The sequence below is a fragment of the Heterobasidion irregulare genome, assembly GCF_000320585.1.
Source record: "Heterobasidion irregulare TC 32-1 unplaced genomic scaffold scaffold_07, whole genome shotgun sequence".
In the NCBI taxonomy this organism is placed as follows: domain Eukaryota; kingdom Fungi; phylum Basidiomycota; class Agaricomycetes; order Russulales; family Bondarzewiaceae; genus Heterobasidion; species Heterobasidion irregulare.
In genome coordinates, this window is record NW_009258203.1 from 1 (window position 1) to 244140 (window position 244140).

General features: G+C 50.6%; 98 protein-coding genes across 99 annotated transcripts; 51 read left to right on the top strand and 47 right to left on the bottom strand.

The window, feature by feature from the left end:
- Positions 1–2480: 2480 nt before the first annotated feature.
- HETIRDRAFT_477059 (uncharacterized protein) lies at positions 2481–3700 on the bottom strand (the record flags this gene model as incomplete). The annotated part of the gene is made up of 3 exons (XM_009549681.1): positions 3626–3700; positions 3094–3563; positions 2481–3051 (listed from the first exon to the last, which is right to left on the bottom strand). The coding sequence occupies exons 2-3, from the start codon at positions 3171–3173 to the stop codon at positions 2481–2483; spliced, it is 651 nt and encodes a 216-aa protein (XP_009547976.1). The 5' UTR covers positions 3174–3563; positions 3626–3700.
- Positions 3673–4277, bottom strand: HETIRDRAFT_419140 (uncharacterized protein; the record flags this gene model as incomplete). The annotated part of the gene is made up of 3 exons (XM_009549682.1): positions 3673–3840; positions 3946–4194; positions 4257–4277. The coding sequence occupies 3 exons, from the start codon at positions 4275–4277 to the stop codon at positions 3673–3675; spliced, it is 438 nt and encodes a 145-aa protein (XP_009547977.1).
- Positions 4278–4287: 10 nt separating this feature from the next.
- On the bottom strand, positions 4288–4697 carry HETIRDRAFT_232243 (uncharacterized protein; the record flags this gene model as incomplete). Its single annotated transcript, XM_009549683.1, has 2 exons — positions 4288–4476; positions 4530–4697. Coding segments are annotated over 2 exons (357 nt in total), but the record flags the coding sequence as incomplete, so codon positions are not given.
- A 283-nt stretch (positions 4698–4980) lies between these two features.
- HETIRDRAFT_103902 (uncharacterized protein) lies at positions 4981–7919 on the bottom strand (the record flags this gene model as incomplete). The annotated part of the gene is made up of 6 exons (XM_009549684.1): positions 4981–5175; positions 5261–5772; positions 5818–6081; positions 7336–7435; positions 7499–7850; positions 7906–7919. The coding sequence occupies 6 exons, from the start codon at positions 7917–7919 to the stop codon at positions 4981–4983; spliced, it is 1437 nt and encodes a 478-aa protein (XP_009547979.1).
- Positions 7920–8580: 661 nt separating this feature from the next.
- On the bottom strand, positions 8581–10799 carry HETIRDRAFT_440676 (uncharacterized protein). Its single transcript, XM_009549685.1, has 9 exons — positions 10756–10799; positions 10561–10678; positions 10453–10502; positions 10262–10397; positions 9763–10204; positions 9570–9702; positions 9049–9508; positions 8883–8974; positions 8581–8810 (listed from the first exon to the last, which is right to left on the bottom strand). The coding sequence occupies exons 1-9, from the start codon at positions 10783–10785 to the stop codon at positions 8742–8744; spliced, it is 1530 nt and encodes a 509-aa protein (XP_009547980.1). The 5' UTR covers positions 10786–10799; the 3' UTR covers positions 8581–8741.
- Positions 10800–10913: 114 nt separating this feature from the next.
- HETIRDRAFT_410291 (uncharacterized protein) lies at positions 10914–11846 on the bottom strand (the record flags this gene model as incomplete). Its single annotated transcript, XM_009549686.1, has 3 exons — positions 11819–11846; positions 11512–11762; positions 10914–11442 (listed from the first exon to the last, which is right to left on the bottom strand). Coding segments are annotated over exons 2-3 (248 nt in total), but the record flags the coding sequence as incomplete, so codon positions are not given.
- Positions 11727–13016, top strand: HETIRDRAFT_452607 (uncharacterized protein; the record flags this gene model as incomplete). The annotated part of the gene is made up of 6 exons (XM_009549687.1): positions 11727–11762; positions 11819–11950; positions 12007–12240; positions 12293–12602; positions 12664–12788; positions 12864–13016. 6 exons carry the CDS (start codon positions 11727–11729, stop codon positions 13014–13016), a joined length of 990 nt encoding a protein of 329 aa, XP_009547982.1.
- A 541-nt stretch (positions 13017–13557) lies between these two features.
- Positions 13558–14136, bottom strand: HETIRDRAFT_103899 (uncharacterized protein; the record flags this gene model as incomplete). The annotated part of the gene is made up of 1 exon (XM_009549688.1): positions 13558–14136. The coding sequence occupies one exon, from the start codon at positions 14134–14136 to the stop codon at positions 13558–13560; it is 579 nt and encodes a 192-aa protein (XP_009547983.1).
- A 201-nt stretch (positions 14137–14337) lies between these two features.
- HETIRDRAFT_322204 (uncharacterized protein) lies at positions 14338–16058 on the bottom strand (the record flags this gene model as incomplete). Its single annotated transcript, XM_009549689.1, has 4 exons — positions 14338–15368; positions 15420–15809; positions 15865–15978; positions 16034–16058. 4 exons carry the CDS (start codon positions 16056–16058, stop codon positions 14338–14340), a joined length of 1560 nt encoding a protein of 519 aa, XP_009547984.1.
- A 1277-nt stretch (positions 16059–17335) lies between these two features.
- On the top strand, positions 17336–18984 carry HETIRDRAFT_434979 (uncharacterized protein). The gene is made up of 3 exons (XM_009549690.1): positions 17336–18143; positions 18207–18349; positions 18408–18984. The coding sequence occupies exons 1-3, from the start codon at positions 17387–17389 to the stop codon at positions 18846–18848; spliced, it is 1341 nt and encodes a 446-aa protein (XP_009547985.1). The 5' UTR covers positions 17336–17386; the 3' UTR covers positions 18849–18984.
- A 493-nt stretch (positions 18985–19477) lies between these two features.
- HETIRDRAFT_151396 (uncharacterized protein) lies at positions 19478–25713 on the bottom strand (the record flags this gene model as incomplete). Its single annotated transcript, XM_009549691.1, has 21 exons — positions 25411–25713; positions 25304–25354; positions 25049–25244; positions 24856–24999; positions 24595–24798; positions 24510–24534; positions 23868–24458; positions 22105–23813; positions 21776–21893; positions 21466–21651; positions 21102–21197; positions 21034–21072; positions 20886–20984; positions 20584–20609; positions 20146–20215; positions 20016–20038; positions 19922–19963; positions 19855–19867; positions 19776–19803; positions 19664–19745; positions 19478–19509 (listed from the first exon to the last, which is right to left on the bottom strand). Exons 1-21 carry the CDS (start codon positions 25669–25671, stop codon positions 19478–19480), a joined length of 4035 nt encoding a protein of 1344 aa, XP_009547986.1. The 5' UTR covers positions 25672–25713.
- An 851-nt stretch (positions 25714–26564) lies between these two features.
- Positions 26565–26823, bottom strand: HETIRDRAFT_419147 (uncharacterized protein; the record flags this gene model as incomplete). The annotated part of the gene is made up of 2 exons (XM_009549692.1): positions 26565–26708; positions 26761–26823. The coding sequence occupies 2 exons, from the start codon at positions 26821–26823 to the stop codon at positions 26565–26567; spliced, it is 207 nt and encodes a 68-aa protein (XP_009547987.1).
- A 1770-nt stretch (positions 26824–28593) lies between these two features.
- Positions 28594–31093, top strand: lcc5 (laccase; the record flags this gene model as incomplete). The annotated part of the gene is made up of 18 exons (XM_009549693.1): positions 28594–28712; positions 28764–28815; positions 28868–28936; positions 28993–29227; positions 29281–29344; positions 29403–29495; positions 29551–29687; positions 29742–29761; positions 29819–29849; positions 29902–30047; positions 30104–30124; positions 30188–30244; positions 30300–30485; positions 30558–30578; positions 30632–30780; positions 30834–30857; positions 30917–30978; positions 31038–31093. The coding sequence occupies 18 exons, from the start codon at positions 28594–28596 to the stop codon at positions 31091–31093; spliced, it is 1542 nt and encodes a 513-aa protein (XP_009547988.1).
- Positions 31094–32667: 1574 nt separating this feature from the next.
- On the bottom strand, positions 32668–33570 carry HETIRDRAFT_419149 (uncharacterized protein; the record flags this gene model as incomplete). The annotated part of the gene is made up of 2 exons (XM_009549694.1): positions 32668–33022; positions 33077–33570. The coding sequence occupies 2 exons, from the start codon at positions 33568–33570 to the stop codon at positions 32668–32670; spliced, it is 849 nt and encodes a 282-aa protein (XP_009547989.1).
- Positions 33571–34126: 556 nt separating this feature from the next.
- HETIRDRAFT_419150 (uncharacterized protein) lies at positions 34127–34882 on the bottom strand (the record flags this gene model as incomplete). The annotated part of the gene is made up of 3 exons (XM_009549695.1): positions 34127–34288; positions 34465–34527; positions 34577–34882. The coding sequence occupies 3 exons, from the start codon at positions 34880–34882 to the stop codon at positions 34127–34129; spliced, it is 531 nt and encodes a 176-aa protein (XP_009547990.1).
- An 829-nt stretch (positions 34883–35711) lies between these two features.
- On the bottom strand, positions 35712–36899 carry HETIRDRAFT_117369 (uncharacterized protein; the record flags this gene model as incomplete). The annotated part of the gene is made up of 6 exons (XM_009549696.1): positions 35712–35803; positions 35867–36257; positions 36317–36367; positions 36390–36508; positions 36531–36690; positions 36840–36899. 6 exons carry the CDS (start codon positions 36897–36899, stop codon positions 35712–35714), a joined length of 873 nt encoding a protein of 290 aa, XP_009547991.1.
- Positions 36900–38440: 1541 nt separating this feature from the next.
- Positions 38441–40435, top strand: HETIRDRAFT_322457 (uncharacterized protein; the record flags this gene model as incomplete). Its single annotated transcript, XM_009549697.1, has 15 exons — positions 38441–38508; positions 38577–38658; positions 38713–38726; positions 38788–38872; positions 39041–39105; positions 39169–39194; positions 39251–39288; positions 39359–39452; positions 39503–39518; positions 39584–39626; positions 39679–39779; positions 39836–39882; positions 40067–40147; positions 40201–40225; positions 40273–40435. The coding sequence occupies 15 exons, from the start codon at positions 38441–38443 to the stop codon at positions 40433–40435; spliced, it is 948 nt and encodes a 315-aa protein (XP_009547992.1).
- Positions 40436–41715: 1280 nt separating this feature from the next.
- On the bottom strand, positions 41716–42621 carry HETIRDRAFT_452615 (uncharacterized protein; the record flags this gene model as incomplete). The annotated part of the gene is made up of 3 exons (XM_009549698.1): positions 41716–41897; positions 41952–42255; positions 42343–42621. 3 exons carry the CDS (start codon positions 42619–42621, stop codon positions 41716–41718), a joined length of 765 nt encoding a protein of 254 aa, XP_009547993.1.
- A 1302-nt stretch (positions 42622–43923) lies between these two features.
- Positions 43924–45147, top strand: HETIRDRAFT_322708 (uncharacterized protein; the record flags this gene model as incomplete). Its single annotated transcript, XM_009549699.1, has 1 exon — positions 43924–45147. The coding sequence occupies one exon, from the start codon at positions 43924–43926 to the stop codon at positions 45145–45147; it is 1224 nt and encodes a 407-aa protein (XP_009547994.1).
- A 3983-nt stretch (positions 45148–49130) lies between these two features.
- Positions 49131–50570, top strand: HETIRDRAFT_419154 (uncharacterized protein; the record flags this gene model as incomplete). The annotated part of the gene is made up of 1 exon (XM_009549700.1): positions 49131–50570. The coding sequence occupies one exon, from the start codon at positions 49131–49133 to the stop codon at positions 50568–50570; it is 1440 nt and encodes a 479-aa protein (XP_009547995.1).
- Positions 50571–54336: 3766 nt separating this feature from the next.
- Positions 54337–56833, bottom strand: HETIRDRAFT_322626 (uncharacterized protein; the record flags this gene model as incomplete). The annotated part of the gene is made up of 8 exons (XM_009549701.1): positions 54337–54443; positions 54494–54694; positions 54754–55166; positions 55224–55360; positions 55414–55579; positions 55636–55817; positions 55870–56493; positions 56546–56833. 8 exons carry the CDS (start codon positions 56831–56833, stop codon positions 54337–54339), a joined length of 2118 nt encoding a protein of 705 aa, XP_009547996.1.
- Positions 56834–57593: 760 nt separating this feature from the next.
- HETIRDRAFT_321378 (uncharacterized protein) lies at positions 57594–57999 on the top strand (the record flags this gene model as incomplete). Its single annotated transcript, XM_009549702.1, has 3 exons — positions 57594–57687; positions 57749–57811; positions 57872–57999. Coding segments are annotated over 3 exons (285 nt in total), but the record flags the coding sequence as incomplete, so codon positions are not given.
- Positions 58000–58271: 272 nt separating this feature from the next.
- HETIRDRAFT_117364 (uncharacterized protein) lies at positions 58272–59608 on the top strand (the record flags this gene model as incomplete). Its single annotated transcript, XM_009549703.1, has 3 exons — positions 58272–58291; positions 58344–59271; positions 59504–59608. The coding sequence occupies 3 exons, from the start codon at positions 58272–58274 to the stop codon at positions 59606–59608; spliced, it is 1053 nt and encodes a 350-aa protein (XP_009547998.1).
- Positions 59609–62966: 3358 nt separating this feature from the next.
- On the bottom strand, positions 62967–64406 carry HETIRDRAFT_322344 (uncharacterized protein; the record flags this gene model as incomplete). Its single annotated transcript, XM_009549704.1, has 1 exon — positions 62967–64406. One exon carries the CDS (start codon positions 64404–64406, stop codon positions 62967–62969), a length of 1440 nt encoding a protein of 479 aa, XP_009547999.1.
- A 3983-nt stretch (positions 64407–68389) lies between these two features.
- On the bottom strand, positions 68390–69610 carry HETIRDRAFT_321833 (uncharacterized protein; the record flags this gene model as incomplete). The annotated part of the gene is made up of 1 exon (XM_009549705.1): positions 68390–69610. The coding sequence occupies one exon, from the start codon at positions 69608–69610 to the stop codon at positions 68390–68392; it is 1221 nt and encodes a 406-aa protein (XP_009548000.1).
- Positions 69611–70719: 1109 nt separating this feature from the next.
- Positions 70720–72250, top strand: HETIRDRAFT_322706 (uncharacterized protein; the record flags this gene model as incomplete). The annotated part of the gene is made up of 3 exons (XM_009549706.1): positions 70720–71062; positions 71117–71146; positions 71205–72250. 3 exons carry the CDS (start codon positions 70720–70722, stop codon positions 72248–72250), a joined length of 1419 nt encoding a protein of 472 aa, XP_009548001.1.
- A 342-nt stretch (positions 72251–72592) lies between these two features.
- On the top strand, positions 72593–76304 carry HETIRDRAFT_103882 (uncharacterized protein; the record flags this gene model as incomplete). Its single annotated transcript, XM_009549707.1, has 13 exons — positions 72593–72886; positions 72940–73244; positions 73316–73438; positions 73490–73611; positions 73661–74483; positions 74542–74603; positions 74657–74744; positions 74904–75075; positions 75154–75303; positions 75363–75470; positions 75519–75665; positions 75717–75894; positions 75949–76304. 13 exons carry the CDS (start codon positions 72593–72595, stop codon positions 76302–76304), a joined length of 2928 nt encoding a protein of 975 aa, XP_009548002.1.
- An 825-nt stretch (positions 76305–77129) lies between these two features.
- Positions 77130–77571, top strand: HETIRDRAFT_322107 (uncharacterized protein; the record flags this gene model as incomplete). Its single annotated transcript, XM_009549708.1, has 3 exons — positions 77130–77221; positions 77260–77367; positions 77469–77571. 3 exons carry the CDS (start codon positions 77130–77132, stop codon positions 77569–77571), a joined length of 303 nt encoding a protein of 100 aa, XP_009548003.1.
- Positions 77572–78492: 921 nt separating this feature from the next.
- HETIRDRAFT_233377 (uncharacterized protein) lies at positions 78493–79050 on the top strand (the record flags this gene model as incomplete). Its single annotated transcript, XM_009549709.1, has 6 exons — positions 78493–78541; positions 78598–78610; positions 78663–78690; positions 78743–78800; positions 78855–78879; positions 78939–79050. Coding segments are annotated over 6 exons (285 nt in total), but the record flags the coding sequence as incomplete, so codon positions are not given.
- Positions 79051–79596: 546 nt separating this feature from the next.
- Positions 79597–80585, bottom strand: hpox6 (heme peroxidase 6; the record flags this gene model as incomplete). Its single annotated transcript, XM_009549710.1, has 4 exons — positions 79597–79823; positions 79876–79909; positions 80080–80418; positions 80475–80585. 4 exons carry the CDS (start codon positions 80583–80585, stop codon positions 79597–79599), a joined length of 711 nt encoding a protein of 236 aa, XP_009548005.1.
- Positions 80586–81296: 711 nt separating this feature from the next.
- Positions 81297–81908, bottom strand: HETIRDRAFT_452626 (uncharacterized protein; the record flags this gene model as incomplete). Its single annotated transcript, XM_009549711.1, has 2 exons — positions 81297–81719; positions 81780–81908. The coding sequence occupies 2 exons, from the start codon at positions 81906–81908 to the stop codon at positions 81297–81299; spliced, it is 552 nt and encodes a 183-aa protein (XP_009548006.1).
- A 2562-nt stretch (positions 81909–84470) lies between these two features.
- On the bottom strand, positions 84471–85518 carry HETIRDRAFT_410297 (uncharacterized protein). The gene is made up of 5 exons (XM_009549712.1): positions 85466–85518; positions 84907–85396; positions 84802–84834; positions 84673–84740; positions 84471–84571 (listed from the first exon to the last, which is right to left on the bottom strand). Exon 2 carries the CDS (start codon positions 85276–85278, stop codon positions 84994–84996), a length of 285 nt encoding a protein of 94 aa, XP_009548007.1. The 5' UTR covers positions 85279–85396; positions 85466–85518; the 3' UTR covers positions 84471–84571; positions 84673–84740; positions 84802–84834; positions 84907–84993.
- Positions 84504–84969, top strand: HETIRDRAFT_419162 (uncharacterized protein; the record flags this gene model as incomplete). Its single annotated transcript, XM_009549713.1, has 3 exons — positions 84504–84740; positions 84802–84849; positions 84907–84969. 3 exons carry the CDS (start codon positions 84504–84506, stop codon positions 84967–84969), a joined length of 348 nt encoding a protein of 115 aa, XP_009548008.1.
- Positions 85519–87071: 1553 nt separating the features above from the next.
- Positions 87072–87911, top strand: HETIRDRAFT_117358 (uncharacterized protein; the record flags this gene model as incomplete). Its single annotated transcript, XM_009549714.1, has 6 exons — positions 87072–87269; positions 87378–87413; positions 87455–87524; positions 87630–87660; positions 87712–87789; positions 87887–87911. 6 exons carry the CDS (start codon positions 87072–87074, stop codon positions 87909–87911), a joined length of 438 nt encoding a protein of 145 aa, XP_009548009.1.
- A 1366-nt stretch (positions 87912–89277) lies between these two features.
- lcc10 lies at positions 89278–91764 on the top strand (the record flags this gene model as incomplete). Of its 2 annotated transcripts, XM_009549716.1 has the most annotated exons (18): positions 89278–89396; positions 89449–89500; positions 89550–89618; positions 89674–89908; positions 89958–90021; positions 90081–90173; positions 90234–90370; positions 90430–90449; positions 90510–90540; positions 90602–90747; positions 90807–90827; positions 90884–90940; positions 90996–91181; positions 91236–91256; positions 91315–91463; positions 91517–91540; positions 91595–91656; positions 91709–91764. In XM_009549716.1, 18 exons carry the CDS (start codon positions 89278–89280, stop codon positions 91762–91764), a joined length of 1542 nt encoding a protein of 513 aa, XP_009548011.1. The 2 variants fall into 2 exon arrangements, with proteins under 2 accessions (XP_009548011.1, XP_009548010.1); XM_009549715.1 differs by having other exon boundaries at positions 90081–90370; positions 90792–90827.
- A 3408-nt stretch (positions 91765–95172) lies between these two features.
- On the top strand, positions 95173–96085 carry HETIRDRAFT_427990 (uncharacterized protein; the record flags this gene model as incomplete). Its single annotated transcript, XM_009549717.1, has 10 exons — positions 95173–95240; positions 95306–95387; positions 95439–95452; positions 95506–95604; positions 95661–95670; positions 95725–95742; positions 95800–95825; positions 95877–95902; positions 95958–95992; positions 96053–96085. The coding sequence occupies 10 exons, from the start codon at positions 95173–95175 to the stop codon at positions 96083–96085; spliced, it is 411 nt and encodes a 136-aa protein (XP_009548012.1).
- A 440-nt stretch (positions 96086–96525) lies between these two features.
- On the top strand, positions 96526–97134 carry HETIRDRAFT_321761 (uncharacterized protein; the record flags this gene model as incomplete). Its single annotated transcript, XM_009549718.1, has 5 exons — positions 96526–96613; positions 96663–96739; positions 96793–96850; positions 96904–96928; positions 96987–97134. Coding segments are annotated over 5 exons (396 nt in total), but the record flags the coding sequence as incomplete, so codon positions are not given.
- A 1280-nt stretch (positions 97135–98414) lies between these two features.
- On the top strand, positions 98415–99546 carry HETIRDRAFT_410299 (uncharacterized protein). The gene is made up of 4 exons (XM_009549719.1): positions 98415–98591; positions 98643–98685; positions 98846–99352; positions 99505–99546. Exons 3-4 carry the CDS (start codon positions 98868–98870, stop codon positions 99521–99523), a joined length of 504 nt encoding a protein of 167 aa, XP_009548014.1. The 5' UTR covers positions 98415–98591; positions 98643–98685; positions 98846–98867; the 3' UTR covers positions 99524–99546.
- Positions 99547–100253: 707 nt separating this feature from the next.
- HETIRDRAFT_321883 (uncharacterized protein) lies at positions 100254–100527 on the bottom strand (the record flags this gene model as incomplete). Its single annotated transcript, XM_009549720.1, has 2 exons — positions 100254–100314; positions 100376–100527. The coding sequence occupies 2 exons, from the start codon at positions 100525–100527 to the stop codon at positions 100254–100256; spliced, it is 213 nt and encodes a 70-aa protein (XP_009548015.1).
- A 354-nt stretch (positions 100528–100881) lies between these two features.
- HETIRDRAFT_172034 (uncharacterized protein) lies at positions 100882–101594 on the top strand (the record flags this gene model as incomplete). The annotated part of the gene is made up of 2 exons (XM_009549721.1): positions 100882–100888; positions 100945–101594. The coding sequence occupies 2 exons, from the start codon at positions 100882–100884 to the stop codon at positions 101592–101594; spliced, it is 657 nt and encodes a 218-aa protein (XP_009548016.1).
- A 1806-nt stretch (positions 101595–103400) lies between these two features.
- On the top strand, positions 103401–104574 carry HETIRDRAFT_452629 (uncharacterized protein; the record flags this gene model as incomplete). The annotated part of the gene is made up of 3 exons (XM_009549722.1): positions 103401–103583; positions 103644–103926; positions 103964–104574. 3 exons carry the CDS (start codon positions 103401–103403, stop codon positions 104572–104574), a joined length of 1077 nt encoding a protein of 358 aa, XP_009548017.1.
- A 1394-nt stretch (positions 104575–105968) lies between these two features.
- Positions 105969–106373, top strand: HETIRDRAFT_452630 (uncharacterized protein; the record flags this gene model as incomplete). The annotated part of the gene is made up of 1 exon (XM_009549723.1): positions 105969–106373. One exon carries the CDS (start codon positions 105969–105971, stop codon positions 106371–106373), a length of 405 nt encoding a protein of 134 aa, XP_009548018.1.
- A 130-nt stretch (positions 106374–106503) lies between these two features.
- Positions 106504–107342, top strand: HETIRDRAFT_322254 (uncharacterized protein; the record flags this gene model as incomplete). The annotated part of the gene is made up of 3 exons (XM_009549724.1): positions 106504–106572; positions 106637–106799; positions 106861–107342. The coding sequence occupies 3 exons, from the start codon at positions 106504–106506 to the stop codon at positions 107340–107342; spliced, it is 714 nt and encodes a 237-aa protein (XP_009548019.1).
- A 1723-nt stretch (positions 107343–109065) lies between these two features.
- Positions 109066–111420, top strand: HETIRDRAFT_103874 (uncharacterized protein; the record flags this gene model as incomplete). The annotated part of the gene is made up of 9 exons (XM_009549725.1): positions 109066–109203; positions 109262–109456; positions 109537–109613; positions 109677–109890; positions 109952–110061; positions 110121–110230; positions 110285–110940; positions 111036–111187; positions 111255–111420. 9 exons carry the CDS (start codon positions 109066–109068, stop codon positions 111418–111420), a joined length of 1818 nt encoding a protein of 605 aa, XP_009548020.1.
- Positions 111421–112359: 939 nt separating this feature from the next.
- On the bottom strand, positions 112360–113379 carry HETIRDRAFT_103873 (uncharacterized protein; the record flags this gene model as incomplete). The annotated part of the gene is made up of 3 exons (XM_009549726.1): positions 112360–112943; positions 112996–113167; positions 113227–113379. The coding sequence occupies 3 exons, from the start codon at positions 113377–113379 to the stop codon at positions 112360–112362; spliced, it is 909 nt and encodes a 302-aa protein (XP_009548021.1).
- A 1533-nt stretch (positions 113380–114912) lies between these two features.
- HETIRDRAFT_321429 (uncharacterized protein) lies at positions 114913–116318 on the bottom strand (the record flags this gene model as incomplete). The annotated part of the gene is made up of 5 exons (XM_009549727.1): positions 114913–115698; positions 115748–115807; positions 115920–116006; positions 116065–116233; positions 116263–116318. 5 exons carry the CDS (start codon positions 116316–116318, stop codon positions 114913–114915), a joined length of 1158 nt encoding a protein of 385 aa, XP_009548022.1.
- A 1133-nt stretch (positions 116319–117451) lies between these two features.
- On the bottom strand, positions 117452–118394 carry HETIRDRAFT_452634 (uncharacterized protein; the record flags this gene model as incomplete). Its single annotated transcript, XM_009549728.1, has 3 exons — positions 117452–117852; positions 118077–118239; positions 118296–118394. The coding sequence occupies 3 exons, from the start codon at positions 118392–118394 to the stop codon at positions 117452–117454; spliced, it is 663 nt and encodes a 220-aa protein (XP_009548023.1).
- A 1271-nt stretch (positions 118395–119665) lies between these two features.
- HETIRDRAFT_172029 (uncharacterized protein) lies at positions 119666–122233 on the bottom strand (the record flags this gene model as incomplete). Its single annotated transcript, XM_009549729.1, has 3 exons — positions 119666–121972; positions 122024–122160; positions 122224–122233. 3 exons carry the CDS (start codon positions 122231–122233, stop codon positions 119666–119668), a joined length of 2454 nt encoding a protein of 817 aa, XP_009548024.1.
- A 3810-nt stretch (positions 122234–126043) lies between these two features.
- Positions 126044–127425, top strand: HETIRDRAFT_322579 (uncharacterized protein; the record flags this gene model as incomplete). The annotated part of the gene is made up of 5 exons (XM_009549730.1): positions 126044–126101; positions 126148–126302; positions 126358–126433; positions 126480–126613; positions 126664–127425. The coding sequence occupies 5 exons, from the start codon at positions 126044–126046 to the stop codon at positions 127423–127425; spliced, it is 1185 nt and encodes a 394-aa protein (XP_009548025.1).
- Positions 127426–127732: 307 nt separating this feature from the next.
- Positions 127733–131237, top strand: HETIRDRAFT_172027 (uncharacterized protein; the record flags this gene model as incomplete). Its single annotated transcript, XM_009549731.1, has 5 exons — positions 127733–127822; positions 127930–128442; positions 128493–128568; positions 128632–128768; positions 128823–131237. 5 exons carry the CDS (start codon positions 127733–127735, stop codon positions 131235–131237), a joined length of 3231 nt encoding a protein of 1076 aa, XP_009548026.1.
- Positions 131238–131923: 686 nt separating this feature from the next.
- HETIRDRAFT_419178 (uncharacterized protein) lies at positions 131924–135070 on the bottom strand (the record flags this gene model as incomplete). Its single annotated transcript, XM_009549732.1, has 7 exons — positions 131924–131974; positions 132050–132156; positions 132192–132965; positions 133039–133125; positions 133206–134287; positions 134340–134468; positions 134490–135070. The coding sequence occupies 7 exons, from the start codon at positions 135068–135070 to the stop codon at positions 131924–131926; spliced, it is 2811 nt and encodes a 936-aa protein (XP_009548027.1).
- Positions 135071–136847: 1777 nt separating this feature from the next.
- HETIRDRAFT_321751 (uncharacterized protein) lies at positions 136848–137087 on the bottom strand (the record flags this gene model as incomplete). The annotated part of the gene is made up of 1 exon (XM_009549733.1): positions 136848–137087. A coding segment is annotated over one exon (240 nt), but the record flags the coding sequence as incomplete, so codon positions are not given.
- A 122-nt stretch (positions 137088–137209) lies between these two features.
- On the top strand, positions 137210–137698 carry HETIRDRAFT_419179 (uncharacterized protein; the record flags this gene model as incomplete). Its single annotated transcript, XM_009549734.1, has 1 exon — positions 137210–137698. One exon carries the CDS (start codon positions 137210–137212, stop codon positions 137696–137698), a length of 489 nt encoding a protein of 162 aa, XP_009548029.1.
- A 936-nt stretch (positions 137699–138634) lies between these two features.
- Positions 138635–140198, top strand: HETIRDRAFT_419180 (uncharacterized protein; the record flags this gene model as incomplete). The annotated part of the gene is made up of 4 exons (XM_009549735.1): positions 138635–138717; positions 138744–138905; positions 140013–140117; positions 140171–140198. 4 exons carry the CDS (start codon positions 138635–138637, stop codon positions 140196–140198), a joined length of 378 nt encoding a protein of 125 aa, XP_009548030.1.
- A 2069-nt stretch (positions 140199–142267) lies between these two features.
- HETIRDRAFT_117346 (uncharacterized protein) lies at positions 142268–144254 on the bottom strand (the record flags this gene model as incomplete). Its single annotated transcript, XM_009549736.1, has 10 exons — positions 142268–142349; positions 142402–142505; positions 142849–143057; positions 143154–143239; positions 143297–143320; positions 143377–143430; positions 143647–143664; positions 143824–143903; positions 144149–144174; positions 144227–144254. The coding sequence occupies 10 exons, from the start codon at positions 144252–144254 to the stop codon at positions 142268–142270; spliced, it is 711 nt and encodes a 236-aa protein (XP_009548031.1).
- A 2667-nt stretch (positions 144255–146921) lies between these two features.
- Positions 146922–147748, top strand: HETIRDRAFT_482871 (laccase; the record flags this gene model as incomplete). Its single annotated transcript, XM_009550424.1, has 6 exons — positions 146922–147152; positions 147213–147233; positions 147287–147435; positions 147489–147512; positions 147572–147633; positions 147693–147748. The coding sequence occupies 6 exons, from the start codon at positions 146922–146924 to the stop codon at positions 147746–147748; spliced, it is 543 nt and encodes a 180-aa protein (XP_009548719.1).
- Positions 147749–148119: 371 nt separating this feature from the next.
- Positions 148120–151541, bottom strand: HETIRDRAFT_225627 (uncharacterized protein; the record flags this gene model as incomplete). The annotated part of the gene is made up of 8 exons (XM_009549737.1): positions 148120–149695; positions 149750–150337; positions 150405–150429; positions 150479–150649; positions 150714–150854; positions 150908–151103; positions 151175–151225; positions 151281–151541. Coding segments are annotated over 8 exons (3009 nt in total), but the record flags the coding sequence as incomplete, so codon positions are not given.
- Positions 151542–153774: 2233 nt separating this feature from the next.
- HETIRDRAFT_172019 (uncharacterized protein) lies at positions 153775–155814 on the top strand (the record flags this gene model as incomplete). Its single annotated transcript, XM_009549738.1, has 20 exons — positions 153775–153842; positions 153900–153981; positions 154036–154049; positions 154111–154203; positions 154261–154270; positions 154327–154344; positions 154401–154426; positions 154489–154514; positions 154571–154608; positions 154679–154775; positions 154828–154843; positions 154905–154947; positions 155006–155100; positions 155155–155201; positions 155258–155270; positions 155325–155352; positions 155409–155466; positions 155527–155551; positions 155599–155742; positions 155793–155814. 20 exons carry the CDS (start codon positions 153775–153777, stop codon positions 155812–155814), a joined length of 963 nt encoding a protein of 320 aa, XP_009548033.1.
- A 1074-nt stretch (positions 155815–156888) lies between these two features.
- HETIRDRAFT_172018 (uncharacterized protein) lies at positions 156889–158291 on the top strand (the record flags this gene model as incomplete). Its single annotated transcript, XM_009549739.1, has 15 exons — positions 156889–156947; positions 157004–157013; positions 157066–157083; positions 157137–157162; positions 157218–157243; positions 157299–157419; positions 157479–157490; positions 157542–157557; positions 157618–157662; positions 157715–157815; positions 157874–157920; positions 157977–157989; positions 158042–158069; positions 158122–158179; positions 158233–158291. 15 exons carry the CDS (start codon positions 156889–156891, stop codon positions 158289–158291), a joined length of 639 nt encoding a protein of 212 aa, XP_009548034.1.
- Positions 158292–159321: 1030 nt separating this feature from the next.
- On the bottom strand, positions 159322–160819 carry HETIRDRAFT_321581 (uncharacterized protein; the record flags this gene model as incomplete). The annotated part of the gene is made up of 10 exons (XM_009549740.1): positions 159322–159422; positions 159485–159529; positions 159593–159631; positions 159682–159780; positions 159852–159906; positions 159968–160028; positions 160198–160228; positions 160390–160486; positions 160539–160571; positions 160748–160819. The coding sequence occupies 10 exons, from the start codon at positions 160817–160819 to the stop codon at positions 159322–159324; spliced, it is 633 nt and encodes a 210-aa protein (XP_009548035.1).
- Positions 160820–162021: 1202 nt separating this feature from the next.
- On the bottom strand, positions 162022–163341 carry HETIRDRAFT_452641 (uncharacterized protein; the record flags this gene model as incomplete). The annotated part of the gene is made up of 6 exons (XM_009549741.1): positions 162022–162087; positions 162144–162259; positions 162451–162538; positions 162882–163060; positions 163132–163242; positions 163287–163341. The coding sequence occupies 6 exons, from the start codon at positions 163339–163341 to the stop codon at positions 162022–162024; spliced, it is 615 nt and encodes a 204-aa protein (XP_009548036.1).
- A 3844-nt stretch (positions 163342–167185) lies between these two features.
- Positions 167186–168573, top strand: HETIRDRAFT_322073 (uncharacterized protein; the record flags this gene model as incomplete). Its single annotated transcript, XM_009549742.1, has 5 exons — positions 167186–167231; positions 167278–167429; positions 167489–167564; positions 167611–167744; positions 167794–168573. 5 exons carry the CDS (start codon positions 167186–167188, stop codon positions 168571–168573), a joined length of 1188 nt encoding a protein of 395 aa, XP_009548037.1.
- Positions 168574–169022: 449 nt separating this feature from the next.
- Positions 169023–172146, top strand: HETIRDRAFT_322568 (uncharacterized protein; the record flags this gene model as incomplete). The annotated part of the gene is made up of 4 exons (XM_009549743.1): positions 169023–169544; positions 169595–169670; positions 169734–169870; positions 169924–172146. The coding sequence occupies 4 exons, from the start codon at positions 169023–169025 to the stop codon at positions 172144–172146; spliced, it is 2958 nt and encodes a 985-aa protein (XP_009548038.1).
- Positions 172147–173282: 1136 nt separating this feature from the next.
- HETIRDRAFT_419186 (uncharacterized protein) lies at positions 173283–173735 on the top strand (the record flags this gene model as incomplete). Its single annotated transcript, XM_009549744.1, has 3 exons — positions 173283–173381; positions 173438–173606; positions 173659–173735. 3 exons carry the CDS (start codon positions 173283–173285, stop codon positions 173733–173735), a joined length of 345 nt encoding a protein of 114 aa, XP_009548039.1.
- A 23-nt stretch (positions 173736–173758) lies between these two features.
- On the top strand, positions 173759–174235 carry HETIRDRAFT_321454 (uncharacterized protein; the record flags this gene model as incomplete). The annotated part of the gene is made up of 1 exon (XM_009549745.1): positions 173759–174235. One exon carries the CDS (start codon positions 173759–173761, stop codon positions 174233–174235), a length of 477 nt encoding a protein of 158 aa, XP_009548040.1.
- A 1288-nt stretch (positions 174236–175523) lies between these two features.
- Positions 175524–176973, top strand: HETIRDRAFT_385998 (uncharacterized protein). The gene is made up of 4 exons (XM_009549746.1): positions 175524–175670; positions 175730–175805; positions 175852–175985; positions 176035–176973. Exons 1-4 carry the CDS (start codon positions 175668–175670, stop codon positions 176803–176805), a joined length of 984 nt encoding a protein of 327 aa, XP_009548041.1. The 5' UTR covers positions 175524–175667; the 3' UTR covers positions 176806–176973.
- A 787-nt stretch (positions 176974–177760) lies between these two features.
- On the top strand, positions 177761–178780 carry HETIRDRAFT_322375 (uncharacterized protein; the record flags this gene model as incomplete). Its single annotated transcript, XM_009549747.1, has 3 exons — positions 177761–177913; positions 177973–178144; positions 178197–178780. The coding sequence occupies 3 exons, from the start codon at positions 177761–177763 to the stop codon at positions 178778–178780; spliced, it is 909 nt and encodes a 302-aa protein (XP_009548042.1).
- Positions 178781–179720: 940 nt separating this feature from the next.
- HETIRDRAFT_428008 (uncharacterized protein) lies at positions 179721–182081 on the bottom strand (the record flags this gene model as incomplete). The annotated part of the gene is made up of 9 exons (XM_009549748.1): positions 179721–179886; positions 179954–180105; positions 180201–180856; positions 180911–181026; positions 181080–181189; positions 181251–181464; positions 181528–181604; positions 181685–181879; positions 181938–182081. The coding sequence occupies 9 exons, from the start codon at positions 182079–182081 to the stop codon at positions 179721–179723; spliced, it is 1830 nt and encodes a 609-aa protein (XP_009548043.1).
- Positions 182082–183521: 1440 nt separating this feature from the next.
- On the top strand, positions 183522–184538 carry HETIRDRAFT_322548 (uncharacterized protein; the record flags this gene model as incomplete). Its single annotated transcript, XM_009549749.1, has 1 exon — positions 183522–184538. One exon carries the CDS (start codon positions 183522–183524, stop codon positions 184536–184538), a length of 1017 nt encoding a protein of 338 aa, XP_009548044.1.
- A 597-nt stretch (positions 184539–185135) lies between these two features.
- Positions 185136–185533, bottom strand: HETIRDRAFT_103854 (uncharacterized protein; the record flags this gene model as incomplete). The annotated part of the gene is made up of 2 exons (XM_009549750.1): positions 185136–185410; positions 185451–185533. Coding segments are annotated over 2 exons (358 nt in total), but the record flags the coding sequence as incomplete, so codon positions are not given.
- A 16-nt stretch (positions 185534–185549) lies between these two features.
- Positions 185550–186287, top strand: HETIRDRAFT_410302 (uncharacterized protein). The gene is made up of 2 exons (XM_009549751.1): positions 185550–185652; positions 185725–186287. Exon 2 carries the CDS (start codon positions 185940–185942, stop codon positions 186171–186173), a length of 234 nt encoding a protein of 77 aa, XP_009548046.1. The 5' UTR covers positions 185550–185652; positions 185725–185939; the 3' UTR covers positions 186174–186287.
- A 1675-nt stretch (positions 186288–187962) lies between these two features.
- Positions 187963–188972, top strand: HETIRDRAFT_103853 (uncharacterized protein; the record flags this gene model as incomplete). Its single annotated transcript, XM_009549752.1, has 5 exons — positions 187963–188133; positions 188217–188343; positions 188407–188628; positions 188682–188809; positions 188868–188972. 5 exons carry the CDS (start codon positions 187963–187965, stop codon positions 188970–188972), a joined length of 753 nt encoding a protein of 250 aa, XP_009548047.1.
- A 1917-nt stretch (positions 188973–190889) lies between these two features.
- On the top strand, positions 190890–191722 carry HETIRDRAFT_322777 (uncharacterized protein; the record flags this gene model as incomplete). The annotated part of the gene is made up of 2 exons (XM_009549753.1): positions 190890–191115; positions 191172–191722. The coding sequence occupies 2 exons, from the start codon at positions 190890–190892 to the stop codon at positions 191720–191722; spliced, it is 777 nt and encodes a 258-aa protein (XP_009548048.1).
- A 181-nt stretch (positions 191723–191903) lies between these two features.
- HETIRDRAFT_117335 (uncharacterized protein) lies at positions 191904–193220 on the bottom strand (the record flags this gene model as incomplete). The annotated part of the gene is made up of 6 exons (XM_009549754.1): positions 191904–191994; positions 192047–192201; positions 192228–192360; positions 192581–192705; positions 192865–192984; positions 193041–193220. The coding sequence occupies 6 exons, from the start codon at positions 193218–193220 to the stop codon at positions 191904–191906; spliced, it is 804 nt and encodes a 267-aa protein (XP_009548049.1).
- Positions 193221–194693: 1473 nt separating this feature from the next.
- HETIRDRAFT_434984 (uncharacterized protein) lies at positions 194694–195217 on the bottom strand (the record flags this gene model as incomplete). The annotated part of the gene is made up of 2 exons (XM_009549755.1): positions 194694–194977; positions 195034–195217. 2 exons carry the CDS (start codon positions 195215–195217, stop codon positions 194838–194840), a joined length of 324 nt encoding a protein of 107 aa, XP_009548050.1. The 3' UTR covers positions 194694–194837.
- HETIRDRAFT_386004 (uncharacterized protein) lies at positions 194694–195838 on the bottom strand. The gene is made up of 4 exons (XM_009549756.1): positions 195722–195838; positions 195326–195666; positions 195039–195271; positions 194694–194963 (listed from the first exon to the last, which is right to left on the bottom strand). Exon 2 carries the CDS (start codon positions 195559–195561, stop codon positions 195349–195351), a length of 213 nt encoding a protein of 70 aa, XP_009548051.1. The 5' UTR covers positions 195562–195666; positions 195722–195838; the 3' UTR covers positions 194694–194963; positions 195039–195271; positions 195326–195348.
- Positions 195839–196940: 1102 nt separating this feature from the next.
- HETIRDRAFT_322593 (uncharacterized protein) lies at positions 196941–199740 on the top strand (the record flags this gene model as incomplete). Its single annotated transcript, XM_009549757.1, has 4 exons — positions 196941–197117; positions 197225–197434; positions 197496–198914; positions 199183–199740. Coding segments are annotated over 4 exons (2364 nt in total), but the record flags the coding sequence as incomplete, so codon positions are not given.
- Positions 199741–199778: 38 nt separating this feature from the next.
- On the top strand, positions 199779–200150 carry HETIRDRAFT_321475 (uncharacterized protein; the record flags this gene model as incomplete). Its single annotated transcript, XM_009549758.1, has 1 exon — positions 199779–200150. A coding segment is annotated over one exon (372 nt), but the record flags the coding sequence as incomplete, so codon positions are not given.
- A 725-nt stretch (positions 200151–200875) lies between these two features.
- Positions 200876–202058, bottom strand: HETIRDRAFT_321839 (uncharacterized protein; the record flags this gene model as incomplete). Its single annotated transcript, XM_009549759.1, has 3 exons — positions 200876–201373; positions 201474–201705; positions 201865–202058. The coding sequence occupies 3 exons, from the start codon at positions 202056–202058 to the stop codon at positions 200876–200878; spliced, it is 924 nt and encodes a 307-aa protein (XP_009548054.1).
- Positions 202059–203727: 1669 nt separating this feature from the next.
- Positions 203728–204468, bottom strand: HETIRDRAFT_321726 (uncharacterized protein; the record flags this gene model as incomplete). The annotated part of the gene is made up of 1 exon (XM_009549760.1): positions 203728–204468. One exon carries the CDS (start codon positions 204466–204468, stop codon positions 203728–203730), a length of 741 nt encoding a protein of 246 aa, XP_009548055.1.
- A 205-nt stretch (positions 204469–204673) lies between these two features.
- Positions 204674–204960, top strand: HETIRDRAFT_322819 (uncharacterized protein; the record flags this gene model as incomplete). Its single annotated transcript, XM_009549761.1, has 2 exons — positions 204674–204716; positions 204770–204960. The coding sequence occupies 2 exons, from the start codon at positions 204674–204676 to the stop codon at positions 204958–204960; spliced, it is 234 nt and encodes a 77-aa protein (XP_009548056.1).
- Positions 204961–205949: 989 nt separating this feature from the next.
- On the bottom strand, positions 205950–207216 carry HETIRDRAFT_428015 (uncharacterized protein; the record flags this gene model as incomplete). The annotated part of the gene is made up of 6 exons (XM_009549762.1): positions 205950–206091; positions 206130–206300; positions 206327–206671; positions 206789–206838; positions 206988–207037; positions 207120–207216. The coding sequence occupies 6 exons, from the start codon at positions 207214–207216 to the stop codon at positions 205950–205952; spliced, it is 855 nt and encodes a 284-aa protein (XP_009548057.1).
- A 1218-nt stretch (positions 207217–208434) lies between these two features.
- On the bottom strand, positions 208435–209122 carry HETIRDRAFT_322662 (uncharacterized protein; the record flags this gene model as incomplete). The annotated part of the gene is made up of 5 exons (XM_009549763.1): positions 208435–208582; positions 208640–208664; positions 208719–208776; positions 208830–208906; positions 208963–209122. 5 exons carry the CDS (start codon positions 209120–209122, stop codon positions 208435–208437), a joined length of 468 nt encoding a protein of 155 aa, XP_009548058.1.
- Positions 209123–210598: 1476 nt separating this feature from the next.
- Positions 210599–211018, top strand: HETIRDRAFT_27855 (uncharacterized protein; the record flags this gene model as incomplete). Its single annotated transcript, XM_009549607.1, has 1 exon — positions 210599–211018. A coding segment is annotated over one exon (420 nt), but the record flags the coding sequence as incomplete, so codon positions are not given.
- Positions 211019–214629: 3611 nt separating this feature from the next.
- On the top strand, positions 214630–214926 carry HETIRDRAFT_28187 (uncharacterized protein; the record flags this gene model as incomplete). Its single annotated transcript, XM_009549608.1, has 1 exon — positions 214630–214926. A coding segment is annotated over one exon (297 nt), but the record flags the coding sequence as incomplete, so codon positions are not given.
- Positions 214927–215627: 701 nt separating this feature from the next.
- HETIRDRAFT_322001 (uncharacterized protein) lies at positions 215628–216412 on the bottom strand (the record flags this gene model as incomplete). The annotated part of the gene is made up of 6 exons (XM_009549764.1): positions 215628–215703; positions 215755–215780; positions 215840–215865; positions 215967–216096; positions 216195–216276; positions 216345–216412. The coding sequence occupies 6 exons, from the start codon at positions 216410–216412 to the stop codon at positions 215628–215630; spliced, it is 408 nt and encodes a 135-aa protein (XP_009548059.1).
- A 619-nt stretch (positions 216413–217031) lies between these two features.
- HETIRDRAFT_171993 (uncharacterized protein) lies at positions 217032–217312 on the bottom strand (the record flags this gene model as incomplete). Its single annotated transcript, XM_009549765.1, has 3 exons — positions 217032–217098; positions 217147–217248; positions 217299–217312. The coding sequence occupies 3 exons, from the start codon at positions 217310–217312 to the stop codon at positions 217032–217034; spliced, it is 183 nt and encodes a 60-aa protein (XP_009548060.1).
- Positions 217313–220389: 3077 nt separating this feature from the next.
- HETIRDRAFT_322612 (uncharacterized protein) lies at positions 220390–220572 on the top strand (the record flags this gene model as incomplete). Its single annotated transcript, XM_009549766.1, has 1 exon — positions 220390–220572. A coding segment is annotated over one exon (183 nt), but the record flags the coding sequence as incomplete, so codon positions are not given.
- A 348-nt stretch (positions 220573–220920) lies between these two features.
- Positions 220921–222296, top strand: HETIRDRAFT_322960 (uncharacterized protein; the record flags this gene model as incomplete). The annotated part of the gene is made up of 5 exons (XM_009549767.1): positions 220921–220966; positions 221013–221164; positions 221224–221299; positions 221346–221479; positions 221529–222296. 5 exons carry the CDS (start codon positions 220921–220923, stop codon positions 222294–222296), a joined length of 1176 nt encoding a protein of 391 aa, XP_009548062.1.
- Positions 222297–226174: 3878 nt separating this feature from the next.
- HETIRDRAFT_322943 (uncharacterized protein) lies at positions 226175–227559 on the top strand (the record flags this gene model as incomplete). Its single annotated transcript, XM_009549768.1, is given in 5 exon segments — positions 226175–226433; positions 226448–226449; positions 226488–226601; positions 226683–226742; positions 226792–227559. 5 exon segments carry the CDS (start codon positions 226175–226177, stop codon positions 227557–227559), a joined length of 1203 nt encoding a protein of 400 aa, XP_009548063.1.
- A 385-nt stretch (positions 227560–227944) lies between these two features.
- On the bottom strand, positions 227945–228492 carry HETIRDRAFT_322544 (uncharacterized protein; the record flags this gene model as incomplete). Its single annotated transcript, XM_009549769.1, has 2 exons — positions 227945–228283; positions 228337–228492. The coding sequence occupies 2 exons, from the start codon at positions 228490–228492 to the stop codon at positions 227945–227947; spliced, it is 495 nt and encodes a 164-aa protein (XP_009548064.1).
- A 530-nt stretch (positions 228493–229022) lies between these two features.
- HETIRDRAFT_321671 (uncharacterized protein) lies at positions 229023–229538 on the top strand (the record flags this gene model as incomplete). The annotated part of the gene is made up of 1 exon (XM_009549770.1): positions 229023–229538. The coding sequence occupies one exon, from the start codon at positions 229023–229025 to the stop codon at positions 229536–229538; it is 516 nt and encodes a 171-aa protein (XP_009548065.1).
- A 679-nt stretch (positions 229539–230217) lies between these two features.
- HETIRDRAFT_321588 (uncharacterized protein) lies at positions 230218–231062 on the bottom strand (the record flags this gene model as incomplete). The annotated part of the gene is made up of 3 exons (XM_009549771.1): positions 230218–230705; positions 230767–230929; positions 230994–231062. The coding sequence occupies 3 exons, from the start codon at positions 231060–231062 to the stop codon at positions 230218–230220; spliced, it is 720 nt and encodes a 239-aa protein (XP_009548066.1).
- Positions 231063–231212: 150 nt separating this feature from the next.
- HETIRDRAFT_434987 (uncharacterized protein) lies at positions 231213–231992 on the top strand (the record flags this gene model as incomplete). The annotated part of the gene is made up of 1 exon (XM_009549772.1): positions 231213–231992. The coding sequence occupies exon 1, from the start codon at positions 231528–231530 to the stop codon at positions 231990–231992; it is 465 nt and encodes a 154-aa protein (XP_009548067.1). The 5' UTR covers positions 231213–231527.
- Positions 231993–232718: 726 nt separating this feature from the next.
- HETIRDRAFT_322937 (uncharacterized protein) lies at positions 232719–233892 on the bottom strand (the record flags this gene model as incomplete). The annotated part of the gene is made up of 3 exons (XM_009549773.1): positions 232719–233332; positions 233367–233554; positions 233723–233892. 3 exons carry the CDS (start codon positions 233890–233892, stop codon positions 232719–232721), a joined length of 972 nt encoding a protein of 323 aa, XP_009548068.1.
- A 1389-nt stretch (positions 233893–235281) lies between these two features.
- HETIRDRAFT_142737 (uncharacterized protein) lies at positions 235282–236139 on the bottom strand (the record flags this gene model as incomplete). Its single annotated transcript, XM_009549774.1, has 2 exons — positions 235282–235344; positions 235396–236139. A coding segment is annotated over one exon (429 nt), but the record flags the coding sequence as incomplete, so codon positions are not given.
- Positions 236140–236771: 632 nt separating this feature from the next.
- Positions 236772–237045, top strand: HETIRDRAFT_419206 (uncharacterized protein; the record flags this gene model as incomplete). The annotated part of the gene is made up of 2 exons (XM_009549775.1): positions 236772–236923; positions 236985–237045. 2 exons carry the CDS (start codon positions 236772–236774, stop codon positions 237043–237045), a joined length of 213 nt encoding a protein of 70 aa, XP_009548070.1.
- A 706-nt stretch (positions 237046–237751) lies between these two features.
- On the bottom strand, positions 237752–238883 carry HETIRDRAFT_410305 (uncharacterized protein). The gene is made up of 4 exons (XM_009549776.1): positions 238701–238883; positions 238611–238647; positions 237946–238451; positions 237752–237793 (listed from the first exon to the last, which is right to left on the bottom strand). Exons 3-4 carry the CDS (start codon positions 238428–238430, stop codon positions 237775–237777), a joined length of 504 nt encoding a protein of 167 aa, XP_009548071.1. The 5' UTR covers positions 238431–238451; positions 238611–238647; positions 238701–238883; the 3' UTR covers positions 237752–237774.
- Positions 238884–244140: the final 5257 nt, after the last annotated feature.

Genomic DNA, 244140 nt, shown 5'->3' on the forward strand with positions numbered 1-244140 from the left:
ACCTAACCTAACCTAACCTAACCTAACCTAACCTAACCTAACCTAACCTAACCTAACCTAACCTAACCTAACCTAACCTAACCTAACCTAACCTAACCTAACCTAACCTAACCTAACCTAACCTAACCTAAGGGTCGGACGGGGGAGCGAGTCGGATGTGGGAGAGGTTGAGCGGACGAGAGGAGGGGGCGGTTAGAGTCGAGGGGTAGATTGTTGAAGGCGACAAGGAGAGTCAGATAGAAGGCGGGAGGTGTGCGTGTACGGGGGAGGAACTGGGGCGAGTGACGACGTACCTTTGTAGATGTCCTCGTCAACCGTTTCCTTCCCTCTTCTGTGCTCCTCCTCGTCCTCCTCTTCGTTGTCGTGGTTGTCCGCGTCGTCGAGCCGCGCGAGTACGCAGGCGCTGGTGGAGTGGGACGCCATCGCCATGGAAACCGTGCAGCACGCCAAACGAGACAGTGATAGGCGTAGGCGTGGGGTCGAAGGGGCGCGTGTGCAAGGGGCTGAGGGAAGGAGTGAGGAGTTGGTGCGGACCGTCGAGGGATCGAGGGAGCATGCGTGCGTGCGTGCCGTTGAGGACGTTGAAGGAGGTCGAATCTTGGAGCTAGGTAGCGGGCATGTGTGGCACGAGGGAAGGAAGGTCGAGTGTTGAAGGGGTTGTGTGTATGGTCGTCGCCGCTTTACTAGTGGGCACTGGTGGAACCGTACTATATGGACTGCCCATGGTTAATGATGGGAGAGGCGAAATGAGATGCGTCAAGGAGAACGAGGGTGTGGTGTCGGAGCGCATCGAGCAGGCTGGCAGGTGTGGTGGAGAACAGGTGAGTGGGCGTGGCAGATAGACGGGATGAGTGTGGGAGATACGGATGTCCGGGAGAGGGAGAAACTGGCGCGAGAGACGGCGACGTACTGGCCTGCTCAACGAGTTTGCATCCATCGTGGATGTCCTCGTTATCCGTTTCAGCCCTCTTCCCAGTGCGTCTCTCCGCTGCAGCCGTTCCTTATCCTCGAGGTAGGGTCTGGGTGCGATCTGCGGGCAGTCGATAGTTGGTAATTTGAGGGAGTGAAGGTCGAGGGTTTTGAGAGGACGAGTAGGAGGGCAGGAGTGGTGTCGAGGAGACAAGCGTCGCCCCTGCAACACTCGCAAACCGCCCGTTCCGGCGTGCGTGCACCTCCCAGCCCCTCCTTCTCTACTCCCACCACGCCTTCCTTCCCATCCAGGCCGCTGGCGACCTCTAACTGCTCGCCGTGGTCCCGCCGCGCGTTCTCGCACCACAGAAAGGTATAGTACGTAATCGAGGTGATGACACCGAGCTCGATGTACATCAGAACAAGCCCGTGCCCGAAAGTGTACCAGGGCTGGTCGCGCGTGCGGTACGAATTGGCTGGGCGGGGTAGGATGATATTAGTCCCAGGCAAAAGCGGGCGCTTGAACCTGAGGGGACGAGGGCAGATGTGGGATCGACAGTCAAGCTGGGCTAGCACTCGAGCACACGAGTGCCCATGGCGTCAAGCAGGAAGTCCGGGTGTGTCGAGTAGGAGTCTGGACAATGCAGACGATGTGCGGAGGGGACATGGACGACACAAGCAAGTGGGCATGATGTCGAGCGGGTCGAGCACGAGAGCGAGCGAGCAAGCAAGCAGGCTGAGAGGGTCAGGCAAGCGGGTCGAGAGGGTTGGGCGAGCAGGTCGAGAGCAGGACTGAATGAGAGGAAGAGTGGGCGTGATGCCGTGCGGGGGTGGGCAGATAAGTCGAACACAAGAGGTACGTGTGCGGGAGAAGAACGGGAGTAAGAGACGACAACATACCTACATCCCTTGTGGATAGCCTCGTCATCCGTGCCCACTCTTCTCAGCTCGTCTCTCCGACGCACTCGTTCCTCGTCCTCCGTTGCCAGCTGGGTCTCATCCTCCTCGTCGACACTAGAATGGCCGCGATGCTTTGCGTGTAGCACGCGCGCGGAGGTGTCGACGGAGCAGCTTCGCAATTCAGCCCTCAGTGATTGAAGATGTTGAGGGCGCTGTATCGCGGGGGTGTCGGGGGTGTGGGGATGAATGCGTACAGGATCGATGAGACGAGCAGGAGAGCGCCGGGTGGAGGCTGTGTGAGTATCTAAGGGAACGAGTGTGCGTGGTTGTACGTGACAGGACGCAGGCGAGAACGAACACAAGGGATCGAGGAGATGGGCGACATTTGATGGGATCGGGGCCACCGGGGGCTCTGGGTGGCGAGCGTTTACGATGTCGAGAGTGGGGACGTCGACAGCAGAGGAGATGAGCACGAGGGTTCTGGGCGCAAGCGTGCGAGGGTGCTGGGTGGCAGGGTGACATGGGCTGAGCGGACGACAGGGCGCGGGGTCAAGGGCAGGAATGTCGCCATCGAAAGGGTCGAGGGGACGCAGGTCGAATGAGGGGATTGAGGTCGTGATAGAAGAGCGGGATGAGCAGGTGAGTGGCGTCGAGTGATAGATGCGGGCGTGTCAAGCGGGGGTCTGGGCAACGCAGACGATGCGCGAGGGGGCGTGGACGATGCGCGCGCGCAGGCCAGTGGGCCAGTGGGCATGGGACCAGCGGGGGGACAGCTGGAAGAGCAGGAGGGAGAGCAGGAGAGGAGGAATTGGGGCGACTGACGATGTACCTATGTAGATGGCCTCGTCGTCCACTACCTCCCATCTCCACGTGGCCGATCCTCTTCCTCGTCCTCCGCTCCGTTGTCGTGATTGTCCGCGTCGTGGAGCAGCATGGGTGCGTGGACCTTGGTGGAGCGGGACGCTGCCACCATAGAGACCGTGGAACACGTTGAGGAAGGGCAGAGCTAAGTGCATGGGTGTGGGGTTCCGGAACTCGTCCAGCTCCTCGATGGTCTTGTACGACTGCAAACGCACATGCCTGGCATGCTGACGGGCCTCGAGCTTCTTCCGGTGCTTGTTGTCGAGCGAGAGATAGCAGGCGCGCGCGTGGACCAGGTGCTGTGAAGCCTCTTCGAGGGTCATGACTGCGTCATCCACATCATGATTGAGCTCGTCTAGCAGCTGCCCGTGAGCGACCAACCTATCTAGGTCCGTCAATTAGTCCAAGTAAACATTGTTCGACGACCCCTCCATCAGCAAGCGCTGGCATTCTTTCAGGTGCACGTCCCACTCTTCCTTGGTTGGGCTCGCCACCAGCAGCATGCGCGCCCGCTCTTTCGTCTCTCCGACCTTAGCCGCACGGTCCTTGAGCACACCGATCTCCTTCTAGCTCGTCCAAGCCCCTGTCTGGCCTCTCGCCGGGGTCGTCGAGGCCCTAGGGTGATGACACCGAGCCCTCCCCGCGCACCATCCGCAGCTGCGCGCGATTCGACCACTTCCGGCTCTGCTTGCGCACGATGAAACCGTTTGCGGCGTCGAGCCACTCAAGGTCGTGAGCTTGGAGTCCAGCGCCCGAGCGCGTTTCCCTTGAGATTCGGCATCCGCACGCAGCGTCACGTTGTTCTCCCAGAAGATAGTCAGTTGATTAATTTTTTCCACAAGTTCCCCATGCTGTGTATCGGTGGCGACCGTTGCAACGGCACATTCACGTGCCTGAACAGGACAAGATCAGATTATCAGACGATGTGAATTCGATGGCATAAAAAAGTGCACACCTCGGAAAGTGTGGCCCTAGGTGGCCCTGGTGTATTTGAGGTTTTGGCTAAAGCGGATTGCCTGAAGCTTCAAGCGAGTGTCCTCTTGCTTGCTCATCGCAAGCTGCATGTCGATGAAATTCTTCTACCTCCACAAGTACGAGATCACCTGGCGCAAACATCTCGTCCACGTCGCCAGCGGGCTCGGTCTCTGCAGGCGGCGCAGAGCCTGCATCCTAACCTTGCCGGATGCAGCCTGCGAACTGATCGAGTCCGAGTGTTGATGGAGCACCTTGTTCTGCTCCACCAACTTCTTCGACCTAGAATCAGAAGTTTAGAACCCTATCGCGCGCGGGACCAACAGGAATGACTTGCCTAGCAGTCAAATTAGCGATCTCCTTGTCGAGGGCCTCCCTCTGCTGACCCCAGCTAGACTCAGACGACGCCAACTTGGCTTGGGTAGTCTCCGCAGCGGTCAGGTGTGTCCACGCCTCGATCTGAAGCTTCGACAACTGCAGCTTTAAGCCTTCGAGGTCCCGAAGCGACTCGCCGTGAGCGATGACTTTGGTCTTGTACTTGGCCTTCGCAGACTTTGAACCGGCATCCAGAATATGAGTGCCAGAAGATGGGTACTAGAATGTCCTGTACGTACCTCGGCACACTCCTCTCGCATTGTGCGATGTCCTGTCTTCCGCGATATGCTTCTCCGACATGGTCAGCTCGATGAGGGTATCCTCAAGTGTCCGCTTATCATTCGCCCACGACTCCCACCCCTTGTCAAACGTGCGCTTCGTCTCCGCCATCACCTCCCGAGACGCCGTCAGCTCCTGCTGGACGACGTGCAAGTTCTCTGACAGAGCGTTATAATCGGACTGCAACCCAAGTCAGCCATCGACGCAAATGTCCAGCATCCAACGAAACGTACCTCGTGCTTCACGAGCTGCGACTCCGTGGATGACTTGTAGTCATCGTAGGTCGCATTAAAGCCTGCTAGCACCACTTCATTCGCCTGGCTGATCTCTTGGAACTGCTGCACATGGCCTTGTGCATGCGCCAGGTCGAGTTCGGCAACCTTCAGCGCAGTGCTGCGTTCATGAGTCAGTTAGCACCATAAGCCTCGCATTGGATATTAAAGGGTTAGGTAAGTGGAATAACTAGACTAGTTTTATATAACAAGGAAGAAGAGCGGGGGTAGATGAGAGGATAAGTATAGTGGGGTGCCGCCGGCTTTGCCGGCGGCGGCGTGTGGGGCAGGCTTTCGCACCTCACTTCCAAAATGTGCCTCGCGGCACATTTTGGCAGTGAGGTGCGAAAGCCTGCCCCACACAGCGCGCCGTCATTTTTACACTCTGCGCACTCAGTCTGCTGGAAAGTGGTCAACCGTGGGCATCCCTGACGTGCCACGCGGCGTGAAAGTGCCACGGAGGGCTGGCGGAAGGGTCGTCGTCGGAGACAGTACGAAGGTGAGGGGGGTGGTAGTGGCTGGTGTCCCCAGTGAAGCCAGCAGCGGCGTGCTGTGTAAGGCAGCGTGTCGCGCGGCACATTTGGGGTGTGATGCGCGACACGGTGCCCTACACAGCGCGCCGCTATTTTTCAAGCCAGGGGATTCATGTCGCTTAACGGGGGGATTCTCTGACACATAATTGAGCCACGCACCCTACGCAACTCATCCGCTGAGGAGCGCTCAACATCGAGCAGCACTTTCACGCTGCGTGGCGCGACTGGTTGCCCTGGACAGCGCGCCGCCGATTCTCGTCCTGGTTGGCCCAGCAACGAGGTGTCGACATCGAGGTGCTCCAGCATTGTTTCAAGCAAGTTGTGGGGTGGATGGAGAAGTGCGACGGTCCGCGAGGTTTGGTGTGCTGGAGGACCGGGCAGGCAAAGGGTGTGAGTGCGGAGGTGTGGGAGCGCGCGAGAGGCGAATTTGGGCCTCTTGTCGTGGTGCAACAGGTGGCGGTCGAGCGGGCATCGAGGGCGGGAGTGCGAACAGTCGAGGGTACGCAAGTCGAGGGAGGGGCGGGCGGATGGGAGGAGTAGTCGGTCCACACATGCGAGGAGGAGCCAGGGGGCTGAGAAGACGAATGCGTGGGGGTTCGAGGCGTGGATGTCGAGGGAGGTGCAGGCAGAAAGGGCGATAACAGGAGGTACGTACCGTCGTACCGCTCTGCCTGCTCGATGAGTGTGTGTCCATCATCATCGTCCCGTCGCTCCACCCTCGTCTCTCGACAGCCGCTGTCCCTCCTCTGCCTCTATCACCATCTGCTCCTTGTTCTTCTCTTCAATGTGCTCAACCTCGCGTGATAAGATAGTCGCTTTGCTCCACGCATCATGAGACAGGGTGGGCGCAGAGCAGTCGTTTAAAGAGGACGGCGCCGACACGGATGTCGTGGATGTTGACAAGAAAAGAGAAAGCCGTGGAGATGGAAGAGGGTGTGGAAAGAGCGTGGAGTGGGTGCCCGGAGTATTGCAGCTGCAAACTGTAAGAAAAAATTCTATCAGCAGTGCACACTTTCTCTGAGCATCTGTTGTCTGCTGGCGTCGTCGAGAGCATGCAGAGAAAGGGTTCAGAAGAAGAAAAAGCTCACTAATAAAATCCAAAATGTCCTGAGAGAGCAAAGAGACTTCGGCTGAGGAAGCGTGTTGTGCTCGATGTTCAAATGTGCGGGGAGGATCGACGCGACGCGACGTGGCGGCATGCTTGATCACGAGACGTTGGAGGGCACTGTGTGCCGACACAGTCGGAGGGAAAACTCCGACTGTGTCCGACACAGTCGGACTGTGTGCCGACACAGTCGGAGGGAAAACTTGGACTGTGTCCGACACAGTCGGACTGTGTGCCGACACAGTCGGACTGTGTGGCGCGACAATCAACGGACTGTGTGCGGCACGGCCGGACTGTGTGGCGCAGATTCACCGCCAAATCTCGGACTGTCACCGAGAATCCGGACTGTGTGGCGCTGAACCAGCGCCAAAATCCGGACTGTGTGCGGTCTCGGCCGGACTGTGTGGCGCAACAGAGAGACTGTGCGTGGTGTGACAACAGTGTGACAACTGTAGGTCCGCAATCTCCCGACTGTGTGCCGCCCTTTCCCGATGCTGACTAAACTGTGTCTCCCGGTTGCAGAATACCCTCAACATCACAAACAATTACATATCTCTGGATCCCCTCATCCAAATAATGAAATTAGGGTATAATCTGAAAGGTAGTGTATGTAGGAGCATTTTATTAGTTTTGCAATGGAAATAAAAGGAAAATTGTGGACTGGAGACTCGGTTTTTTGAGGTTTTCCCTCAATTCTGTATTTTGTCTGTAACATCTTCAGTACTCCATGTCTACTAATGAAAATATTAGGGTACCATTACAACTACATTTTAAGCCTACTGAATAAGACAGAATGTTGTGCAACTTCGGATTTGGTTCCCAAAACCCAGACTGTGTTTCACACAGTCTGGTTTTAGGGGGTAGACTGTTTAAATCCATATCTATTGAGCCCCTGATTCAATCTTGCTGCTTCTGGGCCTCAAAGTTGAAGCAGGGTATGAAGATTACAGAAGGGATTTTTTCATATTTATATTTACATTTAATTGGCAACACAGTAGTTTTGGATATCGGTGGACTCAAAAGTGTCGGTAATACTACTAGGGAACGCAACGCTCCCGTGATTGCAATACTATGGTCAGGCAGTTGGGCGAGATCATATAAAGAGGCGCTGTGAAGAGACTCATGCCACCGAATCGTGAAGGGATGAGATCGGTGTCCTTGGGATCGCTCTCATTGTAGACATGATCTTTGACACCTGCTGACGTATTATCCAGGTCGCCGGGCCACCTCTGCGACACGAACGGCCGTTAGACCGAGTACAGCGGCAGATCCGCTCCACCCCAAACACGCACCTCATAAGGCAATCCGTGCACGCCAGCAAGTGCAAGAAACGATGCCGCTTCCGGAACCTCGAATGACAGCAAACCCAGCGATTTCATCGCAGACCTGTCGATTTCGCGGCGTTGGATGACGAGATAGGCAATGATGAAGAGCGTGAACTGCTTCGGCTGCTCGAGCTGAAGCTCTTCTATAGAGAGACGGGGGTAGACGGGGCCTGGGCGACCGACGATGAGGTGGCGCGCTTGAGAGTCGAAGCGCAAATTCGGCGCTGAAGCGATGTATGCGTGCGCGCTTGTATACGACGAGGGGTGAGGGAGGGAGGGGGTCGAATATACACCTGCTGCATCGCCATCATGGAGCGTCCTGAAATGTTCCACGACGATGTTTCCACGACTCCCCAGTCGTGCCAACCGCGGACGCCGACGGAAACATAAGGAGAGACCTAGAGCAGACCCTGGTCACACGAGTCTGATACGGGACGGGGTGCACCGACGCCGTGGCATGAGGGAGGCGCCGCGGTGTTCTTTGCTGCATCCACAGCAAGACGACCTCTGCGTCCAGCGCTCGAGGGTTAGGTTCTGTGTGCGGGAGGCTCTCTGATTTGTAAGAGGTTCGACGGAAACGGACGGAACCCACATCGCGTCCACAAAAGGGACTGGCATAGCCAACCTGAGCGAGACAGACGCTGTTTTAATGATGCCATCATCGAGACGATGTACATTGAACCCAAATTCGACCCGTCAACGAGCACACGCATTCTCGAACGTCCCTCTAATGCATAAGCCGAATGGAGCTCATCACAAAGAGATAGGGAGACCTTTTCCTCCTCGTGCACGAAAGATCGTCGTTCTGTAGAAGCGCATCAGCGGGCGATTCACGATTTATGAGATACGCCCACCGCTTCATGTTCGAAGTGGCCGGAATATCCGATGGAAGTCCGCTCGAAGCAGCTACGGATAAGGCGAGTTTGAAGTCTGAACCTGTTGGTACATGACAGCGTTGTTGAACGTTGAGCGCGCGGGGCATGCGCCCAATCAGTCTTAACGGCGTGAATCTGCCATCCTTGACGGCATGGGAGCGCCGTGGTCCCACATGGTATGAGCAATTATGTAGATTCAAAGATCAGCATATACGAGTACGCGTTGTCTACAAACACAACCGGAACCAAAAAAAAAGTCAGAGTCCCTCCAGAGATGCATGTCGCTCCTGCCGAGGTCTATGTGGGGGATGCTCGCGCGATGGCCGAAGAAAGGCTCAGAAGTGGATAGCCTTGCCAGCGTAGGCAGCGAGCGCGGCTTCGCGGAAGGCCTCGCTCAAAGTGGGCTGGAGTGAGGAGAACCAGCGAACGAGAATGTGATCAGCAGACCGCCTATGAAGGGAGGCCAAACGACTCACGTGCGCGTGCGTCGTCCGTGCGATATCTTCAGCGCTTGCACCGTACTCCATCGCGACGACGGCCTCGGAGATCATCTCACCGGCGTTGGGACCTGCGAGCGACACGGAAAACAGTGAGCACCTCATTCGGGGAAAGGACGTCGAACTAGTCGAAACGGCGACGCACCGATGATGTGAACACCAAGGATCTTGTCAGTCTCCTTCTCCACGAGGAACTTCACCTGTCCCTCAGTGTCGAGGTTCGTCTTCGCACGGGAGTTGGCGAGGAACGGGAATTTGCCGGTAGTGTATTTGACGCCCGCGGCCTTGAGCTCCTGCTCGGTCTTCCCAACCCATGCGACCTCGGGGTGGGTGTACACAACCGACGGGATCGTGCCGTAGTTGACGTGGCCGTGGCCGGCGTGGATGTGCTCCGCGGCGGCGATACCCTCCTCCTCTGCCTTGTGTGCGAGCATGGGCCCAAATGTCACGTCACCGATGCACCGAATGCCCTTAACGGAGGTGTTGAACTGGTCGTCGATAACGATACGCCCCTTGTTGTCGACCTCGACGCCAATCTTGTCGAGGTTGAGCCCGTTGGTCACTGGGCGCCGGCCGACAGCGACGAGGACGACGTCGGCTTCGAGCTGGGTTACGGGATGACGTCAGTGAGAAAGCCGGAAGGGACGGGGGAGGGCCGGGGCTTGCCGTGTCTGCCTTTCCGTCCTTGGCCGCTTCGGTGTTGACGTAGACCTTGCCATCCTTCTTCTCAGCGGAGATGACCTTCGTGTTCAGCTTGAACTTGAAGCCCTGCTTCGTCAGGATCTTCTGGAACTGCTTACTGCGACCCCACAGCGCCACGTCAGCAACCCCAACATGTCGAGAGCCCCATAGCACTCACGCAATCTCCTCATCAATACCAGCACCACCGATGGCGCCTAAAAACTCGACGACCGTGACCTCTGCACCGAGCCTGCTCCAGACACTGCCCATCTCAAGCCCGATGATTCCACCTCCGATGACGACCATCTTTTCTGGGACCTTCTGCAGTTCGAGCGCACCAGTCGAGCTGACAATTTGTTGCTCGTCGATCTCGATCGCGCCGCCGGGGAACGGCGCGACCTCGGACCCAGTCGCGATGATGACGTTCTTCGCTTCAATCTCGGACGCGCCGCCGTCAGTGAGGTCGACCGCGATGCGGGTTGGCGAAACGAAAGAGGCCGTGCCCTTGATGTAGTCGACCTTGTTCTGCTTGAAGAGGATCTCGATACCGCGCGTCAGGTTGAAAACGGCATCGTCTTTCGCCTTGAGCATTTGCGGCAGGTTCAGCGCCACGCCGCTGACTAACCAGTGCGCATACCTAGTCAGCGTCGCATGCTGAAAGTCAGAAAAAGACTCACCATCTATCCCTCGTCGTTTGAGGTCATGTTGAGTTTGGTGATACAGATGCGAGTTGTTGAGCATGGCCTTTGATGGGATGCAGCCAACATTTAGACATGTGCCGCCCAGCGATCCACGCTTCTCAATACAAGCAGTCTGTTTTTTGAACAATCAGGATTGTCGCGCTCGCGAAAGCTCGGAGACTACTCACCCGCAGACCCAACTGAGCTGCCTTGATAGCGGCCACATATCCTGCCGGACCTGACCTGTTTTTTAGTCCTCGTCCTGCTCAGAGGACCGTAAAGCCACCCTGACGCACCTCCACCAATAATGACAGCGTCGTATGGCTCCGAGGGAGTCGCAAGCCCTCTCGTGGGCTGCCAGCGTCCGACCTGCAGGGAGGCAGCAGGCACACGGCGGACAATGCGCCGCGCGGACTGCGATAACGATTTGGACGTGAGCATGTATGTTGTAGTCACCAGAAAGCAAAGAACAGAAAAAAATCGACACTCACGGATTTTGAGGCCTTTTGAAGGGAGAGCATTATGAAGATGACGGTATGGAACAAGCTGCAAGCCGTCTTCGGCGCTGGACGGACCTCACTTGTCCAGCCGCAAATTAGGTAATATTCTTCTTCGGCCATCGGCCATCGGCATCCTTGCTCCCCTCTCTCGACTCAACGTCGACCATCGACTCCTGTAGCAGAGACCTCGAGCCCACGAATGCGATATGCAGGTGGTGTATCGCTTGGTTATCCTTCTTGATGTGTACAGCGACTGACATATATTTTGGCGGAGAGGTCGACAATAGTGACGATACTATGTATGCTAATTCTTGCCGCCCATCCGAATCAATGACGATGCGAGTCATTGTGACTCCTTGGCCAAGCGTGGCCACTCTTTACTACCTGCTGTGCTGATGTCGAGCACATACGATCCCTTTCAGAGACGATCAAAGCAGTATTGTCAAAGGCCGAACGCACCGACGCTCGATTAGGTGATCAGCTGAGGCATCAAGCAACGATCAGCAGCGATGAGGCTCTGAGAGAGGTGAGAGAGCTCGAGGTCGAAGATCCGAGAGAGGTATCGGGTCGGAGCCCCGCATCATCACTGCGCATGTTTCTTCAGCCTGATGGATGCTGCTCAAGCTACGCCGGGCGAGGGCAGCTAGTCAGGGTTAGTAAACCGAGGTACTGCCTTCCGTGCGTTTCTGGTTTGCCTGGACCATACGATGGCGGACGCATGATGTTCATCCAGCCATCGCTAGTCAGGAACACCTATCACCCTTCTAGTCCCTTTCTGGACACCTGCACCTCCGTGCTTCCTGTCTCCCAAATGGAAGTAGGAGGGACGTCGTGTGGTGCATGCTCTTCGATCGTCTGGCAGGGCCCGCTGCATATTTGATCGAATATAATGTGGTGGGTATCCTGGTTTCACTCCACCGATTTCTTTTGGATCCACAGCGCCGCTGGGAACCCGCTTCACCATGTTCGGGAGATCAGAATGGAATCCTTCGATGAAGGTAAGCCCGCTTTTTCTCTCGGAGCTAACGATGATGAGACAAAAGTCGCTCCGCAGCATTGTTATATCACGGGTGGTAGCTCGGGCTTAGGTCTCGCGCTAGCCAAGATGCTCAGCTCACAAGGGGCACATGTTTCTATTGTTGCGCGCGACTCAGAGAAGCTTGCAGATGCATTAGCCGAGATCGAGGTAATCTCACCGAGCAAATAACCAGAGAGTCCAGTGCTAACCGTTCTGGATTTCAGGGAGTCCGTCAGTCCAAGGACCAGATACACCAAGCTTTCTCTTTCTCTTTGTTCACGGCCGACGACTCGCGAGCAGCTCTGGATGCAGCAGCTGCGAAGCATGGTGGGGTTCCGCCCGACATCGTCTTTCTATGCGCTGGGAAGGCCATTCCAAGGTTTTTTGTAGAGTATACAGAAGCAGAGCTCGTCGACGGCATGAATTACGGATACTGGGTGCAAGCCTGGACTGCATGGGTAAAGCAAATACTCGACACGAAGGGACCACGTTGACTCTTTTCACCCACAGATCGTCACCCAACAGATGGTCGTGCACAAACGCACCGGGTCCATCATCTTCGTCTCCTCTACCCTCGGGCTAATGACCATACCGGGATACTCAGGATACTCCCCCGGCAAACACGCCCTTCGAGGTCTCGCTGATACTCTTCGCTGCGAACTGCTCCTCTATGACATCAATGTCCATATATTTTTTCCACCAACGATGTTTACACCTAGCTATGAGGAGGAGAACAAGATCAAGCCGAAGATAACCAAGAAGATTGAGGAGACTGACGGCGGATTGACGGCAGAGCAGGCGGCTGCAGGGCTTCTGACCGGTAGTGTATCCTTGAATTCTCGTACCGTTTGAATGCTCATGGGTTTTTTTCTTTCACGTAGGCCTTCGGAAAGGCCACGCTCACATCACTGCTGATATGCTGACAGATTCCTTCCGCGCATCGACTAGGGGCTCAGCTCCGGCTAACAACTGGATCCTGGATGGGCTGATTGATCTCGCGTCCAAGGTGCGTCATGAGTTTACATTCAATTCCCCTCAGCCACTTTATCCTCCTTGACCTATATTCCTGGCACGTACACAGATATGGGTACCTGTATGGTCTACCATCACCGATCGTCGGGTCAAGGCTCACAAAAGGGAGCATCATCAGTACCTGGAGGATATCGATTTTTTTTCGGCGCAAGGGTCGTTGTCTGTGTTCTGTGAAAGCTGGCAAGCGGCGTCTGCTCATTAGCTGTACCACTATCAATTTTTGGATCATGTACAATATACTGTAATATCTTGGGCACGTGTCTGTAACTCTTTCATCAACGTTCATGATTACCCTTTCGCTCCATGGTACACCTGGACACCTGGATGGGCGGAAGGTCAATCTATTGTCCAGAGACGGGTCTCAGTGGTGCATAGGAGGGGTCGCGTCTAGTCCGGTTTCGTCTAAAAGTTGGCTGCACAACAAGTGGCAGGGATCAATACAGAGAACTGGCCAATGATAGCGAAACCTATGATACCGTATCCGTGAATCGTGCTACGCCGTCTGGCAACAAAATCATGATCAAGATTATGATTGCGCAAGATTGCGACGGATCTTGAACGATTTACGTTTCGAGGACATAACTGTCATGTACACACGAGACTGAACTTCAAGTACGGCTATAGTGGCAATTCCGGCTAAACAGACGCAGTATTGCAAAAGAACCATACGAAGACTAGTAAGCGGGACAAACGCCCAAAGAGCCCCCCTGGCTGTTCGGTGGGAAGCAGGAACGACTCTGGCGTCAAAAATCGTAAGCGCCACTTCGCCAGCCGTCCCTGCCTTTCTCCAAACGCTCCCTCCCCTCCTTGAGTCGCTGCGCCCTACTAAGATCTTCTTTGATAGAGCCCATACGCTTGGTCGCGGTCCGTACGGTATCAGCGGTTATGTTCTCGACTTCTTCAATGCCTTCTCGTACCTCTTCGACCACCTCAGACAGCTGCAAGACGTGTAAATCCTCGGAGTATGGACCGGCGTCGTTCTCTACAACCTGTGGCCCAACGCCAACGACAATGATAGCCCCATCCGATCTTTGTGTTTCAGGTGCGTTTGAATCTTGCGGCGCAAGGCTCGTATGCACGATGCCTTTCAAGGAAACCTCAGTGATAGTAATGGCGTCTGGCTGAGAGTCGTCGGGTCTAGAAGTGCCGGCATCTTCTTCGGAAGTGAAGATGTCCATCCCGTATGGAACACCGACGGATTGAAGCACAGCAGACCAATAATGGTCGAAGGAAGGCACACCCTCCTGGCCCTGTTTTTCCCCCTGCATCTGTGCGAGGTCACGTATCTTGCCTAAGAGTCGACCTAAGGAATCTATCCCCATACGAAGCTGCTCCTCAATGATCCGCCTTGCGAAAAAACGAACCACAGGCCCAGACAGTAGCTATATGAGAAGCGTGTTGACAAGCCAGTGTTTGCTTTTTTCGATGGTGAAGCTAAGGCCAGGGACGTCAACTATAACGTTTGTGGAACGAAAGACGGACATATGTTCGGTTGACGAGAGATCAGAGGGCTCCCCTCGGCCTTAAAGATCCGTTTCTATCTCCGGTTGGACGTTCATCGTGATTCCCTGTCCGACCGCGTCCTGGCTGCCCACATCAATGCTGAGAGCCCCTTGATCTTGGTATCCCAGGAGCCCCTTTGGGAACAAGTAGTAGTTAAATCCCTTGGCAGATAGGCGAGCCCTGTCGAAATGTAAATGCATGTGGGCAGCAGTTCTCAGATTGTTATCTCCGCTAGGCTGACTACTAGCAGTGTCTAGGCGCAGTTCCGTCCCGTTTTCGAATGCGAGATGGTCGGGAAGGAGCGAAGTGGACACTGACCCAGAAGTCAAGAAAATGCTGTCAACAGCCACATCAATGAATTTATCCCTATACTCCATGCGAGGGACAGGAACGGTACGAAAAGTTGCCAAAAGACGTGGCAGCAGCGATGCAAAAGCATCGCGTTTCAACTCTGCGCGACGCCGCCGAGTTTTATGAATCGCGCGGGACAGAGCTGTGCTACCAAACTCAGCCAACGCATCAGAGATATTATTGATGACATCGGTGAGCCTACGCATAGAGCGATCTGATAACATCGCATCGATGAACGACTGTATCTCGTGCACCAGTGTAGTGCAGTGGAGCGATAGCTGTGAATGCGACTCGGAAGTGAAGATTGTTTGGCCGCGGTCGTACAACTGCTCCAGCGCAAGGGCTCCATTCCATGACATCGTGTATTTGTTCCGTTGCAGTGCCTGATCAAGCCACTTCCCAAGGTCACGGCACAGTTTCCGCACATCGCCGTTAGCACCGCCGGGTGCGTTGATGACGTCCAAGATGATTTGATAAAACGCGTCTAAGATGCGTGCAACTGTGTGCCCGGAAGCGAGGCGTTCCAGAATGACTTGAAGAAGGTTCAGAATATGTCGTGTCTTTTCGTCTGTGTAGATGGCCGGTGTAACACTGAGGGCTGAAGGGTTCGACGCGTCTACTGCGGCGAATTTGTCCGCATATTTTTGAGCCAAAGCGATGACAGTTTGAAATGTCTGTCGATGCAAGGGATCTTGCTGAGCTGTTAACACTATCTATTGTTTCTGATCAGTACCGCAGCGATGGAACAAACCCCAATTCTCAACTTGTTTCACTCGGGAGAGAATCTTATCCTTGAGTTCGAACGAAGATTCAGCTGCAAGTACGCGAAGATGGCGACATTTGTCTTCCGCTAAGGCTTCCGTATCATCACCAGCCTCACGAATATGTATCTTGACTTCCTCAGGTGACAATCTGCCATGACGAGCGGCTTGCTCCACTTTTTCGGCATAAATATCAACTTGATTTGCGAGTGTCTCGACTTCGACCGCTAGAGATGCTGCGATGTCTCGTGCCGTGATGGATATGTCAAATAAGAGTATACGGAATATAGAGGATGTCACGAGGAGTTTGGGCAATTGTTTCATGCATTGAAGAATTTCGACGGTATCTGAAGTAAGCTCTTCGGCGCCAGGCAGCTCAGCTACATTGGTATTCAAACTATCATCCACAGATGGCAGATACAAAAGCTAGCTCACATGAGCCGTCAAAATGTACTTCATCCGAGGAGCGGACAGTCAGCTCTACCTGGACTGAAGGCGATGATTCGATCTGTGAAAGCTCATAAACAAGTTGTTGAAAGACGTCGTCGGCTGAAACGTTGTATCAGAATGACAGCGCGGATTAAGATGCGGCGTAAAACCCCACCATTTTCCTCGAGTCCAATTTCCATATCGACCTGTAAAGCCTCCCTAAAAGTAGACAGGAGGCGCGCTCCAGAGGCGCTCGGCTTTGTACGGTTTGCCAAGTCATCGGGTTTGAGTAGCTCAGATCTCAATAGACGACGCAGAGCCTGGTTGATCTGGTCTTGAGGGAGAGATTTTCACGCATTCAACGCGCCAAGGGCTTCTGCAGTTTTGCTCAGATGAAAAAAGGCGGTCGACGTGTCTCGAGCGAGGATAGGATCCCGTTCAAAAAAATGACGTGCACGCCGACGACAGGAGAAAAGATGTCCCATGAAGAGAGGAGCAATCGGTCGGTGATTTCGGAAGCCCGCGGAGGAGGATTATCCCCTTGTGAATGATTATGACCCCTATTGGATGGTCATTCGAGAGGTAGAAACACTAGCTCAAAGCACTGCTGAAGGAGAATTTGACGTCGTGAAATCTAGATTCATGACTGCCATTAGCAGAGACCCTAGAGCTATCTCCCGGAAATGTGCCAGACTAGCCCTGAAGAACTAAGAGTGGATTGTCAAAGAACATCAGCACGGCGCGGGTTTTGAAGGTGCGCCCGAGCAAGGACGCGTTTGTCACCGAGCGTCACTTGTGACATTCTGCGATCATCTGGCCGCGGCCGTCACAGCCCTGCCGCTCTACCGTTCACCAGCTCATCTCGAGTGTGTTTTTGAACCTCACGCATCCAAAGCCAATTCACCTCAACATTATCTCAAGTTGGCCTTTAAAAAAATTATATCGCTACTATCTGGCCACATGTGTACCAAATCTATCACCCATGCCCAGGCCGTGGGATCTAATTCACGGTAAGCCGTGGCGCAGCGACAGTTGAGCCAATTTCCCATTCACAGGAATGGCCCTATAACATTAAAATCGCTGATCATGAAATGCACTGCTTTTTCAAACTTCATCGAATATCGCGATCGTTTCCGATCTCCCATCGGAAGAATAGATGCTTTACTCTGGTGATGGCAATTTCCGCAGAGGTGATGTCGAGTCGATCGCGCCTGGGGACTTGCGGAAATGGAAGGATGACTCTGGAAATCTTTTACGAATTGTTTCCTAGCGATAACAACAACTTCACTGGTGCCTTGAGTGACGGCTCACATGCGTTCTTCTACTGGTATAGACTCCTGCGCCACTGTCCTGAGACCCTTCATCCAGGTAATCTTCCGCATACAGGAAATTTCTCTGCACGTCTGGATACATTGATAGTGAAACAAGAAACCTATGTTTTATGGGATGACATCTGGTTAATCGCTCGACGCCCTACAGTTAAAAGGCCACCACCACCACCTGTGACCTCCATCCCATCGTCTTTGCAATGGAGCCCACTCTCAATGCATATCTCAACCGCCATCTCTCTGAACGTCTCTTTGCCGTTACCATCGAGGACGATGCTGTCATCTCTCCCACAGCCGACTTCTCCTCGAACGACTACATGTCTTTGACCAAAGATCCCGCTCTTCGCCAAATTTTCCTCGAAAGGCTGTCTCTTGAGCCTAACATTCTCGGGGCCACTGGCTCCCGCCTCCTTGATGGCAATACCCCAACACACCTTGCCCTTGAAGCCCTGCTCAAGCACTTTTACACAGGCCCAGGCGCCGCAGCTGTCTTCAACTCGGGATACGATGCCAATTTATCTGTTTTCAGCACTCTCCCACAGAAGGGGGATGCTTTCGTCTTCGATGAGCTCATCCACGCCTCAATTCGTGACGGGATGTTCGCTTCCCGAGCTCGAAACATGATGTTTCCCTTTTCACATAATTCCATTACATCGCTCGAGGTGACTCTCAGACAAGTGGTGAAGGACCATCCCCACCTCGCTGATGGGAACGGTACGATCTTTATTGCGGTTGAGAGCCTCTACAGTATGGACGGCGACTTTGCGCCGTTGAGCGACATTGTACGGGTCATGCACGAGACAGTCCCGCCTCAGTCTCAGCACCTCATTATCGATGAGGCGCACACGACAGGGAATTATGGCGCGGGTGGACGAGGGTATGTGAGTGCTCTTGGCCTAGAAGACTATGTCCATACGCGGATACACACATTCAGTAAAGCGCTGGCTTTCGGCGGCGGTAGGTTTTCTCTGCAATAGGCGCTGGTTTCCCGCTGATCGCCCTTACCCCTGATCTCTTTAGCCGTAGTCGTCACTTCGCCATTGAATCACAAGTACCTTATGAATTTTGCACGCCCAATGCTGTTCGCCACCGCTCTACCCATCTGCAATATCATAGGCATCGATTGCATTCATTCCTGGATTTCTAGTGAGCGTGGTCGCGAGGTATGCCTTTCTATTCATCTCCTCCACCATTGACTACTTATCTCACCTGTACGACAAGCTTGCCGACAAATTGAACGGGAACGCGATTTATTTTCTGGGCCTCCTCGTTCGCTCCCTCCACGGGATCCCCACTTCGCTCCTCTGCCCCATCCTCACCGGTCATACTTTCCGTGCCCCTTTGCCCACCTTATCGACAAACTCTTCTACTTCTACTTCAGACCTCACATCCTCAACACTCTACGTTTCTCCTGTTTTCCCCATCAAATCTTCTCAGCCCGTCGCCCTCGCCGCACACCTCCGCGCAAAGGGTTACTGGACCCGAGCAATGCCGTTCCCAGTTGTTGATCGAGGCCAGGAACGCGTGCGCATCTGCGTGCATGCGGAGCACACCCACGACGACATGGACCAGTTCGTTGGTGAGCTCGTGCGTTGGGCACGTGGGCGGATGGCTGCTGCAGTAGAGGTTCCAATGGACAGGCAGATGGCTGCTAGACTTTGATTGGGAATGCGGCAGGCCAATCCCCTGCTACTGTTTGTTCCTTTGGATCTAATAATTTCTACTAGCAAATTTCTGATAAGTGATCTTCGACATCGTATTTCAGTATTCAGTTTACAAAGTCAGACTTTTCCATATTATTTCTTCGTTCTAGCGCTTCTCGCGACTGCACATTGTGGTGTATGCATATCGTATTATGCTCTCGATTGATGGTGTGATCTGTAAAACAGTTGTGCCCATAGTATGGCGAATAATATATTTTCGGTGAACGTAATCCCCACAGCGGTGATGTCCGGTACAAGGTAGAATGCGAGGTCGTTATTCTCAAACTCCGTGGTCAGCTGGGTATCAATGATCTGCGGCTCGCAAAGACAGTTTACAAAAATGATCGACACTGGTCTTACGGTTCCACCTGTGAACACTGAACACCTACATACTTCGTATAGATTCGACCAGATTCGTCACGTTAGGAAGACATCACAAGAAACGATGGTTGACAATTGTAGAGCAAAACCTCTTCCATTCTCAAGAGCCATGGGCAGGGGTTAATCAGACTGCTTCTGTCCCGTTGTGATCGTGTCGGTTGCTCCCGGTGGACGAAGTGACATTCGGGTTTTGTTTTGGTAATGTAATCACCGACAGCTCATGAAGCTGTTGACGCACACTGTCGCGGGTGTTCAGTATAAATTCACTAGTGAGTAGAGCAGTGGTGTAGACGAGGACGCAGGCGCACGATATTTTGAGTGAGCACAGCGATACTGTTGAGAGCGCTTAGCACAGGGTTCACGACGACGACGGATCGAGGTTGGGAGACTTACAGCGAATGTAGATGAAGTAAAAGGGCAGATACATCCAAGTGGTCGTCTCGGCAAGCCACTGCAATGCAGATATCAGATAAACCTAGATGGTTGCGACGCAGGTATTACAGACCGCAATCAAAAAAGCCCCACTGAATATGCTAAGCGCAAGGTTATCGCAGATACGAGATAAGAAGTGATGTGATGTTTACATTGCAAGAAGGCCTAAAGAGGATGGTCAACAAGAAAAAAACGCTAGAAAGAACCAACCATGCTCACACGCATTCAGCGCATAGGCGATGAGTAATTTTATCGCTTTTCCTGTACACGACATGACTAGATGTTATTAGACTGTTGTGTGACGTATACTCACTGGCTAAATTTCGTTCGGGATTTCTGCAGATAATATATCATGCACGTTGTAATGATCATATCATTGAGAATGTCCATTGTCGATGTGCTCGTGAGGTACGGCTGGATAGTAATGCCAGCGATCTGCACACATGATGGCAACTTCATTTTTCGAACCCAACCATGACAAGGGCGGCTTTTGCGAAGGTGCAAATTTTTGCGCTGGAAATTACAGTCAATGCAAAATAGGGACACAGGATTGGTTATACATACGCATTTATGACGTACACTGCAGAGACCAAGATATTTGGTTTAGCAATGGAGGATTGCAAGTAATGACATTATGCTATCACCAATGATACCACCTGCAGAAGAAAACTCTGAGACCATATCTTAGCGAGCGTGCCACATACTCACTCCTAGCGCGCATGTTCAGAATCAAATAGGATCGCACCGTCAGATCGGGCAGAGATAGAGTTTTGTTGAATATACTACAATCCCAGGAAGGACTGCTCGCCTCTGGCTTACCGTGGAGAAATGGATGAATCTACCTCTGTCCCGCATGCTCTCCCGATTCAGATGAGACTTACAAGAGTATATCCGATACGCGAAGAAGCTGACGTTCATGATCCATAAATAAGCGTCGTTATGAAAATACAAGGAAACAACATACAGTCGGACGAGACTAGTGAAAATACCCTACAGATGTCACGTCACGCCGTTGATAGCTCCAGTCCTAAGCAAAAGTTTCGACGTGCCCCGACAACGACCATTCCCTGCAGACGGATCAGCTACATTTCAAGAAGACAATCAGAGAGCAATCCACACCATGTCACTCCTATAATGATCAATGAGTTTGGATCAGTGTTAGAGGTGAGATACCGATTCTTACTATGTAACAAGGGCTAGGACCTCATAGTCACCGAAATTCGTTACTGAATAATAGTAGAGAAATACGATTAGAAGCCCAACGTGCAACGTATCGAGCGATCTAGAATAGAGTCAGCGACGTAAAGGCTCGACGAGTTCCTTTGACCCACAGTACGACAGCGACCTTGGATTTTGCATTGAGCTTCAGGCTGAAAAGTACAATAACGATGAATCTTACGAAAATTTTGACAATCGGGCCATCTTGGCTGCAATGTTGACAATAGTATAAGTAGGTTTGCATACACGCAATTCCATAAAGCCTAGAATGTAGAAACTAAATTTAGTTGTCAAGAATGAATTGTTGTATCAAGGACAGACACTGTGGACATCACGACGCCAACGAAACCTGCACCTAGCAAGGGGCTCAAAGACACAAAAGATGTCATGAAAAGACCTTAGGAGCGCAGCTCGAGTTCTATCTCTTCATATATTGTGGGATATGTGAACATAATGGGTAATGGAAGAACGAAGTTCTGAGCTATGCGGCCTCCGCCTGAGAACTTGGGCTGATCATCACTATTTCATCATGACGTTCCACTCACCTGATCATTTCGACCCCAAAGCTACGAGAATTCACTTGATTGTGATCATGTACGCGCAGGTCTCCCTGTGGGTTTGGGAGAGGACACGACTTGATGGCCCGTTGTGATTTCGCACCGCTATGAGCGCTCATCTCCAACAGAGCATGCACGGTATACCACATCAAGATATTTCGCGGTTGAATTGGGCTGTGATTTATCGCAAAAATAAGACGCACTGCATTCTGCAGTACTTCCTATCGCGATGCTGGTGGTATAGGGAAAGGCGATGACTCGCACGCTTCCATTCAGAATCTAGTCCGGCCCGAGCTACCCAGATTTGGGAGTATGCCGGGCCAGTGCCGGGCCAGTGCCGGGCGACTCCACCTCACGCCACTCCACCTCATGCCACGCCGCCCACCCAACCTCCCCATACTCGAAAAAAATTGCCACTGAAGCGAAGGACAAGTTGGGCTCGTTTTAAACCTCACGCGCATATCTCTCAAATTATATCCCGACAGTAGATCCTCCTCTATCCCGAGAGACAGTTAAAGACGCTGGATACTTCAATTCATGTTTCATGCTTGGTTTTCGCTTTGAATCGTATTCTTATCGCCCAAATCCAATCGAGGATTGCATGGGAATGACGATATCAAGGATAACTTTTCCGCCTCTCCATTTTCATGGAACTGAGATCGTTCCTGTCCAATGATGTCGCTATTTTCTCTGCTCCGGAAATCCAGTCTGTTGATGAAAGATGGCTGTTCGATCGAGTTGCAGATGAGTTGATTAAGAGTCTGGCACCGTTATCCCACAACATCTGCACGACCTCTCGGTTGATCCCACGATATGGATAGGGTTGAAACGTAGGTTGGAACATAGCCTGCAGCGCATTTCCGTGGTGTCCACGTTCGTCAGGGTCCGCACCTCTGTCTAGCATCAACTGTACAACTTGTTTATGGCCCTTGTGGGCTGCGACTTGCAATACCCGCACATAGGCCTCTCTTGAAAGGTCGGTCTCTGCTCCTAATTGCAGCAGAAGCTTTGCGAGTGCTCCGTGGCCTCGGTACAGTGCTGCCTGGAGTGCGCTTCCAAATCGTCCTCCTCGGATCGTCACGATGGCCCCTTTTTGTACCAACAGTCGTACGACCACCTCATGACCCTTGTAAGATGCCGCTTGCAGCGCGGTTCCATATTCTCCTCCCACCATATTGACGTCTGCACCTCTTTCCAACAGGAGGCGCACAATCCTGGCATGACCTCCATACGATGCTGCTTGTAGGGCGCATCCGAATTTTCCTCCATCGGCATTCACATCCACATCTCGCTCAAGTAACAGCCGCAAGACCTTTTCGTGACCTCGAAAAGAAGCTGCCTGCGCGGCTGTTCCATATTCCCCTCCTCTCGCGTCCTTATCTGCGCCTCTATCCAGCAGTAGTTCCACAACTGATCGATGACCTTCGTGTGCAGCTGCGTGTAGAGCATTTCCGTAGTCTCCGCCTTGCGTGGCTAAATCTGCGCCTTGGTTCAACAACGATCTCACAGTCGTATGTAGTCCAGCCAAGCATGCATAATAAAGCGGCGAGAGAACAGTTTCTTCGTCTCGATGCCACTGTGGCGTAGCTGATCGTCGTTCCGGATCATATAGTCTGATCCAGTTCAAGAATTGCACGCTTCGAGGGGTGCGGAAGAGTTCTTCGAGTACGACTGGGATATCTGCATCCTGGGATTGGAAATGATGGATCCAATATCGTGCTGCGTATAGAGCTAGGGCGCCGTCGTTCTCCTCTGATATTGCCTTTGTTTCCAGACCGTCTGAACTGTCAAATCGCAGGAGGTATGCCAGGCATGTCGTAGCAATATTTTTATGTGCTAGTTCCGCGCTAATTCCGTAGTTCCTGGACCAGCCCCTAAGAATCCTCTGGGAAACGAGAAACTCTTGGACAGAGAAATGGGACGGTCGAAGAGTTCTTTGTGCTCGATCTCGGTCATGGGACGCATTGTCCGATGAGTACAACCCCCTCCCAGCCCTAATGGACATCTCAGGTGAGACGGTTACTAAACTCCCACAGATCGTCAGTACTTCCTCCGGGCTTCGTAGTCGATTCCCAGGTCTGTATCGCGGGATGCCTTCTTCGTCCTCGGTAATTGTGACAACCTCAGCGAGCTCACCGAAGGTCATCGGCGTAGCGGAGAAACACAAAAACTGCAGGATGGTATGGGCCCTCTTTTCATAATCGTGAGGGATGCTTTGGAGTATGCGGTTGTAGGTTGCGTCTAATGTCTCCGGCAGATTATGCAATGCGGTCTCTAGATCGGAGAGTGATATACACTTCCGCAAGGTATCCAGTTGACAATGGACCCATTGGAACCTGCAAGTCTACATGAACACCTCATTACATTTGGGTACGACAACGTCGACCTACATTCCATGAGCCTGCTTCAGCAAGATTTCAGAAATAGTCGCCTTCACGTCCGGCGGCCATCTTCGAAGAGCACGATCACGATCGAGTATATTCTTGATGTATGTGTCAATGTCTTGGTTGACAAGACCAGCCCGCAGTTTCAGATCGAATTCTACGACGCCTGTAAGCCGCCGTAGGATCGTGTCCTCGATCTCTTGCACGGCTCGACTCGTGACTAACGTGTGAAGATTAGCGAGCTTCCAACGTCCCATCTCAACAAGAAAATCAAGGAGGCTCCTTCGTTCCGGTCCCATACATTCGTCAAGAGCATCGATGACCATATATGTCTCTTCAGAGGACTGGATCATACACTGAAGAACTGAACTCAGGTCCCGGAGACTTGGCTGCTGCGTGCCATTGCGATACCGAGTGTAAAGATTTCTCAGTAGATCAGGAATTCCTGATCTCTGGAGCAGCATTTGATCGACCAGAGCATGGATGACGCCTCGGAGTTCTAGTTTAGCGGGATCATTGAAATCCAAGTAAAAGTAGATCACGGCGACCTTCGGTTTGGCTTGAGCCTGAAGCTGGAGGGTGTCGATGACACTAGAACTGTAGGAAGCAGGTGAGGCGATCCACGCAGCAATGTCGCAAACGCCTTACCAAAGAACCGTTTTCCCGTTCCCAGCTAGATATCATCCAAGCTTCTTTTAGAAAGCGTCGCGGATAGAGTTGCTCGTGTACGCACGAATACCATGAATCCAAAGAAATGAGTTCGGATTCTTCGACCAGTCCAATAATTCCCGCCCCTGCACAAACCAGTCGCCGGTCCCTTTCTGTCGTGCTCCGGAAACTACGTTGTGATTTGTCGAAACGTCGGGTGGATGGAGCCACGAGTGGATATCTTTGTAAAGCGATTTCTCTTCCTTGCGAAGCATTCTTTCCGCGTTGTCTGACAAAAAGTAGCATTCAACATCAACGCATGCGCATGGCTCATGAGCGAGCATACCTTTCTGAGCATCCGCTGTTTCCACGACGTTGGCCAAAACCTGAGCCATAACCATTGGTGCTTCCTGGCTTGACACCTTTTTTAGTCTGTCCATCGCTTCCTTCACCTTCGCGTCACGCCCACCCAGCGTTTTGAGGAGTTGAACTGAATATATCGTTAATTATTCGCATTGGTAATCGTTGATATTCCTCACGGCAATACCTATTTTTGAGAGACTTGATAACAGCCCCGAGAGTCACGAGGAGTTGGGCAAGAGTATCGACAAGAATTCTTTCAAATTCTCTGGTCGTCTTTTGCTTCATATAGACAGGTAGACGACGCAAAAACCCATTCATTTCGTCGAATATGTCGATGACCATGTCATAATATGCACTGAGCCTGCCGGCTGCCTGCATAATCGATTTGTGAACAACACATTCACGGTGAAAATTCGAAACACGATACGCACTCCACATAGCTTTCTAATGGCGATAGACACCGCTTTCATTGGGGGACATAACTGGGTCATCCGAAATTTAGCCAAGTGCTCACAACGATCACTGTCAGAGTGCTCACCGTCGTGAGGCCTTCACTGACCATCTCCGACAGTGAAGCCGCCATCTCAAGAAGAGAGATAACTACAGCTCTCGTCCTCTCCCCCTTCTTCCGATACTCTTTAAATTGCTTCATTTCTTTGTCGATGATCTCCAGCAAAGCTTTGGGGGAATCGACTTCGAGGCTGACACGCAGCAGGTCTTGCTTGGTGTCCTGCCTGTACTTGCTGAGTGCAGACGCCCATATGTTTGCGAGCTGAGAGTCTTGAATTTGCGCTGACATTGGTAGAAGGGAGGTAAGAAAATTGTACGAGCGCCTGAGAGTAGGCAAGCGACTATTTCTGGCGGTTGATCGAAGCGCGTCAGTGAAGTGCGGCAGAAGCGCGGCGACAGTGGCTTGTTTTTCTTCCACTTAGGACACAGAAGGTGTGGCTATGTTCAGTAAATTCAGTCTACGAATTATAGAGGGACTAATATGGAGACATTAGTTTCTAGAGTCTGTTTGAATGAAGACAACTTGAAGGATTCAGGACTGCAGTAAATTCAAGATCCGCAACATCTTGCCTGACGATGTCTACGAGATATCATCTATGATTCACGATAAAGCCTGGTCGTCCCTCAATAGCAAGATTGGGAGAGCGAGACATGATAGCCGCTGAGGTGTCAGGTTGAACACATGTTATCGCAAGTACGTAGGTTGCCCCGAGTGATTGCGCACTGGTACTGTACCCTTTGAGGCTAGCAGAACTGAGCGCGCAAATAAAATGTACCATCAAGAATTCATAATGTCGCGGGTCCGCATGTTGAAGACCATGTGCAAACCTAACCCTATCCTAGGGTTTTCGTCCACCGAGGCGATTTTCGTCGACTCCGCTTTTCGTTGCATTCCTCTTGCGCTTACCCTGTCAGGCTTCGAGCAGCAATACACTTTTATTTCGCACTCGCCCTCACACTTTAAGCTCTAAGCTTTGAGCCAGTGAAATATTCCAATTTCCTCTCGAACAGAATACTGCGAGAAGACACTCCGCGACATGCGCTGCCCAACTCAATAATCTGCGTGAGTAACCCATCTCCACTCATATCGATGGTTCTCATATGACCTGTGTACAAACACGATCAGGATATGATCAAGAAAATTCCTTCCGGAACTAACCTTCGACTCCATGCTAGAGTCGCTCATGCCGGAGTAGCTTCTGGCGTTTGAGTCCAGACGACGACCTGGGTACTCGTCACGAAAAATGGATACTCTTCGGCGAGCCCCTTGACAAGCCGCGTGGCGGTAACAACCGCTGAAGAACTGGTGGGACTTGCGACCTCATCCTGTGTGCACTCAGAATGGGGTACGCTTAACACTAGATCCTCGAGTGCTCACCTCGACAGCCCCCACGGCGGACAAGGAAGCGAACAGGGTGACGGCGAGGGAGAAAAAGAGCATGTCGCAGACAAGAGCCTGGAAGAGGGGCGATGGGTAGAAGGTGAGCCTTGTACGTTCCTTGGCTGGGAGTCTGACCTTATAGGGAAACAAAGACTCGGATACACTTGGATACAACACGACAGCAGAGTGTACGTGTCCTTGATTACGCAGTGTAAGCGATTATCCTGAGATGCACTCTGCCAAGTCATCCAGGGCAGCCGATACCCCGCACGAAATGTTGAATTTCAAGTGTACGCAATCTGGTATGAACTCGTTAGCGGTGTCCATAGAAGTTCGGTAAGCGGCAAACTTGGCAAGCGGGGATGTTTCCTAATATCTATGGTCGAATGACAGCTCTGCTCTACGTCCTCTTCAGCTCTTCGTTTCAGTCCCGACTTTGCAGCTCAGAGCCTACCCCCTCATCACTCGCGACTCGCACATCCTTATTATCAGTTTACCCGCGTATGAGGCAATTTGAGGATATCTGCCGGCTGCTATCGAAGTCCGAAGTTAATTACATATATAGGAACCAAGGTAAAGAAGGGTAAGACCCGGCTTCGAGATCAGCGGACGCTCGATTTGAATGATGGGGAACTGGGTACCTTGACTGCGGAGTTCGGACGAGGCAAATTTGAAGGATCAATGGGCAGCCAGGGGTCAAATCTGGGTCGGTTTGAGTCGCACAGAAGTCGCCTACAACGGTCTCCATTCCGTAAGCATATCATGTTGCTACGCATCATCCTGCTTAACTTGGCGTCACGACCAACTGCTACAGTCTTGCTCCGTTTTGCGTTAGTCTGAATACCTTGTGCTATCAGTAGAGTCGAAAATATCAGTACTAGGGCCACCGGAGATCGCCTCATCTATCAAATCTGGTCCGTGCCCCGTGCGTGATGTCGGATTCTATCACTTCCTCCCCCTTTCGCGTTATACTTCCGTCAAATCCAAATCCCGCGATCGCGGGGCTTCATTTAATCCCGTCGCACCTGATCAACATCTCGATGATCCATCTTCCCGCTCGTATAGTGTCCATGGTCGTAGTACAGTCTCCGAATGAGGCATCCTCGTCCCTATGTCACCTCGACCGTGCTGGACCCTTCTCTGCCCTGTCGTCGCTCAGGACAAAGTGACATTCTCATCCATCCTACATCCCGTGAGTTTCTCGTAATGATTTCTCGATTGCATTCGAGAAGGTCTTCCATGAATGACGGAAAGATGAAAATGCCTTCGAAGCATTTTCATCTTTCCGTCATTCAGGACCTCCTTACTTCTACTTCCTTCCGGAGCTGTGACTGTTGAACAAGAAGCACCTTGCAGCGTCAGCCGTGTCGACCCTAAGCGGTTCCTGGTCCTGCTTGATTCCTGTGTCAACCTCCGTCTTCTCGCTATAGAATCTCGAATCACTTGCTCGATCTTTTGTTCAGTTGGATTATGTGCGCACGTACCTTATGTACCTCATGAAATACAGTTTTGGCTTGGCCTTGCATCGTACAGAGGCGTCGCACGCTGCTAGGTTCTCATTTCCTTCTGCGGTCCCCCTTATTGCTCATCGCCGCCGCCTTGACAAGAGTTTGATGACGAGTGAAAGTAAGGGCCACTCTCGTCCGCAGCGGCGCTGAGGCGTTTTCCTCTGGGGGCTCCACATCTGTCGCACATCCGATGCACGGCGACAAGCATGTCCGGAGGAGAGTATAAGTACTGTCAGAGAAGTCCCCGTTTCCCCATCGAACTTGTTTCGAATCTCCCCACTCTCGCATCTAACCCTCTCCACTTACTCACAGAGAGACAGAGATGTGGGTGACCTCCCTCCTTCAGCTGTCACTAGCAGCGCAAGCCCTCGCCTCGATCGGCCCCGTCGCCGATCTTCTCATCACCAACACTCAGTTGTCCCCAGACGGCTTTGAGCGCGAGTAAGTACCTCCATACTGTCGTTGGACTATTATTCACAGTATCCTGTCTAGCACTGTGTCTGCTGCGAGCGTTTACCCTGGACCGCTTATTACTGGAAAGAAGGTTGGTTCGCTTTCCCGCCCTGGTTGGTTTCTTTGTTAAGAAAATGTTGCAGGGCGACAACTTCCGGATCAATGTCACTGATCTGTTGACGGATGGTAACATGCTGAAAAGTACTTCGATTGTATGAGTTCACGGTTTTCCTAAACTTTCTCTCACTCACTGGCTGTTCTTTCATAGCACTGGCATGGCCTGTTTCAACACTCTACCAATGAGCACGACGGTGTCTCTTTCGTGACTCAGTGCCCTATCGCGCCGAGTCACTCTTTCTTGTACAACTTCACTGCTGCCGATCAAGCGGGAACCTTCTGGTATCACTCGCATTTGTCCACTCAATACTGCGACGGTTTGAGGGGTCCTCTTGTCATCTATGACCCAGAGGATGCGCACGCATCTCTGTACGATGTCGACGATGGTAAGCAAAATTAATGAGGGTCTGAACCATTTATTAATTGCATTGGTGGATAGACTCCACTGTGATTACTCTGTCAGATTGGTATCATGTCTTTGCCCCCTCGGCGGGTCTTGTTCCGTAAGTTATAACTTCTTTCATCTTGTCGATCAGTGCACGCTGATCATACAACTATTAGTACTCCCGATGCTACCTTGATCAATGGTTTGGGCCGCTACGTGGACGGTCCCTCTTCTCCGCTTGCCGTTGTGAATGTCACGGCTGGGAAACGGTTTGTACAGACAGTTCGGCGCAATTTGGATGATAGTTGATTTCTACCCGAACAGCTATCGGCTCCGCCTTATCAACATGTCTTGCGATCCTAACTACGTGTTTTCTATCGACGGGCACAATTTCACCGTCATTGAAGCTGATGGTATCAGCACGCAGGCTGTTGTTGCTGACTCCGTCCACATCTTCGCTAGTAAGCAACTTGGCAGTAGTTACTATCGACACTCCTGACTTGATCTTTATGCAGGTCAGCGCTATTCTCTTGTCGTAAGTTTGGTTTTTCGCGTCGCCGTTTTTATTCTCACTGTCGCTATTTGTCAATAGCTGGAAGCAAACCAGCCGGTAGCAAACTACTGTAAGTCCCTGTGTCTCGTACGAGCATATATAATTAACAATATCCCAAACAGGGATCCGTGCTCAACCCAACTTGGGCACGACTTCCTTCGATGGTGGCCTTAACATGGGCATTCTTCGCTATGTTGGTGCAGAGGACGCCGATCCGACGACTAACCAGACCGACACCGTTATTCCCCTCGTTGAGACTAATCTTCACGTACGTTTCGAACTTTGGTATACGACAACTAAACTTAATCATCGTTCTCCTTTCAGCCTCTCCAAAGCCTCGCCGTCGTATGTTGCTTGCCCATCTCTGCATCTGTCCAAGAAGATTGATCAATTAACGATACATTATAGCCTGGCACTCCCGAACGCGGCGGAGCTGATATCCTCATCAACTTAGACGTTGTCTTCGTAAGTTCGGAGGTTTTATCTTGATGATCATTGCTTATATGCATCTCTGCCTTAGAACTTCACGCTTCTGCAGTTCACCGTCAATGGCCAACCCTTCGCATCGCCATCTGTTCCTGTGCTGCTTCAGATCCTGAGCGGCGCCTCAAAAGCGTCTGATCTGTTGCCTGCTGGGTCTATCTATGGCCTGGAAACTGGGAAGTCCGTCGAAATATCTATTCCCGGAGGCGCTGTAGGAGGTGGTGTAAGTCTGGATACATCCTATTATGCTACCGCGCCAATGACCTGACTGTGTTCTTTTTGTGTTCTTTTGTAGCATCCTATCCATTTGCACGGTGTAAGCCATGTCTACAGCCTTCGCATAGTATAATTTTTTGACATGTTTTTCAGCACGCGTTCGACGTTATTCGCAGCGCTGGCAGTGATACCTACAACTACGTCAACCCTGTACGCCGCGACACTGTCAACATTGGCACCACTGGTGACAACGTCACGATCCGTTTCCAAACCGATAATCCCGGACCTTGGTTCATTCATTGGTATGTTCCGGATAGGCGCACTTTAAATTGTTGTCTCGCTGACCCATCTCCAGCCACATCGACTGGCATCTCGAGGCGTAAGTCAATACATCTGATCCCTCCCTGATATGTGCTCATATGTTTTTCTCTTTGAAAGCGGGTTTGCTGTCGTCATGGCTGAAGGCATTGAGGAGACGAACACCACTAACATCGTTCCCGGTATGTTCACAATCTGCCCACCGGGGAAACAAAAATGATTGAACTGATGTCGTATACAGCTGATTGGAGCACCCTCTGCCCTGTCTACGATGCTCTTGATGCTTCCGATCACTAGGTTGGATGCACATCTTGCACGCTGCATCTTCCTATGTAAGATGCAATGTAGCCGGCCGGTAGTAGTTATCGTTTTCTTCTGTCTCATACTGCTGTGGATGGGGACCTGGGCCTTTGAATAAAAAAAGTAACTGCAGTAACAACTCATTTCGGACTCAACGAGCACATTGGTATCGACGAGTAAGGAAACCTCTAGGAGGATGTCATGAATTCCATGCGTAGATAAAGTTAACTCTGCATAGGACTCAAGACGCATCATCTTCAACGCCTGAAGACGAAGGTCGTTTATCGTCGAAAGTCGACGCCATGTCATCAATCCAATCCCAAGGATGCGCAGATGTCAGATCTATGTCGCCTGTTGTTTTTCTAATGTCGGCGCCGTTGGTAATGAGGAGTTGGACTATTTCTTCGTCTCCTATATATCTAGCTACGCCAAGTGCAGTTCCGTCCCCTCCTAGATCCTCCACATCTACATCTGCACCCCCTCCAAAAGCAGCTGTACAACGTCTATATGGCCTCTCAGCGCCGCGACGTGTAGGGCATACCGACAATGGTCCCCTCCTTCGGCGTTGACATCTCCTCCTCTTTGTAGTAGCAGCTGCACTGCCTCTTTATGACCACAACAAGATGCCGCATACAACGCTGCTCCAAAATCTCCTCCGAACATATTGACGTCCATGCCCCTCTCCAACAAGAGCCTCACTATGACCGCGCTTCCTGCGAAAGCCGCTGCCTACAGCACATTTCCAAAGCGCCCTTCCTGTAGATCTACACTTGTGCCTCGTCCTATAAGCAAACGGACGATAGATTCGTGGCCACCCGCTGCAACCGCTTGGAGCGCATTTCCAAAATATCCTCCTGGAGCACTGACGTGCGCGCCTCGAGTCAATAGGTCCGATACAATAGGTCCATGGCCTTTGTGAGACGCTGCCTGTAGCGCGTTCCCATAGTCCCCCCTGCACACATTGACGTCTAATCCCCTGTCCAATAGTCCAATAGTATATTGACAACACCTTCGTGACCACCATAAGACGCTGCCTATAAAGCATTTACGAAGGTGCTTCCTTTCGCCCCTATGTCTGCGGTTTGTTCTAGCAGATGCTGTGAAATCTCGACCCACCCGTATAATGCAGAATAATACAATGGGTTGGGGGTTTCCTTTGTATCGTGCTCCGAGGAGAACTGCATCATTTCATTGGGACGGGGATCTGGATCTTTGACTTTGATCCAGCTAAGAAATTGTTCACGGCGTGGATGGTGAAGAAGCTCTAGGGCTAATTTCCGCAGATAAATACAAGTCTCCATCCAATGCCAAAACGCATACAGCGACAACGCAACTTCAGAGTCAGGAGTTGTCATCCCGCTAGTGTCTGGTCTATCCGTATCATCGAATCGCAGGAGATAGGAAATACAAGTCAAACCCATATTTTGGTGTGCCAAGCCTGTATTGATACTATAATTCCATGCCTTGCCTACTTGGATCCGTTGTGAGACAAGGAACTCTTGTACGGAGAAATGGGATGATCTCAGTATCTTCTCGACAGAACTGTGAGCGGGGTCAGCAGGTGATGTGCTTCAACCAAACATGCTCCGAGTAACGGTTTTCGCCGACAGTGAGACTAAGCTTCCGCAGAGTGTCAGCACGTCCTCGGGACTGCAAAGTCGGCGACGAGGTTCATAGCGTGCAATAGTGAGAGAATACTCTTTGATGGTAACCTCAGCAATGACCTGTAGTGTCATAGGTGATGCAGAGAAATAGAGAAATTGCAAGACTGTATAAACTCTGGGCTGGTGATCTTCCAGAATATTCTGAAGTATGCGTTCATAGGTTGCGTCCAACGTCTTTGGAAGGCCTACTAGGGCCGCCTCGAGGTCAGCGTAGGAGACACACATCCTCAAAGTATCGAGTTGACAGCGAATCCATTGGAACCTAGAGCGCTGAGTGAGTTGTTCGCATGGAAGCTATCAGATAAGATGAACTCACATCCCACAAGCGCGCTCGAGGAGAGTCTCACTTATCATCGCCTTTTCTTCAGCCCCCCACTTTCGAAGGGAAAAATCACGACTCAGTAGATTGTCAAGGTATATTTGAATGTCCTGATCAACGAAGCGAGCCTCAGTCTGGAGGTCGAGTCGCCAATCAACTTGGGATGCGATGGCGTCCTCGATTTCCAACACCGATCGGTCTGTGACCAATGTGTGGAGACTTGCAAGACCCCAGTCTTTCATTTGAGACAAAAATTGCAGAAGACTCGTCCGTTCCAATCCAGTACACTCGTCGAGGGAATCAAGCACAATGAAAGTGCGGTCCAAACAGGCAGCCATTTCCTTGAGTACCATGGTCAAAACATCGTAACTGGGGTGTCGTGTGCCATTGTAGCATCTAATATAGATGTTCTTGATAGGAATTGGAATGGTTCCGTTGCATTGAGCCATGAGTTGGCTGATTAGAGAATTGATAGCAGCACGAGATAACATCTTTGTGTGATCGTTGAAGTCAAAGTAGAAATGGACGACAGCCACAGATGTGTCTTCGTGATATCTGTGTTGTAGAGTATCAATGGCATTGGAGCTCTATCCCAGCGATTAACGATCGACGCACGAATACCACGAATCCATATAAACGAGTTGGGGTCCTGCATCCAATTTTAAAAATCACCTCCGCCAACGAATCACTCGCTAGTTCCACTCTGTCGCGTGTGATAGTCCCCGTGGCCGACCTTTACACAGAAGACAGTCGTTCTGTGTATAAGGTCTGCACACGAATTTGATGATTTGGCGGGAGGTCCAGCCTCGGCTGTTTCCGAATGATTCATGTCGTTAGGCGACTCAAGCCGAGCAATGCCGGCGATGCCGCTACATGCCGTTCACGTGCCATAGTGAATAAAATAATAAGCTATGGATAACTATGAAGAATATACAGAGCCTTTTCCTTCAAGATGCAAACAACTTGGATATCAGGGAAGTCCTTCCTGCCAAGTCCATGTGTGAGTGTACTGAATATTATGTGCAGGCTGGGTTGTTCATAGGATCTTCAGATCATCTGATATGTCCCATCGTGAAAGCCCAGAAACTTGGTGAGAGATGTCTCAGCCTCTGAGCCTAGTGTTCTGCTCATCACTAAGACAGGAATGCCAACAGGGATGCATGCAATGGTGCAGTTGATCTGACCATAGGCTTCGCAGAAGTCTGCAGCCTATGGAAGGACAATATGAGCCTTGTCAATGACATACAAAGCAAGAAGCTTCCTTAACCATTTGTTTTGTACAATTCTCTCAAATTCCAGTGAGTTCAGCCATTCTGGAGACAAGATGATAACTGACCACTTCCCCTATTCAACCTCCTCTAGCAGGTTCTGCCTTTCTGGTGCACTTCCCTCACTGTCTCCTTGTCTAGTGAGACCACTCTAACTCCCATCCTTGACATTTCTTCCACCTCCTTACCCGTCAGATCCATGTTCTATGCTGATGCATTTAAGACTCACTTGACACAGTCCAACATCAATTAGGGGTATGATCATCAAGACCACAGTAGTTGACTGAATACTTCTCACAAAGGATGGCAAGGATCTCGGAGGCTTCTTTGACAAATGGGAGATTAAGATGAGATGTAAGTATGCGACTGCTATCTTCCCTTCACTGCAAGCAGCAATAACCAATTGATTATTTCCTTCTAGTATATTGGCAGTACTGTTAACTTGCCAGTTATGGGGACCATTTGGCCAAGGTAAAAGAGTGCATAGAGTTTCTTTGATGTAGAGGATCCCTTCAGGGGATGTCCAGCCATTCATGTTCAAGGAAGAATAGATTATGGAGAAAACATTGTATTTTTTGGCCCCTAAGTCTCCTAACAAACATCTGGAAAAACCTCCTCTTTTAATTAGATCTAATTGTTCAAAATACTAATCTAAGCTAATTAGAATGTATTTTTCATAATCAACTTTATGACCAAATTTGCAATTAAGGCAACATTGTCTATATTATTACAGTCCTATTAAAATCTACAATCTAATTACAATTTTACATATCCCAAATCCAAATTATATGAGTGCTACAATTTTATTTTTACTGTATTCTTTATTTTCTATTGGTTTACTATATTATTTTCTGGTGTCTAAATTCAAATATTAAAAGCCCTGATTTTTAGGATATTTATTGACCCTTATATATATAGAATAGATAAGAGATGAATGTGTAAGAAAATCAGGAATGTTGAGATTGCCTTATTTATATCAACATATTTAGGTTAGCAGGTAAATAGTTTAGACCTTGTGGCTTAGTGGTTTAAAGCACTAGTCCGGGTGTGTAGGCATGAGGTTGTTGGTTCAATTCTGGTCATGGGCAAGTTTACTATAGGGTGTGACTTTAGTTTGATTAGTAGTCTCTATATAGACTCTATGATTAGAAATGTAGTAGTATTAGGGAAAGTATAGAACTGGGTTGGTTGATATTTTTCCAAAAATCCATATAATGAATTAGCTTTAATTAGCTCTAATTAGATCTTATAATTTCAGGATTAGAGGGGGGGTTAGCTAAAAATCCTTAATGGTATATAGCTATATTTATGCTTAACTATGGTTAATTTAGTATGGAGCTTTTCCCTGATGAATTCAAGAAAAATCATGTGAGACTACGTGTGTGAGAGGCTGTGTTGTAGTTTGTAAATGGGTCAGGCAGACTGAGCCAGGCACGGATTTTTATTTCAAACTCATCTACGTAGAATATCAAGGTTATTAAGAAACCCGAAAAACGCTAATTCACCAAAGAAAGCACACCTTGGAGTCTGTTGACTATCTCTGTGGTGTTCACCAAGGTGACTGTAGTAGCCATTTGGAGTTCCTGGTTCGACAATACTCTTAACTTCTCCAATGCGCCCTTCACATTATCATCCATATCAAAGACCCCCCTGAAGTAGTGAGCTAACAGAGTATCACCGTGCAATCCCTTGAATGCTCCGTCAAATTGCTCACTGAGACGATTTCGCTTCATAGACTTCGTGAAAATTCCGAACGTCCTCAGCATTTGGGATATTATCTCAACAAAGATATTCCGCATTGGTGCTGTGATACCCTGTTGCAAATGGATCCGCAAGCGATCAAGGAAATCTCCCATCTCCCCAAACACATCGAGGATCGCATCATATTTAGCGGTCACATTTTTGGCCGCCTACGATGGTGCCGTGTCAGAAGCAGACCCTCCCGATGAGCATGTCACACAATACTCACTCCGAGTAGTATGCGAATGGCGACAAAAATTGCTTTCGATAGTAGAAATGTCTATAGATATCGAGCGAGTCACCAGCGATTGTCGCAACACTCGCAACACTCGCCAGTGCTGCGCCTTCCCCGGCCGCCTCAGAGAACAAAGGTTCCAGCTCCAATATGCGCTTGAGAGCTTTTCTGAGCTTTTCTCCCTTACTTCAATAATGTTTGAAGGCACGCTGTTTTTCATCGATGATCGCGAGAAGCACGTCGGGAGAATCGCCCTCGAGTGGTGTTAAGGTGGGATCCTTGTTGGTGTTGCGCTTGTATTCCTCAAGAGCCGAAGCCCAGATAGCAGCAAATTGAGCATTCGATTCAGATGCTGTCATATACACGCGCTATGTGTGAGGTGAAGAAACAACTTCGTAAAGTTGCCAATGAACCGACATTCAAGCTTGTCGCGTGAGCAAGCCTCCGAGTCTCGTCAAGCCTGCTGCATGCTCCAAAACCCTCTCTGTTCCCAGTTAACTTATGGATTCCGCTTGACCTTTCCACCCACACTCCCTGAGTGTGTAGATTCCGACTCTTCCTCAATCCAAAGTGCCATGGACGGCCGTCGCTCTACTCATCTATCCACAGGTCTCACTGTACCGGATCATATTCTCCGACTCATTTGAACCTGAATACTGGATGCGCGTCATTCTCGCTTCCAACCGCAGGTGTTGATACCATAGCAAACATACAGTACGATGGAAACGATCACATTTTCTTCGGGGCTGAAAATAGGGCGGGTGTATTCAGTACGCCATGGCGATGAGTTGACAGCTCATTTCTGGCGCTCTTCCGGATCTGTACGTACTCGCACAAACGGCAGTGGGCTCCTAAACCCAAGTGACAACGCGAAGGCAGCAGGACGCCCACATTCTCCAACATTTCTTGTCTTCTGTCTGCCAAAACGAATTCCTTGCGACTCTATTGGTCTAGCTCTAAATATCCGTGATGCTGCCTTGGCATGAAAAATGGACAGCTTTACGCCGACATGGGTTTGCAGTAAAGTGTGTGTGATCCAATTGCATGCGGATTCTTCCATTGTCACACTCCCAACATTACGCCGCCAGCCCTGACTCTGGGCGCGCGTGACGTCGGTGGCGGGAAGTGTCTTGTGAGTAGTTCTTTTCGCTGGTACCTATCGTTGCGCCGGAGTTGCAAAAAGAAAAATTCTTCATAGCATCGTGGATTATACCTTTTTTCGCTCAAAATTTTTATTTCATATGTGGAAATATCTTAAATTATGTCATGTCATTTTTTCGTATTTTTGAAGCCATGGACAGAATTGTTGTAAAATGTTTGAGAAGGAGAGTCCGAAAACGAGCAAAACTTGAGAGTTGCAAATCTTTCCGACGATCGGGTCACACATCGTCACATTCAAATTTGAACTCTGGTTGCGGGCGACCTGCGAAGCGGCGTTTCAAAAAGATGACCAAATATCACGCGGCCCGAGGCTCCTTGTCACTCTGCACTGCCCGTCAAAAACAATTTGGTAAAGAGCATCGGAGTCTTCAAATCCAAATCGAATGCTCCATATATATTCAGTGGTAACTGATTATCTTTCCAATTTAATTTTTTCGCAATTGAACTCAAGAATCTGGGGGATCCACAGCAGATTCCCCGATGGCGTGCGCCTGCCACACTTTGTGGTCCCCGAGATGCCCTAAAATCCCTTGTACAATGTGCCTCTTCCGGGTCCTGACACGAAAAATTTGGATTGGGAAATGGCTCCTCCTTTGTTCACATTTCCCTTGAGCCATTGTATCACAGCTTCTGACTTCGACCGTATTTAAGCCACACCGCTACAATCCTACAATTCATCCTCTGACGTTCTACGCCCTCAACCCTTTAAGGCTTGTACCGGCAGATACTTCGCTCATTTGATTTGTAGATTGTAACCCTTTGTCAGGGCTAGCCGACAACCGGTGTCTCTCGTTAACGACCCAAAATATGATATGTATGTTTCTATTTATTCAGATTCATCGAATCATATACCTCCGTAATGCGTGCGTCTAACCTATAAAGCCCGCCTGAATCCTGTCCACAGTGGTATTCATTGAAGCACTGCTATTACCTCGATTCACCAGATCGCTCACGACCATGCCTTCTCTCATTCCGCTAGACGCTTCGCTTGGCGCTACTTATATCGGAGTGATCGTGTCTACTGGGTGAGTTGGCTCTTCGACGAATTCACCATTATACTTCAGCATGACGAAACCTCGTTGCCTCTGTCCAGAATATACGGGGTGACTTGCCTACAAGTATATTTATATTATACGCAACATTGTAGCAACGATGGCCGATTCCTGAAAGCTTTCGTCAGTTCTGTACATGACCGTTTGCTCAGTTTTCGAAACTAATATCCCTCCCAGGTTGCCATTTTGACGTAGGTCCATCATGTCCGCTCCGTGGGTCTCAACAAACATCACACTCTCCTCTCTTTTGAGGCTCCTCGACACTTTTCACGTCGCGCTCTTAGTGCACTTTATGTATATCTATACCATCACCAATTTCGGGGATTATAGGGCCCTCGTCCCTTTGTGGTAAATGTGGTTCGTACTCTGCTCACTCGGTCTTCGCATTGATTATCTTTGCTGCAGGAGCTTCTTGGTGCGTGGATTAAGCCAACGACTTGGCTATCACTCTTGACTAAGTGACTTTGTAGATCGAGTTTGCGATAGGGGTACGATCTGTATTCAGCCTTCTATGTCACCTTCGATCAATATTGAACGCCGACAGGATCTGTTGAGTGTCTTGGTTCAGATGTGAGTGTTTATTGTCAGTCTGAGATGTCGACGGCCCTGGGCTCGCTGAACTCGTCCCTTTAGCTTCTTTGCGTATCGGATATATTGCCGTGCGTCTCTTTCTATCTACTTCGTACATTTGAAACGAAGACTGACATTCTTAGAGTAAGCGGGAGGCGCACACCAATACTACCTGCCTCTATAGTATGTGTCCATTGACATGTCATCTGCGTTGTCATTAATCACCTGCACAATGCTTACAGTGCCTTCTGAGCCTCGGACATCTATGTTCGGAACTTTATATTTGTTGAGACCCAAGGCTGATGAATTCAACATTACGACAGCTGCCATGATCGGTGAGGTCTTACGTCAACACAATCTTTGTGTCCTTATCATCCGTCACTTTCGATCTTTACAGGCTTCATAGTCATTGGGTGTGATATCTCCGTCTGGGCTCCTTTCATCGCTCGCTCTCACCACTGTGATTCATCATTTACAGTTTCCATACTCCAACATTTTTTTCTGGGCGCCCGAAGATTTTGGTCCCGTCGCCCAGTACATCATCTTTAGAATTCTACTGACTTGGTATACCAGCCGTGGACCATCATTTCAACTTCGGCAGAAATTGGTTGTGACGCTCTCATTACGGGGTTCATGATCTATCACCTTCGCAAGAACCGTACGCAATTCAAAAGGTGTCTCTCCTTGTCTCACCCTTGAAACCCATGCTCGTCGCCTCATTGTTCATCAGAACAAACCGGGCCATCAATCTACTAATTACCTACGCGCTGAATACGTGTAAGCATCCTCTGCATCTCCGAGATAACACTGGTTGAAATCCCTTTACATTGAAGCATTGCTAACAACGTAGTAGCTTTCTCTCCCTCTCAAGATCTGGCTTCATGTTGATTACTTGTGCAGGGTATTCGCTGTCACTACACTGATCACGGTAAGATAGGGGGTCGATATCCTATGCTCTGAGCAGTACTGACTGGCCTTGTTAAGTTCTTGACATTACATCAGTCGCTCGTCTTCGCCGCGCTCTTCTTCGTCTTGGTCCGACGTGCGTATTTTTATTAGTCACTTGTCATGCAATTTAATTGATAATTCTTCTAGTCTATTTCTGCTCGTTCATGTCTTCGTTCGTGCACCTCCTTCTGTTTGATTATCCTCTGACTCGTCCTTTAGCCTGAATTCTCGAGACTTCGTTCGACAAGAGCTCGACGGCAAGCAAGATGAAGTGATCACGCTGTCCAGATTTGCTGCAGCAGAGGCGGGAGCATACTTACGGAGGGAGGACACTGTCGGTCGATCGGTGGAAAGTCATAAAGGGTTTGAATGCTCATATTAGAGGTTGCATCAAACTGATGATATCACTACAGAGGATCAAACCAATCTGTTTAACCGTCTCCCTATTGGTCTCCTCGATGCTCATTAGACACATGGTGCGTTCACTGGCCTTAAGAAAAGGTTAGTTGAAGTCAAACACTGTTTTCTCCAGGGTTCATGGATCGCCGTACATTTCGTCCTGCAACTTTGTATTTATCAGCCTACTTTCCAAATCAGATGTTACCAGGACCTGCTAGTGAGCCTAAGCATCTCTTGACACAGTAGCAGCTCGCTACTGGCACGTAGCTGCACAGCGATGGCGGTACAGTTCCCGAAAGCGGTCGGGGTTTGAGGCCTGACATCATATGCAGATGCGGATGCCAGTCTTTTACGACATTAATGGGCGTGTTTTGGTGCGCAAATGATATATCTCACGTAGAGAATGCCTGATAGCTCTCGGAATGAATGCGTTGCTCGCTCGCGTCGCATACGGCATCTCACTACATACCGTGTGCCGGTGTCGTGCAACTCGTATGCTTAGGATCTAAGGCGGATTTGAATAGGGACTAGGGAGGGACTTCAGTTACCCGGATATTACCGTGACGTGTACACACATCAGCCGGAGATGGCCGGTTACAGCCGGAGATATCCGGTTGTCTCAGTACCCTACCTAGCACCGCGGCCCGGATCCCTCTGACGCGCCTGGTCAGCCGGATATCTCTGGCGCGCTGACCTCAGCATGCGGCCACTGCAGTCAAAATAGTGAAGCAAACATGGCAAGGTGGGGAATCGAACCTAACATCCCAAGGATCCAAACCACTATCGATCAGACAACATGACCACTACACCACGCTCCCTTGCATAAATATAAAGTCCACTCCACTAAGTACACACAGTATGAACAAGTGATTAACAAAAAACAATGACCGGCCAGAGACATCCTGCTGGGATACAACCGGTTTTTGGCCCTGTGATGCCAGATGAAAGCAATGAAGGGCCGGAAACATACAGCTCAACGCACCTGTAGAGAAAATTACATAATAAGAGACATCTTCACGTATCGAATAACTCAAAACCCTACCTCACGCTTATCGTACTCCCACTTGGGCATTACAACTTACCACTCGACACTCTACACTCCAGATAGGAATGGCCGCTCTGACGTTTATATTGGCGCGCAATCATCTAAATAACATGAATCCTTTTTGAAAACTCCACAAAGCCATTGTGACGAAGCCGCGAATACCGGGTCGCTTGTCTGATGCAAAGCTTAATTTCAACTCCAAACGCTGAACGTAGCACTTACTTGCGTGCATAGGCCGAGAGCCCAGCCGTTCCCCCCCCCGACGTTACTCGACTCCTCCATAACTCTTCATGGTAGTCGAAGAAGCGTAAGATCCGACACATCTCTTCTTCGACCAACATGAGCTGCTCTTGCCACCGCGTTTTTAGCGCGCTTCGACGGAACCAATGCACCTTCAACACTAAATGACCATAAGTGATGAGGCTGACATGATACAGGGATAGAATGCACTCACTCTCCTCACAGTATTGCCGGATTTCTTCATTCTGGCCCTCGACAAAGTGGAAGTCCGACCAGATCCAGGACGGCTGTCTCTTGCTATCTCCCAGTTGTTGATCCACGGTATATACAGTAAAGGGGACGACGTCGGAGACTTGGAGTTCCCTATACGTGGGGTCTTCTGGCGAGAGACCGAGACTCACGAGTTTGCTACGCGCAAGCCTGTACCTCGATGCTGCAGCATCGACGGCCAGCTTGTGATTTTTTATCTTGAGGTTCGCGCGCGTGTTGTGGATCTGACCAGAACCTGCCCGTTTCTCCTGCTTCACCGCATAGGACGTTATGACGTGAGCCCTCAAATCATCGAGGGCGTCGTTGGCTTGCCCTTGTCGTAATCACCTCTCGACCTCTGCAGCCTGGGACATAGCACTATGGGTGGTGATCGCTAAAGCATAATCGGACGGCAGGTTGACAGCCATGGCTTGGACCCTGTGCCACGCTGCACTCCTCAACGATTGGCTCGCTACGGTGCTGGGCCGCTCTGTGTGTAATGAAGCAGCATTACGTTTTGCCGAGTGTGGACGAGCACCTGCTTCGTCGTGTGCCGTGTGCTTTTCTTGTTCGATCAGCGGCCCGCGAACATTAAATTTGATGGACGAGCAGTTCACTGCGTCACTATCGTTCATGGCTTCATGAATCGCGGGCTGAACATATTGTTCGTGTAGTGCACGCCACGTCTGATGTCGTGTCATAAAGCGGTGTCCCAGCTCCGAGTCCTCTAGCAACTTCTCGTCAGCCAACTCCAACTCGTTCAGAAGATCCTCCCTGCATTCAATGAATCAGACCAGGACACCCAGATGACAAGGATGTGACTCACCTGAGCTTTTGCAACTCCATACCCTCCGCAACTGCTGTTATGATCACGTTCTATCGGGCCTACACGGCGGTCTATACCGATACGATCATCACAACTATCAAGCGGCCTCACAGGTTGAGGCGTACACCAAGGTACAGATATTAACCTTGGTCATCCACTCCCAACGGATCACCTTATCGTTGGTCGAGTATCACGGGCCTATTGTATTAGCGGGCATGGAACGCCGCCTTATAAATTACTCACACGCAGGGCATGAACCTCCTAGTCTTTCCTGGCCGGAAGGAGACAGACGGAGAAGCACAAGAGTAGTCGTTATTGAGAGAGACGACTTAGAGAATACCTACAGATACATATTCGGTATTCTCACGCCCTACTTCCCAAAGTAGTATAAAAGGCCCATAGAATAGGCTGAGGATCTTCAGTCTATTCTCTTCGTTCACTGTGGTCTTCCTACCACAGTACTTCGTTCCCCTGTATCTTCACATACAGGGATCTTCGTTCTGGTACTGTCTTCCTACAGTACCCTCCATTCGCTGTAGTCTTCCCACTACAGTCTTCATTGCTATATCGCAATACACTTCTGGCTCCTGTGCTACACGTACAGTCGAGACCACCGTTCCACACATCCTCCACGAGTGACCTAGGGAAGAACCTCCTACTCTCGGGGTTACCGACGAGCAGTCGTAACACTAGAATAGACTCTTCTGCCCCTACCTTGCTCGCACTAGCTTGCTGCTACACTCTGGAGCAAGACCTAGGCCAGGAATACCCACCCGGCACTAGACTTATCAATAACCAACTCCGTCACAACAATCGCCCTATCCGGCGCGAAGGGGACTTCTGGGTCTACGAAGACAATAACGGAACTGCCCCTCCGAATTACGATAACTGCTCATACCGAAACGGGCGTTATTACTTCACCCTTGAAGACGGAACAGAAGAAGAGGATATTTGGAACGAAACAGAAGCTCAGTGGGAACTAGCCCCACAATACAGGGAACCGGCGCCGGTGATCCCCGAAGACTCGGAGCAAGAGGAAACAACCTCGGAATCAGACTCCGACTCACTAGACCAAACACCGATCAACACCCGAAACGAACCACTCGCCGAAATGTCGGGACAAGCTTCGACTTCCACAAACACCCCTTCCGCGACAGTACAACCCGGAAGAGGAAAAGTCAAACTCCCAGACAATTACACAGGCGACCGCATTGAATCCCAGAAATTCATGCTCCAATGCCTCCTTCTTTTCGCAGCAGAATCCGATCGGTACAAGACCGATCAAGACAAAATATCCCTTGTGCTCTCATGCATGAGATACGGCACGGCGGGAGCTTGGGCGGAGAACTTCCTCCTCAAATCAGTAGGAGCGGATCCACCCACCGATCTAGGCACCTGGAAGGACTTTTTAGCCAAGTTCAAATTACAGTTCAGGGAGACGGGCAAGACCGACAAGGCGCGAAGCGCACTTATGGCCTTCTCCCAAGGACGAATGACGGTTGATGAATACTCCAACCAATTCATTCTCATCGCCGCCGATGCCGACATCTCCGATAAAGAGCAAGTCCCTTACTTCCAACGCGGGTTAGACCCGCGCGTCATGGACAAAATATACGACAAGGAAGTTCAGCCAAAGGATACGATTCAGGACTGGATCAATACAGCCTGCGAAATAGATGGACGACTTCGAGCCAGAACAGCTCAAAAAGCCATCCTCGCCAACTCCACCTCCTTTCGAAGCGATTATCTGAATCGTTTTCATAACCAAATCTCTCCCCGCTACAATTCCACAAACGCCCCTCGCAGAATGAACAACCAGGTGGTTGACATGGACATTGACGCTACCAGAAAGCGTAACGCCGAAAGTCAAAAGAGAAAATTTGACGGCAAGCGAACCACCTCCTGTTCCAACTGCGGAAAGCCAGGGCACTCTAGCGCTAACTGTTGGTCACCACGCAGAGGCGTTCGCCCAGTTCGAGGAAACTCGAAAAGACGCCTGGGTACGACAGGGAGAGGAAACCGCGCGGTTGATTTGGAGGGAGAAGACGACGCACCCGCTATGGGAAACCAAGCGGGAATATATCGAGGAATGGAGACAGAGGATGTCCCTCGCAACGACCAGCGGGTACCACAACCTGGTCCTTCGATGGAACGTCCTCACTCTACCTCATCCGGACGACCCCAAACGAACCATGGGCAACGCGCTGTGTTACCTAACGGACGACGGGGAGACGGAAGCGTCAGTCATTCTGCTCGAATCGGAGCAGTACTCGGAGAACTAGGGGAAGATGAAGCAAGAGAAGTGATCCTGGGACACGCGGAGCGTTTTTCCTGACCTCTCCCTCGCCAGCGAAGGAGAGAGGTCAAGGACGACCCGAGTTTGATGCCCGCACTTGTATTCGTATCGGAGCAATGAACGACCGTATCATCACCCCCATACGCCTGAACGTGAAAGTATCAAATAGGAGTCAAAACGCTGGAGCAAAGGCAACCATCGACTCGGCCTGCGAAGGGGTTATAGTAAACGAAACTTGGGTCAAGAGACATCGTTTCCCCACCTATACACTCAACAACCCCATTCGCGTCCGGAACGTCGATGACACCATTAACAAAGCAGGTCTCATCCGATCCGCCTTGGATGTGAACCTCACCATTCGGGACATCAGTGGACGAACGCATACTGAGCGCGTCCAGATGTTTATCTCCAATCTAGGGAAAGACGACCTTATCCTGGGAACAGATTGGTTGAAATACCACGATCCCTCCATCGAGTGGAGGCGACGTGAAGTGCACTTTGATCGGTGCCCCCAGAAATGCCAGCAACCATATGGGTTCACTAGGGCAAGGGAAGAACCGCCATACAGCAGGCAGTTATCAGACGTGGAGCCACGGCACAAACCACGCATCAATGAGCGCGAAAAACAGCGCCTCGAACACCTCCGAAGACTATCGGAAGATGTAGGACTCCGCGATCACAGCGGAACGTTTGGCGTCCGACTACGAGCATACCTCAAAAGGAAATGGCTCCTAAAGGACATAAGGAAATACGCAGAAGAGAAACGAAAGGCTCAAGACAAGCCATCTCTTTCACCAAACGGGGGAGAACCTGATCTCCCAGACAAACCCTCAGGAAAACAGGCCACCCGGGACCCAGTTATTCGGAAACTGGCCCCCGAACCGTCAGGATTTGCCAGTTTCGACCAAGACCTGGAAGACGAGATTATCGTCACCAATCTAAAGGAAAGAGTTCCCAAGGCGCATCACGAATTTTTGGACATCTTTAGCGAACGAAAGTCGCAGCGACTCCCAGAACACACTTACTGGGACCATGCCATCGACTTGAAACCAACCTTCAAACCTCAAGTGCCCAAAATCTACGCCCTGAGCCCAGAGAAACACGACGAATTAGGAAAATTCATCAAGGAACATCTGGAGAGAGGAACCATCCGTCGATCCACCTCGCAAACAGCAGCCCCATTTTTCTTTATAGGAAAAAAAGATGGAAAACTACGCCCGGTACAGGACTATCGCCATTTGAATTCGCACACCATCCCGAATGTGTGCCCCCTTCCACTAATCCAAGAACTACTGGACGTGATAAAAGGGGCCATCATTTTTAGCAAATTGGATGTGCGATGGGGATACAACAATATACGCATCAAAGAGGGAGATGAGTGGAAGGCGAGTTTCATCACCCCGTTAGGTTCTTACGAACCAACGGTGATGTTCTTCGGCCTAACCAACTCGCCAGCCACCTTCCAAGCTATGATGAACATGATCTTCAGGGAGCTCATCACAGCCCGGAAGATAACCGTATATATGGACGACATCCTCGTCTTCTCCAAAACCATGGCGGAACATGTTAAAATCCTAAACCAAGTTTTCCAAATCCTACGCGACAACGATCTATATTTGAAACCCGAAAAATGTGAGTTTTACAAGGAAAAGCTCCAATATCTGGGATATACAATTTCAAAAGACCATGTCGCCATGGAGGACTCAAAGGTGGACGCAATAAAAGATTGGCCAATCCCACGCACAGTCCGCGACATTCGCTCCTTCTTGGGCCTAGGGAATTTTTACAGGCGCTTCATTGACAAATTCTCACTCATCGCGCGCCCCCTACACGACCTTACCAAAAAGGACGAGAAATGGAACTGGACTGCAAAATGCCAAGAAGCTTTCGAACGGTTAAAGAAAGCTTTTATCAGTAAACCCGTCTTGAACTATCCAGATCCCATGCACCCATATCGATTAGTAACGGACGCCTCACTAATCGCCTATGGAGCTACCCTTCTACAAGAAGGAAAAGATGGCGACTGGCACCCAGTCGCTTTCCTCTCTGGATCATTTTCACCAGCAGAGCGGAATTACGATGTTCACGACCGGGAACTCTTGGCTATAATAAAAGCGTTGGAACACTGGAATCACTACCTCGAAGGAGCACGACATCCCTTCGAGATTTGGACAGATCACAAAAACCTGGAACATTTCCAAACGGCGCGAGACCTATCACGACGACACGCCCGTTGGAGCCTTTATTTGAGCAGATTCGACTTTACACTCAGCTATAAAGCAGGATCAACAAATCACTCCGATGCTCTGTCCAGGCGTCCAGACCTAAGTGAGGGGGTAGAATCTGACAACAAATCTCAAATTTTACTCCCGGCCAAGCTTTTCAACAAATCCGACGAAACATTGGTAGAACCGTCCCCGACACGGCACATAAAATCCACGGAAATCGCCTCCTCAAACCTCATTTCCCTCATCCGAAACTCGAAATCGGAACACGATGCCCTAACGAGGGTAGCCCTCGCAAAACTCTTAAGAGTAGGACCACAAGGGATGAGAGGATTATTGGGACATTGGACATACGAAGACGGAATCACCAGACGTAACGGCCACATATGCGTCCCCAAAGACGACGTCATCCGAAGACTCATCGTCAAAACACATCATGATGCACCCGCGGTAGGACACCCGGGTAGAGCAAAAACATTGGAAATGGTGCAACGACACTACTGGTGGCAAAACATGACTAAATTCGTCCACGAATATGTGGATGGATGTGCCATATGCCAATCTACGAAGAATTTGACACACAGGACACACCCACCTATCCACCCTCTGGAAACCACCAACGCTCCTTGGCGATTCATCTCGACAGATTTCGTCACGGACCTACCCGAAAGCAAAGGTTTCGACTCAATTAACGTGGTAGTGGATCAAGGTCTGTCAAAAGGCATAGTCATCACCCCATGCAAGAAAACGATCACGGCAGAAGAAACAACCGTGCTTTTCCAAAACAACGTTTTCAATCGACATGGACTGCCGACCAAAATAGTGTCCGATCGGGGCCCTCAATTTGCGGCCAAATTCACCCGAGAACTCTGGAAACGGCTAGGAATCACCGCCGCTCTCAGCACGGCGTATCATCCCCAAACAGATGGAGAGACGGAACGGGTAAACCAGGAGATCGAGCAATTCCTGAGAACGTTCTGCAACTACCATCAGGACAATTGGGTAGACCTTTTGCCGTTCGCCGAATTCTCACACAACACACGGAAACACTCGGCCACCGGGAGATCCCCTTTCGAAGTGCTATACGGCTTCAACCCCCCCTATTCAGCTGACACGGCGCTGGAGACAAAGGTACCTGCGGTAGCTGAACGCATTAGGACGATCACAGAAGTTCAGGAAGAAGCCGCTGCTAGCTTACAAATAGCCAGCAATTACGCCAAAGACCGGGATCTTCACAGGAAACTTCCCCAATGGGAGGAAGGAGACCAAGTATGGTTAGAAGGAACCCATATCCGGACAACCCATCCTAAGTTCAAGCTCGCCCCTAGGCGATATGGCCCCTTCAAGATACTGGGAAAAGTAGGAACCCTGGCGTACAAGCTCCAAATTCCTCCGCAGTGGAAAATCCACCCGGTGTTCCACGCCGCCGTGCTCACCAAATATAGAGAAACCGAAGCCCACGGAGAAAACTTCGCGCGACCAATACCGGAGGTATTGAACGATGAAGAACATTACGAAGTAGAAATGATCGTGGATTCAAAACGGCAAGGACGGGGAACCAAATACTTGGTCAAATGGATGGGATATCCCGAAGCAGACAACACCTGGGAGCCCTACGCTCTCCTAAAGGGAACAGCGGAAGAAGCCATGAAAGATTTCCATGACCAATACCCAGACAAACCCCGTCCGGGAACAGCCTGAGAGGAGGGATGAAAGATTATAAAAGGAGCAACAAGAGGACTCCAACAAGAACATCTCCTCACCTTCTTTCCCTCTCAAACACTTTCCCCCATTCGAATGCTCCTCCACGACGACCACGATGCTTCGTCTCCATCCAGAAACTCCTCCCCCGATGTCGTCCTTATGGTCGCCAATCCAGATGTCGAACGAGTGGAAAGAGGAACAAGTCCTCACCGACCAGATGCTGGACGAGTTGATAGAGGAACAAGTCCTCAACAACCAGGATCTACCGGGGTCCTCCTCACCCCTCACACCAACAACTTCTCCGACGACGACGCCGAAGACTATGCCAAGTTCAAGGAAAGGGAAAGAACCCGAAGACCCTCACCGGAGGGGGCCTCACGAGATGCACCACGGCATGAAAGTTCTGATGACCGAAACCAGTCGAGCCTTGGCCCATTACCAGTGGGAGTTTCACCTCCTAGTGAAGGCACGCGTCCTAGTGGAGTTGCAGGTCCCTCGGGATTTCGAGCAAGAACGGCAGCTCAACTCCCAAGCCATGGAGAAGCTGAACCAATACCAGTTCTATCAGAAACTGCACCTGCGCCAGTACCAACTAGTGGATCGATTCCCAGCTCCATGGGAGGACCTACCCCTCGTACAGATCCTCACGCCGGAGAACTGGAGCGACACGCGGACGCGCTCCTCCAGCGGAACACCATCTCCGCGGTAATACAAATGGCCACAGCCATGGCCCTCCAAAGACTCGCTAACTTCTCGGCAGGACAACCCGGGAATGAACATAGCGACGTACCTCGACGACTGGCTAGTGCCAGTCTCCAGATCAGGGCGCTCGCCCTCCAAACCGACCCGGACACAGCCTCCTGGTACGCCCACAATGACGGGCGACCCCGAGCCCTCCTCATCCACCCTGACGAGTTCTCCCAATACGTCAACCGAGAGCTCCTTCCAGCTCTCCTCTTCGGAGGAGAACTGGGAAACGTCCAGCCAAGCAGGACCGACCCTTTCCGAGTTGTCACTTGGAACGTACCACGTCCCGGAGAACATCCCACGCCTGCACCAAATCCAAGGAGGGTTCCGCGTACGGTCGTGGAGCGCCCTCCACCGAGACAACGAGAGGTTCCTACAGCGCATAGCCATACCGCGACTCCCCCCTCTCACCGGATACGAGGTCTTCCCCTATCCCAAGGAAATACCGACGAGGAGGAACCGCCCGTCTATCGAAGAAATGAGGGAAGGCGGAGTCGGGGAAACCAGGCAACCCTCGGACGCGGAACAACTGCTGGCCGGAGTGTTCGACACCGGCCTAGATCGCCTCCTCCTAGTGCTCGACTTCGTACGAACGAAAGAGAGGATAACCGAAGTAGCCGCAGAACTCGCCGCATTGATTCGGAGGCTCGAAGAAATAGCTCTTGGACTAGATCCGAGCTCGATGCATGGGATGCCCTAGACGATCCAGGAAACTACGACGAGGCGGACCCCTACTATCGACCTGACGAAGGGGGCGGGGATTATCAAGGACCTTTCGATTATTAGACGGACTAATAACAGGGCACAAGGGAAAGAAAGGGGGTAAGGAAGTTGAGGAACTCCTATCCCCGACAAATTACATCCGAAACGATGTAAAACTACAATCGTCCGCAACGACGTAAAACTAGGATCGTCCCTCAAGACGTTAAACTGTACGACCTCGTCCGAAAGAGACGTTAAACTACCACGCGTCCGGAATGACGTCTAAACTATCGGACCTGCATGTCTTAAAACCGTGAAAAGATAAGAAGGCAGGGGAAGTACCTGACCATTTTCAGTCCTAGGTTCAAATGATGGTACGAATCAAGGACAACAGCGGGCATAATTCCACGTACGACCTACGGCGGAACCTTTCACATCCTCGCTGTCAAGGAGTTAATCTGACAGATGCATCGAGCGTCCCATTTGGATCCTCAGTTTTACAGGGTTTTTTTCCGCATTAGGGAACCCTCTACATGACATATACTCTACTCGTAGGTGTCGACAAGCAGGCCCTTCGCCTTGGTACAGCGAAGTGCCCATACATAACCGGTTGCAAGTCCGAGTCAAGAAATTATGATGCATAACTCGTATCGTGAACCCTCACAGTCAAGGTCTGACTGGTGTTTTGGGACGTCCCACTTTGGATCTCCCGTTTTACAGGATCGTTTCCGCATTAGGGGATCCTACAGCTGGCGCATGAGATGATGTAGAGAGCGGGCCGCCTCTACTTCACAAGTCTTCCTATAATGATGCGAGGCCACAAAACACATCCGGAACGATGTAAAACTACCAAAGGCTTGGTCCGCAATGACTATAAACTACTAGGGTCCGCAATGACGTTAAACTAGTCCTCGTCCGAAACGACGAAAAAACTATCCTCGTCCGAGATGACGTAAAACTACCATTGACCAAAGGAGCGTGGTTGCATTCTGGCGAAGCGCGGAAGGACTCGCGTCACAGAACCCTGCCTATAAAAGGTCGAAGCGCTTCCGATATTCACTCGCTTTTCGGTAAAAGAATATCGGGTCGTCTTGGTTCAATTCCAAGCGAGGGGTCTGAGGACATGGAAGAGCAAGCACCTCTTCATGGAGCGCTCAGTCTAGTCCTGGAGTCGAAGTACAAGAAATTCCGCTCCAAGACCTAGTCAGGAGGCAACTAGGACACGTGCCTCGAGTCGAAGATCTAGTGGGAAGGGACTAGGTCATGCGACTCTCGTCTGGCTCACATAGCGGAAGAACGACGAGAGCGGGCCACTCATCCAAAAGTCTATTCCGCCAATCGTCCGCGACGACGTAAAACTAGGTCGCGTCCGGGATGACGTTAAACTAAGCATTGTTTTTCCACAATATTTGTGGCGAAACAACGTCCGCGATGACGCAAAACTATTGTCCCTTTCCACATAGGGATTGTTCGAGGCCAATGGTATCTCGACGTCCGCAACGACGGTAAACTACGGGCATCCGGAATGATGTAAAACTACTGTCCCTTCGTTCTAGGGATCGTGCGTGGCGATCTTGACAAGATACCGCGCGTCCGCGACGACGTTAAACTAGTGCCCCTGAACCTAGGGGTTGTCATTGACGTCCAATCCCCTGGCCGCCAATGCGTCCGCGACGACGGAAAACTATTTGCTCCTTACCGAATAGGAGTTGTGGATTGACCGCCATGGTGTCAATCGGTCCGCAATGACATTAAACTACGTGCTCCTTACCGTACAGGAGTTGTGATTCATCACTCTGGTGCTGAATCGTCCGCAACGACGTTAAACTACTTGTCCCTTCCAGTATAGGGATCATCGGTCGACATCAATCTTGACGAGAATGTGTCGACAATGTCCGAAATGACATTAAACTACCCTCATCCTCGGAGGAAAAAGCCTATCGTGACTCGAGGGACATAGTCAGACGATAGTCCGCCTATCGCACGGCGTTAAACTGCGAGGATGCCTATCGCACGGCATTAAACTGCAAGGATGCCTACCTCACGGCGTTAAACTGAGCGGTCTCATAAAATTGAGACGAACAAGTTATCCGGTTTGATATAGTATAAACCGTCCATCATGCCTCAGTGGAATCTGGAACGGGTAAAGTCTGGTCTATGGCCCTATGCACACAACCGATGGAAATTCCGGCGTGCAGAAACATCTTTCCCCACAGGTATTCCATGTTGATGATGAAGGACGTCCGCAAAGACGTTAAACTACGGATCGTCCGAAACGACGATAAACTACGGACCGTCCCGCATGACGTTTTAAACTGCCAGTCGTGGATATATCTCGCAACCCGACAAATATATCAGCTGTGGTCTTGATGTCCATTCGTGCAAGCGAACGGGCAGACTTGGAAAAGGAGTCAGACTCCTCCTTATTCCTCGCTGCACCCTTCAAGTCTAATTCTCTTCACATCCTTGCCTCGAACCCAACACTACACGTGGTATTCCCCACCATAGGCCCACGTTTGTGAAAAACAAACTCTGGACGCCGTAAACTGCCTCACCGGAGATGAGTCCACCGTATGGGGACAATACTGCTTGGGATTTGGCTGCAACCTCACCGGAGATGAGCTCACCGTATGGGAGCGATACTGCTTGGGGCGTCATGACTGGTAGCCTGGAGAAGTAGGCCTAAGCCTTCGTAAAGCGATCAACCTACTTGTCCATGGGCGCCATCCACTGTCGTCAAGAGGAACAACAAATCATGAGGATAGACGACTATCCTGGAAACACTGAGGTTTGGCCCTCGGAGAAGGAAGAAGAAGAACCTGATGACACGAATCGGAACCCACACGCTAGAGTTTCTATTCATCCACACACCACTCGCATTCATACGCCTTTCTTGACACCTGTCCGGCGTCGACCGGACTGACATCCTGGCTTGAGAACCCAGGAAAGATCACAACAACCGAAGGGTGAAGGAAGAACATCCTAGAGAGCGGAGGCTTGGATACCCTCACGACTCGACAAACAAACAGCTCAACGGAGATGGAAAACTCCTAGAGGATCAAACGACGTAAGTCGGTCTTCCTCCCAGAAAACGAAGTCATGTCTCGGAAGCCGCATCCGGAGACCATCGTTGGATCAAGAAAGCAAATCGTATATGGAGTGGCGATGAAGCGCACAGCGCTGTCCTACCAGGCGAATAGGACGTAGAAAGGGGGTATTGTTATGATCACGTTCTATCGGGCCTACACGGCGGTCTATACCGATACGATCATCACAACTATCAAGCGGCCTCACAGGTTGAGGCGTACACCAAGGTACAGATATTAACCTTGGTCATCCACTCCCAACGGATCACCTTATCGTTGGTCGAGTATCACGGGCCTATTGTATTAGCGGGCATGGAACGCCGCCTTATAAATTACTCACACGCAGGGCATGAACCTCCTAGTCTTTCCTGGCCGGAAGGAGACAGACGGAGAAGCACAAGAGTAGTCGTTATTGAGAGAGACGACTTAGAGAATACCTACAGATACATATTCGGTATTCTCACGCCCTACTTCCCAAAGTAGTATAAAAGGCCCATAGAATAGGCTGAGGATCTTCAGTCTATTCTCTTCGTTCACTGTGGTCTTCCTACCACAGTACTTCGTTCCCCTGTATCTTCACATACAGGGATCTTCGTTCTGGTACTGTCTTCCTACAGTACCCTCCATTCGCTGTAGTCTTCCCACTACAGTCTTCATTGCTATATCGCAATACACTTCTGGCTCCTGTGCTACACGTACAGTCGAGACCACCGTTCCACACATCCTCCACGAGTGACCTAGGGAAGAACCTCCTACTCTCGGGGTTACCGACGAGCAGTCGTAACAACTGCTCCCACCATCCCTGCGCCCATGGCATCTACACCGTCTCCACGCCTCTGCAGCAAGTTTAACGCTTGTCTCTGAGTGAGCCCTGCAGAGGGGTCAGCGAGTCGTTTAACGCAGCCCACTTGAGTGACAGACCTTTGTCGTTCCGTGGCTCATACGGGTTGTGCAAGGTATCGTGCTGTTTCATGTCCACCACCTTCTCTAGCCAATTCTGTTCCTCGACCTTCCATTGAGCCAGAGTCCCAGGCTCGATTTGAGTTTCCAAGCGCTGCAGTGCATCCTTCGCCCTGACGTACTCCGTACGCGCTTGGTCATACTTCTTCGATGTGGCCTTCACTGGTGTGGGCACATGAGGGTTAGACTGAGGATAGATAGATGCACAGGTCCACACCTACCGATGCTGTGGGTTCGTCGCACATTCATGTCTGAGTGGTGATCATTGATGACGTCGTGACGATGTCCTGAGGTCATCTCACGAGTGCTGCCTCCGATGTCATTCAAGATCGCCCAGATTCGTTCAGGGGCCTCGCCATCCGTCATCCCCACGCCGGGCAACCAATGGTATGAGAACTTATACCGACATGACGCTTTGTGCGCCGGGAGATGAAATTTCCCGACAGCTGCCACTGTGGTAGGGAATCGAGCCCCGGATACAGCTGGAAGGTGCCCTGTGTTATCGCCCATCCATGCCATTCGTTTGTCGAAGTGGATCCGATACTGACAATTGATGTCGTAGCCTGAGACGTGCAAGCGCAGTTCCATCCAACGCTTCAAGCCAGATGCCATCGCGAAATCAACATTGGCAAATCTGGAGAGTGGTGACATCAATCTAGGGCATAATTGCTAAGCGCACTTCAGGGCATACCTTTCCCCCTTTTGTAGGTCTACCCCTCCCCCCGGCAACACGAACATGTGTCGGGCACAGGAAAGACCGACTGTTCCGGATACCTTACCCCAATACCCTCCATAGCCCATGGCTCCAAACTGATGGCACGTAGACGGCTGGAGCACGAAATCAGACAGAGCGGGACCGCCATGATAGATCAGTGCCGTACCTCGCGTTCCATCGGTCCCAGTAGTTTCTGATATGCCTCAAAGTCTCCCTCATGCGCGAAATAGCCCGCGCCCAAGGTCAGAGGGAAGTCGTTGGGATCCAAGGGCTTGATCTTTTGGTTCTGGTGAAAATTGCCATCAATCGTGTGGAAAAGTGCATCCAAGAAGCTGTTTTAACCGTCAACTCTCTGCGACGTGACATATAGAATTGCAAACACAGATACCTCTGCGAGTGAGGTCGCTCACGCCAATTGGGCGCCATGTTGATGTCGGGCTGCGGGCAAGCGGGACAGAGCACTGCCAAACTGCCGATGGTCATGTTGCGAGCTGGAGCCTGGCCGGCGCGTTTCACGGCGACTAGGTACGTCCACTCTCGCATTGTGATCAATAATTCCCGGTAGCGATCCTGGCCCGGCCCGTCAATTTTCAGGAGCTCCGGATAAAGAGATATTGCTCACCGGTGTAGAGTCAGGAAATACATTATCTGTTTTGCGCCTGAGGTACCTCATGAAGTCGTGGGCTGTGATCTGCGATTGCAACGCCAGCAGGTGAAAACTCTTCAGAACCTGGACGGTGAACGCCGTTCTCGGCTTCTCCCACGACCCCGGAAATAAGCCACAACGGAGGAGCTGGAGAGAATCCGGCGTTGCGAGACTGGTATGATGATGAAGGCATTCGCAAAAGTGAATTAGGATGATGGAGATGCCGTGTTCATGGACGATCGTCATTTCTCGAGGACCATTGATTGCTATGGGGCACTTCTGGCTGTCATGTCCTAGGTGCAACCGCAACCCAAGGTCTGCCAGACACTTTTTTTCCCAGAAGCCTTTCTCATCCGTCCACTGCTCGATGCGATGGAAAGGCATGGACTCATGAGTGGAAATCATGCACGACTGGCAGTATTGATGTGTACGCAAGCATTCCACACATCGATAAACAACGAGAGGGCTCCTCGCGTGCCCAGATCCTTGAGGACACCGCGAACATCGCATGTCAGGCGGGGGTGCCTCGACGGCCAATAGCTCGCAGAATGCCAAGGGAGCCCATTCGTCCATGAATTGAGTCATCCTCACAGAGGGTGCCTGCGACAAATCCTGTCAGTGTGTGATTGCATGAAATGCGCATCACCCTTACAATTGTGTTGCTCTGGCGTTTCGGCGGCGTGTCGATGCTCGCCTCCATCATCTCGTATTCTGTGTTGTGAGGTCCATGGAGAGCCCCGGGCTCGGGCAGAGATTCCCAGGTGGGCGTGCCGGGAGCTGCAGGGAGTAGATGGACGCCTCTCATGGCAGCCCATGGGTCACACTTGGCATCCGAGGAGAGGCCCGTGGACGTCTGGGTCAAGGAATGTTGAGCGCCGCGATCCGACGTAAATCGGATCCTTTTGGAAGGCGATCTCTGAGTAGAGGAACGTGATGGCATCGCAGTGTTGTCTGGCCCTCAAGTGAGCCGCTCGGTTGTCGTCTCAACGTCATGAAGATACGTACTGTGGTGCGAGATTGCATGTAAGGGAAGCAGGAGAACCCACGGATGTCCTGTCGACGGGGCTCGCTGGCGGTCGTGCCGTCAATAAGGCGTCCTAGTACTTGCGAAAAATGTTTGAGGAATCAATCGCGTGGGGGGGCTCGCCCGTGTCGGTGAGACGAGTTTCGCTCAACTCGTCGACAACGGAACCTCAACGTCCGTGAGACGGAGGCAGGATTTCGCGCCCGAAAGGCGGAAAGCCGTTGCGACGAAGCAGAGGAAGAGGAGGTGATCGTCCGCGTAGACAGTGTTGAGGTGAGAGCCTTGTCAAATCCTTGTGAAGTCTGTAAGGAAGTAAGTTTGGAGCGCTGAGGATCAACGAAAGATCGTACTGGATCCAAACTGGTGGAATGTCAGCGTCGGGGTTGGCAGCGATACAACGAATAGGGGGGAAGGAGAGAGGAGCTGACCTGACAGGAGCAATAGCACACCTATCGGTCTGAAATGGTGGACGTTGGACTTCGACGAAATTTTCCTCGTGCCATGCAGCACGTGCAAGCTATTTGTCATCATCGCGGCGCTCTGGGGGCCAACCCTAACCACTCCCTCACACACGGCGATTCAACAATCGATTTGCTTCCGTTCCCCACACTGGAGTGCCCCTGATCTCGCTCACCGTCGTCCTCCTCACCTCCTATACTGCCGCGCCCCAACCACGGCCACTCACTTGTCCTTCCCGGCATCGACCTCCACCACCCAAGCATTCCCAAGCCCCTTGAGTACAACCGCCGCGCCGTGTAACCTAATCTCAGGTGAGTCCTCTATCGGCGCCCTCGCCGCCTGCATTTCCTCACTCTGTGACATTCATCTCAGAAGCTAACCCAGGGGCGGTCAGCCAATCCCTCAGCATTTTGACCTCAACTGCTCCCCCGGACGGTAAGCAAACAGTGTTCGTCGTCTTCACCCGTGACTCAACCAGTTTATGCAACATATAAGCCAACGCCTCAAGCCTTGGCCTCCCTTCAAAGCCGACCTGTGCCGACTCTCCCTGGACCCCCCTGTACCCGTCATTGCAAGTCTCCACCTTTCGGGCGCGAGACACCACCTCTGTCTTTCGGACGTGAGGTAGCCTGACGGGCACCGACTCACCGACCCACGCACCCACGTGCACCCTCCGCAAGCTCTGGAGGCGGATTATCCTCCTGGCAGCCTCAGGAAGCCTTCAACAACGTCCTAACCTAACCCGATCAGGAATTCCGAGGAAGCCCTCGCGCGTCACACAACTAACCTTTTGCAAAATAAGGTAGGCCCACTTGTGATGCGAGTTCTAACCTGCATTGATTCATGATCAATTGCAGAACGCTCTCTCGTGAGAGAGTATACCCTGTGTCCTATGATGGCAGATCCCAATTCCACGTAAGTGCGTGGTGAATAACGTAGTGAATGAGGACTCACCGGTATCGTACAGCGATTACAACCCGACGCCCTTCACCTCTATGGCGCAGGTGCTCGCCCATCGCCAGCCTTTGACGGAGGGCATCGTGCTGGCGCACAATGACTGCCTCACTTTGGCGCCCTTTCCCAACAGCAATGGGGGCGTGTGGATTTCGTCGCCCAATGTGGAATTCGTCCCAGAACTTCCCATGCATCGTCGAGGCCAACCCCTTCGGTTCTACGCCGATGGAATGCTGGGCGCCTTCGAACATGTCAAGTGGCCGCAAGTCTTCGATGAGCAGGAGCCGCACACCCTGGCGGCGCCGGGGAACCCGGACCTGATGTTCAATCTCAAATTCCAGGAAAATCCATTGCTCGACTTGAAGTGCACGCTACCGGATTTCCAGCATCCGGCCATCGCCTGGGAAGGCCTCGAGGACTCCGACTTTGTTGTGTCTCTTCACCTGCCCCACGAGGACGTCGGTTTCCTGGCTCCACCCCTACACGGACGCTTGCGGTCAGCGGCCAACGAAATCATTGTGATGGTGCTTAAGGTGGTGGATACGGAGCTGGACAGCATGTTTGCACACCGAAGTGATCGAGAGCAGTACACGGAGCGCCGCAAACATTATGTTCTGCGGGAAATTGACTACCTTCGACGCGCTTGCTCTCGTCTTCAAGAGACCCCCATGTCTTACTTCGACGTGGTGTTGTGGTATCGAGACACCCAACGCCTCATTCTCGGATTGCGTGCGTGGTTAATCTACATGACGATTATCAAGCCACGCCTGGACAACCCGGAGTTTGCAGACTATGACAACGTACTGCCGCTCCGAGGGGTGTTCACGAAAAAAGAATCAATCGTGCACACCATGTGTTACGACTGCTCGTCGGTAACCCCAAGAGTAGGAGGTTCTTCCCTAGGTCACTCGTGGAGGATGTGTGGAACGGTGGTCTCGACTGTACGTGTAGCACAGGAGCCTGGAGTGTATTGCAGAGTAGCAATAGAAAGTACTGTAGGAAGACAGTACCAGAACGAAGATTCCTGTATGTGAAGATACAGGGGAACGAAGTACTGTGGTAGGAAGACCACAGTGAACGAAGAGAATAGACTGAAGATCCTCAGCCTATTCTATGGGCCTTTTATACTACTTTAGGAAGTAGGGCGTGAGAATACCGAATATGTATCTGTAGGTATTCTCTAAGTCGTCTCTCTCAATAACGACTACTCTTGTGCTTCTCCGTTGGTCTCCTTCCGGCCAGGAGAGACTAGGAGGTTCATGCCCTGCGTGTGAGTAATTTATAAGGCGGCGTTCCATGCCCGCTAATACAAGGCCCGTGATACTCGACCAATGATTGATGATCCATTGGGAGTGGATGACCAAGGTTAATATCTGTACCTTGGTGTACGCCTCAACCTGTGAGGCCGCGTGATATTTGTGATGATCGTATCGGTATAGACCGCCGTGTAGGCCCGATAGAACGTGATCATAACAATACCCCCTTTCTACGTCCTATTCGCCTGGTAGGACAGCGCTGTGCGCTTCATCGCCGCTCCATATACGATTTGCTTTCTTGATCCAACGATGGTCTTCGGATGCGACTTCCGAGACATGACTTCGTTTTCTGGGAGGAAGACCGACTTACGTCGTTTGATCCTCTAGGAGTTTTCCATCTCCGTTGAGCTGTTTGTTTGTCGAGTCGTGAGGGTACCACACCTCCGCTCTGTGGGATGTTCTTCCTTCACCCCTCGGTTGTTGTGATCTTTCCTGGGTTCTCAAGCCAGGATGTCAGTCCGGTCGACGCCGGACAGGTGTCAAGAAAGGCGTATGAATGCGAGTGGTGTGTGGATGAATAGAAACTCTAGCGTGTGGGTTCCGATTCGTGTCATCAGGTTCTTCTTCTTCCTTCTCCGAGGGCCAAACCTCAGTGTTTCCAGGATAGTCGTCTATCCTCATGATTTGTTGTTCCTCTTGACGACAGGACGCCCCAAGCAGTATCGCTCCCATACGGTGAGCTCATCTCCGGTGAGGTTGCAGCCAAATCCCAAGCAGTATTGTCCCCATACGGTGGACTCATCTCCGGTGAGGCAGTTTACGGCGTCCAGAGTTTGTTTTTCACAAACGTGGGCCTATGGTGGGGAATACCACGTGTAGTGTTGGGTTCGAGGCAAGGATGTGAAGAGAATTAGACTTGAAGGGTGCAGCGAGGAACAAGGAGGAGTCTGACTCCTTTTCCAAGTCTGCCCGTTCGCTTGCACGAATGGACATCTAGACCACAGCTGATATATTTGTCGGGTTGCGAGATATATCCACGACTGGCAGTTTAAATCGTCATGCAGGACGGTCCGTAGTTTATCGTCGTTTCGGACGATCCGTAGTTTAACGTCTTTGCGGACGTCCTTCATCATCAACATGGAATACCTGTGGGGAAAGATGTTTCTGCACGCCGGAATTTCCATCGGTTGTGTGCATAGGGCCATAGACCAGACTTTACCCGCTCCAGATTCCACTGAGGCATGATGGACGGTTTATACTATATCAAACCGGATAACTTGTACGTCTCGGTAGTAGGAGACCGCTCAGTTTAATGCCGTGAGGTAGGCATCCTCGCAGTTTAATGCCGTGCGATAGGCACCCTTGCAGTTTAATGCCGTGCGATAGGCGGTCTATCGTCTGACTGTGTCCCTCGAGTCACGATAGATTTTTCCTCCGAGGATGAGGGTAGTTTAATGTCGTCTCGGACATTGTCGACACATTCTCGTCAAGAATGGTGTCGACCGATGATCCCTGTACCAAAAGGGACGAGTAGTTTAACGTCATTGCGGACGATTCAGCACCAGAGTGATGAATCACAACTCCTGTACGGTAAGGAGCACGTAGTTTAATGTCATTGCGGACCGATTGACACCATGGCGGTCAATCCACAACTCCTATTCGGTAAGGAGCAAATAGTTTTGTGTCATTGCGGACGATTCACCAGATTGATGAATCACAACTCCCATGCGATCGGGAGCAAGTAGTTTAGCGTCGTTACGGACGCATTGGCGGCCAGGGGATTGGACGTCAATGACAACCCCTAGGTCCAGGGGCACTAGTTTAACGTCGTCGCGGACGCGCGGTATCTTGTCAAGATCGCCACGCACGATCCCTAGGACGAAGGGACAGTAGTTTTACATCGTTTCGGATGCCCGTAGTTTACCGTCGTTGCGGACGTGGACGCCATTTTCATAGCAAAAATGGCCTCCAACAATCCCTATGTGGAAAGGGACAATAGTTTAGCGTCATCGCGGACGTTGTTTCGCCACAAATATTGTGGAAAAACAATGCTTAGTTTAACGTCATCCCGGACGCTTCGTAGTTTATCGTCGTTGCGGACGATGGCCTAGTTTTACGTCGTCGCGGACGAGCGGCGGAATAGACTTCGGATGAGTGGCCCGCTCTTGTCGTTCTTCCGTTATGTGGGCCAGACGAGAGTCGTGTGATCTAGTCCCTTCCTACTAGATCTTTTTGACTCGAGGCACGTGTCCTAGTTGCCTCCTGACTAGGTCTTGGAGCGGAATTTCTTGTACTTCGACTCCAGGACTAGACTGAGCGCTCCATGGAGAGATGCTTGCTCTTCCATGTCCCCAGACCCCTCGCTTGGATTTGAACCAAGACGACCCGATATTCTTTTACCGAAAAGCGAGTGAATATCGGAAGCGCTTCGACCTTTTATAGGCAGGGTTCTGTGACGCGAGTCCTTCCGCGCTTCGCCAGAATGCAACCACGCTCCTTTGGTCAATGGTAGTTTAACGTCATCTCGGACGATGGTAGTTTTCCGTCGTTTCGGACGAAGACTAGTTTAGCGTCATTGCGGACCCTAGTAGTTTATAGTCATTGCGGACCAAGCCTTTGGTAGTTTTACATCGTTCCGGATGTAATTTGTGGCCTCGCATCATTTAGGAAGACTTGTGAGGTAGAGGCGGCCCGCTCTCTACATCATCTCATGCGCCAGCTGTAGGATCCCCTAATGCGGAAACGATCCTGTAAAACGGGAGATCCAAAGTGGGACGTCCCAAAACACCAGTCAGACCTTGACTGTGAGGGTTCACGATACGAGTTATGCATCATAATTTCTTGACTCGGACTTGCAACCGGTTATGTATGGGCACTTCGCTGTACCAAGGCGAAGGGCCTGCTTGTCGACACCTACGAGTAGAGTATATGTCATGTAGAGGGTTCCCTAATGCGGAAAAAACCCTGTAAAACTGAGGATCCAAATGGGACGCTCGATGCATCTGTCAGATTACTCCTTGACAGCGAGGATGTGAAAGGATTCCGCCGTAGGTCGTACGTGGAATTATGCCCGCTGTTGTCCTTGATTCGTACCATCATTTGAACCTAGGACTAATGGTCAGGTACTTCCCCTGCCTTCTTGTCTTTTCACAGTTTTAAGACATGCAGGTCCGATAGTTTAGACGTCATTCCGGACGCGCGGTAGTTTAACGTCTCTTTCGGACGAGGTCGTACAGTTTAACGTCTTGAGGGACGATCCTAGTTTTACGTCGTTGCGGACGATTGTAGTTTTACATCGTTTCGGATGTAATTTGTCAGGGGAAGGAGTTCCTCAACTTCCTTACCCCCTTTCTTTTTCCTGTGCCCCGTTATCAGCCCGTTTAATAATCAAAAGGTCCTTGATAATCCCCGCCCCCTTCGTCGGGTCGATAGTAGGGGTCCGCTTCGTCGTAATTCCCCGGATCGTCTAGAGCATCCCATGCGTCGAGCTCGGATCTAGTCCAAGAGCTATTTCTTCGAGCCTCCGAATCAATGCGGCGAGTTCTGCGGCTACTTCGGTTATCCTCTCTTTCGTTCGTACGAAATCGAGCACTAGGAGGAGGCGATCTAGGCCGGTGTCGAACACTCCGGCCAGCAGTTGTTCCGCGTCCGAGGGTTGCCTGACTTCCCCGACCCCGTCTTCCCTCATTTCTTCGATAGACGGGCGGTTCCTCCTCGTCGGTATTTCCTTGGGATAGGGGAAGACCTCGTATCCGGTGAGAGGGGGGAGTCGCGGTATGGCTATGCGCTGTAGGAACCTCTCGTTGTCTCGGTGGAGGGCGCTCCACGACCGTACGCGGAACCCTCCTTGTATTTGGTACAGACGTGGGATGTTCTCCGGGACGTGGTACGTTCCAAGTGACAACTCGGAAGGGGTCGGTCCTGCTTGGTTGGACGTTTCCCAGTTCTCCTCCGAAGAGGAGAGCTGGAAGGAGCTCTCGGTTGACGTATTGGGAGAACTCGTCCGGGTGGATGAGGAGGGCTCGGGGTCGCCCGTCATTGTGGGCGTACCAGGAGGCTGTGTCCGGGTCGGTTTGGAGGGCGAGTGCTCTGATCTGGAGACTGGCACTAGCCAGTCGTCGAGGTACGTCGCTATGTTCATTCCCGGGTTGTCCTGCCGAGAAGTTAGCGAGTCTCTGGAGGGCCATGGCTGTGGCCATTTGTATTACCGCGGAGATGGTGTTCCGCTGGAGGAGCGCGTCCGCGTGTCGCTCCAGTTCTCCGGTGTGAGGATCTGTACGAGGGGTAGGTCCTCCCATGGAGCTGGGAATCGGTCCACTAGTTGGTACTGGCGGAGGTGCAGTTTCTGATAAAACTGGTATTGGTTCAACTTCTCCATGGCTTGGGAGTTGAGCTGCCGTTCTTGCTCGAAGTCCCGAGGGACCTGCAACTCCACTAGGACGCGTGCCTTCACTAGGAGGTGGAACTCCCACTGGTAATGGGCCAAGGCTCGACTGGTTTCGGTCATCAGAGCTTTCATGCCGTGGTGCATCTCGTGAGGCCCTCTCCGGTGAGGGTCTTCGGGTTCTTTCCCTTTCTTTGAACTTGCCATAGTCTTCGGCGTCGTCGTCGGAGAAGTTGTTGAGATGAGGGGTGAGGAGGACGCCGGTAGATCCTGGTTGTTGAGGACTTGTTCCTCTATTAATTCGTCCAGCATCTGGTCGGTGAGGACTTGTTCCTCTTTCCACTCGTTCGACATCTGGATTGGCGACCATAAGGACGACATCGGGGGAGGAGTTTCTGGATGGTGACGAAGCATCGTGGTCGTCGTGGAGGAGCATTCGAAAGGGGAATGTGTTTGAGAGGGGAAAAGAGGTGAGAAGATGATCTTGTTGGAGTCCTCTTGTCGCTCCTTTTATAATCTTTCGTCCCTCCTCTCAGGCTGTTCCCGGACGGGGTTTGTCTGGGTATTGGTCATGGAAATCTTTCATGGCTTCTTCCGCTGTTCCCTTTAGGAGAGCGTAGGGCTCCCAGGTGTTGTCTGCTTCGGGATATCCCATCCATTTGACCAAGTATTTGGTTCCCCGTCCCTGCCGTTTTGAATCCACGATCATTTCTACTTCGTAATGTTCTTCATCGTTCAATACCTCCGGTGTTGGTCGCGCGAAGTTTTCTCCGTGGGCTTCGGTTTCTCTGTATTTGGTGAGCACGGCGGCGTGGAACACCGGGTGGATTTTCCACTGCGGAGGAATTTGGAGCTTGTACGCCAGGGTTCCTACTTTTCCCAGTATCTTGAAGGGGCCATATCGCCTAGGGGCGAGCTTGAACTTAGGATGGGTTGTCCGGATATGGGTTCCTTCTAACCATACTTGGTCTCCTTCCTCCCATTGGGGAAGTTTCCTGTGAAGATCCCGGTCTTTGGCGTAATTGCTGGCTATTTGTAAGCTAGCGGCGGCTTCTTCCTGAACTTCTGTGATCGTCCTAATGCGTTCAGCTACCGCAGGTACCTTTGTCTCCAGCGCCGTGTCAGCTGAATAGGGGGGGTTGAAACCGTATAGCACTTCGAAAGGGGATCTCCCGGTGGCCGAGTGTTTCCGTGTGTTGTGTGAGAATTCGGCGAACGGCAAAAGGTCTACCCAATTGTCCTGATGGTAGTTGCAGAACGTTCTCAGGAATTGCTCGATCTCCTGGTTTACCCGTTCCGTCTCTCCATCTGTTTGGGGATGATACGCCGTGCTGAGAGCGGCGGTGATTCCTAGCCGTTTCCAGAGTTCTCGGGTGAATTTGGCCGCAAATTGAGGGCCCCGATCGGATACTATTTTGGTCGGCAGTCCATGTCGATTGAAGACGTTGTTTTGGAAAAGCACGGTTGTTTCTTCTGCCGTGATCGTTTTCTTGCATGGGGTGATGACTATGCCTTTTGACAGACCTTGATCCACTACCACGTTAATTGAGTCGAAACCTTTGCTTTCGGGTAGGTCCGTGACGAAATCTGTCGAGATGAATCGCCAAGGAACGTTGGTGGTTTCCAGAGGGTGGATAGGTGGGTGTGTCCTGTGTGTCAAATTCTTCGTAGATTGGCATATGGCACATCCATCCACATATTCGTGGACGAATTTAGTCATGTTTTGCCACCAGTAGTGTCGTTGCACCATTTCCAATGTTTTTGCTCTACCCGGGTGTCCTACCGCGGGTGCATCATGATGTGTTTTGACGATGAGTCTTCGGATGACGTCGTCTTTGGGGACGCATATGTGGCCGTTGCGTCTGGTGATTCCGTCTTCGTATGTCCAATGTCCCAATAATCCTCTCATCCCTTGTGGTCCTACTCTTAAGAGTTTTGCGAGGGCTACCCTCGTTAGGGCATCGTGTTCCGATTTCGAGTTTCGGATGAGGGAAATGAGGTTTGAGGAGGCGATTTCCGTGGATTTTATATGCCGTGTCGGGGACGGTTCTACCAATGTTTCGTCGGATTTGTTGAAAAGCTTGGCCGGGAGTAAGATTTGAGATTTGTTGTCAGATTCTACCCCCTCACTTAGGTCTGGACGCCTGGACAGAGCATCGGAGTGATTTGTTGATCCTGCTTTATAGCTGAGTGTAAAGTCGAATCTGCTCAAATAAAGGCTCCAACGGGCGTGTCGTCGTGATAGGTCTCGCGCCGTTTGGAAATGTTCCAGGTTTTTGTGATCTGTCCAAATCTCGAAGGGATGTCGTGCTCCTTCGAGGTAGTGATTCCAGTGTTCCAACGCTTTTATTATAGCCAAGAGTTCCCGGTCGTGAACATCGTAATTCCGCTCTGCTGGTGAAAATGATCCAGAGAGGAAAGCGACTGGGTGCCAGTCGCCATCTTTTCCTTCTTGTAGAAGGGTAGCTCCATAGGCGATTAGTGATGCGTCCGTTACTAATCGATATGGGTGCATGGGATCTGGATAGTTCAAGACGGGTTTACTGATAAAAGCTTTCTTTAACCGTTCGAAAGCTTCTTGGCATTTTGCAGTCCAGTTCCATTTCTCGTCCTTTTTGGTAAGGTCGTGTAGGGGGCGCGCGATGAGTGAGAATTTGTCAATGAAGCGCCTGTAAAAATTCCCTAGGCCCAAGAAGGAGCGAATGTCGCGGACTGTGCGTGGGATTGGCCAATCTTTTATTGCGTCCACCTTTGAGTCCTCCATGGCGACATGGTCTTTTGAAATTGTATATCCCAGATATTGGAGCTTTTCCTTGTAAAACTCACATTTTTCGGGTTTCAAATATAGATCGTTGTCGCGTAGGATTTGGAAAACTTGGTTTAGGATTTTAACATGTTCCGCCGTGGTTTTGGAGAAGACGAGGATGTCGTCCATATATACGGTTATCTTCCGGGCTGTGATGAGCTCCCTGAAGATCATGTTCATCATAGCTTGGAAGGTGGCTGGCGAGTTGGTTAGGCCGAAGAACATCACCGTTGGTTCGTAAGAACCTAACGGGGTGATGAAACTCGCCTTCCACTCATCTCCCTCTTTGATGCGTATATTGTTGTATCCCCATCGCACATCCAATTTGCTAAAAATGATGGCCCCTTTTATCACGTCCAGTAGTTCTTGGATTAGTGGAAGGGGGCACACATTCGGGATGGTGTGTGAATTCAAATGGCGATAGTCCTGTACCGGGCGTAGTTTTCCATCTTTTTTTCCTATAAAGAAAAATGGGGCTGCTGTTTGCGAGGTGGATCGACGGATAGTTCCTCTTTCCAGATGTTCCTTGATGAATTTTCCTAATTCATCGTGTTTTTCTGGGCTCAGGGCGTAGATTTTGGGCACTTGAGGTTTGAAGGTTGGTTTTAAGTCAATGGCATGATCCCAGTAAGTGTGTTCTGGGAGTCGCTGCGACTTTCGTTCGCTGAAGATGTCCAAAAATTCGTGATGCGCCTTGGGAACTCTTTCCTTTAGATTGGTGACGATGATTTCGTCTTCCAGGTCTTGGTCGAAGCTGGCAAATCCTGACGGTTCGGGGGCCAGTTTCCGAATAACTGGGTCCCGGGTGGCCTGTTTTCCTGAGGGTTTGTCTGGGAGATCAGGTTCTCCCTCGTTTGGTGAAAGAGATGGCTTGTCTTGCGCCTTTCGTTTCTCTTCTGCGTATTTCCTTATGTCCTTTAGGAGCCATTTCCTTTTGAGGTATGCTCGTAGTCGGACACCAAACGTTCCGCTATGGTCGCGGAGTCCTACATCTTCCGATAGTCTTCGGAGATGTTCTAGGCGCTGTTTTTCGCGCTCATTGATGCGTGGTTTGTGCCGTGGCTCCACGTCTGATAACCGCCTACTGTATGGCGGTTCTTCCCTTGCCCTGGTGAACCCATATGGTTGCTGGCATTTCTGGGGGCACCGATCAAAGTGCACTTCACGTCGCCTCCATTCGATGGAGGGATCGTGGTATTTCAGCCAATCTGTTCCCAGGATAAGGTCGTCTTTCCCTAGATTGGAGATAAACATCTGGACGCGCTCAGTATGCGTTCGTCCACTGATGTCCCGAATGGTGAGGTTCACGTCCAAGGCGGATCGGATGAGACCTGCTTTATTGATGGTGTCATCGACATTCCGGACGCGAATGGGGTTGTTGAGTGTGTAGGTGGGGAAACGATGTCTTTTGACCCAAGTTTCGTTTACTATAACCCCTTCGCATGCCGAGTCGATGGTTGCCTTTGCTCCAGCGTTTTGACTCCTGTTTGATACTTTCACGTTCAGGCGTATGGGGGTGATGATACGGTCGTTCATTGCTCCGATACGAATACAAGTGCGGGCATCAAACTCGGGTCGTCCTTGACCTCTCTCCTTCGCTGGTGAGGGAGAGGTCAGGAAAAACGCTCCGCGTGTCCCAAGATTACTTCTCTTGCTTCATCTTCCCCTAATTCTCCGAGTACTGCTCCGATTCGAGCAGAATGACTGACGCCTCCGTCTCCCCGTCGTCCGTTAGGTAGCATAGCGCGCTGCCCATGGTTCGTCTGGGGTCGTCCGGATGGGGTAGAGTGAGGATGTTCCATCGAAGGACCAGGTTGTGGTACCCGCTGGTTGTTGCGATGAACATCCTCTGTCTCCATTCCTCGATATATTCCCGCTTGGTTTCCCATAGCGGGTGCGTCGTCTTCTCCCTCCAAATCAACCGCGCGGTTTCCTCTCCCTGTCGTACCCAAGCGTCTTTTCGAGTTTCCTCGAACTGGTGGAACGCCTCTACGAGCGGATCGGCAGTCAGCGCTATAATGTCCCCTGCGCCCGCAGTTATAACATTTTGGTTGCTTGCCGTCAAACTTTCTCTTTTGACTTTCGGCATTACGCTTCCTGGTGGCGTCGATGTCCATGTCTACCACCTGGTTATTCATTTTTCGAGGGGCGTTTGTGGAATTGTAACGGGGAGAGATTTGGTTATGGAAACGATTCAGATAATCGCTTCGAAAGGAGGTGGAGTTGGCGAGGATGGCCTTTTGAGCGGTTCTGGCTCGCAGTCGTCCATCTATTTCGCAGGCTGTATTGATCCAGTCCTGAATAGTATCCTTTGGCTGAACTTCCTTGTCATATATTTTGTCCATGACGCGCGGGTCTAACCCGCGTTGGAAGTAAGGGACCTGCTCTTTATCGGAGATGTCGGCATCGGCGGCAATGAGAATGAATTGGTTGGAGTATTCATCAACCGTCATTCGTCCTTGGGAGAAGGCCATGAGTGCGCTTCGCGCTTTGTCGGTTTTGCCCGTCTCCCTGAACTGTAATTTGAATTTGGCTAAAAAGTCCTTCCAGGTGCCTAGATCGGTAGGTGGGTCTGCTCCTACTGATTTGAGGAGGAAGTTCTCCGCCCAAGCTCCTGCCGTGCCGTATCTCATGCATGAGAGCACAAGGGATATCTTGTCTTGATCGGTCTTGTACCGATCGGATTCTGCTGCGAAAAGAAGGAGGCATTGGAGCATGAATTTCTGGGATTCAATGCGGTCGCCTGTGTAATTGTCTGGGAGTTTGACTTTTCCTCTTCCGGGTTGTACTGTCGCGGAAGGGGTGTTTGTAGAAGTCGAAGCTTGTCCCGACATTTCGGCGAGTGGTTCGTTTCGGGTGTTGATCGGTGTTTGGTCTGGTGAGTCGGAGTCTGATTGCGAGGTTGTTTCCTCTTGCTCCGAGTCTTCGGGGATTACCGGCGCCGGTTCCCTGTATTGTGGGGCTAGTTCCCACTGAGCTTCTGTTTCGTTCCAAATATCCTCTTCTACTGTTCCGTCTTCAAGTGTGAAGTAATAACGCCCGTTTCGGTATGAGCAGTTATCGTAATTCGGAGGGGCAGTTCCGTTGTTGTCTTCGTAGACCCAGAAGTCCCCTTCGCGCCGGATAGGGCGATTGTTGTGACGGAGTTGGTTATTGATAAGTCTAGTGCCGGGTGGGTATTCCTGGCCTAGGTCTTGCTCCAGAGTGTGTGCAGTAACGCTCTCTCAATGGGGGTCTATATCCCCACTGAGCAAGGTTATGAGAGAGAGTGTGGCAGCAAGCTAGTGCGAGCAAGGTAGGGGCAGAAGAGTCTATTCTAGTGTTACGACTGCTCGTCGGTAACCCCAAGAGTAGGAGGTTCTTCCCTAGGTCACTCGTGGAGGATGTGTGGAACGGTGGTCTCGACTGTACGTGTAGCACAGGAGCCTGGAGTGTATTGCAGAGTAGCAATAGAAAGTACTGTAGGAAGACAGTACCAGAACGAAGATTCCTGTATGTGAAGATACAGGGGAACGAAGTACTGTGGTAGGAAGACCACAGTGAACGAAGAGAATAGACTGAAGATCCTCAGCCTATTCTATGGGCCTTTTATACTACTTTAGGAAGTAGGGCGTGAGAATACCGAATATGTATCTGTAGGTATTCTCTAAGTCGTCTCTCTCAATAACGACTACTCTTGTGCTTCTCCGTTGGTCTCCTTCCGGCCAGGAGAGACTAGGAGGTTCATGCCCTGCGTGTGAGTAATTTATAAGGCGGCGTTCCATGCCCGCTAATACAAGGCCCGTGATACTCGACCAATGATTGATGATCCATTGGGAGTGGATGACCAAGGTTAATATCTGTACCTTGGTGTACGCCTCAACCTGTGAGGCCGCGTGATATTTGTGATGATCGTATCGGTATAGACCGCCGTGTAGGCCCGATAGAACGTGATCATAACACCATGCACCGGTGTGGAGTGCCAGTGTGGTGGGTGCGCCCTTTGCACACCCTCACGACACGGACGACCATTATTCGTGTTCATGAGCCGATCTTGCCGATCATCCATTTCAGCTCGGAGACGGTGATGTCTCATCGTGGTCGCCAGTTGGTTGCACCGGACTTCATTGAGGCCAAGATTCTCGATGAAAGTTTACAGGGTTTCGGGGACATGCTTCGCCGATACAGCCTCACAGGCAAGCCAACCGTTCGACGCGCCGTTCCTGTTCTTGAGGTCGATCGTCAAGGACTAGAGGATCACATGATAGAAGAAGATACGGAGGCTGGGATGGCTGAGATCCAGCGAGGTCCGTGGGTCATTTGTGGGTGATAACAATCGAGACTGACCATGTGCCTACCAGATGACCATGTGGCCGGGGGCTCTCCAAGTGGTGCGTCATATGCCCTCATATGGATTTTCCGATGGCCCGATCTGACAGCCCGATGTAGACTCCCGAAAGAAGAGAAAGGGCCCCCGAAAAGGGCACCGGCGAGCCCCTCAAGCCACACGTCCGCCGGGCAACCGCCCGCATTGGATGTGTGAAGTAGCGAGTCCATGGAACGTCATTCTGGACGCGGCACCCGCACTGGCCAAACCGGATTCGAAGCGAGCCCTCACGTACATACTCCCTCCCTTGCATCTGTTCTTTGCCGAAGGCGACGCGCATGCCCAGAAGGTCCAGAACTGGCTGCGCATACGGGAATGGTGCCTGTTTAAGGCTTATGCCAATGTGGACCAGGCACCAGTGTTGATGACAGCCGCGCAATGGCGTATTGCGCTGGAGGGACGGTACTTTGCCGTACATTATCCTAAGGATGCGGCGATTCAACCCCAATCATCTCGCGAGGATATCGCATGTTTGCATGAAGCCCCGGAGGGTACCACCAGTCTGGGGAAGCGCGGGCGGGCAGATGCGCGGTCGGGCGACGGGGCGCAATTGAACACGACGGATAGGCGTCGGCTCCGGCGACTTATGGAGCGGGTGGACATACACGTTCGATTCGGCGTGCATGGTGAATTTAGCCCATATGTGCCTGACGACACCCCTCTGCCCAAGTGGGAGAAGAAGCCCATCGATTTCCATCAGGCCTTGGTGGACAAACGCCTGTGGGCGACATTGACATGGGAGATATCAGTCACGATGTTCCGCCTCGAGCTATTGGCACTCGACCAGGAGGTGGTACCAGACTTGTACAATCTGGCCAAGACCAAGCTCCGTCGTCCGCGCCACTTCGACATCATGAGCATATGGAACGACGAGTGCAGAGTGTGGGAAGAACCAGGGAAGGATTCCCAGGACTGGCTTACCTCGCCAGAGTGGAGAGTGCGGCGGGCAGCCATCGGTCGAATGCTGTTCGCGCTAGAGGCTTGGCCGATTGAGGAGCCCCGTCTCCCACGGTGGGATGAGCGCAAAGAGCGGCAGGACATGTTTGCAGAACTTGAGAAGGAGGTAGTATTGTACTACTGCCGACGTTTCTATTCCCTTCGAGGGTGATCCCCGACATTTCCACTCATGCGACCTTATTGGCTTCCCCCCACCAAAACCGTCCTATATTAGCGTTTCTACCTCCTCCACAAGATTTCATGTCAGCTTATTTACAGTGTATCAAGGACTTAAATTGTATAGTTCTGTTTCGCATTCGTTCGCCATGAAACATGCCGCGTAGATTGGATCACAAGAGAGCATTGCAAAACATCTCCCAAGAGTGATACGGAAACGCGGGAGAGTCGTCCTACCGGGCAGCGATGCTGACAAAATTTTCTGTAGTTGTCTGAGTCATGCCTATAAAATCTGGGTGTGCGACTCGCAAACAGGACCTTCCTCTCATCCTCCACCATGGCTATCAGGAAATGGCTGTCCTGCGAAGAGGAACTCATCCGCACCGTGTTCATCAGCCCCACGGCCCGCGAGATACTCCAGGACTCCAGCAAAGGGGCATTGAAGCGTGTTGCGGGCCTCATCACCACACGCTACAAAGAGGCTTTCAACAGACCTTTCGCGGCCGAAACCACCGCGGAGTTTGCAGTACGACAAGCTGCCGAAAAGCGGCCCCATCGTCGACATCTACTTGTCAAACGAGTGGCTGAGTCGGAGGCTGAGTGTGATAGCCGTTTGGAAGGGGTTTCCACCGTGAGTTCTTACGAAGAGGGCGAGTGTCCGCGCTTGACTGATGACTATTCAAGCGCATTTACAACTGGTGCAAAGCGCACAGCGAGAATCGCAAGTCCACCCCTGTTGTAGTGGTGCAGCCGGTAATCACAGGCGTCGTGAGGAACTACACCGCGCGCTCGTTGTTCAAGGCTGATCACCCCAAACGCCCGGAGGCGGTGGCTGGAGAATCCGTGGGACAGTGGTCGACGCGCGTCACCGTAGCATTCGACACTCTCACGGGTGAGGAAGTCGCGGAGCTGGAGGAACAGGCATTGCTGCTTAACTCGACACGCAAGGAGGCCGCTTCTGCGCCGCGCAGTGAATACTTACGTGGCAAGTGAGTGAGACTTTTCGTGTGGATTGGGATCGTCACTCAGTACATGCGATTTGCGGAATCGTGCACCTCAGGAAAGCCAAGAACATGCCCACGACAATTAAAAAGACGATGGAACATTGGTATGAGGAAACTGGATGGGTGGGGATGGTGATGATGGGGGGCATCGGCATCAATGGTGATATCAACGCGCACGTGTGAGTCCCCCACGCCCGATGGACCATACAATGTCATTAATAAGGATGCAGCGAATGCACTGGTGTGGATGCCGATTCAAAAAACTTTGAGCGGGCGTTCACGAGCAAATCGGGAGTTTCAAGGCAGCGTTTGCATAGTTTGTTTTGGGCATTCCTGGAAAGCATTTATGATCGTGAGTAGCTGGTCGTCTCGGGCTGATAATGACTGACAACCTTTGATAGGGCTTCCAAGCGAAGGTGTGCGCTCTTCTATTGCGGCGGGTTCATCTGCGGCGGACGCGTCGATTGCCGCAGCATCACCTGAGGCGGACTCCTCGAATGGCGCACTATCGGTGGTCAACAGCTCAATTGCCGTAGCGTCACCGGAGGGGGAGCACTCGAATGGCACACCATCCGAGGCGCACAGCTCGATCGCCGCAGCGTCACCGGAGGGGGAGTCGGGAGATTTTTGGCCAGGCGAGGTGGACGGCAGTGCTGCTGAAGTGAGGCCTTGGATGGAGCCTGGCCCTGCACAGACGAGCGACTCAGTAGACGGCGCGAAGACGGTTGGGATGGGTTCCCTGCCAGAGCCCCATGGCCAAGTAATCTCTGAGATGGGATTAAAGATTTTGGCACAACGCTGTGTGGCCGCTCAAAATGAAGACGGGCCCGGCTTGGTCGCCCACTCTAGTTTACCACACACACTTCCCGGGGTGCACGCTGCTGATGAGAACGTGCAAGGCGATGATACGGCATCAGAGTCGTCTGGAGGGTTGCACGACCCCAGCGTCGTCGGTGAGTTGGGATCAGCAGTCACTCGAGGACAAGACACGAGCATGCGCGAGCCGGCGCTGCGGGTCGATGGAGATGTGGGTCGTGGGCGTGGGCGTGGGCGTGGGCGTGGGCGTGGGCGTGGGCGTGGGCGTGGGCGTGGGCGTGGTCAGATTGGCGGGCGTGTGGGGACGATCAATGCTGCTAGGGCGGATGTCAGCAGTATGGGGATAGACACATCGGACGAGGACGAAGGCGGGGGTGTGGAGAGTCATGCGGGCGCACCTCGTGTGCGGTTTGTTGGCCCGGTTGAGAGTGTAGTGGGGAGCACGCAATCGCCGGTGATTCCACAGGGAGTTGAAGGACGACCACGCAGAGATCGTCAACCATCTAGCAGGCTGTTGGGCGAAGATCCGTAAGTGGGCAATGGCAAGGGGTTCTTGAAACGAGAGCTAACATCTGCGACAGGTTGGGGAAGCGGTGGGGCGGGTATTCGAAGGTGGAGGTGGATTAAGGAGCCTGGATGGATTGGAGACCGAGCTGGTGCAAAGTCAATGTGCGTTTTTAGAAAGAGAGTGAAATGTGCCTGTAAAAAGAGGGACCCGCCTGAGGTCCTGCAAAGACATGGTCCGCGCGCCGATGCTCGAGTATAAAAGGCACGTGCGGATGTTTTTTTCCATGCAGCATGGTGCGCACACGGTCCCCCGGTGTTCAGGCGACTCCCAGGCGCAGTCGCGCTGTTCCCTCCGTCTCTCGCAGCCGATACTCTGCTCGTCTCAAACATGCGTGCCAGGAAGGATCAATGTCCCGTCGTCCCAACACCCCTGTTGAGTGTCGCAGGTGTCGGGAGGAACGCTGTGTGTTTCTGCGACTCGTCTTCAAACAAGGTCATGCGGGAGAGTGGATCTCCATAGTGAGTATGTTCGACATCATTTTTTGTGTGTTTTCCACGATCAAATATACAGTGTCGTATTTGCGACGATCTATGGTACCCGCCTCAAGATCTACCGCCTGCCGAGCAGGTTGCGCGCATCGAAGAAATTCGTGCAGATGATGAAAGGATTTGCGGTGATGGCAAGCTAGCAAAAGTCCTCCAGAGGACATTCAATAAAGAAGTAAGTGCACATGGAGTTTCACATGCATACATTTTATTGACCGATGGTATGACTTGGAGGCGAAAATTTCGGGACGCGGAGGCGCTCGAGAAAAGACCGTGGCGCAATTCAGCCAGTCGCAAGGTACTACGATGAGCGAAGGTACCGAGGGAGGAAGTAGCCCGGTGGTAAGTGATGGACATTGTCTGAGGTTGGCACGCGCTCATCGCTTGCAGTGGGGTGGTCACACATTGACGAGTCCGGCGCCGTCGATGGATGACTTCTTCGGGGAGGGAGCGGAGGATTCACAGGACGAGGGAGGGGGGGTCTTGCACACAAACAACGGTCTCGACCGCTGGGTTCGAGTCGTTATGTGGACAGCCGTGAGTCTCACTTGCTATCGGGGCAATAGTGGTTTGCTGACATTGTTTCAGGCTAATGCTACGCCAGAAATAGTGTTGTGCAAGGCTCCATATTCGTTCTTCAAATTCACGGAGCACAGGCGCATCATGGCAGAAATGGGTTTGCGTCGGGATCAACGGTGGGACCGATGGAATGGAGAGGAGTGTAGGTGGGAGATCTGTTTGAACATTGACAAGGAGATTTGGGTGAGTGAGCGGGAACATTCTATTTTGGGCCGTCTAGCTGGGACTCCGGGGTGCGTAGGGTTGGGTGCAGAGATCCAGCGATTGGCGGATGGGATCGAGGGAGCGAAGGTGGGCGAAGACAGTCTGGTTGTGGAGCACAAAAGTGTCGGTGTACAGGCAGGAGAGGTGGGTAATAAGCGGGCTGGGAAAAAACGGGGGATTGAGGAAGTGGAGGTTATGGAAGGGTCGTCTGGATTGTCGATTGACGAGAAGGAAGTGGTCGCGGGACGGAAGGCACACGCAGCCGCAAAGGGCAAGCGCGCGATCAATGTCTATCGTGCTATATCAGAGGCCCCAGTCGCTGATGAACTTGTGACACCGCATTTGATTATAGAAGACGGAAAAGAGATTTATGATCTCACATGGGAATGGTGAATGAAATGTATTTTTTTTTCATTACTAGTGTAACCGGAAAGGTATAACAGCGATAATGGAGAATAATATGTCATGTTGAAATAGTGGAATGGTTAGCGCGCCGTGCGTGAGAGGGGTTAGTCTGCGAGGCTGGGGTTCGATCCCGTATAGTAAACAATATTTTAACTTATCATATTCATGGAACATCTTGCATATGCAGGTGTACGATATAACCGGATGTTGTGCGAGAGGTATCTGGCCATTTAACCTACGAATAAGTGTCATGTTATTGGTCATGGAGGTGGTAGGGGTAGGTCATCTAATATTTACCGCAACATTGTACAAGGCGGAGTAGCTGAGTGGCTAGGGTTGATTTAGTAAAGTGGGCTCACTCTGAGTGTGCTGGGTTCGATCCTGACCACGTGTAAATCTTTTAGAGTACGACTATGACCAATCATCTGAGCCTGTCTCCGGACGGTGATATCTGGTGTTAGACATCTCGGGGCAGTGTCCCGCAGGAATATTCAGTTTATATTTGTAATTGATTGAGTAAAGTACTGAGACAACCGGATATCTCCGGCTGTAACCGGCCATCTCCGGCTGATGTGTGTACACGTCACGGTAATATCCGGGTAACTGAACACCTACGACTAGGCTCACATTGAGTCTCATCATGTGATGGGACACCTGCCAGATCTATTTCATCATTGGTTTTCTCACCAACAACCTTGTTTGAATGCATCGTACTCACGGTATGCGTTCTTCGAACAGTATTCTGATGATCAATGTGTCTTATGTCTGACCCATAAAACTCACTTCGTCCTGGTCCTCAGCACTCATGCAGCCATGCCTTCCCTTATACCACTCGATAACCTGTTGGGTGTTGCTTTCGTTGGAGTAATCATATCTACTGCGCAAGTAGTTCATCATATTTATCTGTTCACGTCAATTTGACGAGGCTATCCTTTCTCTGCAGAATATATGGCGTGACGTGCCTACAGCTGTACTTGTACTACACAAAGCATTGCCAGTATGATGGTCGCTTCGTGAAACTCTTCGTCAGTTTCTTTCTCTCTACCTTCATGTACCATATCTTGTCTTATAGTCAAAATATGCCCTTAGGTCGCTGTTTTGATGTGAGTGTGCCTTCAAAATTGCACGAGTGTCATGACACACCTCCGTCAGGGTTCTCGATACCCTCAATCTGATTTTTTTGGCGCATGCCATGTACTACTACATGGTCACCAATTTTGGAGATTATCAGGCCCTTGTCCCTAACGTGTGGTAACGTACCTCACACTTTCCAGCTTACTCACAATAATAATCACTTTTATTGCAGGAGTATGCTAGTGCGTTGACCTCGCTAGCTACGGCTCATAGTTAAATTTGCGCAGATTCAGGTCGTGATAGGGGTTCGAGCGTTCTAGCAATCTCCTAGGTGATCATGAGTTGACGCTTCTCACAGCACTTGCTGAGTAGCTGTGTCCAATTGTGGGTATCAGTTTGTTTGTTTGCAGGCAATGGCTAACGATGCAATTCTGCTAGTTTTTTCGCATACCGAGTCTACTGCTGTATGTCTGTCTCAATTTACTTTATGACTCGCAAAGGAGGCTAAAATTGCTATTTCTAGTAAGCAGGAAGCGCCTTGCACTTCCGGTCATTGTTGTATGTCCCTCCCCCCCCAAAAAAAAAAAGTTTCCGCAGGGAAAAGCCAATTAATCATGGTTTCTCTAGTGTATTTTGAGCTTGGGACAGCTGTGTTTGTATCAAGTTGATACTTCGCAACCTCTAAGGCTGACAAAACACGATTTCCGGTAGCTTGCGCGATGGGTGACTTAACACGTTAGCGTTCCGAAATTCCAGTGCTGATTCCCATATAGGCTTCGTAGTTACCGCGTACGCCACCTCGGTTTAATTTCTCATCGCTGACCATTATGCTCACTTCCGCCTCTCAGTTTTAACCTGACAACATTCGCTGGTTCTGGTGTAGATATAGCTCCGTGATAGTCTGATGAATCCTCTTTTGAGAAAATCTAACGTCTGTTATTTTAGCCGTGGACTAGTGCTTCGATCTCCTCAGAGATTTCTTGCGATGCGTTGATCACAGGTCTAATGATTTACTACCTTAGTAGAGGGCGCACACATTTTGGAAGGTGTATACTCATCAGACCCTTCTCAAGCAACTACGTTTACTGAACAAGCGGTCTGTAGAACGAACAGAGCAATTGACTTACTGATTGAATATGCGCTGAATACTTGTAAGCCTCTACTCTAAAACCCTATGGCATCGACTGACAAATTGACCGTGGGCAAGCTCTCCTCACAACGTATCTGAAATCACTCTCTCGCAATCACATTTCTTGTTCATCGTTTCCGCAGGATGTTCGCTATCGCTACTCTGATCACGGTGGGATGTCCGGCCAACATCTGGTTTTTATACTACTGACCACCACACATAGTTTGTCACTATGGATAAGACCCTGGTATATACACCATTCTTCATGATATTGGTTCGACGTAAGTGTGCGGTCACTTACTCTACTGTCGATCTTCCAACTGAATCTTCTGAAGTTTACTCTTGTTCGTTTATGTCAACGTTCGTAAAAAAAAATCATCTCCGCTGGTCATAGATAAGTCACAGCCTGAATCATCTAGTCTCAACTCTCGAGATGTCGTTCGACAAGAACTCGACGGGTCGGGTAGTGAAGTGGTCGATTTGTCTAGGATGTCTGCAATGGAAGGAACAGAATCTCAGCTCAGAGAAGAAGCATTCCGTGGATGTACAAGAGAATGGTCAGTGGCGCCATCTTGTAAATCATATAACTCTAACGGTGACTGTTCAGAGAGTCGCTGGTGCACAGAGTTCTTCACACATATATGGTGCAGCATCTCGGACATTATTGTCTCGACTCTCAAAGTTCTTGAATTGGCTGGAAAACCCGTCGGTCGCTAATCGAAAGGTGCTATTTGAAAACACTTTATCCGAATTGATGATCATTGCTGTGTACGAGCGATAGTGATGATGAAATTGATGTTGGTAATAGGACTTATGGGGAACAGAAGCTGGAACTTGTCTTTTCTCGTAGTCTGAACAGATATTAGGAAAAGTTTGGATAGAGCAGCTCATCGATATCGGGAACAGATAATTCTGAACTGACATATAAAAAGTGCGTTAAACCAAGTGAAATGGTTGCACTACAGGTCAATTATACTCTTGTCACGACCTCAACCTGTCCGTGATTTGCGATATGGGTCGAATGGTGGAGCTCATCCATGCTGATGTCCCCCTCCGTGTCCGTACGTTGACTGTTGATTACGCCCGCCTCGAATACCATGCCTTGCGAGACGTGTGATGTATGAAGGTGGTCGACATGGGTGGAGTATCGAGTTCTGTGGTCGGCCACCGAGGTACGGATGCGGAGGAGCAAGCGGCAACATAGAATGCTATGAATTGTGCGAAGGAATCTATCGTAGATTGAGCACCGATAAGGAAGTAGAAGTAAGGCTCACAAACATGCCAAGGAAGTCTAACATCTCCGTCTGTTCCATGAAATCAGAACATATATCAGATATATTTCGTTCCAAGACGCACCGGAGCTAGAAGCAGGGTGAGGACAGCCCCCAAGCTGAGAGCTATATTTATGAGGCAGAAGTTATTGTTAGGACTACGGCCAGTATGATTGAATCGTGCCCCTTGGAAAACGTACGCAAGAGACAGAGATAGAAAATGATGCCTTTGATTGCCAGAATCTTTCCATCAAAAATGTCTCAAAAATGAAGGCACAATTTCACTCACCATCGCGGAATAGAGTGAAGAGCAGAGAGCTCTCAGATTGACGCGCTGAAAAGCAAGATCCGGCGCACCCGGGCTCCCGTCCATCCTAATCTCCACAATAGCCTCAGAAGCCCTGTGCGCAAAAGAGTCAAAGGGTGGCCGAGCCCAATTCGGATGTGAGGGCATCCAAATGGCAGACACTGCGATTTCGTCTTTAGAGACTGTCGTATCGTCGTCTGGCAACTTTGGGATCACAACAACCGTGATTCGTCCTCCAAAGTACATCGCTGCGCTCAACACCATGTGTTGGAAGTCTTCAAGATAAGGCCGTCCAGGCGTGTCGGCGTTATATGAGAGAGGCTACCAGCAAATTGAGCAAGATCCAAGTGAAACAACAGAAAACGGTCATCACAGACCTCTTCTAAGTTGATCATGGGGCCATTGATAAAGGCTCGGCGCAGCACTTTCAAAAGAGCTGGGACCCCATGGAGATTGGCGGTGCGCACACAAGCTTTGTTGCTGTGCATCTCGTACGAGAAGTGACTGTGATACGGGGAGATAAGAGGGCGGCGAAGTGTGTCTACCAAAATATGTTCTAGCACTTGCTTTCTAACCTCGAGCATCTGTATAAAAGCATGTTACGATAAATATATTTACAGCTGTGGTGACCTAAATGACCTACCATACGCACGCTGTGGACTATGGGCGAACGAGGGTTGTAAAGATATCCGAGCCACGTGGCTCATCAGCGCACGTCCCGCACGAGCATGCGTCCAGATTTGTCCTAGGCGTGGTCAGTAATATGTAGAAGGGACTGGCTCCAAAAACAGGTTCGACGGATTCGTGGCGAAATGCAACCACGCTCGCGCTTCACGTCTCCGAAATCATTCTACGAATTAGACGCACCCACATCTGCCTATCAGGCCCAATATCAACACACACAAAAAGAGAGATCGCAGCCAGATGTATAACCTCACGTCCTTGATCCCCAAGGCCCCGACTCGCTGATCGTCTCCAGCGTCTGGGTCCGTTCTCGATATTCTTGAACAAAGCATCTCACGAGGCAAGGGGCGGCGTCGCGGCGAGAAAAGTTTGTCAGCAACAGGGGGTCGGCGGGGTTAGGGTCCCACTCGGGCTTCGACCGTTATTGACTGTTTGCGCTGCTCGCACTGGTGGGAAGTCTGTGTAACAGGATTCCACGGAACATGTATCAATAGGGTCCATCCGCTGGGGCGATATTAAATAGCCATGTCGTGTTTCTCCCTGTTCGTTTCCGAAGTGGAGCCTATCTGCTCGTCCATGTCGGACCTGGTTGAGCGACGGTAGAAGATGAGGTCCATGGGTAGGAACTGCGGCCTTCCGACATCCAATGACGAGACAGGGAGATAGGGTGGTAACGAGTAGAACGGCTTCGTTGCTATGTGGTGAACGGTCGCAGCGAACGGCGCAAGCGCGGCCGCAATTTCGATGGCAGACAGGGATGCGCCTACCACCGCGACTGCCTTGCCCTTGCAGACACCGGGGTCTTTAAAGTTTGCGGCGTGGAGGGTAGGAATGCAAGTGTCAGTGAGACCGGGGAGCGGTGGCGTTGAGAAGAAACCTGTGGCGACGATGAGATACTCGAAGTCCTCCTCCTTTTCGTGTCCTTGGACAGAGCAGCTCTGGACTCGCCATTTATTGTCATGGAAATCGACACGGGTAACTCTCGTTCAAGTCCTCACGTCTTCGTCGTGCACGTACCGCTTCGCGTATACGCGAAGATAGTTTCCCAGCTCTCCCGAGTGAGCAAAGACATCCATTCGATGGTCGGGCACAGCTCCTTCAACGGGCCACGCAACGTCAGAGTACATGCATGCGTGTCACGATATGTTAGTTCTCATGAGTGGCCTGTGATATGGATGGTCGGGTGTCCACAATCCGCCTAGAGCCTGTAAACACTCGAAGAGCGTCGGCCTCAAGATTTCGTGGCGAACGACGTGCCGGTAAGCTGCGAGACCCGCTGCGCCACCGCCTGTAGGATGACACGAGTGGGGATAAATACGTTTAAATTGGTAAATGGTAGATACCTATGATCGCGACCCGCCGTAGTGAGTCCACCATGGTGGGGGTTCAGAGAGCGATTCGCGGTAGACGGTAGGACGGACGACGAGTCCAGGTATCAAGCAAGGATAGGTATGAGACGAAGATCGGAACTACTACAATCACGGAATAGGGGTGGAATCAGGGAATTGGAGCAGATAACGAGGGGGTGTCTAAAATTATAGGGTATCTGTGACATCCGTGCAGAATATGACGACCATGTCTAAAGAAAGTTAAGATGAGGGCACCTAATGACGATTCCATTTCGTTCTGACATCAGCCAATGACGATTAATTATAATTCAGACAACTCACAGACCTGATTCCAGACTTTGGACTGTGTTTCGATCTGGGCTTCGACAAGAAATTGGTATGTGACAGGATACCACCCAGAGAGAATGTAGGTGCACAGCCCGGCTCACTCCCTGCCAGATGGAAGCTGATGTTATGTTCGCCCGCTCTTGACCTCTTGTGGATGTCGCGATGGCGAGACACTTTCCGCAGCAGTTGGCCACGGATTGGCTGTTGGAACGAAAGATCAATCGTTCAAGTTGAAGCTCCGCGCCGACCGGTGGCCATGTCGTATCTGCGCGTATTTGCCAGACCGCCGGGTAAACGCGAGAGAGGTTTGGAACCAACCCCGACTACGACGAGCTCAGCCCTGCGCAGCCCAATTCTCAGAGATTACATTCTGAGCTCAGAGCACCACATCTTTCCGGCCATTAGCCAGTTTACAATCAGCTTTTGTTCGCAGCAGTGAGTGGTCGTCATCCCTCGCCTTCGACCGTAATTCCCCCAAGTCTATGAGCATTCATAGATCTCATGCTCTCAATATTCTAGGCTTTGAAGTTGCGAAACTCAAGCTCGGCCCAGGCCTACGCGCACTGCGGGGACGCAGATCATCTCCCCCCCAGTTCCTCTGCTTCCATCTACTGCGTGTCTCCAACGCGACCACGGATCTTCGAATCCGATCTAGTCAGCAATCTTTCGTTCCAACCTAACAAATTCGGAGTGAGTATGCCAGAAGAAACTCTTCGAACGACGCATCTGGAAGTCGAGGAAGATACTATCTCGACCTCGACTGTTCTGAAACCTAATAGCAAGGTAGGTTCCTCCGCTTCTGTTTCCTATGGGCATACTCGATGCCTTGAAGCTGGGAGATGACGGTATCATTGACGGCCGTCTTCCGCTCTTGGTTAGGTCGCTGGAAGCTGCATCGCAAAATTTTCCACGATACACAGGGGCCGCATAACATGAACGGGGCGTATGAAGGCGTTGTCACGTTCTACCCCGACCACCAAGCGCTTTGCCTTCTCCAGATCCATCAGAACATGACACGATGGAATACTTGTACCATGAGCAAGGCACTTTCACCTCTAGTTCGGGTATGGCGTTTGAGGCGCAGATGAAGTACGTTTACAGGTATCGACCCTCCTCGGATCGAATTTCGGTTTGGCGGGTCAAGTCAGGGGCAGCTTCGGGCCCTCCAGAGAATGGGGTGATCGAAGATTGGTTCCATGATATCACGACGGATGTTCCGCCATCGAACACGGATAAGACTTGGTTCATAGACCACAGAGAGAAGGGAAGTTGGGGGACACATGGTAGCGAACATCTCTGTGTGAATGATCTGTACAAACCGGTGTATAAGTTTTGTTTCGAGGGGGATACGGTGTCTTCGTTTGGAGTTGGGTATGATGTGAAGGGGCCGGCCAAGGGGTAGTATACGAGTGAATCATGGTTTGAACGAGCATAGTTCCCTTTGTATGTTTATTTCGGTAGTGTTGAGTTGCTACATGACAAGATTGAGGATGTTGTACAGTACGGGATCAATCCAAAGTGGTCAGGTTTCTTCTGCCTGGCCTAGTTGCCACGGATCCTGGGAAATCCTTTGACCTTTTCGAGATCTTTCCACATAATTTCTACTAAATACCCTAGAGGCTTTGTACGCTGGGAATGTAAATTTTCTTTCTTCGTGTTCAGACTTCGATCCATCTTGTCTACATCCGCGGGGTTTCTTCTTTAACGATTCGTGTGCCAATTGGCGTTTGGGAATAGTGTTAGGGAGTGCTGGTGTCGAGGTTGACATAGGTGTGCAATCATTTTGTGTTCAACACGCGAATGGCGTCACACTTCAGACCAACGTCTATATCAGAATTTCTCATTGGTTTTCGGCTTCCAAAGAGGCTTGTTCAATCGTGATTCACCTACCTTTTCGCATGCCTCAATGAAGGAGCTGCGATCTGTCAGGATGGGTCAGCAGCATGCAGGGGCCCATTAGAGCTGCTTCTATCTCCTCGTCCAACTGATCAAGCTTCGACGCTGGCCGTTTTTCCTGCTTATACCTTCGTTTCACATCCCCGTCCTATGCCCGATGCCCGATCGTATGCTCATGGTCTGCACGTGAGGAAATCGATTTTTGGAATATTTCCAGTGTATGCATTGTCAAGATATTCTCTGATCTCATATCGTGACATCGTGTGCTCCTGCCATGGACAATGTTACGCTCTGCATCGTTCAAAAACTGTGTGTGTAGCATGCCAAGGATCTGATTTCCTGGTACTGGTACGCTGTGCACCCTTCGTAAATGTCCCGCTGGTCAAGGTGCGTCACATTCGTTCGTAGAAGGTCTGAATGGTTTGGTAACACGTTTTCTTTTGACTAGACTTTGTGGAGTCGGATTGCGCACATGCGCCGAGTGAGCCGAATAGATGTATGACGTTCGGAGTTACTCGTCCTAACCGTCTTGTCTATCTGATCTACCTTACAGCTTTTTCGATATCGGATCATGCCTATAGTGCTTGATTTGCACCAGCGAATACGCCTTAGGTGATCCTGGACTCTCACAAAATTTGTTTCAGCTCTCGTGCTCCATTTGTTCAGCCGCGTCACTTCGTAAGACCGCTCCTGTCTTCGTGCAATTCGCGCGTCTAAGCAGGCCGATGACCACACCTTGACGCTCGCGAACTTTCCTCGCTTCCGCCCGGGTCAGGGATATATATGATCTCGGCATGTAGTTCAGAGTGCATAGCTTCCAAAAACAAAGGTCGGGGGTCGCGGCTGCCATCAGATGGCCTAGCCCTTGTAATGGGAGAATCGGTTCTTTGCATGGGGATAGAGGAGCGGAACTCTCAATCCGCATATGGGGTGAACAGGGACGCCTACTTCGCGCAGAAGTCCTGTCTCAGTCGGAGCTAGACTAGCCGTTGCTGACACTGCCTTGTGGAATAGGCATTGGACGCCGGACCACCTAGAGATTGGTAGGTACCTTAATCTCTCAAGCTCAGGAGTCACTACATCGGCCCGTCATTGTTCTTCAACCTTTGCAGCGCACGATACGGGCAAGTTGTACCCCACGCTTTCGGCTGCTCCTTCAGGAGCAATCCAGTATGCTCAGTTGGCGAAGTTTGAAGGACTTTCCATGAACGCATGCAAGTGGTGTATGGACCGACGTCGGCGGTGCTTGCGACCTTTCTTCGAGTTTCAGCAAGGTGGAGCACCTTCGCCTCGCACCATTCCGTATGTTCATCACTTTGTCTCACGATGCTCGCCTGACCGCAGCCGTCAGGATCAATACATGAAGCTTCGAGGCATGAATGACTAAAATCAAATTTATAGTTGCCCTTGATTGTTCAGTGTGCCTACAAATGGCTGATTGATTCAGTGCGGCCACCTCGCTGCGGAGCCGTCTCATCTAATGCTGGACCTTTGACGTTCGATGATACGATTGTCGGCCATGTAACATACGGGCATCCTCAACACCGAGCGTGAACCGGCGAGCATACTCCAGAGTAGCATGTTTGATAGATGCTGAAAATGGGCGAGGTCCGCACGCCGCTGTGGGCATCCAGGACTCTAAGGCATGTCTTGTCTAGTTCCCAGAAGTGAACACATTCTGACCACTTCGTATGACCCAGTGGGACAGGTCTTCCCAGGACGATTGTTATTAAACACCATCAGGCATCAAATGTTAGAACGTTGACGTGATCATCGACACAGAGTGAATTATTTATGCGAAACCGGGGCTTTCATTACAATTCCTCCTCCGTCAGCCCCACTCTTCCTTTGAATCCTAATATCCAGATGTGTGTTGCGGGTACCTCCATGCCGAAGGCTTCTGATCATCCCACCCTCAAATCTTTTATTGCTCACGATGTATCTCAGCATCTTGAAGTTAGTCAAATTGTTTAGAGACTATATTCTGACTGACCGCACATGTAGGTTCATGTCCACAGCTTGAAGTCCTCGATTTTGGCGATCAATTCATTACTTCCGGCTAACTGTGCTCAGCACTGCTCCGGTTGGTTCGATCTTCCGTCGTCAACCATCTTCTCCGATACTGCGGTCACGATCACACGATGCTAGCAACTTCTCTCAGCGAATCCCGCTCTATTGCAGAAACCGCTGTAGTGATCCAAAACGCTCTTGGCGCATATCGATCTTCGTTTACTCATACGTCAGTGAATGAGCGTCTACAATGATGAGGGGTCTCTCATACCGAATCAGTCTAACAAGATGTATAGCAATGGTGATGTGAACTCCAAAATAAGGAATATTGTTCATTGATGTATGTCACTCATTTCCAGTCATTCAAATCCAAAGGCACGAATGAGCGGCCGAGCAGAATATAATGATGCGAAGGTCGGAGCCCTAACCCCGCCTTGAGGTTTGGTAGTTACGACACCACAGGCCGATAAATCAGTTCGAGGTCGGTAACTCTCGGTAAGTTTGCCTCATTTCGTCGCAATTCTCACAGATTGATACTTCCCTCAAACCGATTGCGAGTCGCCTTCCCAATGCGTCACATTCACAGACTCAAAGATACGACAACATCTCGAACTTCAATTCTGAATACAAAAGACTCTTCAACTTCCATGAATAGCACAATAATCATCTCGCTATTGCAGTTGTCAATCAATAAACAACGTGTCCGAGATGCATCATTCACCTTTCATTGAGTTGCATCGTCCGTCAGGCTGCGGGAGTGGCTTCGGGTGTCTGGGTCCAGACAATGATTTGGGTGCTCGTGACGAAGAAAGGATACGTTTCGGCGAGACCCTTCACAAGGCGGGTGGCGGTAACGACAGCCGGGGTGCCAGTAGGGCTTGCGGCGTCGTCCTGTATGATGCTAAGGTGAAGTGCGGCGAGCGGAGTATTAGAAGAGCCAACCTCAGCAGCTCTCACGAGAGACAAGGAGGCGAAAACTGAAACGACGAAGGGGATGAACAACATCTGGACAAGTGTATAGGACTGGAGTGGACAATGTATGGGCAGAAGGTAAGCCTGAGATCTCTCTGTGCTGGACGCCAACCTTATAGGAAAGCCAAGACTCAGAAAGAGGCATCGGAACAAATACGCAGTACACTAGTCCGTTCAGGGCGGCCGATAGTACGCGGGAAATTTTCTCGGTCACTCGTTGAACCCTCTTTCCGACACTCATGAACCTCATACCAGCCCATACCCCAGATATCACCATCTATGGCGTCTGTACAGGTTTATACCTGTTCTGTTTAGATGCACAAAGGTATGCTGCGTTCCTCATTGTGACACTAGTTTACCCACGTGTCTCTGACAGCGATACTGCCGCGATGACGGAACCAGGCACACATGTTCTTGCTGAGCTCTGCGATCGAAGAGTGCGTCGGCCGCCGAGGTGTGTGAGTCCCGAAGCGGATTGGAATACTTACAGACTTACAAAGCAAATTAGATATACAGGAATGATGATGACGGTTCACCGTCCACATCAACAGGTTGCTCGATTTCAAAGAGAATTAGAAATGCGTCCCCTGACTGCGCAATCCATAGGCACCGGGACAACCGAGGGATCCATTCGGGGCCGCCTGGTGGCGCCCGTCCAAATAATGAATTACGACTTCGACCGACTTTCCGTGCTCAACATCTAGAATGACCAGTGAACATAGGGGCTCGTTGGAAATTGGGTGTCTTTCCGAGGACCTTTCAGCATGCTTCATCGGGTGAAGGATTCGCAAATTCTAGTCATCAGAACGCCGGTGCCACGATGATCGGCACGAGATCTAAAGAGGAAATTAGTCCAACTGCTCAACCTCCCCGTGCGTTATTCACTGAAATCGTACTTGGAGATTTTCACGGAGCAGTATTGCGATGCTTTATTATGCCCATGGCTTCTCTATATGCGAGAGTTGCAAACAGAATTTCGACCGGTCCCGGTATATGACGTCGTCTCATGATTTTAATCTGTTTACGTCGATCTCAAACTCCGCGAGTGCGGGGTTTTCTGTTGGTCGTTTCCGAACTGACCCCGAAAGATCCATCTCCAGAGTTAGCAGTCAGTTAGCCTGTACATGATCCTTTCATGGTCAGAGAGATGGCGGTTCGTTCAGTGAACATCAAACATTTCCATGGGGTGCTTATGCTTTTGGTCTCTTATCTAATACAGAGCGCCATGATCTCTGATAAAACCATTTTGCTAGATGCTCGGCATCGTCGATTCGAACAGGATTCAATCCGGCTACTTCCCGTAATATGCGCAGAAGTGCATCATGAAAAGATGTGTTTCTGCGCCGCTTCTAATCTACCTCCGCTTCCCCATCAGGAAGGAAGACAAACGTAAAGTGCGGTAAACCGATTCCGGCTATCCCCACGTCTTTATCTTTCTCACACCGGTGTACTCTCAGTGTATTATCCAGAATAAGTCTTCATGCTGCCGGTCCGTTGAACTTTTGGCGTGCCACTTTCCTCCGTGTGCTACCCCATTGACTGGGTGTTGTTCCTGGTCCTGACTTGTCATCCCCCACCTCGTTATCTCGCTCGAAAGCCGCCCTCCGCACGGTGTACCTGTGCGTACATCGTGAGACCCTGATCTTGGCATGTTCCTGTGCTCCCAGTTCGTTTTTGTTGAACGATCTCCTTTGTGCATACATTCGGGACACTCCGCCGAGAAAATCTCGGTGACAGATGCAGGAGATCATTGTCGGCCCAGACACCAATGCCGAGGCATTTACGAGATCTTGTCTGAGCCATTTTCTCTTGTAAGTCATCTGAGTCGTTGTGAGAACTCCGTCCTGGGACTGGTATAAGTACTGTCGACGTGATCCAATATTCTCTATCGAATTTACTTCGACTCTCCTACCTCACTGCCCCCATACCCCCACTGCTGACAATGTGGGCAAGCACACTCCTCCCACTCTTCTTGATATCACAGGCTCTCGCCTCCATCGGTCCTGTTGCCAACCTTCATATCACCAATACACAGCTTTCTCCCGATGGTTTCACGCGCGAGTAAGTTTTTTTCTACATCAGTCCTTGCGTGTTATTCACGCGTTTCAATCAGTACTGTTGTTGCTGAAAGTGTTTATCCTGGCCCATTGATTGTTGGCAACATGGTTAGCTTTTGGCTTATTTCTTGGGTGTACCGTCTGATCAGGGTTATAGGGAGACAACTTCCGCATCAATGTCACAGACCAGTTATCAGATGGAAATATGCTGAAGAGCACTTCAATTGTGAGAGTTATGGAGACTTGTATCCCTTCGTCTGCTCATTTTTGGTTTTTAATAGCACTGGCACGGACTTTTCCAGCACAATACCAACCAATACGACGGTGCTGCCTTTGTGAATCAGTGCCCTATCGCTCCCAACAACTCTTTCCTGTATGATTTCAGCGTCCCAGGTCAAGCCGGCACCTTCTGGTACCACTCGCATCTAGCCACTCAGTACTGCGACGGCTTGAGGGGACCTCTCGTCATCTATGACACGAATGACCCGCACGCTAGTTTGTATGATATTGATGATGGTAAACAAGCTGACGAACCATGAGGAATATGTGCTGATTATCGACGCAGAATCCACCATCATTACATTGTCAGACTGGTATCATGAATTCGCCCCTTCCGCAGGACTTGTACCGTGAGTGAATTATCGCCTACACAGCATTTGAAGCTCGACTTGATCTGGCTGCTCAACAGAACTTCTGATGCGACCCTGATCAATGGCTTGGGCCGCTATGTTGATGGACCGTCGTCTCCTCTTGCAATAGTCAACGTGACGTCTGGGAAGCGGTCAGCCCTCCTGTTTCAAGAGGCGTATACCATGAATACTGATGCTTCTTCATCTGATAGGTACCGATTCAGGTTGATCAGTATTTCTTGTGACCCCAACTTCGTGTTTTCAATTGACGGCCATAACTTGACCGTCATTGAATCTGACGGTATCAACACGCAACCACTTGTTGTCGACTCTATTCAGATCTATGCCAGTGAGTATCTCCGGTGCATCCCGTCTTCACTTTTCTCTCATATTTCAACATCAACGTAGGCCAGCGGTATTCCATCATTGTGAGTATTCTTAGATCATGATATGGAATGTTCACTGACGATGTCCCCGTCGTGAAATAGCTGGAAGCGAACCAGACGGTTGGGAACTACTGTAAGCACAGCATAATGACAATTCTCCCTCACCATCCCCATTTTGACACGATGTTCTCTAGGGATCCGGGCGCAGCCGAACCTTGGGACGACATCGTTTGACGGCGGTCTCAACATGGCCATTCTTCGTTATGCCGGCGCGGCTATCGCCGATCCGACGACGAACCAAACCACCAGTGTCATCCCCCTCAACGAAACAAATGTTCACGTATGTCTTGTGAATACATGTTAATTAATGACCAATAATGAAAGCACTGTTCCATTCAGCCCCTTGCCAGCCTGACTGTCGTGCGTTGTCCATTTTTTCCCTCGTATATAACCTTATCTGATAGTATGTAATCTAGCCTGGCACCCCGCAAAGAGGCGGGGCTGATATTCTCATCAATCTGGATGTTATATTCGTGCGTTAATTAGACGTTTTAATATGAGAAATCATTGACGGGAAAATGCTCACAGAATGCGACGCTTCTGGAGTTCACCGTCAACAACGTGCCTTTCTTGCCCCCCACCGTCCCTGTCCTCCTCCAGATTCTCAGCGGCGCGCAGAAAGCCTCGGATCTTCTTCCCACTGGGTCCGTCTATGGTCTGGCATCCAACAAGTCGGTCGAGATTTCTATCCCTGGTGGAGCTGTCGGCGGTGGAGTAAGTGGGAATCTCTGATGTTTCATCTTCGGGACTGATTGTATTTGGTGATAGCACCCTATCCACTTGCATGGCGTGAGTCATCTTCAGTCGTGAGAATTTCAAGATAGATAGCTGATATGCATTGCCACAGCATGCCTTCGACGTTATTCGTAGCGCAGGCAGTACATCCTACAATTACGTCAACCCGATCCGCCGCGACACAGTAAACATCGGTACTACTGGCGACAACGTCACGATTCGCTTCCAGACAGATAACCCCGGGCCTTGGTTCTTGCACTGGTCAGTGAGGTTCGCCTACTTCACCTAGCACCTCTGTTAACTCTTGCCTCTAGTCACATTGACTGGCATCTTGAAGCGTGAGTCTCAGTTTGGCTGTGCTTTCTTGGCCCTTCTCACTACGTCCTGCTCAGCGGTTTTGCTGTCGTCATGGCGGAAGGCGTTACAGAGACTAACACCGCGGATGTTGTAACAGGTATGTATTTTGCGCTCCATTCTATATATATGTTTTGACTTCTCTTTCCCAGCCGATTGGAACAACCTGTGCCCTATCTACGACGCGCTTGACTCTTCTGACCACTAGTTTGTGATATACTTGCGGAATGTCACGAGGTGGTGGATTTATTTCTTCCTCCCCTCTGAAGATGATTGTGTACACCAAAGGCAGGGACGCCGTTATATTTATGCAGCGGAAGCGATTATTTTCGATTTTTATGGAAAGCACCAAACTCATGAGGACAATTGCTGTTCTGCGTGTACTTGCCGATTTTTTTTTACTGGCGGTGGTGACGAAGGTGTCAGTGCTCGATTCAGATTGAACCGATCTGTGGCGATGTGAAGGGAATGTGTGAATGTTGGCGGCCCGTACTCAATGATCGTCATTCGCTCGATGGGAAACAGGGTCATACGAGATTCCTCTAAGCCTTGCAATTACTGTGGTCTGCATGGTTTATCATGACTATATTTTAGACGAAATCCAACACTGGGAACATGATGAAATTCGAATGAGTCGCTACTTGGCAGGATTCCGATCTCTCTATGATTAGTAGGCGGCGTTGGCTCGCGCACCACTTTGGTGCTGCTAATGTGTGCGCCAATATTTTCCATGCCCTCAAACCATAACACTTGACCACCTCAGCATCGGGTGTTGCACCTTGCGAGATCTGGGCTGTCTGGGACGACCGAGGTGTATCGCTGTAGGATGATATAGAGATGTGGGCGTCAGCTTGGTGTTTGACAGCCCCATGTAGAGTTGCGTGTCATCATAATGGCGACCAGATGTGTAGGGGTGGAATACATGCTAAGAGATGGACCTCCTTCCACCATTGCACGAAGGACGATAAATCACTGAGACCTACGTGCGAAAAAAGATAGAAGCGCTACGCACCTTCACCATGGCGTACAGGCCAAAGCCGCGTCCATGCCGCTCGCTTTATAGTCATCCACGTTGGCGCTACCCTTTCTCACAAGAATCTGGCCGTCCAGGGCGCACATCTGGAACCCGGTACGTGCAGATTGATCCCGGGATCTTGGCGTTGTGGCCTCGAGCAAAAACATAACATCCGGCGTGTGTGTAAAGCTTTACGAACCAGGTGAGACAAGTAACCTGCAGAGATCTGAGAAACACAACATTTGCACAAGGGAATAAGCAATTGGAAACCTTTGCTTTGCTCTTCTGGATTGTATCGTGCGGGGTCTTGTTTGTCCGCGCACCTTGAAGACCTCAGCGATGATCTTCTCAAGCTTGACTAGAAAACTCGTATATCGTATCAAGCGCGCCAATAAAATGGGTCGTAGTTGAACACGGAACCTCAGATATCGAAGTAAATTGGCGTATGTGGGCTCCCGTTCATCCCAATCTCCATGATGAGTCGATGACATCAGAAGGCCTGAGCTAAGAACTCCCAGGGCTGATCGAGTCCGATTCGAATTTGGGCTGCATACAGACGGCGACTGCTGTGATTTTGTTTTTTCCGTCCGTCGCGTCGTCGCGTCGTCGCCTGACGACTAAGAGATCGTGGCTCGTCCGCCAAAATACAGCGCCGCGTCCAATTTCGATTGTTGTAAGTCACCACGGTTACATCATCCATGCTATTTGACGTCGTTGGTGAAAAGCTGGTGAAGAGGATGAGTAAGAAAACGTTCAAAGGGAGGATGCAGACGATGGGGATATCACTGATCTCTTTCAAGTAGTTTATTCTAGCTTCCCCTGAAGGCCCGGCATAGGCCCGGCGTGATAGCCTTGCGAGAGCCAGGGTTTCTCGGCAGTCATAGGTGCGAAGTGACGGAGACATGGAAAGCGAGCGAGAGGGTAACGATGTCTGACGAATGAAAACCTGTAGGATGTGGGACGGTCCCCGACAATTGAGCTAGGACTCATCTTTCGATTGTAATTTCGCCTAGAACGACTCCAACATCACAGAACATGTCTCAGATTGGTGGTACGTAGCCAGAAGGGAGAGTCGGCGTCAGACCAGTGCGGGCCAGCGTCGGAACTTCAAAGCTTGTCTTGACCGCCAATCTGAGCTTGCATTGAGGCGTCACCAATTATACCTGCATTTTGGGATCTCAGAAATACCTACCATGGACACAAATATGTACATGGCTGACTGTAGACGATTATACAGATCCAGAGTTGCGTGAAACGATGCCATCGGAGATTTATGCGGATGCTCAAACTGAGTAGGAGAATATAATCTTGCACTGCGTGCACCGCAGGGTTTTTCTCGGGATAAACCGTGGATAAAACCGTGGATATAGATAAAAAATTTGCTTGGGTTTATTTGTGGAAACTACCGAAACAAGAGCTTAAGGTTTATTCAATATTTATTATTGGGTGTGATAAAATATCGGATAAACCTTAAGCTTTTGTTTCAGTGGATAAACTGGAACAAAAACTTTATCTATATCCAGAGTTAAATCCACGGTTTATCCCAGGAAAAAACCTGCGGTGCATGCAGTGTTGCCCGCTGCCCGCAACAAACCCGAAGTCACAGCTGTGCCTCCATTGAACCTTGACCTTACTTCCCTCTCGCTCCATAGCTGAAACAATATGTATACCGACATGTCCTGTTCCATGTAGGGTGATGTACATGTAGGGTGATGTCCAAACCTCACGCTCCGATGCCTCCACAGCACTGCCAGCGGACAGTCCGCTGGTAGCAGAAATGCTTCGTCTTCTTACCTCAAGCTCAACATTGCTGTCCAGAGTCAATGACTCAGCTATGTTAGACAGAGGTATTTTTAGTAAGTCTATCTTTATTTAACCTCGGAGATGATCACTTATGGGTGAAGAGGGACGCGCGCAAAGTGATACAGCCTTCGTTCTCATACTACTTGTTTGGTGTTCCGCGACGTTTTGTGCGCCTGAGAACTAAAGCAGTACAACCCAACAAAGATTCTGGAACGCCCTATGATGTCCTATCAGACGATATAGTTCCACTGAATCCCGATGCCGACCATGGAGGAATGGTGTGCTCGCAACATCATACGGTGTCACCAAACTCGGGATGTAAACTCGAAAGGTCTCGTTCATTGCTATCATGGCTGTCAACATGACTTACGACATCTTCTGTTTCCACGATTCGTTCGTTATCCCGATCTTCTGTACATGTATGGATAATTCAGCCCTGATCCAGCGTCGTCTATCTTCCTGGGGAAAGTTCAACCACTGATGCCACTATTCTTACTCTGGTGTTTCCTGCCTCCGACCATACATGGTCCGTCCCGACGTGCACTGATGATCGCCCCCCTTATTCCCCACGGATCGCATTCCCATATCAGAATTCTTCTATCATCGGGCGATTCTCGCCAATGTTGAGTAATGCGCCGCTTTGGGGACAAGCGATCTGCATTCTTATTTTGTCCCGGAAAACCGTCGGACCATAGTTTTTATAGTGCGTGTATCTCACTTTATAAAGTCCACCTCGTTCTTCTCTTAAAGTCAGCTTTCATCACGCGTACCTTCATTATCAGGCCTCTCTGCGCAGCCATGCCTTCACTCACCCCTCTGGATAGTCTACTAGGTGCCGCTTATGTCGGGGTTATCGTATCGACTGTGTAAACTTGTCACTCACCAATATTACCATCCGGCATCAGTTTGACGAAAGCGATCTTTTTTCCAGAATATATGGCGTCACTTGTCTGCAAGTGTATCTGTACTACACAGAGCATTGCAGCAACGACGGACGCTTCGTGAAAGTCTTCGTTAGTGCCATTTTAGACCATGATCATGTTCGAGACTGATGTGCAGCTCAGGTTGCTGCTTTGATGTAGGTCCATTATCTTCGCTCCCTGAGCTTCCGCATATGCCATTTTTTGCCAGGTTACTTGACACCCTCTATGTCGTATTATTAGCGCATTTTCTCTACCACTATACCATCACTAACTTCGGGGACTACGCGGCTCTCGTCCCTGATATGTGGTATGTGCTTGATACCATGATCACCCGGCTTTCGCATTGACCATGGTTTGTCGCAGGAGTATCTTGGTGAGCTGAATGACACTCTCTGCTTACCCCTCATGACTGACCAAATGATTCCAGGTTGAAGTTGTGATAGGGGTGCGCCAAGTCAACTGTTCACTGTATTAACTTCAATTGACGCAACCCCACTGACAGGATTTATTGAGCACCTTGGTCCAATTGTGAGTTTCTCCTCCATGTTAAGCAAAACTAGATTCACCTTGCCATACTAGCTTCTTTGCGTATCGTGTTTACTGTCGTACGTCGACCTTCACATGCCTTGTGTTCTCAAAAAAAATGTGAATCCCCCGCAGTCAGCAAGAAGCGCATTGTGATCCCGGCACTTGTGGTATGTACACGCCAGCTTTATATTGTAGCATGTAGTACTGTTAAGATCCATCGTTTTCAGTGCCTCCTGAGCCTTGGACAATTATGTTCGTGATTTATGGACTCTAAATTAAGTACTATGTGGCTGATGATTGCACCCCACGACAGCCTGCGCATTTGGTAATTTTGAATATGAAGCTTGAGGATACCTGTGCTCATTCTTCGTCTTCGTCTTACTCAGGCTTCACAATCACGAGGTATGCTGGTGTTTATTCAGGCTCTATCCATCGCATGTCTTTACTGATTACTTTGTCCTAGTTTCCATTTAAGATCTTTTGCTAACTCCCATTCCGATATAGTTTTGTGGCACTCATGCATTCCTCGCATTCAAACGCTCCTGATACTCCTTATTCTAGCCGTGGACCACTGCTTCGATCTCCGCTGAGGTTGCTTGCGACGCCCTTATCACAGGGCTCATGATTTATTATCTTCGCAAGGGCCGTACACAGTTCCAAAAGCAAGTCCCATCGTCCCTTTTCTTCCTAGCATAATTGACGGACATACTTCATCAGGACAAACCGGGCAATTAATCTGTTGATCACATACGCATTGAACACGTGTAAGCTTCCTTGTACTTTGAGGAGTGACTAGGACTGAAACTTGCCTTCAACAAAGCACTGCTAACAACGTAGTAACGATTTCGTCGTCTCCAGTCATATCTTCCATTCATTATATCCACAGAGTGTTCGCTGTCACTACACTGATCACGGTAGGACACACGTTCGATATCTGTCCTTCGTATCACTGATTGACCTCATATAGTTCATGGCTCTGCATGAGTCTTTAGCCTATGCGGCGTTCTTCTTCATCCTGGTTCGACGTACATTGTCTCAATTATGTACCAAAGGCTGCTGTCATTGAATGTTTTTCTAGTATATTCTTGCTCATTCATGTCAACGTTCGTGTATCCTTTCTCTGTACTGCTTTAATGCTTCATGTTGGAACCCGCTCGGCAGCCTCAACTCTCGGAGCATCGTTCGACAACAGCTCAACGGCAGGGATGACGAAGTGGTCACAGTGTCCAAATTTGCTGCAGCGGAAGCGCAAGCATCTCAATTGGGGGATCAAGCCGTCGGTGGCTTTGCGGGAGGAGTCAGCGGGTGAGAGCTACTCGTCTTCAGGCTCACATCGTACTGAATTAGACCTTGACATAGAGAATCAATCGAATTCAGATAGCTTGCCGCGGGATCCTTCTTCCTCAGGATCACATGTTCTTGTTCAGACGGTGCGCTCAACATCTTCTCGTTCTAAAATCCTCTCGAGCTCAAGATTTACATCCGTAGGACTCTTTTTACATTTTACTATGCTTGCTCTGCGACAATTTTGACTGATGTCTGTAACAAGCATCGTTTCGCTTCCCGCGTTGCATCTGCTGCCGGCCTGCTATACTCTATAAAACCTGCTTGTCACTTTTGGTAAAATGTTCGGGAAATCGAGGTGCGCTGAGTACAATCTAGATGAAGTCGTCCAATATTTCTCATCCATAACTAACCTGAACCAAGCGCGTGTAGTTCCTTTTTATTTTTATTTTTACAATCGGCTTTGATTTCTCTGCGCTTCTCCAAGCTCATTTGAGCGGAGTCTCCCAGAGGTGCCATCGATATGTACTATGTACCTTGGATTAGATGTTCGCTTTGTGCAGGTAACGTCAACCAATTGAAAATGTAACAGCAAAGCAAGTCGCCTCCGAAACCTTTGAAAGAGGCCACAATTGGCCTGTGATGAGGCGATGTGGCCGCCAAGCTGCACAAGCCACGATCCCGCATTGATACGGCTGAGATTTAAGCAACGCTTGCCACCTTTTCCTCGTTTGCCTTATAATGGACGCCGCCTCAGTCAACTTAGCATCCATCCTCCATCTAGCGACTGACTTGGATTCCGCCCACAGCTATTCATAGATTCCAGCAATATGAATCACAATCTCCTGTTCCATAACGACATCGGTACGTCAAACGGCTTGTACATCGCTGATACCTTCGAGCAAGCTCCGGTCTTGGGAAACATCGGTCAATCCAATCAGGTCGCGGTAAGCACGACCATCGGCGTGAAAGTCGACGACACACTCATTGCCGCTTGACAGCTCAATGCCACTCAAAACCACGACTATAATCTCGACATGAAGAGTGTACAGACGCCTTCGATGAATGCGCCACAAAATTCTGTGCCACGCACACCGTACGTCTCAAGCCACGAAGAATATCGTTGCTCCCAGATGATGCCACCGGCTGGAACGCAATACTACGGCGAAGTAGCATCGAGGGTGCAACTGCCTGAATTATGTGAGCCACCATTGACTACATCGGCTGGCGTCGCTCACGCATTCATGGTAACTAGCATGTGCGATATCTAGTCGAAATCTTTCAAAACACGCTTCGACGTCATTTGATGGACCATATCTCTCTAATAAGCTGACGGAGAATGGACACTTGTACCAAATGGCACAAGGTATGCAGAGGCAGATGTTTGGTAAGATTATAATGTCTCCATGCCTCCATTGGCACTCATGCGTCGCCATAGACGAAAGCAGGCCTCGAGGGATGTCTTCGGCGACGATATCAGGTCTTCGAGCATTCGGTGAGCCAGTATTGCCCTGCATGGTAGTCAGCACTCACACGTCACTTGAGCAGAAGCCAACGGGATGCTTGAGCAGATGGACTTGATAAGCACGAAAAACGCATCCAGTTATTCGTCCAATGAGACGTCTCGATGCTCCACTGCAGTGTCCGTAGGAGGTTGCAGTGTAAGGAGACAACATGTTCAGAACCCCCCATGTGAGTCACCATAACCTCTCATTGAATCTTTCACTCACCTTTACCTTTGCATTAGTATCCTTCGAAATGCCCGACCAGAGTAATATCGTCCCTGACTCCACTAAATCTTATCCTTCTAGGCGTGCCGATATAGCCGTTCACAGCATACATGATGGTCCTCGGCGTCCAGCATCAGACGACGCCATGCCGCCCAAGTTTGTTAGAATGGAACGAGTCCAGGAGGCCGGTCTCTGCGCAGGCAACAAACACCTACCCGACTGTAAGGATATCCCTACAATCAAAGGTGACTCCGTCGGTGTAGTAGCTTCGCAGAAAGGGTGTTCCCACTCGAAACCTGTCACAGCCACCAAGGGAAAAGATCGAAATACGGCTTTGAAGACGCAGAAGAAACCATCAAAAAATGCACGGGTGCCGTGCCCCAAGGAGGGATGCAACACGACCTTCGTGTCAAACTCAGAAAGGAACCGCCACGTCAGAACGAGCAGAGATCACGTTTCGCAGGGCGCATTCAAATGTGATTTTTGTGGTGATCTTTTGTCGCGCAACGACAGCTTGAGAAGACACGTGAGCACGCTGCACGAAGACGAGGACAAGCCAAGGAGAGGAGATGATGTGGAGTATGATGTGGAGTCAGAAGATGAGTAGTCAGAAGATGAGGAGATATTTGAGGACGAGGAGTGAACGATACAACACGAGTACGCACATCGCGTTGCCCTCCATGACACAATTGATCATCGCCTAAAGAACGATGCCGTCGTATGGCAAGGTGCCTGGGACTTTTTAGGTGTGGAAAGCCGAAAAGTACAAGAAATATGCACAATACTGTTCTGTTTTACTTTTATAGATGAAAATATTGCTTTGGAGATGACGGCGAGCGGCCTCGCTCAAATGAGAAGGTTTGATAGTGCAGGACAAGCCGAAAGTATCAAAACGATGGGGTCGGTAAAAACGCGCCCGACATTCCCTTGAGAATGGCCTGAAAAAGAACAATGCCATCAGAAACGTCTGAGATACGTGCCATCTTCGCCGACATGCCTTTCACTCAATGGATAAGATCCCTTCTCGCATGCGTCATCTTGTTTGTTGCCGCGTAGTGTACGAAGGGGCAGTGTTGGAAGTTGTGGTGTCACGCTGTCGACTCGGCTATGCTTTGTGATCATATGTTTTATACCTCAGTAGGATCATCGCGTGGTACCATTTCACTTACCTCGCGCCGATTGCACATTCATTCAAGGCCACAAACGAGCCCTAATAATAAGTGCATTCGCCAAAAAAATGGGGACGAGGCCCAGAACACCGCCTGGTGGCTGTATTGATGAAGGCGATAACGGAAGAAGCCCCGTATCAGAACTCGTGGTACGTACCTTTCTCGCTGCAGACACATGAGGCGATTGAATGAAACGAGGCGCCCACACCGACACATAAAAGACAAACAAGCACTGAGGCAACGAGTCACGAGCGCAACGGACTAGACAGGTAATATTTCGCCACCACTGCCCGTGCGCTAATATTTCTGCGATTATGAAAGGAGGCCACGTTAAGTACCGCCTCAAGTCCATCTCACTCTCACTCACCTTCCTCTGGATCCATGTCGCGCTCCCAGTCTCAAATGGAAGAAATATCTTCCGAATCTAGAGCAAGGCACTACGCCAATACTGCTATTCCCGTCAATCATGCACCCACCTACCATCCTTTGCCACAACCATATAATCCGCGGGCGCAGCATGGAGCGCCCCCACACCATCCGCATAATGGGCCGCACTATGGGCCGCCCCTGCGAACCGGATACCCACGATCTGGGCCACCCATGCAAAATCAACCTCCGCTATACCTACCACCGGCAAGTTCAATGTCTCCAAACATTGAAGAAAGATGAATCACTCACAGTGTTCGGATGCAGTATTCTGCGCCCAAATACTTTCAATCATACATGTCAAGCGGAGATCCTTATCGTCCCTGCTCGTACTGCTCTACAATAGCGCAAGCACCATCTATCGGTGCATATCGTTATGCTCATCAGACACTGCCGCCACCATCGGTCTGGCATCGTAACGAGGCAGAACCCTGCGCCTCAAACACAATGCACAGTAAGTAATTCTCCATCTTCATGTAAATATCTGCTTACGGATGATCGTTCTGTCAGAACAAAGAGAGCGGGTGATATCCCATGACCAATTCTCTGCCAATCCTCCACTGCCCGTCGCCGTGCCGGATCTGGAAGCCCCCATTGCTAACTTGAATACGCGCTCCAGGCCACCTACTACACCTCCTGAGTTCCACGGGCTGTTGGCGATGGACATAGCAGAGGAAGATGTCAACCCGATCATCGTAGATAATCCAACTCCACCAACGAGCATCCCCAAAATGAGCGTGAGTATAGATGTCGCGAGCAAGGAGCAATCGGGACCATCTAGTGCATCTCGTCCAAACGATCGGTCTTTCCGACCGGGTCCGTATGACCCGACGAAAAACCAGACTCCATCCAAAGGTGCAACCCTTGTCTTCAGGCGCTCCTCTCTAGACAGGTGCATTCCAAAACCGTTGGTGCCAGACCAAGGGAGCTTTTCACAGTACCCAGAGTTTGCTAAGAGACGCCGCCACACCCTGCATGGAACCACCAGATACAATTGCAACGAGTGTCGAGTGGGCTTTCGACGCAAGGCGGACTGGATACGCCACATGGAGAACGCAAAGGCGCACAGAAATCCCGCATTCCTGTGCAACAGATGCAAACGGCGCTACAGCAGAGAAGATGCGCTCGCTCGGCACGTTCGGGTGGTGTGTCGGTCATGATGATCATTGTTCGAAGGAGCCGGAAAGAAACGGCGCGAAGAGAGAGCGAAGGGAGAGGAAGGAGGGATCGTGAGTCTTTGATCTGACGTCTTCTCTATGGCCGAGGATTCAGCCGTCTTCACTCGTCCCTCCCTATCGACTGCACCCTGAGTTGCTGACGCTGGTACTCCTGCGCTGCCCATGAGCACTGCCATTCGCGACGACATCTATCTGAGAGCCGTACAAAGGTTTGCATGCTGATTTCTACAACGCTACGAGTTTTATGTTCGAGGCTCAGAGCCGTTCGAACTCTGTCGATATGCTATGGACCTATATGACTCATGAGATATGGATGAGAGGACGTAGGAGTGTGTCGCTTACAGGATGTCACAATTGTCTACACGGTGTTATATGCGTTGATCTATGATTTTGACTGCTTTTTTCAAAAGAACGAGGAGATGGGAGGTGCCAATGCATGATGTTGTCGGAGGGCGTGCGAGTGCTCCAGTCACATCGGGGGAGTGACATATGTGACATCCGCCGTCGTGTTTCGCAACTTTCCGACTCTGGTTCGACCGCCCACGGAAAAGAGTACGAGAGCCGAATGCAATACAACCTCAGCGTTCTTGAGATCCAGAATGGCCACACATCCACGTTCTCGGTGTTACCTTCTCTTCTGCCGAATGCCTATATATATCCATATATGCCCCTCTCCATTGCGATTACCCCAGAAGAGCAGTCGAACTTCACGGAAAATCAAGGACACCGAATCTATTGATGAAAGGGCAACAAAAGGGTGAGATCTATGTTCTCCCCGTTTTACGTCGTGGTATACCATATGTGTCGCTTCTCTCTACCGATCGCATCGACTATGCCAAGAGACCCATGTCGTTCTTGTGTAGCAATGAATCTCTATTGCTCGTGGCATATATCCCAGCACGAAACAGCCTCTAGCGTGGACGGCGTGCTAGGCTATCGCTAATGAGAATGCCCGGCACATCGTTGAGGCTTTCCCGGATGACGCAAAGGTCCAGTCTAGATCTGGACTAGTAAGCATTCCACGAGCGGGCGAGGACAATACCACGCACCAGCCTCCAGCCGTAAAAAAAATGGAGCAAATTTTCGAACAATGCACCACGCCGTGGATGGCCGCGGAAGCGCGGGTGGAGGCGAAGGTGGAGGCGAGATTCGTAGCCGAATACGTCTTTGATCTCGAGGAGCGACTGCATCGTTACCGCTGAATGACTGCGAAGTGTTCACTCAAACGTTGGGGCGTCGGGAACTAAGCCAATCATGTGGGTCGCATATCGTCCTTGGGATGAAGTGTGGTCGCCCACACAGTGGTCTGCTCTCGCCGCCCACCTTCGCTCGCCGTCGAAGTCAGGTCCCAGAAGCAGATCATCGTCAGGTGCGCCTTCTATTCGCCATTCATCAGAGAACATAGCGCGCCATTGGTATCACGACTGCCCTATGGAAGATCGATAGCAAAGAATGAGCGCGCCGTTGCATGGTCTCGCTCGCAAATGACTCCATTTCTCGCTGGCTGTGTACACGAGGCGGTCCAAATAAAAGAACAATGCAAGGTTGATCCGAGTCTGAGTTGGAAAAAAAAGAAAGCGTAAGCGAAGCACACCGATACGTGGCTTGTCCTCGCCACTCACCTTATTCGGACGACCAATAGCGAAGCGGTATTGGTGCCCCGAGTCGCCTCACGAAGTCATGCGCGAGAGGTAGATATGCTTGCCATCGCAGTGTGCCAGCTCGCTTAAAAGCCAGGAGGGAGACTTGAGACACTGACATTCCCACTTTGCCAAACGACCTACAGACATGGAATACACATACCCTCCAACATACAACACCCAGGGCTGGGAGGAAGGTCTTTCCTTGATGTCACAAGGGCAGTTCGCCTCCACCGATGTCGATGCTGGCAACCTCTCCGCCAGCTACCCCCTCCTCGCCGCGGAATATCCGACACAACAAACAATGGCTCAACATCTGTACGATCAAATGGTCTGTTCCCTGTTATTACAGTCAATTAGTAGGGCGCTGACCGACCCCTGTGTCATGCAGCCCATGGTTGAGCTATATCGACCTCCCAAGCCCGCATGGGCATCACCCCTTCCCCACCTCGGCCACACGGCCACGGGGCCTTCATATATCGCCAGGAACATTTTCTACCGACCTCCTGAGCCCGCATGGACATTGTCCCTCCCCCATCTCGGCTACATGGTCGCTGGGGCCTCTCATGTCGGCGGAGGCGACATCTACGTCTCCCAGCAAATGCTGCCGGCTGGGGGAAGTTATCGCCAGGCAGCACCAATTGCCTGCGAGCCCGCTGATGGCGAGTCCTTTCGTATCAAAGCTCTCTTCTTGACTGACGGTCCCAGCAGTCCAACAAGGGCCGGCGCCAGCGTACTGCGGCCCATCTCATGCCGTACAACCTCAGAGCAGCGACGTACAGCTGATGGGGCAACATATCGCCAGCTCGCGCGCGCGGCAGCATCACCTCAAGAGGGAGTCGACGCTCCCCATGCCATCATCTCAGGCGAGTATGGGTAGGGAGGTCACGGCCAGGACCACATTCTCCACAAGGCGATGGCGTCCGATCCTGCCTCGTACAGCGGGCACTGCTCCGGCCCAGGCGGGCAGCTTCGAGGGAAATACCCTTGACCATGCAACATTAACACCAAGAAAGTCCCTTCGCAGGAAGACTCCTGCGAACAGGATCAGTCCCAAGGCTGTAAAGGCGTTGGGCAAGGGGAAATCCCGCGCGAGGACCGCAACGCCGGTTCCCAGGACGGGAAGAAAGGAGACGCCGTACCTCGGTGCGAAGCACAGATGTGATCCCTGCAGGAAGGGTTTCGGGCGCAAGTACGAGAGGGCGCGGCATATGAAGTGGGGAGCCGCACACAGGGTGGGATCGATCGCATGCGACCAGTGCAACAAGACCTTCAGTCGGCCAGACTCGCTCAGGAATCACCAGCGCGCAGCCCATGACTGATGCCTGTGTGCAGAGGTGTGGATCGAGGGAAGGGGAGAGCGAGGTGAGTGTCTTGCCTTGTCCTTTTCATCGCTCTGTCATAGCACCCCGCTCGCTCGCCTTCATCGATCTCCTATTTTGCTCAACTTCCCTTCCTCCCTGTAGCACGCCATCCGTGGCATGTGAACGTCCATTTCTACGCCCGCATCGATCCGACGGCGAACCTCGGGGCTGTCTGCTAGTGCCGCGAGCCGCGAGCGCGTACGACGTTGGAAGGAAAGGCTGTACGATTTGAAAAGGTTCACTTACATGGGTGTCATCGCCCACTATCTCGCAATGCATCGTTTTTCTCTGTTGCCATCTCTGCGCCATCGGATCTAGCGAGGAATTCGAACGTTGCCGTCGTGTTGTGTGATGAGAAGAGTCAGCCCGATGCCGGGCCGGGCGTTTGCGTGCTGAACCGTTTCTCTCGCCACTCTCAGGCTTCTGCCACCAGAACGAAATTCGCTCATACCGCCGCAATTTATCACGCGAGCACAACAGCTTCCAAAAGCATCTGCAGCGACACTGACAATCACGACGACTCTCTTTTTCTTCTTTTCTTTTTTGTGTTTGTTCAAGTCGTTGCTTCTCTCCTGCGACAACCATGCAATGCTCTGATCATTTTTGTGCCCAGCTTCGAGATTCTTCACCCATCCAAGCTCGACAGGCTCTACATGATTCAGGGTCTCGACAAGCGCATCAGACGAGGGCTATTCCATTACGCAGGGCGTATCATCCTATGGCACATCCTGCTTTTTCAATCTGACTCTGAAGGAAGTCAGCAGTTTCAATTCTTAAGTCTCGTGTGTATTGAATTGCACATTCACATTGCTTGCGGTACTTCTGCAGAAGCAGCTGCATAGTGAAAGCCTAGCAACGCTGAGCAAGTCATCAAATTGCGCATGGGGACGGCGAATGGACAGTATCAGCTGTCAGCACCATCTGGGTTCTCCTCATGGTTAAACACAAGTGTAGTGTCTTACTATGAATCTCTGTTGCTGCAGAATTTGGTTGACTTTGCCAAGATAGTGCCACAGGCTTGGGCCATCAGTATCACACGTTCTTCCGGCAGAATAACGATAATTTTGTGGATCTGCGGAGTGTCGCAGGAGATCGCAGGACTGAGTGTGCTGGGAGTGGAGAACTCCAACATACCAGGACAACTGCCGGGAAAGACCGACGTTATCCGGCGGTCCGACTGCCTCCTCCGCTAGCCTCCGACCCGCTGAGTCCCCCGATGCACGTCAACACCCGCTCCATTCATCCCGCTCACACTTCCTCTTCCACCCTCACCGTCGACCCTCCGCAGCTTGTCTCTACGTACCGTCGACGAGATACCCCCGAAGACTTCGCTGCGACCTCCGATGCCGACCATGGAATCGCCATCCGACGACATAAAGACTCAGCCTCGGCCGACGTCCGACATCCCAGCTGACCTACCATCGCCAGACGTCCCCCCACACGACACCAAGGATCCTATCTCCCCTGATGCCGTACCTTCTCCCGCACACACCGTCGACACACCAGCGGCAGCCGACGCCGACGCCGACGCACCCGCGCCCTCGGAATCCCGGCGCTCCTCCTCTTCCCTCCCCCCCGAATCGCACCCGACCATCGCCTTCCTCTTCTCCTTCCCCGAGCCAGCCCATCTCCCTCAGAAAGAGCGCCACCGCCTCGCGGTGCCCCCCTTCGTGCTTTACGCCCCGCTCGCCGCCGCGCTCGTGAAGCCCGCCCCGGGCGCGAAGGAGAGCGTTGCGCACAAGGCGCAGCGCAAGTGACAGGCGGAGGAGCGCGAGGCGAAGCAGAAGGGGAAGGGGTTCAAGGTGCATGCGCTGCCGTTTTTCGGGCCTTCGAGGAGTGAATGTGCGGCGGAGCTAGGCGAAGGCGGTGGGCCTGATCGCGAAAGGCATGTCCGTGACGAAGAACAGCCGCATCGAGTTATTCGTCCGCACTCCCGGCAAGAAGAAGCTGCGTGAAGTAACTCCCTCCCTCCACAGACCGTCAACCGCGCCTACACGCGCGATCCTGACCGCCTCCCCAGCTCCGCCTCTTCTACCCGTCCAACTTTCCCACAGACAACCTCCAGGCGCGCTTCAACGCGCTCCTCAAAGCCGCCAAGTCCGGCGCCATCAAGCAAGGCGTCATCGCCACCGGCCTGCTCCCGTTCGTCCTCGCCTTTGACGTCCTCACATTCGTCACAGGACGTACGTGCACCCCTCCTTCCCGCCTCCTCCAAAGGCTGCCACACGCTAACGCGCGCCACAGCGTTCGAGACCAACGCAGTCTGGGCCGCCTCGTCGTGGACGGGCGCCGCGCGCGCGACGGCCATCACCAACGGCGTCACATCCTCCACCATCCCGCCCGCCTTCGTCCCCGACGCGCGCCTCGACCCCGTGTCCTACCGCCTACAGGAGGTCTGCTGGAACCGCGCGCCGCGCGGGCTCGTGCCCACGCCGCGGCACAGGGCCGCCGCCGCCGCCGACACCGCGAAGGGCAATCTCGAGGTCGACGCTGACAGCAAGCGCGCTGGCGAGCCGGGGCCGGGGCCGTCGACGCCCGCTCCTGCCGTCGTGGTCGTGGCGAAGCGCGGCGGGGAGCTGGCGGCGCTGGTGCTGGAGTTGCTGGGGGAGCAGCTGGGCGGGGACCTGAGCGGCGTGGAGACCGACCGGCGGCTGGTGGCTGAGGACCTGGAGAAGATGCTGGACAAGGGCGCGAAGGAGTGGGTCAAGGCGCTCAGGGCGTCGTGAGCGACGTCCGAGAAGAAGAAGTGCCTGTTGCGACGCGATGCGTGCTGTATCATAGAGTGTTTTTTTTGTATGGTAGCTGTCGGAGATAGTGGATGGGATGGGATGGGATGGTGCTAGCGGAGAGTCTTGGACTCTTTCGAGTGCGAGGTTGGAGGACGGGACCCGAGCAATCGGCACCGTGTCTTGGAGGGCACGTGCGCCAGCGCAGCTCCGCGGCGGTCTTCCCAGGGTGCGCAGGTTCCTTGTGCCGCTCGCGATTTCTGTGTTGCAGCCACGGGATTTCTGTGTTCGTTGTGTAGGGTTTGGAGATCAGCCCGGCCTCGCCCTGCAGGGAGTGCGTGAAATGTGGACGCGGTTCATGAACATCGACTGGTCAGTGTCCGAATGAGGCACGGGAGACCCGCTGAGGTATCGATCTTTGACAGCGCATGGAAATAGGCGTCCGGGTCCCGACGCGTCCCTTCTTGCTGACGGTGGCCAGGGACCGGAGGTTCGTTTCCCTGTCAGCTTTGTTGTCTATAAATGAGTTGACCCGTCATCAAAGAGAGAGCAGGCTTGATGGACTTCACCTGCTGTGGCGAGACATGCAAGACGTTGTGCATCGTTGTCGGCGATCCGTCGCACACCTCGGAAGACCTAGGACCCTGAATAAATTTCACCCGTCTTCCCTATAAGCCCGCACAGTCGAGCTCTTCATGAACGAGCTGGACGATGGCCTCGTCAACGACTTTGAACCCCCCCGGCTTGGATCGTGGGACAGGACGCTTGCGACCACCTGCGTTGACTCGTGCTCGCTCATGCACCAGTGTTGGTGGATCTCCATCATCTTCCGGGAGAGTCGCGCGTCAGGCTGGACATGTAGGTCAAGATGGGTCAACTGACGATGAAGAGTACCAGGACGGGATGCAGGTCTTGCACGGCATGCACGCTTGCGTGCTCGGTGAGTACAACGAGCAGATTCTGGATGTGTTTCGCGAAGATACAAGAGGATCCCGCCATCTGTCATACAATGCGAGTTTTGGTTTGGTTTCTGCGGACCTCGCTCTTGACCTACTCTGTCGGCGATGACGAAGCGCACGGCTAATGCGTTGTCTCTTCTCCCAAAGATTCTGCGTGCCAAGCGAGTACAGGAAAGGGATATGGGGCGCTTTGGTGTCCTAGCCAATTTCTTGACCGCGACGTATCAAGGCCGCGGTGTCGATATGAAGATGACCGTATGCGGCGCTTGCGATCAATTGTCTAAAGACCTTTGGAGTAAACCTCTGTCATGCGATGCATACTGCTCATCAATAGAAAAGCGAACTGCAATAATCCGGCACTCACAGATGCACCGAGTCGGAGCACAGGCGATGAAAAGGAATATTCGCATGCGATCTCCCAGAGCATAATTGTTATCAAACCAGTGACCTCCCCCGCGTATGCGCTGTATAATCTGTCGAAGACGGGAGACTAGTAACCGAGCGAGAGTTCGAAGCAAAGCTGTAAAACAAGTTTCAAGCTCTTCGATCGAGTGCGAAATTTGAACGCATTGCGACTGTACGGAGATCGAGGACACGCTTCAGTCCCTTACTTTCAATCAAGGCATAAGATCGAACGGGGACTGTGCTCGCTGCAGGTACACCGCAGTTGGTGGCAACTTGCCATCGGGTGCTGCTCACGTGCCGCTGCGACGCGTCGCATTCGAGACGGCGAACTCATTTGCTTGCGCTTGTCCGCTGGCACGATGCCTCCTCGGCGCGCTTCGAAGCGATTAAAGATTCAAAAATCCAGTACAGCTCAAAACAATGCGATATCCGACAGCCCGAACGAGGCTCTGGCTACCACCGGGTTTCTGTCCTTGCCACTTGAGCTCATTTTCGAGGTTCCACGTCGTTTGACTTACAAACATATCAATCTAACATCAATCTGATCGTCTTCAGGTCCTCCAATATCTATATCCCAAAGATTTATCGAGCCTTGTATACATCAACAAGTGGCTCCGCGCTCTGCTCTCCTGCGAAACTTCTGATTCTCTGTGGAAAACGGCCATACGACACGATCCCCACTTCCTCGGCTGTCCCAAGGGGATGTCTCACCTTTACTATGTGAGACTTATGACAGAAAATTTCTGCCAGGTGCGTCACAAATCTCGAACATCCTTCTCGATTCACGCACGGTGTCCGTAAAGGACCGGTCCTCATTGTTATTTCTCCAGAACTGCCTTTCCGAAGAGCTTACTCAAATTTATATCCCCACACACGTGCGCCTCTGTGACAATTGCGTCGACGACTTGTGCGTTTTCATTGCGGTGTTCACGCCTGTCTTTCCATACTGAGGAACCTGTTATTGAATCAGATTTTACAAAGCCCCGTCGAGCCCTCAGGGAATCAGTAAAGATGTCTGGAAAAAAGCCATGTCTGTCATAGGAGTCCCCATTCAACGCGGGGACAAACGGATCGTTCTTGTTCACAAAGTCTTCGTCGCGCACCTACGCAAGCTCTTCCGATCGCTCTCCCCATTAAATCAGGAGTGCCATGTTCTTGATATGAGAAGCCAATTAGACCCCAGGGTTCGTTTATTTCCGTGATTTCGGGCATCACTGATAGCTCACGCATCTTGAATATCTCTAGTTCATTCTCTGGGTGAGACAAGTGAGCATGCGCAGGGTCCAAGGACGCAAGGCCTTGATCGAGAGGAAACGAAAGGCAGACCAATTGGCCATCAAGCAAAGATACAAAGCGTCAGTCAGGTTTCAACCGACGAGACCCCCTTTTGAGACCCTTTTGCTTTCGGGATCAGCAAACGCCTCAATGGTATGGGCTACCAAGAGCTAGTTGCTATGTACGAGGTGGACCGAGCACTAGGAGACCATCATTTCGTCAACGTTCCCCGCAATCTGGATGATAACGGTGCAGTCAGGTTCTTCATTCACCCAGCTCTTCTCGACTGAGTTACCTACTTAGAATGGCTCCGCATTCAAGACGTCATCGTGCAATTCATGGAGGACGTTCGAACGGTCTTGGCTCTCCAAAGCCGATTTAGCGAGTTGGTGTTGCGACTGAATTTGATGGCTCGCGAGCTCCCCGATATTGTATACAACAACTACGTCGACATCTTGCTCTTTCCTGAAGCCCAGAAAGTTCTCAATGTGCCGATTTCCGAAGACATAGCGCAGTCTTCCATGGATCGACTGTGTAAGACGGTTCCCAAGTTGTTGTCCGAGTGGCGTCTGTCGAAGGAGGCCCGCCTGGTCAAATCGCTGGCTGCGTTCGCGCCTGTCTACAAAATGTACAAGACGCTCGACCACCCCGCGGCCATCTTCGCTTGCACAGAATGCAAGGGATATTTTCCGTTCTCGGCCATGTTCACGCACTCGTGCCTGAACGCTATTTTCCGTCCTGTCGCCATTGGGCCGAATTTGGGATGCTCTGTGTACGAATACGCCGCGAAGTGGGCGCTCGGGCGAGAGCCGTGGTCTTCCGAGCACCTGAGGGTTTCTCCCATCTCGGAGCGGGTGAAAGACATCATGCGCGCTGGCGGCATCAACCCCGAGAAGGCGACATGGGGGGACATGTACAAGAAGGACGCCCGGATTCAGTGCATTGCGTGTGAGCCTAAAGTGAAGGGCGTCACGATGGGCTAGCACACAGCGGTACGTCTTGCCCTCGCACCCGATGTAAGGTATGGATATTGACTGTTTAATCACGTCCGCAGATCGATCACGCTCTGACTAGTCACGGCCTCGGCGAAATCAAATGGGTCAAAGCGAGCGACGCTGCATCTGCATTGGCACGTCGATTGGAACAGCAGACAGATGCGCTGTCTCGTAAAGAGTGGGCCACGAAAGCGAAGAAGATGAAGGATATGTATGCCAGGTAGAGAAGCAACGCACGATACCGCGACTGTTGGCTTACTTTTTTTCTTAACTTCTAGACCCGGGAAGATCGAGTTGAGACACGACGTACCGAGGAGTGATCCTAGAGTGTTCCCCCACGCGCCTCTACCTGTATCCATATTGCCAGAAGGTGAGACCAAGTTCAAGGTCAAAGAGTACACGTGGTTATGCAAGGGCCTTGCGGGAGTGTTGGGGACTGATTAGATAGGTCCATGTATGTCCTGCAGCATGTTCGAACCGAAGCCTGCGCGTGAGGGTGATCCCGTTCGCATCTCTCTATGTCGGCACTGTCGAGACTGATTGGCCGTGCACTTTGATGTGCTGCAAATCACTGAGACAGTGGACATTACGAAGCAGCGAAGATCGTACGCGCGCGAGAGCCGAGCTGATAGGGCTATATCGCTGTGAATTTGACGCGTATCCGGAGCAGTCGAGACTGTGCCAGTCGTCGTTGAGAGAGGAATGAAGCTCGTACATCGTCTGCCAGGACTCGTTTACAGTGTCAGAGGCGCTTGTACCGCGTCATTGTCGAACGTCCGAGCCAATACAGTATCAATCGAAGACATCATCCATGCACAAAAACAGGTTTCGTGCGCGACTGATATCTTCATGGCACGAAGCTTGAAAAGAGAGTGGGGGGTGTGGCGCAGAAGAAGAAACCATCGGACCTGGCAAAGTCGCGAATGCCCGGCCCGGCGAGCTGACCGAGTCTTCTCATCACACACCACAATGATCGCAAGACACGACTTTTCATTTCCTCGCTGGATTCAACAACGCACCCGGAGAAATACAAACAGAGAAGAATAATCTTTCGAGAGATCCACAGAGCTGGAATATAGGTAAGTCAAAATGTCAAATATCTGTGCCCATGCCAGCGCCGCGATTGCTCGCGCTGACAGACAGTCCCGACGCTTCCCCTCGGATCGATTCGGACGTGGACGCGGACGCTCGCTTCGCAGAGAGGGTGGTCTATGGAAGGAAAGAGAGATTTAACAAAGGTGGAGATCGATGAAGACTAGCGAGCGGGATGCGACGGCAGAGGAATGCAGAGGGGATGGCAAGACAAAAAGGTACTCACATCTCTCCGATTGCAGACGACTCCATCCCCCCTCCCATCCATCCACCGCGCGCGGACATCGTCCATCAGGGCCACCCGTGGAATGCCCGCTTGTGAGTGAGGAGCGCGTCCGGCCGGCTGAACGTGCCGCTGTTCTTGCACTGGTCGCACTTCAGCGACGCTTCCACGTGAGATCTCGTGGTGCTACAGTGCCGCTTGAGCTCGTATTCCCGCCCATACCCCTTCCTACAGTTGTGGCAGTTCCGCTCCGTGCTCAAGTACGGGGTCTGCCTCTCGTCCATCTTGGGCGCCCGCATAGTGGCCTGTCGGCGGGTCCGCCCTCCGCCCGACGACTGTACAGCCTCGGGACTCTGTCCGTTCGCGGGATCATTCCTGCGATCGGACAGTCTTGATGTATCTGTTGTCTGGCTGAGGGTGTATCCCTCAAAGCCTTCGTGGGTACCTGCTTCACCCACAACAGTGCCCTCTGATCGCGCTGCGGCCGGCCTGGGTCGCTGTTCATAGGGTGCGTACCTCACACCCGTTCTGCTGCCAGTGGCCATGCACAGTGCGTGCGAGATGGGGACCGGCTGCCTCGACATCTGTACGGCACCGTAGTTGGGCTGTACGATGTATGGTAAGCGGTATGGGCGCGTTAGCCCTTCCTGGACTGCCGAAACCGTTAGTAACGCAGTACAATGTGAATAGAAAGGTTGACTAACCATACGCGGGGCCGTATGCGATGGGAGCTGCCTGGTAGTACATTCCCCCAACGGGCAGCATCCGCCGAGGGAAGTAGACGTCGTCACTGGCCACGTAAGACGGCCCCGCCATTGCGTGGCCGAACTGGAGTTGGGAGGAGGTTGGAGCCCACTCGGGCTCGACCGCGGTATACTAACGATGGGAGCTAGTTAGTATCAGGCTGGTGAACTGTCAACACGCGATGAACATACCATCGGCTCATGTTGATACTGAGCCGCCATGTTTTGTTGCGCCGGGTAGCCGACGGCGAGGAGGGGGTAACTGGCGGGATCGACATTGGCGTCGGTGTACATGGCATCCTGCCAGTCGCGAGGGCTGTACGATGGGTAGTGGGCGTATTTCATGACGGTAAGTATGTCGAGGTGAATAGATGAAGTGGGAGTGTGAGTTGACCTCGTTCCAAGCTCCATTAGCTTATAAGCGAGCCGGGCAAGGGAATGGCAAACACGTCTGCTTGTCGTGCCTTCTTCCCAGACCTGGTTGTCCGAATCAGGTGAGTGGCGGGGCCCATGTGTCTTCGCAGCGTGCTTCCCTTCATTCTTTTTTCTTCAACTCAGATCCGAATCAATCTCAAGATTCGCCGTTCGTTATTGGTGCCGCCTCGTGTCGCCGCCCCCTGACGTACACTGGACAGGGTTTACCCCACGAGAGGGACAATGGCGCGTCGGGAGCGTTCTTTTGTTATCGCATCCACATCCGAAGCTCGACTTCGCAACAGCTTGTCCCGCCTCGTCTTGGCTCTCTGACAGATGACTGAAGAACGGCGCATCTGGAGAAATATGCCTCTCAATGCCCGAAGGCAACGCCGGCGAAGACATAAGTATTCCTGGTCATCTGCACTTCATTTTTGCAACGATGCGCGACCCCGAAGATTGGCGTTTTTCCCGGCGCCGTAGCCATTTAGCGTGTGAACAGGCTGTGCTTCTGAGGCGATAGCAGTGCGGTCACGCCTGGTTTCCTGTGATCAAAGACGTACTCGGCTACATGCTGTTCGAATTCTGGCTCGAATGCGGTATCGGTCTCGCCTCCTCACAAATCAGAGTTCTTAGTGGATGCATTTCCACAGGCCTTTAGAGCGAGTTCTAAATGCTAGATTCTTCCGATGGCTTGGTTGCCGCGTCGGCACGAGCGAATCCATTCTGTCGGAGCTTGAGACCCCCCTTCTAGATTTTGGAACTGGAAGGGGGGCTCCCCCCCCCTTTCCAGTTCAGATTCGCCATTGTAAACGCGTTTTTTGAACTCCGCTTGAACCTTGTCGTCGCTATCCTGCGAGCTAAGGCGAAAACACTGACACAGACAAGAGCTTCGCTCCATAACACCTAATCATCATTGTGATACCAGAGTCTAGCAAAACCAAGTCATCAAGATCCACTGCATATGCCATTATCCAATGTTATCGAAGCTGAACAGTAGATGGTGGGCTTGTGGTGTATCTGCGGTGGACTTATCCGTGCTGGCTGCACGGAGGCAGATCGTGATTGAAGCTCCGCTTATATCAAGTGCGTGCGTTCACCAAGTCATAGATGGTCTTATGGTTCTGTAAGATTTCTAGTTTCAAATCTAAAACAAGGTTCGACTCCGATTTATTAATCTAGAACTGCTCCAAAACCTGTGGAAATGCATCCAGTAATCTCGGGATAGGACGATTTACGGGTCGTTTTTTCTTGTTTCGCCCTGCCTTAGTAGAAGGCCTTTTTCACAAATAGAGAGATGATGCGCAAATTAATTTTCGAACGAGTGAGCAGGAGTAGTAGCATATACATGTGTTTGGGCAAAGATGGACGCAGCTTTGCGAGTCTTCATCCACCTGGACATGTCGTAGAGAGACAATAACATGATAACACTCCAGCAGAATGACAGTCATGATCATGCGCACATCACATCGTTGAAATCATTCTTCGAGCCGGCTCTTGACGATAGCTCTTCACCTGTTCATCGTCGGTGACACAAGATATCCACCCACCCGATGATTGAGCCTCCCGTTCACAGTCCCTGACCCACCGTTTCGAGGCTTTGATCGCGCGGCGGACCTGTTTCCTCTCAAATTCTGCGTACACCTCAGTATCTTCGGTATCCCATCCAGAATCCCCTACAATCAAAGCATCCGATCCACATGGAGAGACATGCGAGAGGCAGGTCACATATCGAACAACATTCGACTGCGGGCACACCGCGTCCATCACCTCGCCAGTCGTCCTGGTTCGCTTCTTTGGACGGCTAACACGCTGTGATGCAGGGTTCGGTTGGCCGGGCCTAATGAGACCAGAGCGCGACCTCGAATCATTTGTTCGAGGTGAAGTCACAAACGTCGCAGGGTGAACATGGTCATTCCATATGCGAAATGTTTGAAGCACAACCAACTTCGCGAGGTTGGCCGTTTTCTGGGGGACTCCATAGATACGAGCCATAGCAGAAGTGGTGGTGCAACATTTGTAGGAAACCACGTCGAGCTTTCTGCCAGCATCGCATACCACAAAGTGAGGCTTGGCTCTTGAGAAAATTGGCGGTAGAGTGTCGAATGGATACGAAAAGACGGAGGCGCCTGCAGTATCATCCCTCTTCCCCTCCGAAACATGTTCAGCTTTGTTGCAACGGGAAACGGGTGGAAGATCGGAGAGTAGTGGCACTAAACGGTACTCAAAAATATCCGCACCGTCGTACATCTGAGATAAAGTCAGGCCGTATACGGCGACGCAGAATCGATGAACGCACGCCCTCGATCGAAGGAACATTGCCCTCATGAAGAGGAAATCGATCCCAGCGGTCCCACAGCTTGTCGATCATATCCATCGAGGGCATCAGAGCCCAGCGATCAGATTCAAATAAATTACGCTAATTATGACGAACTGAATTGTATCATGAAAAGAAAGAGTGTCACTGGAACGAAGTACGCACGCGATATCATGTTCGTGTCTACATCCATTTGAATGGTATCATATTTCATCCCCCACGCCCATTCGAGACACGATAGCTTGATGAATTGGCGAGATTAGCTTAGATGCAAGAGACGTCTCACGAAGTCGACTGACCATAGGGTGATTGCTCCAGTAACATTCATGGAAGACATGGCAGAGATAGACCGGAGACTCAGTCGCTGATTCTCCTGTCAAAAGGCATTTCGCTACTTCTTGAGCCTCCGGTGGAAGGGTGTTTTTTACTTGGGCTTCACGCCATTTGGTGATTAAGAAGAATGAGGACCTTGCGCTGACAGCTCGAAAGCGATCGACGTACCTGGAGAGCCACAAGAAAGAATCCCGACGTTATCTATGAGTATAGGAGTCATTAGAATAAATTTTCAGAAAGAGAGATCAGGACACTGAAACTCAAGCGCTCGAGTGTAGCAAAGTTGAACCAGTGCACTTAAACGCATCGCGTGCGTTCAGCCTCATGGTAAATTTATGGTCGTCGAATTTCTAGCCCGTGTCGATGTGTGATAATACTCACTGTTACAAGATAGGTTTGTGACGAAGCGGCCAGAGAAGAGAGGACACTGATGAAATGAGCTGCCACTTTTCAGGACAAGACAGTGTGCGACGAGCAAATAGAGATCGCATAGCAAAGATGACACAAATATTACCCACCGCAGAGTAGAAATTGGATGTTCTACGTGCAAGAGAAACACGTTCCAAAGAAAGCAGCGAGCATAGAGATGTATGAAGTTCGAAGAGAGTAACAAGAAGAGTAGGGCATGTCTGATGTCGCCCTCTTTGGGAGCAGTTCTGTAGACTTGACGCATAGCAATGGCCGTCGAGAGCAGTAGGAAGAGCCAAGTTTGCAATAGAGAACAGCGGGTTGCCCACTCGGGAGCGCAGACGTGTTAGCTGGTATTCACAAAAGCAGCAACGTACGAAACACCGCAAAGAACATCGTCGTCGAATTTAAAGACCAAGAAGGCACCGAGTAAAGACATATTTCACCAACAAACGAGTCTGAAAGGCTTGTTACATCGAGCCTGAGGGAAGAAGTTGGAACGCAGCGGAGGATGCAGACCGGGCAAAGGTCCGGCCCGGCAACGGCTGACTCTTCTCATCACACACCACGATGGCAAAAATCTCTGCTTTTCCTCACTGACTTCGAGCGCGCACAAGGAGAGAAGTGATCAGAGAAGACAGGTGTATTGCGAAAGATGGAGTGTAGGTAGGTAGCTTCGCCAGGATCTCATTCCCTCCCACGTCGCGGACGCTTGTAGGAGCATCGACTTCGGATCGATTTGGGGGTAGACGTCGACGTTCGCTTTGCTTGGAGAGGATTGTATAGTAAGAAGGAGGAGTTGAGAAAGGAAGAAGATCGATGAAGGTGGGTGAGTGAGACAGATAGCAATGTGATGGCTACACAAACGACACCACTCACCTCTTTCCCCACCTCCATATGACTCCATCCACCCCCCGTCCATCGAATACGCGCAGACATCGTTCATCAGGGCCACCCGTGGAACGTCCTCTTGTGCGCGAGCAGCGCGTCCGGCCGGCTGAACGTCTCGTCGTTCTCGCACTCGTCGCATGTCAATGACGCCCGGACGTGCACGCTTGCAGTCCTCCAGTGCTGCCGCAATTCGTAGACTCGCACAAAGCCGCTCTCACAGTGGTGGCAGTTCCAGCACGAGCTCAGGTATGGAGTCTGCCGCTTGTCCACCCTGGGTGTCCGCGTGATGGCCTTTCGGCGGGTTCGCCCTCGGCCTGCTGCCTTTACAGACTCCGGAGTAAGGCCACTCGCAAGAGCATCCCTGCGGGCGGACGTTCTTGACGTGAAGTTTGGTTGGTTGAGGGCATTGTCCTCGAAGCCTTCGTCGTCGCCCGCTACACCCGCGACAGCGCCTTCTGTCCGCCACAGTCGCTGCTCATAGGGTGCATACCTCGCTGTCGTCCTGCCGCCGGTAGTCCCCCTTGGCATGTTTGGTCTGGCTGCAGGCTGCCCCAGCGTTCATACAGCTCCGTACCGAGGCTGTGTCATATTGCCTGACAAGTAGCATGTGCTCGCCGGCCCTTCTTGAGCTGACGGGGGGTTTTGAACAAAGAATACATCAAAGAAGGGAATGACTCACCCCATATGGGGCCATTTGCCATTGACACTGCCTGATAGTAGCTCCCTCCAGCAGGCAGCATTGACTGGGGAGAGTTGAGGCCGCTGTTGGCGACGTACCACGACCTCGCCATGCCGTGGCCGGGCAGAGGATGGACTGGTGCCCACCCCGGGGCGGAGTAGTGCTGGATGACGCAGGTGAGTATCACGGTAACGATATGTCAGCGGAATGTAAGCGTACAATCGGCTCATGTTGATGAGCCGCAGTGTGTTGCTCTGTGTTATCCACGGCGAAGGATTGAGGGTCGGCGTGAAACGCACTGACGTCGGGAAAGCCCATATTGATTTGCCGTTGTGCTGTGAGGAGAGTCCTTCCGGTTTCGAGGGTCGTACGACAGGTGGTTTGGGTAGGGCATGAGTGTAAGTATCTTGAGGTCAATGGACAGGGTGAGAGTTGTGCTTCTGTTTCAAATCCCTTGTTCAACTTATAAGCGAGCCGTTCAAGGGAATGGTAAACGCGTCTGCTCGTTGCGCCTTCTTTCAAGACCTGACTTGGGACTCCATTTCGCTTCGAGACTGGGCGTCCGAATTAGGTGAGTGGCGGGAGCAGCCTTCGGATTGTGCTTCATCTTCTCTTCCTGTTTTTCAACTCATAGCCGAATCAAACATAAGATTTGCACTCATTCGCAAAGCCTCGTGTCCCTCGCCGCCTCCCACGTAAAACGGGCAGAATACAGCTTACGAGAGGGACAGTGGATCGTCTGGTGCGTGGCATCCACATCCGAAGCTCATCCTCGCGACAGCCTGTCCTGCCTCGTCTGATTGGTGACTGATGGATGGCGCATCCGACGGCATCGATATCTCAGGGCCAAATGCAAACCCAGAGGAGCCACTCTCCTGGCCATTCTCGCTTCATTTTGGGGGCGATGCGTGACCCCCAAAATTGGCGTTTCTCCCGGAACCGTCGTCTTTTAGTGTGTGAACAGGTCATGCTTCTGAGCCGGTGCGCCCCCTCCCCTACTGTATTTGACTACAAATTCGTCTCATTTCCCCGGCATTGCCGAGGCCCTGCACGGCGTGCCGCTCCCTTCTATCTTTGTGCTCCATTGATCAGTGATGGCTTATACGTGGTATGAGTCTTGTCGTTCCACAAAAATGAAATAGAGCAGCAGATCGTACCCAGGGCTTCTGGCTTGGTTTCAATCTTCGTTAGCACATAGTCTGGCTGAATTGTCCAAGCGAGCTTTTGGCCTTGTCGATAGTACGCACACGCGTTAGTTATTTGAGAGATTTGAATCAAAGATCGAGATGTATTCACGGCTGCGTTTTCTTTGTTGGAGGCAAGGGTGGATAAGAAAATCCAAGGGATTTCGCATCGCTCTTGAGGACAAGCATTGACTATATTTTCTGCTTCTCACATATCATAGCAAGTCCATAGTTATCATTCAGTGCATAGAGGACATAATCAACATAAGTGGCTGTCGACATTCTAGTACAGCGACGGACCATACCGTCTGACCAAATCAATGATAACAAAAAACTACATGCCTATAATCAAAGAGACTACAACCGATTCTTTCGCGCCGATACTCACAGAACACATCAGTCTGTTTAGATTGTCTCGCCCAATGACCGCCTAGAGTACCTCCTCTTCTTCCCGGATTTAGATGTCTCACGACCCTTACCGTCTTGCCCATTGTCGTCCGTGTGCTTCGACCCTGAGTCTCTCCGGTCGCCCGTGGTTTCGTCCTTGTCTTGCGTGCGTGTCACGTTCACAGGCATTTTCTCATTCATACCTTGTGATCCAGATGCTACGGGAGGATCCTCTCCTTGGTCTTGAGCGAAGGAGACCCTCCGATTCGACATCGAAGGCGTCATCTTAGGCTTCATCCGGTCTACGAACTTCTTGCTCTTCGCCGGCAGTGGAATACGGGAACTTGGCAGGACCGCTTCGCCTTCTGATGGCCGCGCGACTCGCCTCCGTTTCTGCTCCGGCGGATTCAAGGCTCCTTCGCCTCCGCTCTTGGTGGATTTGTGCTTCGAAGAGTGCTCGTTCGTTCGAGTATCTTGACTGGCCGAGGCAAGTCCTAGTGAAGGGGCCGGCAAACGTCGAGTGATCCTCTGGCTCTGGGGGTCTCCTTCGACGCGCACAGGCACGTTGAGCGTTGCACTTGCGCCCGTGCGAGGTAAATTGGTCCTAGGGGATACTTTACCTTTTCCCGGATGTCCTGAAGCATGTCCAGTGCCCTTGGCGTGTGACTCACTTACAGCCTGAGAGCGTTTCGCTGTTGTCCAAGTTGTGTCGTGTGAAGCTATCTCTCCAGCGTCAATAGCACGAGAATTGGCTGGTACCGAGTCACGTCCAAGAGATCCTGATGCACGACGAGAGCCCTTGTTCTTGGATCCAGCCGGAGAAGAACGGTGCCTTACTGTCGTCCAAGCCGAGTTTTCCTGCGCGACTGTCTTGTTCTGTATGAGTATGCCGCTACCAGCTGTCAGTTTCCCAGATTGAGTGAGGTCCTGTTGAAATGGTCCTGATACGTCAGCCCTGTTCCGCGCACTGGTCTGGATGGCCGTCGGAATCTTCGTCGGTATACCACGATGTGTCTGGCCGGATGTACCGATTGGGGCCTTCCCGGATGTGACTGACTTCCCCGCTACCGCCACTTGGCTGTACAAGGGTACTTCGGTGGGCTCGACCGGAGCAGGTGCGGCAAGACCGATAGCCTCGGCGGATTCGATGGTTCCAGCGGGTGCAGCGGGTACGACGGATGAAGCCGCATGGTTAGAGTCCAGAGCAGGGGGGGAAGCGGACATGGACGCGTGAGAAGGCTCTCTGGATGCCTCCGTGTTTGCGACGGATGCATGAGTTGGGAGTTCCGCATCTGTGACTGCGCCCGCAGGACTATGGCTAGCTGGGCCGTCTTTCTCATCTTGGCGTCTGTAATAGCGCTTACTCCTGTCGGACTCAATCTGACCGTCATTGTGCTCTGACCTAGGGCCTGGATGATTATTCATGTCCGCGGCACCTGCTCTAAGTGTCTTGGATATGGTATTCTTTGCTTTGGCTTGTTCCTGTTCCCCTCCTAAATTTGTAGTCTTGTTCGTTGATGACGGAAGCTGTGGCTTCAGGCCAAATGGCGATGGAACGACTGCGTGGACCCATGAATCATAGATGTTGTGTAAGTTGATCAACGAGTCCATCGCTCGAAACTCGTGAATCTTGAAGATACGAGCCACTACCGATGCCAGAGGTTGCAGTTCTCGTTTTTCAAGTTTCTCCCCCGCGTTCAAGAGAACAAAATGCGGTAGGGCATGAGAGCGAAGAACCGGCAATGTGTCGAATGGATAACAATGGCATGACCAATTTGATTTGGATGCAGGACGATTCATCTTCGATGTACTGTCTTGGGTGGCAGGGATTTCTGTCTCATTTGAAGGATGGTCTATGTCGGCTTCAGTGCCGACATCTACGCGTAAATGATTCGTGTTGGATGCTGGGGAGTCTCCATCGGAAATAATGTTGTCGCGTTGCCCAGACAGCTGAGGCTGGGGCTCAGGAGGTCCGAGGTCCGATGCAGGACAATCGACTTCAGAAGTGGCAGGCGGTAAGGCATCGGATTCGGATGTAGTGTGATCAATCACTGAGGGAGTGGTGGGCAGTAAGGAGTCGGAAACGGATGCAGTATCATCTGCCTGGGAAGTAGTGGAGAGTAATAGCTCGGAATCTGGTGCAGAATCACCACCATCAGAAGTAGTGGGCGGTATGGGGTCAGCCTCGGACTCGGATGCACGTTGATCAGCATCGGGAGTGGTGGGCGGTACAAGGTCATCATCCCGGTCGAACCGAAAGATATTTGTGATATCTTCCGTAAGGGGAACGAGGCGGTACTCGAAGATGTCCTCCTCGCCATACAGCTAGAGCGTAAGATCAGCAACAATTATAATCGAGCCGGATGAATAGCTTACCGACATGATGTCCGGGCAATCGTCGGATTCTGATTTATTCAGAGCCACTCTTCGGGATTCAAAGGCATCGATGGTCTTCAAAGGAGGCATTAAGAGGAACATATCCTGGTCATAGTTCCAGTGCCAGTCCTTACGGACTAAATAAAGTAAATTGAGTCAGGAAAAGGAAGCGCAGGACAACAAAAATAACATCTGCTCACTTTTGACCATGTCCCTAGGCTCGTCGACGTGGAGACTTTTGTACCTTTGGCCTAGAGCCCACTCGCACCTCGTAATCTATAAATCAATCAATCACGGTTCATACTTGCTCAAACCTGATAAGAAGTACTCACCAGTTCAGGATCGTTGTTCCAGGCTTGAGGGAGAAGATGAGTGTTATCAATCCCTGTCTCCTTCACGAGGTCACGGGTGAGCAAATATTATCCACAGTTTGGATCTAGGTTGTTCACATCTTTCTTGCTTCGAGCGCTAGTAGACACGCCAAAAGGCCGTCTGTGGTCGAAATGTAGTAATTCGGAGCGATTGCCGTTCGGAGACCTGTCTCCAGGACTATATGCAGGATCGTCAGCCCTGTCCTCTTCTTCGTCAGAGTCAGTAGACGAACAATCTTCTGCATCGACCAGAGAATTGGGAGAATTCGGTTCGCATTCGTTGAGTTCACGAACGTCGCCGTTATTCCTCGCCGATACGGCTTCATCGACGTTGGCCGAGCCGGAATCGGATCCTTCGTTTCTGGGCACATCACGAGCGCTGTCTTATTGGGTGGTTGTGGAAAGGAGATCGCGGACATGATGACAGGTGGGTCAAGTTAGGAGAATTCGAGTGAAAAGTTCACGGAGCGAGTTAAAGGGGAGGTGGGGTCCAAGGCAAGGCACTTTATACTGTCGCTATGTATGCCACATTGCCACAGACACAGGAGGCGCGTGGTAGAATATCACGCAGGACTGAAAGCCACATTCTCTGATTGGACCGAAACTACCTCGATTATGGCCGGTATCTATGGAGTCTCTTACGAAAAGGCCAACTTTGCCAATACGGTGGTGTTTCGGACGTACTGCACATGGGATCGCCCTGTTTAACCTGCAATCTTTGTGACATCGCCTCGAAGGAATGATTCGAGGTCGCGCTCTGGCCCTATTACCCTTGGCCAACCAAGCTCTGCATCTCAGCGTGCTAGTTGTCCGCCGAAGCGATTCAGGACAACTGGTGGCGTTGGGATTGTGTGCCCGCAGCTGCACGTTGTCCAATATGCCACCTGCCTCTCGCGTGTCTCTCCATGTGGGTGAGACGTTTCTATGGTAGGGGATTCTGGGTGGGATACCGAGGTGGACACGGAATTAGAGAAGATACAGCTCTGCCGCGTAATCAAAGTCGCGAAACGGTGGGTCAGGGACTGTGAACGGGAGGCTCAATCATCGGGCGGGTGGGTATCTTGTGTCATCGACGACGAAAAGGTAAGAAGATACCGTGAAGAGCCGGCTCAAATTCGTACATGATCGTGAATATAATTCCTCTGGACGGAAATCATGGTCTCTGAGATGTGATGAGCCGAAGCAGCAAAGAATGAACAATATTCTTCACCTTAATACAGGGCCTTCTCTTCAGGAAGAAGAGAGCCTTTCGAATCATTCTCTTCTGTGCAACATAGACGAAATAATGATTACAATCTGTGTTACAGGAGCAGTGATAGGGCGCGGAACACACCGTCCCGAGTTGCTCATCAAACATGTACATATACCCTTCTTGTACGAACTGGTACACATATGGGATCAGCGTGAGCGGATAAACGTGGTTGAACTGTGATGGGTTGCCCGCGTGTACGAGAGGGCATGTGCGAGATGGTAAGGGGGGGATTTGCGCAAGACGGGGCTGACACAGTTCTCGACCTCGACTGGATCAGACCGCATCAGATCTACAAAACAGGAGTATGGTACGGTCAGCGACATTCGTGGCGAACCGCATCAGACGCCACGAGGACGCTACTATACTTTTGTTGAAACACCTACATTTGATGTGAGAGAAGAGGCGCGGAGAGAGACCACCAGGGAAAAGGTCGTATACTTCGCGTAGAGACCATATGCCTGTGAAATCTGCCTATCCTCGTGACGCCGCGCAGAATTGCACTTGGTCGTGATGAGGATACGAGTGATACGTGCTTCCTGAGGGGCTCCAGGAGGCTCCAGGACTCGCCATAGGTATCGTCGCGTACCTTTCATAGGATAGCGATAGGATTTGTGTTGGATTTCTCCAGCAAGGCGTGGTCGCAGTCGCAGAGGACCTTCATATTGGATTTGGGGAGGTGCTCGCAGTGCATGGGCTGCTCGCGACAATCCATCGTTGGTCCAGTTCGTCGCGTGTCATTCCGGCAGCATTCTTGGAAAGGAGAGAACAGAGGGGAGAGAGATAATAATAAAAACTAGAAGCTTGTAATACAACGCTGTAGGTTGGGTAGAAAGAGAAGGGGATGATTCCAAGCACTTCTTGAGGTGTGTGTACTTACTCCCGCTAATCGTATGGTTTTGTCTATTCCTGCGCCTCGGATCTGGTCTTCTGTGGCTACATCTGATGCCCGGTGATCGTTTCCAGACCGCGAAGAGTGTGCCCATTCGCGAATTCGCCCTCGCAGACGGAGATTATTGATTCCCCTTATTCTTTGCTTGAGTATATAACCCTCAGAGTTGATCTAGGTATACGATGGGCCTTTGGCAGGCGCATCGATGTGAGATCGCTTGTTCAGCCTTTCTGGCCGCCTTCTGCCTCTTCAGAGATAGTAGGTACAGCCGTGGAGGTGCCGGTCTCATTGACTTGCGCCACGAGATCCGTGGTCCGATTCTTGCTTTGTGGGTATTTGTGGCAGTATCGTTGGGGCTGTACATCCCGCAATAGCGAATGATCCATGCCCGGCCGCGAGAAAACCTGCGAGCTATCGCAACTGAGAATTCGTGAGCTTTATGTCGTTTGCATCCTGAATTACGTCCCCTGGTCGCATTTGCCAGGCTTTGGTGCCCTTGCGATATCTGCAGTGACATCAATCTCCAAGGTCGAGGGGACACCTAGTGATGGCGCTCCTCAGCATCTCTCCTAATCATGCGTGGCCTTCATGGCACCAACGTTGAGTGCAACCCTTTCCAGACCTCTGCCACAGTGACCAACCATGGATCATGGCGCAAGACTGACATAGGAAGGCGGAAAGAGACAGTAGTCACAATGACCGCTGCAGTGTTTGTCCGTTGCCGTTAGTTTCAAACCTCGCTCATGCTGATGTCGCCCACGAATATGCTAATAGAGAAGAGGCGCACACATCAGTCTGTTTATAAATCTATCCTAAGTGCTAGCATGCTCACTATTCACAAGTATTGGCGAGGTGAGCAACGACACCTGTCTGCATGCGCCACGCTCACTTCCATCAGAACACAGCCCACCTCAGGACATGGATACACAGATCGATCGGCAACGATGATGCCAACGGGAATGGCTGCGATGGCTGCCGCTCAATATGGAATGAGCACCTCTGACAATTGTCATCTATACAGATCCTATGCCACTACGCGATGACACCTCACGCTGTACTATCTACCTGCATCATGTCGCGGCACTGGTGCACTCTAGATCACATGAACCCGATGCCGGGCATGATCGCGACCTCCCTCGGTGAAGACTATGCGAAAGCAGATGGATTAGCGATAGAAGGCCTCGTTGGACAGTGACTAGTAAACGTTGAGGGTATCGTCGAAATAGATTGTTGAATCACGCCCAAACCGGATCCATTGATACTGTAATGAATCGACATAGACACTATGTGTCCATCATCTGAACATCCACGACTTGACTAAACCGGCGTCTCTCGGTGGTGTACTATTGCATCGTCTTAAGGGGAGGATCTGTGTTGTAAAATGTTCACCACGTCACGCGCGCACGTGGTCGGATACGAGGACGTGACACTGCGATTCAGATGTTCAACTTCTCCGTCAAGTTTCAGTGTAGTTCACTGTCTACATCTTCCTCTCAAATTTCTCTTCAATGGCCACCAGCCTGTCTAAGAATATTGAATCCAAATATTCTTCCTGCACCTCTCCAAGTATGTCTCTATCCTTATTCATACGCGAAATGCTCACCCTTTCTAGACAAGAAGCGGTGCAGAGCTAGTTCGAAGAACCATATTCCAGATGAGCCCTCTAAAGATACAGAGAAATGTCTCGTAACAGGAGACTTGGAGACTGAGTCTTCGGTCCATCTCTGCTATGTCTTTCATGAGCGCCACTGGAACAATCATCCTCTGGTCGGTCTTTGCAAGATTCTCCTGCGCCTAAGCTAATTTTAACCGATCCATCAAGCTATCGCGTCTTGAATGGGCGTGGGGAATGAAATATGATACCATTCAAATGGATACAGACTCTAACGCCATATCGCGTGCGTACTCTTCATTGCCAAAAATTCTTGTCCTCACAGTCTTCAGTTCGTCATGATTGGCGTGATTTATTTGAATCTAATCGCTGGGCCCTGATGCCCTCGATGGATATAATCGACAAGCTGTGGGACCGCTGGGAAAGGTTTCTGCTGAGTAAGGGCAATGTTCCCTCGATTGAGGATGTACGTTTCTGAATTCTGCATTGCTGTATAGAGCTTGACATATTCCTTAGATATATAACGGTGCGGAAACTTTTGAATATCGCCTCGTGCCGCTGTTTCCCGATGTTCCTTCTGTTTCCCGCTGCTGCCAAGCCGAGGATGGAAACGACGAGACTGCAGGCACCTCCGTCTATCCATATCCATTCGACACTCTGCCGCCAATTTTCTCAAAAGTCAAACCCCACTTCGTGGTATGCGATGCTGGTAGGAAGCTTGTGTCGATGTTTCCCAAACTGGACACAACTACCTTGCTTCTGGCCCGTATCTATGGAGTCTCTCACGATAAAGCCAACTTTGCCCTCATCGTGGTGTATCAAACGTATTGCACATGGAAACGCCGTGTGCATCCTGCGACCTTTGTGACATCACCGCGAAGGACTGAGTCGCAGTCGCGCTCTGGCCCTATCGAGCCCGTTCAACCAAGATTTGCATCGCAAGGGGCTAGCCGCTCGGGGAAGCGAATCAAGGCAACTGACAAAGTTATCGACGCGGTGTGCCCGCAGTCGAATCTTGTCAGATATGCCACCACCTTCTCGCGTGTCACTGCATGCCGACCGGACGTTCTAATCGTAGGAGATTCTGGGTGGGATACCGAGATGGACGCAGAATATGAAAAGATCCGGCTCCGTCGCGTGATCACAGCCTCAAAACGATGGGTCAAGAACTGTGAACGGGAGGCTCGATTATCTGGCGGGTGGACTTCTTGTGTCGCAGACGATGAACAAGTGATACTATACCGTCGAGAGCCGAGTCGGAGGATGCTTTCAACGTAATGTATCCCTTGTGCGACGCAATTGTGACAGTAACCTAGCTGGACTAGACCCTCTACGGTTGAATACTATTATCTGTATATGGCTTTCGATCAAAGCGATCATGTAACCCGAGATGTCCATTAATGGTGATCAGCATTGTTCGAGGTGGTGCGTTGAGCTTTGGTGACCTCCGCTTCATCTCCGTATCTAGATTGCCGTTGATGTGAAGGTCGGCGATGGGGCTTGAAGGTATGAAATGCTTTATTGTGATTGAGGGCTAGTACGTTGATCACCAATGTGCGATCCCTAGAATGAACCTTTGTCCACAATGTGGCTTTTACTTCGGCACCCTATTCCGCTTGACGCCTCAAGGCTTCATGTGTCTGTGGCAAGGTGGAAAACATTGCGACAGTATAAAGTGTGTTACCTCTGACTCTGCCTCTCAATCAACTCACCCCGCAACTTCCCTTCCCTTCCTTCCACTTGACTATTTTCTGAATCATGTCCATGACCCCTTCCATCCAGTCATCTATTCCTAGCCCTGCTCTTGCGCACATAGGTGTGGAATCTGATCCGAGCTTGGCCAACACCACATTCAATGAAGACCCCGTAACGACAAGGCCTGATGGTCCCGACCGTGAACAGCCCAAGGGCGAATTGACACCTCCTACTACCCTTGGTGAGGAGGAGGAGGAGGAGGAGGAGGAGGAGGAGGAATCCTTTGGAACGACAATGAAGGTGGCTCCGCCGAATGATTCGCAAGAGGAGTACACCAGTGAGTCGGATGAAGAAGTGGACAGAAGCGATGACCCTTCCTACAGTCCTGGAGGCAGGTCTCCGAACGCTAATCGCTCCGGATTACTACATTTTGGACATAGGCGTCCCCTTGGCATGTCTACAAGCGCCGCCAGCAAGAACAATGTGAAGGAATTAGATCCAAACGGTGGACAATGCCTGCTCACCCGTGACCTGGCGAAGGAGACAGGGATTGATAACGCTCATCTGCTCCCCCAAGCCTGGAACAACGATCCTGAACTGGTGAGTAGATTCCTGTTGCCGGGTATGAAGTGCGATTGATTGCTTTGTAGCTCACGAGGTGCGAGTGGGCTCTGGGCCAAAAGTATAAAACTCTCCACGTTGACGAGCCTAGAAACATGGTCAAATGTGAGTAAATGTTCTTCTTTCGTCCTGCCCTTCCTTTTCTGGTTGATTTTACATGATTGTTAGTCCGAAAGGATTGGCATTGGAACTATGACCAGGACATGTTCCTCTTAATGCCTCCATTGAAGATCATCGAGGCCTTTGATGCCCGTAGAGTGGCTCTCGAGGAATTATCATCTGAAGACCCCCCAGACATCATGTCGGTAAGCCCTGATTCGTTATGCTCAATGAGTATCATTGTTGATCTTGTACACTAGTTGTATGGCGACGTGGACATCTTCGAGTATCGCCTCGTTCCACTTACGAATAAAATTACAAATATATTTCGCTTCAACAGGGATGACGACCCCATTTCACCCACCACTCATATTTCCTCGACTTCTAACCCTTCGCTGCCCCCCACTACTGACACTAATCAGGATGTATCGAAGTCCGAGGCTATCCCCACATGGCCTACCACTTCCGATGGCGATCATTCTGCATCTGATTCCCACTCCTTACCATCTGTCACTCCTTTACTTACTGGTCACAGTGTGTCCAATCCCAACTCCTTATCGCCCGCCACTTCTGAGGTCGACTATCCTGCATCCGGTTCCAACGTCGCTGCATTAAATGTCGGTCTTTCTGAGCCCCAATCCAAGTTATCTATCCAAAGTGACAGCTTGATTTCTGATAAAGACTTTTTAGTGTCAGACACCGATCAGCTACTCGTAGATGCCGGCGATGAAGCCCGTGTGGGACTTCCTGCAAGCGAAACAGGAATTCCTGCCACCCAAGACAAGACATCGAAGATGAATCGTCCCGCAGCCAAATCCGATTGGTCATGTCATTGTTACCCGTTTGACACATTGCCGATTCTTCTCTCCCATGCCCTACCCCATTTCGTTCTCTTGAATGCAGGGGCGAAATTGACAGGGACGAAATTGGGAGGAAAAAAATTGGTAGGGGAGGAATCGGCGGAAGAGTCGGCGGAGGAATCGACAGGAGAGGAATCGGCAGAGGAATCGGAAGGGGAAGTACTACAGGAACTGGCGCTCGTGGTCGCTGACATTTTCAAGGTCAACATTATACAAGCGATGGAGGCGCTGTTCAAAATGAAGAAGGTCTATGGTTCGTGGATTAACGCAGTTGTTCCATCGACGTTCCACATAAAGTCACAGCGTTTGTCATCGGAAGACGAGACCACTGACTCAGAAGGGGAACAGGAACAGCTCGACCACCCGGGCCTGAGGCCGGGGCACAATGATGGTCAGATTGACTCCGACAGGAGTAAGCGCTATTCCAGACGTCAAAATGATAAAGAAGCCCAAGATAGCCATGATCCTGTGGACAATGTCACAGATACAGAAGTCCTCCTAACTCACGTATCGGTCGCAAACCCAGAGGCATCCGGCGAGCCCAGCGAGTCTTCTCACGCATCCATTCCCACTTCCACCTCTGCTCTGGACCCCGACCAGACTGCTACATCCATTGCACTCGCTGCACCCGCTCAGACTATCCCGCCTGCTCAGACTATCCCGCCTGCTCAGACTATCCCGCCTGCTCAGACTATCCCGCCTGCTCAGACTATCCCGCCCGCCAATATCATCAATCTTGCTGTACTTGCTCCAGTGGTGCCCATCGAGGCCCCCTTGTACAGCCAAGTGGCGGCAGCGAGGAGGTCAGTCGCATCTGGGAAGGCCCCAATCGGCACATCTAGGCAGGCAAGTCGTGGTGTACCAATGAAGATTCCGACAGCCATCCCAAGAAATGCATGGAATAGGGCCGGCGTAGCAGGACCATCTCCACAGGAACTCATTCAATCTAGGAAACTGGCAACTGGTAGTAGCATACCCATACAGAACATGGCGACCGCGCAGGAAAACTCGGCTTGGACGACAGTAAGACACCGTTCTCCTCCGGCTGGATCTAAGATCAAGTACTCTCATCGTGCCTCAGGGTCTCCTGGACGTGGCTCGGTACCAGCCAATTCTCGTACTCTTGGCGCCAGCAAAATGGCTTCACACAATACCACTTGGACGACAGCGAAACACTCTCAGGCTGTAAGTGCATCGCACGCCAGGGGCACTGGACATGATTCGGGACATCAGGGCAAGGGCAAAGTATCTCCTGGGGCCAGTGTTCCTCGCACGGGCGCAAGTGCACTGCTCAACGTACCTGTACGTGTCGAAGACGACTCCCAGAGCCAGAGGATCACTCGACGTTTGCCGGCCCCTTCACTAGCAATTGCCTCGGACGGCCAAGGCACTCGGACGAACAAGCAGTCTTTGAACCACGGATCCAGCAAGAGTGGAGGCGAAGGAGCCTTGGATCCGCCAGATCAGAAACGGAGGCGAGTCGCGCGTCCATTAGAAGGCGATGCGGACCTGTCAACTTCCCGTATCCCACGGCCGGCGGGCACACGGGTCATCGACCGGATGAAGCCTAAGATGACGCCTTCCCTATCGCATCGGAGGGTCTCCTTCGCGCAAGACCAAGGAGAGGATCATCCCGTAGCTTCTGGCTCACAAGGTATAACTGAGAGGATGCCAGCGAGTGTGATGCATCCAAGCAGCCAGAGAGACTCGAGGTCAACGCACGCGGATGATGAGCAAGATGAGAAAGGTCGTAAGTCAACTAAACCTGGGAAGAAGAGGAGGTACTCTAGACGGTCGTTGGGGGAAACGATCTAAACAGATTTGTTTATCATGTGAGTATCGGCGCGAAAGGGTTGGTCTGAGTCTCTTTGATCATAGGCATGTAGTTTTTTGTTATCATTGACTTGGTCAGACAATATGCGTCGTTGCTGTACTAGAATGTCGACAGCCGCTTATGTTGCTTATGTCCTCTATGCACTAAATGATAATTATGGAATTGCTATGATATGTGGAGGGACTTCACTTACCCGGATATTACCGTGACGTGTACACACATCAGCCGGAGATGGCCGGTCACAGCCGGAGATATCCAGTTGTCTCAGTACTATCGTTGCACCGGAGTGGCAAAAAAAAAAAAGATTTCTTCGTAACATCTTCAATTAAGCTTCCTTTCGCTCCAATTTTTTATCATACCTGCGGAAGCTTCTTAAAATGTGTTCTGTTATTTTTTTATATTTTAGAGTGAACTGAAAGAATTATTGTGATATGATTGAGAAGGTGTGTCCGAAAATGAGCAAAACTTGGGAGTTGCAAATCTTTCCGACGATCGGGTCACATGTTGTCACATTCAAATTTGAACTCCGGCAGCCTGTAATTGTACCGGCACACAGCTTGAAGCTCGAAGTTTTGAGACACAACATGAACAATGGATAAATTGATACACAAATAAACACAGCAAGAGTCAAGTAAGACATTGGAATGATTTGAGAACAGGATCCTGGCTAGTAAGAATGGTCAAAAGGAGGATAGCTGTAAGGGAAGGGCATGGAATTCTGATCAGGGTACAAAACATGCGAGTGCGTAGGTGTGTAATAAGAAAAGGGCTGTAAGGCCGTCAGGAGACTGACCGGATGGCGAGAGGGCCCTGCCTCTGGTGTCATCGAATAAGACTGCCATGGCAGAGGCACTGATTCCGGCAAAGGGATATTAGCCAATGCGGGAGGGGGGGATTTTGCTTGGTAGGAAATAATGGTGCATGGAATCGTCGACATTGTGATGGACGTTCGGACTCATGTGAGACTGATGGACCGCGCGCCATCTGGGTGTCATCAAGTGGGGGCTGCATACGCTCAAAGTCTCGCGCGGCATGTTTGCAACCTCGTGTACGGCGTGCAAAAAGACCAGCAAAGCGGGGGTCATCGGCGAGGGAGGGCATTGCGTCAAGATGGGTTTGAATGTGTTCTATGATGACCTTGTTAGTACCTTCGACCAGCAATCCTAGCGCGCTCGCAATGTCCCCCAGTTCCTCCTTGGCCTTTGTCTTCAAGCCCCCACTGAAGACTGTTGACGTTACTGCACGTCGGGCTTCACAGTCTCGGGCTGCATCCTTTTTCTTCTTCTCATCTTCCTGCTTTTTTGCTTCTTTTGCGGTGCGCGCAGTCTTCGCGAGCTGCCACTCTGCTTGAGCTTCAGCCGATGTGAGGACTCGTGACGTTGTGTTGAAATGACGTTCCCCCTGTGTGTGTGTCTTCAAATTGAGTTGGTGTTGGACCACACCAAAGTGCCGCTTCATGAGGGCACAGTGAGCCTTGGAAGCGTTGAGCTGTATCGCCATCTCCGACATCTCAAACTTGCGCTGCCGCAGAATATTTTGGAGGTGCTGGATTTCAAGTTGATCTCGGGTTTGTCGAGAGGAGGATTGTGATGGGTAGGGTGAGGGAGGGAGTGCAAAGGCGGTTGAAGAAGGGGTGGAGAGTGCGGACGTCATGGAATGCGTGCGCCATCTGCTGCTGTTGCTGTGGGATGGCATTACTGAGTAGTCTTCTGTATAGATTAAAATAGAGTAGATCAGTGAGAATGCAATTAACGAAAGAAAGAAAGAGACCGGACGACGCACCAGCGCGCTCACTATCAGATCGTGACAGGGCAGCGTATGCTCCATGCCTGTGCAAGATTTCCAGCCTGTCCAAGCCCTCCTTTGAGTCTCCTCGTTGTCATTGTCGTTGTCATTGCTGTTGTCGCTGTCCCTTCTGCCGCCGCCTCTGCCTTCCCTTCTGCCACCACCTTCGCCGTCCTTTCTGCCACCAAGGCCATCATCCCCACTGTCGTCGTCCCCGCTGCTGTTGTCTCCACCGCCATCCCCGCCACTGCCATCTCCACTGCCGTCCCTGCCGTCACTGTCTCCACCGCCATCGCTGTTGCTGCTGTCTCCACCGCCATCGCTACTGCTATCGTCTCCACCGCTGTTGCCACCGCCATCGTCCCCACTGCGACCGGTCCCGCCACTGTCCTTCTTGTCCCTGTAATGCTTGTGGTTGTGGTTGTGCTCGTGGTTGTGCTCGTGGTTGCGCTCGTGGTTGTGGTCGCACTCGTGGTTGTGGTCGTGCTCATCTTCGCGCTCATGCTCGTCTTTGTGCTCGTGGTTCTTGTTGCCATCGCCATCATTGCCATCATCGGAGTCCTCTAAACTTGCGCAGGAGTCTTTGCGCAAGTCCTCTCCAGCCATTCCTTCGTCGCACGTGCTGCTGTTGTCCAGCTTGTTTGAAAAGTTGTCCAAATCGTCGTCAGAGCTTGTGTCAGAGTTGTCCCATGGGATGAAGGTATCGTCGGATGAATCAGATGAAGGATCATCACTGAAGGAAGGCATGATGGTCGGATATGATGAGGGAACATTAGCGAGGCGTAACGTTGCGTGACTAGGTGCGAAATCCTCATCCGAAAAGACTTGAGGATTGATGGGATGGATCCCGCTCTTTTGCCATGTGGACAAAATTGTATCCACCTTGAAGGCATGATTCCGTGCCACGAGATAGACATGAACGACATCTTTCAAGGCAAGCTCCCGATTCTTGTCCTCAAGAAATGTTATGCAGCATTTCTTCCATTCCCGCTGAAGCGGTCCAAACACTCCAACATTGAGTGGCTGAAGACGGTGGGTTGTGTGAGGTGGAAGGCAAAAAAGATGGATGCCATGTTCTAAAGCAAGCTCTCGCATTCCATCTGCTTCATGTGAGCCATGGCCATCATATATTAGCAGAATAGGTTTCTTTGAGATATTTCGGGCCTTCACCTGAGGAATGAAGCCCTTCGCAAACCACTCAGTACATATGTAATCAGAGGTCCACCCATTTTCGGAGGTTGCAATGCTAGAAATAAATTAATTCTCAAAAAAAAAATCAAAACAGAATGATAACGCACATGATTCTCTTGTCGGTCCCTTCTGACCACTCCGGGCACTGCTCCACACCGGGAAAAACAAACCCCGGTAAGATATTCCCACCGTCGGCAGAGACACATTCGATCACTGTCACGAGTTGCAAATTTGCACTCTACAACACTGTGTGTGACCTCTGACTACGAGAAAAAAACAATTTTTCCCTTCCAGCTTTCCTTCCACCTCCCAACTGTAATCCCTTCTCATCCATGTTGTATATATTCTCCCAGGGAATCCTGTGCTCATCAATAAAACTCTTCAGGAGCTTGAAGTGATGATCAGTGGTAGGGAAGTTGAACGCTTGCGCGCGCTTCGGATCTAGACCAGTCGGTCGACCAAGAACCAGATCAGGGTGCTGCTCCAGGAACCCCTTGAGCCAAGTTTTGGAAGGAGTTCTTCCGCACAGCGCCTCAACTTTTGGACCGATCGTGCACTTGCTAACTGCATGGCCCGTGTGACCTAAATAAACTAACCAATCAGCAAGCACCTTCTCTTGTGCATTGTTCAACAATTGTTGGACTTCATGGGCCTCAACAGGCCTCCGAGTGAGGCCTAGATATCGGTTCCGCAGCGTGTGGTAGTTAACCTCGAAAGCTTCAGCAGCAGAACTATAGGATTTATGGACATTACTTTGTAGAGATTTGCATGCCTCTTGAAGGCGGTGTTCTACATCGTCCTTCTGTGTCCTAGCGCGCTTTTTTGCTGCACTTGCCATGTTTTGACAAGGTTTTACGGCACGCGCTGTATTTGCGAGCAGTTGCAAAGTTGCGGCTTGCCATGCGGAGATTCAAAAAGATGACCAAGCATCACGTGGCCCGAGGCTCCCTGTCACTCTGCCTGCCATCAGACACTGCCCGTCAAAAACAATTTGGTGAAGAGCATTGGAGTCTTCAAAGTCAAATAAATTTGTCTATATGTTTTCAGTAGTACCTGTTCATCTTCCCGATTTTTTCTTTTGGCAATTGAGCTCAAGGATCTGAGAGATCTTGAGCATCTTTTAGAGAACACTGTCCTAAAAACCATTATCCATTGCTTCCTCACTGCTGCACCCAATTTCTGTTCTTAAAAAAACTACACTACTTGAAGAGTACTTACATGAACAACTATGAATTTTTTTGAAAGGTGCCGTCAAAAAATGCTGCGAGGAGCTTGATTTTGAACCTCCCATCCCATTTGCAACTCCGGTGCAACGATAGTACCATACCTAGCACCGCGGCCCGGATCCCTCTGATGCGCCTGGTCAGCCGGATATCTCTGGCGTGCTGACCTCAGCATGCGGCCACTGCAGTCAAAATAGTGAAGCAAACATGTCAAAGTGGGGAATCGAACCCTACATCCCAAGGATCCAAACCACTATCAATCACACAACATGACCACTATACCACACTCCCTTGCATAAATTTAAAGTCCACTCTACTAAGTACACACAGTATGAACAAGTGATTAACAAGAAACAGTGACTGGCCAGAGACATCCTGCTGGGATATAACTGGTTTTTGGCCCTGTAATGCCAGATAAAAGCAATGAAGGGCCGGAAAACATACAGCTTGACAGACCTGTAGAGAAAATTACATAATAAGAGACGTCTTCATGTATTAAATAACTCAAAACCCTACCTCATGCTTATTGTTGATACACTAGAGGTAGCTCTAAGTGCTGAGCACAACACCAAAACAACCTCTAATGCAGGGGTGCTGGAGCTAGTATCTGATACACAAGGAATTGTTAGTGAGGACTTTAGAAATAGATGGCGCACTTGAGCAGCAGCAATGAGTGTGTAATTATAGCGCCCAAACAGTTTTGGGACTGCACCGAATACCGACCGAATGTTTGGTTGGTCATGTTGGCAATTCGGTTGGTAACAAGGAGGTAGTGTTGCAACCGACAACTACGTGCTTCAGGAGCCATACGGGACTCTGACAATATACGAGGGAGGATGAGGGGTACGAGCAAAGAGACAAGTATGTACATGAACAAGGCCAAACAACAAAGATGACAAGTTTTTGGGAGTCGATGGAGACGATTTCGATGGTTGAGACAAGTGCGAATGAGCTCTGAATCTGTGGGGTGCGAAAGCTGGTTTATTCCAGAGTTGTATGTAGGTTTTTATAGTAAACAGAGCCTCTAAGTAAAATATTAAACAAGAAATGAGAGTAGATGTCGAATGAGTGCCAAGCCTTAGCAATCAGAGAAGATAAGAAGGTAGGTGAGATGTCCATATGGGTTCTGAAGGTGATAAGGTGAAAGTTAATCAGTGATGGCAAAATCCCAAACATTCAGGATCTATTACCCGAGCATAGGTAGCAGGAAAAGGCATTGGAAAACCAATGAAAATAAAAAAGAGGTATTATACGACCAGGGTAGCCAGGTAATGGTGCAAGATTGCGTTTGACTGACCATGTGGAAGCCGGGAAGATAAGCGATAAGGACCAACCGACTTATGGAGGACATCGGCCAATATGGACTACTGGCTCTGATCTTGTAAACACTTATTATAACACTCCTGTGTGGTCATGGTAAGTATGTGAAGTGTGGGTGAACTGACCCAAGTGCTGCCAAACATCCTTTGGTGGCTTGTTGTTGATCAGGTAGGGACTGACCATGTTTGGTAAAAGTTGGTGTCTTCGGTACTTGTCGAGCGCTGTTTGGTATCTCCCCAAAGCTTCCTGAATACCTCCCTCAGACCCTAGCATGGGTGCATGCTCATTATCATACTCCCACTTGGGCATTGCAACTTACCACTTGACACTCTACATTCCAGTATCTCATCTTAGTCATGTATTGTCACACGCAGTCTATAAGTGTCCATGTCCTTCTTGTGACATCTCACCTTCACTTCTTATAGAATGTCCACATGGGTAGACCAAAGCACCCTGTCCGTGGCCCCCCACCCATCAACCGACCACCCTCCAAAGGCAAAACGTCCGCCAGCAAGATGAAGGGCAGCAACACGAGAGACCCAAGGGGTGACAACCCAAGCGCACGCGATGCGTCACCTGGCAGCTCCATAGGTGGCTGCGCCAGAGACCTCAATGCAAGGACCCTTTACACAAGAGGTATTGACGTGTTAGTTGGCCATGCCAGAGACCACAATGTGACAGGTGGCAATGTGACAGGCAGCAACACGACAGGCGGCAACTCAGCGTGCAAGTATGTAGCAGGATGCGGCAATGCAACAGTTGGCCATGCATTGGGTGGGAACTCTGTGAGTGAGCACATAGCAGGAGGCAGTAACATGTTGGGTGGGAACGTGTTAGTCAGTGATGCATTGGGCAGGAACTCAGGGGGTGGGCACATATCAGGAAGGATTGCCATGGTGGTCAAGGGAATGGTCAGCATCTAGGAGACGATGGCTGCCAACTGCGGATACTGTGGTGAGTGCACAGTCCTTGGCAAATTATCATGATTGGCTCACCTCTTTATCCTATAGCAGGTGGTTCTGTGTGAGCAGTGAGTGAGAGGTCAGCATAGGGAAATATGACCTCATCCATGTCACATGCTTGAAGGGGTCTCTTTCTCCAACATATATTCGTTGATCCCACCATTTTTTGACTCACATCCCTCTCTTCCCCACCTGTAATGACATCTTCCCTTTTCCTTTGTCCAATGACACATTGTTTTCCATGTTACCCATGTGAGAGACAACACATGCTCCAAACCACCTGAGCCATGGACCATGTACATCAACCTTGTCCTGTCTCCTCATATCATGCCTCGGACCCATGCCATCCTCCCCCAAGTCATCCTCCTTCTTCATCTGCACCAATCTGCTAGCGACCACAAACACATCATTGTCAAACAGAGCGGGGAACATTGTTGCATGCCTATATTTCTATGGTGGGGCTGACCTTATTCTCTCCTGCAACTGGCCTCTGGCATATTCCCTCCTTCCAAGCGACCCTTCCTTCCTGCCTTATGCAGTCCCTCTCTCAAGTTTCCATCAGCACAGGACCATAACCTTGCATGCGACAGTGAGATGACCTGACTGCCATATTCTCGTCTGCTGCATCCTGTTCAGTTCAACGTGAGCACACAATTGGCAAGCTTGATAGATCACAATGCCTGCATTTTTCATGCTGGACGAATGACACATGATGTAAAAATCTTGTTAGAGTGATTTACCTTGAACATGGACCTTGGTGCGCCGTCCCTAATTTTCTAAACTATACGCTCCCTATGCAGCCATCCCCCAACACTTGGATAGTCTCATCGCATGGCACGCCACATTCAAGCGCACCAGGGCTGTTGAGCCTCCTGCAAGCCAAGAGGTCACTAGCACATGCAAGGTGGCGACTTGAGGGCAGGTGGAATTAGGCCCACGAACCTGTTAGGACAGTGGGACGAGGACTCCACAGGAGTGACGTGACAGCCACAACTGTTTCAGGCAGGGGGGATGAAGACTCCACAGGAGGCGATGTGATGGCCACAAATGTTTCATACAAGGGGGATGGGGGCTTGAGGGCAGGCGACACAATAGACGTAAATGTGTTAAGAATAAGGGGCGGAGACTCCACAGCAGGCAACACAATTCACGCATCTGAGGCAGATAGGTGGGACCATGACTCTGATGGGGGAAATGACATGCTGATGAGCATGCACCCACGCTAGGGTCCGAGGGAGGGATTCGGGAAGCTTTGGGGAGATACCGAACAGTGCTAGACAAGTACCGAAGATGCCGACTTTTACCGAACACGGTCGGTCCCTACCCGACCGACGACAAGCCACCAAAGGACGATTTGGCAGCACTTGGGTCAGTTCGCCCACACTTCACGTACTTACCATGACCGCACAGGAGGGTTACGATAGGTGTGTATGAGATCGGAGCCAGTATTCCGTATCGGCCGATGTCCTCCGTGAGTCGGTCGGTCCTTATCGCTTATCGTCCCGACTTCCGCATGGTCGGTCAAACGCGATCTTACACCATTGCTTGGCCACCCTGGTCGTACGATACCTCTTCTTTATTTTTCATTGGTTCTCCAACGCCGGTTCCTGCTACCTACACTCGGGCGATGGATCCCGAACGTTCGGGATTTCGACATCACTAATTACCTTTTACCTTATCACCTTCGGAACCCATATGGACATCTCACCTACCTTCTTATCTTCTCTGATCGCTAAGGCTTGGCGCCCATTCGACATCTACTCTCATTTCTTGTTTAATATTTTAATTAGGGGCTCAGTTTACTATAAAAACCTACATACAACTCTGGAATAAACCAGCTTTCGCACCCCACAGTTCAGAGCTCATTCGTATTCGTCTCAACCATCGAAATCGTCTTCGTCAACCTCCGAAAACTTGTCATCCTCGTCGTTCGGCCTCATTCGTGTTCGTACTTGTCCCTTCGCTCGTACCCCCGTCCTCCCTCGTATATTGTCAGGGTCCCGTGTGGCTCTTGAAGCACGTAGTCGTCGGTCACGACACTACCTTCTCGTTACCGACCGCATCGCCGACACGACCGACCGAACATTCGGTCGGTGTTCGGCGCAGTCCCGAAACCGTTCGGGCGCTATAATCTCACCCTCCCCGATTGCTTCTCAGTACGCCTTCAATTTCTAAAGTCATCACTAACAATTCCTTGTGTATTAGATACTAGCTCCAGCACCCCTGCATTAGAGGTTGTTTTAGTGTTGTGCTCGGCACTTAGAGCCACCTCTAGCGTATCAACGCGCACATTTGCATTAGGCAGGGACACAAAAGATGGGCACATGCTAGTGCAAGATGCAACTATCAAGGAGCGGAGTCTCCAAGTTAGCTCCCTCCGGTGAGTGTAGAGTCATCCAGCCCTCACAATCTACTCACCTCAATGTCTTCCAGCCCCTGCCTCTGCGTGAGGGGGGAGTGATAGATTTTGGCAAAAGGCATTGTAACATTCTCCCCATCGCATAATCACCTACAACATTAATGTTGTCTGGCCCCATCTGTCTTGCCTCTCATTTGTCACTCTGCCCCATATAATCATATCTCCTCTTTTAGTGACCCAATCATATCCTCTTGCTCTTGATATCACCAAAGCAAGAGCTAGCTTTGTGTTCTTGTGTCCTACAACACTCTCCGCCAGCACATTCCCTCTATGAATGCCCAACCCTGCATTCTGAGCATCTTTGCGCCATTTCAATCAGCAGTTCTCAACATTACCCAGACAACAAGTGGGCATGCAGTGGACAGATGTTCTGCTCGCTACATTCTCATGCGTTACGATGTTCACCTGCCACACCATCAATGTAACAAGACTGGCAGCTCATATACCCGTCACTCATCCATATCCCATTGCACTAAGTTGCCACCATTGGCTCAATCTCAATCTAGTAGAGCAACTGATCCTATGAGTCTGTCTGCTTATAATTTGCACAGAATGCGCACATCCCACAAAGCAGGATCTGAGGATCAATGCCCCACAAGCTCTCCAGCACATCCAGAACCCATCTTGCCTGTCAACCTGATCCTGATGGTGCCGTATGCGCCATAGGTGAATAGGCCTCGCTCCATGGGGGAAATTGTGGCCATCTTCACAGGAAAGGGCAATATTCTGAGAGCACCTCATGGCACTGTCCTCACCCCATCACAGTCCCATTTATCTAAGGCACAGCAGGTTAGACAAAGTGAGGGGGGGCTGAGAAACAAGGCAACCCTACAACAGATATGCTTGTACACCCCCCACTCTGGCTCATGATGAGTAGGGAGTGAATGATGGGTTGGGCACCCATAAGTCTCAAGAGATTGCCTTTTTACTGCTTGTGAGGGGGACGTTACAAGGAGGGGACACAGCTGCTGATCAAGTATATGATGGAAATAGCTGCTCTGACATTTATATTGGCACACAATCATCTAAATCACATGAATCCTTTTTGAAAACTCCACAAAGCTGTTGTGATAAAGCCATGAAGACTGGGCTGCCTGTCTGATGCAAAGCTTAATTTTAACTCCAAATGCTAAACGTAGCACTTACTTGAATGCATAGGCCGAGAGCCTAGCCATTTCCCCCCTGACATTACTCAACTCCTCCATAACTCTTCATGGTAGTTAAAAAGTGTAAGATCTGACACATCTCTTCTTCGACCAACATGAGCTGCTCTTGCCACCGTGTTTTCAACATGCTTCGACAGAACCAATGCACCTTCAACATTACAAGACCATAAGTGATGAGGCTGACGTAATATAGGGATAGAATGCATTCACTCTCCTCACAGTATTGCTGGATTTCTTCATTCTGGCCCTCAACAAAGCAGAAGTCCGACCAGATCCAGAATGGCAGTCTCTTGTTATCTCCCAGTTGTTGATCCACAGTATACATAGTAAAGGGGATGACATCAGAGACTTGGAGTTCCCTATATGTGGGGTCGTGGGGTCTTCTGGTGAGAGACCGAGACTTATGAGTTTGCTACATGCAAGCCTGTACCTTGATGCTGCAGCATGGATGGCCTGCTTATGATTTTTTATCTTTAGGTTCACACATATGTTGTGGATCTGACTAGACTCTGCCCATTTTTCCTGCTTCACCGCATAGGATGTGATGACATAAGCCCTCAAATCATTGAGGGCATTGTTGGCTTGCCCTTGTCATAATCACCTCTTGACCTCTGCAGCCTGAGACATAGCACTATAGGTGGTAATTGCTAAAGCATAATCGGATGGCAGGTTGACAGCCATGGCTTGGACCCTGTGACACACTGCACTCCTCAATGATTGGCTTGATATGGTGCCAGGCTGCTCTGTGTGTAACAAAGCAGCATTATGTTTTGCCGAGTATGGACGAGCGCCTGCATTATTGTGTGCCATGTGCTTTTCTTGTTTGATTGGCGGCCCGTGAACATTAAATTTGATGGACGAGCAGTTCACTGTGTCACTATCCTTCATGGCTTCATGAATCATGGGCTGAACATATTGTTCATGTAATGCACACCACATCTGATGTTATATCATAAAGCGGTGTCCCAGCTCCGAGTCCTCTAGCAACTTCTCATCAGCCAACTCCAACTCGTTCAGAAGATCCTCCCTACATTTAATAAATCAGACCAGGACACCTAGATAACAAGGATGTGACTTACCTGAGCTTTTGCAACTCCATACCCTCCACAACTGCTCCCACCATCCCTGTGCCCATGGCATCTATACCATCTTCATGCCTCTGCAGCAAGTTTGATGCTTGTCTCTAAGTGAGCCCTACAGAGGGGTCAGCAAGTGGTTTAACACAGCCCACTTGAGTGATGGACCTTTGTCCTTCTACGGCTCATATGGGTTGTGCAAGATATCATGCTGTTTCCTGTCTACCACCTTCTCTAGCCAATTCTGTTCCTCAACCTTCCATTGAGCCAGAGTCCCAGGCTTGATTTGAGTTTACAAGCACTGCAGTGCATCCTTCGCCCTGATGTACTCTGTCCATGCTTAGTCATACTTCTTTGATGTGGCCTCCACTAGTATGGGCACCTGAGGGTTAGACTGAGGATAAAAAGATGCACAGGTCCACACCTACCAATGCTGTGGGTTCATCACACATTCATGTCTGAGTGGTGATCATTGATGATGTCGTGACAATGTCCCAAGGTCATCTCATGAGTGCTGCCTCCGGTATTATTTAATATCGCCCAGATTTGTTCAGGGGCCTTGTCATCTGTCATCCCCATGCCGTGCAACCAATGGTATAAGAACTTATACCAACATGATGCTTTGTGCACCGGGAGATGAAATTTCGCGACAGCTGCCACTATGGTAGGGAATCGAGCCCCAGATACAGCTAGAAGGTGCTCTGTGTGATCGCCCATCCATGCCATTCATTTGTCAAAGTGGATCCAATACTAACAATTAATGTCGTAGTCTGAGACGTGCAAGCGCAGTTCCATCCAATGCTTCAAGCCAGATGCCATTGCAAAATCAACATTGGCAAATCTGAAGAGTGGTGACATCAATTTAGGGCATAATTGCTAAGCGCACTTTAGGGCATACCTTTCCCCCTTTTGTAGGTCTACCCTCCCCAGTAACACAAAAATGTGTTGGGCACAGGAAAGACCAACTGTTCTGGATACCTTACCCTAATACCCTCCATAGCCCATGGCTCCAAACTGATGGCACATAGATAGCTGGAGCATGAAATCAGACAGAGTGGGACCGCCATAATAGATCAGTGCTGTACCTCGCATTCCATTGGTCCTAGTAGTTTCTGATATGCTTCAAAGTCTCCCTCATACGCAAAATAGCCTACATGGCATCTAGAAAACCATCTCTTTGTATTAAGCTCTAATTAGTTCCATTTATGCATAATTAAGAACAATTAGGATTAGACATTTTTAGCTTACCCCTTCTCTAAACCTGTTCTAATTAGATATAATTTTCCTAAATTAGAAATTATTAGGATTGATTATAACTTGAAATTTCGGAAAAATCATAATAAATCAAGCATCACAGTTTTCATAGCCTTCTTATAGAGTCATGTCTATTAGAGCACTAGTTCAATACCTAAACACAGAATATACCTTATAACAAACTTGCCTTCTGCCAGAGTTGAACCAACAACCTCATATATGCAAGCACCAGGGACAAATGCTCTAAGCCACTAAGCCACAAGGTCTAAGGTATGAACTTGGTAATCTAAATAAGTAGACATAATATAGGCAACCTCAACATCTCTGATTTTATTCAACATTTATCTTTCCTCTATCTTATAAATAAATAGGTCAATAAATACCTAAAAAGTCAGGTCTTTCAGGATTTAGTTTAAACTCTAGCTAAGAAGATAATAAACCAATGGAAAATCACTAATATACTTTATATAGGATAAAAATAAATTATGGCACTTACACAATTTAGACTAAGAATGTATAAAACTATGATTGAGTGTAATATTCAATGGGACTCTACTAGTATAGGCAATGCTACCTGAATTTGCAAATTTGATCAAAAACATGATTATGAATAATTAAGATCCAATAAGAGAGAGGGGTTTTCCAAATAGCCACTAGTGAGGTAGAGGGTGGGGACAAGAGTATATGTATGGCATGCCTATATATAAATAAGCACAAGATTGTTGGAGGTGATCTTAATATGCTTGGTGCACATATTTCCTATATGGCAGGCAAATATATTATTCTGGCACCACATACCAACATAACTGTCTTTTCCACAGCCTAATAGCTAGAAGAAAACACCAAGTTTGAGCATCTTCTGTATAACAAGGCAATAAACAATATAAATAGTGCTAAAAATTGTAATATCAATAGTGATGACGATTGTGTGCTGCACAAGACAGTATTAGCCACTGTACTAATAGACAAGATCTATAAGGCTGCATATAGCATATCCCTAAGCCCAACCCACATGTTGTGTCCTATAATGACCAGTAGCAGGCATTGGCTAACAATGACAACTTTAATGATCTTGTGTGCAAGGACAAGGTACCTAGGTCTTCATAGCCTCTTGTGGCAGCTGCCAAGCTGCCAACAAAGTGGCTGGGGGCATCAATGCACATTTTTCTCTTTCTATATCCCTTATAAAAGCAGCTGGAAAGTCAGCAGAAGAGCTACAAGATCATGGTGCAGGCATATATAAAAGAGAGTAATGTGCTGAAACAGTATTTAATGTGCCACATTTTTATCTTCTCACTGATAGAGCAGTAGTACTTACTATTTCCTACTAATAATTAAAGACTTTTTAATATAGAATTAGTGCTAATATCATGAAATTAGAAACCAATCCAATGCTCACAATGTGTTGCTCCCAATTAGGAAATTAGACACTTTTAGATACTATTAACACTTTTAGATACTTTTAGACACTATTATATATAATCTGGAGCTAATAGAAGGGGGTGGTTTTCCAAATGCACAACTATAATGCAATACCTTGACAGCCCCAAGCCGCTTGCTACAGCCAAATTCATGTAAATCCAAGTTGATTCAAGCCTGGCTGTGCAAGCAACAATAGGAGCCCAAGTGATGAAACAAAAAGATGAATTATAGTGGACTAAAGTTTTTGCAGAATGGAACACCTTTGTCATCAAGGGCCTTGTTCTCTAGCTATGAATGATTGTCGGAGTTGCACTCATACTTACCCGACTTGTTTGTGTTGCTATCGTCGCCACTGCATTGTCTTCATTGTTGGCTTATCTTCATTGTTGTACAAGATATTTGAGCTGCCTTTTGGGTCAAGATTCTCATCTTTAAATGGATTGTGAGAAATCATATATATGAAGGTGGAGTAAGATAAGCTGAGTGTGAAGGTAAACATAAAAGCATTGGGACCAGGGTAAGGAAGTGGTAAGGAGGTAAGACAACACACAAAATCATGTCAAAATGACAAGTTGCATTTGCAAAGACGCATTGCTCACACGTCGGACTTTGAAACACATCTTACTTGTATCCTTCATGTTGAGTGTCGCAAACAAGGCACTTGGTACTATACAGTATGTTGTTATCACTATATGCACTGAGAATCACTTACAATGTCACTATATGCACTCATTTCCACCATTTACCACTGACTATGCTTTCTCCTCCCTTTGTCTTAGGTGCTCTCAAGTTGCACATTAGCTGTTCAAGATTCAGTGATAACTATATGCTTTTAGGCAAGTATTGCATCATACTTTGAGTCAATATCATGATTCTCCCAGCTGAAAGTCGCTGGTTGGCATGGCATGAACAATGCATGTATATCCTCATGTGATGCACACTTAAGCGGTATGATCACATGGGCCAGCAATGCTGCATGCCAGGGTACGAGAAACACAAAGACAAGTTGTACCGTGCATCTGGCTCTTTCTTCCGTCTTCTCACTGTTCACTGATCTTGTCTCCACTGGTATATAGATGGGTATGTGATGTATGTGGCTGAAGTTGCACATGCATAAGGCCCTCCCTGCACAAGAAAACCTCTGCCAGCTTGCAGTTGTTGTATAAGTGAGTGCTTCGGTAGGTTATTGCCTGTGGGCATGCTTCAGAGCCACAAGTGGGTTAGGTGAGATGTTGTGCAACATGGAGGGTATCAAGTGTCTGTGCATTGTGCTCATGTGCATCAGGAAGCCACCAGACTAGCTAAGTTGGCAGGTTCGGGATTTGATGAGCAGAATTGTGCACTGCCCATCTCGTGTTCTGCACGCAGAAAAATTCCTCAATGCAGGTTCTGTGTTGAGAAGCTCATGGGCTCTTTTCTTGGTGCATGCTTCTCTTTCCTACCTTACTTTGACTTTATATCTGACCAGAGCTGTGTGCACTCAATCTTGTATTCACTATCCAGCAATGGCTCTCATCTGAGGACTTTTTCAGACCACAAGCAGCTATTCACGATCCGGATCCACCATGAAGTGCCCAGCAAGAATACAGCCGGCGTGCACTGCCTAGGGGCTGGGACTTTATTTTTCACACCTGTTGTTCTGAAACGACAGACATATGGCTTTATGTATTATTATGATAGCATGTATGCCATAGAATTATAAAGAATTACAAGGTATCTTGATCCTCAATCAACTGCTTAGTCGGAAGGAATCTGATATGACAATGTTAATCCTGCTGAGATTGGCCAGACTGACCAGATCTCGTCAGACTGGCCAAATCTCATCAGACTGTCCAAATCTCGCCATAATGGCCATTTTCATGTTACCCTTCTCGACACTTACAAGACCGGTGGCACCTGGCGAGGCTGTGTCACTACCCCCTGCTTACATAGCCTTCCCAGGCTGTGTCTGGCCGTGGAAGATCCGCGCGCTTTTCCTGATGAAGGCGTCTGATCTTTTGCCTGCTGGGTCTATCTATGGTCTGGAAACTGGCAAGTCCGTCGAAATATCTATTCCCGGAGGCGCTGTAGGAGGTGGAGTAAGTCTGGATACATCCTATTATGATACCCGCCAATGACTTGATTGTATTCCTCTATAACATCCTATTCATTTGCACGGTGTAAGCCATATATACAGCCTTCGCATAGTATGATTTATTAACATGTTTTTCAGCATGCGTTTAATGTTATTCGTAGCGCTGGCAGCGATACTTACAACTACGTCAACCCTGTACGCCGCGACACTGTCAATATTGGCACCACTGGCGACAACGTCACGATCCGTTTCCAAACCAATAATCCCGGACCTTGGTTCATTCATTGGTATGTTCCGGATAGGCGCACTTTAAATTGTTGTCTCGCTGACCCATCTCCAGCCACATCGACTGGCATCTCGAGGCGTAAGTCAATACATCTGATCCCTCCCTGCTAGGTGCTCATATGATTTTCTCTTTGAAAGGGGGCTTGCCGTCGTCATGGCTGAAGGCATTGAAGAGACGAACACCACTAACATCGTTCCTGGTATGTTCTCAATCTGCTAACTAAAGAAACAAAAATGATTGAACTGATGTCGTGTACAGCTGATTGGAGCACCCTCTGCCCTGTCTACGACGCTCTCAATGCTTCCGATCACTAGGTTGGATGCACATCTCGCACGCTGTATCTTCCTGTGTAAGGTGCAGTGTAGTCGGGCGGTAGTAGTTATCGTTTTCTTCTATCTCCTACTGTTGTGAATGGGGACCTGGGCTTTTGAATAAAAAGTAACTGCAGTAACAACTCATCTCGACCTTAACGAGCACCTTGGTTTCGACGAGTTGAGGAAACCTCTGGGAGGATGTCTCAAATCCCACGCATAGTTATATTAACTTTTCATGGGACTCAAGACACATCATCTTCGACGTCTGAAAACAGAGGTCGTTCATCGTCAAAAGTCGATGCCATGTCATCAATCCAATCCCAGAGATGCGCAGATGTAGGATCTGTGTTGCCTGTTGTTTTTTCAATGTCGGCGCCGTTGGCGATGAGGAGTTGGACTATTTCTTCGTCTCCTATATATCTGGCTGCGCCAAGTGCAGTTCCGTTTCCTCCTGGATCCTCCGCGTCTACATCTGCACCCCCCTCCAAAAGTAGCTGTACAACGTCTATATGGCCTCTCAGCGCCGCGGCGTGTAGGGCATACCGACAATTGTCCCCTCCTTCGGCGTTGACATCTGCTCCTCTTTCTATTAGCAACTGCACTGTCTCTTTATGACCACAACAAGATGCCGCATACAACGCTGTTCCAAAATCTCCTCCGAACATATTGACGTCCATGCCCCTCTCCAACAAGAGCCTCACTATGACCGTGCTGCCTGCGAAAGCCGCTGCCTGCAGCACATTTCCAAAACACCCTTCCTGCGAATCTACACTTGCGCCTCGTCCTAAAAGCAAACGGACGATGGACTCGTGGCCACCCGCCGCGGCCGCTTGAAGTGCATTTCCAAAATATCCTCCTTGCGCGTTGACGTGCGCGCCTCGAGTCAATAGCACCGATACAACAGGTTCATGGCCTTTGTGAGACGCTGCCTGTAGCGCGTTCCCGTAGTCCCCTCCGCACACATTGACGTCTAATCCCCTGTCCAATAGTATATTGACAACACCTTCGTGACCACCATAAGACGCTGCCTGTAAAGCATTTCCTAAGGTGCTTCCTTTCGCCCCTATGTCTGCGCCTTGTCCTAGCAAATGCCGTGAAATCTCGACCCATCCGTATAAGGCAGAATAATACAGTGGATTGGGGGTTTCCTCTGTATCGCGCTCCGAGGAGAACTGCGTCATGTCATTGGGACGAGGATCTGGATCTTTGACTCTGATCCAGTTAAGAAATTGTTCACAGCGCGGATGGTGAAGAAGCTCTAAGGCTAATTTCCGCAAAGGAATACAAGCCTCTGCACCGCCTGCCTGGAAGTGCTCCATCCAATGCCAAGACGCATACGGTGACAACGCAACTTCAGAGTCACGATGTGTCATCCTGTTAGTGTCTGATCCATCCGGACCATCGAATCGCAGGAGATAGGCAATACAAGTCAAACCCATACTTCGGTGTGCCAAGCCTGCATTGATACCATAATTCCATGCCTTGCCTGCTTGTATCCGTTGTGAGATGAGAAACTCTTGTACGGAGAAATGGGATGGTCTCAGTATCTTCCCGAAAGAGCTATGAGCGGGGTCAACAGGTGATGTGCTCCAACCAAACATGCCCCGAGTCACGGTCTTCGACGACAGTGAGACTAAGCTTCCGCAGAGTGTCAGCACGTCCTCGGGACTGCGAAGTCGGCGACGAGGTTCATAGCGTGCAACAGTGAGAGAATCCTCTTCGATAGTAACGACTTCAGCAATTTCCTGTAGCGTCATAGGGGATGCAGAGAAACAGAGAAATTGCAGGATTGTATGAACTCTGGGCTGGTGATCTTCCGGAATATTCTGAAGTATGCGTTCATAGGTTGCGTCCAACGTCTTTGGAAGGCCTACTAGGGCCGCCTCGAGGTCAGCGTAGGAGACACACATCCTCAAAGTATCGAGTTGACAGCGAATCCATTGGAACCTAGAGTGCTGAGTGAGTTGTTCGCATGGAAGCTATCAGATAAGATGAACTCACATCCCACAAGCACGCTCGAGGAGAGTCTCACTTATCATCGCCTTTTCTTCAGCCCCCCACTTTCGAAGGGAAAAATCACGACTCAAAAGACTGTCAAGGTACATTTGAATGTCTTGATTAACGAAGCGAGCCTCAGTCTGGAGGTCGAGTCGCCAATCAACTTGGGATGCGATGGCGTCCTCGATTTCCAATACCGATCGGCTTGTGACCAACGTGCGAAGACTCGCAAGACCCCAGTCTTTCATTTGAGACAAAAATTGCAGAAGACTCGTCCGTTCCAATCCAGCACACTCGTCAAGGGCATCAAGCACAATGAAAGTGCGGTCAAAACAGGCAGCCATTTCCTTGAGTACCATGGTCAGATCATCGTAACTGGGCTGCTGGGTGCCATTGTAGCATCTAGTATAGATGTTCTTGACAGTAATCGGAATGGTTCCGTGGCATTGAGCCACGAGTTGGGTGATTAGAGAATTGATAGCAGCACGAAATAGCATCTTTGCGTGATCGTTGAAGTCAAAGTAGAAATAGGCGACGGCCACAGATGCGTCTCCGTGATATCGGTGTTGCAGAGTATCGATGGCCTTGGAGCTGCGTTCAGTGGAACAAGCATTGACATCAGCGGATGATCCAATGTGCGAAGTCAGTGATGCCTTACCATAGGACTGTTTTCCCATTGCCAGCTATCGAACAAGCGTCAGAAACAGTCTATCCCAGCGATCAACGACGCACGAATACCACGAATCCATATAAAGGAGTTGGGGTCCTGCGTCCAATTTTGAAAATCATCTCCGCCAACGAACCACTCGCCAGTTCCACTCTGTCGTATGTGAGAGGCTGTGTTGTGGTTTGTGGATGGGTCAGGTGGACTGAGCCACGCGCGAATTTTTGTTTCAAACTCGTCTACGTAGAATATCGAGGTTATCAAGACACCCGGAAAACGTTTATTCACACAAAGAAAGCACACCTCGAAGTTTGTTGACTATCTCTGTGGTGTTCACCAAGGTGACCGTAGTAGCCATTTGGATTTCCTGGTTCGACAATCCTCTTAACTTCTCCAATTCGCCCTTCACATCATCCATACCAACGAGCCCCCTGAAGTAGTGAGCTAATGAGGGTATCACCGTGTAACTCTTTGAACACTGCCATCAAATTGCTCACTAAGACGATTTCGCTTCATAAATTTTGTGAATATTCCGAACGTCCTCAGCATTTGTGATAGTATCTCGACGAAGATCTTCCGCATTGGTGCTGTGACATCCTGTTGCATATAGACCCGCAAGCGATCGAGGAAATTTCCCATCTCCTCAAACACATCGATGATCGCATCATATTTAGCGGTCACATTTTTGGCCGCCTGCGATGGTGCCGTGTCAGAAGTCGTGTCAGAAGCAGACCCTCCAAAGGAGCATGTCGCAAAATACTCACTCCAAGTAGTACGCGAATGGCGACAAAAATTGCTTTCGATGGTAGAAATGTCTATAGATGTTGAGTTAGTCACCAGCGATTGTCGCAACACAGTCGCAACACTCACCAGTGCCGTGCCTTCCCCGGCCGCCTCAGAGAACAGAAGTACCAGTTCTAATATAGGCTTGAGAACTCTCCTGATCTTTTCTCCCTTGCTTCGATAATGTTTGAAAGTACGTTGTTTTTCATCGATGACCGCGAGAAGCGCATCGGGAGAATCGGCCTCGAGTGGTGTCGAGGTGGGATCCTTGTTGGTGTCGCTCCTGTATTCCTCCAGTGCCAACGCCCAGATAGCAGAAAATCGAGTGTTCGATTCAGATTCTGCCATATACACGTGCTATGTGTGAGGTGAAGAAACAGGTTTTTGAGGTCGACCACGAACCAGGCCGGCATTCAAGATTGTTCCACGTGAGAGCACGGGAGCAAGCCTCCGCGCCTTGTCAGGAATCGCGTCAACAAAAGACCTCAAAACACCCTCTGTTCTCAGTTAACTTATGGATTTTGTTTGACCTTTCCACCCACACTCCCTGAGCATGTACTCTCTGCTCTTCTTCAATCACAAAATGATATGGATGGCCGTTACGCTGCTTATCTATACACAGGCCTCCGACTCGTTTGACCCTCTAAACTGAATGCGCGCCATTCTCGCTTCCAACCGCAGAACTCTCATGGACCTGGGTGCCATTTGAATCGTTAAATTTGGAACGGTCGTGCAACTCATCGCGGCTTCCAAATGAAAGGGGGATTCCGTTCCTTTCAATAGTGCTCAAGATCGTGAGTGATTTTTTCTTTGAATTGAAAAAAATTAGCTATGTATGCTGTCATATTCTGGTGATGTTTTAGGGCGATGTTCGACAAATGTTTATCTCGCCCACTGACGCCCTCCTTTCCGGCAGTCTTCAATCATTACTTCTGGTTTGCCCACAATCTGCGTCCTCGTGCCCTCTGCGGACAGCCACGCGATCTCAGCATTCGTGTCTACCTCCTCATCATCCAGCCCATCGCCCCTTTTTCAAGGCACGTAGTCTCTGGCATCCACGACTTACACGATATTGCTGAACAGCTCAAGGATCAACGACTCGTCAGCCTTCTTTTTGACCGGAGTCTGCTATGCTAAATGTCAAGTTTGGTTATCGGAAGGCTATGGCTCGACATCGTGAGCACTTGATCTATAAGGAGCTGAGGCGTGTCATTCCGATTACGCCTCGCTCGGAGGCGCCATTACCAGCCTGCTCTGTGTGTCGGCCAATGTCATGGACGCGATCGGAAGCGGATCGGACGTCTTGATTATCGTCACCGTCATCTACGACTGATTTCTCATAGAACATCCTTTCGCTCCCTGGGTTCCTTCCTTCATCCTCCTAAACAGGGAAATTGGTATGAGGATGAGCCGCTTAGCATGCACACGTTTATCGAGGTATGTACATCCTCAAAAGGCTCTCTTCAGCTGCCCGAAAATAGCTGGTATGGGTGACTTTACCTAGATCATTCGATCCAAGGATTCCAGGCTGCAAACTCGACACTGAATCTGATCTGGGGCCGGGCGTCGTGCTCGTACAACAGTTCAGTATTGATACCATGGCAAACACACAGTACGATGGGAACGATCACATTTTCTTTCGGGACTGAAAATAGGGCGGGTGTATTAAGTATGCCATGGCAATGATTTAACAGCTCAGTTTCGGCGCTGTCGCGGATCCGTACGTACTTGCACAAACGGTAGTGGACTTCTAAACTCAATTGACAACGCGAGGGCAGCAGGACGCCCACATTCTCTAACATCTTTTGTCTTCTGTTTTCCACAGCGAATTCCTTGCGAATCTGTTGGCCTATCTCTACAATATCCGTGATGCTGCCTTGTAATGAAAAACGGACAGCTTTACATCGACATGATGCAGTAAAGTGTATGCGATCCAATTGCACGCGAATTCTTCCGTTGTTACATGCCTGACAATACGCCGCCAGTCCTGACTCTGGGCGCGCGTGATGTCGGACGCGGGAAGTGTCTTGGGTAAGTGGTTCTTTTTGCTGATACAACTGGCTACCATTATTCATAAAATAGACGCACAGTAAATTCTCCGATGGCGTGCGCCTGCCACACTTCGTGGTCCCCGAGACGCCCTAAAATCTTTTGTGCAATGGGCCTCTTCGGAGCTCTGACAGGAGAAATCCGGACTGGAAATTGGCTCCTCCTTTGTTAACACTTCCCTTGAACCATTGTATCACAGCCTCGTCTGATGTCGACCAGATGGGAGCTTTATCACTGCTATCCTACGATTCATCCTCCGACATTCTATGCCCTCAATCAATGACGGCTTTAACCCACAGATACTCCACTTATTTCATTTGTAGAATGTAACCCTTTGTCAGGGCTAGTTGACAACCGGTGTTTCTCGTTAACGACCCAGAAGATGATATGTACGTTTCTATTTATTCAGATTCGCCGAATCATATGCCTCCGTCATGTGTGCATCTGACCTATAAAGCCGACCTGAGTCCTTTCCACAGCGGTCTTCATTGAAGCATTTTTATCGACTCAAATCACCAGATCGCTCACGACCATGCCTTCTCTCCTTCCGCTAGACAGTCTGCTTGGCGCTGCTTATATTGGAGTGATCGTGTCTACCGGGTGAGTTTGCTCTTCGACAAAATCACCATTCTGCGAAACTGCTATGCCTCTGTCCAGAATATATGGCGTGGCCTGCCTACAAGTATATTTATATTACACGCAACATTGCGGCAACGATGGCCGATTCCTGAAGGCTTTCGTCAGTTCTGTTCATGGTCGTATGCTCCACTTTCGAAACTAACATCCCTCCAAGGTTGCCATTTTGACGTAGGTCCATTGCGTCCGCTCCGTGGATCTCAACAAACATCACTCTTTTCTCTCTTTCAAGGCCCCTCGACACTTTCCACGTCGCGCTCTTAGCGCACTTCATGTATACCTATACGATCACCAATTTCGGGGATTATAGGACCCTCGCCCCTTTGTAGTAAATGTCCCTACTCTGCTCGCTCGGTCTTCGCGTTGACTATCTTTGTTGCAGGAGCTTCTTGGTGCGTAGATTAAGTCAACGACTCGTTCGTCTCTCTTGACTAGCTGACTTTCCTAGATCGACATTGTGATAGGGGTACGATCCGTATTCAGCCTTCCATGTAACCTTCGATTAATGTTTAACGCTGACAGGATCTGTTGAGTGTCTTTGTGCAGACGTGAGTTTTCTTGTCAGTCTCACATGTCGACGGCTCTGGGCTCGCTAAAATCGTCCCTTGAGGTTCTTTGCATATCGGATATATTGCCGTGCGTCTCTTTCTATCTATTTCAAATATTTGAAGTAAGGACCGACATTTTTGAAGTAAATGGGAATCGCAGACCAATACTACCTGCCTTGATAGTATGTGTCCGTTGACTTGGTATCTGCGCCGTCATTAATCACCCGCGCAATACCCACAGTGCGTTTTGAGCCCCGGACATCTATGTTCGCAACCTCAGATTTCTTGGGACGACCCAAGGCTGATGAATTCAACATCACGACAGCTGGCTCGCTTGGTGAGGTCTCAGGTCAATATTCGATCTTTGTGTCCTTATCATCCGTTACTTTCGACCTTGACAGGTTACACGGCCATTGGGTATGATACCTCCGTCCGGGCTCCTTTCATCGCTCTCACCACTGTGATTCATCGTCTATAGTTTCAGTGCTTCAACATTTTTCATTCAGCGCCCTAGGATTTTGGTCTCGTCACCCAGTACATCATCTTTGAAACTCTACTGACTTTGTATACCAGCCGTAGACCATCATTTCAACTTCAGTAGAAATTGCTTGTGACGCCCTCATTACGGGATTCATGATCTACCACCTTCGCAAGAGCCGTACGCAATTCGAGAGGTGTTTCTCCTTGTCTCACCTGCAACCTATTCTCGTCGACTCATTGTTCGTCAGAACGAACCGGGCCATCAGTCTACTAATTATTTACACTCTGAATACGTGTGAGCGTCCTCTGCATCTCCGAGATAGCACTGGTTGAAATCCCTTCAAATTGAAGCATTGTTAACAACGTAGTAGCGTTGCCTTCCTCTCACAATCTGGCTTCATGTTGATAATGAGTGCAGGATATTCGCTGTCACTTCACTGATCACGGTAAGATAGGGGGTCGATATCCTACGCTCTGAACAGCACTGACCTACCTTATCAAGTTCTTGACATTGCGTCATTCCCTCGCCTTCACCGTGTTCTTCTTCATCTTGATCCGACGTGCGTATTTCCAGATTGCTTTAGTCACTTGTCCTGCAATCGGATTGACAACTTTTCTAGTCTATGTCTGCTCGTTCATGTCTTCGTTCGTGTATCTTTCTCTGTTCGATTATCCTCTGACCCGTCCTTTAGCCTGAATTCACGAAGCTTCGTTCGACAAGAGCTCAACGGCAAACAAGATGAAGTAATCACTCTGTCCAGATTTGCTGCAGCGGAAGCGCGATCATCTTCACAGAGGGATGACACTGTCGGTAGATCGGTGGACAGTCACAAAGGGTTAGGATGGTCACATTCGATGTTGCATCATGCTGATAATATCACTACAGAAGATCAAACCCAGAGGTTTAATTGTTGCCCAAGTGGTCTCCTCAATGATTATTAGACACATGGTGCGTTCACTGGCATTAATAAAGATTAGTTGACGTCAAACACTGTTCCCTCCAGGGTTCATGGATCGCCGTACATTTCGTCCTACAACTTTGTATTTATCAGCCTACTTGCCAAACCAGATGTTACCAGGACTTGCTAGTGAGCTCAAGCACCTCTTGACACTTATGCAGTAGAAGCTCGCTACTGGCGCGTAGATGTACAGCGATGACTGTGCAGTTCCCGATAACGGTCGGGGTTTGAGGCTCAACATCATATGCAGATGTGGATGTCACTCTTTTACGACATCGATGAGCTGTATTCTTGGTGCGTAAATGATATCTCTCACGTAGAGAACGCCTGATAGCTCTTGGAATGAATGCGTTGTTCGCTCGCGTCGCATGCGGCATCTCACTACATACCGTGCGTCGGTGTTTTGCAACTCATATGCTCAGGATCTAAGGCGGAATTGAATAGGGATTAGGCTCACATTGAGTCTCATCATATGATGTGACCCCTGTCAGATCTTTTCGATCATCCATTTTCTCACTAACAACCTTGTTTGAATGCATCGTACTCACGGTACGCATTCTTCGAACAGTCCTTCTGATCATCACTGTGTCGTATTTCTGACCCATAAAGCTCTCTTCGTCCTAGTCCTCAGCCCTCTACAGCCATGCCTTCCCTTATACCACTCGATAACCTGTTGGGTGCTGCTTTTGTTGGAGTAATCATATCTACTGCGCAAGTAGTTCACCACGTTCATCTGTTCCCATCAATCTGACGAGGCCATCCTCCCTCTACAGAGTATATGGCGTGACGTGCCTACAGCTGTACTTGTACTACACGAAACATTGCCAGCATGATGGTCGCTTCGTGAAAATATTCGTCAGTTTGTTTCTCTCTACTCACATGTGCCATATCCGATCTTAATCCTTGAACTGTGCCCTTAGGTCGCTGTTTTGATGTGAGTGTATCCTCAAAATTACACGAGTGTCATAACACGCCTCCGTCAGGGTTTTCGATACCCTCAATCTGATTTTTTGGGCGCACGTTATGTACCACTACATGGTTACCAATTTCGGAGATTATCAGGCCCTTGTCCCGAACGTGTGGTAATGTACCTCGCAATTTCCGGCTTACTCACGATAATAATCATCTTTTACTGCAGGAGTATATTAGTGTGTTGACCTTGCTAGCTACGGCTCTCAATACTCAGTTAATATTGCGCAGATTCAGGTCGTGATAGGGGTTCGAGCGTTCTAACAATCTCCCAGGTGGTCATGAATTGACGCTTCTCACAGCACTTGCTGAGCAGCTGTGTCCAATTGTGAGCACGGTTGGTTTGTCTGTAGGCGATGCTAATGACGGATCAATTCTGCTAGCTTTTTCGCATACCGAGTCTACCGCTGTGTGTTCGTCTCAATTCTATGACTCGCAAGGGGGTCTAACATCTCTGTTTGTAGTGAGCAGGAAGCGCCTTGCACTTCCGGTGATTGTTGTAGGTTCCTCCCCAAGATGTTTCTGCACGGACAAAGCCATTAGTATTATGATTTTTCTAGTGTATCCTGAGCTTGGGACAATTGTGTTTGTGTCACCTTGATACTTTCAACTTCCACGGTTGACAAAACACAATTTTTTGGCAGCTTGCGCGACGGGTGGCGTGACACTCTAGCATTCCAAAATTCTATGTGCTGATCCTCACATAGGTTTCGTAGTCACCGCGTACGCCAACTCTGGTTTTCACTCACATCTCTAATCATCATGCCCACCTCTGCCTCCCAGTTTTCGCATGACAGCATTCGCCGAATCTGGTGCAGATATAGCTCCGTGACACTCTGATGAATCCCCTTTTGAGAAAACCTAACGTCTGATATTTTAGCCGTGGACTACTGCTTCGATCTCCTCAGAGATTGCCTGCGATGCGTTGATCACTGGTCTAATGATTTACTACCTTCGTAGAGGGCGCACGCATTTCGGAAGGTGTGTACTAATCCGACCCTTCTCAAGCAACTACACTTACTGAACAAGCGGTCTACAGAACGAACAGAGCAATTGACTTGCTAATTGCATATGCATTGAATACTTGTAAGCCTCTACCCTAGAAGCCTATGCCATTGACTGACAAATTGACCGTGGGCAAGCTCTCCTCACAACGTATGTGCAATCACTCTCTCGCAATCACATTTCTTGTTCATCATTTCCGCAGGATGTTCGCTATCGCTACTCTGATCACGGTGGGCTATCCGATCAACATCTACTGTTCATACTACTTACCACCACATATAGTTTGTCACTATGGACAAGACCCTGGTATATACACCGTTCTTCATGATATTGGTTCGACGTAAGTGTGCGGTCACTTACTCTACTTCAGTCTTCCAACTGAATTTTCTGAAGTTTACTCTTGTTCGTTTATGTCAACGTTCGTAATAAAAAATCATCTCCGCTGGTCATAGATAAGTAACGGCCTCAATTATCTAGTCTCAACTCTCGAGACGTCGTTCGACAAGAACTCGACGGCTTGGGTAGTGAAGTCGTCGATTTGTCTAGGTTCGCTGCAATGGAGGAAATGGGATCTCGGCTTGGAGAAGAAGCGTCCTGTGAATGCACAAGAGAATGGTCAGTGGCGTCATCTCGTAAATCATATACCTCTCACAGTAACTGTTCAGAGAGTCGCCTTGTGACCGACGAGTCGCTGATGCATGGACCTCTTCGCACACGTATAGTGCAGCATCTCGGACATTACCGTCACAACTCAAAGTTCTTGAACTGGCTGGGAAACCTTCCGGTCGCTGATCGAGAGGTGCCATTTGAAGACGCTTTATCTAAATCGATGATCATTGATGGTACGAGCGATAGCGATGATGAAAAATGATGTTGGCGACAGGACTTGTGGTGAACAGAAGCTGATACTTGTTTGTGGTCGTAGAACAGCCGCCTTCTGAACAGATATTTAGGAAGTCTCTTGATAGAGCACCTCATCAGTATTGTGAACGAAGAATTCTGAAATGGCATAAGGAGTGCATTGAAACAAGTAAAGGGGTTGCATCACAGGATAATCATAGTCTTGCCACGACCTCAATCTGTCCATGATCTGCGACATCGGTCGAATGGTGGAGCTCCTCCATGTCAACGCCCTCCTCCGTGTCCGTACTTTGACTGTTGATAACCCGCGCCTCGAATATCATGCCTTGCGAAATGTGAGATGTATGAAGGCGGTCGGCATGGGTGGAGTATTGAGTGCTGTGGTCGGCCACCGAGGTACGGATGCGGAGGAGCAAGCGGCAACATAGAATGCTGTGAATTATGCGAAGGAATCTATCGTAGATTGAGCATCGATAAGGAAGTATAAGTGAGGCTCACAAACATGCCAAGGAAGTCTAACATCTCCGTCTGTTCCATGAAATCAGAACATATATCAGATATCCTTTGTTCCAGGACGCACCGGAGCTAGAAGCAGGGCGAGGACAGCCCCCAAACTAAGAGCTATATTTGCGAGGCAGATCTCTTTGTTAGGAATGCGGCCGGTATGATTGAATTGTGCCCCTTGGAGGACGTACGCAAGAGACAGACATAGAAAATGATGCCTTTGATCATCAAAATCTTTCCATCAAGAATGCCTCGAAAATGGATGCACGATTTCACTCACCATCGCGGAATAGGGTGAAGAGCAGAGGGCTCTCAGATTGACGGGCTGCGTATATGTAACCGGTGTCCGAAGGTCAAACGGTGATTATTATGCAACCTCCATACGCACTTAGCTGGAGTGCCTTGCGAACCGTGAGGAGCACGATTACTACGATGATGTAAGTCTTGCGCATTGCGAAAACCGCTTTCTCTGCACACCTGTTTCATGGAATAGTAAGGAAGCAAATGAAACGAAGACAATTGGGTCTGCGTGAACAATATAACATCCAGGTATTAATGGTGAGGGGGGTTTGGCGACTACAGAAGTCATGTCGATGGACACATCAGCACCAGTAGAATGAGCATAGGATATATAGGTTGGTACGAACAGACCAGAGAGTCCATCCATTTTACAAGTATCCAAATGTTGACAGAAACCCAAATCTATGCCATGGAGGAATTAGTTAGATAAGTGCCCAAAACATAGATTCAACAGATTGCATACAGCCCACAAAGAACCTAAGCTCGAAAGTATCTTTTTCGAGTTCGCATACAGGGCGTAGGTCCTGAATATCAATATGACTGGGGAATTCTAAGGCTTAGAAAAACTTGTACAACAGATTTAAATGCAATGCCCTCACGTTCCGAGGTTGCCAGTCCGATGCCCATAGAGACTTTGCGAGGAGCATAATGGTAAGCGAGTGAGATGAGACCCGACACCAAGCGTGTGCACACCTGTTGCGACATCGAAAGTTGCGTGGCACGTCTTTAGGGTAAAAAATGAATGATCAGTAGCTACGTGTATTTTCAAGAGGAACGGGACTTTCCTTGAAGGCTGACTCCGAGTATGCATTCTGCGTGAGCTTCTCTGTTATGGACTCAATGAAGAACTGAACAGCGAATGCGTAAATGCAATTTGTTACGAACGTTTAATCGACAAGCTCATGTCGAGAACAGGTGTGTAGCGGCTCAGCAAATACAGAACTTTTGATAAGTTCCAAGGAGAGTTCCATATCATAGAGACCTATAGTCGATTAAGTTCTGTCGTATCAAACGAGATGAGGATAAAGCCTGACCTCCTGATCTAGAAGCATCGCCCACTCATAGCCCTGTCGAGGAAAGAGAATTTAGAGATGAGTCTATCAGTCGATGATAAAACCAGGGATTACAAGGAGGGTGGCGCTGACGACTGAGACAAACGATGTGAGTTGTGTGAAACGCGATTTGAGTGCTAAAGACGAAGGCTCTGACCATGGACGTACTAGGAATCTGTCAGTAGACAAACCTGGATGTTCGAGCAAAAGAGACACACCCCGACAACACGCAAGTTGAAAACGGATGATGCAGGGTTACTCATGATGGACTGCGGTATGCAAGCAAACTACGAAAGCCACTAACGTGTTGGCTTCAGCCCGTAGTGAGAGTCAAAGAGGCTGGCAGGGATGTTATGCAGAGACATGGGCATATATACAAACACACAAGCCTAAAAAATTCATCTTGTAAGTCCGCAAAATGCATCAAAAAAGGGATTTCAGGTATCAGCATTGCCCAAGAGAGAATGCATCAAGGGTGGAGAACTGCGACGGAGGCGTTAATCATCATCGTCGTGATGGTGATTGGGCAAGATGTCCAAAAAGCGAGTCATCCGAAGTTTAACTGTGCGATGCGATGCATTCTCTTATCGATCAGACATGGCAACTCCAAGCGTGATAATGATCTGAAGTGTGCGTTGAGCTGTTTCCCCACTCTGACATCCTTCCAATATTGCACGAAGAATGATCATGAGCTGAAAAAGGAAGTAAATAGAAGTGGCCACACACCTTCATAGCATGCAGGTCAAAACCTGCCGCATCCTCACCGCTGGCTCGATAACTGTTCATCTCCGAATAATACTCTTCAATGTAAACAGGGCTTTTAAACTGCGGCTTATTTTAAGTGCGTACAAGAGAACAGTTCCGTCAAGGTGCGTATCTGGAACCCTAGATACCCCCAAGATGGGCATATTGATCCCGAGGTTTCGGCGTTCTAGCCTCGAGCAGGAACGTGGTATCATCTGGCGCGCGCGCAAAAGCTTAGAGCCAGGCAGGACAGGTAGCGTGAAAAGATCCAAAACATCAGAATCCAAGCAAATAAATCGACAATCGAGAAGATTGAACAATCCTTTGCCTTCCTTCTCTGTATCTGTCGCAGCAATATGAAGGTACCACGCGTTGTGCTCCGTCTCGTTTACTCCGCGTCTAATTCTCGGCGAACACTTTTTTAGCTCGATTCGGGTACTTGAATCCTGCGCGCTGAGAATACGAGTTGTAGCTACACATGAGACGTCCAATCAAGAAGCAAGATTTGGCGCACCCGGGGCTCCCGTCCATCCTGATCTCCACAATAACCTCAGAAGCCCTGAGCGCAAAAGAGCTTAGGGGTGGTCAAGCCCGATTCGAATATGAGGGGGCATCCAAATGGCGACTGCCGCGATTTTGTCGTTATAGACTGTCGCGTCGTCGTCTGACAACTTTGGGATCACAACAACCGTGATTCGTCCTCCAGAATACATCGCTGCGCTTAATACCATGTGTTGGAAGTCTTCAAGGTCACGTCGTCCAGGCTTTCGGCGTCATTTGAAAAAGGCTACCAGCAAACTGAGCAAGATCCAAGTGAAAGAACAGACAACGGTTATTACGGACCTCTTCCAAGTTGGCGATGTAGTTCATCATAGGGTCATTGATGAATGCTCGGCGCAGCAGTTTCGCAAGAGCTGGGATCTCACCGAGGTCGGCGGTTACCATACGCACGCTGTGGACTATGAGCGAACGAGGGTTGTAAAGATCATCTCCAAGCCACGTGGCTCATCAGCGCGTGTGCTATTCCTCAATCACGACTAGCGCCTCCTCCCTCGGGCGCTGTTCTATATATAAGGCTGAGCGCTGACAGCGCTGACAGCTCACCGATCTCTACTTTACCCCTCCGCTCTCTTCTCTGGCGTATATATACCGCCCGAAGAGTATTGGGTGTATGTCCGAGCCCTCTTGGACCTCCCGCATCCGAGCTGGTAGCCAAACGAGCTCTCAGAGCCGTCTGCCTATGAATGCGACGTGGATTCAAAGGCTCCTTCTGACGATCCAGGCTGACAGTTCAGTACCGTGTCGCAGGGGGCTGGAGAACACTCCGTTGTACTTGATTTGGCAGTGAAGGCTACTCTCCGGTGACCGTACGATATGACGTAGAACTGCAAAGAAGTCCGCTATTGTTGTGTTGGTTAGCGTTGCTGGGCCACGGCGCTCTGTCTGACTTTCTCTCTCTTGCACCGAGATACAAAATAGTCAGGCGAGAATGCACAGGTACAGTGCGGACTGTGACAATTTGTGCTTCAAGAATTGGTCCGATGCTGTGTCTGAGTTTCGGCATTGCCAAACCTAACGCACAGTCGCGTCTGCCGCTGCGCCTACAAAGGGGCACACCGGTATGGGTGCGAGCAACCATCGTTCTTCGTCTTTGAGAAGGCGCTTCTCCAGAGGCGAGGATAATTCGGTTGCCGATGTCATTGTCGTGAAGAGGCACACCGCGCCGCACAACTCCAAGTTTGCTTGTATTGTGAGATCGACTGTCTACATAAGATACAACGCGTCAATGGCAGAAACAACTTGGAATGACGAAAGCCGAGCTATCACTTACCCATAAGACCCGCGATGGTGGACCCGGACGGATACGGCTGCGCGATCTTGCTGAAATACTCGAGGTACCTGACCATCTCGCCCGAATAGACGAGCTTGCAGTGAGCTTGCCCTGAGCGAGTAGGATGAGTCGGTCAAACAACTCGACGATGCTACTGCGAGGCCGGTAGATCATGAACACGACAGTGCGGTTGTAATCCAGCACGAGCATGCTACATGCGTCCAGATTTGTACCCCGCACACCCGCCTTGATCGGTTGTACGAGCCCCCGCAATATGGGGAATCAGATGGTGGAGGATTTACTCACTTGCGTGCATTCCAGCTTTTACAATAACATTCCAATACACATTTCTAACCTTTTGAATCCGCCTTTGTGCATGGTCGAAGTCAGAGAGAAAGTGAAGAGGTTTTTTGTGATCGCGGTGTGCGATGAGAAGAGCCAACTCTTGCCGGGGCGGGGCCCGGCCGGGCATTTGCCAGGTCTGCACCTGTCTGCGTTCCATCTTCCTCCTTCAGGCACAGTCTCTGCGATGTGATGAGCCGAAGCAGCTGTATTGCTGCGAACGAATTCTCTTCTGTGCAACATGGATGAAATAGTGATTACATTCTGTGGTATAAAGTAGTGATTTGGCGAGGAACACACCGTCCCGAGCTGCTTATCAAACATATACAGTCCCTTCTTTCACGAACTGGTACACACATACGATAATCATGAGCGAGCAAACGTGGTTGAACTGTGGCCCGCGCGTGCAAGAGGGCATGTGAAAAATGGTAAGGGAAGGACTTTGCGCATGACGGCGCCGACGAAGAGCTAGCTGGCGCCACGGGGCTGACGCAGTTCTCGACCTCGACTGGATCGGACCGCATCATTCTACAAAACTGGCCTACATTTAATGTGAGCGAAGAGGCGCGGGGAGAGACCACCAGGACAAAAGGTCGCATACTTCCCGAAGTTCCCGTAGAGACCATACGCCTGTGAAATCTGCCTACTCTCGTGATGCCGTGCAGAATGGCAAGGATACGAGTGGTGTAAATACAAGGATGCATGGACGGCGAAGCTCGCCTGGATTTGAGTGCTAGACGGTCTGAAGACTGAAATGTCCCCAGTCCACCGTATCACCCTACACGCCGACATCGCCCAGAGAAACCAAGAAGAAGACAGCCGAAGAGCATTCCATCCTAGAATGAAACACTCAATAAGCAATCCCAAGCAAGAAAGAGAACGAATTACGTGCCATCAAGATGTAGCTAGTCGTGCACGCGCCACGCGACCGTGCTCGAAGCTCGAAGAAGTCCCAGGATCGCCACAGATATTCTTGCATATCTTTAATGGGCTCGCAATGAGCTATGTGTTAGATTCCTCCAGCGAGGCGCGGTCGCAGTCGCAAAGGGCCTTCATATCGGACTCGGGGAGGTGCTCGCAGCGCATGAGATGCTCGCGGCGACCCATCGTTGGTCCGACCCGTCGCGTGTCATTCTAGCAGCATCCGTGGAAGGGAGAAAACAAAGGGAGGATAGATAAAAAAATCGACAAGCTTGAAATAAAACGCTATAGCTTGGAAAACAGGAAAAGGGGATGAGAGGAATGCGTGTGACGTTGAGGAGATGCCCGGTGGCGTTCAAGTTCAGCTCGGCTACGCTTGTCCGTCACTTCGCCCACAACACAGGCTCCCACAACATCCGGCGTGCGCGCAATCAAAATCCCTCAATATTCTGCTCTAGGCATTTGACGTCTCGCATACACAGGATTTTCTCTCACTCATCCTATGCCTGTCCCTAGCCATCCCTACTTGAACAGAACATCAGAAGCGACCATGCATTCAAGTCGCTGAATCTAACTTGGATTTGGCTTTCCCTTGCCTTCGGGTCTATTCGGATGCACATTGCAAAGCAAGCGCACAGTAACGGTGACGTTATAACCGAAAAATAAAGCAAGAGCAGAGGGTACGATCTGCATGATCAAAGGCAAGGGGCACTCGAGTAAGTCAAAAGCAGCACTCAGGTCCCCATACATTGCACTCACCGTTCATCGATCATCCTCCACACCCTTCCTCTTCCCAGTGCTTTCAGACAGCTCCAGACACCCTTTTCACGGCATGCGTTCTGTGAATGTCGAGGGCCCCCGGTCGAAAGAGTGCTTCGTTGCTCGCAAAGGGTCGTCCTATGCACGCCTTCCAAGTACTTCTTGAGGTGTGTGTACTTACTCGCACTAGTCGTATGGATTTTTTCTATTCCTGCGCCTCGGCTCTGGTCCTCTGTGGCCACATCTAATGCCTGGTGAGCATTTCCAGACCATAAAGAGAGTGCCTATTCGCGTATTCGTCCTCGCAGACAGAGATTCTTGATTCCTTCTAGTCTTTGTTTGAGTATATAGCCCTCACAGTTGCTCTAGGTATCCCGATGGGCCTTTGGCAGGCGTATCGATGTGAGATCGCTTGTTCAGCCTTGCAGGCCGCCTCTGCCTCTTCAGAGATAGCAGGTACAGCCGTGAAGGTGCCGGTCTCATTGACTTGCGCCACGAGATCTGTGGCTCGTGCGTTGACGTGCGCGGAACACGGGTGATGCACGACTCCGTCATGTATGATCGCTCGATATTCCGTGAAGAGTCTCGCAGCTTGCGATCGAGCAGCCAGGGCTCTCTAGTCTATGCTTCCATGAAGGTAGATTCAATATAGGCATGAGACGAGTAGGATGAGTTACGCACCCTGTACGGTGAGCGCTGCATTGAACCTGTTGTTCTCTGGGGTCGGCATCATCTCCTGGAAATGAGTCCTTCGCGGCATCTTAGAATGGCCCCTGTGCCGTTGCATACGCGGGATGAAGTAGCCGTCCGCCTTGACGATTCAAGTAGCGCCTGCGCGTTCTACAAATAGAGCGTTCAGCATCGCCTTCGCTACCGGGAAGTGTGCAGAATGTCACAAAGCACCAAGCGTTGCGTCGCGTGTGTTGTGGCATCCAGTGCGCCAGCACTGGCGAAGACGTCGATGAGCGCGGTCCATGGGAATGACGCCTAGCCGAATTGGCTGGTGGATTGGCAAATTGGGAAGACATGGTATGGCTGTAGGTGAAGAATGCGGGCAGTGTTGGGTAATGGTTGAAATTCCAGTTCAAGCTGACGGCCATTGCTCACATATCCCCTTATCTCCGGGAGAGAAGCGATGATGGAACGTTGGCTTCTTGAGCTTTGCCACTGCGCTCAGCTGAGGGTAGATCGTTTTGTGGCTGAGGGCCACCGTTACCATAGGCGTGCTGCCTGTTCATCTTTGGTCTTGGTTCGAATTGAACACGTATGTTCTTGCTTTGAGGGTCTTTGTGGCAGTATCGTTGGGGCCTGCGCATCCCGCGATGGCGAGGGATCCATGCTTGGGCACGGGGAAACCTGCGCGCTATCGCAACTGCGGTTTTGTGAGCTGCCATCAGTCACATCCTGAACCACGTCCACTGATCGCATTTGCTGGGCTTGGTGACCCTGCTATCCCTGCCGTACTTAAAATGAATTTCCGCGGTCGAGGAGACACTCGGTGATGGCGCTTCTCAGCATCTCTCCTTGTTACGCGTGGCCCTCCTCGACGGTGAAGAGTATGCGAAAGTAGCTAGGTTTGTGAAAGAGGGCCGAGTTCGCTAGTGAAAATGAGAGTATCGAATCATGTTGTTTACTTATGTCTGAATCAAACCCATTATCACTGTAATGACTCGGCATAGGCACTGTGTATCCATTTTCTGCGCGAAGGTCTGGACAGATGTGCGAATTGAAAGACGGACGAAGAAAGGTTTTTCTCTCGATGAGGGAACGCGCTCGGGCCTTAAATGAGTCATGCGCAGTCACGCTGCATAGCGTACTTGTACACCCCCGACCGCCCCTGGCTAGCGCTGCGCGGTATATAAATGTTTGATCAAAAAAAAAAAAAAAGATGTGCGAATTGAACACGTCGGTCACGCGCGCACGTGGTCCTATACAAGCCCGTGACACTGCGACTGAGATGTTCAACTTGACTTCGCCATTAAGTTTCAGTGTAGTTCACTGTCCTCATCTCCTCTTCTCAAGGTTCTTTCCAATGGCTGCCAGCATTCCTAAGAATATCGAATCCAAATCTTCTCCAAGTATGTCTCTACCCCCGTTCATGCGCGAAGTGCTCATTCTTTCTAGACAAGAAACGGCGTAGAGCCAGATCAAGTAACCCTGTTCCAGCTGGCCCTGAAGCAACAGAGAAATGCCTGGTAACAGGAGACTCGATGACTGAGTCTCCGATTCATCTCTGCCATGTCTTCCATGAGCGCCACTGGAGTAATCACCCTATGGTCAGTCGTCTTCATGAGACGTGTCTTGCGTCTAAGTTAATCTCAGCCAATGTCTCAAGCTATCGCGTCTCGAATGGGCATGGGGCATGAAATACGACACTATCCAGATGGATCAAGACTCGAACACGATATCGCGTGCGTCTTCTTCTCTGCGGTATTTCCTTGCTCTGACAGTCTCCAGTCCGTCATGATTGGCGCGATTTGTTTGAATCTGACAGGTGGGCTTTAATGCCCTCCACTGATATAATCGACAAGCTGTGGGATCGTTGGGTCAAAATTTCTCTCCGGGACGGCAATGTTCCATCGATCGAGGATGTGCGTTTCCGAATTCCGCTGCGATATGTAGAGCTTGACTCTTCCTCAGATTTACGACGGTGCGGAGATTTTCGAGTACCGTCTGGTGCCGCTATTCCCCGATGTTCCTTCTATTTCCCGTCGCAACAAAACTGAAGATATACTGGAAGGCGATGAATTCTCAGGCACCTCTGTACATTCGTATCCGTTCGACACTCTGCCGCCCATCTTCTCAAGAGTCAAGCCTCACTTCGTGGTATGCGATGCTGGCAGGAAGATCGGATTGATTTTGCTCCAGTCTTATAGGACCACCTCTGATATTGCTCGTATCTATGGAGTCTCCATGGAAAAGGCCGAACGCGTGATGTTAGTGGTATATTCAACATATTGCACATGGAACGACCATGTTCACCCTTCGATGTTTGTGACTTCACCTCGAACAAATAATGCGAGGTCGCGATCTGGTCTAATCAGGCCCGGCCAACCGAATTTTGTGTCACAGCGTGCTAGCCGTCCGAAGAAGCGATGCAGAGCGACTGGTGAAGTGATCGACGCGGTATGCCCGCAGCCGAATGCTGTTCAATATGCGACCTGCCTCTCGCGTGTCACTCCATGTGGATCGGATGCTTTGATTGTAGGGGATTCTGGGTGGGATACTGAAGATACCGAGGTGTACGCAGAATTTGAGAGGAAACAGGTCCGCCGCGCGATCAAAGCCTCGAAACGGTGGGTCAGGGACTGTGAACGGGAGGCTCAATCATCGGGTGGGTGGATATCTTGTGTCACCGACGATGAACAGGTGAAGAGCTATCGTCAAGAGCCGGCTCGAAGAATGACTTCGTCCATGTAACGTATCCTCAACGCACGCACAACCATAACTGTATCTTTGCGGCACTGCAATGTGTATTCTTTGTGACCGAATTGTACCATCTACGCTTGTTCGTCAGTCACCTTGGCGTCAATTTATCACTGAGTGCTACTTCATTTGATCACCGCGCCTCTACATTCTCTGTGTAACCCGATCGCCATAGGCATGGACCCATGTGTTGTGGCGTACAGGTAATAATTTCTTTGTTGAGACCTGGCTCTACTTCCCTCATGTGTCGATCCCCTAGAATAAGCTCTTGTCCACGATGTGGCTTCCAGCTCGGCACGACATCCAACCACACGCTTCATGTCTGTGGCAAGGTGGCAAACATTGCAACAGTATAAATTGTGGTACCTTCCCCTCTGCCTCTCAATCAACTTGATCCTCAATCCTTCCCTTGGCCTCCTCCCAACTTGACTATCGTGCAAATTATGTCCACGACCCCTTCCATTCAGTCATCTACTCGCACTCCTGCTCTTGCGCGCATAGGTATGGCTTCCGATCCGGGCTTGGCTGACACCGGACTCAACGACAACTTCGGGACGGCGAGAACACAGAGCCCGAGCCATGAACTCAACGACGGCCAATTACGCCCTCTTCCTCCCTTGAGTCAAGAGGAAGGGGAGGATCCCTTGGGGATGAACGCAGGTCCACCGGACATTTCGAAAGAGGAATATGCCGCTGAGTCAGACGAAGAAGTAGAGGGGAGCGACGATGACCCTCCATACAGTCCTGGCGACAGGTCTCCGGACGAGGACGAGCCCCCGTCTAGATTACTGCATTTCACATATAGGCGCCCCCTTGGCGTATCTACAAGCACCTTCAGCAAGAACTATGTGAACGATTTAGATCCAAACGGTGGACAATGTCTGCTTACCCGCGACCTGGCGACGGAGACAGGCGTTGAAAACGCTCATCTTCTCCCTCAAGCCTGGAACAGCCAGCCTAAACTGGTGAGTCAATTCTTGTTGCCGGGTATGAACTGTGATTGATTGATCTGTAGCTCACGAGGTGCGAGTGGGCTCTGGGCCAAAAGTACAAAAGTCTCCATGTTGACGAGCCTAGAAACATTGTTAGAAGTGAGCAGAAGAGCCCTCTACCCTGCGCTTCCTTTTTTCTGATTGGTTTTACTTGATTGCTAGTCCGTAGGGATTGGCATTGGAATTATGATCAGAATATGTTCCTCTTGATGCCTTCATTGAAGATCATCGATGCCTTTGAGGCCAGGAGAGTGGTTCTCGAGGCATCACCATCCAACCACCCCCCGGACATCATGTCGGTGAGCCTTGATTCATCATGCTCGTGATCCTTGTTGCTGATCGTGTGTTCTAGCTCTATGGCGAGGAGGACGTCTTTGAATATCGCCTCGTTCCACTTAGGAAAGAAATTACCAACATCTTTCGGTTCAAGCGGGATGATGAACCCATCTCATCAACCACCTCGAATGCTTATCATAGCTCCTCCAGATCTAACCCCATACCGCCGACCACCTCGGACGGTGACCGCACCACATCCGAATCTGACCCGTCACCGCCTGCTGTTTCTGTGGTCAATCATCATGCAGTCGATTCCCATGTCACTGCATCGCATCTCGGTCCTCCTGATCTTCGGCCTCAATTATCTGCGCAAAAATCCAACTGTATTGCTGATGGAGACTCCCCATCATCAAACACTCGTCATTCATATGTAGATGCCAGCACTCAAACGGAACCAGGCCTTCCTACAACTGAGACAGAAATCCCCACCACTCAAGACAGTACATCAAAGATGAAACTTCCCGCTGCCGGATCAAAATGGTCATCCCATAGTTACCCATTCGACACACTGCCGGTTCTTCGCTCCCATGCCCTACCGCACTTCGTTCTGATAAACGCAGGGGAGAAACTCAGCCGGTTGAACCTGCGGGACCTTGCAGTCGCGGTCGCTCCCATCTTCAAAATTACTGAATATCAAGCAATGCGGTCGCTAATGAAGCTGCACAAAGTCTATCTTTCGTGGGTCAATGCAGTGGTTCCATCAGAATTTCACTCTAGGGCCCCGCCGGCGGCATCAAACGACAAGAAGAAAAAAGGCAAGGAGCAGGAGCAAGCCAGTATAATGGTATCTGGAACGCTTGGAGACGGTGCCAGCGTGGACATTACCGATCATCTACACGCGAAGACAGAGCGGAATGATGGCCCGACGGAGTCCAACAGGAGTCAGCGTGCTTCTGACCGCCAAAAAAAGAAAGAAGAAAGAACAGGTCATTCCATTACGGATGCCTTGGATGCTCCAGAAATCCAAACCCCTGCGCCGGGCTCAGACCCGGCAGGATCAGGCCATCCTACCGAGCCATCTCACTCATCCATTGCCGAATCCCTCCCTGCTCTGGACACCAACCCCGCTGCTTCATCCGTCGTTCCCACCGAACCCGCTGAAACCATCGCACCCGCCGGGGCTATCAGTCTTGCTGTACCTGCTCCGGTCAAGCCCATCGAGGTCCCCTTGTACAGCCAAGTGGCGGCAGAGGGGAAGTCAGTCACATCCGGGAAGGCCCCGGTCGGTACATCCGGCCAGGCACGTCGTAGTATACCGACGAAGATTCCGACGGCCATCCAGACCAATGCGTGGAACAGGGCTGACGTAGGGAAACCATTTAGACAGGAAATCACCCAATCTGGGAAACTGACAGCTAGTAGCAGCATACCAATACAGAACACGACGACCGCGCAGGAAAACTCGGACTGGACGACAGTAAGGCACCGTTCCCCTCCAGCTAGATCCAAGACCAGGGACTCTGGTCGTCCCTCAGAATCTCTTGGACGTGACTCGCTACCAGCCAAATCTCGTGCTCTTGGCGCCGGTTCAATTGCTTCACAAGACAACATTTTGACAATAGCGAAACGCTATCAGGCTGTAAGTGGATCGCACGCCAATGACACTGGACACACTTCAGGACATCTGGGCAAAGGTAAGGTATCACCTCGGGCTAATGTTCCTCACACGAGAGCAAGTGCACCGCTCGACGTACCTGGACGCGTCGGAGGAGACCCGCAGAGCCAGAGGATCACTCGAGGTCTGCCGGCCTCTTCACGAGGACTTGCCTCTGCTGACCAAGATACTCGTACGACCGAACACTCTTCGAACCACAAATTCAGCAAGAGCAGAGGCGAAGGGGCCATGGAGTATCCGCCGGAGCAGAAACGGAGGCGAGTCACACGGCCATTAGAAGGTGGAGCGGGCCTGTCAAGTTCCCGTATTCCACTGCCGGCGAGGAGCAAGAGGTTCATAGACCGGATGAAGCCTAATATGATGCCTTCCATGTCGAATCGGAGGGTCTCCTTCGCTCAAGATCAGGAAGAGAATACCCCCGTAGCATCTGGATCACAAGGTATGACTAAGAGGATGCCTGTGAACATGACACGTACGCAAGACAAGGACGAATCCACGGGCGACCAGAGAGACTCCGGGTCGAAGCACACAGACAACAATGAGCAAGACGGTAAGGGTCGTAAGTCATCTAAATCGGGGAAGAAGAGGAGGTACTCTAGACGGTCGTTGGGCGAAACGATCTGAACAGATCGGTTCATCGTGTGAGTATCGGCGCGAAAGGATCGGTTTTAGTCTCTTTGATCATAGGCATGTAGTTTTTTCTTATCGTTGACTTGATCAGACGGTATTGCGGTACTAGAATGTCGACAGCCACTTATGTTACTTATGTACTCTATGCACTGAATGATAATTATGGGCTTGCTATGACATGTGAGAAGCAGAAAATTACCGTGGCCTGTCAATGCTTGTTTATTGTCTTCAAGAGCGAGGCAAAAGCCCTTGGATTTTCCCAATCATCCGTTTCCTTCAACAAAAATAACGCTGCTCTGAATGCATCTCAATATTTGATTCAAATTTCTTAAATAACTAACGTGTGCGTACTATCGACAAGGCTCAAAGCTCCTCTGGCTCTAATGTAAGCTAGCTGATAGTCTGAATGAATTGTCCAAGCCGGAAGCCCTGGATATGGTCTACTGCTCTATTTCCATTTTGTAGAAAGGCGAGACTCATACTGCGCACCCGCCATCGCTGAACAGCGGAGCACAACAATGAAGGGAATGCCGATGGGATGAGGCGAAATTTGTAGTCAGGTTCGTCCCGAACCGTAGAGGGGGTGCATCGCCTTAGAAGCGCGAACTGTTCACACACTAACACACTAAAAGATTCCGGTGCCGGGAAAAAACGCCAGATTTGGGGGGTACGCATCGCCCCAAAAATGAAGCGCAAATGGCCAGGAGAGCGGCTCCTCCGGCGTTGCATTTTGCCCTGAGATATCGATGCCGTCAGATGCGCCATCCATTAGTTACCAATTAGATGAGATGGGACAGGCTATCGTGAGGATGAGGTTCGGACGTGGATGCCACGCACCAGACGACCCATTGTCGTTTTCATAAGCCGTATTCTCACCTAATTCGGACGCCCTGTCCCGAAGCGAGACTGCAGCTCCAAGTCAGGCCTTGAAAGAAGGCGGGACAAGCAGACGCGTTTGCCATTTCCTTGAACGGCTCGCTGATAAGCTAAAGGAGAGACTTGTAACAGAGGCACTCCCACCCGGTCCACTCACCCTCAACATACATGTCCCAGTATCATGCCCAAACCACCAGTCATACGACCCTCGAAACTGGAAGAGGACTCTCCTCGCAGCACAACGGCAAATCAAAATGGACCTTCCCGACGTCAGCGCGTTTCATGCCGACGCTCAATCCTTCGCCGTGGATGACACGATGCAACACATTGTGGCGCATCAACATGAGCTAATTGTACGCTTCCACTCTGTTGACATATCGCTACCGTGAGACTCGCCTGTCTCATCTAGCAGTGTGCCAAGACGAAGTGGGCATCAGTCCGTCTCTTGCCCGACCACGGCATGGCCGGTCCATGGTCCATTGCCATTGGCAGTATCCACTCTCCCCAGCCGATGATGCCCGCTGGAGGGAGCTATCACCAGACAGCATTGCTCGCGAACGGCCCTATGTACTCGTACGGTGAGTCATGCCCTTCATCCAAATATTCCTTATTCATAAGTTCTTTCGTCAGCTCAAGGGGGCCGGCGATCCCATACTACTCGACATGCGATGTCGCACAGCCCCAGTACGGCGCAGTACCGATGCTAGATCAACCTATAGCCGGCCTATGCATGTCAGGAGTGGCTACTGTTCACAAGATGACGGCAAGGTATGCGCCCTATGGGCAGCGACCAAGGCGGCCAGAAGGCGTTGTCACGGATGTTGCGGATGGCTGCGAAGACTTTGAGGGTAATACCTTCAACCGACTGATAACCATTACATCAAGAATGTCCGCCCGCAGGGATGCTCCTGCGAGTGGACTTATTCCGGAGTCTGTAAAGGCAGCCGGCCAAGGGCAGACCCGCCAAAAGGCCATCTCACGGGCACCCAGGGTGGACAAGCGGCAGACTCCATATCTGAGCTCGTGCTGGAACTGCCACCACTGTGAGAGCGGATTTGTGCGAGTCTACGAATTGCGGCGGCACTGGAGGACTGCGAGCGTGCACGTCCGGGCGTCATTGACATGCGACGAGTGCGAGAACGACGGGATGTTCAGCCGGCCGGACGCGCTGCTCGCGCACAAGAGGACGTCCCACGGGTGGCTCTGATTAACGATGTCTGCACATAATCGATGGATGGGGAGTGGATGGAGTCATATGGAGGTGGGGAAAGAGGTGGGCGTTTTTTGCGTAACCATCACTCTGCCGTCCACCCAGCTCACCCGGCCTCATCGATGTCCTCCATTGCTAACTTTCTCTTTCTCGCCATATAACATCCTCTCAGGAAGGCGAACGTCTACGTCTACTCCCAAATCGATTCGAAGTCGACCCTCAGTGTCGGCCCGTACGAGCATCTATGAAGTGGTGGGGAACAAAATTTTGGAGAATTTACTTACCTGCATTCCAGCTTTCACAATAGAATCTCAATATACCTTTATTTCCTGTTCACATCTGTCTTTGTGCACGGTCGAAGTCAGTGAGGGAAAAAAGTGATTTTTTGCCATCGTGGTGTGTGATGAGAAGAGTCAGCCGTTACTGGCCCGGCTGCGCGCAGATTCCCGGTCTGCACACTGTTCTGCCTGTCTGCATCTTCCTCCCTCAGGCTTCGTGTATCAAACCTTTCAGACTTGTTTGTCGGTGAAAGATGTTTCTACTCGGTGCCTGTTGTGTCTGGAGCCTTGACGATGACGCTGTAGTCTGGAGTGATATGTTCTTTGCGGTGTTTGTACGTTGCTCGTTTTGTGAATATCGGCTAACACATCTGCGCCCTCGAGCGGGCCACCCGCTGTTCTCTATTGCGACCTTAGCTCCTCATACTGATCCCCACGGCTATCTCTATGCGTCAAGTCTACAGAACTCCTCCTGAAGACGGTGGAATCAGATATGCTGTAATTTTTCCTGTTACTCTCGTCGAACTCCATACATCTCTGTGCTCGCTCTATATCATGTCTTTCTTGCACATTGAACCTTGAATTTTACTCTGTGGTGGGTAATATCTGTATCAGCCTTGTTATGCGATCTCAATTTTCTCGTGGCACACTGTCTTGCCTTGAAAAAGTGACAGCTCATTTCATCAGTGTCCTCTCTTCACTTGCCGCTTCATCAGAAACCTAGTATTTTGTATAAGCGAGTATGATCATACATCGGCATGGGCTGGAAATTCGATGACCATAACTTCACCATAAGGCTAAACGCACGTGATGCGTTCAGGTGCACTGGTTCAACTTTGCTACACTTGAGTGCTTGAGCTTCAGTGTCCTCATCTCTCTTCCTTATAATCTCTTATAATGTCTCCAATACTCTCAGATAACGTCGGGTTTCTTTCCTGTGGCTCTCCAGGTACGTCGATCGCTCTCGAGCTGTCAGCGCAAGGTGCTCATTGTTTTTAGACGACACGAAACGGCGTGAAGCCCAAGTAAAAGAGGCACTTCCACCCGAGGCCCAAGACGTAGCGAAATGCCTCGTGACAGGAGACTCGGCGAGTGAGTCTCCGGTTCATCTCTGTCATGTCTTCCATGAGCGCCACTGGAGCAATCATCCTATGGTCAGTTGTCTTCGTGAGACGTCTCTTGAGTCTAAGTTAATCTCAGCCAATGTCTCAAGCTATCGCGTCTCGAATGGGCATGGGGCATGAAATATAATACCATTCAGACGGATACAGACTCGAACACGATATCGCGTACGTCTTCTTCTCTGCGGTATTTCCTTGCTCTGACAGTCTCCAGTCCGTCATGATTGGCGCGGTTTGTTTGAATCTGACAGGTGGGCTTTAATGCCCTCCACTGATATAATAGAAAAGCTGTGGGATCGTTGGGTCAAGTTTCCCCTCCGGGATGGCAATGTTCCATCGATCGAGGATGTGCGTTTCCGAATTTCTCTGCGCTGTGTAAAATATGACTCTTCCTCAGATTTACGACGGTGCGGAGATTTTCGAGTACCGTCTGGTGCCGCTATTCCCCGATGTTCCTTCTATTTCCCGTCGCAAAAAACCTGAAGATGCACCGGAAGGCGATGAATTCTCAGGCACCTCTGTACATTCGTATCCGTTCGACACTCTGCCGCCCATCTTCTCAAGAGTCAAGCCTCACTTCGTGGTATACGATGCTGGCAGGAAAATCAGATCAATTTTGCTCAAGTCTTACAGGACTACTTCTGACATTGCTCGTATCTATGGAGTTTCCAGGGAAAAGGCCGATCGTGCGAAGATCGTGGTGTATTCAACATATTGCGCATGGAATGACCATGCTTACCCTGCGACATTTGTGATTGCACCTCGAAGGAATGATTCGCGGTCGCGCTCTGGCCTAATCAGGCCCGGCCAACCGAATTCTGCATCACAGCGTGCTCGTCGCCCGATGAAACGATCCAGAGCGACTGTTGAAGTCATCGACACGGTGTGCCCGCAGCCGGATGTTGTTAGATATGCCACCTCCCTGTCGCGTGTCTCTCCATGTGGATCGGACGTTTTGATTGTAGGGGATTCTGGGTGGGATACCGAAGTGGATGCGGAATTTGAGAGGAAACAGGTCCGCCGCGCGATCAAAGCCTCGAAACGGTGGGTCAGGGACTGTGAACGGGAGGCTCAATCATCGGGTGGGTGGATATCTTGTGTCACCGACGATGAACAGGTGAAGAGCTATCGTCAAGAGCCGGCTCGAAGAATGATTTCAACGATGTGATGTGCGCATGATCATGACTGTCATTCTGCTGGAGTGTTATCATGTTATTGTCTCTCTACGACATGTCCAGGTGGATGAAGACTCGCAAAGCTGCGTCCATCTTTGCCCGAACACATGTATATGCTACTACTCCTGCTCACTCGTTTGAAAATTAATTTGCGCATCATCTCTCTATTTGTGAAAAAGGCCTTTTACTAAGGCAGGGCGAAACAAGAAAAAACGACCCGTAAATCGTCCTATCCCGAGATTACTAAGAACTCTGATTTGTGAGGAGGCGAGACCGATACCGCATTCGAGCCAGAATTCGAACAGCATGTAGCCGAGTACGTCTTTGATCACAGGAAACCAGGCGTGACCGCACTGCTATCGCCTCAGAAGCACAGCCTGTTCACACGCTAAATGGCTACGGCGCCGGGAAAAACGCCAATCTTCGGGGTCGCGCATCGTTGCAAAAATGAAGTGCAGATGACCAGGAATACTTATGTCTTCGCCGGCGTTGCCTTCAGGCATTGAGAGGCATATTTCTCCAGATGCGCCGTTCTTCAGTCATCTGTCAGAGAGCCAAGACGAGGCGGGACAAGCTGTTGCGAAGTCGAGCTTCGGATGTGGATGCGATAACAAAAGAATGCTCCCGACGCGCCATTGTCCCTCTCGTGGGGTAAACCCTGTCCAGTGTACGTCAGGGGGCGGCGACACGAGGCGGCACCAATAACGAACGGCGAATCTTGAGATTGATTCGGATCTGAGTTGAAGAAAAAAGAATGAAGGGAAGCACGCTGCGAAGACACATGGGCCCCGCCACTCACCTGATTCGGACAACCGGGTCTAGGAAGAAGGCACGACAAGCAGACGTGTTTGCCATTCCCTTGCCCGGCTCGCTTATAAGCTAATGGAGCTTGGAACGAGGTCAACTCACACTCCCACTTCATCTATTCACCTCGACATACTTACCGTCATGGAATACGCCCACTACCCATCGTACAGCCCTCGCGACTGGCAGGATGCCATGTACACCGACGCCAATGTCGATCCCGCCAGTTACCCCCTCCTCGCCGTCGGCTACCCGGCGCAACAAAACATGGCGGCTCAGTATCAACATGAGCCGATGGTATGTTCATCGCGTGTTGACAGTTCACCAGCCTGATACTAACTAGCTCCCATCGTTAGTATACCGCGGTCGAGCCCGAGTGGGCGCCAACCTCCTCCCAACTCCAGTTCGGCCACGCGATGGCGGGGCCATCTTACGTCGCTAGTGGCGACGTCTACTTCCCCCAGCAGATGCTGCCCGTTGGGGGAATGTATTACCAGGCAGCTCCCATCGCATACGGCCCCACGTATGGTTAGTCAACCTTTCTATTCACATTGTACTGCGTTACTAACGGTTTCGGCAGTCCAGGAAGGGCTAACGCGCCCATACCGCTTACCATATATCGTACAGCCCAACTACGGTGCCGTACAGATGTCGAGGCAGCCGGTCCCCATCTCGCGCGCACTGTGCATGGCCACTGGCAGCAGAACGGGTGTGAGGTACGCACCCTATGAACAGGGACCCATGCCGGCCGCAGCGCGATCAGAGGGCGCTGTTGTGGGTGAAGCAGGTACCCACGAAGGCTTTGAGGGATACACCCTCAGCCAGACAACTAACACATCAAGACTGTCCGATCGCAGGAATGATACCGCGAACGGACAGAGTCCCGAGGCTGTACAGTCGTCGGGCGGAGGGCGGACCCGCCGACAGGCCACTATGCGGGCGCCCAAGATGGACGAGAGACAGACCCCGTACTTGAGCACGGAGTGGAACTGCCATGATTGCCAGAGGGGGTATGGGCGGGAATACGAGCTCAAGCGGCACTGTAGCACCACGAGATCTCACGTAGAAGCGTCGCTGAAGTGCGACCAGTGCAAGAACAGCGGCACGTTCAGCCGGCCGGACGCGCTCCTCACTCACAAGCGGGCATTCCACGGGTGGCCCTGATGGACGATGGCCGCGCGCGGTGGATGGATGGGAGGGGGGATGGAGTCGTCTGCGATCGGAGAGATGTGAGTACCTTTTTGTCTTGCCATCCCCTCTGCATTCCTCTGCCGTCGCATCCCGCTCACTTGCCTTCATCGATCTCTTCCTTTGTTAAATCTCTCTTTCCTTCCATAGACTACCCTCTCTGCGAAGCGAGCGTCCGCGTCCGCGTCCGAATCGATCCGAGGGGAAGCGTCGGGACTGTCTGTCAGCGCGAGCAATCGCGGCGCTGGCATGGGCACAGATATTTGACATTTTGACTTACCTATATTCCAGCTCTCTGGATCTCTCGAAATAATATTTTACTCTGTTTGTATCTCTCCGGGTGCGTTGTTGAATCCAGCGAGGAAATGAAAAGTCGTGTCTTGCGATCATTGTGGTGTGTGATGAGAAGACTCGGTCAGCTCGCCGGGCCGGGCATTCGCGACTCTGCCAGGTCCGATGGTTTCTTCTTCTGCGCCACATCCCCCACTCTCTTTTCAAGCTTCGTGCCATGAAGATCATCGGTCGCGCACGAAACCTGTTTTTGTGCATGGATGATGTCTTCGATTGATACTGTATTGGCTCGGACGTTCGACAATGACGCGGTACAAGCGCCTCTGACACTGTAAAAGAGTCCTGGCAGATGATGTACGAGCTTCATTCCTCTCTCAACGACGACTGGCACAGTCTCGACTGCTCCGGATACGCGTCAAATTCACAGCGATATAGCCCTATCAGCTCGGCTCTCGCGCGCGTACGATCTTCGCTGCTTCGTAATGTCCACTGTCTCAGTGATTTGCAACACATCAAAGTGCACGGTCAATCAGTCTCGACAGTGCCGACATAGAGAGATGCGAACGGGATCACCCTCACGCGCAGGCTTCGGCTCGAACGTGCTGCAGGACATACATGGACCTATCTAATCAGTCCCCAACACCCCCGCAAGCCCCTTGCGCAACCACGTGTACTCTTTGACTTTGAACTTGGTCTCACCTTCTGGCAATATGGATACAGGTAGAGGCGCGTAGGGAGACACTCTAGGATCACTCCTCGGTACGTCGTGTCTCAACTCGATCTTCCCGGGTCTAGAAGTGAAGAAAAAAAGTAAGCCAACAGTCGCGGTATCGTGCGTTGCTTCTCTACCTGGCATACATATCCTTCATCTTCTTCGCTTTCGTGGCCCACTCTTTACGGGACAGCGCATCTGTCTGCTGTTCCAATCGACGTGCCAATGCAGATGCAGCGTCGCTCGCTTTGACCCATTTGATTTCGCCGAGGCCGTGACTAGTCAGAGCGTGATCGATCTGCGGACGTGATTAAACAGTCGATATCCATACCTTACATTGGGTGCGAGGGCAAGACGTACCGCTGTGTGCTAGCCCATCGTGACGCCCCTCACTTTAGGCTCACACGCAATGCACTGAATCCGGGCGTCCTTCTTGTACATGTCCCCCCATGTCGCCTTCTCGGGGTTGATGCCGCCAGCGCGCATGATGTCTCTCACCCGCTCCGAGATGGGAGAAACCCCCAGGTGCTCTGAAGACCACGGCTCTCGCCCGAGCGCCCACTTCGCGGCGTATTCGTACACAGAGCATCCCAAATTCGGCCCAATGGCGACAGGACGGAAAACAGCGTTCAGGCACGAATGCGCGAACATGGCCGAGAACGGAAAATATCCCTTGCATTCTGTGCAAGCGAAGATGGCCGCGGGGTGGTCGAGCGTCTTGTACTTTTTGTGGATAGGCGCGAACGCAGCCAGCGATTTGACCAGGCGGGCCTCCTTCGACAGACGCCACTTGGACAACAACTTGGGAACCGTCTTACACAGTCGATCCATGGAAGACTGCGCTATGTCTTCGGAAATCGGCACGTTGAGAACTTTCTGGGCTTCAGGAAAGAGCAAGATGTCGACGTAGTTGTTGTATACAATATCGGGGAGCTCGCGAGCCATCAAATTCAGTCGCAACACCAACTCGCTAAATCGGCTTTGGAGAACCAAGACCGTTCGAACGTCTTCCATGTATTGCACGACGACGTCTTGAATGCGGAGCCATTCTAAGTAGGTAACTCAGTCGAGAAGAGCTGGGTAAATGAAGAACCTGACTGCACCGTTGTCATCCAGATTGCGGGGAACGTTGACGAAATGATGGTCTCCTAGTGCTCGGTTCACCTCGTACATAGCAACTAGCTCTTGGTAGCCCATACCATTGAGGCGTTTGCTGATCCTGAAAGCAAAAGGGTCTCAAAAGGGGGTCTCGGCGGTTGAAACCTGACTGACGCTTTGTATCTTTGCTTGATGGCCAATTGGTCTGCCTTTCGTTTCCTCTCGATCAAGGCCTTGCGTCCTTGGACCCTGCGCATGTTCACTTGTCTCACCCAGAGAATGAACTAGAGATATTTAAGATGCATGAGCTATCAGTGATGCCCGAAATCACGGAAATAAACGAACCCTGGGGTCTAATTGGCTTCTCATATCAAGAACATGGCACTCCTGATTTAATGGGGAGAGCGATCGGAAGAGCTTGCGTAGGTGCGCGACGAAGACTTTGTGAACAAGAACGATCCGTTTGTCCCCGCGTTGAATGGGGACTCCTATGACAGACGTGGCTTTTTTCCAGACATCTTTACTGATTCCCTGAGGGCTCGACGGGGCTTTGTAAAATCTGATTCAATAACAGGTTCCTCAGTATGGAAAGACAGGCGTGAACACCGCAATGAAAACGCACAAGTCGTCGACGCAATTGTCACAGAGGCGCACGTGTGTGGGGATATAAATTTGAGTAAGCTCTTCGGAAAGGCAGTTCTGGAGAGATAACAATGAGGACCGGTCCTTTACGGACACCGTGCGTGAATCAAGAAGGATGTTCGAGATTTGTGACGCACCTGGCAGAAATTTTCTGTCATAAGTCTCACATAGTAAAGGTGATAAATCCCTTTGGGACAGCTGAGGAAGTGGAGACCGTGTCGTATGGCCGTTTTCCACAGAGAATCAGAAGTTTCGCGGGAGAGCAGAGCGCGGAGCCACTTGTTGATGTATACAAGGCTCGATAAATCTTTGGGATATAGATATTGGAGGACCTGAAGACGATCAGATTGATGTTAGATTGATATGTTTGTAAGTCAAACGACGTGAAACCTCGAAAATGAGCTCAAGTGGCAAGGACAGAAACCCGGTGGTAGTCAGAGCCTCGCTCGCGTTCGGGCTGTCGGATATCGCATTGTTTCGAGCTGTACTGGATTTTTGAATCTTTAATCGCTTCGAAGCGCGCCGAGGAGGCATTGTGCCAGCGGACAAGCGCAAGCAAATGAGTTCGCCGTCTCGAATGCGACGCGTCGTAGCGGCACGTGAGCAGCACCCAATGGCAAGTTGCCACCAACTGCGGTGTACCTGCAGCGAGCACAGTCCCCGTTCGATCTTATGCCTTGATTGAAATTAAGGGACTGAAGCGTGTCCTCGATCTCCGTACAGTCGCAATGCATTCAAATTTCGCATTCGATCGAAGAGCTCGAAACTTGTTTTACAGCTTTGGTCTGAACTCTCGCTCGGTTACTAGTCTCCCGTCTTCGACAGGATATACAGCGCATACGCGGGGGAGGTCACTGGTTTGATAAGAATTATGCTCTGGGAGATCGCATACGAATATTCCTTTTCATCGCCTGTGCACCGACTCGGTGCATCTGTGAGTGCCAGATTATTGCAGTTCGTTTTTCTATTGATGAGCAGTATGCATCGCATGACAGAGGTTTACTCCAAAATTCTTTAGACAATTGATCGCAAGCGCCGCATACGGTCATCTTCATATCGACACCGCGGCCTTGATACGTCGCGGTCAAGAAATTGGCTAGGACACCAAAGCGCCCCCTATCCCTTTCCTGTACTCGCTTGGCACGCAGAGCCGCGCGCTTCGTCATCGCCGACAGAGTAGGTCAAGAGCGATGTCCGCAGAAACCAAACCAAATCTCGCATTGTATGACAGATGGCGGGATCCTCTTGTATCTTCGCGAAACACATCCAGAATCTGCTCGTTGTAATCGCCGAGCACGCAAGCGTGCATGCCGTGCAAGACCTGCATCCCGTCCTGGTACTCTTGATCGTCAGTTGACCCATCTTGAGCTACATGTCGAGCCTGACGCGCGACTCTCCCGGAAGATGATGGAGATCCACCAACACTGGTGCATGAGCGAGCACGAGTCAACGCAGGTGGTCGCAAGCGTCCTGTCCCACGATCCAAGCCGGGGGGGGGGGGGGGGGGGGGGTTCAAAGTCGTTGACGAGGCCATCGTCCAGCTCGTTCATAAAGAGCTCGACTGTGCGGGCTTATCGGGAAGACGGGTGAAATTTATTCAGGGTCCTAGGTCTTCCGAGGTGGGCGACGGATCGCCGACAACGATGCACAACGTCTTGCATGTCTCGCCACAGCAGGTGAAGTCCATCAAGCCTACTCTCTCTTTGATGACAGGTCAACTCATTTATAGACAACAAAGCTGACAGGGAAACGAACCTCCGATCCCTGGCCACCGTCAGCAAGAAGGGGCGCGTCGGGACCCGGACGCCTATTTCCATGCGCTGTCAAAGATCGATACCTCAGCGGGTCTCCCGTGCCTCATTCGGACACTGACCAGTCGATGTTCACGAACCGCGTCCACATTTCACGCACTCCCTGCAGGGCGAGGCCAGGCTGATCTCCAAACCCTACACAACGGGCACAGGAGTCCCGTGAATGCAACACAGAAATCGCGAGCGGCACAAGGAACCTGCGCACCCTGGGAAGACCGCCGCGGAGCTGCGCTGGCGCACGTGCCCTTGTCCCGAGATCCAAGACACGGTGCCGATTGCTCGGGTCCCGTCCTCCAACCTCGCACTCGAAAGAGTCCAAGACTCTCCGCTAGCACCATCCCATCCCATCCCATCCACCATCTCCGACAGCTACCATACAAAAAAAACACTCTATGATACAGCACGCATCGCGTCGCACCAGGCACTTCTTCTTCTCGGACGTCGCTCACGACGCCCTGAGCGCCTTGACCCACTCCTTCGCGCCCTTGTCCAGCATCTTCTCCAGGTCCTCAGCCACCAGCCGCCGGTCGGTCTCCACGCCGCTCAGGTCCCCGCCCAGCTGCTCCCCCAGCACCTCCAGCACCAGCGCCGCCAGCTCCCCGCCGCGCTTCGCCACGACCACGACGGCAGGAGCGGGCGTCGACGGCCCCGGCCCCGGCTCGCCAGCGCGCTTGCTGTCAGCGTCGACCTCGAGATTGCCCTTCGCGGTGTCGGCGGCGGCGGCGGCGGCGGCTCTGTGCCGCGGCGCGGGCACGAGCCCGCGCGGCGCGCGGTTCCAGCAGACCTCGTGCAGGCGGTAGGACACGGGGTCGAGGCGGGCGTCGGGGACGAAGGCGAGCGGGATGGTGGAGGAGGTGACGCCGTTGGTGATGGCTGCCGCGCGGGCGGCGCCGGTCCAGGAGGAGGCGGCCCAGACTGCGTTGATCTCGAACGCTGGGTGTGGGTTAGCGCGTGTCCCGTCGACGGGAAGGGAAGGGGAGAGAGGGGGAGGGGGAGTGATGGGAGGGAGGGGGGGAAGGGGGACGTACGTCCTGTGACGAATGTGAGGACGTCGAAGGCGAGGACGAACGGGAGGAGGCCGGTGGCGATGACGCCTTGCTTGATGGCGCCGGACTTGGCGGCTTTGAGGAGCGCGTTGAAGCGCTGCTGGAGGTCATCCGCGGGGAAGTTCGACGGGTAGAAGAGGCGGAGCTGGGGAGGGGGTCAGGTTTAGAAGGGTGGGGAGGGAGGGAGGGAGGGACAGAGGGAGGAGTTACCTCGCGCAATTTCTTCTTGCCGGGGGTGCGGACGAGGAACTCGATGCGGCTGTTCTTCGTCACAGACATGCCTTTCGCGATCAGGCCCACCGCTTTCGCCTAGCGCCGCCATGAGCACAGCAGCGGCCGACGCCCGCACATTGGTCGCTCGAAGCGCGAGCGCCGGGACGGCGGAGCACGCACCTTGAACCCCTTGCCCTTCTCCCTCGCCTCGCGCTCCTCCGCCTGCCACTTACGCTGCGCCTTGTGCGCGACGCTCTCCTTCGCGCCCGGGGCGGGCTTCACGAGCGCGGCGGCGAGCGGGGCGTAGAGCACGAAGGGGGGCACCGCGAGGCGGTGGCGCTCTTTCTGCGGGAGGTGGGTGGGCTCGGGGAAAGGGAAGAGGAAGGCGATGGTTGGGTGCGATTCCGGGGGGAGGGAGGAGGAGGAGCGCGGGGAGCCGTGTGCGTCAGGGTCGGGGTCGGGGTCGGGGTCGGGGTCGGGGTCGGCTGCTGCTGCTGGGTTGACGGCGTGTGTGGGTGAGGGGGAGGGAGAGGGTACGGTATCGGGGGGGATGGGAGCCTTGGTGTCGTGTGGAACGTCTGACGAGGGTGGATATGCTGGGACGTCGGACGAAGGCCGAGGCTGGGCCTTCATGTCGTCGGATGGCGATTGCATAGTCGGCGTGGATGAATCAGACGCTGTCTTGTTGGGTATCTCGTCGACGGGGGGTCGACGGTGGGCGTGGAAGCGGAAGTGTGAGCGGGATGAGTGGAGCGGGCGTTGACGTGCATCGGGGGAGTCAGCGGAGCGGAGGCTGGCGGAGGAGGCAGTCGGACCGCCGGACAGAGCCGGACCTCCCCGGCAGCTGCCGCAGTATGTTGAACTTCACTGCATCGATTCCCAACACGCCGACTCCTGCGACCACCTGCGACCCCATGCAGATTCAAATAATCCTCGTTCAATCCTTATTTTTCCTGAACAGAGGCACAATCTTGATGGCCCGCGCCTTGCTATCAGAACCTGCGATACTGTTTCGGTCTGCGCAGAGGATGGAAGGTACGTCCATCCTTCATTTCATTTCTCCACCCAAGGTCATTTTTATCAACGATCTCTTGGTATTTACCCTAGAACGATCTCCTTTCTCCTAGCTACAACTGCTTGAGACATAGCCCTATGCTCTCATGGTGAACAACAGTACCAAATCAGCACCTTGTCGACAATAAAAGTGAGCTCTGCCATGTATCGAAATACTTTGGGCTACATACTCGGAAGTGCAGACGCAACTTCGCGGCATTGGTCCAGGCAAGCGAACTTTGGTCTTCGACCAGCCTCGAGCGTGTTTCATGCAAGGCCTCGATCTGCGGCTCTCATCCTCCCTCGACTTGCCCCGCCAAAACTGTAGGCCTTGTACCTTTAGTTTAGCCCACGGTCTGGCAGCTACAGCGCCCATCGTTGGTTTATTGTTGCAGGAAAAGTCTCTGCGCGGCGGTCAAATTCCCGATGCCGACTGTCGAAGCTCGACTGTTCCAGCTAATGAATCCGCCAGATCGGTATGGTCCATTAATTCCTGGGCATGATGTCTAACATCGCTACTGCGTATTCACGGACGCATTCTATGTAGCACTGCAAGAGTCACGGACGCATTCTATGTAGCACTGCAAGAGACTCTGAAATGTGACGAATTTATTGAGGTTTCCAACCCATGTCCCTCTTGTCTGTGTCAATTTCCCTACTGGAGTCCCTCAAACCTCGCTACAGCGGTAAGTCGCAGAATCTATTCGGGGATTTTGACCCAGGATCTGCTGATCTTTGCGGGGCAACTGTTGCCATCCGCGCGCGCGAACAATGCGCACCACTATATTCTGTGATCCCAAATTTCGGTCTTCTGAGTCTCGACGGGCTCTTTCGCTCCTAGGAAATCACTATCTGATGCCGCGTCAATTATCCCGTTCAGGGAGAGGTCTCGTTCGCAAAACCGGCATGTACGGATACCGACGATTTTCTCCACTCCGCCTCCCTTGAGCCGAAGAGCAGCTTTTATGCCAGCCTGTACACTAACAAGGCTCGGCGGCCTTCTTCGCCGAGCATCCTTTTGAATTGCGCTGTTGCACGGGAAGGCGCTTGCCCACAGCACTTTCGAGACTATGGTGATGCGGCGGTGATGCGCCATGACGAGAAGCCCTTTGTTCTTGTCCTTACGTCAAGGCACAGGCATGACCTGGCAGCCCGAGAACCTGCGTTTCAAACCCTCAGAGGACATCGATAAAGGCGCACAGCACCGCTATGTCTAGGTGCGGCTAACGCCCCACTCACGAGCCGATAGCCGCACAGGAGGCACGCGAGTGGATCATCGAAGAAGTCCAAAGCATGGAAGGACGTCGAAAAGGAGGGGCGAGGGGCACGTCAGGATGTTGGTCTTCTCTGTGTACCTTGTTTTGTGTGACGCGTGCCGCTCGCACCCACCGCCGCCCGTTTGTATTTGACATCGTTTGGAGACCCACCTCAGAGTCAACATTTGAGAATCGTATCATTCTGTATAGATGCTTTGAAGGGGGAAAGTCTGGCCGAAGTATACACGACATTTGCTTGCGCCTCAAGGCAAGGATAGCAACCCCGCAATACGTAGCTCCCTGGACAAGGCTGCGGTCAGAACCGGCTAGAACCTCGCGTTTATTTGTAAGTATCCCAGAATGGTATCTCGCCCCAGCCACGGAAGCTACGAGACGAAGCGAGCCAGAGATCGAGCAGACCACGGCTTGAAAGCCTCGGCAGCGCGGAAGGGGGAGGCGAAACCTTGTAGCCGGATACGTCTTGATGGGACAATGCTCCCGGTGTCTCCGCACGAATGCGATCCGTTCACGCGCTCGTGAATGGGAGAGTCGGAGAGGGCCAGTCCTTAGGGTCGCGCATTGTCCCAAATTCCAAGAAAAGGCTCCGTCGCCTCCGATGTTGTCATGTGCGCGACTTTATTAGCCATCTGTCGGAGAGCCCAGACGATGCGCGCAGACCATGAGTTGCGGATTGTAAGAGCGATAACAGGGAGACCATCAGCGTACCATTGTCTCTCTCGCGATGCGCATTCCGCATGCCGTGCGCGCAGGAGCCGTCGCAAGGGATGGACAATGAAAAATTGATAGGGGTCTGAGTTGGAAAAAAAGAAGAGGAGATGAAGCGTGCTCCGGAGGCGCATGGATTGCTCCCGCCACTCACCTAACTCGGACACCCACTCGCGAGGCGGAAATGTAGCCCTCTTGCGACGAGGCGCGAGAAGCGTACGATTCTGCGGCCTGCGCCGGCCCTTTGAGAGCTTGCGAGAGGGGCTTGAAGCGAGTTCAATAACCCTCCCTGAGCCAGACCACCACGTCTATGTCTTACCACCTCTACCCCACATTCAACACTCAAGGCTGGGAGGAGAGCCTCTCCTCGATGCCGCAAGAGCAGATGGACTTCGCCTACACCGAGCCCTTGGATGAGCACCCTCCCCTCGCCATGAATCACTATGGGCCACCAACGGAGGCTCTGGGGTACGAGCAATATGTATGATTACTTCTCGTCAACCGTTTTCCAGCACAACACTAATGAACCCTGCTCAGTGGCACCCCGCTGTCGAATGACGATAGGCTGCATGCCACCCCCAGCCTGGATACACAATGGCGGGGCCCTCACACGTCGTCAGTGGCGATGTCCATTGCCCCCAGCAGATGCTGCCGGCTGGGATAGCTACTATCAAGCAGCACCGCCAACGGCGTACGCGCCCACATACAGTGAGCCATCCTTTCCTCTGAGTGCTTCGTACTCGTTGACCGACAGTCGCGTCGGCTCTGGAAGGGTCGACGAGTCACGCCGTACAGCCCCAGTACGGTGCCGTGGAGATAATGGAGCCATCTACTGTCGGTTCAAGCGCGCCGCCCACAGGTACGAGCGTAGAGGTCGTCACAAGCCTCAGACGCTCACAACCGGGCGTGCACCCGGTCCTATCGCAACTAGCGGGCGCTGTCGCAGGTCCAGCGAGGTCCAGCAAAGGCTTCGAGGGTAGCACCCTCAGCCAGAAAACCAATATATCAAGACGATCCGTCCGCAGGAAGACTCCTTCGAACAAGAGCATTCCCAGGGCTGTAAAGACGCAGTCCAAAGGGAGGTCCCGCACGAAGGCTGCAACGCCGGCGCCCAAGACGAGATGAAAAAAGACATCATGCCTCACCGCAAAGTACAAGTGCGTTGAATGCACGACGGGCTTCGGGCGCAAAGCCGAGTTGGCCCGACATATGCAGTGGGAGAAGGCGCACAAGAAGGGGTCGCTCTGGTGCGATCAGTGCCACAGGGAGTTCAATCGGCCGGACTCTCTCAGCAATCACAAGCGCACCATTCACAGCTGATGCCTGCGTGCAGAGGGGGTGGGTGGAGGCGGACAGTGAGGTGAGTGTTGTCTTGTCTTGTCTTGCCAATCCATTCCATCGCTCTGTCGTCGCACTCCGCTCGCGCGCCTTTATAGATACCTTCCCTTGCTCAACTTCACTTTCTCTCTGCAGCAGGCCATCTGCGACATGTGAACGTCCACGTCTACGCCCGCATCGATCCGATGGAGGCTGTCTGCCAGTGCCGCGAGCGATGAGCGCGTACGACGTTGAGGGGAAGGGCTGATTTTTCAAAGTTCACTTACATGGGTTTCGTCCTGCAATACATCGCTTTCCTCTGTTGCCATCTTTGCGCCATCGGATCTAGTGAGGGAGTGGAATGTTGTCGTCGAGTTGTGCGACGAGAAGACTCAACCCGAGACCGGGCCGGGCGTTTGCGCAGTGTTTGCGCGGAGTGCTGAACGTCTGTTTCCTCCGCCGCTCTCTTCCGCCATCTTTCGCCACCTATCGATCTCGTTGATGCCGCCGCAATTTTCAAGGCGAGCACAGGAGATCCTAAAGCTTGAACCTGAGACACATATCTATGCTTTCATCTTTTTCAATAATTGTTCTACGCTCTGATTATTCGAGCACAAACCTGCACAAACTCGAAAAAAGGTCAAGGGTTCCTTTATCATGCAGAGCGTATGGCCCATCCTGCTCTTCAAATTTCAATCTGATTCTCCGAAGTCATCATCTTTTGTATATCTCCTTTCAACGTCGTATCCGATGCATGTTGCTTCTCTCTCCTATAGTCACTCGCCACCTCGACCGAGAAGTATTTGTTGGATAGTGGTATACTATATTTATACAACTGATATTATCCCTCCGATCATGATACAGCTTCCAACATTGAGGACATGTAACACTTTCTTGCATAGCGTTCATGAGGCAGCGTACAAAGGTATCGCCTATGGAATGCCCTGCAGATCGTCGACGTGTCCCCGGAAGGCGCAGGTAAGTATTCCGTAAGTAGGTGAGGACAGACCACCAGCCATCGATTGAACCGAACAAAAGTCCAAACAAAGCACCACGGCATGGGGGACCACAGCAACACGGCGGGAGGGGGAGGCGAGATCTGTAGCCGAACACGTTTTTTCTCTCAGGGGGCGACTGCATCGTTGCCGCTGCGTAAGCGGGGAGTGTTCACACACTAGAAAATTGGGGCGTCGGACAGTAAACCAATCTTGTGGGTCGCAAATTGTCCTAGAAATGAAGCATGGGTGTCCAGGAGAGTGGTCCGCTACCGTTGCCCATCTTCCCCCGCCGTCGCAGTCAGGTCCTAGAAGACCGACATTGTCAGGTACGCCGTCTGTCAGCTGTCTGTGAGAGGGCCCAGACTAGGTGTGTTGAGCACGAGCTTCGGATCGGGAGAGTGATAACAGAGAAAGCGCCAATGCCCCATTGTCTCTCTTGCGAGGCATATTCCACCAGCCGTGCATATGGGGGTCGTCGAAAGGAATGAACAATCTAAAGTTGCTCGGAATCTGGGTTGGAAAAAAAAGAAGAGGGGATAAAGCATACTCCGGAGACGCGTAGATTGTTCCTGCCACGCACCTAACTCGGACACCCACTTGTGAGGCGAAAATGGAACCCTCTTGCGACAAGGAGCGAGAAGCGTACTTCTCTGCTATGCCGGCTCTCTTAAATCCTGGGAGAGGGATTTGAGGCGAGCTCAACAATCCCCCTCAGCCATACCACCTGAGCCACACCACCTTATTCCATGCCTTACACCCACTACCCCACGCACAGCACTCAAGGCTGGGAGGAGAGCCTCTCCCTGATGTCGCAAGGGCAAACGTCCTTTGCCTACACCGATCCCCCAGCGGAGCAGCCTCCTACCCTCGCCATGGGTCAATGGGGGCACCACGCGGAGGCTCTGGGGTATGGGCCCATCGTATGCTTCGTTTTTGCCCACCGTTTGCCAGCACAACACTAACAAATCTCCATTCTCAGTACCCCACGATCGAGCCCGAGTGGGTTCCGGTCCAACCCCTGCCGATGTACGCAATGGCGGGGCCCTCACACGTCGTCAGTGGCGATGTCCATTGCCCCCAGCAGATGCTGCCGGCTGGGGGTAGCTACTATCAGGCAGCACTGCCCATGGCGTACAGGCCCATGTACGGTGAGCTACCCTTTCCCTTTTAGCACTTCGAACTTGCTTACTGACCGTCCCATTAGCGCACGAGGAGCCTGCAATCCCTCACTACTCGCACTACGCCGTCCAGCCCCAATACGGTGCCCTGGCGATGTCAGAGCTGCCAGTCGCTGGTCCAAGCGCGCCGCAGGCTGGTACAAGCGGAGATGTCGTAGCGAGGCTTGCGACCTCTAAACGGCGCCTGCGACTGATCCCGCATCAGCCAGCGGGCACCAGCGAGGGCTTCGAGGGTGATACCCTCAACCACACAAAACTTACATTAAGAAAGTCTGTTCACAGGAAGGCTCCTGCGAACAAGAACATTCCTAAGGCTGTAAAGGCGATGGCTAAGGGGAAGTCCCGCACGAAGGCTCCAGCGCCGGCGCCCAGAACGGGAGGAAAAAAGACGCCATACCTCACCGCAAAGCACAAGTGCATTGACTGTACGACGGGTTTCAAGCGCAAGGCAGAGTTGACCCGGCACATGCAGTGGGGGAAGGCGCACATTGAGAGGTCGCTCAGGTGTGATCAGTGCGACAAGAAGTTCAGTCGACCGGACTCGCTGAGGAACCACAAGCGCAACGTTCACGATTGATGCCTGAGCGCAGAGGCGGAGCGGGAGGAGATGGAGAGTGAGGTGAGTGTTGTCTTGTCATGCCAATCCATTACATCGCTCTGTCGTCACACCCTGCTCGCCCGCCTTTATAGATCTCTTCCTTTGCTCAACCTCCCTTTTTCTCTGTAGCGCACCATCCATGGCATGTGAAGGTCCTCATCTAATCCCGCATCGATCCGATGGTGGACCTCGGGGCTGTCTGCCAGTGCCGCGAGCGAGGAGCACGTGCAGTACGACATGGAGGGGAAAGGCTATAGATGTTTCAAAGATCACTCACATGGATTGTATCTTCCACTATCTCACAATGCATCGTTTTTCTCTGCTGTTGCCTCTGCGCCATCGGATCTAGAGAGGGGATCGAATGTTGCGGTCATGTTGTGTGATGAGAAGAGACAGCTCGTCACCGGGCCGCCGCCGAGCATTTGCGTTCCTTTCGACTTTTCTTTCGCCACTCCCAGCTTTCCGCCACCAGTATCAAACTCACTTGTACCGCCACCATCTTCCACGCAAGCGCAGCAGCTGCAAGATCTCTAACTTGAGCATCAGCAGCGATACTGACAGTCACGACGATTGTTTTCTGTTTTGTGTTTGTTCGAGTCGTTGCTTCTCTCCTAAGGCTGTGATTGCCATGCAATGCTCTGATCATTTTTGTGCCCAGCTTCGAAGTTCTTAATCCATCTGAGCTCGGTTGGCTCTATCTTATGAGTGATTTAGGATTTCGACGAGCACATTGGCCGAGGGCTTTTCGTTCCGCAGGGTGTACATCCTGCTCTTCCAATCTTACTCCGAAGAAAGCCGGCAATCTCGATTCCTAGACCTTGTGTGTATTATGCTCACGTTATTTCCGATATTTTTGCAGAAGCAGCTCCTTTGAGGAATACCCAGCGACACTGAGCACTGCGCTCCCACGAACTATCCTGCGTGAACCACATCCGATTATTCTCGTTCGTTTCACGCCAGGCCTTCATCAGAAAATCGGCAGATCTCTTAGGTGGTCTGAGATGTCTGATCTCTGTCTGAGAGTTCTGAGGGCTTCTGTCGCCTCTGGGCATTCTGAACTCAGATATTACTCAGAACTATCCAGAATGATAAACAGGAATTGAGAACTGGCAGTAGCATACTTGTAAAGTACTCAACCTTTTGAACTTGATCCGCGCGGACATCGTCCCGCCCTCTACTATGGATAGTCGATCGGACGGGATCCTGGATTCTTCTTGCGTGTCTCGTCCTTTTCCGGGTGTCTGTCGATAATCTGAGTGAGCAGTTGCCGATCAAGAAAAACCCTTTCGGTCTGTACTCTCGGATTTTCCTCTCCATGCGTTGGAAACGAGAAGCTATCGATCGTCGTCACCAAGAGTGCAGCCATGGACGTAGGGACGAATGTTGTGGAACTTATCTTATTAATCCCTCTCGCATCCCTATTGACGCGCATACGGATTGATGTCGACGTGATGGATCTATCAGCGAAAGCGCACATATTGTTTCGTTCAAACCGGATCGGAAATGATGAAAAGAAGTCAATAAAGCTCACTGCAGTCAGCTGGTTGTACGCCTCTCGCCTTATACTCTCCAGTGATACAAATCCTGCGACTCGACATTGTCTTCCACGACGTTCGTTTGCCGAGGTCAAGGTCGCAAGCGCGGAGCATCATGGTATATCGTCCTTTCCGAGCTAGGGTGGAGACCGACGCCCCTGAGTTCTGATAGCCAATACTGACAGCCAAACACTTTGTCGCATACGTGTACATACAACGATGTACACGATGCTTTGAAAATTGCGACGACCCAGCCAGTGACAACGTCGACAGTCGACACGACTGAGTCTAACACACTGCGCAGAGCCAGACAACCGGATCCTGCCGTTCATGCCGACCTTTACAAAACAAGACTGCCGAAGCTCCGAATTTGGACCTGGACTGCCAGTGGACCGCGTTGACCGTCTACCTCAGGGGCTTGTACAGTGCGTATCAGGACCCCCGACAATCCCGCCAGAGGTATGTTTTTCCCACGGTAGTGGTGCGGCGCGTAGCGCCGCAGCTCTGAAAATTTCCGGTAGTGTAGAGGCCCATTTTGGGACCATAGGTCTATGCTATTTCCCGGTAGTTTTGCCCATTTCGGTAAGGTATGATACAGTTCCGGTAGTCAGAATCTGGTTCAAACAAAAAATATACTCCATATTTACTGTGATTTTAGCCAAAATTCTGTACAATGAAGTTTGCCTTAATCATCATAACCCACTTCGCGTCCGTCACATTGCACAACACCCTATATCGCCTCGCTCATCTCGCAGCTTCGCAGCTTCTCAGCTTCTTTACCTCAGAATGGAAGTCTTGATTCTTGACGATGACGAGATCCCTACACTGGATGTTAAGCAATGGATCGGTGTTGGCCAAAAATTTCCTGCCAACCCTATTGATATTCCTCCCGAGCTCCAGGCATACATCGACAACCACATGCAGATCCCCAACCACCACGCAGTTGACCTCTTGCCTCGAGATCATCTTACCATACATCAGTTCATTCAACTCCCTTTACCATACCAAGATTACAGCATCGTAGAGCAGCCTGCAAGCACCATCTTCCGACCTGACCTGCCAAATGTATCAGCATCTTGTTTGTCTGATAGAAGTATCCCACACCGAGAGTTCATTCATGCCGCTGTGAAACTAGCTAGTCAAGCCATCCTTGATGGTGCACAGGCGGTTCAGGATCCACGATACCTAGGGGCGCGACTGCCTTTATGGACAGTCACATACTGGCGCAAGATGGATCGAATTCTCGAAAAGCAGAGGGCATGGGAAGATGCTGAAAGATGGGTGTTGAATCAGCCATTCAGCGATACCACTCGATCGGTCGCGACTCAACTGAGGACCCTTTCCTGGTCGGCTACCACTCCTATCCCCGGTGCTTCGACATATTCATGTACGGCAGATTTTGCGATAATCCTGTCCAATAGAATGGTCAGTACAGCTATTGTCGACATGATGGCCCATTGGGTCGCCAAAAAAGTGTCAACTGAGAACGTTGATGCGCAAGTTACCGTCGTGGGCCTCGAGTTTTGGAATGAGCTCGAAAAGGCCAAGAACCGGACCTATTACTCTTCATCACCATCGCCGCGGTTCCTCAATAAGCTGGAGCAGACACTACGTTCGGAAAACCGCCGCTTGGTCTTTCCGGTGTTTTTGGCAAAAGAGAAGCATTTTATCGCAATGCAAGTGTGCTGTAAAGAGAATACTATAGTTAGTGGTAAATCTACACATTTGCATCATCTTAAGAAACAAAGACTGAACCAGACCTGCAGGTGATAGCTTGTATCACCAAGGCTTCATAGTCCCTGCCGAAATCGTGCGCAAAGTGCAGTGGTGGGCGGAGGCGCGACTGGGGGGAACATTCAAGTGGATGGGTGACACCCTGTTCCACGCTGATCAACCCGATTGGACATCCTGTGGGTTTTATGCTGCGAGCACGATCCATTATGCTATCTTGAAAAGCTTTGTGATGGAGGATGTGCCGCCTGCCATAGAACGACTGGTTTGGTTCAGTCGTTTGGTAGACTTGCACTTGGAATTGGTGAGCACTTACCTTGTCATGCTCTCGACACCATCTCAACTTGGCATCGTGTCTGCAGATTGACACCCCCGGTCAAGAAGCACTGAATCCAGTGTCACTTGTGGCGCTCGCAGCAGATACAAATCTTCAAGGCACAGAAAAAGATAGGCTTGAAGAACTCGTACCTCGTCAGATCCATACAGATGCAGGGGAAGACCAGGAACGTACTTGGGAGCAGACATCTGAGGACGATATTGACTGGGAACCATCGCAAGCCTCTTGGCTATCTGACAATGAGCTGACTACTGTGACCCACCCGACATCCACAACGACATCCCTCGACAATGTAATTGGTGGACGAGATTCATCTTCAACTATAAATTCGACATCACCACTTGTTGCGCACAGTCCTGCTCAAAATACACTCACCAGGGCCTCAAAGCGCCGGGAACACTTGACGATTGATGACTTCTTTGCTCGGAAGGGACAGGTGTTGCAAGAGACATCTGGTGTTCAAATAGATCAGCAAGAAAACGAAGAAATAGCAAAGAAACGCACACGGAGCGCATCCACCGCAGCACAACCTGGGAGGGAAGCCAGTTCAGGACACGCGGCCTCTTCCCACACGAAGCGCCCACGCAATGGGGATCTCGAAATGAACACTCTGCGCAGCACAAATACCCAAACTCACACTCGTCTTGTCAATCAGTCTCTGAATGACCATAGTTTTGTCTTGAATCTGCGCAAGTGGGAGAAGTTCCGACAATCAATCCTCGAGCTTGATCCAAGGGCAGTGTTTCCTCGAGTAACTCCAGAGGACCCATGGCAGGTTCGTTTCGTCACTCACTTCCCCTGTGGTCGTCAACTTGAGATGAGGGAGCCATATAATACGGTTGCCTTCAAAAATCATGTGAAAGGGACGAACAAACAACGTCCATGCACTGGACCCCACAAAACTCTGCCCTCTAGCGGTGGATCACATCCATTGACACTCTACTTTGCCCCCACTCCAAAATCCTCATCAGAAGCTTCTCCCTTGATTGATCGTCCATGTCCTGGTCTACGAGCACAGCACTTTCCGGCAGTTGAGAAATATCTTGCTCGCTCGCGTGCATCAGGTGGCGGAGGACCGTCGTGGTCCCAGATCACGAAGGAGATCTATCCTTCGGTTCAAGGCTACTCAAAACTCTCAGATGCCACAAAGAAAAATGTGCGATTGGTGCAGCGCACTCAACACCAATGGCAGAATCATCATGACCTAGAGCGAGTCGTATCGACTTCATGTTTGAACTTGGTTCGTGTATCTAAGAACATCAAGGAGGCTCGCCTTCCTGCATGCGCCTCATGCATGGCAATCCTTGAAATTGCTGCCTTTAAGACAGCTTCATCGCTTCCTATTCCCGATGACAGAAACCGTAAATTCACACCGCTTGTACATACAGACTCAGATGCTCGTGCGGTCGAAGTATGGAGCAGAACACATGGTATCCAAGCTCTCATCACGGCCTTCAAAAAGGTGTGATTTGTATATCTTCGTGCTGCTCTTATTCAAAGCTTATCGTTGTTACAGGATCCTTCTAGCCCATGCATCTTGTTTGCGAAGGGTGTGACAGAAGGCACATTTGACAATGAGAGTGTCTTTGTCGATCTCGTGAGCGCCATGGTTCAAAAAAAGGACAGAGAATTGCGAAGCATTGGAATGCAGGGATTCAGATATGCACCCGACGTCGTACAGTTTGCGCACATCATCAATATTCACAGCCCTCGTGCATATCAGGCCATCCGACATTCACTACCACTTCCTGACCCTCGGACTCTCCAGTATGTTGTCTTCTTTGCACATTACTCATAATTCTCATTACTCTATCACTTAGGAGGCATCGAGCCATTGAGGCAAGATTTCCAGTTGGTATCACCGACCGCACACCAAAGCTCATCAAGGATTATCTTGACAAACTCGGATGGAAAGGCCCTGTTGGACTCTCATGCGATGACACCAAACTTCTGCCCGCTCTACGGCCATATCTTGATCATGACGGTAATTACTATGTTGTAGGAGGTGTCGGACCTCCGAGGCTCTTGACCGAACCCAACATCCTCACCAATGCCATACGTCGAGGAGAGATCGAAAAGGCTACGAAGGTCAGTTTTATTGCAGTGGTACGCTAGATCACATTAAAACCAGGGTCTCTGATATACCTAGATTCGAGTGTGGTGTGTACAAGTGCCAATGCCGAACATCCCTGCCATTGTCACTGCTGCCCTTGGTATTACAGACAGCCTTTCAGCCAAGGATTTACTTCCTTACCTCCTTGAAATTGTTGATGGGCTGCTCAAACAAGACATCAAGGTAGTCTCTTATGCTGCCGACGGAACAGGGACCGAGCGCTCGCTTCAACGACTATTCTGTAACACAGCCACAGGCACTCATTCATACATCATACGCCATCCCAATAACACTTCAGGTCGAGATCTAGACCTTCGGATTTCGCGGTTTGGGACTCAACGACGCCCAATAGCAATGGTCCAGGATCCGCCACATCTGCGAAAAACCCTTCGGAACAATACTTACTCGGGTGCGCGGTTGTTGACCCTAGGCAACTTTCCAGTATTATACTGTCACTTCCGAGAGGTAGCGCAAGCAATCGATGGTACGTTGTACAACAGGGATGTCGAGAAGACCGACCGGCAGGATGACAATGCTGCCACACGATTCTTTTCATCGCATACGCTCGAGTGGATGGTCAAAAACCGGCCTGAGTGGGTGGGACCCATCATATATGTATTCGTTTTTGGTGACCTCGTAGATGCCTACGAAAATCGTCACCTCACATTGATCGAGCGCGCGCACATGGTGCTTCGTGCACATTTTTTTATGGAGGCTTGGGAAGATTTCTTGGATTCTGCTGGCTATCAAAAAGGAAAGCATCTCTTGTCCCATGAAGCATGCGATATCATTCGTTTTGCAACGCGCGCTCTGCTCCAGCTCATCATCATCTATCGTGACTATTTTGATGGTACTGTCTACCCTCTCCTCCCTTGGCTTCTCTCCACGGCCACTTGCGAGCACGTCTTTGGGATCTGTCGACAGATAGTCAAGGATTTCACGCTTGAAGAATTTCATTATATGGTACCAAAGCTCAATGTCCGTCTGCGCGAACATTTTTTCTTTTCAGAAAGCTCCGATGGCAAGGCTCGTGCTAACGGATATAATCATACCTATACTGACAGCCGTCAAATCAATCTGGGGGCTCTGGCGACATACCCAACTGACGCAGAAATCCAGCGTGCAGCAAATGCGGCCTTCGAGGAAGCGCACTCTCTCTGGGAGGTTCTCGGAGCCGACAACCTTCGCACCCATCAAGCTCTCGTCCCTCGTCTACCCTCTGTTAGATCATGGTTCAATCCAGATCTTAACTCTCACCACGACGGCCTTGCTACACATCTATTGCACCCAGATTCTGACAGCGATACCGACGATAAAATTGAAGATTCTACAGACAGTGATGATACGTTAGATGGAATATTGGATGCCACCGGAACAGAGTCAGAAATGCACCAACTCCTATCCGCCATGGAGTTCCTAGAAGACGAAGTCACATCGGTCCAAGAAGATCAGCAGGTCAATTCCCTAGCATATGCTGCTACGGCTCTCGCGGTTCAGAACACCATGGATATGTGAGTTACAGGTACTCTCTCCTGATGTGTTCTATTCACGTAGATTCATTTCAAGACAAACTCTTCCAGAAGACCCTCCTCAGATGTATAAGCGGGATGCTGCGGCGCTTGGTGAAGCATTAGCGGAGTGTCTGTCAGCTGTCGACGACCCGAATCAGCACACATCTTCAGCCAAACGTTACACCACTATCGACTTCTCGACGATGGTCAAGCTTCGAGATGCTCACCAGACTATCCAAGCCGACAAGGGCATTCGTTCCCAGGGCAAGGGCAAGACACGGGCACCGGAGGAATCAGAACGGCAAGCACTGCTGCGGCAGTACAACGAAATTCTCAAGATTCGGGAAGATCGGGGCATAGGTACAGGTTTGGAGCGCATGACGAGGTGGCGGCATCCAGCTCCTGGCGGACGACAAGGACACATCAACGGATTACCTGCCCAAGAACCAGCGCCAGGTGCAGCAGCAAATGCCGCCGAGGTCTCTACAAGTAAAGCTAAGAAGGTAAGTGTTGATTCTCCGTCGTATCCGTTGGTTGTGAGGTGTGCTAACTTCTCGCAGATGCAGATGCAAAGGAGGACGATTTGTCGTAAGCATAAACTGCCGTCTTTCGTAGAGAATGCCAATATCACACCGGCACTTCCACTTGTGCAAGCAAGTCATACCTTGGAACAAGGTAATGATGTTGAGCTTAGTGCCGGGGCATCCTTCGGGTTTGTCTTCCACAATCGAGAGATCTGGCTTGCTCAGGGTAGGTCTATTATCTTCTGAACCTCCTTGCAATCTGTTTACTCACGTGTTGGTTAACAGTGCTCTCTATCTACGCAAAATCGACTGGTAAGAACAGTCCCCACAGCTGGGTGACTGATTCCTCGAACATCTCGGCCGTGTCCTATATAGCTGCACAGCTATTCAAGCCTTTTGCGGCACGTCAATTCTCATCAACCATGCGTCACGCTACAGGCCTCAAAGTATCGACTTTCAAGCTCATTAAACCGAGCTCGTTTCTTGCCGCTCTCCTGGCAAATCCCACACCGCTGGGCCAAAATATAGCTATTTCACTACAAGACTACGAGTACTACAAAGCATTGAAGGGAAAGAGGGAGAGCATCGAGAGCACCATCAAAGAGATTGAGGGTCGGTCGCCTAAAGTGGTGGAAGATGCACAAGATACGGACTAGTTCTCTACTATACGCACTTCGTGATAGGTCCGCCGCATTCCTGACATGTATCGTGCTATCACGCGATTTTTTTTTGATTTCTCATGATTTTTTTCCGATTTTTGGAGGTCTGATCATATCTCCGGTAGCGGGAGGGCCTGTACTCAAGGTCTGATTAATTCCCGGTAGTCAAAGAGGGCCGCAGGCCCCGAAAAAAGTCCGGTAGTTTACCCCTTTTCGCCAAACATACCTCTGGCGGGATTGTCGGGGGTCCTTGCGTATCTCCCTTTATCCGTGCCTGATCCCGTCTCACACCGCCACTGTATAGAGATAGACTTTCCTCAACGGCGTCCTCGTCTTTTTCTATAACAGTCGACGTCCCACTATCTCTGTTTGCTTCTCATGGCGACACCGAGCGATTTTACGATAGAGGAGGTACAAAGCAAAGTCGCACTACTACCCTCGAAGGAACGGGGAGCTCCAATGTTGTCTGATCGGATGGCCTCATTGATGCCGAAGCTTTGTATCGCAGCCGCACACCAAGAGCTCCTCGCCATCGGATCGATGCGGGCGTGGACGAAGACCTTCACATGCCGCAGATGACGTGCTACAGAGAGAGAGAGAAATTGAGCAAGGGAGCGGATTGGTAAAGGCGAGCAGGATCTGACGCACGATAGGAGGAATGGCAAGACAGAAGACACTCACCTCACTCTCCATCTCCACCCACTCCTCTCTGCACGCAGGCATCAGCTGTGGATGGAGCGCTGGTGATTCCTGAGCGAATCTGGCCGACTGAAAGTCTTGTCGCATTGGTCGCATTCGATCGACCCCTCCCTGTGCGCGATCCCCCACTTCATGTGCCGCGCCCTCTCGTACTTGCGCCCGAACCCCTTTCTGCAGGGATCGCATTTGTGCTTCGCACCGAGGTATGGCGTCTCCTTTCTTCCCGTCCTGGGCACCGGCGTCGCGGCCTTCGCACGGGACTTCCCTTTGGCCGCCGCCTTTACAGCCTTGGGATTGATCCTGTTTGCAGGAGTCTTCCTGCGATCGGACCTTCTTAATGTAACTGTTGAACGGTCGAGGGTATTCCCCTCGAAGCTCTTTCTGGTGCCCGCCTGGGCCGGGACAGTGCCCGCTGGCCGGGGCAGGATCGCACGCCATCGCCTTGCAGAGGTTGTGGTCCTGGCCGCGACCGCCTCACCCGTACTCGCCTGCGATGACGGCACCGGGAGCGTTGCCCCCCTCTTGATGTGAGGACGCCGCACGCTTGTGCTGGCGATATGCTGCCCCATCAGCTGTACGCCGCTGCTCTGAGGTTGTGCGATATGCGACGGGGCACAGTACGCGTGCGCCAGTCCTTCTTGAAATGATGGGACCGTCAGTGAAGAAGAGGGGTTTGATACGAAAGGACTCGCCATCAGCGGGCTCGCAGGCAACTGGCGCTGCCTGGTGATAACTCTCCCCAGCCGGCAGCATTTGCTGGGGGACGTAGATGTCGTCTCCACCGACATGCGAAGGCCCGGCGACCATGTGGCCGAGCTGAGAGAGAGACAATGCCCATGCGGGATCAGGAGGTCTATAGAATTCGTTTCTGGCGATATATAAAGGCCCCGTGGCCGTGTGGCCGAGCTGAGGGAGGGGCGATGCCCATGCGGGTTCGGGAGGCTGATATAGCTCAACCATGGGCTGCATGACACAAGGGTCGGTCAGCGCCGTACTAATTGACTGTAAGAACAGGGAACAGACCATTGGCTCGTACAGATGTTGAGCCATTGTTTGTTGTGCCGGATATTCCGCGGCGAGGAAGGGGTAGCTGGCGGAGAGGTTGCCAGCATTGACATCGGTGGAGGCGAACTTCCCTTCCGACAGCAAGGAGAGACTTTCCTCCCAGCCCTGGGTGTTGTATGTTGGAGGGTATGTGTATTCCATGTCTGCAGGTCGTTTGGCAAAGTGGGAATGTCGGCGTCTCATTTCGCCCACCCAGCTTTTAAGCGAGCGGGCGCACTGCGGTGGCAAGTATATCTGCTTCTCGCGCATGACTTCATGAGGCGACTCGGGGCTCTATTCCCGCTTCGCTATCGGTCGTCCGAATAAGGTGAGTGGCGAGGACAAGCCATGTATGGGTGTGCTTCGCTTACGCTTTCTGTTTTTCCAACTCAGACTCGGATCAATCTTGCATTGTTCTTTTTATCTGAACCGCCTCGTGTACCCAACCAGCGAGGAACGGAGTTATTTGCGAGCGAGACCATGAAACAGCGCGCTCAATCTTTGTTATCGGTTTTACATAGGGCACTTGCGATACCAACGGCTTCTCTGATAGATGGCGACGGCGGTCCTGACGACGATTTTCTTCTGGGCCTGACTTCGACGGCGAGCGAAGGCGGGCGGCGGTAGCAGACCACTCTCCTGGGCGACCACGCTTTACCTGGGACAATATGCGACCCACAAGATTGGCTGAGTTTCCGACGCCCCGACGTTTTAGTGTGAGAACAATTCGTGGTCATGCGGCGGCAACGATGCAGTTGCCCCATGAGATCAAAGACGTGTTCGGCTACGAATCTTGCCTCCACCTCCATCCGCGCTTCCGCAGCCATTCACGGCGTGATGCATTGTTCGTTTTGCTTCATTTGTTCACGGCTGGTGCGTAGCATATTCCTCGCCCACTTAAGTAATGCTTAGCAGTTCTAGCTCTAGACTTGACACCCGAGACATCCGGGAAAGCTTCGACGATGTGCCGAGCATTCTCATTAGTATATATCCAGGCAAACCCTTCACGTCGTCCATAGTCGATACTAGCGGTGGAGAGAAGCGACACACATGGTAGACGACGACATTCAAAAAAAAGAGTGAAGATATAATTCCACCTCCTATTTCTCTTTCATGCGTCGATAAACCCAGTCTCCTTTTTTCGTGAAGTTCGACTCCCCTTCTGGGAGACTCACAACGGGATACATATCGGCATTTGATGCTCTCTGTAGAGGGGACAATGACATCGAGAACATGGATGTGCGCGTTTGGACTTCAAGTACACTTTTTACAACCCTGGTTTTCCTCAAGGTAGGTGATCTCCCCGATAACGTTGGTTCTTGTGTTTTAACGTGCAAGAGAATGCGCGCTGAACAGTCGAACGACTGAACAAGAAGTCGGAAAGCTGTAAAACTGGACGCGATATGTCACATGTGTCACACCGCCAACGTGACTCTAGAACACTCGCTGGCACGCCCTCCGACAACATGCATTCGCACCTCCACCATCTCGTTGTTCTTAAAAAAGCAGTGAAAGTCATAGATACATGCCTACAGCATCGAAAACATGGGCGACAGCTTGTAAGCGACATTCCCCTACTTCCTCATCCATAAATCATGAGTCATATAGGTCCACATACATCAACAGAACTCAAACGGCCCTCTCAGGCCTCGAACGTAATACTCGCAGCAATATCTGATGCATGTAAATATCAGCATAGAAAACTCCTATCGGGCTCTCCGATAGATGATGTTGTGGACGCCAGTGCTCATGGGTAACGCAGGGGTGTCAGCGTCAGCAATGAGTGCAATCGATAGGGAGGAACGAGTGCGGCCACAGATAAACTTCAGATTCAAGACTCACGATCCTCCTTCCGCTCCCTTCGCTCCCTCTTCTCGCCGTTCACGTCGGACTCCTCCCATAATGACCGCCTTGACCGACACGCAACCCGAACGTGCCGAGCGAGCGCGTCTTCTCTGCTATAGCACCGTTTGCATCTGTCGCACTGGAACGCCGGACTTTTATGTGCCTTCGCGTTCTCCATGTGGCGTATCCAGTCCGCCTTGCGTCGAAAGCCCACTAGACACTCGTTACAGTTGTATCGAGTGGTTCCGTGCAGCGTGTGGCGGCGTTTCTTTGCAAGCTCTGGGTACTGTGAAAAGCTCCCTTGGTATGGCACCAATGATTTTGAAATGCAGCTGTCTAGAGAGGAGCGCCTAAAGGCGAGGGTTGCACTCTTGGATGGAGCTCGGTCTTCTGTCGGATCATACGGGCCTGGTAGGAAAGATCGATCATTTGGACGAGGTGCACTAGAAAGTCCCGATCGCGCCTTGATCGCGACATCTATACTCACACTCGATTTGGGGCCGCTCTTTGGTGGCGTCAGACTATCTACGATGATCGGCTTGACGTCTTCATCTGTGATGTCCATCGCTAACAATCCATGGAACACAGGAGGTGTAGTAGGTGGCTCGGTGTGCGGGTTCAAATTGGGAACCGGGGCTTCCAGGGTCGGTGCGGCGACGGATCGTGGAGGGGGACTAGCAGAAAACTGGTCAGGGGACATCGCTCGCTCTCTTGATCCTGACAGCATGATCGTCTGTAAGCATATATTTACATGGAAATGGAGCATTACTCACTGTGCATTGTGTTTGGGGCGCGGCGTTCTGCCTCGTTACGATTCAAGATCGGTGGTGCCTGTTGTGTCTGGCGAGCCGACCGATATGCAACGACAGATGATGCTTGTGCCATTGTAGAGCAGTACGGGCAGGGACGATAGAAATCTCCATTCAAAATGTATGATTGGTAGTATCTGGGCGCAGAATACTACGGCCGAACATTGTGAGTATTTTATTATCTTTCAATAATGGAGACATTGAACTTGCCGGTGGTAGGTGTAGCGGAGGTTGATTTCGCATGGGTGGCCCAGATCGTGAATATCCCGCTCGCACGGGTGGCCCATAGTGTGGGCCATCATGAGAATGGTGCGGGGGCGCTTCATATTGTGGGGGCGGTCCATACTGTCGGGGTGGATTATATGGTCGTGGCAAAGGATGGTAGGAGGGTGCATGATCGACGGGAATAGCTGTATTGAAGGCGTAGTGCCTTGCGCGGGGTTCGGAAGATATTTCTTCCATCTAATACTGGAAGCGCGACATGGCAAGGATTATCGAACCAGAGGAAGGTGAGCGAGGGTTGAGATGAACCTGAGGCGGTACTTAACGCGGCCTCCTTTTATAGTCGCAGAAACATTAGCGCACAGGCCGTGGCGGCGAAAACATTACCTGTCTAGTCGATGGCGCTCGTGATTCGTGGCCTTAGTGCTTGTTTGTCTCTTATGTGGCGGTGTGGGCGCCCTGTCTCTTTCAATCACCTCATGGGTCTGTAGCAAGAAAGGTACGTACCACGAATTCCGATTCGGTACTTCTTCCGTTATCGCATTCATCAAAACAGCCACCAGGCGGTGTTCTGGCCTCCGTTCGCCCTTTATTTGAGTGGCTGCACTTGCTAGGGTTCGTTCGTGGCATTGAACGAATGTTCAAACGGCGCTGGGTAACTAAGATACTGCAACATAACGATCTGACTGAGGTATCAGCATATGGTCACGAAGCATAGCCGAGTCGACAGCGTGACATCACAACTTCCAACACTGCCCCTTCGTACACTACGCGGCAACGAACAAGATGCCGCATGCGAGAAGGGGTCTGATCCATTCTGAGTGAAAGGCATGTCGGCGAAGATGCCGCGTATACGTTTCTAATAGCATTGTTCTTTTTCAGGCAACTCTCAAGAGAATGTCGGGCGCGTTTTTACTGACCCTATCGTTTTAATACTTTCGGCTTGTCCTCCATTATTCAACCTTCTCACTCGAGTGAGGGCGCTCACCGTTATCTCCAAAGCGATATGTTCATCTATAAAAGTATAACATAATGGTATTGTGTATATTTCTTGTACTTTTCGGCTTTCCACGCTTAGAAAATCTCAGACACCTTGTCATACGATGGCGTCGTTCTTTAGGCGATGGTCAATTGCGTCATGGAGGGCAACGCGATGTGCGTACTCGTGTTGTATGGTTCACTCCTCGTCTTCGAATCTCTCCTCATCTTCTGAATATTCATCTTCTGAATACTCATCTTCCGACTCCACATCATACTCCACATCATCTCTCCTTCTTGGCTCGTCTCCTTTGTGCTGCGTGCTCACGTGTCTTCTCAAACTGTCGTTACGCGAGACAAAAATCGCCACAAATCTCACATTCGAATGTGCCCTGCGAAACGTGATCTCTGCTCGTTTTGGCGTGGCGGTTCCTTCTTGAGTTTGACGCGAACGTCGTGTTGCATCCCTTCTTGGGGCACGGCACCCGTGCCTTCTTTGACGGTTCCTTCTGCATCTCCAAAGCTGTACTTCGGTCTTCTTCCTTGGTGGCTGTGGCAGGTTTCAAGTGGGAACACCCTTTCTGCGAAGCTACTACACCGACGGAGTCGCATTCGATTGTAGGGATATCCTTACAGTCGGTTGACTGCGTCCTTGGTTCTTTATCAGGGGCGTTACCCTCGAAATCTTCCGTCGAGCGTTCCAAGGTCCAGCTTGAACTTGCCGCATGGGCATCCCTATTTGGCGGGACTACTCGATGGTGTGTTCGTGGGGACATGTCGAACGTTTGGGCCACACTTGAACTCTCAGGAGGTAGCTGTTTGTTGCCTCGCTCCATTCTGACAAATTTGGGCGGCACGACATCATCTGATGCAGGATGCCACAGACCATCATGTGTGCTGTGGATGGCCACATTGGCAAGGCTGGAGGGATAAGATTCGGTGGAGTCGAGGGCGATATTACTCTGCTTGGGCATTTCGAAAGCTACTCGTGCAAGGTAAGGTGAGTGAAAGATTCGACGAGAGATTATGGTCACTCACATAGAGGATTCTGAACATGCATCCCACTGCGTTGTAACCTCCTTCAGACACTGCAGCGGAGCATAGATGCGTCTCGTTGAATGAATAGCAGGATGGGTTTTGCGTGCTCATCAAGTCCATCTGCTCATGTATGCTGTTGGCTTCTGTCCAGGTGACGTATGAGTGCTGACCGCCCTGCAGAGAGGCAATACTGGCTCACCAAATACCGGCCCCCGAAGGCTTGATATCGCCACTGAAGACACTCGAAGCCTATTCTCGTCTATGGCGACGTATTAATGACAATGGAGGCATGTAGGCATTACAATCTTACCAAATATCTGTCTTTGCATACCTTGTGCCACTTGGTACATGTGTCCCATCTCCGTCGGCTCATCAAAGAAATATGGTCCATACGTCGAAGCGTCTTTTGAAAGACTTGTACCAGACATCGCGTATGCTAGGGACCATGAATGCGTGAGCGACGCCAGCCGATGTGGTCAATAGTGGCTCACATAATTCAGACGGTTACACCCCCGATGCTACTTGCCCATAGTATTGTGTTCCAACCGGTGGCATCATCTGGGAGAAACGATATCCTTCGTGGCTTGAGACGTATGGCGTGCGTGGCACGGAAGTTTGTGGCGTGTTCATCGGCAGTGTCTGGAAACTCTGTGCGTAGAGGTTATGGTTATGGTTATGGGTGGCATTGAGCTGTCGAGCGGCAATAAGTCTGTCGTCGACTTCCACGCCGAAATGTTTGCTTACCGCGACCTGATTGGAATGACCGACGTTTTATAAAACTAGAGCTTGCCCGAAGCTATCAGCGATGTACAAACCGTTTGACGGATCGAATCCTATTTCGTCGAATAACAAGACATTGTGATGCAGGTTGCTGGAATCCATAGATAGCTATGAGCGGGATCTAAGTGAGTCTGTAAATGGTTGGATGAATGGTTGGATGCTTGAAACGACTGAGGCGTCGTCACTTATAAAGCACCGAGGAAAATGTGGCAAGCGTTGCTTAAATCTCAGCTATGTCAATGCGAGATTGTGGCTTTGTGCAGCTTGGCGGCCATATGAGTGTTCTCAAAGCTTCCGAAGGCCCCTTGCTTTGCCCCTGAATATTCAATTGGTTCATGTTACCTGCACAAAGTGAACGCCTAATTCAAGGTACATATCGATGGCATCTGGGAGACTCCGCTCCAATGAGCTTGGGAAAGCGCCGAGAAGTCCAAGCCCATTGTTGTGTAGACAGGGGACTATATACGCTTGGTTCAGGTTAGTTCCGGATGGGCAACAATGGAACGGCTTCATTTTGGTTGTACTCAGCGTACCTCAGACTCCCTGAACATCTTGGTAAAGGTGACAAGCAAGCTTGAATAGTAGATAGCAGACCAGCAGCAGATACAACATGAGAAGCTAAACAATGCTCGTTATAGACATCAGTCAGAATAGTAGAGGCAAAGCGAGCATTGGAAGATGCGAGACGGATCCTGCGAATAGAAGCATGAGCTCAAGGTTGCAAAATGATAGATTTCTGGGCGCACCAAGTGAACAAGAAATATGATCATGAGGAAGAAGGAATCAGCGACAAGCTATGAGGCTTTGATTGACTCTCTGTATTAAGATTCAAGTCAGTACGATGTGAGCCTAAAGACGAGTAGCCCTCACCCACTAGCCCCTCCCGCCAACCCACCGACGGCCTTATCCCTCGATTGAGATGCTTGCGCTTCCGCTGCAGCAAATTGGGACAGCGTGATCACTCCATCGTCGTTGCCGTTGAGCTGCTGCCGAACGATGCTCCGAGAGTTGAGGCTGACAAGCGAGCTCAAGATGAAGCGTCGAAGCAGCACAGAGAAAAGATACACGAACGTGGACACGAATGAACAAGAATATACTAGTAAAAAACGTCAATGACAGCAGCCTTTAACACATAATTTTCAAAACGTACGTCGAACCAGGATGAAGAAGAACGCCGCATAGGCTAAAGACTCATGAAGAGCCATGAACTATGCGAGGTCGATCAGTGATACGAAGGGCAGATATCGAACGTGAATCATACCGTGATCAGTGTAGTGACGGCGAACACTCTGTGAATGTGATAAATGAAAAATATAACAGGAGACGACGAGATTTTTACTACGTTGTAAGCAGCGCTTCGTTAAAGACAAGCCTCAGTCACAGTCACCCCTCACACATAGAAGGAAGCTTACACGTGTTCAATGCGTATGCGATCAACAAACTAATTGCCCGGTTTGTGCTGAGGGAGGATGTTCGACGAGCATACCAAGAAAGAATGAGGCGACGGACTTGCTTTTTGAACTGTGCACGACCCTTGCGAAGGTAATAAATCATGAGGCCAGTGATAAGGGCGTCGCAAGCAACCTCGGCGGTGATCGACGCTGTGGTCCACGGCTAGAACGAGATATATCAGGAGACTTTGGAAGGCAAGCGATGCATGAACACTACGAAACTATATCGGAATGGGAGTTGGCAAAAGATCTTAGATGGAAACTAGGACAAGCAATCAGTAAGGACGTGCGATTAACAGAGCCTGGATGAACACTGGCATACCTCGTGACTGTGAAGCCTGAGTAAGACGAAGACGAAGAATGAGCATAGACATCCACAAGCTTCAGATCAAAAGTTACCAAATGCGCAGGCTATCGTGGGACGCTATCATCAGCCATATAGTTATTGGTTTAAAGTCCAGAAATCACGAACATAATTGTCCAAGGCTCAGGAGACACTGAAGACAGGACGGATGTCAACAGTACTGCATACGACAATATCAAGCTAGCGGGTATATACCACAAATGCCGGGATTACAATGTGCTTCTTGCTAACTGCGGGGATACACAGTTCTGTTGGGGACTTCCTTTCTAGGCAACCACCACCAGCACCCTAAGCGACAACTGGACGTGGCGATCTCTTTGCTTCCTTACTCACAAAATACTACTCTAAGCTGCACTTAATTACACTTAAGGTCATTAAGAGCACGACCCGACTATGTCTAAACAGTCTGCCCTGCCTTCCAAGGCCGGGGGGACGAGAAGCTCCCTAAGGAGATCTGACGTGTCGCCGTTAGATGACATAGACGAGCTCAGACGACAGTCAGGATTTGCGAACGCAACAGCGGCAGGAGATTTTCTCCATAAGAGGGGCTATATTCCGAGCAGAGATCCGAAAGAATTGGACGGGATAGCGGTGAGCAACGCTCTCTTCGGTATAGCGGCGTACGCGCAGGGCAAGGAGCTGTTAGAGGGAATAAACGTCACTGCCCACGCATCCCACACATCTCCCATGTCGCCATCCTTCCATACGCCTGACGTACCACTCAGCAATCCGTCATACGCCTCAGTAGTACATAGCCACCTACCCACATCTCACCTATCGAACCTCGCCAGGCAGAAAACTCAGCGCAAGCGCATCTTGATGGACAGCACCGCTGATTCGACACGCAGCATCAGCGACCTCTCAGAGGCACAGATTGTCGCTAAGGCAAACATCGCACTCGAGCAGATGCGAGATGAAACTACACCGGCTGGTCAATTCACGGGCGCCAGGATCTTACGCAATGGAGGAGTACTCATTGAAGCGAACGAAGAGGCTCTCATAGCTTGGATCCAAGACGACCTGAGACGGGAAGAGTTTCAAAACACATTCGACGGTGGCCAAGCACAAATCAAAGACAAGACTTACAGCGTCATAATAGAATTCGTCCCCATCGCCCACAAGACTGGCAACCACACCGAGTACAGACACATCGAGGGCATATCCCACATCGACCCGGGACATCTGGTTAGCACGAAGTGGATGAAACCGGTAGAAAGAAGGACGGAAGGTCAAAGAACGGCGCACCTCCTCACACAATTCAAATCTGCAAATGCAGCCAACAAGGCAATACGCGAAGGACTCACGATAGCCGGGAAGCTGGTGTATGGAAGGAAATCGCAGCAAGAACCGAGGAGATGTCTGAAGTGCCAGCAGATAGGGCAGCATTTCACGGTGCAGTGCCACCAGGAGGGAGAATCATGCGGGACATGCGGGAAGAATCACGCAACGAAGGACTGTCGAGAGCAGAATCCCGATCACTTTTGGTGCGTAAATTGCAAAGTTGGAGGCCATGCCTCCTGGGACAGAATGTGCCCACGCTTCCGTGAAGAGGCAGAACGCTTAAAGCGACGTGACCCAGAATCCACTTACCGCTTCTTCCCAATAGATACCGCACAATGGACATGGGAACAGAATCCCACGATGCCGAGGAAACCACCCCAGCAACACAACGTGGGAGAATGGATGACAGTACCAAGACGCCGATACGGAACCACGACACAGGATCCAAACCCGCCCATAGGATCGCAAGGCAGAGGATGGTCCACAGCACCGTCCAGACAGAATACACCAATGCCACACACGCAAGAGATAGAGACTAGAAGGGGCGCGAGCACAGAGCCCAACGACGGTAACAGATTCCTTACCCCCTCCCAATGAACGACACACCTTTATCCGCACCCATACTACTGAAAATTTGGCAACAGAATACGAATAAATCAATGTACGCACAACAAGATCTACTAAAAACCCTGCAAGAACAAGACATAGACATAGCGTGCATCCAAGAACCATACCTCGACCACTGGGGTAACATGAGAGCAAACATGCACTGGCAAACAGTATACCCCCCGTCACACCGTAAGGACCACACAAAGACACGCTCTGTCATTATGATCAGGACCCGCATCAGTACCAACCAATGGACGATAGTACCAATAGACTCCCAAGACGTGACAGCAATCCGCTTAATGAGCGCTGCAGGCACGCTGGAGATAGTCAACATTTACAATGACTGCACCCACTCAGAGACGATACGCACAGTAGACACATACGTGCAAACTAGGCGACGCAATGCACCAAGTGAAAGAGTCACTTCCCTATGGGTAGGAGATTTCAATCGGCATCACCCCATGTGGGATGAGCCACGCAACCAACACCTGTTTACGTCGTTGAACCTGGAAAGTGCGGAGGAACTGATCGAGATCACAGCAAACCACGGCTTAGTGATGGCTTTAGAGAAGTATATCCCTACCTTACGTGCCATGAATTCCGGAAATTACATGAGAACGGATAATGTATTCATTACTGACGACTTTCGCGACAGGATACTTCAATGTAAAACGTTTCCCGAACTTAGGCCACCGAAAACTGACCACATCCCAATCCTCACGAGCCTGGACATCGAGCGGCACCTCGAGATCAACACCCCAAAATTCAACTTTCGCAAGGTGGACTGGAAGGACTTCAAGGACACGCTACGCGCCCATCTCCCAGACACACGGGACAGTGTACCACCGGAGCTACAAACCCCACAAGAATTTCATGCTGTACTCAAATGTGTCACGGAAGCTATCGAAAAAGCTGTCGAGTGTAACGTTCCCAAGTCCAGGCCATCCCCGTACTCAAAAAGGTGGTGGACGACAGAACTCACCGAAATGAAGAAAACAAACAAAACACTCGCAAGACGAGCCTACAGGCACAGAGATGACCCGGAACACATGGCGCATGAGGAGCATGAGCAGGCACGGAAGAACTATGCAGATGCAATTGAAAAGGCAAAGAAGACACATTGGGAGGAATGGTTAGAGAACCTGCAGGGCGAAGAAATATGGATAGCAAATAAGTACGTGGATAAAACTTCATCAGATGGGGCTCAGGTGCGCGTTCTGATGCTCAAGTGCAAAGAAGAGAATGGCGAAGTAGTAGAAGTGGAGACTAACGAGGCCAAGAGCCATTTTTTATTCAAAAGCTTCTTTTCACAGGACGAGGCTCAGACACCCAGCCCGATAGACCACAGCTACCCTGAACCAGCATTTCCCTTCCATCCTATAACCAACGCTCAAATCTACAGAGCCATAGAGAGACTCCATGGCCTCAAAGCCCCCGGCGACGACGGCATCCCAAATATTGTCTACAAAAACTGTGCAAGCATCCTAGTTCCATTTCTTGGACCCATCTTCCGAGCCACATTCTCGCTTGGTATCTACCCTCAGGACTGGAAAGACTCGCGGATGCTCGTACTACGAAAACTTGGCAAACCAGACTACTCCAATCCTAATGCGTACAGGCCAATCGCCCTACTCCGCACTATCGCCAAAATTCTTTCAGCCTGCATTGCGTCTGAACTAATGCAACTAGCCGAACTCCATCACCTCCTTCCCGACACACATTTTGGCTGTAGAGCTGGCCGGAAGACGACAGACTCACTTCACTACGTCACGCGCAAACTACACGATGCCATGGACAACAAAGAAGCGGCATGTGTCCTTTTCTTGGACATAAAGGGAGCATTTCCAAGCATTAATTTAGACCGTCTCGTCCACAATATGCGAAAACGAGGCATCCCAAAGGAGTACACGGAGTGGATTCGTATCAAGACAGGACACAGATGCACAAAACTCATCTTCGATGGATACACATCAGACTGGCTCACATTCCCTTGCGGTGCGGACCAGGGGTGCCCGCTGTCCGGAATTTTATTTCAGTTTTACAATGCTGACCTGCTAGATGTCCCAAACAGGGCTAATCGAGAAGACGGAGTGGCCTTCGTAGATGATACCGCATACATCGCAACAGCTGAGACGATGGCAGAGGCAGCTGACAAGCTGCAGGATATGATGGAACGAGCAGGCGGAGCCTTCGACTGGGCTGACACACACAACTGCACTTTCACTGTCGATAAGTTTGCATTGGTGGGGTTCACAAGGAAAAAAGAGAAGGTGAAAGCGAGACATCGTGTTCGCACGAGAGAGGAGGCACGCAACAGGGAAAAGAAGGACAAGAAGTTCGAGTACAGGGCGCTGGAAAGACCAAGCATCACTCTGAGAGGTACGCACATCCACCCGTCAAAATCTCACAAATTCCTCGGCATTATAATCGATCAGGAGCTAAATTTCAAGGAGCACGCCGCGTCTGCACTAGCCAAAGGCACAAAGTGGGTGACACACTACAGACAGCTGGCGCGCCCTTCTAAAGGCGTCTTTACGAGATACATGAGACAATTTTACACCAGCATTGCACTGCCAAGAATGCTGTATGGGGTGGACATTTTCTTGTCCCCACCATCGCGTAAGGGAAAAGGCTCCAAAGGCATGATAGAGAAGCTAGCTAGAGTCTAGAGACAGGCAGCCATATACATAACTGGTGCCATGCGCACCACCGCTACTGATATTCTTGACGCACACGCAGATCTTTTACCATTCAGCCTATTGGTCGACAAAAAGTGCCATGACGAAGCCACCAGACTAGCAACACTAGCCGATGAGCATCCCCTCTACAGACACACCATAGCGGCCGCAGACGCAACAACCCGTACACCAGATCGCTCCCCTCTCCATAGGCTCCTAAATGAAGCCTACGCCATCTTTCCGAGCCAATTTGAAGACATCAAAGCCGTGCGACTCGATCCAAAGTGGCAGTCAGCCATCCAAACAAGCATTGCACCCAACAAAGATGGAGCCATCGAAGCCGAGAAACAAAACAGAGACGAAATACAGGTATATTCAGATGGATCTCTAATAGAAGGGGGAGTAGGGGCAGCGGCAGTCCTGTTCAGACACGGTAACAAAAAAGCGAGGCTGCACAAGCACCTTGGCAGAGCAGAACATCACACCGTATACGAAGCAGAACTTACAGGCATCCTTCTTGCTTTACAGCTCATACAAAACGAACCACCGCATCGCTCGGCATTGATAGCACTGGACAACGTCGCTGCGATACAGGCCACAAAGATAGCTAGGAACACCCCAGGATCGTATCTTGTCGACGCAATTCACGACAAAGTAGAGAAGGAGTTTGGAGGCAGAGGCAGAGGACGACTGACCTTACGATGGGTACCAGGGCACGTCGATATTGTAGGAAACGAGAGAAGCGACGAGGAAGCGAAGGCAGCAGCAAGAGGACTCACGAGCATGGATACAGTACTACCAAAGGCAATCAGGGGACAGCTTCCCTTCAGCCGGTCGGCGGCAAGGCAAAGGTTCAACGATGGACTCAAGAAGCGCTGGAAAAAACTCATGGAACAGTCACCGAGATGGCAAAAGCTGCAAAGGATAGATCCCACAGCACCTTCGAACAGATTTCGGAAAATCACCTCTTCTCTCCCGCGTCGACATGCCGCTACCCTTATGCAACTACGCACTGGCCATGCACTATTACAATGTCATCTACACTGTATACGTCCAGATGAGTTCGAGAACCCCACCTGTCCCGCGTGTGGGCAGCGCGACGAGACGGTGGCCCACTTCCTTCTCGAATGCTGAAGCTATACCGACAGTCGACACTGCCTTGAGCAAGCGGTAGGGCGAGCGAGCCGTAACCTTTCCGAACTATTATCCAACCCATCGATGTTCAAACACCTATTTGAGTTCATACACGAAACCCAGCGCTTCAAGAAGACATTTGGAGACCTGAACCTGCCAAAGACCATGGAGACGGAGCTGGACAGACCTAGGAGCCGAAACGAGCGATGAACACAAGCAACCACACCCCGAGCACGAGGAGGAGGCGGACATAGAGGAGCAATGAGACTCGTGCAGATTCGAACCGCGGAACAGAGACAGATGGCGGCCACGTTACGCAGCTGGTTAAACACAGCATCTGCTACCGGACCAAACAACAGTTAAGTACGATACCATAATTCTCGCCATGCGACCCAACCTCCCTGAGGTAAACACATGCCCCTTGAGGGCCAATGCAGAGCATAGAGCTGGATCAGGCTTACATACATTCACACTACCGCAGAGTACATACAGCTACACGTCTAGACATGTGGCACGCCGCCACTAGACGTTAATACATGACTTCACACACACAGTTCTGTTGTGAACGTAAGGCATGCAAAGGTTGACGTACGACAGTAGACGCGATACGCGAAGAAGCTAGTATGGCAAGGTGAATCTGGAGTTGTTTAAAATGCAGAAGAAACTCACAATTGGACCAAAGTGCTCAATAAATCCTGTCAGCAGAGTAGAGTCAATTGAAGTTGATGCAATGGACAGAGTCGACCCAGCGCACCCCTATCACAACCTCAACCTGCAAGCCTTCAGTCAGCCACGAGAGGTGATCAGATAAAGTCATTCAATTCACCAAGATACTCCTGCGAAAAAACATAGGCAATGCGAAAGCCGGGTAATCAGGGTACAAAGCACATACCACATATTAGGGACAAGAGCCGCGTAGTCCCCGAAGTTAGTGATGGTATAGTGGTAGAGAAAGTGCGCCAACAGTACGACGTGGAGGGTGTCAAGTAACCTAGCAAAAGATGGCATCCACTGAAGCTCGGGGAGCGAAAACAAAGGACCTACATCAAGGCAGCAACCTGAGCTGTGCATCAGTCTCGAACATAATCATGGTCTAAAATGGCACTGACGAAGGCTTTCACGAAGCGACCGTCATTGCTGCAATGCTCTGTGTAGTACAAGTACACTTGCAGACAAGTGACGCCATATATTCTGGAAGAAAAAAGAGCACCTTCGTCAAACTGATGCCAGATGGCAAGTATAGTGAGCGACAAGCTTACACGGTGGATACAATAACTCCAACATAAGCGGCACCTAGCAGACTGTCCAGAGGAACGAGTGAAGGCATGGCGCAGAGAGGCCTGATTATGAAGGTAAGCCCGATGAAAGCTGACTTTTACAGAGGGGTGAGGTGGGCTTTATAAGGTGAAATACGCGCACTATAAAAACTGTGGTCCGCAGGTATTCCGGGACAAAAGAAGAATGCAAATCGCTTGTCCCCCAAACGGCGCATTGCTCAGTATTGGCGAGAATCGCCGGTGATAGAATATTTCTGATAGGGGAATGCAATCCGTGGGGAACCAGGTGGACGATCATCAGCGCACATCGGGATGGACCATGTATGGTCGGAGGCAGGATACATCAGAGTAGGAATAGCGATATCAGTGGTTGAACTTTCACCAGGAAGATAGACGAGGCTGAATCAGGGCAGAATCATCTATATATATATAGAAGAAAGGGACGGTGAACGGATTGTGGAAACACAAAATGTCGCAAGTTGTGTTGACAGCCACGATAGCAATGGATGAGACTTTTCGAGCTTGCATTCCGAGTTTGGTTACACCGTAACATGATGTTACAAGCACAACATTCCTCCATTGTCAGCACCGGGATTCAATGGAACTATATTGTCTGATTGAACATAGAAAGGTGTTCCAAAATCTTTGTTGGGTGTACTGCGTTGAGCCTCATGCACACATAACAGCGCGGAACACCAGACAAGTGGTATGAGAACGGAGGCTGTATCTCTTTGCTCTTCACCCATAAGTAGCCATCTCCGAGATCAAAGAAAGATGGACTTACCGAAAATACCTCTGTCCAACACAGCTGAGCCGTCGACCCTGGATAGCAATGTTGGGCTTGTAGTAAGACGATGAAGCATTTTCGCTACTAGTGGGCTGTTTGCTGGCAGTGTTGTGAAGGCATCGGAGTATAAGTTTTAGATATCAGCTTACATGGACCAAAGCATGTAAGGATAAATATTTCAGTATTGTATGGCATCAGGGATGCCGCGCTTTGACATAAGCGGTATGGCATATGACCCCAGAAACCCCTCGTTTAAATCTTTATAATTAAATTTTCAACTCTCAGCACTAGTGAATGTACCAGCCAGGTCTGAAATTCCATAAGTGAGGTATGGAATAATACTAGCAAGGTATAAGTACTAGAGATTGGACAAAGCAATCTGCCTGAGTAATATTGAGCTTCTATCACTTGTAGACCACTTATGTTTATATGAAGAAATAAACATCATATTCAGAAATAAGGACAAGGGTCAACTCTATGCCCTTTGGTGATTGGCTAGAGGAGGGAAAATAGAATGATCAAAAGTGTCTTGTCTATGATATTAATGTTGAGTATACTCAGCAGGTCAAGAGGAATGGGAATTAGCATAGTAGCAACTTGTTTATACAAGTGAGATCTTTTTGCAAAGTTGAGCTCTAGATAGAGGGATATTCAAAACTAGTCTATTGCAGCATCACAAGTAGGTATTTATAGTAAATTAAAGTAAGTAAATTAAACACAACATTATAAGGTAAAGTCTAGTTGACATCACACTAAGACTAGAACTCTAAAAGAGAAAGAAAAACCATGTGCAGAGGTGCTCATGGACTATGAGGTTTTATTGCACCATAGCATCTAGAAAACCACCCCTTTGTATTAAGCTCTAATTAGTTATATTTATGCATAATTATGAAAGATTAGGATTAGACATTTTTAGCTTACCCCCCCTCTAAACCTGTTCTAATTAGACATAATTTTCTAAATTAGGAATTATTAGGATTGATTATAACTTGAAATTTCGGAAAAATCATAATAAATCAAGCATCACAGTTCTCATAGCCTTCTTATAGAGTCATGTCTATTAGAGCACTAGTTCAATACCCAAACACAGAATATACCTTATAACAAACTTGCCTTCTGCCAGAGTTGAACCAACAACCTCATGTATGCAAGCATCCGGGACAGATGCTCTAGCCACTAAGCCACAAGGTCTAAGATATAAACTTGGTAATCTAAATAAGTAGGCATGATATAGGCAACCTCAACATCTCTGATTTTATTTAACATTTATCTTTCCTCTCTCTTATAAATAAATAGGTCAATAAATACCTAAAAAGTCAGGTCTTTCAGGATTTAGTTTAAACACCAGCTGAGAAAATAATAAACCAATGGAAAATTGATAATACACTTTATATAGAATAAAGATAAATTATAGCACTTACACAATTTGGACTAAGAATGTGTAAAACTATGATTGAGTGTAATATTCAATGGGACTCTACTAGTATAGACAATGCTACCTGAATTTGCAAATTTGATCAAAAACATGATTATGAATAATCAAGATCCAATAAGAGAGAGGGGTTTTCCAAATAGCCACTAGTGAGGTAGTGTTACGAACTGCTCGTTCAGTAACCCCAAGAGTAGGAGGTTCTTCCCTAGGTCACTCGAGGAGGATGTGTGGAACGATGGTCTCGACTGTACGTGTAGCACAGGAGCCAGAGATGTATTGCGATGTAGCAATGTAGACTGCAGTAGGAAGACTGCAGTAGAATGAAGAGTCCTGTATGTGAAGATACAGGAGAACGAAGAGAATAGACTGAAGAACCTCAGCCTACTCTATGGGCCTTTTATACTACTTTAGGAAATAGGGCGTGAAAATACCGTATATGTATCTGTAGGTATTTTCTAAGTTGTCTCTCTCAATAACGACTACTCTTGTGCTTCTCCGTTCGTCTCCTTCCGGCCAGGAAAGACTAGGAGCTCAATGCCCAGTGTGTGAGTAGTTTGTAAGGTGGCATTCTATGCCCGTTGCAATATGGCTCGTGATACTCGACCAACAATAAGGTGATCCGTTGGGAGTGGATGACCAAGGTTACTATCTGTACCTTGTTGTACGCCTCACCTCGTGAGGCCACTTGATATTTGTGATGATCGTGTCGGTATAGACCGCCGTTAAGGCCCGACAGAACGTGATCATAACAGGTAGAGGGTGGGGACAAGAGTATATGTATAGCATGCCTACATATAAATCAGCACAAGATTGTTGGAGGTGATCTTAATATGCTTAATGCATATATTTCCTATATGGCAGGCAATAATATTATTCTGGCACTAAATACCAATATGACTGTCTTTTCCATAGCCTAATAGCTAGAGGAAAATACCAAGTTTGAGCATCTTCTGTATAACAAGGCAATAAACAATATAAATAGTGCTAAAAATTGTAATATCAATAGTGATGATGATTGTGTGCTGCACAAGATATTGTGTCCTGTAATGACCAGTAGCAGGCATTGGCTAATAATGACAACTTTAATGATCTTGTGTGCAAGGCCAAGGTACCAAGGTCTTTATAGCCTCTTGTGGCAGCCACCAAGCTGCCAACAAAGTGGCTGGGGGCATCAATGCACATTTATCTCTTTCTATGTCCCTTTTAAAGGCAGCTGGAACATCAGCAAAAGAGCTACAAAATAATGGTATAGGCATATATAAAGGAGAGTAATATGCTAAAACAGTATAGAATGTGCCACATCTTTACCTTCTCACTAATAGAGCAGTAGTATCTACTATTTCCTACTACTAATTAAAGACTTCTTGATATAGAATTAGTACTAATATCATGAAATTAGAAACCAATCCAATGCTCACAATGTGTTGCTCCTAATTAGGAAATTAGACACTTTTAGAAGCTATTAACACTTTTAGATACTTCTAGACACTATTAGATTTAATCCAGAGCTAATAAAAAGGGGTGGTTTGCCAGATACAAAATGACACTTGCTATATAGCCTAACTCCTGAGCAAGCAGAATGATCTTTTCTTTCAAGAATCCTTTCTCGAGCAGAAATTAAAAGCTTGAGGTCATATTTGCATCTTTCTTCTAAAAATCCATTGTAAGCTTAATCCTATTGAGATAGTTAGTTCCTTCATTCTGTTTTTTTATGGTATGCTCATATTATTCAGTACTAGGGCTAGGGCAAGCATTGGTACTGTGAAATTTACAAAGTCAAATTCGAGGATGCAAAAAAAGTGGCATAGCAATGCCTTGATAAGTATCCTGTTGAGGTGATTTACCAATTTTTTAATCAATCATGGTGGTTCATAGATGTATATTATATGGGGCTTACAGGGAAAGTAGCAGAGTGGGCTATATGTAAACAGAAGTCACACAGAAGGGTTGGGCAGTGCACAATAATGTCTGTTGATGCAATGCTGACCTGAGATTGGCTCAGATTGACTCTGATGCCATTTTAGGCCTAATTGCATTTTGTTTTTTTGCTCAAAAAACTGGCCACCCCCATTTTACTATGGGAACTTCCATAAAGGGCATTTTTCGACTCCCTTTCCTTCCCTGAGTCCAAATCTGAACTCAGTTTGTCCCAAAAAATTCCGCCTGGGGAGTTAGCAAAATTGTCGACTTCGCTTGTCTGGCACTGTACATGCAACTTGAACACGTTGGTCACGTGGTTACATACAAGTACGTGACACTGTGACTGAGATGTTCAACTTCGCCATCGAGCTTCAGTGTAGTTCACTGTCCTCATCATCTCTCCATCTCAAGTTTCTATAATGTCTGCTAGCATTTCTAGGAATACCGAATCTGAATCTTCTCCAAGTATGCCTCTGTCCCCGTTCGTGCGCGAAGTGCTCATCCTTTCTAGACAAGAAACGGCGTAGAGCCAGATCAAGCAACTCTGTTCCAGCTGAGCCTGAAGCGGCAGAGAAATGCCTGGTGACAGGAGACTTGGCGACTGAGTCTCCGGTCCATCTCTGTCATGTCTTCCATGAGCGCTACTGGAGCAATCACCCTATGGTCAGTCGTCTTCGTAAGATGTCTCTTGTGTCTAAGCTAATCTCAGCCAATCCATCAAGCTATCGCATCTCGAATGGGCATGGGGCATGAAATATGACACCATCCAGATGGATGGAGAATCCAACACGATACCACGTGCGTATTTTTCTCTGTGATATTTCCTTTCTCTGACTGTCTCCAGTCCGTCAGGACTGGCGCGAGTTGTTTGAATCTGACAGGTGGGCTCTAATGCCCTCAACTGATATAATCGACAAGCTGTGGGATCGTTGGGTCAAGTTTCCCCTCAGCAAGGGTAATGTTCCATCGATCGAGGATGTGCGTTTCCCAATTCCGTTGCGCTATGTAGACCTTGACTCTTCCTCAGATGTACGATGGTGCGGAGACTTTTGAGTACCGTCTAGTGCCACTATTCTCCAATGTTCCTTCCATCTCTCGTCGCCAAAAAACTGAAAATGTCCCGGAAGGCGAGGAATCCTCAGGCACCTTTGTCTATTCGCATCCATTCGACACTCTGCCGCCCATTTTCTCAAGAGTCAAGCCGCACTTCGTGGTATGCGATGCTGGCAGAAAAATTGAATCAATCTTCTCTACATCTTTCAAGATCCATCCCTTCATCGCCCATATCTATGGAGTCTCCAAGGAAAAGGCCGAAAATGTGTTGATAGTGGTGTATGCAACATATTGCACGTGGAGCAAACACATTCAACCTGCGACATTTGTGACTTCACCTCGAATAAACGATTTGAGGTCGCGCTCTGGTCTTATTAGGCCCGGCCAACCGAATTGTGCATCACAGGCTAGTCGTCCGAAGAAGCGATGCAAAGCGACTGGCGACGTTATCGATGCGGTGTGCCCGCAGCCGAAAGTTGTTCGATATGCCACCTCCCTCTCGCGTGTCTCTCCATGTGGATCGGACGTTTTAATTGTAGGGGATTCTGAGTGGGATACCGAAGCGGACGCGGAATATGAGAAGAAACAGCTCCACCGCGTAATCAAAGCTGTGAAACGGTGGGTTCGGGAGTGTCATCGGGAGGCTCTGTCATCGGGCGGGTGGGTGTCTTGTTTCACCCACGATGAACAGGTGAAGAGATATCGTCAAGAGCCGGCTCGAAAAATGATTTCGGCAATGTAGCGTATTCCCAACGCACACACCGCCATCACTGTATCTTTGCTGGACTGCAATGTGTATTCTTTGTGACCGAACCGTACCATCTACGCTTGCTCGTCAATCAACTCGGTGTAAAATCATTCCTGGATACTATTTCATTTGATCACTGCGCTTCCGCTTCCTCTCTTTGTAACTCGATCGCCATAGGCATGGACCCATACGTTGTGGCATGCAGGTAAGAATTGCTTTGTTGAGCTCTGGCGCTACTTCCCTCATGTTCCGATTCCTTAGAATAAGCCCTTGTCCACGATGTGGCTTTCATTTCGGCGCGACGTTGAACCACACGGCTCGTCTGTCTGTGGCAAGGTGGCAAACATTGCGACGGTATAAATTGTGGTACCTTCCCCTCTGCCTCTCAATCAGCTTGCTTCTCAATCCTTTCCTTCGCTTCCTCCCAAATTGACTATCTCGCAGTTATGTCCACGACCCCTTCCATTCAGTCATCAACTCGTACTCCTGCCCTTGTGCCCGTGGGTGTGAATTCCGATTGGGGCTTGGTTGACGCTGGATTCAACAACGACTCCGAAACAGCGAGAACACATAGCCCCAGCCATGAACTCAACGATGGAAAACAAGCCCTCTTACCCCACTGGAAGAGGAGGATCCTTCCGAAACAAATACGAACGTAGCTCCACTGGTCATTTCCCAAGAGGAATATGACGCTGGGTTGGACGAAGAAGTGGAGGTGAGCGACGATGACCCTCCATACAGTCCTGGCGACACGTCTTCGAGCGAGGACGAGACTCCGCCTGGATTATTATATCACGCACATAGGCGCCCCATTGGCGTCTCTACGTGCGCCATCAGCAGGAAGGATGTGACCGATTTGGATCCAAGCGAAGGACAGTGTCTGCTCACCCGTGACCTGCCGACGGAGACCGGAGTTGAAAACGCTCATCTGGTCCCCCAAGCCTGGAGCAGCAAGCCTGAATTGGCGAGTGAGTTCGTGTTGCGGGTATATATCGAGACTAGTTCCTCTGTAGCTCACGAGGTGCGAGTTGGCTCTGGGTCAAAAGTACAAAACGATCGTTAGGCAAAACGATCTAAACAAGTTGGTTTATCATGTAGTTTCTTGTTATCGTTGGTTTGGTCAGACATTGGGCCTCGTTGGGTTACTAGAATGTCGACAGCCACTTATGTTGCTTATGTCCTCTATGCACTGAGTGATATTTATGGAATTGCTATGATATGTGAGAAGCAAACCTGTCAGCTCAGGCAGAACACCCAGCATCAATTCCCAAGAGCATCGGAGCCAGTCGATATCCAAGATTCAAGACTCATTTATTGTCCTCAAGAGTGATGCAAAAGCCCTTGAACCCTCCCATCTGTCCCTTGCCCCTAACAAACATAACGCTACTATTAACACATCTCAATTACGAACAATTCTAGATTCGGAAAACAAGCGGCCTTGTCGATGGTATACACACGCGTTGATTATCCGAGACATCTGAATCAAAGCCGGGAAACCTGGATACAGTCTACTGCTCTATCTCATTATTTGTAGGGAGACGAGACTCATACAAGCCATCACTGATAGATGAGCACAAAAATCGAAGGGAGCAGCACACCGTTCAGGGCTTCGGCAATGCAGAGATGAGGCAAAATTTGTAGTCAGATATGTCCCGAATCGTAAGAGAGGTGTATTGCTGTGGAAGCAAGAAATGGTAATGATCACACACTAAAAACGATCGTGCCGAGGAAAACGCCAGGTTTGGGGGTTATGCATCACCCCATGAAGCGCGGATGGTTAGGAGAGCTGCTCCTCCGGCGTTGCATTTGGCCTTGAGATATGAACGCCGTCAAATGGACCGTCTGTCATTCATAAATCAGACGAGGCGGGATAGGCTTTCGCGAGCATGAGCTTCGCATATGGACAGCATGCACTAGACGACCCACTGTGCATTACGTAAGCCGAATTCTGCTCGTTTTGCGTGGAACGCAGCAATAGACACCAGGCCTTGCGCTTGAGAGAGAAACTTATGTTTCGTTCAGCTCCGAGTGGGAAAACAGGAAGAAAAGACATTTCGAAGGCTGCTCCTGCCACTCACCTAAGTCAGACGCCCAGTCCTGAAGTCAGGATGGTGCCCGAAGTCAGGCCTTGAAACAAGGCACGACAAGCAGACGCCTCGTCCTCGGTGGTTTCCAGTTTACGAGCTCCTGTCATCGTCGGCTTCATTCGGGACTGCAACGTGAGAGGGCGGAGGGTTGCGGTTGCGTCTCTGACATACCCTGAAATAGCTCGCTTATAAGCTAAACGAGAGACATTAAACAGAGGCGCTGCAACTACTATAACAGTATGACAGCGAGGTATGCATACTGTATGCATCCTAGGAGCAGCGACTGTGGCGGACAGAAGGAGCTGTCGCGGAAGCAGCGGGTGACGACGAAGGCTTCGAGGATGACACTCTGAGACACATAAGAGTTTCTGTTGACCACAGGCATGCGCCTACGAGTGGACTGGTTCCGGAGTGTGTAAAGGCAGCAGCCAAGGTCAGACAAGCTGAAAAACTATCTCGAGGGCACCCAGGGTGGAGACACGGAAGACTCCATGCCTGAGCTCGTCCTGGGGCTTCCACTACTGTGAGAGCGACTTTGGGAGAGTCCACGAATTGTGGCAGCACTGGAGGAGTGCGAGCACGGCCGAGCGTCATTGACATGCAACGAATGCGAAAACGACGAAACGTTCAGCCGGCCGGATGCGCTTTTCGTGCACATAGGGACGGTACACAGGTGGCCCTGATGGACAATGCCTGCGCGTATTCGATGGAAGGAGGTGTGGATGAAGTCAGATGGTCGGAGGTGGGGAAAGAGGTGAGTAGTGTCGTTTGTATGATCATCACATTGCTATCCACTTCACTCACCCGCCTTCATCGATTTTCTCTCTTGCTCAACACCTCTTTCTCGCCATCGATCTGAAGTCGATGCTCTTACGAGCTTCCGCGACGTGGGAGGGAATGAGATCCTGGCGAAGTTACCTACCTACACTCCAGCTTTCACAATACACCTGTCTTCTCTGATCACTTCTCTCTTTGTGTGCGGTCTAAGTCAGTGAGGAATACAAGAGATTTCTTGCCATCGTGGTGTGTGATGAGAAGAGTCGGCCGTTGCCGGGCCGGATGTTTGCCCACCGGTCCTCCTTTGCGTTCCGTGTCCCTGCCTTTGGGACCTTTGGGACTCGTTTGTTGGTGAAATATGTCTCTACTCGGTGCCTTCTTGGTCTAGAATTCGACGACGATGCTGTCGTGTTCTGGAGTGATATGTTTTTTGCGGCGTTTCGTACGTTGCAGCGCTGCAGCTTTTGTGGATACCAACTAACTTCACGCGTCTGCGCTCCCGAGTGGGCAACCCGCTGTTCTCTGTCGAAACTTGTCTTTTTTCACTGCTCTCGACGGCCATCGCTATGCGTCAAGTCTACAAAACTCCTCCCAGATAGGGTGACGTCGGACATGCCCTCATTCGTCTTGTTCCTCTCTCTGAACTTCATACATCTCTATGCTCTCTGCTCGCCCTGGATCATGTCTGTTGCACGCAGAACATGCCATTTTTACTCTGTGGCGGGTAATATCTGTGTCTATGTGATCTCTATTTACTCGTGGCACACTGTCCTGTCCTGAAAAAGTGGCAGCTCATATCATCGGTGTTCTCTCTTTTCTAGCCACTTCGTCATGAACCTATCTTGTAACAGTGAGTACGATCATATATCAACATGGGCCAGAAATTCGACGACCATAACTCAACATGAGGCTGAACTCACGTGATGTGTCCAGGTGCACTGGTTCAACTTTGCTACGCTTGGCCTTGGGCTCCAGCGTCCTCATCTCTCTTTTTTAGAATTTTTTCTAATGTCTCCGATAATCTTAGATACTGTCGGACCTCTTTCTTGTGGTTCTACAAGTACGCCGATCGCTTTTCGAGCTGTCAACGCAAGGTACTCATTCTCCTTAGACACCAAACGGCGTGAAGCCCAAGTAAAAGACGCCATTCCACCGAACGCTCAAGACGTAGCGAACTGCATCGTAACAGGAGACTCGGCGACTGAGTCTCCGATTCATCTCTGCCATGTCTCCCATGAGCGCCACTGGAGCAATCACCATATGCTCAGTCGTCTTCGTGAGATGTCTCGTTTGTCTAAGCTAATTTCAGCTTGTCATCAAGCTATCGCGTCTCGAACGGGCGTGGGGCATGAAATATGACACCATCCAGATGGATGGAGAATCCAACACGATATCGCGTGCGTATTCTTCTCTGCGGTATTTCCTTTCTCTGACAGTCTCCAGTCCGTCATGATTGGCATGATTTGTTCGAATCTGACAGGTGGGCTCAATGCCCTCAACTGATATAATCGACAAGCTGTGGGATCGCTGGGTCAAGTTTGATCCCCTGGACGGCCATGTTCCATCGATTGAGGATGTACGTTTCCGAATTCCGCTGCGTTGTATAGGGCCCGACTCTGCCTCAGATGTACGACGGTGCGGAGACTTTTGAGTACCGTCTGGTGCCGCTATTCCCCGATGTTCCTTCCATCTCCCATCGCAACAAAGCTGAAGATGGTCCGGAAAGCGATGAATCCTCAGGCAACCCTGTACATTCGTATCCATTTGACTATCTGCCGCCCATTTTCTCAAGAGTCAAATCTCACTTCGTGGTATACGATGCTGGCAGGAAAATCGACTCGATTTCTCTTCAAACTTACAGGACTACTTCTGATATTGCTCGTATCTATGGAGTCTCTCAGGAAAAGGCTGAACGTGTGACGACAGTGGTGTATGCAGCATATTGCACATGGAGCAACCACGTCCACCCTGCGACGTTTGTGATTTCACCTCGAATAATTGATTCGAGGTCGCGCTCTAGTCTTATTAGGCCCGGTCAACCAAATTGTGCACCGCAAGCTGGCCGTCCGAAGAAGCGATGCAGAGCGACTGGTGAAGTGATCGACGCGGTGTACCTGCAGCCGAATGTTGTTCGATATGCCACCTCCCTCTCGCGTGTCTCTCCATGTGGATCGGACGTCTTGATTGTAGGGGATCCTGGGTGGGATACCGAAGTGGATGCGGAATATGAGAAGAAACAGCTCCACCGCGTAATCAAAGCCTCGAAACGGTGGGCTAGGGAGTGTCATCGGGAGTCTCTGTCATCGGGCGGGTGGGTGTCTTGTTTAACCCACGATGAACAGTTGAAGAGCTATCGTCAAGAGCCTTCTTGGCCGGTGCTTTCAACGATGTAATATACACGTGACCATGCCATGACTGTCACTCTGCCAGACCGGTATCATGTTATTATCTCTACACAATATGTCCAGGTGGATGAAGACTCGCAAAGCGGCGTCCATCTTTGCCCAAACACATGTATATGCTACTACTTCTGCTTCCTCGTTTGAAATTTCATTTCATCATCATCTCTCATTTTGTAAACAAGGCCCTCTACTAAAGCAGGACGAGACAAGACAAAACGACCCACAAACCGTTCGATCCCGAGGAGGCGAGGCGGATACCACAGTCGAGCCAGAGCTCGAACGGCATGTAGTTGAGTGAATATTTGATCATAGGGAACCAGGGGCGATCGCACTGTGACCGCCAGCTAACGCATCAGAAGCACGGCTTGTTCACACACTAAATGGCTACGGCGCCGAGCAAAACACCAATCTTCGGGGTTGCGCGCCGTTGCAAAATGATGTGTAGATGACCAGGAGTACCAATGTCCTCTCCGGCGTTACCTTCGGGCCTTGAGAGGCATTTGTCGCCTGATGCACTTCCCTTCAACCATCTCTCAGGAAGCCAAGACGAGGCGGGAGAAGCTGATGCGAGGTCGGGCTTCGGATGTGGATGCGATAACGGGAAAACACCCCCGTCGTGCCATTGTCCCTCTCGTGGGGCGAATCTTGCCCAGTGTACGTCAGGAGGCGGCGACACAAGGCAGAACAGATGGTGAATCTTGAGATTGATTCCGGTCTGGGTTGAACAAAAAAGGAAGCGAAGCACAATGGGTAGTTCCCGCCACTTACCTGATTCGGACGACCAATGACGAGGCGAGAATGGAGCCCAAAGTCTGGTCTTGTGAGAAGGCGCGACAAGCAGACGTGTTTGCCATTCCCTTGCCCAGCTCTATTATAAGCTAGAAGAGGGACTTTGAACGAGATCAACTCGCACTCCCACTTCATCCATCCACCTCGACATACTCACCACTATGGAATACACCCACTACCCATCGTACAGTCCTCGCGACTGGCAGGATGCCATGTACACCGACGCCAATGTCGATCCCGCCAGTTACCCCCTCCTCGCCGTCGGCTACCCGGCGCAACAAAACATGGCGGCTCAGTATCAACATGAGCCGATGGTATGTCCATCGTGTGTTGACAATTTATCAGCCCGATACTGACTAGTTCCCACTGTTAGTATACCGCGGTCGAGCCCGAGTGGGCTCCAACCTCCTCCCAACTCCAGTTCGGCCACGCGATGGCGGGGCCATCTTACGTCGCTAGTGGCGACGTCTACTTCCCCCAGCAGATGCTGCCCGTTGGGGGAATGTATTACCAGGCATCTCCCATCGCAAACGGCCCCACGTACGGTTAGTCAACCTTTCTATTCACACTGTGCTGCTTGATCAACGGGTTCGGCAGTCCAGGAAGGGCTGACGCGCCCATACCGCTTGCCACACGTCGTACAGCCCAACTACGGTGCCGTACAGATGTTGAGACAGCCAGTCGCCATCTCAAGAGCGCTGCGAATGGCCACTAGCAGCAGAATGGGTGTGAGATACGCACCCTACGAACAGCAACCCAGGCCAGCCGCGGCGCAACCAGAGGGCACTGTTGTGGGTGGAGCAGGTACCTGTGAAGGCTTCAAGGGAAACACCCTCAGCCAGGCTACTATTACATCAAGGCTGTCCGCTCGCAGGAATGATACTGCGAACGGACAGGGTCCTGAGGCTGTACAGTCGTCGGGCGGAGGGCGGACTCGCCAACAGGCCACCATGCGGGCGCCCAAGGTGGACGAGCGACAGACTCCGTACTTGAGCACGGACTGGAACTGCCATGATTGCCAGAGAGGGTATGCGCGAGAATACGAGCTCAAGCGGCACCGTAGCACCACAAGATCTCACGTGGAAGCGTCGTTGACGTGCGACCAATGCAAGAACAGCGACACGTTCAGCCGGCCGGACGCGCTCCTCACTCACAAGCGGGCATTCCACGGGTGGCCCTGATGGACGGCGAATGGAGGGGGAGGGAGATGGGATCATCTGCGATAGGAGAGAGAGGTGAGCACCTTTTGTCTTGCCATCCCCTCTGCATTCCTCTTCCATCGCGTCCCGCTCGATCACCCCCATCGATCTCCTCCTTTGCTCAATCGCTCTTTCTTTCCATAGACTGCCCTCACATGAAAGCGAACGCTTATGTTCACGTCCGAATCGATCCGAGGGGATGCGTCGGGACTGCCTGCCAGTGCGAGCCCCCGCCGCGCTGGTGTGGGCATAGTATTGGACATTTTACTTACGTATATTCCGGCGCACTGGATCTCTCGATAGAGCCATCTACTCCGATTGTATCTTTCCGGATGCATTGTTGAGACCAGCGAAGAAAGCAAAAGTCGAATTTTGAGATGGTGGTGTGTGCTAACTGTGTGCTAGGAGGAGTCAGCTCGCCGGGCCGTTCTTCGCTGACGCACGTGCCTTGTCAAGCGCAGGGATTTTGGCTCGCCGTCGAACCAGGAAGACACGGTGCCGAGCTCTCGGGTTGTGTTTTCCACGCGCAAATCGACCTACCTCGCGTTCGACAGGCCCCATGGAACGTAGCTGGCACGATCGCACTACCATACAACAAGAACTCTACTGCAATACAACAAACATCACACCCAAGCAAGTCGACGGTCGCGGTCGACGTCGCTCACGACGCCTTGAGCGCCGCGACCCACTCTTTCGCGCCCTTGTCCAGCATCTTCTCCAGGTCTTTGGCCACGAGCCGCCGGTCGGTCTCCACGCCGCTCAGGTCCCCGCCCAGCTGCTCCTTTAGCACCTCCAGCACCAGCGCCGCCAGCTCACCGCCGCGCTTCGCCACGATCACGACGGGGGGTGCGATGGCGGCGGGGGGCGTCGACGGTCCTGGCCCTGGCTCGCCAGCGCGCTTGCTGTCGGCATCGACCTTGAGATCGCTCTTCGCAGTGTCAGCCGCGGCCCTGTGCCGCGGGGCAGGCACGAGCCCGCGCGGCGCGCGGTTCCAGCAGACCTCGTCTAGGCGGTAGGACAAGGGGTCGAGGCGGGCGTCGGGGACGAAGGCGAGCGCGATGGTGGAGGAGGTGACGCCGTTGGTGATGGCCGTCGCGCGCGCGGCGCCCGTCCACGACGAGGCGGCCCAGACTGCGTTGATCTCGAACGCTATAGCGCGCGTTAGCGTGTAGCAGCCTTTAGAGGAGGCGGGAAGGAGGGGTGCACGTACGTCCTGTGACGAAGGTGAGGACGTCAAAGGCGAGGACGAACGGGAGAAGGCCGGTGGCGATGACGCCTTGCTTGATGGCGCCGGACTTGGCGGCTTTGAGGAGCGCGTTGAAGCGCGCCTGAAGGTTGTCTGCGGGAAAGTTGGATGGGTAGAAGAGGCGGAGCTGGGGAGGCGGTCAAGATCGCGCGTGTGTGCACAGTTTACGGCGTGAGGAGGGAGGGAGTTACCTCGCGTAGCTTCTTCTTGCCGGGGGTGCGGACGAGGAACTCGATGCGGCTGTTCTTCGTCACGGACATGCCTTTCGCGATCAGGCCCACCGCCTTCGCCTAGCTCCGCCGCACATTCACTCCTCGAAGGCCCGAAAAACGGCAGCGCACGCACCTTAAACCTCTTCCCCTTCTGCTTCGCCTAGCGCTCCTCCACCTGCCACTTGCGCTGCGCCTTGTGCGCGACGCTCTCCTTCGCGCCCGGGGCGGGCTTCATGAGCGCGGCGGCGAGCGGGGCGTAGAGCACGAAAGGGGGCACCGCGAGGCGGTGGCGCTCTTTCTGAGGGAGACGGGCTGGCTCGGGGAAGGGGAAGAGGAAGGCGATGGTCGGGTGCGATTCGGGGGGGAGGGAAGAGGAGGAGCGCCGGGATCCCGAGGGCGCGAGTGCGTCGGCGTCGGCGTCGGCTGCCGCTGGTGTGTCGACGGTGTGTGTGGGAGAGGGTACGGCGTCGGAGGAGATAGAATCCTTGGTATCGTGTGGTGGGACGTCTGGCGATGGTAGGTCAGCTGGGATGTCGGATGTCGGCCGAGGCTGGGCCTTTGTATCATCGGATGGCGATTCCATGGTCGGCGTCGGAGGTCGCAGCGCCGTCTGGGGGGGGTATCTCGTCAACGGTGTGTAGAGACAAGCTACGGAGGTTCGACGGTGAGGGTGGAAGAGGAAGAGTGAGCGGGATGAATGGAGCGGGTGTTGACGTGCATCGGGGGAGTCAGCAGGTCGGAGGCTGGTGGAGGAGGCAGTCGGACCGCTGGATAACGTCGGTCCTTCCCGGCAGCTGTCGTGGTATGTTGGAGTTCTCCACTCCCAGCACACTCAGTCCTGCGATCTCCTGCGACACTCCGCAGATTCACAAAATTATCGTTATTCTGCCGGAAGAACGTGTGATACTGATGGCCCAAGCCTGTGGCACTATCTTGGCAAATTCAACCAAGTTCTGCACCATCACAGAATCACAGTAAGACACTACACTTGTGATCATGTAGAGCCTGTCGAGCTCGGATGGGTGAAGAATCTCGAAGCTGGGCACAGAAATGATCAGAGCATTGCATGGCTGTCGCAGGAGAGAAGCATCAACTTGAACAAACACAAAAAAGAAAAGAAGAAAAAGAGAGTCGTCGTGATTGTCAGCATCGCTGCTGATGCTCAAGTTGAAGGTCTAGAAGCTGTTGTGCTCGCGTGATAAATTGCGGCGGTATGGGCGGATTTCGTTTTGGTGGCAGAAGCCTGAGAGCGGTGAGAGAAACAGTTCGGCACGCAAACGCCCGGCCCGGCATCGGGCTGACTCTTCTCATCACACAGCACGACGGCAACGTTCGAATTCCTCGCTAGATCCTATGGCACAGAGATGGCAACGGAGAAAAACGATGCATTGCGAGATAGTGGGCGATGACACCCATGTGAGTGAACCTTTTCAAACCGTACAGCCTTTCCTTCCAACGTCGTACGCGCTCGCGGCTCGCGGCACTGGCAGACAGCCCCGAGGTTCGCCGTCGGATCGATGCGGGCGTAGAAATGGACGTTCACATGCCACGGATGGCGTGCTACAGGGAGGAAGGGAAATTGAGCAAAATAGGAGATCGATGAAGGCGGGCGAGCAGGGTGCGATGACAGAGCGATGAAAAGGACAAGGCAAGACACTCACCTCGCTCTCTCCTTCCCTCGATCCACCTCTCTGCACACAGGCATCAGTCATGGGCTGCGCGCTGGTGATTCCTGAGCGAGTCCGGCCGACTGAATGTCTTGTTGTACTGGTCGCATGCGATCGATCCCACCCTGTGTGCGGCTCCCCACTTCATATGTCGCGCCCTCTCGTACTTGCGCCCGAATGCCTTCCTGCAGGTATCGCATCTGTGCTTCGCACCGAGGTACGGCGTCTCCTTTCTTCCCGTCCTGGGAACCGGCGTTGCGGTCCTCGCGCGGGATTTCCCCTTGCCCAACGCCTTTACAGCCTTGGGACTGATCCTGTTCGCAGGAGTCTTCCTGCGAAGGGACTTTCTTGGTGTCATTGTTGCATGGTCAAGGGTATTCCCCTCGAAGCTGCCCGCCTGAGTCGGAACAGTGCCCGCTGGCCGAGGCAGGATCGGACGCCATCGCCTTGCGGAGATGGTGGTCCTGGCTGCGACCTCCCCACCCATACTCGCCTGAGATGATGGCACGGGGAACGTTGCCTCCCTCTTGAGGTGATGCTGCCGCACGCCCGAGCTGGCGATATGTTGCCCCATCAGCTGTATGTCGCTGCTCTGAGGTTGTACGGCATGAGATGGGCCGCAGTACGCTGGCGCCGGCCCTTGTTGGACTGCTGGGACCGTCAGTCAAGAAGAGAGCTTTGATACGAAAGGACTCGCCATCAGTAGGCTCGCAGGCAATTGGTGCTGCCTGGCGATAACTTCCCCCAGCCGGCGGCATTTGCTGGGAGACGTAGATGTCGCCTCCGCCGACATGAGAGGCCCCAGCGACCATGTAGCCAAGATGGGGGAGGGACAATGTCCATGCGGGCTCAGGCGGTCGGTAGAAATCGTCCCTGGCGATATAGGAAGGCCCCGTGGCCGTGTGGCCGAGGTGGGGAAGGGGTAATGCCCATGCGGGCTCGGGAGGTCGATATAGCTCAACCATGGGCTGCATGACACAGGGGTCGGTCAGCGCCCTACTAATTGACTGTAATAACAGGGAACAGACCATTGGATCGTACAGACGTCGAGCCATTGTTTGTTGTGCCGGATATTCCGCGGCGAGGAAGGGGTAGCTGGCGGAGAGGTTGCCAGCATCGACATCGGTAGAGGCGAACCGCCCTTGTGACATCAAGGAAAGACTTTCCTCCCAGCCTTGGGTGTTGTATGTTGGAGGGTATGTGTATTCCATGTCTGTAGGTCGTTTGGCAAAGTGGGAATGTCAGTGTCTCAAGTCTCCCTCCTGACTTTTAAGCGAACTGGCACACTGCGGTGGCAAGCATATCTGCTTCTCGTGCATGACTTTATGAGGCGACTCGGGGCACCATTCCCGCTTCGCTATTGGTCGTCCGAATAAGGTGAGTGGCGAGGACAAGCCATGTATGGGTGTGCTTCGCTTACGCTTTCTTTTTTCTTTTTTTTCCAACTCAGACTCGGATCAACCTTGCATTGTTCTTTTATTTGGACCGCCTCGTGTACCCAGCCAGCGAGAAATGGAGTCATTTGCGATCGAGACCATGCAACGGCGCGCTCATTCTTTGCCATCGATCTTCCATAGGGCAGTCGTGATACCAATGGCGCGCTATGTTCTCTGATGAGTGGCGGATAGAAGGCGCACCCGACGATGATCTGCTTCTGGGACCTGACTTCGACGGCGAGCGAAGGCGGGCGGCGGGAGCAGACCACTGTGTGGGCGACCACACTTCACCCCAAGGACAATATGCGACCCACATGATTGGCCTAGTTCCCGACGCCCCAATGTTTGAGTGAACACTTCGCAGTCATTCAGCGGTAACGATGCAGTCGCTCCTCGAGATCAAAGACGTATTCGGCTACGAATCTCGCCTCCACCTTCGCCTCCACCCGCGCTTCCGCGGCCATCCACGGCGTGGTGCATTGTTCGAAAATTTGCTCCATTTTTTTACGGCTGGAGGCTGGTGCGTGGTATCGTCCTCGCCCGCTCGTGGAATACTTACTAGTCCAGATCTAGACTGGACCTTTGCGTCATCCGGGAAAGCCTCAACGATGCGCCGGGCATTCTCATTAGCGATAGCCTAGCACGCCGTCCACGCTAGAGGCTGTTTCGTGCTGGGATATATGCCACGAGGAATAGAGATTCATTGTTACACAAGAACGACATGGGTCTCTTGGCATAGTCGATGCGATCGGTAGAGAGAAGCGACACATATGGTATACCACGACGTAAAACGGGGAGAACATAGATCTCACCCTTTTGTTGCCCTTTCATCAATAGATTCGGTGTCCTTGATTTTCCGTGAAGTTCGACTGCTCTTCTGGGGTAATCGCAATGGAGAGGGGCATATATGGATATATATAGGCATTCGGCAGAAGAGAAGGTAACACCGAGAACGTGGATGTGTGGCCATTCTGGATCTCAAGAACGCTGAGGTTGTATTGCATTCGGCTCTCGTACTCTTTTCCGTGGGCGGTCGAACCAGAGTCGGAAAGTTGCGAAACACGACGGTGGATGTCACATATGTCACTCCCCCGATGTGACTGGAGCACTCGCACGCCCTCCGACAACATCATGCATTGGCACCTCCCATCTCCTCGTTCTTTTGAAAAAAGCAGTCAAAATCATAGATCAACGCGTACAATATCGTGTAGACAAGTGTGACATCCTGTAAGCGACACACTCCTACGTCCTCTCATCCATAAATCACGAGTCATATAGGTCCATAGCATATCGACAGAGCTCGAACGGCTCTGAGCCTCGAACATAAAACTCGTAGCGTTGTAGAAATCAGCATGCAAACCCTTGTACGGCTCTCAGATAGATGTCGTCGCGAATGGCAGTGCTCATGGGCAGCGCAGGAGTATCAGCGTCAGCAACTCAGGGTGCAGTCGATAGGGAGGGACGAGTGAAGACGGCTGAATTCTCGGCCATAGAGAAGACGTCAGATCAAGGACTCACGATCCCTCCTTCCTCTCCCTTCGCTCTCTCTTCGCGCCGTTTCTTTCCGGCTCCTTCGAACAATGATCATCATGACCGACACACCACCCGAACGTGCCGAGCGAGCGCATCTTCTCTGCTGTAGCGCCGTTTGCATCTGTTGCACAGGAATGCGGGATTTCTGTGCGCCTTTGCGTTCTCCATGTGGCGTATCCAGTCCGCCTTGCGTCGAAAGCCCACTCGACACTCGTTGCAATTGTATCTGGTGGTTCCATGCAGGGTGTGGCGGCGTCTCTTAGCAAACTCTGGGTACTGTGAAAAGCTCCCTTGGTCTGGCACCAACGGGTTTGGAATGCACCTGTCTAGAGAGGAGCGCCTGAAGACAAGGGTTGCACCTTTGGATGGAGTCTGGTTTTTCGTCGGGTCATACGGACCCGGTCGGAAAGACCGATCGTTTGGACGAGATGCACTAGATGGTCCCGATTGCTCCTTGCTCGCGACATCTATACTCACGCTCGGTTTGGGGATGCTCGTTGGTGGAGTTGGATTATCTACGATGATCGGGTTGACATCTTCCTCCGCTATGTCCATCGCCAACAGCCCGTGGAACTCAGGAGGTGTAGTAGGTGGCCTGGAGCGCGTATTCAAGTTAGCAATGGGGGCTTCCAGATCCGGCACGGCGACGGGCAGTGGAGGATTGGCAGAGAATTGGTCATGGGATATCACCCGCTCTCTTTGTTCTGACGGAACGATCATCCGTAAGCAGATATTTACATGAAGATGGAGAATTACTCACTGTGCATTGTGTTTGAGGCGCAGGGTTCTGCCTCGTTACGATGCCAGACCGATGGTGCCGGCAGTGTCTGATGAGCATAACGATATGCACCGATAGATGGTGCTTGCGCTATTGTAGAGCAGTACGGGCAGGGACGATAAGGATCTCCGCTCGACATGTATGATTGAAAGTATTTGGGCGCAGAATACTGCATCCGAACACTGTGAGTGATTCATCTTTCTTCAATGTTTGGAGACATTGAACTTGCCGGTGGTAGGTATAGCGGAGGTTGATTTTGCATGGGTGGCCCAGATCGTGGGTATCCGGCTCGTAGGGGCGGCCCATAGTGCGGCCCATTATGCGGATGGTGTGGGGGCGCTCCATGCTGCGCCCGCGGATTATATGGTTGTGGCAAAGGATGGTAGGTGGGTGCATGATTGACGGGAATAGCAGTATTGGCGTAGTGCCTTGCTCTAGATTCGGAAGATATTTCTTCCATTTGAGACTGGGAGCGCGACATGGATCCAGAGGAAGGTGAGTGAGAGTGAGATGGACTTGAGGCGGTACTTGACGTGGCCTCCTTTTATAATCGCAGAAATATTAGCGCACGGGCAGTGGTGGCGAAATATTACCTGTCTAGTCCGTTGCGCTCGTGACTCGTTGCCTCAGTGCTTGTTTGTCTCTTATGTGTCGGTGTGGGCGCCTCGTCTCATTCAATCGCCTCATGGGTCTGCAGCGAGAAAGGTACGTACCACGAGTTCTGATACGGGGCTTCTTCCGTTATCGCCTTCATCAATACAGCCACCAGGCGGTGTTCTGGGCCTCGTCCCCATTTTTTTGGCGAATGCACTTATTATTAGGGCTCGTTTGTGGCCTTGAATGAATGTGCAATCGGCGCGAGGTAAGTGAAATGGTACCACGCGATGATCCTACTGAGGTATAAACATATGATCACAAAGCATAGCCGAGTCGACAGCGTGACATCACAACTTCCAACACTGCCCCTTCGTACACTACGCGGCAACAAACAAGATGACGCATGCGAGAAGGGATCTTATCCATTGAGTGAAAGGCATGTCGGCGAAGGTGGCACGTATCTCAGACGTTTCTGATGGCATTGTTCTTTTTCAGGCCATTCTCAAGGGAATGTCGGGCGCGTTTTTACCGACCCCATCGTTATGATACTTTCAGCTTGTCCTGCACTATCAAACCTTCTCATTTGAGCGAGGCCGCTCGCCGTCATCTCCAAAGCAATATTTTCATCTATAAAAGTATAACAGAACGGTATTGTGCATATTTCTTGTACTTTTCGGCTTTCCACACCTAAAAAGTCCCAGGCACCTTGCCATACGACGGCATCGTTCTTTAGGCGATGATCAATTGTGTCATGGAGGGCAACGCGATGTGCGTACTCGTGTTGTATCGTTCACTCCTCGTCCTTAAATATCTTCTCATCTTCTGACTACTCATCTTCCGACTCCACATCATACTCTACATCATCTCCCCTTCTTGGCTTGTCCTCGTCTTTGTGCAGCGTGCTCACGTGTCTTCTCAAGCTGTCGTTGCGCGACAAAAGATCACCACAAAAATCACATTTGAATGTGCCCTGCGAAACGTGATCTCTGCTCGTTCTGACGTGGCGGTTCCTTTCTGAGTTTGACGCGAAGGTCGTGTTGCATCCCTCCTTGGGGCACGGCACCCGTGCATTTTTTGATGGTTTCTTCTGCGTCTTCAAAGCCGTATTTCGATCTTTTCCCTTGGTGGCTGTGACAGGTCTCGAGTGGGAACACCCTTTCTGCGAAGCTACTACACCGACGGAGTCACCTTTGATTGTAGGGATATCCTTACAGTCGGGCAGGTGTTTGTTGCCTGCGCAGAGACCGGCCTCCTGGACTCGTTCCATTCTAACAAACTTGGGCGGCATGGCGTCGTCTGATGCTGGACGCCGAGGACCATCGTGTATGCTGTGAATGGCTATATCGGCACGGCTAGAAGGATAAGATTTGGTGGAGTCGGGGACGATATTACTCTGGTCGGGCATTTCGAAGGATACTAATGCGAAGTAAAGGTGAGTGAAAGATTCAATGAGAGGTTATGGTGACTCACATGGAGGGTTCTGAACATGTTGTCTCCTTGCGCTGCAACCTCCTACGGAAACTGCAGTGGAGCATCGAGACGTCTCATTGAACGAATAACTGGATGCGTTCTTCGTGCTCATCAAGTCCATCTGCTCAAGCATCCCGTTGGCTTCTGCTCAGGTGACGTGTGAGTGCTGACCACCATGCAAAGGTAATACTGGCTCACTGAATGTTTGAAGACTTGACACTGTCGCCGAAGACATCCCTCGAGGCCTGCTCTCGTCTATGGCGACGCATGAGTGCCAATGGAGGCATGGAGACATTATAATCTTACCAAACATCTGCCTCTGCATACCTTGTGCCATTTGGTACAGGTGTCCATTCTCCGTCGGCTCATCAGAGAGATATGGTCCATCCCATGACGTCGAAGCGTGTTTTGGAAGACTTGGACCAGACATCGCACATGCTAGTCACCATGAATGCGTGAGCGACGCCAGCCGATGTAGTCAATGGTGGCTCACATAATTCAGGCAGTTGCACCCTCGATGCCACTTCGCCGTAGTATTGCGTTCCAACCGGTGGCATCATCTGGGAGCAACGATATTCCTCGTGGCTTGAGACGTATGGCGTGCGTGGCACAGAATTTTGTGGCGCGTTCATCGAAGGTGTCTGTACACTCTTCATGTCGAGATTATAGTCGTGGTTTTGAGTGGCATTGAGCTGTCAAGCGGCAATGAGTGTGTCGTCGACTTTCACGCCGATGGTCGTGCTTACCGCGACCTGATTGGATTGACCGATGTTTTCTAAGACCGGAGCTTGCTTGAAGGTATCAGCGATGTATAAGCCGTTTGATGTACCGATGTCGTCATGGAACAGGAGATTGTGATTCATATTACTGGAATCTATGAATAGCTGTGGGCGGAATTCAAGTCAGTCGCTAGATGGAGGATGGATGCTAAGTTGACTGAGGCGGCGTCCATTATAAGGCAAACGAGGAAAAAGTGGCAAGCGTTGCTTGAATCTCAGCCATATCAATGCGAGATCGTGGCTTTGTGCAGCTTGGCGGCCACATCGCCTCATCACGGGCCAATTGTGGCCCCTTTGAAAGGTTCTGGAGGCGACTTGCTTTGCTGTTACATTTTCAATTGGTTGACGTTACCTGCACAAAGTGAACATCTAATCCGATGTACATAGTACATGTCGATGGCACCTCTGGGAGACTCCGCTCAAATGAGCTTGGAAAAGCGCAGAGAAATCAAAGCCGATTGTAAATAAAACAAAATAAAAGGAACTACACGCGCTTGGTTCAGGTTAGTTCTGGATGAGCAATATTGGACGACTTCATCTAAATTGTACTCAGCACACCTCGATTCCCCGAACACCTTACCAAAAGTGACAAGCAGGGTTTATAAAGTATAGCAGGCCGGCAGCAGATGCAACGCGGGAAGCGAAACAATGCTTGTTACAGACATCAGTCAAAATCGTCGCAGAGCGAGCATAGTAAAATGTAAAAAGAGTCCTACGGATGTAAATCTTGAGCTCCAGAGGATTGCAGAACGAGAAGATGTTGAGCGCACCGTCTGAACAAGAACATGTGATCCTGAGGAAGAAGGATCCCGCGGCAAGCTATCTGGATTTGATTGACTCTCTAATTTAGTACGATGTGAGTAGCTCTCACCCACTAACTCCTCCCGCAAAGCCACCGATGGCTTTATCCCCCAATTGAGATGCTTGCGTTTCCGCTGCGGCAAGTTTGGACACTGTGCATCAGGGAAAAGCTCCATATTAAATTAACCATAGTTAAGCATAAATATAGCTATATTTTTACCAATTACCATTAAGAATTTTTAGCTTACTCCCCCTCTGATCCTGAAATTATAAGATCTAATTGGCTGAGATTGAAGCAGTGGTCCATGGCTAGAATGGGGAGTATCAGAAGTGTTTGAATATGAGGAATGGATGAGTGCCATGAAACTATATTGGAATGGGAGTAGGCAAAAGATCTTTAATGAAAACCAGGACAAAGTAATCAGTAAGAACATGTGATAGATAGAGCCTAAATAAACACCCACATACCTTGTGATTGTGAAGCCTGAGTAAGACAAAGACAAAGAATGAGTATAGGTATCCTCAAGCTTTATATTCAAAATTACCAAATGTGTAGGTTGTTGTGGGGTACAATCAACAGCCACATAGTACTTAATTTAGAGTCCATAAATCACAAACATAATTGTCCAAGGCTCAGGAGGCACTAAAAATGATAGATTTTAACAGTGCTACATGCTACAATATAAAGTTCATCTGGAAAAACCTCCTTTCTTAATGAGATCTAATTATTCAAAATGTTAATCTGAGCTAATTAGAATATATTATCCATAATCAACTTTATGGCCAAATTTGTAAGTAAGGGAATATTGTTTATACTAATACAGTCCCATTGAAATCTACAATCTAATAACAATTTTACATATCCTAAATCCAAATTATGTGAGTACTACTATTTGATTTTTAGTATAATATTTATTTTCTATTGGTTTACTATATTATAGTCTAGTACCTATATTTAAATATTAAAAGCCCTAATTTTGAGGGTATTTATTGACTCCTTTATATATGGAATAGATAAAAGATGAATGTGCAATAAAATTAGAAATGCTGAAATTGTCTTATTTATATTGTCATATTTAGGTTACTGGGTAAATAACTTAGACCTTTTAGCTTAGTGATTTAGAGCAGTGATCTGAGGTGTGTAGGTATGAGGTTATTAGTTCAACTCTGGTAATGGGCAAGTTTATTACAAGGTATGACTTTAGTTTGATTAGTGAACTCTATAGATACTCTATAATTAAAGGTATAGTAATAATAGAGGAATCATAGGACTTGGTTGGTTGCTATTTTCACAAAAATCCTTATGATAAAATAGCTTTAATCAGCTCTAATTAGCTCTAATAATTTCAGGATTAGATTAAGGGTAAGCTATATTTATGCTTAACTATGGTTAATTTGATGTGGAGCTTTTCACTAATATATGCATGTTTAGCAACCTATAATACTTATGCAATGCCAGACTGTCAGTGACAATCTGCAATAACTAGCAACAACTGTCTGACACTATGATACTCTAACAGTCTGGTATCACAGTGTTTGATAGTTGTCACAGGTTGTCACAGCCTCTAATGGTCTGGTATCACAGTATTAGACAGTTGTCACTAGTTGTTGCTAGCTGTCATAGATTGTTGCTGGTTATTACTGATTGTTGCTAGCTATCATAGGTTATTGCTGATTGTTGCTAGTTGTTGCTAGTTGTCACTAGTTGCCACTAGTTGTTATATCCTCTGATGGTCTGGCATCACAGTGTCAGACAGTTGTTACTAGCTGTTGTAGCCTCTGATAGTCTAGCATTGCAGTATTAGACAGTTGTTACTGGTTGTTGCTAATTGTCACAGGTTATCACTGGTTATCACAGCCTCTGATGGTCTGGCATCACAATGTCAGACAGTCGTTGCTAATTGTCATAGTCTCTGATGGTCTGGCATTACAGTACTAGATAGTTGTCACTGGTTGTCATAGCCTCTAATAGTCTGGCATTACAGTGTTAGACAGTCATCACTAGCCATCACAGGTTGCCACTAGTTGTTGCAGCCTCTGATAGTCTGGCATCACTGTTAAGCCACTAGGCTTATTTCATATGCCTAAGTGCTAAATGGGTTCTCTAAGCTAAAACTGATATTGACGGCCCAACAAATGAAGACTATTGCTCTTCTTCTTGCATTATCCAGGAAGTCTTGATTACTGTCAATCTAGTCCTCAAAGAGGTGGAGGAGATGGTAGTTAATGATGTGTCAGTGTTTGTCTGGGATGAACAAATCTTCTCCTATGGAGCAGATAACTTCTGATGGATCCCAGCATATAACTCAATAGGCTGTGAGTCCTTGATAGGTAACAGAGGGGGGAGGATGATGAGAGCTCTGAGATGGATCCAGTGCTTTGTCAGACTAGGTATGATTCAATTGATCTGACAGAGGTTGCAATGCGTGGGCTGAAGGGAGCTAGACACTGGGTGCAGTGTAGAGATCAAGATGTATATGAAGTGAACAAGCTGAGTCTTCTAAGAAACCCAACTTGGCTATTTATACATACAAGTTATTTAGTGCAAGACAGATATATGGTCTATGCTTCTAGCTGTAAATATGATCAATGATTGACCTTTGTAATCTGTAACCACAGTTTGAACTCTGCGACCATTTTGTCCTAGCCATATATAGTAAATATATCAAATGTCTGTCTGCATTAGTAATCAAACAGGAACTGATCAGGAACACATCATAATGGGCATATGTAAACATTCAAGCCAAAGCTTGTAAATGAGTCACCGATACATAAGCATTCATGCCAAAGCATGTATATAGTAGTCAGCCTTTGTCATCCACATAGATCTACATTAATAGTCCAAATCCCAAGCTTATGCTCATCACCTGATTTCTTTCCTAGACCACATGCTAAGCATGTGTTAGGAAGCAGTCCTAACAATCACAGTGTTAGACAGTTGTTGCCAGTTGTCACAGATTGTCACTGACAGTTTGGCATTGCATAAGTATTATAGGTTGTTAAACATGCATACTTGACTGTCAAATCAAACACTCTAATTCTACACTCTTTTTTATTTTAAAATCCAAGGGCTATTGTCATAAATTTTGATTTAAGCTGGCCCTTGTACAGTCTTGATAACTGCAACCATTGAGGTATTCACTATTTTTATGTGGCATTTTTTGCATTTTATTGTGTGCAACAAAAGTCCTATAACATAACAGTTAAAGATTATCCAGAGTTTTATCCTGGGATTTACTGTAGGACAAACTTGAAGAAAATGTCTGAGCTTAAACTTAATGTTATGTTGCAGTTTTATTCTAGGATAAAACCTTGGATAAACTTTAAGTTTTTATTTAGGTAATTTCCTTGGACAAACCCAAACAAAAACTTTATTATTATCCAAGGTTTTATCCACAGTTTATCCCGGGAAAGACTCTGCAATACATGTAGTGATAGAAAACTGACACTGCATGCACCACAGGGTTTTTCCCAGGATAAACCATAGATAAAAATATGGATATAGATAAAGTTTTTGTTCTAGTTCATCCACTAAAACAAAAGCTTGGGGTTTACCCAATAATTTATCACACCCCATAATAAAATATTGTATTAACCTGAGTTTTTATTTTCGGCAGTTTCCACAAATAAACCTAAGCAAAAACTTTGTTTATATCCATGGGTTTATTAACGGTTTATCCCGGGAAAAACCCTGCAGTGCACACAATGTGAGTCAAGGTGCGAATCAGGCCATTGTGTCGTAACTGCAGAGGTGACCAGATAACACCGAGCAGCAATTGAATATTGGAGGCAAGACGATTGTCATGGCTGTTGAAGCATTCACAGTCAGTCTTCCCCTCCATCGCAGGATGCTGTTATAGTATCGCTTGATCTTCCTCTAAATTTCTGATCGCACCTCTCACAGTCTCAGTATGAACAGGTTATGGTGAGCCTGTGATGAGTGCACTCAATAGCCTTTTATTAATTTGCCATGCAGGGTGCTCATCAATGAATACAGGGCTCTATAAGACATTCGAGAGGATAGATTTTGGCCATGATTATGGAGCAATATCAGATGGTGGAGAG

Coding starts and splice junctions, on each gene's coding strand:
- HETIRDRAFT_440676 (XM_009549685.1), bottom strand. CDS start 10,785: ATGCTCTCCCTTCAAAAGGCCTCAAAATCC. Junction 10,679..10,755: donor TTCAAAAGGCCTCAAAATCC/GTGAGTGTCGAT, acceptor TCGTTATCGCAG/TCCGCGCGGCGCATTGTCCG. Junction 9,509..9,569: donor AGGACGGAAAGGCAGACACG/GCAAGCCCCGGC, acceptor CCCGTAACCCAG/CTCGAAGCCGACGTCGTCCT.
- HETIRDRAFT_434979 (XM_009549690.1), top strand. CDS start 17,387: ATGGAGCCCACTCTCAATGCATATCTCAACCGCCATCTCTCTGAACGT. Junction 18,144..18,206: donor AGCGCTGGCTTTCGGCGGCG/GTAGGTTTTCTC, acceptor TGATCTCTTTAG/CCGTAGTCGTCACTTCGCCA. Junction 18,350..18,407: donor CTAGTGAGCGTGGTCGCGAG/GTATGCCTTTCT, acceptor CTGTACGACAAG/CTTGCCGACAAATTGAACGG.
- HETIRDRAFT_410297 (XM_009549712.1), bottom strand. CDS start 85,278: ATGCGGATTGAGAGTTCCGCTCCTCTATCCCCATGCAAAGAACCGATT.
- HETIRDRAFT_410299 (XM_009549719.1), top strand. CDS start 98,868: ATGCCCGACCAGAGTAATATCGTCCCTGACTCCACTAAATCTTATCCT.
- HETIRDRAFT_385998 (XM_009549746.1), top strand. Junction 175,806..175,851: donor AGACTCGAACACGATATCGC/GTACGTCTTCTT, acceptor GACAGTCTCCAG/TCCGTCATGATTGGCGCGGT. Junction 175,986..176,034: donor ATGTTCCATCGATCGAGGAT/GTGCGTTTCCGA, acceptor ACTCTTCCTCAG/ATTTACGACGGTGCGGAGAT.
- HETIRDRAFT_410302 (XM_009549751.1), top strand. CDS start 185,940: ATGCAAGGCCTCGATCTGCGGCTCTCATCCTCCCTCGACTTGCCCCGC.
- HETIRDRAFT_386004 (XM_009549756.1), bottom strand. CDS start 195,561: ATGGTTCCCAGTCAATATCGTCCTCAGATGTCTGCTCCCAAGTACGTT.
- HETIRDRAFT_410305 (XM_009549776.1), bottom strand. CDS start 238,430: ATGCCCGACCAGAGTAATATCGTCCCCGACTCCACCAAATCTTATCCT.